Consider the following 278116-nt stretch of genomic DNA (forward strand, 5'->3'; position numbering starts at 1 on the left):
AAACTAAACAAACTTCAGAGACCAAACATGTCTTGACTGATTTAATTATGTAAACGTATAAAATGTGTAGAATGTTTTGACCAAACTGTTTTCTCTACTTCATGCTGTTTGACTTTCGTAGCTGGAGCATTGTGATCGGAGTGGTCAGAGTGTACTAGAACCATTGGCCAGTGCTCTGCAGACAGACTGAAGCACACAGTTGTAGAGGCTGTGTCAGCACCTGCCATGACCAGAGACAGCCGGCTCCTGTCAGCGGCAGATACACAGTGAGTGGCACATCTGCTCTGACTGGTTGCCTGTGAGTGACAGCAGTCAGTCATTCTGTATTACCAGCAGTTCGATGACAGCCTCAGCACAGACTCATGGCTTGTTTATAATGTGCTGGCGTGATGTTTATGGTCATTATTTTGAAGCATATTTCAGAACAAAACCCATTAGATTATTTGTTAATCTCAAAGCCCAAATTCTCTGAGACTCTTGCTAGAGGTTTTGTAGAAAGTTGACATATAGATCACTACCATGCTTATTTCTGTTGCACGTAGAATGTAGCATGCAACACATGCACATGTTAACATGTAGCTCCTTTAAAGAAACGGTTTGGTGAAAAGTCAATTTAACACAACAATTTTCTACTTAGATGCCGTTGATCACGTTTGGTGTCCAGACTTTGCTTCTTTCGTTTAAAAGCTACAGGGCTACAAGGCTAATGTTGCTAATCACTAGAAGTCAGTAGTCACCCAAATCTTTTCTGTAAACACATTCCCTCAACTTCTCTCAACTCACTTAAACCACATCCAGCTTTTCATGAAGGTCATGCAGGTGTTGTTAATGTGATTTAGGACACTGTACGACTTTCTGTGAACTATAAAAATAGTCAAAACTTCTCCGTATAGCTGGACACAGCGGGAAGCCATTTTTGATAACCAGTGCCAAATTCCAACTACTATTTATGTGCAGCACATCATGCACCATACTTATCTCTTGTTTCTGTTTAAAACATCTTCAGTCCAGAAATTCAGGATAAACGGTTATTTATAAAAAAAACTATAAAGTGTACGTACATATGTACGCACATAGTCAATGGTCCAGTCACGTTAACAACTTACCTTTGGACTACTGTGGCTTGGAGGTTTGGGTGTGAAATGATTGCCCTGCCACCATGAGGCCCAGTGATTCAATCAGGAGTGGAGGCAAGTTAGAGTAAGCTGACCAGATGTCTTTGTTTTCCAGGGACAGTCCCCATTTTTGGTGGCCTGTCCTCAGCTGGAGGACAGCACAGAAGAAGACATGACGTAAATGTAATGTAACACTCAAACTTCATGCGCCTCGTGGCCTTTTTTCAAAAAACATTTTACATTTTATCTGAAAATATGAAGATGAAGAAAATTTAAATCTTTCATTTCATCGAGAATGTATTTGGTTTCAGCATTGCTCCAAAAGTGTTTTGCTGCGTCTCATTATTGAGTGCATTTAAACACACTCACTGTATGACACACTGTTATCTATAAAAATGGACAAAATTATGTTAGCATAGCTAAAACAGGATTAGCCATCTTTAACCTGAATTTTGTCTGCACCTTTGTCTGTAGTATAGATAACAGTGTGTCCCACAGTGTCAGGAATGAAGATGAAGATTGTTGAGAAACATGTTGAGGCAGGTGTGATGATATCTCTTTTAGCTCCTTTCACACTGGCTCTTTATTCTTTCTTATTCTTGATTCCATTTATTCTACTTTTATTTTATTTGTGCCTTAGTTGAACATGTGTTAATAGTCTATGTCCCCATTTTTGGTGGCCTGTCCTCAGCTGGAGCTGTCCACAGAAATGTCCCTGTTTTTAACTGCAAATTAAGAACTGGCAACAGAGCAGATGGGCTGACGTCTCACATTGTGCTTGTTTTGGCCAGCAGAGTTGGCTACTAACCACTTCTACCACTTGCTCACCTAGTTTTAGAGATTACTGGGGCACGTTCAATCGCAAAACATTCCACCAGTTTGCTGCGGTATCCAGGTTGAATAACATGTTTTGGCTAAATGGTGCAGAACGGTGTGCGACGGCCTTTGAGGTCGTTTTCTCGTATGAAGGGGTGTGTCAGAGGCGTCACCCAATCAACAGCAATGTGTATAAAAACTCCACAATAGCAAAAACGCAGTGCACACAATGGATTCTAAAAAAGTCCTCGACAAATGCGGCCACTGCAGCACACAACCTTTGGTGCACGTAGCCACTGAAGATGGTAGAAGATGTATTAAAGTATTTATATAAGTATTATATGTATTTTAATTCATTCCATCAGGGTCCGAAAACTCTTCAAAAAGAACTCCAAGCATGCCCTGTCTGCTGCCATAGTTGCAATGCTTGCATATTACAATAGTGTTCAACACACCACCATTTCCGTTAAATAAACATTTGCTACATTTTGTTGGCGCTGAATGCAGTCCTGCTGTGTAAAACTTGACCAGAAGCTATCAAGTGTCATTATTTCATAGTTTACCATGGCTTCACTCACTATGGTAGGCTACAATCTTCTGACCCGTTTACAAAGATACTTACTTAGTACCCAATTTTATCAGTCGGCCTTCACTGTAGTACTATATTACAGTACAACAGTTACGAAAATTCATGACCCCTTTTATTTCATAGATAAAAGCACTAGATATTTTAATGATATACATAAATCTGGTCACCTTAGGTTAGAAAGACAGTCAGGAAATAAAGACCTGTACAAATAAAGGCCTCAACACACTCGAGTGCTGGTGCGTGCAGGTAGAACACTCAGTTTTAATGATAGGTCAAAAGTCCACAGCAAAGTCACTTTGCTACACTACACAAGATGTCTAGGTAATTTAGACACACTGCTGGAGAGTGTGGTTCAGGTGCCCAGCAGAGGGTGATATTGTGTTTGCTGGAGCCTGAGGATATACACATCCTTCCTGTACATCAGTGCTGTCCAGTGAAGAAGCAAGCAGAGCAGTGACCTCTAACCCCGTGGGACAGCTGATAGCAAAGTGACTACCATATGAGATCTCCACTAAGTTAGCCTCTAGTATTGTGGGTTCACGTTAACTCTTAAGAAGCAAACCTCAGATAACGAGTCTCTGCTGCGGTTTAGGATAGGATGAAAATTGTATAAATTTGACAAACTGTTGCTTTAAGCTGTCACTACATGCAGGGACGCTGTTTAATTCTTCTTACATCAGATGTCAGGAATCAACCTCTGAGAGAGAACAAATGAACATATATTGTTAGCCCATGTCAGGAGGAAGCTGATGCTGTCAAAAGCCTTGATAAACAAGGCAAGCTTTCTACGTGTATTGTACTTAAAATACATTTGATGTTTTCCAGGTGACAGCTGAGAAGACAAATACTTCAACTTCAGAGTGGTAGTCTGAGCACGTTTGTGTGTGAATGATTAGTACAGAAGAGTGATGGGTCTCCGGCTCAAGAGTCGCCCAACCTTTCAACCAACGTTTCAACCGTCGCCATCACTCCTGCCTTCCTAAACTTTATATAGACAGACGTTCTGTTTGATACTTATCTGTGAGTACGCATCATGTTCAGTGTAGTGCAGTTTAAATTTTCAATCATAATTTCTTAGTCATTCCCAAGTCAGGTCACTATATAGCAAACATTGTGTGAATGAACAACTTTATTAACATTTTCATATTCAGTTACGTTTACTGCATTTAGCAGGCGCTCTTATCCAGAGTGACTCATAAAAGTGCTTTGTATGTCTACTCACTTATGAACAGGTGCAAAATGTACTGTGAAACGTTTAGTGTCCAAAATACCTTTGAACTAAGATCATGCCAGGAACAGCGGTCTGACAGCAGTGCTGATACCTGGATACAAATATGCGCAATATAGAAATAAGACAGTATGTAAGCACCAATACAGCACATTTTAATAAGAGTTATATTAAAGGATTCGAAGACAGTGAGACAGATTTGTCTGTTAATTTACAGCTTTGTTATGAAGTAACTGAGATCATCACTACAGAGACTCATGAAAGGCCAAATTTTGTGGTTTTAAAACCACATATGGATAACAGTATCTTCATATTCGTATCACCTCAACACCAGCACCGCTATTTGGTGAACTAGATTGGAATGTTCATTGTAAATTTATTGTATGGTTAGTCCAGCACGTCAACCCAAGATTCTGCAACAAACGCCAAAATTCTAATGTTAAATATTAGCAATTATCTTTACACTGTTCCAGATGACAAGCCAAATGAACCAGTATGAATTAAGGAGAACATTCTAGAACCGTGTTAATGGGGCAGAACATTCTTTGTCTTTGTTCATTGTTGAGAATCTCAACAATCACACACTGGTATGACACACCAACCCAGCGTTCAAGTTTGTTAGCGTTTGTTTGTGAGTTTAGACCATGGCTTCAACATGTGGTGGTAGTATGAGGTAAGACTGATTGGGCGGAGGGGGACTCTGAGAATGCGGGCTGGAGTTCTGGGCAGCCACACCCCCTCATAGCTGTAGCAGGACTGATGTAGGACTGAGGAACAGGGAGGAGATGGGGTGACGGTGGGGACTGCAAACCTTCATCATGGGAATGGAAGGTGAGGATGTGAATTTATAGGGCGTTAGATTGGAAGAAGGAGGGGTTTCAGACATGTTCCTCCCCCTAAACGTCAGTTATAACATAACTGCATGTGTAGAACACCGGGTTGGTGTGATCTCAGTTTTACTGTTGTGTTTATAGCGGAGTGATGCGCTCCTCATTAAGCATTACCACACATTTACCTGTAGCTACTTTAACCACACAGTATAAAGAGTCTGTCCTTTCAGAACTCATTTGGCCAAACAATAACTGATACAGATCCATTCAAAAATGGCAATTTTTGTCAAAAGGTTTTCTGTCCATATTTACATTTGTGCCACTAAGCAGACACTCTTATCCAAAGTTACGAAAGTGCTTTGTTGTCCACTCTATCAATAGCTAGAGCAAATAAGTAGAGCACAAGTGCACAAACTTTTTGGCCAATTAGTACAATGTTTGTGCTGGGCTGAGGGCCAAAAAGACAAAACATCATACAAATGTGTGGTATGTTTTAAATCAAGTTTGTAGAAACATATTTTCTCAAATTTCAAAAGGAAAATAAAAATGTAATAAGTTATACATAACAGTGGTTCTCAAACTGGTCCTCAGGGACTTCAAGACAGTCCATATTATGCTCTATCTCTACATGTTTCAAGTTGGGTTGGTACAAAAATCTAGACTGTTGGGGTCTCTGAGTAGTTTGAGACCCTCTGATATATAGTATAAAAATATGTTCTTTTATTGGGTGTGAGGGTGAGTAGCGTTCTGGCATGCCAAATCAAACTGGGCTATAGCCTAAAGTTAACCTTGAGCTAAGATACTTCCGGAAACAAGGATTAGTGCTGATCCTTAGATCCAAACAATAGACAGTACAGAGATTTCATAAGTGCAATTAAAAGATGTAAGTGCAAGATTAGTGTCCATTTAAATGATTTGCAAAGAAGACTTGGTGGAGGACCTTCGTTCCTGCTTGCCAGGACAGAGAAGACACTTCTCTTCTCTTGAAGGATGGCGGGTCAATCTGATCTATACTTGAAGCTTGAAGGGTTCCAGGTATGGATCGGACTTTGACCATTGCCGTTAGGTTTGGAGGGGCTGGTCCAATTTTGGCATCAGGGTTTTAAATCTGATGTGGGCAGCTACAGGAAGCCCAGTGAAGGATATGCAGCAATGCAGTGATGTGGGTGAACTTAGGAAGACTGAGTACAGATATGCTGTTGCATTCCGGATCAGCTGCAAGAGCCCGATGTAGTAGGAAGATCAGCCAGGAGATAGTTGCAGTAGTCTCAAGTTTCAGGATGACTCACCTGGACACACTTGGAATGTTCCAGAGGCAAAACCTTTACAACTGGGTCAGGTTTGCAACATAAGTTGAGAACAGAGGCAGCAGCCTGTAGGTGCTGGGATGTAGAAGTTCGTCTTGCTGGGATTCAGCTTAAGGTGGTGGGGCTGTCATCTATGAAGAGATGTGGGTGAGACATGCAGATACAAACATAGAAACCTGTGTGTCACAAGGTGGGAGGAAAAGTATGAGCTGAGTGTTACCATGTGAAGATATTACATCACCAAGAGACCAAGTATAAAGTGAAAAGTGAAGAGTACCAAGCACGGAGCCTTGTGGGACACCGCTGGAGAATCCGCAAGGAGCAGATGTGAATTCTCTCCATGTTACCTGAGAATGTTTTCAAAATGTTTCCCATTCATGCTGAAATGCACTGGGAGAACAGCTGTTAAGCATGCAAATACTACCAAAGCCACAAAATTTATGCAGTTCCCACTGAGCATTTGGTTGTGGTTAGCATAGATGGCAAAGTGTTTTTGTATTAGTGTGGGCAAGGGCCAAGAGAGTGAAGTGAGTGGATTTATGCTCTGTGTCACTTGCCACAAACCAGAATCACTTTATTTCGCCAAGAAGGTGACACATACAACGAAATTGTCTCGGTGTGAGCACACATAAATGACATGACTAAACAGAGCAGACATGCAAACAGACTGTTAACAAGTATTTAGCTGAGGGAAAATTAAAATAAAAATACAATAAATAGAATAAAGAATAATGAATAACAAAGATCCATGGAGGAGCTAAAGTGCGAATATCTGTACATATACAGATAAGAATATCTATACCTATGAGGGTCTGATGACATACACTAGAAAAACTACTATATACAGAATATTACAGAATGATATGAATATTTACAGAAATCAGTACCACTTTAGAATGAGACTACCTTTATAAGGAGTTTATCAATTGTTTAAAAATAGTTTATTAATGGTTGGTAATCGGGTCATACACACCTTAAAAACATTAATAAGCAGTTACAACACATAAATAAAGGGGAAACAGTGACTTGTTGTTTAGTATAGTAAATAGTGAACACATTTGTCTATGCTGTGAAAGCTCGGTTGTTGCTGGGTACTGATCTTACGTTGTCTTTTTCATCAGACAGCATTAAACCTGCCAAGTTCATCACATATTCATGTTTATCAGATGTAACAGCTCACTTTTGCCCTTTTTATTAATGTGTTATAACTGTTTATTCATGCTTTTTAAGGTGTTTATGACCTAATTAATAACCGTTAATAAACTAAGTTCAAATAATTCATAAACTATTTATAAGGATAGTCTTATTCTAAAGTGGTACCCAGAAATGTAACATCTGTACAGTTGTGCAAATATCAGTATGTTATAAAGGAGTTAGTGTAAAACAGTAAGGAGGTTCGATGGTTTAGTTTAAGCTTAAAGTGTGAGGAGTCCACTGTGGTAAATGAGCCCTACAGCTCTGGGGAAAAAGCTGTTAGCATGTCTGGTTGTGCTGGCTTTGATGGGCCTGAACCTTCTTCCAGAGGGGAGTGGCTGGAAGTGGTGATGTCCAGGATTAGAGGGGTCAGCTGTAATATTGACGACACACTTTGTCACCCTGCTGTTGTAGATGTCCTGAAGCGCTGGCAGACTACATCCAATGGTCCATTTCACTGTCCTGATTATGCGTTGGAGTTTGGCTCACTCTTGTGAGGTGGAGGAGCCAAACCAGATGGTTATGGATAATGTGAGGATGGACTCAATGAGTGCATTTACAGGCACTCAATAATCCGATCATAATCAGATTTCTGCAGCTATCCGATTATTAAAATGGTTGTGTAAACACTATACTTCAATCTAGAAATCTGATTAAGAAATCTGATAAAGAGAGCTGGATTTTAGCTCAGTGATCAGATTTCTCAGTGCATCTAAATTCTTACTTGAATTTTTTCGGATTTCTCAGTCTGCACATGTGCGGAACAGACCGCTGTACTGGAAATAAGCAACCAGCGTTGCTGCGAGACACAGCAAAACAATTTGGGAACAAAACTAAAACCAAGTACATTCTCAACGAAATGAAGGTTTTAAATATTCTTTACTTTCTAGATGATGTATGTTCATATTTTCAGGTAAAGTGGCGCGATGTGTTTTAAAAAAAAAGCCGCAGCATGAAGTTTTCTTCTTCTGTGAGTTTATTGGCTGGTTGCAAAGCAGAAATCCAATTACTGCCTGACTCATGTAGACCTGGAGTTTTCACAGGATCTGATTACTCAAGTGCATTTAAACGCATTGATTGGATTACTGACAAAATCTGATTTTCTGCAGTTATCGGATTATTAAGTGCATGTAAACGCACTCAGTGATTGATGTGTAGAACTTGAGCATCCGGGCTCTGTGGCAGGTTGAATTTCTTCAGCTGTCTCAGGGAGAAGCACTTTTTTTAGAAAACTGGAAGCAGTGAAAGTGTGTGAGGGAAGGGGAAGAAAGAACAATGTGTCTCAGGAGAAAGTAAGTAAAAAGTAAAAGAAGTGACAGAAAAGGAACCAGCGTGTTTATTTAAGTTGTGTGAGAATCGCAGACACGTAAGAACAGAGTTTGAGCTGAAAGAAAAATGAAATGAACCTCTTTTGGGAGGTGCTTTTGGGCTTTCAATTTCCTGCTTTCTTTAATAGTTTCAGTCGAGAGCCATTATAAGTTGATATAAGTTGAGTTTTCTAAACACGCGGGTGGGAGCAGCTTTGCTGTACAGTGCTTTTAAGAACCTCCCCAGGCATTTGTTAAAATCACTCACCAGACATCATACACAAAACAGGAAGGAGGGAATGTACCAAACCGGGGCTTCGTCTCGCATACATTGATAACGTGTCTGGAATCTTTGGCTGTATTGCTGCTCCTCACTTTCTGACTTCTCCTAGCAGCAAAGACATGGAGAAAAGTTATGGATGTTGGAACAGACAGGTCATGTGCGCAGAAAGCAAATGAGCTGGGGTACAACTGAAGGGCAGTGCTGTGCTCAGACATCTTCCTGAATCTCCAAGATCTCAATGTTTTAGTCCTATTGTTATGAATTATTTATCTGCCCAACGTGTATTTCTACGGCATCGGTTAATTGAATCTTCATATGAAGAACGATTTGATAGGCTGGAGTAAATCTGTGAAATTGTTTTTGAATGTTGAGACAAAAAAGTGGTGATGTTCTCGTAAACAAATGAGGGAAAACAACTTCATCAAATGAAGTGGTCAAAGAAGGAGAAATTAATCATGGAGCAGGAAAGGCCATCAGCTTTGTTTCCGAGCCGAAAACTGATTTGAGCACTGGAGGGACGAGCAAGAGGCCATGAATCCTAAAATCCATACTCCATTGTCTCTTTCTACCTCAGTCGAAAAAACAGTGCTTTATCTTTTGGGCGCTGATATGAAATACATAAATATAACATTGCTGTGGTGGGGTGGTGAGGTGGTGGTGGTAGTGATCACTGTGCAAGTGAGGAAATAAAAAAAGCTGGCTGTAGCTTAATGCATTAGAGAATCAATAGACATGCAGAGCTAAAGCCTCCTGCAACTGCCGTCCATAGATCATTCGAGCATTTTGGCTATTGAGCTTTGTTGTTTTTGGATGCATTGAAGTCAGTGTTTGCAATAATGCCATAAATAAAACTGGGTGAATAATGCACTACATTGTGGGCTGTTATTGACACAAATGTCAATGCGGTATGAAATGAAGTAGTACATCATTTGAAACAAAGGTCTTGGAGGGGAATGTAGTTACTGGGGAATGTGCTACAAAGCGTAGACTATGGAGACACGACTTCCTTACAGAAAATATCAATTCCAGCACCACTGTACATCATCTAGCTGAGTCTTGACAAAAAAAGCCCAACTTCTTCAGACTTCAGAGCCCCTTCAGAGGTGCTTTAACCTCCTCAGTCCCGAGGCTGGACGCTAACAAACAATGTTCTGTTATAAAACATGTTCTCTGCTGCATATCTAATAACATAACACATCATTTTTTTATTTGCTGGGAGAGATATAATATTCAGTGTCTAGTATACTGGACAGTTGGACAAAGCACATACACTGATTTGCATTACCATGAATGGACAAGTGGTTTAGTTTTTAGTCTGATCCTGTCGGTGATAATAAATATGTTCTTTTTTCAAAATCTTGCAGATGTTATATGTCTAATTCCAAAGTCCAGTATACCGGACAGTCAAATAAACTGAAATAAAACAATTTTATCCCCATCATCTACTGTCACTCCTAAATACACAATAGCACACAATACACATTCTACTTTTAATAAAATAAATAAAAAATCTTGATTGTGTTTTGTAATGCAGGTGTCTATTATGCTAATCAAAGCATGGTTTCCTACAGTGAGTCCAAATGTCCAGATTTCCAGACATTAAAATGTCTTAACAAATTGTGCATTTAAAAAATAAAAAAAACATCCATTATTTCCTCTTTATCTTTCACAACAGAGACTTTTTGGAATGACATACATACAAAAACATTTGTGAAATAGCTATAAATGTATATACATGTAATATGTATACATGATAAATTAGAAACTGCGTTTCTGTTGCTCTTGTAGGCAGTCAGCGACCAATGTTTCAAAATTTCTGAATAATTCAGTCCTTGAGATCTAAACAGAGTCATTCGGAGTTAATTTTATGTGAAGTGATTCATTGTAGAGAAACTTACAGGCTCTGATTTCTTTGCAGTGGTGATGACAGAATAGCTTTTTTATTTACTCTCCAAAAGCACCAGTGAACCTACACGTGTCGTCTGAGTTTTATATGTAATGTTAATCATGGTAAAACAGGACTATTTTGCCTTACAATATTCTGCATGTACCCCTTTGCCATGAATTGATTAAAAAATAATTCCAAATACATTTTAAGCCAAAACCTGATCACAAAACTATCATAAAACATTGTGTCAGATCAGGTAACCATTTCTTGTAATACCTTTCTGTGTGGAAGCATTCAGAGGCATTAAACTCTTCAGACGTCTGGTTCCTATCACCACCACTGTAAACAATTTTGACTCGGCAAGTTTCTCTAGACCAGGGCATTTCGCACCAAACCACTCTGAGTGATTTTGTTTACATCTCAACCACTTAATCATGTAGGTTTTTCAGAAAAATCGGTGGAGTTCCCCTTTAATACCTTTGATTTGAGAAGAAAGGTTTAGGAGGTTGATTTTATAGACAAGTGTCTATAAAATTTTGGACATCCCGCGGAGAAGAAAGTGCATTGTGGTGTGGCTAAAAATAGAATAAAAGACTGTGAATCAGATTTTCTTTAATTGAATTTGGGGCGGTGGCGGTACATTAACGATAAAACTGCCAACTTGGCAACGGTTTCCCAGACGCTTATTTTGCAGCCGTTGCTTGGCAATATCGGCGTCCCTAGAGAGGGCGCGAGAATAGAAGCAGAGATGCTCGAGCTCTGATCCAACTAGTGATGGGAAGTTCGATTCAATTTTGCGAACCGAATCTTTCGAACAGCCCCAAACGTCCGATTCTGCGATTCATTGATTCATTGATCAAGCCAACTTTACTCTCATCCCCTCAGTGTTCAATTCAGCAAGTGAATCTCATGTCAACAATACATCGGCACGCTAGAACAACGCGGAGCCGTCCCTCTAAAGCACAGACACAGAGAAAGGACGCCAGCTTTAGTGTAAGGATAGCAAAAGTCAGCGAATCCAGTGTCCTGGGTATGTTACGAAGTGGTATTTTATGAGGTTAATTTTCATAACTTTGTTAACAGCTTTACGGATCTACGACACACAAACATCGCGTAGAAGCTTCACAAAAGTTCGGTTCAATTGGAACCGTGAATCGGTTATGGAAAGGAGCCCAGTTCTAAAGAACCGATTCGTGCGCGAGTCGGACATCGCTAGTTTCAACTTCACAAGTCACCGCTCGGAGGAGAAGAGGCGCCTCAGGATGTTCACACACACGACACGCCGTTAGACAGGCGGTAAAGTTAGACATGGGGGTCGTGAGCGTCGTCGACTCAGACTATTTTTGTTCAAGCAGTCCTGAGGTGTGTTTATTTTGAGCCATGTTCGAGTTTGGGACTCGTATTCGCCTCACTTGCTGAAGCGTATTTGGCGACTCGTTGAATTTACTCGAGGTAAAGTGGGACTCACAAGTAGCTACACGGACTTTCTCAGCCTTATGAAGACAATTGAGGTCAGTTTGTATTTCTTTTTTATATTTCTATATGTATAAAATGTATTTTTGTGAGGTTATTTTTGTGAGGATTTGTGTCCTTGACGGGACTTCTGCTCTGAGGAATCCGAGTGATTTAACTTAGCTCGGTCTTAAAACAAGACAAACGTTGAAGAGGCTAATAACTGATGAAGATAGTTAAACCAGAATGAATACTGATTTACATTAGTGCAATTATTTTAGGTGTCGCTAAACAGCAGTACAACCAATATTGCCTTACAAGCTCAGTAGCTAGCATACAACTTTTCTCATTGTGCTACAATTGTTGTAATAAGTGCAAGCAAACGCGCTATTAAGTGTTTATAACTAGGATCACAATTTGTTAGAATATCCTTAAGCAGGAGAGGCGTTCACTTGTCTGTAAACGCGTTAATTGTGTAGTTTTTGTCTGTAAATGTATGCTTTAGAGTGTACCATGTTTTAGTGTGGACAGTGATAAATAATATGATGAGATAATTTAAAGGTTTTTAATCTGGTCAGAAAAGAAAATAAGACAGTAATACTGCAGAATAGACCCCAGAACGGTGGCTTAACTGGTTATTATGGTTCAGTATACCTTTCAGTCAAGCAGTGCTTAATGATAAGCAGAAAGGCTGCTGCTCTTAGAGGAAGACTTGACTTATTCTCTTTTTCTTTCTTGCACCATGTTTAGACATAAAGTGTCTGAAGTTCTGTCCTGTGTTTAGATCTTTACAATATCACTCCTTCAGAGACGGGAGCGTTACGTAACATTAATTCACTGTCTTATGGGGAGAGACAAAAGGCACGTTTCCTCACTTCCTCCCTCCGCCTGTCAGTGATTTGAGAGATCTTCTCTCAGATTCCTTTGAATTATTTCTCACCAGGCTATAAATAGGGCTGCCGTACTCCCACCACTTTCTGCACTGGAAATGGATGCAGTCTAAGAACAAGGCTTAGTGGATCGGAGCTCTTTCCCAAGACGAAAGCAGTGGCTCAGGTTTTGATTGGTGCATGAACAGTTCAGTGGTTTTACGTATCGCTGATTGTGCCAAGGAAACTAGTGTGACGTGTGATTTTGCCCAGGAATGAGCACGTGCAAGTGTTTAGATGGTTCACATGGATGGTTTCTTGTAACTCTCATTCTGTCTGGCTGTTCGAGTTCATATTTTCCACATGTACCATCTATAGTGTCCCTTGTAGATGCAATTCATAAATGCGGCCAACAAAATTTCCTTTTATATCACAGACACAGGTCCCAAAGGCTTGAATTACCGCACAGAGATGCTGCCTCCAAGCTGCCATCTGTCTCTAAACGATCAACAAAGATGATCCTCCAAAAAGCTTTTGGCATGCCAGGCAAGCCTGATAACAGGGTAATAGATTTGTTATTAGGAATCACTCACAGCTTGTCATTTATAAAAACCACAGCGGTCTTCAGAGACCGATGTGTGGCATATCAGACGACAGAAATGGTATCTGTCTGTCTCTTTTAATGAGGAAAAGGGCACCTTTTAATTATTCATCTGGGATGTCAATGTATTCCTTAAAGGCGGTTATTCAGAGTGCAACCAGTGAATTATAAATGACTGAGAAGCAGTTTCCCCTCCCACGGAGGCTTAGTTTATTTGGTTGGTTAGCGCGCCGTTATCATTTGAGAGCTTTTATACCAGCTGGCATTTACCGTTTTGGCATTTGAGTTGAAGGTGATTTCTCTGTCTGCTGATGTTGTGTCTAATGGCCTCCTTTAATTCCAAGGAAACCACACTTGTGGGGTATCTCATACATTTTTTAGCGCCATGCTAATGGATGTTTGCTGTGCGTGGAGGGTGTGTAGAGCTGCTTAAGGACAGGAACCATAGTGGAAGTGGACTGAAACTGAGATTTGACTCGAGTCATTTTTCACTCAAGACTGAATAATTTGGCAGTGGTGTGGCAGGCTGTTTATGCTCACTTTGGTAATTCATGAATATTAAATCAGTTGTGACCATAGTGAAGTACCGTTCCTGCTGTTACACTGTCCCTGTCCTTCATAACGAAACTATAGTGCAAGGCAGAGTGCATTAATGTTGTTTCTCTAAGCACATGATAGAACATGTTATACTGGTAAATGAATATTATTATAAGTGATAAAGTAATAAACAAAACAGCACATTTTGTTGTTAACAAGTATAAGTTGGTAGAGTTATTGAAGTGGAATTCTACTGTATAAAAATATTCATGACAGTACCTCTTTTTTTTTTGACCCAGTTTTCTTCCCAGTTTAGTCAAGGCCGGTTCCCACTTTCTACCTCACACGATGCTACCATGCTGTGAGGGTGAATCCCAGCATGTGTTTGCATGTAAAGCCAGCTGCTGTATCTTTTTGAACTGTTGCTAACACGATGTCACTGGACATTGGACAGCTCAACACGCTTGGAGGAGAACACTACCTGACAGTTTGTTAATTCTGTTACATCAGCTAACAGACACCCATGTGGGCAGCATCGCAATGAGTGAAGGGGAGGAGGGAGGACCATTTTAGGAAACTTTCACAGCTACCTTGTTTGGTGTGGACTAACCTGTTCTGTCCACCCGTACAGGCGCTTGAGTGTGACTGCTGCACCAGGTGAAGGGGGAAATTCAAATAAGAAGCCCACTGTAGCTTTGTGGAGTTTCTTAAGTATTTGGCTTGTATGTGCCTCCCATATTTTCATGCCTCTGACCATCAGACAGTGTTGGAATTTGGAACAAATTACAGTCATTCATGCTATCAGTACCAGCTGGTCCACGGCTTGTTGTGTGGACACGGAGACCGTAGAGTGCTTGTATCCCTGCCAAATTTCTGACCAAACAAAGAACACAAAGAACACACATGTGTATTATTTGGTGCACTTCAACCATTGCAGTGTGCAACCATCCATAGCAGGTAATAAAGACAGAGTGGCACAAAAGCCCAAACTCTCGTGGGTACATTAGCAAAAACACTGGCTATGAAAACTCAGAGAGAGCGAGGCCGATAACATTTATTAAACCTCCAGCCACGGATGGCTGTGGCATCACCAGGGGTAGAATTGAAAATATTCAAATAATAGCCGCCCTTCTCCCCGCAAAAAGTATAACATTCTTAAGGGTACAACCCACACAGGACGCATGCCAGAGACAGTAACCACTCAGTATCTTTGTAATACTGTACTGCATTAAACCCAGACCACGAAATCCATAGTATGATGTGCAATAAAACACTGAAAAATGTGTCAATCTAAAGTCTTTTAGATCAACAGACAAACACTAATCATCTGTTTTCACCTCAGCTAATATTACTAGCCTGGTCACATCGTATTTTACGTCGAAAACATTGAGTTTGTGTAGAGTTAGTTAAACAGTATCAAATGTGATAAATACACAAAATAATATTGAAAATTTTATTCCATCAGGGATGGGATCTCGAGAACTGGTGCTAAATTGGTACCGATTCCTGACTGATCAGCACCGAAATATTGATAAGCTTCTGCACAAACAGTGCTGTTATCAATATTTATGTAACACTAATTCATTCTATGTAGCAGGCATTTTCAAATGGTTGGAGTGGATCAGTGGGAGGGGCAGTCCGCTCCATGTGATGAAGGCGTTCGTATGCCTCTGACTACCATAAACATTTCGAATGCCGTAATTTTGTGCTTTTTGGTCATGGCTAAATGGGGAAGATGTTCAAAAGTGTTGGCTCACTTTACTAAATTTAATGCTAATGCAGCTAAGTGCAATATATTTAAACCAGTAGTTGAGTGCAAAGGGGGGAACACCAGCAACCTCATGAAATGCTTACAATCTTAAAAGGTGCAGCAGTTTTTGTTCTAATGCCTGAGCCGCCAGCATATAACTGCTGCACCTTTTAAGATGGAATGGGAAAAACAAGAAACTGGCAGATAGGAAGCTGACTTCAGCTTCATAGTTTTAATTCTGGTAGCATTTTTGATAAGGTGATTGAAGCTATCAAAATGTCCTACCTGGAGTTTTATGTAGGGGACTACCTATAAATGTACACTACGGTAGGACATTTCTACAAGGAAGCATGATTCACCACAACACCAGGCACCAGCATTGAAGACATAGGTGCAGCAGCTGCTTTGCTAAAGCAAACACAGTGCACTGCTTGTAAGGATTTCACGAGGTTCCTGGTGTTACCCCCTTTAAGGTGGAACTTAAGGTGGAATGGGAAAATCTGAACAAGAAGCTGGCGGAAAGGAAACCAGTTTCAGCCTTGTGTTAAAACTACAGGTAGGACAGTTTGATGGTCTAAATGTCCTTATCAGAAAATGTTTCCAGCATTAAAAGAGTAATTTGTTTTTTTTGATATCTTAAATCAGCTTATCAGGGGGTTAGTAGTAATATTAAGCTGAGTCTGTTCTGAATTAAAATTCGGTAGCTAGTATAGCATAAATAGCTAATTGCTAGGTAGCCTAAGGTTGAGCTCAGTGTGAGCTGTCCTGACAACAAGGGGTAACTGATTTTGTATTGCTTATGGTTTTTGAATCTTTTCACATCCTTTTTTTAAACATTTTATGTCATATCTTTGTTTGTGCACCAAATTATGGAGAGTAGTATCAATAAGAGTATTGATATGTATTGGTGTCGATAAACAGTGTTGCTTTCGATATAGGTATTGATTAAATCCTAATGATACCCATCCCTCATAAAATCTATATGCGAGTGGAAAAGGATCTTCAGCTTGTTTATCAACACTTTTCTGTGAAGCATCCCATTTGCTATAACTGTGTTTTATACTATCTTCTACGCTGTGCCAGAGATCTTCTGGCACAAGTTGCACAGAGCTTCTTGTCTGGTGTGCCTTAGCTGGCTGCAGTAATCTGTCTATGCTTTCTTCTTTGGTGTTAACAGATAAGAAACTCTGACTGAAACATAACACACAGGCTCTATACTGCCCTCTGGTGGAGTGAAGCGTTCAGACATGTCATGGTTATTAAGTATGGGAATGTATAACATTAGAAAGAATCTAATTTACCTGTAATAATTAGTTTAATAAAAGTTACTATTTGATTATTAAAACATTTGTGAATATTCTAATATTCGAAAAGAGACGCATCATTCTGCCTCTAGTTTTGGATGCACTGTGATGGTGAGCAAGCGAGTGCACATGTTCAGAACTCAATTTAGATCCCTATGGAAATTATTATTATTAATTTGTTTTAAACGAGTAACATTGCGTATTTAAAATGGTAGTTTGTGACACAAACAGAGTACAAATCTGGTTTGGTTTGTCAGAGTATGTTCTATACTTATCAAAACAAAACAATGGGATTTAGAAATTAAAGGAGACGAGTATATTAAAAGGCAGTAATAGCTGCTTTTTGCCTCAGAATTAACGGGAAGAAAAGTTCCTGAAACCAGCTTTGCTTGATGGTGTATTATTTAGTCCTTTATAATAGAGGACTCAGAGCTTTAAAAGTAAACACATGTACATTGTCTTCTTTAAAATACCTCACACATACTCTCTCGCATCCACACAGTATTCCTCAGTGTGTTACTGACTGAGCCTGCCTGGCTTCCTCTGAGCATGAATGTCAAGGACAGAGTTAGACAGCCATGAGAGAAAGCAACAAGACAAGTTCTCACTCTGTATGATTAGTCAGGCCCTATGAGAATGAAGGCTTTGACATTCAATAAAGCGCTCAATGCTCCTCACTGCAGGATGCAGGGCTGGAGTAGAGAGCGGCGCTGAGGGGTGTGAAGGGTTAGGGTTATGGGGACAGAGGCAGCCCCTCTGGATCGCTTGTTTAAAGATCATCACAGGCCCAACAGCTGGCTCGGAAGGCGCTCGCTGCTTGCTTCTGCACAGGCCAGTATTAGTGTGTGATTGATTTCCCTCAGGAGCCAGCACACCTCTTGTGTAAGGGAGGTCAACATATGGTGCTAAGCCTGCTTCTAATACTCTGCATGTGTGTGAGTGTTGATTTTTAGCACTTTGTGAGGATCAGATGTCCTCATGAACATGTTAAAGAGGACTGATTATGCTGTATTTTTACTAAAACGTGCATTCAGTCAGTGTTTAAGTACTGACAATATCTACAATATGCTCAGAAATGTGTACTGACATAAAATATCACGATAACAGTGAATCCCTTAAATGGCCAGGGCCCAAAGTTTTATTACACACTTCTGTAACCTAAGAATTTTAGTGCAGTGCAACATTGTGCTCATAGTTTTTGATTGCATATTTTAAATGTGGCTACCAGCACATCGTGACAGTTAACAAAACGAAATATCATGATACATATTGCATATGGTGTCTTCAAGTATCATGATGTATTATCACCCACCCCATTATAGAAATGCGTTTGCTAGGGATGCATGTTTAGAATTGACCAAGATCAGAATCGGCAGATTTGCTCCAAACACATAATCGGCAATCAAACAATTTATTATTTTGATTTTGGCTGATTTGTGTTGTAATTTTTATGCTTATATAGTACACTGGGACTTATTATTATCACATATAAATGTTTAAATAAAGATAATACATATTTGACAAACTATTATATATATATATATATATATATATATATATATATAAAATATGGTACATAATTGTGTATGTAAGTGTGTGTGTGAGTATGAGTGAGAGAGAGAGAGTGAGTGAATGAATGAGCAAGAGAGTGCCTGTGTGGTGCCACAGTAGAGTGTTCGGGTGAGCGAAATTGCGACCGCATGTGTGCATACACGTGAACTCATCACACATATCAGCCAGCAGTGTGAGGGTCAGGTTACTGTGAGTGTATGTGTGTGTGAGAGTGTATGTGTGTGTGTGTGTGTGTGTGTGTATGTGTGTGTGTGTATGTGTGTGTGTGCCTCCGCTTCAGTGCTGTGACTGATGTAATTTTATCTGTCACAACATGAGTCTGTGCTCAGATGCACAGAGGACAGAGAACAGGGCAGAGTGATGACTCTTCTGTCAGCTCTAATCACACTCTTAGCCATATGTAGCGTACAGAGTACAGGACCTGTTTGAGAGCACCCCATGCAGTCTGACCACACAAACACGAGCAGTCTGGGCCGCCGCTGGGCCCTGGCCAGTTAGGGTGTTAAACTTAACATATGATTGCATTTACCTGGCTAATAATAGTTACTATAACAGCTGACAGGAAACAACACTGATACCACAGGCTAATTAACTAGAGGTTAAGGTTTACATTTTACCATTTTTACAGTATTTGCCATGGTTTTCTTTGGCAGATTGAGTTGTCACTAACTAGGTAAATAACCTATAGCAACTAGCACAGCTGAGTTTTTCAGTTGTGGGTTCATGCTGGTTTTCTGTTGTAAGGCATAGAAAAAACATTTGATAAGTAATAGTGAGTGAGTATGCATTGTAAATTAATAAATAAATTAATTTGTGTGTATATATATATATATATATATATATATATATATATATGTACTGCTTTTGTGCAGTAGTTTGTATTTTTACACTCATTTTCTTACAGATAATCCCAATAAAGATAATGAATCAGAGAAAACCAGAAATGAGAAAAATGAAACAAAAACAGTAATTTCTCTGTACAGTTAGCATCAGAAAATGGCTGTGATCTGTAGAGGAAATGGTTTTAGTAGGCTTTCTAAATCCCTAATCCACACAGTAAATATTGCAATCACAATCTCATAGACTCAATATATGGCTTCGTTCTTCAAACAAAAAGTGATTATTTCCCTTCTGCTCTTTGTGTATCTTGTGATAGTCAATGTAGTAGAGCCTCAAAATTCATGGCAGTGATAAGCATGGGTCATGTAAGGACCATTCACATAACTTCCATAGAGTGTCATATTAATTGTGAAGAAATCAAGAAGAAATGTAGTCAAATTCATGTTAAAACATTTACTGTCAGAACTTTACTCTGATATTAAGAATAATATAGATGGATTACAGAGCATTAGTGAACATTTCTGATATATAAGTTGATGCTCCTATTGTTCTCCATATGAGGTGATTTTTCTTCCAGAAGATTCTTCCTCTGTATTTCAGCAATACAGACGTGCAGGAGGTGACTGTGTGAACGAGGCAAATCCAGACGAGACTGGTGAAAGTTAATCTAATGTAATCTACATTTTAAATGTTTTATACAAGGCTTATGCCAACATCTCTTACAGTATTCTCTAGGAATGAGAAATACTGTTTGGTCTTGTTTTTCCAGACACAGATTAATGATATTCCTAGACTAAAATATAACCCAGAATCTTCATTGACAGTATAATTTAGTCCAGCACTGGTGTTTGTGTGGGAACAGTATCCCTGATGTAATCCATAATCCGGGGTCTGTGGTTTTTAAAGGTTTTTAAAGGCCTTTCAGATCTCACAACAATCCATTGTCAAATAAGTAGATCAGTTCTGTAATATTATATGCCAAGAAGATCAGTTCAACCTGTGAATAAAGGTTGAATTGCCTCAGATTTCTTTTCTTGTAAATGTACCGTAATTTTCCTGCTGATCTGAGGGAGCTTGAACTATGAAGTGAAGTAAGAAGAATCGCTAGCCTGCAGAGATCTGATTTCACTTAAAAAAAAGAGAGGTAATCAAATGGGAAAATGAGTGAGAAGCTAAGAATACTGCCTTTATTCAAAGGTAGATTAATTGGACTGTGCTTGCGAATCATGTCACAATACTGATAAAATCAACAGATTTGAAAGGGACTGATATAATAGTTTCACAAAATCAACCAGGCACTTATTTTCTCACAGTGACGTTAAAACATGCAGGGCAGTGATGAATGTGAGAGATTAAAGTTATAGGCAGAAAGAAAAAAAATCTGAGAGGGTTTGAGGGTGTATTGATTTTGCAGTGTGCCGCACTAATCAATGTTAATATGAGAATCAGTAGAATTCACTGGTTTAACAGAGAGAACAAATTGACTCTTAGATTGCGGCTCAGACTGCCTCTGAATGTGATCATGAGTGAACTCCCATTGTCGTCTTCTCATTTAAAAAATAAAGATCCTCTTAAACAAGTTACAGCAATCTGCACTCATTTATATTAAGAATCGCTTAGAAGTGTTTAATGTTAATTCATCTGCTTCTGATAACCCCATGTAAAATCATTGCCATTGAGACCACAACTCTATTTCACAATTAAAGTAAACCTGCTTAAGTAAATAAGGTAAATTGAATTTATTCATAGAGTAATTAAGCACATCTGCAGCATACAAACCTGTGATGTGGTTTCAGATTCCATCATTAAATTTCAACTCAGTGAGCAACATAATAAGTTATGACAGGGACAGACCGCAAGACACCGTCAGAGTTATATTCTCATTAACTTTATTATGGGCAGCTCCCTTCGATTACATTCCATTGTCTGTCAAGACATTACACAAAAGAGCAGCTCTTGTAAAGCACTTTTGCGGCAAGACATACAAATGAACTCATTCATGAACCATTCATTTATCATGCACACCACAAACCAACATGACTAGAAACTATAGTCTGTATGAAGTACTGACATGTGCCATGTCAGTAAACCATCCAGGACATCAGCGAATGCAGTACCAGTCATCCTGATTAAAGATCATACAAGTTCTACAATTGCTTTCATATTCTTATGCCTCTTATGAACATACAGATACACGTGTGTCAGCCTGAAGAAAGTGTAAGTTTGCTATACTTTGCTATACTATTCAAATGCCATGACGTAATTACATATTTACACCATGAATAACATTTGATTAACGTTCTGTATTGTTAGGACCTTGATGGTCTGGGGGTAGAAATAACAAGAGGCCATAGATAAAATAAATCCCACCCAAAGTGCTAAACAAAGACACCCATGTACACTAGCATAATTGATATTTCTTATCGCTGTTGTCGGAACAAAACCTTGTGTCTCCAAAATGGTAACTTTAAAGGAGAAGGAAAAAACCTACTTTACTTTCAATGTAAGTTGATGGAACCAGACTTTTTTCCAAGTCATTTTGGGTCATTTCTTTTAGTTCATTCATCATGAAATTTGCATACAATGTATTCTACACGTTTTCTTTAGTGATTTTATAACTTTGGTTTTGGTCTCATTGTAGAGAGTGGTGGGATCTCTGTGTCAGTAAAATATCTTCGAGATGGGACGTGTGCAACATAGCGCGAAAGCCCTGTTTCGCAACGGCTGAGAACTGGCCTGCAGACTGCAGGTCACTTAGCGACTTGCCTGGCTAGTAGCGAACGAAAATTCACAGATTTAAGACGAACATTTGGAGATGAATGGACTTATTCGCATTTATAAGCAGCGCAGTTGGTTTTCTGGTACGTTAAATCTGCAACGAGAGACTGTCAAACACTAAAAGTCGCAAAGATGAAGTCGCTTCTCTTTCGAATTTTTCCGGTCCACCTTAAACGGCGCGCCTCAGGCAGAATTTAAGGTGGAACGGGAAAATTCAAACAAGCAGCTGGAGAATGAGAAGCGACTTCAGCCTCATAAAACAGTCGAACGATGAGAGACATTTTACAAGAAACTGGTTTAATTTTAAGGAAACGTTTTCTGGTGGAAAGGGGAGGAAAGCGGCTATAAGTAGTTAAAGCTTAAAGCAGAGCAAAGTAAGTCAGCGTTTTCGTTTATATTGCTTAGTCTATACTAGGACATTAGGACATACTGAGACATACTGGACATTAAATGTTGTGGCTCCCAAGGTGGTTTGATTTTTGTTGAAAGGACAAAATGGCTCTTCTTATCATTTGGGTTGTGACTCCTGACCTGACCTGGCTTTTAATGCAGAGGGAGCCGGTCGGATTTCTCGCTCATCCAGTATTGTTTTTTTTTATGTGCTGCCACAGACTGTCCGGGCGCTGCACTTTCCCACCTCCAAGTTCCGCCCTTTGCGTTCCGTCAACATCACGTTAGAAATTAAATATTTAGGAAAAACGATTTTTGACATTTGTGAATCGATTCATAATCGTTCACGTCTGCATCACGATGCATCTAAGAATCGTTTTTTTCCCGCACCCCTTCTGTACATGTTGCATTGGCATTACAAGCTAAAAAAGCATGATTGTGTAAGTAAAAAAAAAAACGCACCACATACACAAGTTGTGTTAGAGTCTCTGTATGTGTGCAGCAGTGCCTAGTGAAGCATGTAGCCTAACAGTTAGCTTCACTACCTATTTGTATGAACATTAAGTGATTATTATCTATCTAGAATAGCTTACTCCCAGTTGTCAGGTTGAGCTAACACCCAAAACAAGCTAGAAACAAAACAAAATAATTTAAGAGAAAAAGGAAATACCTAATACCTTAGTAGAAAATGTACATATTTACTTGTATCAAAAACTGAAGAAAAGGTCTAAGCATGGATTTAGGTTTTCATTGTTTTTGCAATTTTTTTTTAGGCTTAAATGAGTTGTAGAGTGCAGAGTCTGTTTGGTCTGGTCAGTGGGCAGGCAAATGGCACAGGTGGCACAGTACTGAAACTGAAACTTAGGGTTTAAATCTTAATTTACAACTATATATTTTTTTACTTTGCACTGAATCTTTTCCCTGAAGAGATTTTATCAGTTGACCTACGGTAAAGGGATGTTTAAGTGTGAGCGGCACAGCTTTCTAAGCGCTGACCCTTTCAACAGTAGAATATGAGTTTCATCACTGGTGATGCCTCAGCTCTCCTTCACCTGGGGTCCAAAAAAGCATAATTGCCTTGCTCTCTCTGAGTGAGTGGGATGGTCCTTGCTCTCCTCCCATCACTCAGCACAGTGATAGTCAACGTGAGCGTCCATTAGCTGACCGAACAGAATTGGCAGTTGGTGACCTCTGAGCGTGTTGAGCTGTCAGATGACGTTGCGTTAGTGGTAGTTCAGAAGATGCAGTGGATGGCTTTACATGTTTCAGAGAAAGCATGTGCTTGCCTACGCCCTTCCAACTTGGTAACAGTCATCCTCTAGTCCTTCATTGGTGGTCACAGGACGCTGCCCAAAGGACGCTGTAGACTGGATATTTTTGGTTGGTGGACTATTCTCAGTCCAGCAGTGACACTGAGGTGTTTAAAAACTCCAGCAGCACTGCTGTGTCTGATCCACTCGAATCAGCGCAACACACAATAACACACCTCCACCACGTCAGTGTCACTGCAGTGCTGAGAATGATCCACCACCCAAATAGTACCTGCTCTGTGAGGGTCCATGGGGGTCCTGACCACTGAAGAACAGGGTAAAAGGGGGCTAACAAAGTATGCAGAGAAACAGATGGACTACAGTCTGTAATTGTAGAACTACAAAGTGCACTATATAGTAAGTGGAGCTGATAAAATTGACAATGAGTATAGAAACAAGGAGGTGGTCATAATGTTATGCTGGATCGGTGTATGTAAATGATGTTATGTCTGTTCCACAAGAGCAGACTGAATGTGGAGCAAGAACTTTTCATCAAATTCAGATCATGATAAAAAATCTCCTTTTTATACTTAGAAACACAAATGTGCACTTTCAACAGAATTTCTTCAGTTGTTTCACTGAGCTATGAGTGTGAAATAATTAATAGTGAATAGCACCATGGTTTTGTTATCACCAGGGAAAACTGTGACTTCTAAGGGTAAAACCCATCATACAGCGTGACTAGCAGCTGGTACTGAAGTCCAGTCCCTTGTGTATAGTGTGCACAGGGTCATGACATGCACGAGACCTCGGTCTACAGCTCCATTTCTACCATCCACAGCCTCATTAGACAGTGACCTGCCACTTCCCCTGAGAGCAACAGATTCTAGATTACATCCACCAGCTTTCTGTCTCCTGCTCAAGACACTTTTAAATCCCTCTATCTCACAGGTCAGGGATCAGTGATGCCGTCAGGCCCCGGGTAATGAGGGAAGTGGTTGAGTCCAGGGGAAAGCAATCAAGCCCAGATAAAGGGATGGAGGAGTAGATGCGGGAGGAGCAGGTGCACTGGGTATTTTTTACTCAGAGCTGTTGTTAAAGAAAGCTAACCTCATCGCCTCTGCAGTGATTGCCTGCAAAGATGCGACTGCACACATCAAGCGGGCAATTTTGTTTTTTTTCATTTGGCAAGATGATAGGACTGGTGTTGTCCATTTGATGAAGGCTATACCGGATGGCTGCAGGAAAAAAATGGCACAGTAGCATGTAAATTCAGATAAGATCATGTTTATGAGCTGAGAAAATAAAACACCAATTCAGCAGTGTCTTTGAAGCATTTGCATTTGTTGCATTACTGCTAGAAATGTCTTTGCAAGGCAAACGATACGTTGAAACAGTGCTAAAAATATAATCATCTGATGTCTGGAACAACACAAGCGTTTTGGTTTGATGAAAGAGGATCAAAGATGGAACAGAAGGTATAAACTTAGAAAACTCTTTGATTAGCTATAATTAGAGGATGAGATACTAGCACAGTAAGCAGCAACACCAACTAGCCGGGCTAATTTGTTGATTTCTTAGTGTTTTATCTTTATATAGCTGTTAGTTGTTAAAGGAATACACCAGCAATTTTGTTCAACCTAATTCAGTCTTGTTTTATAAGTCTGCACTTACAAAAGACCACCAAGCTATACACTACTGTGCAAAAATCAGAGACCACTCTTTCATTTTTTTAGTCTCTAGTCAAAATGGCTATTATACATTTTCAGCATCAGGAAAAAAAAGCAGAAAACAAACATACGTAACAGAAAATTACACAGAGGCTATAACGACTATATTTAAATTTTTTCAGTATTTAGTGAGTTCGTCCTTTGCATTTGTTAAAGCTTCCATTCTTTTTGGGAGACTTGCTTTCATTTTTTCAACGAAATCTGCAGGGATATTTTTCCATATTTCTAAACTTCAGTCTTAGAAGTTGGTTGCATTTTCTGCTTTTCACAATCCAAATAATCCCAATTGCTAATTTAGACTCAATAGACCACAAAAGCTTACTCCATATCTTAGATCTAGTTTTAGGTCTAGTTTTGCTGTTCTAGTACATTTTCTTCTTTTTATCCATTCATTTTCTCAGTAATATAGAAAGAAATTTGTGAGGCAGCTGAGGTGTGTTTGGGTAGTTGCTTGTGTGAATACAAATGTCTCTTTGAAGGGGAACGGGATGTCAGTGACTCCTTTGGAAACAGCTTTTGATGGGAGGACACGACTGTAACTGGTTGGTTTTAAAATTGGAAGGATTGAGGAGTTAAAGTGGCTTTAGGCACACAAACTTAAAGAGTGGACACATTGATTACTGTTAGATTTTTATATTCTAGTTAGTGTTTTATATTATAGTTAGTGTTGGTTGCTTTTGCATAATTTTCTGTTAAATATGTTTTTTCTTAACACTGAAAAATGGCAGTTTTCTGGGAAATTGAATAAACGAAAGGTTCTCTGACGTTTGAACTGTACTACACGAGTGTTTTGAGTCAATGAGTTTTCTGTTCTTTTACTAAGTACAGCAAAATGTGTCAACATTGTCTGCAGTAATCAGCCATACAGATGTGGCAGATATAAATTCTTCTATGTGTTAAACACAGAGTAAATATACAGCACATATAAGCATCTGTGGGGTTGTGTTTCAGTCCGTCTGAGCCATACAATCCTTGCACAATACCAAAGGTGTGTGGTTGTTTGAGGGGCTAGGGTTTGTGGAAATTATATGGTGTGAGGTATTTGTGGCATACTGCTGAAACCTGAGCATAATCACGGCGAGTGTAGATGTAGCACGGCGCTAGCAGGGTGATGTGTACTGTGTAAGCTCCATGTCCCAGCGGAACTGAGCACGATTCCCAGTGCAAGGCTTACCTGCTGACAACAGCAAACTGAGCATGCTCCATACAAACAGCTGTGCTCCCCTCTCTGTCTCTGTCTTTCTCTCTCTTTCTCTCCTGAGCCAAGAGAGTTTGCAGTCAGCAGGATATTCATTAGATAACCCTGAGAAAACAACACATTATTTCTACGTACACACTTGCACTCATTGTTATTACGTCTCCTAATACCTGTGGACATACAAATCTCTTCCTCTCCTATTGTCTCCAGTTTTTCTTCATATGCTTTGTGAAATCTAAAGGTATAATCTAAAGATTTTGGTGTAAAAATAGTTTAAGCTTAAAAGGAAGTTATAGGTAAGATTACAAAAAAAAAGAATGCAGATACAGTTTCCTTACACTGGAAAGCAGAATCGAACATCCTTGAAAACTTAACCTGTGAACGTTAGGCTTAGTTTTCACTTGTTAATCTTAAGACTTATTATTCAGTAACTGCTGAAGTTATTCAGTAACTACTAGAAAACTAATGTGTAATCCAGAAGTGACTATTAGAGCTCAGCCATTTTGTTACTGGCCATAAATGTCAGTGCCTCGAAAAACCCTACGTTAATGCAAATCTCTGCTGGTGCCTCTATGACACTGAAATTTGCCTATCACTCGTATTTGCAGTCAGTCATGTATCTGGAACTTCCAAAATGCCTAGAGTCACAATTTTCCGTGAAATTGCTCCCACCCACTGCAAATCAAACAGTGGCTGGTTGATTAAAAAAAAACACAAAATTATCTTTGTGGTTATTCTGATGCACAATGCAGCTTTGAGTCCAGCTCCAGAAGATCTAACCAATGGGAGAGCTAGCTTGGCTCTGTCTAGCAAGACAACCAGAAAAATAAAGACAATTTTCTGTTAGGCTTTTCAAAATCTTAATCTTTATGTTTCCAACAGAAATAGCACTATGAAAGAAGTGTATTATTGCAGCAGTGGCAGAGTTTGAACTCCAGCAGGAAAATCGTATTGAACTGAAAGTACAGACATGCATTTTTTTAGTTCCCAGAAATCATTAGGCCATCTCTAAAGGCCTAGAATGCTTTGAGGGTTTCTCACTGATGTAAGATATTTAGTTATAAGAGTAATATCTGACGTATGGACATACAGATCCTTAAAAGTTGAGAGGATGATAAATTACATCCAGATACACTTTTGAGCAGATCTTGGATATTGTCAGTATTTCTAAAACATGAAGAACTGCATGTTTTGTAAAAAAAAGATTTAGAAGAATTACAGACAGCATTTAAAAAACAATAAGCAGTGTATAGTAACTGTATGAACTGCATAGTAGCAAGCAGATGATCAGATATCAACCCATTATGTCACCTTCTTTTATTAATTTGTTTGATTTGTTGTCTGACTTCACTCCTGTTCTTTCTTAAGTGGTTTACTTTTGCAAATGTTTTAATTGAAAATCATTGTACTTGTAGCCTTTTTTAAATATGGCGCTACTGTTTAGCTGATGCATTTTGGCCATTCCAACTTGTATCATTGTGAAATGTCTTTCAGTATTTTGATGCTATACATTTACCATATCGCCCACTCTTAGGTTCCGGGCTTAGGGCCGAGGTCTGCAGGCCATGCTGTGGCAAGACTGTAAAGGTGTGGATTCCACCTGTGGGGGCAGAAGGCGTGTGCGCTCAGCCATCATCGCCATGAGGCTGCCCTGCTCCTTCTGGTTCCTGCTGCTATTCAGCACGGGAGGCCTCCTGCTCCTGCTACATCTACAGGATCTCACAGAGACCATTCAGCAAAGTCCAGGTCAGTCACACCTTCCATTGTATGCAGAGATGACACAGTACTGTATTTCATATTTGATACTGATACTGAAATAGCTAGTACTAATACTGATCTGATATTATTTTGTTACATTTGAACTTAAGAACTTGGCCATATAAAGGTACTGTGCCCAAACTACTCAAACACCCTAGTACCCTATTGGAAGAATACAAAACAAACAATATGACTTAATTAAGAACTTTTTTGGTCTAAGCACTTTTTTGTTGGTTTGTAGAACACAGTGGGTGTCAGTGTGAGCTTTTCAAATCAGAGATTATATCAAATCATTTCAGAGTTCATCCTCTGATGGTTTTGCCACTTGCTTCGTCTGACCTTGCTGTTTTGAATAGCACTAATCAACGGATATGAAATATGTCTTGAGTAAAGTTAGTTTAGAAGAACACTGTGCATCTTGGAACACTTCGCACTCTTAAACATAAAGCCAGAAGGGGTTCTTTGGAGTGATGCCTACTTTTGGTTTCTTAAAGAATCATTCAAAGGCTGGTTCTTTAAAGCAACCTCTTTAACAGAGTGGGCTGAACTGCATACACAACAGTTTTAGGAATCGGTAGGGGAGCTTGGGGCGATGTATGTGAATAGCCTTCAGTTGTGGAGGAATGTTTTGTTTCCAAATGGCAAAGTAATTGGATGGCTTAATAGCCTCATTTAGTAGCCTCTATCTGCACGACACACACAATGTATTTGGTGCATTAGCTCCCCAGTTGTGATGAATCCATGTTTTATGTACAGTGGGGTCCAAAAGTCTAAGCCCACTAGTGAAAATGCTTATGTTTTGCATATGTTTCTGATTAAATGCAATGTTTTTTGGTTACAAATATACATAACAATTTGAGTATAAATTTGAATATTTACATTAATAAATTATATATTTACATGAATTTCAGGTTTTTAACTAAGAGTCATCTGGACAAATGCTTCAGTGGAAGAGTCAAAAACAATCTGACCTTATAGTACAAAGCACTTAACATGGTCAATATCCCATATTTGCTTAAATACTTTCAAATTTCTAAACTTTTGTGTTGTTTGTTTCCAGGTTTAAATGAAAAAATCTCAGATTTTTAATGTGGTCTCAAACTTTTGGGCCCCTCTGTAGCAGCCATCATGAAGATTGAATGATGCTTTTGTCTTGTAGATGTTCTTTTCGTTTTTGTGTTTAAATGTTTTTTTCTGGGTTTGCAGCCTCAAACAAAAGTTTGTTAATGTTGTAATTTTCTTCATTTTTGATTTATTCATTAATGCTAGCCGACTGAAAGCAGTCAGCTCTAGCCACACGCATACGTGAGGCCATACATGATATGGGACCCATATCTTCCATGTTTCTTGTATTTTATTTTTCCCTTTATTGCATTTTTTACATACCGAAAAACAACAATTTTTCTTTTTGTACATGGCTATTTTCCAACTTCTCTTCATGCTATAAAACTACACAAGCGGTTTTTGTTACTGTGCCTTTATGACTGATCTATGTAAATAATTTCTGTTCTGATTGGCTGTCCTATATTGTGCCTCATTTAAAAAGCAGTTTGGGCTGAAACAGTCTTTAGAACTTTAGTGTGAGAGGGCGGGGTTAAACGGCCGTAGGCTGAATATATAGCTGAATAATTGGTGGATATATGTAAATCATGACGTTACGAGAACTCTGAATTCAAAATCGCCTGTTTTGGCAGCTCAGTTTCCATATATATGAACTGTATGTACTGGGGAGTGAACAATACTTTTGAAATTTTAAAAATGTCTATATTCTACTTGAAACTAATTTTAAAAAAGTGAGGAAAAGTCAGTTTTCCATGACATTGACCCTTTAAAATTAGTTTACAGACATTTTAATGGCAAGAATAAAACCTTACGCTAAAAAACTACTGTAATATCATTCATTACATTAATTATAATAATAAAATAGTGCATTTCAGCAGTTATGTTAATAAGTCCCTCTGCTCACTGCGGTAGAGTTGCGGCATGGTCTCAAAACCACCCAGCCTGGTGGTCGGGCACTTCTTGTTAAAGAACCATTTTTGATGTGCAAGTGTCAAAAACCCTTTTAAAGGTTGTCAAAGTCCTATATCTATTAAAGGGTCTTCTTAGAACCATATGTTCAAGCCAAGAAACATTTAGGGTCCTTCATTTTTTAAGGCGGTGGATCCTGTCACACAGAGCTCCTCTCACTTATGTTCAGTGCTGAACTAAGCACAATGTCACTTCCTTGCTTTTTTCTATAACTAATGAGTTTCACATTACTCTGCATTCTAGCTTATTGCACAGGCGATTAGTAATGTGACAACACCATATGCTGCCTTTTGCAAAAGGGCCTCCAGTAACTCACTAGAGAAAAAAAAACAAAAAACAATTCCATATCTCATATCACATAGTGCCGTAAGCAAAGGCTGATAGTACCATCTTCAGAAAATGTTCAGGTTGATAGAGGCACCGGCATGCAGCATGCTATAGCATGTCTAGTGGCCTATATTACACTATGACTTCCCTGCTGGGCTGTTAGAAGGAGCAGACATGAGGTGTGCTTCAGCAGTGCCACACAGAGAAGCCAATAAGAGAGCACAGAGCCTTATGAGAAAATCATATTATACCGATTTCAGGATACATATGGGAGACATCAAATGTGGTTTGTTTTGTAAGGAAGCCTTTTCTGTCTCTCTCTCTGCCTCGCTGTCTCCAAAATGTAGGTCAATGCTAAACTCTACAAAAAGGCTTAAAGAAAAATCTTCTATGCAGTTTTTACCCTTGTGCTTCCACACTGAAGTTTAGCACAACAAAGAAAGGTGCATGTTTTGAAAACGAGGTTAAGGTCATGTTTACTTTGATTATCAGCTAAGCCTAATAATATCCTCCAGCGGAAACGAACGGATAAAGAAATTATCATCGCAATATTGCAGGATTTCGTAGACACAAATTGAAATGAGGTTTTCTTTTTTTAATCTCGAAGGAATTTATTTCATTATATCTGCTGTTTGCTGTTTTAAGGGGCATATCACCATCATTAAAAACAAAAATTACTGCACACATAATATTTCCTTTAAGGAATACATTTCATACCAACAAACATGGATATTTGAGACGGCATGAAAGGTCTTATATAAAATTGTAGTAATTACAGAATGTCTTCTAAATGGCAACCTTTATTTCTATAAATTGTGAAAATAGCTCAAATAATTAAATAATGAAAGGCATTTTTTTGACTATTAAGGACAAACTTGACCAGTAATGAACGATTCAAGTCAATTAGTATTGACTGCAGACTTGTATGAGCACTCAGTGTTAGAGAAGTAAAGAAACTACTCAATAGCGTTTGTAAGAGGACCTCCGATCTGTCCGGCTTCATCTCATTATTGATCACTCTCTTAATCTCTGGAGAGTTCAGTGAGTGTTTTGTCTAATGAAGTTTGATCATATGTGTTTCCTCGCTGTTTGGAATCTGTGCATAATTAAAAACGATCATTTTGATTTACCTTCTTAATGAATTTGCATGATGATTATAATTCTCCCACTGGCCTCTCTTACAGTAAGAAACAGAGCCTGATGGACACACCCATTTACAGTCTTTAATTCAATTGAAGTAAGTTTAGTCTAAGAAAGCAAAAACCCTTAGCAAACAATATATTCTTTAACAGTTGTAACATTTGTCACAATTTGTCACAAGTATTGGCACCCCTGCATTTAGTACTTTGTGCATCCTCCCTTTGTCAGCATAACAGCACTACAGGAGTCTTCTCCTATAATGCTTAATGAGATTAGAGAATTCAGAGCAAGCAATCTGAGACCACTTTTCAACACTGAATCTCTCCAGATCCTCCAGGGTCATCTCTTCCTCTTCAGCTCACCTTTCAGGTTTTCAGTGGGATAGCCATGTCAAAGCTTGATTCAGTGGTCAGTGAACCATTTTTGTGTGGATTTGGGTGGACAGTAGTCTCTGGCAAACCCCAGCTGTGTATGTTTGTGATTAGATGAAAAGGCTTTCATCTGGCACATTCTGAATACCGTATTGGTATAGAGGCGACGTCTAATTGTAGGGAAATTTTCTTTCTTCCTCATCACTGTACATGAGGACAAAATAAACTTGTGTCATCTTCCAAGCAGGTTCACTACGTCTCTGGTTGTTTTAAACTTCTTTATTGTTGCCCTAACAGTGGATGTGGATATTTTTAGGCATGGTTTGGTCATTTTTATTGCCAGATTTATGAAGGCCAGCACTCATTTCATCTTCGTATTCTCCAGTGTTCTTCATGTCCTCTGTGTCGCCTCATATTTATACCTCAGTGAAACAAGGGGCCAAGGATGACTGCTTAAGGGTTCCTGAACACTCATGGACTTAAAAAAAGTGTACTATACAAATATAAATGAGAACATGCTTCAGCTACATGCTGTTCATAGGAATTTCTAGGGGTGCCAATAACTGTGACAAAGGAAAAGATTTTCAGTGTGAGATGGAGGTTATTACCCACAAAGACGATTTTCATTACCTTTTACCTATTTTTGTCAAAGGTGTTTTATATCTTTTATATCAAAAGTTTATATCTTTTATATTTCTATGTTTTATATATTTATATACGGCAATTCATACCTACAGGAATGAAAACTTGTTGCATTATCTCATGTTTTTGTTTAGGATCATTAATCCATTCTTAGGTGAAAAACGTGCAACGGTGACTTTAACGTACTCCTCAACATTCTGTCTCATAGTAACTAGTTATTGTACAATTGTACACATTGCACACTGGCAATTTACCTGCTCACCTGCACATTTTTTCCTATTTGTACCATCTGGAAATGATTGAAAAGCAAATCATCTGCTGCCATGCACAGCTGTTTTAATGCAGGCCAGCGCGGATTGAAAGTGATGAAACATGCCCAAGAGAAATACAGTTCCAGCTTTCATTTAGATAGACTGGCCTCAGATCAATTATTTCAGTGCTGTGGCTGCTGTGAGTGAGCAACCGTGGTGGTAAATAACTAATCATGAGCATAAACAACTTGTCTGATCCCTCACCTAAAAGATTCATATTGAGCTTTATTTATCCAGGTGCGCTTGCCTTTATAGTACCTGGTACAAATACATTAAGCCTACAAGCACAAGCAAATACAATCCTGAATACATGGAAAAACACTGAGCCTTTGACAGGATATTGATGATATTAACACAATCACCATTGAATCACATGGCAGTACAGTAAATTTACTTACGCTGTTTATTTTGGGCAAGCCTAGGCACACATTAAAAGGACGTTATCAAAGGAGAAGCTTTGTTGAGAGTGTAATTGAGTCCTTGACTTTAGTCCAGAGTTAGACTGGCAGACGGCCCTGTAAGAATTAACCCGTAGATGTCGGGAGTTATTACTTGAGTTTTTTTAATCTGTTGAAATGTAACTGTGTAATTACATTTTGAGTTATGTGCCAGATTACATTCAATTTAAATTTAAGATAAACTGTCACTGGGGTGGTACTCTCAAGGGTAAGACTTCAGAAGCTTTAGTTGAGGAACATAATTGTGTCGTAAAGGCCAGTTTATAGCCCAGGCAACAAGTATCGCTTTAAAAAAACTGCGGTTGACAGATGTCACAGCATTGTAGGCTTTCATAGTCCAAAACGTCAAAATAAACACAGCTGCACACCATGACCATGGCAACAGTCCAGAACATAGATCTTTGAGTTTCTATCCAATCAGAGTGCGCGACAACATCTGTGCCCTTTCAGATTTTTTGATGTACATGACAAGGTCCGCGACACTCTAGCAGACATAAATTTTGTTTCTATTATGTCATTTTTTGTCAAGCTCCACAAGCGGCACTGTAAATTGACTTTGCTTCATTGGAATTCTTTTTTTTAAGTTGTATTGACTCCACACACTGACTTTTCTCCAAGCTTTTTATTTTATGGTTCTGTTGAGATGGCACATATATATGCCTTTCCCCTGGGAAAAACTTATTTAAGGTACACAATTGGACCTTAAAACCACTGTTGTACCCTTGAGGGTACATTTACATTGTTTGTGCTTAGATGAAGACAAAAATCTGCCTGTTCGGTACCTTTTTTCTGACAGTGTATTGGCTACTTCATGTCACAATTTTTTTATGTCATTTATTGTTTCGATGTCAAGAGCTGAACTGTGTACACAGCAATAACCTTTCATCCAATGAAAATCAGAATGATGTCTCCTCTTCCCCTTACAAGCACAAATGTGGTATTGATTGAAAGTTTAGAATCCATACTTCTGACAGAATTTCTCCGCTAGAGTAATAAATAGTTAATATTGAATTACATCGTGCTTTTGCGACTTTGTAGTTAATTAGTCCCTTATGACGTGGGTAGAAGAGGGTTCTAAGTTAGGATTAGGTCCTTGGTTTTCATGTTATTTGGATATAAGACTGATTAACTTTCTCCAAATTGTTGGATTCCTTAAAAGACCATTTATTTTTATTTCAAAAATAGGATCCTGCACACGCAACTGAAGGTTTGTGATAATTATTCTTTCCCAAAGATCCACAGGGTAGCTCCTATAGTCATGGGACACATGCACCACTCCCCAAAACTCAATAATTAACTGAGAGTGAATGATTTATCAGCTCGCTGGGAGGAAGTATGGATCACACTCAGATCCAGTGCAGTCGCAATGAGACTATTGGAGTGTTGGAGGTCTTTTAGCCTCAAAGTGCTTGTGCATTTAGGAGTAGATTTTAAATTCTAAAATGATGAACCAGTCAATGTTGTTGCTTTGAATCTGCAAATTGTAGTGGGTGGGATTAGAAAGGCCTGCATTATCACACAGCCTTTTCTGACTGGAAGTGCCTCCTGATTTAATTGCTGTGGAACTTTACAGACCATATAAAAACCAGTGGAGCTGAAATAATTTTACAACACTGAAGGAAGACGTTGAGAGCAAATCCTTATAGTCACTTAATAGACCTTTTAGGTGAAAATGGTTCTATATAGCACCAAAAAGGGTTCTTCTGTTGTTAAGTTGTCAAGCCTATAACAATAGAAGAACCCTTGTTGGTGCTATGTAGAACTGTTTTCAAAAAGAAGTTCTATATAGAACCATATACATAAATTCTCCATTAATCTGAAGAACCATTTACTGTGCAAAGAACCATTTAAGCATGAGATGGTGCTATAGAACCATTCCCTTTACTAAAGAACCATCTTTTTAAGAGTGTATTGAGTTGATATAAATAAATTCCTAATTTGTTGTCACGAATATAAAATATTTGATTTTCTTGTCTATAACTTAAAATAATTTTGATCTCTTAAAAATCTACATTCTGCACTGCACAAACCACAGTGGTTTAAAAGCAGTATCGTCTTGGTCAATAAATTGATAAGTGGTTAAATTAGACACTCCCTAAGTGAGTGATTACCATCAGTGATCGATATGTGATCAGCTACCCACTGAAAGGCCAGTTTATATCTCCAGCCAGAATGACACAGATTAACAAGCAGCAGCTGCAGAAAATAGGTGTTATTTAGTGCACATTAACTGTCACTGAACTAAGCCAAGGCAAGCCTGTGAGACCCACTGTATCACATCAAAGCATTTTTGCCTTCCCTCGCTCTGATGTGTGAAGCTGTAGATTACATTTTCCTCCCCAAGGTTCCAAACTCAGAGGAGAGGTGTGAAGAGTGTGAAAAACCTGCTCAGTTTGAGCCGTCGACACTCCAACACGCTTCAGCATGAAGAAGTTTTAGTGTTGAACACAGGGGTTTGATTGAAGGTCAGGCAAGCTGGCCCATGGCACAGTGAGCGTGTTGGGAGGCGAATGATAAACTGAATACAAAAGCAGGATCTTCCACTGATGTTTGAGGCATCATTTGAGGACATCACGGTGTGAAACATTTTACAGTACATGCCTACAGGATGTCACTGTTGCAAATGGCATGAAACAAAATCATGAAAGTTATGAAAGTTGAAGTTTAACCTCAGGAAATCTAGAAGAAATGCTTTTGCCTGTAATAATTCCTACGAGTTCTTCATGAGATCAGGTTGACTTCTCGTTGTTACTTGAGATGGCTTTATATCGCTTTTTCTTTTCTGATACTGATATTGACACCTTGAGTATCAGCTGATACCGATACCAATCCGATATTTCTTCTTTAAAAAGTATTAACCTTTAAAATTAACAATTTTTGTTGAAGTTAAGTCACTTAAGATGAGCAGCTACAAGTAGACTATCATGCTCAAAGTACTTGAACGCTCTCCTACACCACAGAAAGAAATACTTAGCTAACAACATCCATTTTAAGGAAAGAGTAGTTACAGGATTGGATAGAATTAATTCCTTTTTTCCTCCAATATGTGATCCAGCATTTTCTGCTGATATCAGGCCGACACCGATACCTGGTATCAGATTGGTTCTATCCCTATTAAATTCTCTATTATATGCACTGAAAAAGCAATGAATTAAATTTGCTTCTTTACTGCTTAATTCCAAAAAACATGGCTATTTCGGCTGCTTAATCTGCTCTTCTCCGTTAATAACATGATTTCTCAACACTGGCTATGTTTACATGCAAAGATTTTTGCCAGTCTGATTGAATACATTCCAATTACAGATTAAGACTGAGGTGTTTAAATGCTCACTCTAATCAACAATCTGTTGGAAAATGTCCGTTTACATGCTCACTACAAGCAATCTGATCCACATTTACATGCATGCATAGAGCACTAGTTAATGTAGACGGCACCATGACATCAAGCATCGTGAGACGAGCAGCAGCGAGCAGTGCTTGTGTTTTTAATTACTTTAAAATGATGTCAGACTCAGGAAAACGTACTTCACGTGTAAAGAAGGCCGAGAGGAAGACGTCTCTGAGACACATAGGCTGGACGCCCGTCCCACCACCATCTTTTAAAGTTCAAAGCATAAACTTTGTCTCCTGTGCAGTTTCTGCTCCCGCCATGTTGAACGTTATAAACTTTCACTATGACGTGAACGAACATGCGCAGAACGTACTTAAACTTTCTGATTGGGAATGTAATCAGATTCAGCTGTTTACATGGTTATTATTCTTCTATATAACAGATTATTTACAGGATTACCCACCTCTTTCAATCGGATAGAACATGATTGAGCAGAGCAGAGCCGAGTTTTATTTGATTTGTTTCACAAACTGTCTAAGAAAACACATGAATAGGAATATAAGCCACATGTCAATGGTGTTATTATTCTTACTCTGACGAAACAAAGCAATAGTGAGCGCTTACCAATCTGAACTGCACTCAGAATGAACTTACACACTCATGGTGCATCTAACAATAAAGGAAGCCTCTTGCATCTTTTATACAGTAGTGCACTGACTCTGAACGCTGACACATTTCACTCTGGCCAACGTGCACATGCACATGCTGTGACTCCTTTGGTGGTAGATTTAGGCGAGTTTAAGGCACCATTGCCAAATTCTCTGTGTCACTGGCAGACACTCAGTTTTATGAGGTTAATTTATTTGTGTGCTTAATTTCCAAACACACACACACACGTGCATTTTCTAAGCCGCTTATCCTTCTGGGTCGTGGGGGGTGCTGGAGCCTATCCCAGCGTTCATCAGGCAGAAGGCAGGAAACACCCTAAACATGCCACCAGCCCATCACAGGGCAGATAGACAGACATATACACACACACTCACACCCAGGGCCAATTCAGTCACCGATTCAGTGCTTAATTTCCACATGAATAAAATCAAGACAATTTTTACTTTCAGTTTACTTATTTTTGGCAGTAGCTGTGTTGATGTATTTTATTCAAGTGGAAACTATTTACACATCAAGTAAATTTAATGTATCAGACGTTTCAGTGTGACCAACAATGACCTTGTGGGTTAATAATTAATTTGGTTAAGGCTGACTGGCCCTTATCGCCGTTTTGTTTTTCGGTTTGTTTTTTTTTGCTATTTGCAATGTTGAATTTTTGGGTAAAGCAATCATTTAAATCTTGAAAAGCTCTGAGTGACTTTGTTGTGCAGAGTTGTGTGGGCATTCATTGTGTGCTCATGTGTTTATAAATGTGTATATGTGTAAAGAGGATTTTGAAGGATCCTAAAAGGAAAGCGCAGTCCTGCGTAGAATTAAGCTCTCTGCAATGGAGGGATTTGTAAACCCACACAACAGTGGGTGGGGGTCTTTTAAACCGAACTAGTCCAAGGCCAAGGTAACAGCTGCCTGCTAATAAAGCACATGCCGTGATTTCTTCACACAAAAGCACTCTGAGTCACCCTCCTCCAATTTATCCAGCCATGCAGAGTAAAGTACACCGTAAATGTTTCAAAAAGTGCTTCTGAAATAAAGCTTTTTATTTGAGAGATCCTAACCATTCCATCCCTTCCTCTTTGAGTACTATTACAGAAATAGCAAATAAGGCTCTGTATTGAAAAGCATGTTATCTGTCATTTAAATTGAGAAGTTGTTCAAATTGTGCAGTTAAGCACTTTTTTCTACAGGTGTATATTTTCTATTCTACGTTCTGTAAAATCCAGACTCCTTGGAATAATGTGGTGAGAATGGCTTTTTATGTGTACTTTGCATTATATAAGGAATGCTGCCTTGCTATGATGTGTGTTAGCTTGGTTCCATAGGCTACAAAGAATTCCTGTTTAGTTCCCTGTACAAGATCTTCAGTCTGATGCCCTAGATATACTGTGGAGACACAAGAGTTGAATCCTTTGAATATGCAGCAGAAGCTGCTTCAGTTCAGTGAGCATGATATTGTAGAAAAGAAAACAGGGATAATTTACATGGATCCAATCTAAATGTTAGATTTAAATTGACTTGTTATTGCTTTTGTGCTTCAGTTTGTGCTCATGGTAGGGGCAGCAATACTCAGTTGTTGATCTGTTTTATTCTCCCGAAGTGAAGTGTAAACATACCACAAGTCAGTGAGCCATGCAAGGTTGGCCTTTTCCAAATGTGTTTTCAAGCGTGAGACAGTAGTGAGCCTACTTCTTGAAATCAAAGTCCATTATTATGGTGGATTGAACATTATTTGCACGTTGCCTACAGAATTAACATTAATCAGCAAATGAACAATTGTTTGACCAATCCTATCAAAAAAAGTTATTATTTTTTTCATTTTCAGTAAACAGTTCCTGTTTGAATAGGCAGTATTAGCATTCAAGTTGAGGAGCGTTTTTGAATTGTATGCATGATGCTGCAATAGGCAACTGGCTCTGCTAGACAGGTGTAGTAGTCATTTTGTCAGTCATATTAGTATTTAGTCATATAAATATGAACATATAGTTTCAGGCCCCTCAGTTTAAACAAAACCAGGTTCTTACGTAGAGTATATTTGCTACGGTTTTGGGTTTTTTGCTTCATATACACACTCATGCCTGGTTCCACCTATCAGTGTTATGTTCCTTGGTCCGCACAACACTTTTTCATATTTTGGGGCATTAATACAGAATTCAGTTGACAGGCTCATGAAAGTGCATATATGAGTATTTTACAATGGCTTAGAACCCATATCAGCCAGCAAACTTTTAGAAGCTTCTGTTTTGTAATTGATATTTTAATTGGTTTTAATTGGTTGGATTTAAATGATTCACTGACTAATGATGGTCACCTATCGGTCAGAAAAACTTAAAATAAAATTTGTGTCTCAAACGGTTGATCAATGTGCCTCCCCTCCCTCAACTGTGTTCCTTTGTAGCAGCTGTTGTGAAGTTGAACAAGCTTGACAAAAATTCTATTTAAACTAGGCTAATGAGAAACTGTAGCACTTTGTGTCCCTACATAACATTGAGCTTCCAGATTAAAATGCTACACTACTGAGTTGTAGAAAAATCAAAACAAGGTAAGTTTGAACGATGATGAATTTGCGCTATGCTAATATTTGTTCAGTTACACAACAAAAAACTACATCTGTTCTGTGATGTTTCACACGTATGCAATATAAACGTGAACTGAAAATATAGCCGCAAGTGGTAATCATCGGGGTCCCAGCTTTTTCGGCCCAACGAAACACTCATTTATAACCATCAACATTTATTAGTAATTATTACGTTTCAACATCTTCCAAAAGCTTCAGAATATAAGCTTCACAATATATTGTGCACCCACAGCCGAAATGGGAATTGAACCCAGCACCTTCTCCTCAGAAGGGCAACATTTTCATGGTGAACCACATATGGCTCACGACACCAGGTTTCTTTTTGAGACAGTTTATTGCTAGGGGTCAATAAGGAGCCGAGCAGCTACTAGTTAGAAACTTTAAGTTATTTTACTATTGGAAACTATTACTTCATAATTATTAACCCACAGACTCTTGTGAAGATTTTGATACCAATATTGTGCAGATATCTTGAAAACCCACAAACTAGTTCAAGGTTTTGGATGAAACTTTATTGGCAAGTATCTTAAGATTTTTGGGCAGAGCCAAAAACCTAGAGTGTATGACGTCATGAGAGTAATGCAAGGAATAAGATACAAAAAGAATTTTCAGTGTAACCCTTGTGCTTCTGGAGATATTGGCTGAAACATGTCTCTTTAGCGCCACCACCAGGCCAAATTGAGTAATTTAATTTGTCAGAGTAGTGGAGAGGTTTTTAGGCAGACCCTCCAAGTTTGGTCCCCAGATGGCTTACAGTGTCTTCTCCCCATACTGTATTAGTAGAGAAAAAGAATAATAAGAAAAATCCTAGCAATTACAGGAGGGTTCCAGCACCTACAGTACTTGTACCCATAATTAATAGCGCAAATAATGCAATAACAGCTAAATATAATTATATTGAGCTATGCATCTCTCATTAGGTTGAATAGTTTTTGTCAATGTTCTGCAAAGCTTTCCCACCTCTACAACAGTTGCTATGAGTGTGGGAGGAGCATAGATAGGTAAGTTACAATTCTTTATTTTCAGTGAAACCTGGTCTGGTCTAACCTAATATTTTTGTGAAGGTTAATATTTTAATGACACTGACCGCATCACTGCTGTGTTTGTACGAAAGCTGATGATGAGTGACCTGCTGTCTTCACATCATTTGGGCCAAACTGCAGGCATCAGGACGCAGTCAAGGTTAGCACAACACCCCCCAGAGAGGCTGTGGCATTGTGTCAGGCTTTCTTCAGTGCCCATGTGGTAATTGATTCCAAGCCCACCTACTACCCACCCAGAACAGAGGTCTGATAAACAGCAGAGACTCTGACACAATCAGGCCAGTGGTTACTCACCGTACACCACACGCTCCTTTTTAGAATGTGGAAGGACAGTGTGTACCTACTGCAGGTACACAGGCTTTGATTCCTAACAATTTAGATCATTTTGAGAACACTCAGAATTGCTGTTATCATCTGAGCTAATCTACTTAAATTACAGGCTGAGTAATTCGATGAGTACATCATTTACACATTCGATCCCATTTGGTACTATTATGTGGCACAATATGGAGAAATCTGGAAAGGTTTTAAAAGGACAACTCAATTTCTTAAATACAGCTTTGCACTCCAAGGCACAGTTAGCAAGTGCTGACCAAGGTGAACGCAACTCTGTTACCATAGCAAACCTCACAGCTTGCAGAGATTTTGCCTTTGTTGCTTTTAACTCATTACGCATCAGTAACCAAAATGTTCCATAAAGAGTTACATTTTCCTGAAGCTTTGGTGTCGACCGCAGTTATTGATGCTGAACGTCTCATTGTTGAATTCTTGGCACAGTATTATACAGAGTACAGAGTGTCCTCTTGCCTTTTTTTTAAACCATAAATAAATGATTGACAATGCTAAAGTGCTCCTTTGATAATCAGCCTAACACTGTTGGTGTCATAGTAGTTATAGAATAATTAACCGTAGTTATTCGAATAAGTAGGGATAGTTGATGATATCAGAATCATGATGGTATCAGCAAATCATTGCTTAAAAAAATTAGTAGCATCAGACAGATGCTTAGATTTGATGATATTTCAAACTGATATTTGATGATGTATTTATTGTACTCCACAAAAAGCAGAATGTTTAGGTGGTGCTTGGCTACAGTGCTGAAATATCTGCATTATTTTCATTGTGCAAGTGCATTTGTAACCCTACAGAAATAAACATTATATCTCACTGTAATGTTAATCTGGGCATATGAAATCTTAATTTCTATATTTTATAAATGTGTATGTATTGGCATCAGCAAATACCAGAAAAATTTGGTCTATAAGCATCAGCCCACAATTCCCATATCAGTGCTTCTTTAGTGAGCCTTAAGATTAATAACTAAAATAATAAGCCTCAGTTTCAAAGGGTGAACATAACAGCTTTGCACAATTTGAAGGCCAAAACTTGGTTAAATGCTGGTCATTTTTTCTACTGCCCTGATTTTTGACATTGCAGTGATGACCTGTAGAAGAGCTGAGAGAACATGCAGGTTAAATGCTAGTAATTTTTCCTCATGTCTAGTACAGCAGTGATGACCTAGAAAAGAGCTAAAACAACATGTGAGCTGTGACACTCTTATTCTAGAGTGGCTGTTGTTCTGAATAGAGAGAGGAGACCAGCCAGTTGTTGAAATATGAATAGAAAAGCTCGTAATACTCAACATAGTGTTTGTGGAGAAAATACTGTTTTTCAGGAAAAAGCCAGTACGCTTGCTGCTTACACCATGAGCAAGGAAAGCGCCCCCCTCATTGTGGAGAGGTGTAGCCAGAGAAACCAGAAAAAAACATGTTTTTGTATGTTACTGAGCCAAACACTACAAAGTATTCATGAGGTTTTTGTCAGATTTTATCTGTGACTGCAAACATATTTCTGTAACGGTAATTTGACCTTCAGTTTTAAGTATTTTGGTCTCTCCCAGAAAAGATAGGAGCCCGGTCTTGTATGGCTGGAAATAACTGCCCAGTGGTGTTGCAAAGATGGCTGCTGAGTGAACAGACTTTCCTATAAGGTCTAAGCATTAAGCACTAAGGAGAAATCTTTGAGGCCGCTCACTCAGTCTTTGAGTGGACTGTACTGGGCTGATCCATCTTCAGCACTCTTGACCATCAGCACACAACGCAGGCCATTCTTTAACACACAGTTCAGACAGTTCAGTCTTGGTTCAGGAACAGAGCGTTTATCTTCAAAAGCTCAGCCTCTCTGTAAACTTTAATAGTCCCCTCTGATGTAGTGAATCTGTCAGTTGCAGTAAAGCTTTGACCTGCTATCAAACAGGTTTTAAAACATGCTTTTTGAGCTCTGATGATTACCACCTCATTTTTATCTGAATGAATGTATCACGTAAATTACACTGGAAGTGGAGATGCAAAGGTTGTCCCTGCACACTTGGCAGTATGTTCCAGATATATGAAATCTTGATACATTGTTCCAATTAGATAATTAATTTGTCATGCGTCTCTCTGAAGCCTTACCAGTTTAAAATAAATGTCACTTAAATGTCATGCTTTAAATTACAGTGGGTGCATGAATTCAAAGGAAGAGTGCTGCTGCCTGCCTTTTCTTAATTGAAATAAAAGAGCTCTGTAGAAGACCGAAGACGCTATACTGTAGTGTCCTACACATCGGCCCTTTAGACATTCATGCTTCATTGTCATTCTGTTCACACCACCTCTCTACAACATGTAATCCATCTGCCTTTCGTGTAGCATGACTTGACACACTGTCTAAAATACATCACTGAGGCACATTTTTATATACACCAATATATCTTCTCAGGTATTCCCAGTCAAGGAGTTCCAGGTAGTCTGCCGTGGGAAAACTGAGTGCATAACTCAACAGTACAACCGCAATAATGAAAGGAGTATTAAACCTAGAAATAGAGCCTAAAACTAGCATTTAATATGTTATTTGTCATGCTGTGTGGTATTCTGTAAAGCAGCCTCATTGGTTTGACAGATTTTTTTTATCTTTTTTGTGTTTTCACTCATCAATGTTCAATCACTACACTACCCAGCATGCATGACGTTAATATATATTGAAATCTTGACTTCTAGCATAGCCACTGATGTAAAGGCTGATTAATACAAGCTTGATATTCAGCTTTTTTAGCAGTAAGTTAGATATTATTAATATAATTGGATAAATATAATAATTTGAAACAGCCTTTCCTCAAGTATCCAACCAAAAGTTGTAGTTTTTCCAAAAAATCCTCTCACCTTCAACATACATCATCAGAAGGGGTGGTTCCTAGTATTTAAACCACAAAAACTTCTGATCTAGAGACTACTGCAGCTCTGCTGTAGGAGACCAAGTAGGCATGTTTACAACAGATAAAGCAAGGATTTCATTTTTCATTTTGGCCAAAGAGTCTCTTTTACATCTACCGCCCTAAATCGTTAAGTATTCAGAGTTCTTCTCTTAGGCTGGATTTAGGTAGTGAAACTTGCATCCAACTTTAGTTGCTTGAAACTAACATGAAACTACATGTCAGTTGAGTTGCATAATGTAAAGCCTCCTGCAACTCACTTGAAACTCAGCTGCCACAGCCGCGAGTGTCTGAACTTCGTAAAACAAGTTTCATGGAATCACTTCAAACGACTGATTTCACTGGATCAATGAACAAGAAAATAAAACAGAAGATGGTTTATTGAATAGTTGAAAATTAGTTCCTCCTGACTATGAAACCTTGGTAGTTTTGTCAGTTTCCTGAGCCATGGCAACAAACAAACAACATTCTTGAAGCAAACGTTTCTGTAAACAGCTGACTTAAAGCTGGAGTAGGTGAATTTGTAGAAACCAGGAAGTGTTAGCTAGTTTTTGAAAAGATACAACCAAAAAAATTTCACCCCCTCCAAAACACATGAATGCGCCACATCCTGTGAACATATACACACACAAATAACATACAAGATAAGCTTAGCTAGCTAGTTTACACCTACAGCTTAGCTAACATTAGTGTTTGACTAACAAATAATGAGCTGCATAAGTAGCTAGATATGTTGGCTACATAATTCAGGAAAAAAACAAATTCAGTCATAAACGAAACAACCCAGATAATTACCTGTCCAACAGAAAAATAGCAGCCTTGGCTTTGTTTTCCAGACCTTTCACCTCCACCAGTTTTCGCCATTGTTGAAAAGCCACACTGATGGTTGCTCTAGCTTGACCTCTTGCTTTATCCAACCTCTTTATCCAACCTCTTTTTATTTGAAGCCTTTTGTACTTCTGTCTTTCTTTTCTTTCTTGTTGTAGGTAACTTTCTCTGCCATTCTTGTGAACCTAGCTCACTACCTTTCAGCTGTGTGTGTGTGTGTGTTATGTGTGTGTGTGTGTGTGTGTGTGTGTGTGTATGTATAGAGCCGTATGACGGACTCCACACATGCACAATAAGCACACATGCAGAGCGCGTGTAGCCAGGTTGTGATGTAGGTAAGTAGACAGACAGGCAGGTCCAAATGACATGATTGGACAGGTTTTTTAGCCTCCTGTGGCCTATAATGATTTTTTTTTCTTTTATTTTCAGAGCATGTGATTTGTTGATTGCTATCAGGATATAAAGAGTAAATTAAATCACCTACTCCGCCTTTAACTAGCTAACTAATGCTAATGGCTACGTAAACGGCTGCTTATGCCGCAGTTTATTCTTCTATGTTAGGCTGCAGTTATGGTGATCTACTTAGCTAGATTTTTTTCTCCTCTCTTGAGGCCCCCTGATTGTACACAAAGTAGAGATTTTTTGGGAATCAAAGGATGAAAATTATTGCAGAAGGGGACACAGAGATGTGGCCCTTGATGAACTTGTAGTGCGAGGCAGCAAGTACAGAGCATTTAAAACTAAAGAAGCAAACATCAGACGCCAGACTTGTCTTGACTGATAGACTTTTTCGGTAAGGGAGGAAAATTATGTAAGTTAGATTTTTTTTGTCGAACTGTCACTCAGAAGTCCTTCAGTCGTACAGGGTGTTAACATAATTTTAGAGCTCTATCACAGACTGTATGAGGACAGAACATAGCTTTAAATCACACGGCAGACAAAATCGATAAACCAGCTGAGCCGAGGCGGAGCTCAGTTTGAGCGAGACACTGATTAATCTCTTTTAGACAGAAATATGTCTTGATCTGCTCAAATCTAATACCATAGATTTAGTAATGTGTCATTGTAAATATTTAAGTTGTTGCGTACCGCTGAATGCTAAGGACGTACTGTGGGTGCATGTGCTTTTGTGCAGAGTTAAGTAGTCCCTGTGAGAAGTTTGTGAGCTGAAACTGTTTACAGATTCCTTGCAGACACTGGTGTGATATACAGCAATGAGCTGTCACTGGCTAAAATTGATAAATGGATATGGGTGGGTGACCATAATGGCAACGGTAAGAAATTGGAGACTTGGCATTTCTGGATTTAATTTACTGTAGGGCTTGCATTTAAGGAGCACTGCACCACAGCCCACTTTCTCATGACAAGCACCTAATTATTTTAACCCATCCAAGTGTAGACCTTTCAGAGACGAACAAGCACATACTGCCCTGCGCTGCTGCTGCTAGCTGGAGTAGATGGATTTCTCGCAGCAGAGGAGGAGAATGCAAAGAACTCTCAGCCTCGTCCCGAAACAGATGCTCTGCTACATTAAAGTTTATACCCAGTTTAGTTTGTAAATTGGAGAAACAGGTTTATTTATGTAGTTGTATTGCTAAGCTCATAGTGTCGAGTGCAGCTCAGGTTGTATGTCAGTTTCAATGGCTTGTATGTCAAAGTGTCACATGTTTCACTGAAGTAAACATGAAAAGCATGAAGCTGGAATATCCAATTCACTCTGTCTGCTCCCCAGGGCTCTGCATAGCAACAGAACACTTTCATCTGCCTTTAAACATCAATACATGTCCACAGCCACCATCTTTTCCTATAGAACTCTTCAGAACAGATGTTACAGTTCCAGTGCCTCACCCACTCTCTCTCTCTCTCTCTCTCTCTCAGAAGTTGGTTGCATTGTCTGCTTCTCACGATCCAAACACATTCAGTGATGTTGAAGTCTGGACTCTGGCTTGGTTAGTCCATCACAGAGTACCTTCAGCACCTTCTTTGCTTGATTTACAAATGTTCTTCTTCTATGTCTGTTTCCTTTTCTCAGTAACAGCATCTGGACAGCTACACGTCCTTTCAGACTCATATTGCTGAGTTGTCTTCTCACAGTGGAAGGATGGACAGAAACACCTGTGGATTTGTTCAGATCTGAAGCAAGAGTGGAGCTTGATTTTCTCCTCTCTCTCAAAGATGAAAGCTTTAAGTGCTGTTTATCTGAGGGGGGGCAATTTTGATAAATTCGCAGCTGTTGCTCTGTTGTGAGGAGTCACATCTTTTCATTATTTTGGTGATCACTGCAGTTTTGGAAGCTCCTGATTCCTACTTACTTGCCTTTACTTCTCCCTTTTGTATCAAATATTTTCCTTTTCTAATATCTAATCTCCTCAGAAGTATCCTGAAAAATGATTAACTTGTACATGCCTGTTTTGACTTGAAATATAACAAATGAAGATTAGTCCACCTTACCGTGCTTTAATAATAATAAATTTACAATGATTAAGAGGAGAAAAAAGCATTAATTACAGCTGCATCAGGCAACAAATGACCACAATCCAATAAATAAAGCAGAATTATCTCCTGTAAAAATACTTGCTCTGATTGACTGTTGTCACAGAAGAGAACAGACTGTATCAGTCCTAGCCTTTTACGTTCTGTCCATCAACAGTGACACATGCAGCAGTTGTAAGATTGGCAGTTTGGCAAAAATACGATGTAATCAATCACTATAATGATAACACACAATTATATTGCCCACCCCAGTGTTACTTGTGATAAATTAAATGCGATATGAAAATAAGAGATGAAATACTATTGTTGAAAAATGTGATTATTGCCCAGCTCTAGTGTCTCTCTCTCTCTCTCTCTCTTGCTTTCTCTTAGCCTCTTTGTACATAGCATTACTTGAATCCCATTTGATGAATTCTGCCTTTCTGAACAGGACTTCAAAGATCGAGACTACTTTCGAGCAGAAAAGGTCTTTAGTCATTAGCTACATTTCCCCTCATGGTATCCATATAGGACTGTCTCCAGTACAGAAAGAAATGGCGTTGGCCTGAAAGTTGTATTAGCAGGCTTTTGTCACAACTGCTCTCCATCAAGAAAGTCATTGAGCTGTGCGTTTTCTGCATGATTTAGCCTCCCTGTCCATGAAGAAAACAGAGCAAGTTGTTTTAAGTGACTGTGCTATGAAGTGATGTTTGATTTATGATGAGCACTTTGAAAAAAAAAACATTAGAGAGACCATTAGTCTTATGTTACAATCCAGACTCCACTTCCTCTCTCCGTTCAGCTGTTGTGATGCTGATGCATTTTTTTGTCTGTAGCATTTAACACGCATTCGGAAAAAAGGCAGCCCAAATGGCCTGCATTCACACATACGGTCATGGTTCTTCTGCCGATCAGCTGTCACATGCTTCTGTATACCAGTTTTGAGAAGTCGATTAATTATAGGACCTGTCTGTTGTGATTGTGGCTCTGTTTCCTCTTACCACAAATATAGCAATTACTGTGTCATGAACGTTTTACGAACTAGAATTAATGGTGTGGTGGATGATTAATTGAAATGAATGGCTTTGTAAAATGGTCTGAACTCTTGAATGTAGCTCTAGGTTAGATTTAGAAGCTCTGGTTTGGTTATATGATGGTCATCACACAGTGACATCATACTGACTGAGTCATCTCCTCTTTCCGTGCTCGTGACAGACAGAAGTCGATATAATCGGATTCAAAGTTACAAGGTGTTGATCAGTGGTGTCAAATTGCACACTCTGTGGGCCAAGACACTGCATGGATTAGCATATTCTCTGCTCCCATTCAACACTTCTCCAATAATGAAAAGCTTGATAATTAGGTGGTAAGTTGAATTACGAGTGCAAGAGTGGGAAAAACACTACGTCAAAACTGTTCACTTTTATGCTAGCCCTACATTTCTTAGGTTTTGGTAACCTATAACTTTAATAAAATTATACTGCTTCTGGAGATAGCCTCTTCTGGTAGTTTGCAATGGGACTGAGCAATGTGGCCCAAATACTTAGCATAATGTATTTTTCTATATCATTGCATGACAACAATTATCTGTAGTTATCGTTTGCATTTTCTAACCGTGCTTTAGTACCTGAGTCCGGTCTCAGACTTGAGCCCAACCCTGATTGTCTATTGTCTCAAACTTCTCTTGGATTTAGTAGTATTTGTACACCAGTCTCACCAAATCTAGTCTTCATCTACCACTTGAAACAAATTATATAACTTTGTGTTTTCTGTCTTTTAACTGCTACCAACATGAATAGACTCAAGCAATTCAAAACCAAATCATTGCCATCTTTGTGTGTTTGGCAATGACATTGGTTGGATTAATTCAGAGCTGGCACTGAAAGAAGCTCAGTATCTGGCAGAATTTAAAAATGGATTGTTGGAGCCATACAATCGGATTAAAAAGTGTGTGGACCCTTTATCAAATTGTATGTTTTCTTGTTTTTCTATGTGAAAGTAAATTGACGTTCCCTACAGAGAACACACTTTAGTGTTCTCTGTTTTGTGCGCTTAACACCCAATTACTGTTTTTTGCTTAATTGAATGTATTAGGGAAAAAATAAAAGGTGCAAAAGTTATGGCAAAAATGTTAAACTGAGCAAATAAATAAATATATTTTCACTTAGAAAATCAACAAAATGTAATTTGGCAAGGGGTGTTTACACTTTTGGAGAAAACTAATCTCTCAGTCAAGACTGCATTTGTGTTTGTAAGCAGGGAAAATGTTTTACATGTACAGATTCAGTATTTTCAAGATTTTAAGATTTTAATGTTATAAAAATGTATTGTTGTGTGTTTTGCTTTGCCATGTTTGTGTCAATTCATAAACATAACATAAAAATGACACTGTTGATACTAAAAATAAAATTAATGCAAATGTAACTCATTATATAACTGTGCAGTATTGGAGTTATCCAATTAAAGTTCAGTTAAACAGTGTAGCAAAATAATAATATTTCTAAGTTCTAAAAATAAGGATGTTCTAAGTTCTAACAGCTTGAAAAAAAAACATTGTTGCTGACTGTACTGCTGTTGGGAGTGAATGGCTAGACTTCTCTTCCCTCCCTCTTTAGCAAGTGAAAGATGCAGATCACCACATAATATAACCAAGTAGCAATTCAAGCTTGTGCTGTCAATACTGAGGTGAGGATCATGATGCCATAAACATTTTATAAAAAATATATTACAAACATTTATCATTATCAGAAATGTCTGAATTCAGTAATTATTATTATGATTTTGGTCTCCACCTAGTCTGCAGTAACTGATCTGACATATGTAAACCTAGGTGCAAATATTTGTTTTCAGTCCTACAAATAGTGATGCCCCATATTTAGCTCAGAATAATGATCAGATACTCAAACAATAGATTGCTTCATGTCATTGTATGTTCTTTAGTTGCTTTTTCACTCTTTCCACTTTTCTTTAGAAAGCTTTGAGAGCTTGAGTTGAAGGAAAATTCATTTCACACTAATACACAAGTGTGGCGCTGAATTTGATTCCTTCTCTTCATGTTCTTGGATCATATTGTTCTTAAAACTTTTTTACATCAAATCCTTCTTCTTTTTTGGGTCAGTCGAGTGCTATTCCAGCAGACTGGCCACAAATGAAATAACCAGAGACCCATGGAGAGTCCAGCTAGCAGAGCAACCTTGAGGCTCCAGTACAGAAGTACAATTCCTTGATGGCTATTTTGTTCATGTCTCTTTGTAAAATTGGATGAAGGTGAGGGTGAGCTCTAAAAGAAGTGGATGTAATTGTCCTCCAATGCTGCCATCTTTTCTCAAAGAACATGGAGGTGAACACGATGCTCCAGGAGGGGGGAAAGAAGTAAGCAGGGCTCTGGTGTTATTAAATTTTGTTTGCTTGACAAGAGATTCTTCATTGCATATTCTTGTTTGGAGCTTGTTTACAAGACCTAACCTTGGTTGAACTGCTTCCTGCACTCCATGATTCACCTTTTTTGGCTCAGAGCAGGTTGCCTAATGGTGCATCTTCAGCTCTTCAGCACAAGAAGTTCCCCTGTGCATACAAGTACATTCAGTTTGTTAGTGCTGTTAAAAATAAACATTTCTTATCACTGGGCTCCACCAGATTCACTAACTTAGTGATAATTTAGCTTTTTAATATTACCATTGTTTTATTGTGAATGAGTTTAGCCCAAGGACTCTGGTTGTATCGTTCTCTTATTGTTATAGGATCCATGTGTTTATCTGGATGGGAAATTAAACACCAGGACGTGGGGTCAGCTAAAATAAGAGTGCTGGATGATTGGTTGTAATTATTGACTGTAATTCCAAAATCGTACTAATATGAATTATTATATTTTCAGTGTCATCAGCAAATAATATACTGGATGCTGATATACAGCACTGTGCTAAAGTCAGAGACCACCCTTCATTTATTCATCTTACAGTCAAAATGACCATTAAGTACAAGTTACTAATTTTTCACAGAGATCTGTTTAACGACATTAGATATAAGGTAATCTGCTCGCATAAGTAGGTGAAAAGTCAAAAGAAAATACTTAGATATTTTCATATTTGAAAGATGGGAGAAACTCTCTGACAACACATACCTGAAAAAATCCACAGCCGTTTCTGTCAAAGGACAAAAAACAAACAAAAAATCTAACAAAGAAGGTGCTGGTGTTCTCAGAATATTGGACTATCCACCCAGACCTCAACATAATTGACTGTGTTTGGATTATTTGAATCATGAGAAACAAAAATTCAACCAACTTCTAAGACTGAACTTATCTCTGAAGATTTCTTGGAAAAGCTGAAAACAAGTGTACTGAAAAGAAAACAAGCTCTAGTAATGAAATGAAGTAGTAGTGAAAAAAATGATATTATATTTAGTTGAGGTGAGAGTTTTGTGTACATTTCTGTTAAATATGTTTTCTGCTTTTTTCCTGGTGCTGAAAAATGCATAACCTGAAGTAGGTAATGGCCATTTTGACTGGAAATTAAATAAAGAATTGGTGGTCTCTTGTTTTTTGGCACAGTACTGTCTTATGCACCCCCACCACAGCATTTCATTCAGAATGTGAAGTAGCATTGTGTAAGTAAAAGACATTTAATGTCAAGTCAGTTGTCATCTGCCTGAATACAGAATAACTTGGCAATGCAACAGGCCAGATTGCTCCATTACCTCGGGAAACCCCTCAAGGTCAATACAGGCATCAGCACATATTTCTGCACCACTCGTAAACACTCAGAATGCTCAAATCCTCTCTGTCTCTGACAACACAACACGCGCGCCAGCTTGTCTGTGAGCTGATGTGGAGAGAATAATCCATTTTCATTATAGGTTACGTGTAATCTGTGCAAGCAAAAGGTAGAACACTGTGGAGATGTAGGTCTTGGGCAGGAGGGCCACGTCAAGCATCTTGGAAACAGTAGAGGAGTGTAGACATGATATGTTCTTGATTACTAGGTCAAAGGAGCTCAGCATTGCTATTAGCCAGTGCATATCATGTGCATGGACAGATGCAGGTGACCTTTCATCTCAGTCAAGTGCAGAATAGTATGAGAAATTAATCCCTTATCATTAATGTCAAATTGTTAATGCATCTCTTGACATGCTGAATATTCACATGCAGGATGGTGGAGGTGTAATATGAAGCACTGGGAATAGCATCAGTGTTAGAGATATAGGGTATATTTTCTCACATTTCACAGCCACTGGCACACAGTCGCTCACTCTGTCTGAATCTCTTCATCTCAGCCAGCGCATGAGAAACAGGCCCGGCTCTCTGTGGTATTGTCCCACGAGGTAACCTGCTTCCAGCTGCTCGTGACTCAGCACTGAATCATACATACCCCACTGTACTGCATGTACGGCTGTCTGAAAGACAGGTGAGCGCATTAACCAACCCAGCAGCAGAGAATGACACTCTTAAAAATAACGGTTCCTAAAATATTCTTGGCTTGTGCGAATAGTTTTAAATGAGAATTAAATTTTTGTGCATAATTTTTAAGATGTATAATTAGTCTTTAAGATGTAAGCAAAGTCACTCAGGGTGGTTTGATGTGAAACGGTCGATTTTAGTCGATTTTATAAAATGCATTTTAGGATAATCCCAGTTACACCACCTTGCTAATCACCTTACTCACTTATTGTGTGTGTTTTGTTTTATTCTGAGAAGTTGATCATTATTACTGTCGTTTTGCTGTACTACTGGAATGTCTTTATGACCATACACCCTTGGCATGTTTAATTTCCAGTCAAATTGGCCTTTGAGTAAAGATTATTAATTTTTCAGCATGAGGAAAAAAGCAGAAAATATATAATTATATATATATTTAAAAGGCACAACCATCAAATATCACATCACATTTTTCAGTATGTGGTGTGTTCACCTTTTGTCTTTATTATTAAGGTGTCACTTAGAAGTTGGTTACATTTTCTGCTTCTCACAATCCAAGTAATCCTAAACACATTAACTGATGTTGAGGTGTGGCCAGTCCATTGTTCTGAGACCACCAACAGCTTCTTTGTTTGATTTGCAAATGTTCTTCTTGTTTGTCTATTTCCTTTTCGCAGTAAGAGCTTCTTGGCAGCTACACATCCTTTCAGATTCATAGTGTTGAGTTGTCTTCTCACAGTGGAAGGATGGACGGAAACACTTGTTTCAGATCTGAAGCAGCTTGATTTTCTCCTGTCTTAAAGATGAAAGCTCTAAGTCTTTTCATCTGATGGGGACAGTTTTGGTGGTCTACCAGGTCTTGCACGATTGTGAGGAATCATTTTCTCTGTATTTTAAATAATTTTCTAACTCCAGTTTTGGAACGTCCTGTTTTTCACTTATTTACCTTTCTCTTTCCCCTTCTTTAAACAAGTGGATTATTTTATATCTAATCTCCTCAGAAATATCTTCTAAAATGAAAAACTGCACTAAGTGGTCATTTTGACAGGAAATTAAATAAATGAAGGGTGGCCTGTGATTTTAGCACCGTACTGTAATTCATATGAAATTACACCATGTTTTTGGCATCACTGCCAGTAACTCTGACTTATAAGTGTTAATCTCTTTTTCGTTCGTCTCTGAATTTCAACTAATTAGGTTTGCTTTTCGAGCAGAAAAGTCCTGCATCTCCAACATAATCATATTTGCTTTTCTTCTACAAGATTAGCAGGCTGTGAGGTGAAGTGGCTACCATAGGAGCACTGACTCACAGCACTGTGGTGAATAGGTGAAGTTGCAGGGGAAGGCGTGAGGAGAGAGAGAGAGAGAGAGAGAGAGAGAGAGAGAGAGAGAGGGGGCGAAGGAGGTAGAGAAGGAGCTGCATGTTAATAAAGTTAATGAAGAGTTGGAGAGCGCATGGACTCCTGCAGAGAGACGAGGTGGGTGGAGGACGCAGCAGCAGCACACACTGATGAGGAAACACACGCACACACTCCGACTTTCAGCACAGCAGCTCGCGACAGACGGCCACGGCATCAGGGGGTCCGCGGCAAAACAACGGGAGTAAACAAGTGAATCGCCGCACAGTGAACGAGGAAACACTCCAAATAAAAGACCAGACTGCTTCACACTCGCAAAGTTAAACAACAAGGCTGAAATGAATGTCTTCACTGTTAGACAAAAAATTAAGAATGAATGTCATTTTGTGCTGTACATTTTGTGCTGTGTTTAGCTTTGTGTTGTGCTGGCCATAGTTTCATCAAAAATAACACTGAGGACGCTTTGATGTTTAGGAGGAAATGACTTCAGACAGTGAACCACCTTCATAACAACTATATTTATCCATACATCCATTATCAATCCTTATGTATGATTAATTTGTACTTATTTGCTAAGTTGTTGTTTTAGGACTCATATTCTGCATTTTTCTTGGATTTTGTTTTATTATTAGTAGGATTAGGTCCACTTATGCCATATCAAATGTAATTTTATGAATCATTGTAAATTTTTACATGGCCATTTTCCAGCCTCTCTTTATCCCTTAAAATAGCAGACTGTTTCTTACTGTGTCTTTAAGATTGATGTATGTCATTTAGCCCTGTTCTGATTGGCTGCCATGCACTGTGCCTCTTTCAAAAAGCTGTTCAGGCCAAAAACTTCTTCAGTGTGAAAGGGTTGGGTTGTGGGCTGAACAGACCAATGTATGTAAATGCATTGGTTTTTATAACATCACAGAAACAGTAAATGCAAAAACAGGCTTATGTTTTGCAACATAATTTCCATATATGGACCATTTTTACTGGCCAGTATGTTTACATACTACCAGGAAGATGGGAAGTTGAGGGTGCTGAAATATTTAGTAGCATATAGGTGACATACACCGTGACATTATGCATTTTTTTTTTTTTAAACTTTATCAAAAACCAACAGAATATGTAATTTGCCCAAACCTTTGCATACAACTGGATGTTGAAGCTCTTCTACACCACTTTTTGTTTTGTGCTGTCCACTGTTGGGTCTGAGGCCAAAAGAACACTGAGGCCACTCAGATGTTTAGGACGACATGTTCCCACACAGGATAGAACTACCTTCATAACAACCATATTCATCCATCCAACCATCCATCCATCCAACACTCATCCTCTCCTACACTCAATCCAGTCACAAAATCAATCTGTCTGTCAGTCAATCACTAAATCTTTCCATCTCTGCCATTTGTTCATTGCCTCTGCTTTCTGTCTCTCAGTTTATTCGTTCTTTTCCCTCTCTGCTCCACGGGTTGGGGCGTCTAGAGGTGTTTACTTTTCTTCTGTCTTCGAGGTATAAATATTGATGTGTAGAGAGGCTGTGTGGCTGTCAGAGTGTGTTCATATAAAGGCACAGAGAGTGAGAGAAAGAGAGAGAGAGAGAGAGGGAGAGAGAGAGGGAGAGACAGAACATCCTGTATGCCCTTTGGAGTTTTTAAACTGCCACAGAGAATAAGTGCAGTTCATCTTGCAGGCTTGCCTAAAAGAATCCCTTATCATAAATCCAGGGGTGCCAGAGGTTACAGAGTATTGACATAGCACCGTCCTTATCATTGTGTCTTTTTTCTCAGTTGACATTTAGAAAAATAAGCTATTTTCTTGCCTCTGTTAAACTCTCTAACCTGTAGTTCACAAACACAACTTTCGGTTGTGTTGCATAGGCATAGCTAAGGCAGTTCCAATAAAGGTAAAAAGGAAGAATGCTGAGCATCTATAAATTAGGGTTGCACAATAAATTTATTGTGCTATCAGCTGCAATGTCAGAATGGATCAAATTGCAGTATATGTGTGGAGAGTGAGAGTAACGTAATTAGATTGTAGTGTTTGGAGCTGTGTCTGATATTAGGACAGCACTCAGCCGCAGAGCCAAGCTCAAAAAATATACTCTGTCTTTAAATAATCAACCTATAAAAATGCTTTAAACTTGAGGATTATTCTCACTCCCAATGTTGTGAGTAAAATGTATGAAGCACTAATAGCTACTGTCACAACAAACATGCATCACCATAAGGAGCTTTTTAAGAAATGAAATATAAATGGAACAAAAATATAAATGCAGTGCTTTTGGTTTGGCTCCCATTTTGCAGCAGTTTTAATAAAAAAATAATTTTTTTCTAGAATGTGTTATGCTGCTACAGGCAAATGGTAGTCTCAAAAGATAGTAATGTGGGAATTCTGTTTTGTTTCTGTGAGGTTTCAGTGAAATCTTTGAGTCTTTCAAAACTCAGTAAAATGTTTTTATATTTTTGTTCAGTTTATATAAATTTGTTCTAGGATTACAGAAAAATGCACATTCTAAAATGCACTGCAAGTAACTATTAGTACTTCATTATCTTTATTTTGCTCTTTGCACAATAGTGAAATGTACTTTTGTATTTTTTGTTCTTAAAGGTGAAGATACTTAGGTTTCTCCTTATTTATACAGCACAAAAAGTCTGTACTTGCTGCTGTACCTGCTGCACACCCTATTAGAGGCACAATTTTAATTTAGCGCTCGTCATATCATCATCACACCTTTAATGAACATTGCATTTTATGTCCATATCTTATAGCCCTAATGTAAAGTCATGCAAAGAAGTATTGAGAATATTTGAACATACAGTTATCTTGTCTTCATTTCAACAGTGTTGATAATTAAAGGTGATATAATTAAAGTTACACTTATATGACACTTAGGATTAACATCCCTTTATGTGATTGATATATATCACTACTTCATACGTGTCAAATTGAAATCAGGTGCACCTGATAAGGTGCTAATGATTAGAACACTGTTAGAGAATATATTGGAGAAACGTGTCTTATTTAAACCTCTGATATCTGATCTGGTTTGCTCTTTGTATAGGAGTGTCTGGTATCATCATGCCTAGATCAAAAAGAGCTCTCTGAGGCCTTCAGAAAGAAAGCTGTAGATGTCCATGAGTCTGGGAAGGGGGTTAAGAAGATATCTGAAATATTGGAAATCAATCATTCTACTGTCTGGAAGAACAACTACAAGTGGAGCAGATTTAAAACCACTTGCAACTTGTCCAGGCCAGGCAGGCCAAGCAAATTTAACCCGTGGGCAGATGAGATGCTTAAAAGTAGCCTTTTAGAACCCCAGAATTTCATCAGAGTATCTACAGGTATATCTTGGCACTGTTGATGTAGAAGTGAATGCATCTACCGTTAGAAAGAGACTGCATGAATTTGACCAACATGGGAGGTGTGCTAGGAGGAAGCCTTTGCTGTCAAAAAAAAAAAACACCAGGGCAAGACTGAAGTTTGCTAATGAATATCTAGTCAAGGACCAGGACTTCTGGAACAACATGCTATGGACAGATAAGTTCAAGATACAGTTCTTTGGCCACAGTACTATAAGCCATGTTTGTTGAAAACCAAAGACAGCATTTTATCAGAAGAACCTCATACCAATTGTAAAGCATGGTGGTGGAAGTGTTATGTTTTGGTGCTGTTTTGCTGCCTCAGGGACTGGCTAACTCATACAAGCAAGTGCTTGAGAAGAATGTAAGACCATCTGTAAAAAAGTTAAAGCTAAAAAAAGTGGAACTTCCAACAGGATAAAGATCCCAAACATACAAGAAGATCTACCAAGCAAGCTCAAAAGGAAGAAATGGAGGGTTATGGAATGGCCTAGTCAAAGCCCAGATCTGAATCCCTTTGAAATGCTGTGGGGGGATTTGAAACAGGCTGTGCATGCAAGAAACCCCTCAATCATGGCACAGATGAAAGAATTCTGCATTAAGGAGTGGGCAAAAATTTCTCCCACTAGATGAAAACACTAAATAGTGAAAACGTATTCAGTTGCTGAGGCTTCTGTAAAATATTTCGGTTTATTCCTGATGCTGTAAATGAAGAACTTGTACTCATCGATTAGTACTCAATTACTAATACAATCGATGATCGTTCAAGTTTTCATCTTATATTTTTATAAGCCAATAACTGTTGTCCTCCTGCTTTTGTTACTGTGTTAAAGAGTGTGGATCCTACTGTCAAGACAGGCATACAAATCAGCTGCTTCAGAGTGACAGGTTTTCACACTGTTTTGGGGTCCCATGAATAGGACAGTGCTTTTGCTCCACTTTGGTTTACACACACCGTACCTGTCAGCTTGCGTGTTGACAGATGACAACAGCTAAAATTAGCCACGCTGTTGTTTTAGGAGCCTGTGGCTTGATGTGTGATACTTCTCTGTCCTCCAGTACTTCCCCAAGGTGAATAACAGTGTTAGATCAACAGTGAGTCAGACATTGCAACACTGTGTAAGAGGTTGGGAAGAAATATGCCATTTTAAGACCTCCTGCCTCAACTACTGGGATTATTTTAATAGATGTATTTAGTAGGAGTGTAATAGCTCACAGAATGTATAATTCAGTTTGTTATAGTATGGTGGTGTCTCGATTCAGCACATTTTTTGATGTACAAAAAGTGCTTGAAAATGTGCCTCGTGTTAAAATGATCAATGAGACCAATTATGCTCTCGTGGACTCTGAAGTCACCGAAGGCTGTGGCATCATCGGAGTTCAAACTTGGGTTTAAATTTTGCAGCGCATACAATATTAGCAGTATTAAGATGAGTTGTTCATTTGTTTCAGTCTGTTTAATGTATAGTTTGATACCCTGGGTATTAAATCAAAAGTTTCTTCTCAAATAATATAATACAGCCAGAGTCCATACAGAGCTCCCTTTATTGTTTTCATACACCCCTAGTACTCAAGATGAATGTTACAATTGAGGATTGTAGCTAAATTATGTTAACCTGATCAGTTTTCTCAGCAGATGGGTGCTATCTTTTAGATGCTCTATGTAAGTTTGGGGGATTTGGAGACCTCTCTGGTGGAAATGTGTAATTGCATGCAAGATGTGCCCTTCCTCAAGCGGATGAATCCCGCAATAGCGTCTGGCTGCAGGCCTGCAGCGAGAGGCCCGTCTCTTGCAGCTCCGGCAGAAGGACACTGTGACATAATCTGGGGTCTCTCACAAGAGTTGGGAGTTATGTTCTTTTTTAAAGCTCCATGGCATCTGCTGCCTTTCAAGGATTCATTGTTCATCAGTAAACAACAGAGTAAGTTCCAAATTATAGTATTACTTTATGGATAGTTGTGGAAAATTATATTTAACATAAGATTTTAAAAGAAGTTTTAGTTCACTAAGATAGATGCTATAACTGGTTAGCTAAGTCTAGATAGTTAACCTAACTAGCTGTTGTCTAGCTGTAGCATTATTGGACAAATTGACCTGACATTAAAACAATTTTATTGTGCTTTTAGTTCTTTATGTTGCTGAATTCGCTTATCTGCTCCTTTAATTGTAACATAATATGACTTGGAGCATTTTCAACGTAAAACGTATCTTTGTACTTGATGGAGTTATGGTCTTTTACTTCCTGTTGGTCCATTCTTGTCAATTTGCTGCTGGAAAAGTGATTCCTTAAAAAGCTCTTAAACTACATGTCACTCACTTGCTGGTTAACCTTTCATTCTGCTGCTTTGATTCCTTTAAAACTGAATTGTTTTCCTTCAGCAGTTGTTTATGGTAGATGAAACACTCACATATGTATGACTTTTTTCTATGGGTGGTCCATTTCTATTACAGACCCAAAATATGAGAAAAATGTCTTTTTATTTAAAATTCAGTCCAACTTGAACAAAACTTCTCTGTCTCTTTCAACTTCTCATCAAGTCAGAAACTGTTGTATTTATAATGCATCGATTTCATGTTTGAAACAAGTGCACAGTGACAAACAACAGACTCATTACATGTGGCAGGATCTTCCATTCACTCTCTCTCTGCATGTCTGCTGGGAGTTCAGCAAAGCCATTAAAGTGCAGAGCCACTGTATTTGGCTTTATGGGTTTTACATGGATCAGGTTTTAATGGTTAAGGGTTATTTTGGAAAGAAGAAACTGGTTCTGGATCTGTGTGAAAGAGCAGCAAAGTGAATAAAACCCTGACTTTGTCTTACATAATTTAACCCCTTTTCACAGAAATGATAAAATGCAATTTCCACCTGTTTTGGGGGTCCCTCAGTTTAACATATGTCTTTGTAGGGGAGCAATCAAGTCAACCTTTATAAAAGTATTTTTATTGTGCTTAAATTGCGTGAATTTTTGTACATGACAGTTGTACATGATTTTTTATTTGAAGAAAGCTGCAGTTGTGCTGTTCCTTTTATCTCAAAACGGTGTGTGTTGTCTTCATAGCAGGGGGTTCTCGCCCCTCCCCTTTCACCACTCATTGCTCACTAGCAGCTCAACACAGAGTCACAACATTTGACACCCAGAGAACAAGTGTCGTTGTTGATCTGATAACGGTATTAAGAGGAAAAATGTATTTAAAATAATAAATGAAAAATATCCAAGACATTTTCAGTTCCACCAGGAGGTTGGCCTGTAGGGGGCCTCCTGAAACAGGCTAAATCCACCTCAATCTCTTCTCATCCTTATGGAATACTTAACCCAAAGTGTACAGAGGCTGAGTGAAAGCTACGGTTTTATTAGTTAACATGTTGTCACGCTTCCTGGTTCTCATTACAAACTCCAACTCCTAGGATCCCTCAGTATGTCATGTGACTCATCAACCAATCACCAGTCAACTAACAGATCCACATCACCTGAATACTGATTGTCATCACCTGTACGACTGTGTATATAAGCCTGTCTGCGTCACTGTTACATTGTGAAGTATTGCCCCTGTTCTGCCAGTGCATACCAGACCGGTTTCCTGTTTGCCTCTTATTCTATATTTGACCCTGCTTTGTTTCTCTTTGTTGTTTTTTTGGATTCTCCCTGTTGGCTTTGTTTACCTGTTTGTTAGATCTTTTTGGTTCCAACCCTCGCTTGTTTATGACTACGGTTTTTAATAAACCTTCTGGTTTATTTTATATCTGCAAGTGTCTGATTCGTCATCCCAGCATTACATGTTTTATTTTGAAATACTAACTGGTTCTTACATCAGCATTCTTAGTATTAGCTTTTTTAAATATATATTAGAAAAATAATACATTTATATTACAGTGCAGTAGTTCATAGAGCTGTGAGCCAAGCTGTTCCCTAATCTGCACGCATTTTATACTAAAATTGAAATTAGTGACAGACGACACAAAAATGGTTCTTCTTACATCAGAAATATTTGTCAGTTTATAATGAATGTACCATTTTGGAATCATTGATTTTTGCCTTTGCATGTCAAGGTTCATTTTACCTCATTTTCTCATGTGCGGAAAGTGGATTATGTTCTGTCTCAAGCCTTATTACCCCATAAGTGAAGTCCTTCTGTTTTAGCCTCTGTGTGAGAGTGTGAATTCTGCCCACATTAAGTCAAGCATGAGTGACAGGCTTTTCACACTACTTTTACCCTCATGAATTGGACACTGCCTTTGCCCCACTTTGTCTCACACACACACACACCATACCTGTCAGCTTAAAGGTGCTCATCAATCCATGGTTCTCCTGCAGGAAATTCTTACTTATTCTCTAAGTGAGGAAAGAGTTCAGTCAGAGCAGTGTGCAGTGTTCTGTCTTTGCCAGCACCCACTGTGCTGAAGTGCTACCTCGTGTAGTTCAGTCTGCCTGTCTGTGACACCACTCTGATCTAACGCACCTGAGAAGAGTGCCAGAGCCTGCAGGGAGCAGAATCATGCTGAAGATTTTAGCAGCTTAACCCTTCAAATCCTAGGATCATTATTCGGTTACCAGTCCTAATACCTATTATTCAGTAATTTGAGTTATTCAGTGACTGCTGTGAAATGAATATACCCTGACTTACCAGTTTATGAGGTACAAATATCTTGTGCCTCCATTAACCGGCCATTTTATCAGAAACACCTACCATATAGGTGCGTAGAACTGTTTAGGTTTACTATTACAGACTGTAGCCCATTTGCTGCTGCACTATTTATGAGCCCCCTCATACGTCAATGGTAAGGGACCACCATAAGACCACCACTGACCAGATAATATTAGGATGGTGGACCATTCTCAGTACTCCAGAACTAAAAAAATTATCCAATGTTTTAACTTAAAAAAGTTATTAGGGCTTCCTTAAGTTCATTTTGATGAACTTAATATTGAAGTTAACAGCATGTGAAAGACCAGTTATTGTTCCATTTCCTACATTTTTCTTGTTCTTGTAATATTTTCCCCCAAGGTTGACCTATAATACTTGTGTGGGTTTATATACTCAAAACAGACATAATCTTTACATGACCATTTCTCAACCTCTCTTTACACACCGGACATGACATGACAATTTTTTGGAGAATTTTGCTAAATTGTTTATGCCGTGAAAGAAATATGAGCAGAACATTTATGAGAATGTCATTCGCTTCACATGAAACTGTGACACTGTGCAGGATGCTTTCCACTTTGGAAAAGCGAAAGGAGAACAGAGAGTTTCTCTACCTTTCACTACTCTTTCACTCACTGCTCGGAAATCAGTTTGAGCTGATTTTGGAGATGCAGCTCCACACAAAATGAAGCACAAAGTAAGGCAGAATTTCTTCAAGTGCAAATAAGATCTCATTTACTCCTCGCAGATCGAGCAAATGGTGACACTGGGCTATTGTCCTTTTCTGAAAAGTGAAAGCACCATGAAGGGCTTCACCACTTCATTCAGAAGTTGAAATGCTGAGTGCTTCTACAGAGGCATGTCTGTAGTCCAGTCTGAGACGCGTTGGAGCTGCTTTTGAGCTCCTGATCCTTTTAGCATCTGTGAAAAAGTTCTATTTGCTGGAACACAGCTGCTCTGTCATCTTTGGTTGGTCAGTCAGTTTTTGTCATCTGGGAGTTCAAACAGAGGACAAGTAAAATAATGTCGCATTTTCTCTGTCCGAAAAGGCACGTTTGGTCTGCAAGACACTGTCAGTTATAAACATGCTCGATTTAATTTATTGTTGTCCGAATAAATTGCACGAGTAGGTGGATATATGTAACTGTGTTGGTTTTCGTGACAATTGTAGTCTTAACTGCTGCACCTTTTAAGATAAAATGAGAAAATTCAAGAAGCTGGTGAAAAAGAAGCTGACTTCAGCTTCATTAAGAGTTGAAATGCATGGAAAGGGATGAGGACATTGCTCCTGCTGGACAAGTGGGCAACATTAACTCATTTTTGCTGTTTCACAGTATCAGTAGGTCAGTATTGTTTTGTCCTGTTTGCGAATTTGTGATAGCAACTGTAGCGACAGTTTGCTAACCCACATCCTAGCTAACATTAGTTACGTTATTTGCTGTGTCATTGTTCACTCTGTTATATCATGGTATTTGTCTGTACAGTCTTCTTTTATTAATTATTAATTATTATAAGAACATTACGAAAAGCAGTCATGTGACTAATATTATGCTGTTGTACACCGACTAAATTGTGCGTGTAAATGTCTCTAGACTCTTTTATTAGTTTATTTGTTATTATTCAGCTAAAATTAGTATCTTTTCTGTTAAATATTAAGGCAGCTTTGGAAAGGGTTGGTGGGTGGAGGGGGGTCTGAGTTTTGTAGGGGAAGGAAAAAATGTGTAGCATATTATACTTACATGTATGTATAATACCTGTTAATTTCAATAAAAAATAGAAAACAAATCTTTGTTACAGTGAGTGAAACTGACATAGTAGAGACATGGTAGTCTGAGATGCAGCAGCTTTGTTGTTTTTTTTTCCACATATCTGTGTCACTGCTGAGTTGAGAATAGTGGACAAACAAAAACATTCATGCAGTAGTGGCCCTTTGGTCAAGAAGTGACCACTGAGGAAGGGCTTGGGGATGACTAACACATATTGTGCAGAAAAAGATGAGCTATAGTCTCTAACCTTACTTCTAAAAGGTGAACCAGCCAGCACTGCCGTATATAATCGAATAGACAGCACACAAGCACAGCGTTCACTAATATATCACTACCATGTCTGTATCGCTGCTGTGTTGAGAATGATTCACCCCCCAAATAATACAGTGTGTGCTCATACGATGGTCTCTTTCCATTGATGGAGGGGGGCTGATAAATCGTGCAGCAACAGAGAGGCTACAGTCAGTAACTGTAAACCTGCAAAGTGCACTTATATGGTAGGTGTTTTTGATAAAATGGCCAATGAATGTACGTACAAGGTAGATGCACCTAAAAAGTGGCAACAAAAAAGTCCATAAGTTATGCAGTTATGAGAGAGAGAGGATCTAAAGTGTGGCCCACATAGAAGTCCTTGGGGTTTAAGGTGTTAACACACATTATCTTTACTCTTCTTTGCTTCTTCCATTTGCTGCCCTTTCTCCCACACGACGGACTGCCCATGCATGCCAATTTAGTGCTGAAGAACATTTATCAGTGCTGTTGTCAGGTCAGTGCACTCCTGTGTGAAACGTCTAGGGACTGTCACTCTTTTTTTCTCTCTGCAGCATTCTCCAGCTAAGCATCAATCTTTCAAACATAATCGCTTAACTATTAACGCTAATGGTCTGAGGCTTAAGCTCCAGTGGAAGAAACCTGTTGTTAGATAACAGACTGCACAGTTACTCTGTTATAAAAGCATCAACAGGAGAACAGACTCCCTGCTTTTCTGTTTGTGCTTACCACAGCCCAAAGCTGAGCTATAGGTGGGGCCCAGGGTTGGGCCTTTAGATTAAATGAGATAATGCGCTGTGACGGATATTATGCTGAAATCTGGGCACACCAGCAGGGTTGTGCATCTATGAATAAATGAGGGGAAAAATCATGAATATGTTGTAGATTCCCTTTGAAATTCAGAATCTCTTTATTTTATGAGTAACCATAGTCTATCTAGAATCCTCAACAAAGGAAAGTACTTTAGGAAACTGCATTTATATTTATGTGCAAATGTACCGTGCCAGTCAAAAGTTTGCACACACCTGACTGCATGCATGATAATCTTAAACATTTTTTCTTAACACTTAAGTGCCTAAATAATTGAAATACTTAGCTTCCTAAGACAAATGTAAACAGTAGAACTGAAGCCCAGGTTTGCTTTTTAAAGGCTCGTTCTAAAACATAGTTCTTAGCAGCCAGTAAAGCCTCAGCATATGTGAATCTTCCTCAAGACTGTTGAAAAAGCATCCCAGGTGGCTCCTCATGAAGCTGCTTGAGAGGATGCCAGGAGTGTGTAAAGCTGCATCAAGGCAAAGGGAGGCTACTTTAAACCATCTAAAATGGAAAATGGAAGAAGTTTTTTTGGTCAATGGATAATTACTTGCATTTTACTTCATAGTTCTGGTGTCTTCACTATTGATCTAAAATAGGGAAAACTCTTCATTGACAGGTATTGTATAATTCCTAGGGCTGCCATGATCGCTTGGATAAAATTGAACATACAATTTTAAAAAATCATATTAAAATTTATGTTCTCAATGAATCGGTTTAGTGATTAGTCCTCAATTTGAATGATAAACAGGGTATCTGCAGATCATTATAAAGCCAAGTTTAGCAGGCTGAAGATTCTCCACAAGGGGGAGAATTAGCACTCGAGTTGCTTTTGTGTGCATAACCGAAAAAGAGGAAACCCACACCAGCAGGTTCTCATAAATGCATTTATGTTTGTAGTCAAAAATTTCAAGTAAATTAAATTGAAATGCTGTTACTAGCTTTGGATACATGAAGTAAAAGGTTAAGTCCAGCTGAACAGTTTGGCTAACAGACAAACAAGCTCCAGTAATATCAAAAGTTAGGCTTTATCATATACCATAATAGAATTTGTGACAAATTGAAAAGCATTCACTCCAGTATAAAATCGTGAAATGCAGTGCACACAATACATTACTTTTCCATAGTGACATAAAAAATACTTTGCCAAATATTTTAAAATATAACATCTATTACACTGAAAAACACTGAAAAACAGTGCATGCGGATTTACATTTTAAAAAACAAAGTGCTGAATTTGTGTCAGAATTGAATGCAATCCACCTTGAAATGTAGTGAAGGCATGGCTCTATTGCTTAACACTGTACAGTACAGTAAAACACTTAAATCAATGTAATGGATCTTCACTTTTCATTGTGGCACATTTTCTGCATGTTACTGTTTACATGCAGTGCACATCTAATAGAGGGTTTGTTTTTCATTTTGGCACATATTCTGCATGTCACTATGGAAAAGTAATGTCATGTGTGCATTGCATTTGACGTTTGTCCACTGTAGTAATTGCTTTTCAATTTGGCACAAGTTCCTCTGCATATTACCAAAGGATTTACAATCTTGAAATGCTTCAGATATCCATGTTTAAGTAGAACTGATCTAGGTAGTATTGAACATGTGTGATAAGTGAATGTACGGCCCTAACAAAACACTGAAATTCCCATAGAAACGTAAATCAGATGTTAGTAGTGATACTCAGACTACTTATACAGTCGTATGCTAAAGTTTGGGTGATCCTGGTAAAATTCCATGTAATGTTGATGTTGTAAGTGAAAATAAGTTAATACAAAAAAAAATGTAGACTGTGCAAAACATGGCACATTTAATTTGTCTTATTTTTGTTCAATATGTTAAATTAAGCAAATAAACAAATTGTGCTGTAAAAGCAGCAGAAAATTGCCTATTTAAGTTTTTTCCATGTAGAGGATGTGTTTGCTTATTTTTGCTTAGAAAAACAACAGAACATGTAATTTGACAGAGGGTGTTCAAACCTTTGCCTATGACTGTAAAGTGAAGGTAGTGCCATAAAAGAACATATCTAAAATTAAAAAATAATCAAAATAATTGGTAGTTTATTTGTTTTCTAACAGAATAAATGGTGACAGGCCAAATAATACACACATACACATATACTAATGAACTTTCTATCATATTTCAGCATAACCATGCTAAACTGTGGTTTTTAGCACGACAACACGGGAGCCATTTTAAGAGGAGAACCTTCTTATTAAACTCATGTCCTACCTTATAAATTAGCAGCTCACCTCTGCCGGGCCTGTCCACTCTACAGTATGTCAGCTTCAGCTCTGTAATGAATCTATCACTGAGCAGTGTCCACAGCTTTGGCAGCTAATCGATAGCCCACTCTGGGCCTCTATAGGTCAGTGTCAGGGCACTGAGATGTTACTGCGGGGGCTCTGGTCCTGCTCTAATCTCGGCTCCTCCGGCGCAGTCCCCGAGAGGCAGTAAGGTTTGTCCACTATTGAAGAACAGCTGGGAGCGAGGCTCAACTGTCAGTGCTCAGCACACGCAGCACTGGAGAGTTATTACATTTTTAGACACACTTGCAAAACTGAAAAGCGAATGTCAGCAGATGAAGAAGAAGAAAATTCAAGACTAAATGTTTTTTTTTAAAAGTGCCCTAATCGCCTTTAAACAGAAGTTACATCATTCTTTTAGGGCTTGCTTTTGCTTTGTGTAGCTTTCCACACTGTGGACAGTGGTGAATGCAAATGAACTGAAGAAGTGATTTTTCATGTTTTCACATACACCTTTGTTTTGCATACAATAACCTTGGTGTTGAGGTGATGTTGCTGATGCTGCTGGCTCGCCATCTGGAAGCTGTAGTAAGCAGTGGCATATAAACATTAGTACGGGCTGTGGGAGGCAGGCTCCCTCTGCCTCGCCCTGCCTTGGTCCGTCTTCGTGCCCTTTCCCTTCACTGTATCTATGAGCTGATGGAGAACAAAGGAGTAGGATCAGCACTTTACATTATCTTATCATTGGTATTCTTTAAGCACAGCTTTAAAGAAATACTCCAGTGTTTTTCAGCATAGTCTCTATCTGCTGCATCTGTAACGTAAGCATCGAAGCAGCTGTCCTTTGGCTTCTACTTTAAGTATGAGTGGAGTTTCTGTTCTCTTCTAAGTACAGGGAAGCACTGAAATTATTGTCTGTGGTAATCTGCAATATATTGTTGCGGTCAAAAAAAAAGTTATTTTTCGGCATCATTTGAACACAGCAGCTGTCCTGTACATTGTATGAAAATGTTATAATAAACAGGTCAATAGAAATGATCCAAAATGACTTATATAATAACAATAAATGATAAATTTATATTAACTTTCACTGAAAATTAAGAATGCTTTTGCTTTCTCCTGTAAACTTACTATTTTTGGGGATAGATGTTTATTTTTTACAGTGACAACATGCTACAGATGTGGCAGATAGAGGTCAGTGTCTGCTCGCATAAAACATAAGTATTTAACTTATGTTAAATGTTTGGGAAAATCATTTTTAAAGCTGTAAATTTAAGGTTAAATTTTGCAACTGTCAGAAACTGAAGTGCTGAAACTTAAATTTGGGGTCTAACACTTAATTTACAGTTATTTACTTTTATACTATTTTTATTTTATAGTATGTTATACTTTCCACTTAAACATTTACCTGAAGAGACTTTATGCAGCTCACTTAACTTAAAGAGAAAACTCAAGATCAAAATTCACTTAGAAATGTTTTATGCAAGCAATCACAGGTTAAAAATTGCTGGAATATTCCTTTATGCTGGGGTGCTAGTTACTGTGAGGAGAAAATTATAACATTGCTCTTTTTTCTTGCATAGATGCAAAGCTCATATTCCCTCATGGGCAGTCGATGAATAAGGTAAGCTCCCATTCTCTGTTACATTAGAAGATCACAGGTGTTTATCTCATTATATCAGTGTAAGGCAGAGAGTTCTCCAGTTCGGTCCTGGAGGGCTGGTGTCCAGCACCTCCACTAAACCTGGCAATTAACAGATACGTTGAATGAGGTCTGTTTGAATTGGATCATCACTAAACTGTGCTAGCGGTCCAGGACTGGATTTGAAGAACCCTGGTGTAAAGTGTTCTGTTACTCTTAAATGCAGCAGTAGACCTGAAGGTTGCACAACAGCGCCACAGTGTGGTTGTCTTTGGAGAAGCATGACTTCAGCTACTGTGATTCTGTCTCAACATTTAATATGTAACTGGTTCGTTTCATAAGATCATTCAGTGCCACTGCACTCAAAGACTGTAATGCCTCTCCTCAGGATCCTCAGTCCAGTAAAAACATATCCCTTTCATTAAAAATTTAGCACATTGTATTTAGTATTCCTACATTTTGCTGCTGTCCTAAGAAAACCATTAATCTCCAACATGGCAACTTCACAGGCAAACACATTCTTCTACAACTTTTAATGTAAAATAAAGTAGAGAGATTTTATTCCAAGTATTTTTTCTATTTCATTTTGTTGTGTGATATTTTTACACAGTGTCAAGGGCAGCCACTGTGTTCAAATGATGTAGAAAATAAAAATAAAAAAAGGAGACTGAGGTTTTAATATGACTCTTAGTTGTTTATTTATTGTATGTATGTATTGTATGTATTTATATCAACTATTATTATTCTCTTTGCACAATACATGTCCCAAACAGTAACATAAGACTAATAAAGACTAATAAAAATAATTTCATCTATCATTACTACTATTACCTGACTAATCTTTACAATAGACATCAATTTATTAATTATACCTTATTATTTCTTGAATTTGCTCAGGAGCTGTGTCCTCACTGTCCAGATATAGACATACAGGGTTCTGTCCTCCCAGCGAAACTCCAACAGATCACCAAGAACCACCGCAAACTCCTTCTGAAGAGCTCTTCTTCATCAAATCAGCAGCTCATCATCACCCCTGTTGGCAAAGCCGAGAATAGCATCAAAAGGCTGACCAAGGTCCAGCGGTCCCGTCGGAGGCTGATGAGAGACGTATGTGCCAAATACAGAAGCAGCAGCAGTGCCAAGGCCGTGACCCGCCAACACGTGTCCCGCATCTATGTGGAGGACACGCACAAGCTCCTGTACTGTGAGGTTCCTAAGGCAGGCTGCTCCAACTGGAAGCGTGTGCTGATGGTCCTGCAGGGCCAGGCGGTCTCCACAGGGGACATTCAACACGAGCAGGTTCACTATGGGAATCACCTGAAGCGACTGGACTCCTTTGACCGCCAAGGCATTGCCCATCGCCTAAAGGCCTACACCAAAGTGCTCTTCTTGAGGGAACCCTTCGAGAGGCTTGTGTCAGCTTTTCGGGACAAGTTTGAGAGCCCAAACTCGTACTACCACCCGGTCTTTGGGAAGCCCATCATCTCGAAGTATCGCAGTAACGCGTCACAGTTGGCCTTACGCACAGGAGAGGGAGTGACCTTCAAGGAGTTCGTCCAGTACTTGCTGGACGTTCACCGCCCAGTGGGCATGGACATCCACTGGGAGCCAGTGGTGCAGCTGTGCAGTCCTTGCCTGATAGACTACGACTTCATAGGCAAGTTCGAGACAATAGAAGAAGAGGCCAATTTGCTCCTGAGGCGTATAGGAGCCCCCGCTAACCTAACCTTCCCCAGTTTTAAAGACAGGAACCCAAACGCAGCGAGGACTTCTGCACGAATCACACAGGAATATTTTTCTCAGCTGAACTTAACAGAGAGGCAGAGAACCTATGACTTTTACTTCATGGATTATCTAATGTTCAACTATTCCAAGCCATTTGCAGATTTGTACTGAGGAGTTTGTGAATGTAAATACTGTTGGCGTCTTGTTTCAGTCGAGGTTCTCATTACTCCTATGAAACGGTATATAAATAATTATTTTTTTAGATTTTGTTCAAAATTCTGTAAATTCTGATATACAATGGCTGTTTTTGCACACTCATTACAATATTGCCATAAAAGTATATTCTTCAAAGACTAGTCTTTACCAATTTTGGGTCAGTAACAAATCGATTACTTAACAAACATGTTATGCAGTACTGTGCATCAGGTCAGACACCCCACATCATTTATTTCATTTCCAGTCAAACAGCCATTAAATGGAAGTTATTCATTGTTCCAGTGTGAAGAAAGAAACTACTGGAAATTACACAAAGCCCTAAAAACCAAACACAATTTTTTTTTCACATTTTTCAGTATTAAGTGTGTCCGCTTACCTTTATTACAGCTTTCATTCTTTTTAGTAGACTTTCTTGCAGTTTTTCAGAGAAATCTGCAGGGATATTGTTTAACTCCTCCAGAGTTTAGTCCTAGAAGTTTGTTGCATTTTCTGCTTCTAACCATCCAAATAATCCCAAACACATTCAGTGATGCTGAGCTCTGCCAGCAGCTTCTTTTATGACTGCCAGTTGTTTTCTTTTTTATCTACTTCTTTTTCTCAGTGAGGGCTTTTTGACAGCCACACACCCTTTCAGACTCACAGTGCTGAGTTGTCTTCTCACAGCAGAAGCTTGGACAGAAAAGCCTGTGGTTTGGAGTTGGATTTTCTCCTCTTTCTCAAAGATGAAAGCTCGAAGTACTGTTTATCTGATGGGGACAGTTTTGGTCGTCTGCCAGGCCTTGCATGGTTGTTAGGAGTCCCAGTTTCTTTGTATCTTGTAATCATTTTTTGAACTCCTGTTTTTTCTTTGACTTTCTCTTTCCTTATGCAAGTGTATTATTTTATATGTAATTTCATCAGAAATATCTCCTGAAAAATGAATAACTAGGTCTTTAAAGTTCATAATGGCAGTTTTGACTGGAAATTAAATAAATCAAGGGTCTCTGACAGCACTGTATATGGTTCGCAGTCTGTATATTCCAATACAAAATTGTTGGACACCTGTCACTTTATACAGTTTGTGCTACAAGTGGCTTGAACACACATGGTTAATGGGCCGGTAATAAACAGTTATCCGGTATGTGTCATGTAAATGCATAGAAATAGAACAATTGTTAATCATTCTATGATGTGAATGTATAACTTGTGTTCTATCAAGCCTCCCAAACATGATGTAGCATGCCTTCAGCCTTACAGTGTACTGCCACCAGAGCGGTTTTACCCAGATTTTTACTTTGTTGGGAATTTTGAGTTGGATCAGGGAAAACACTTAATCATGTGCAGAATGGGTCTGTACCTCATGAAGTGATTGCGTTGTCTTAATGTTAATGTTAGTGTATTATCTCTGTGCCATTGCCTTTTTACTCTTAATGATTAAGATGAGATTATTTCAGTAATTTTGAGTACAGCAAACTTTCGACCAAATAAATACAGTTTTCGGGCGGTGTAGTTCAAGATTGCTTTAATGTCCCTTGATGTTTTTTCGTTGGATCTGTTTTAATTGTTTTTTTTATTATGCAGTGAAAGTTGATATTTTACATGCACTGGATGCATTTGAATGCTATGGTATCTAAATCATCAACTCTACCCTCCTTTAACAGTTTTTGATGCTCAGAACATTCTGAAATGGGTTTAGGCGATTGAACGATCTTTTTAACATACCATTTTTTACCATTAAGACAGTGATCAGTAACTGTGCCCAAATTTTCCAAGTGATTTTCCAGTGTACTTCTGGCAACCTCGAGCAGGTATGACATTTATTTTCCACAAATCTATAAAACTCCTTCATATGGTTGTATTCTTTTGTGTGGATCTTTAATAATCAGACTAGTTACTTACTACTTTTTTATAAAAGAGATAAGAGGGGTGTGAACTGTGGCTGCCAGAGGGTTTAAAGGGAAAGAAGCCGTACGAGTCTGACTCAGATGCAACCGATATCGGATTGAACAAACATTACAAAGGAAATGTGAAGAAAGTTTCCCTAAAACATGTTTTTCTGTTACTCAATTGTTGAAACATAAACCAAGTCATTCAGAGTTATTTGATGTGAGAAACTTACAGACTTACAAATTTTATTAAACCTGGTGGCAGTAAGAACCAGGGGTCCCGATGTCTACAGCACAAATTTGCTATCCAGTAAATCTACATGTGCTTTCTGAGTTTGTATATGTAATGTTGATGATGGTAAAATAGTGGAAAATCGGAACAAATAAAGTTTCTTTGGGGACTATTTTGCTAATAACTTTTAAACTTATAAATTTTAAAAATATGTTTTAGGCTAAAACCTAAAATCTCCGGATCAGGCGGTGGATTCATAACCATAACCAGTACATGAAGTTCCTCTCTGCAAGGGAGTTTTCAGAAGCATTAAACTGTTTGGACGTCTGGTTCCTATCACCACCACTATGAACAAGCCTAAATTCCATTCTGGAGAAACTTATCGATGCTTTATATGACTTTGTTTACATCCTGATGATTTAATTGGGCAAAAATTCAGCCAGAGTCGGTGGAATTCCCCTTTAAGCTCAACCCTTTTGACCTGGCAGGTGCTGCAGGAAACCATCAATGCCACCATGTGGCCAAATTACAAAAATGCAGATTTTTACAGAACTCAGAATTAACCCTGTAGTTTTTTATGAACATTTGTATGTTTCAGATTTGAACAATAACGTCTTCTACTGGGATCAAAAAACCCTGTCCATGATTTTGAAAACTGAATATTGTTCAACCTTAAATTTGGTAGACCCCCTTCTGAAAAGTTGTTGTGGAGAAAAGAAACAGGGTTTCTCTACATCATCAACGATATGCTATCCTCCCTCCCCCTCTCTCTCGCTGCAGCACATTTCTCCCCTCTCCCCTTGCCTGGGGCATATAGGGCACTTTTCAACCCCCCTCAACCCCCCATTACCCCTCCCTCCCTCTCTCTCTCTCTCTAAGGGAGAGCCTCAGGCTCTGACATCTCAGATTGTGGGACTCAAAGGGCACATCAAATCAGCTGCTATTTGTCATGAAGGTTATAGAACAAAGAAAAATGCAACTGTTCTATTTCTCAGAGTCCTAGAGAGAACACGCTCACGAAGAGACTCGCTGCCTGGTCTTTATAGTAAAACACCACAAAAAGGCCACAAAGTCCATGTCTGATGAATCACTGCTCATTTACCTCTGTTGTTGTTATGTAAATGAATTGATTTAGATCACAACAAAACACTGCATTATTTAAACCAGTTCAGTCTTCAGGGCCCCACAGACAGTCCACTTTTTGTCCTAGTCCTTTGTCCTAGACTCACAACCCACCTGAACCAGGTGATCAAGGTGTGTGGAATGACCACCTGCCACACACGTCTGCCAGGAGATCAGTGAGTTAAGAATCGAATGTACACTGTACTCAATATAATCTGCTCCTTAATTGCAAAAAAGATGGTTCTTTAGTGTTTCTTTAGTAAAGAAAACGGTTCTATGTAGAACCACGAACACTCAAAAGAACACTTTGCCTGATTTAAAGGTTCTTTGCATGGTGAAATGGTTCTTCAGATTGATGGAGGATGTGCTGTATATAGTCCTATATAGAACCTTTTTTAGAAGGGTTCTTTATAGCACCATAAAAAGTTCTTCTATTGTTACAATGTCAGGCTTATTACAAATAGCAGAATCCTTTTTGGAGTTATATTGAACCATTTTCAAAAAGATTCTTGTTGAACCATCTACAGCACATTCTCCATCAGTCTGAAGAATCCTTTTGCGATACAAAGAAACTTTTAATCATGCAAAGGGTTCTTTGAGTGTTTATTGTTCTATATAGAACCATTTTCTTTACTAAAGAACCCTTGAAGAACCATTTTTAAATGTGTAGATTGAATTGATTGTAGCATGGACATTACACGGGTTCTTTAGTACAGGCAATGACTATTTAGAACCATGAGTCCTGTATAGTACCATTTCATTCTTAAATGGTTCTTTGCATGGTGAAATTGTTCTTCAGATGGAGAGATGGAGATTCAGATTGTGTTATATTTGGCTTTTGAAAATTGATCTATACAGCATCAAAAAGTGTTCTACTATTATTACAATGTCAAGCTCTTAACAATAGAACCCTTTTTGGTGCTATCTAGAACCATATACAACATATTCTTGATCAATTTGGAGAACCATTTCACCCTGCAAAGAACCATTTAGGCATGACATAGTTCTATTTAGAACTCATGGTTCAAAATAGAACTACTGCCTTTGCTAAAGAACTCTTGAAGAACCATCATTTTAAAGTGTGTAGTTAAGCACATTTTGTGTGTTTGTTAGTTCTATGTTAAAAAACTCAACCCTGCTACTTTCAACCTTGTTACTGACTTAAGACCGTGTCACAAAAGAAGCCTCAGATAATGTTCCTGTGATGGTTTAACACATTTTTAGGTTCAGAATAAAGTTTAATTTTCAAGAGTTACAAGAGCTAAAAAGCTTCCCAATCATGGAATCACCCTCACGCTGTTGCTCTGTGAATTGGGAAAACAGGTCACGAATGAAAGTAAGTTAATGCGAAAAACATATAATCTTTATAGCCCAATAAAGGAATCACTGTAGCCTGTGGTCCAGTTTTTTAGTGCTGGACACAGTGAACCCACCTTGTGCATAATATCAGTATTTCCCAGTCACTCCTGTAATCCACCTGAACTGCACAATTTTGTGCTTTTCCTGCTCCTGAGTCATATGAAACAGATCTGCATGAGCTGAGTAAAGTGTGCTAGAGCAGAAGAACATAAAGCTGCAGGAGGGAAGACGGGAACCACCAGACTACAGGCCCATCTGCAGTACTGCTTACAGACAGCAGGTAGCACTGTACTTCACTGAGGCTTCAAGATCTCAGAAGAATATCGACAAACTTGATTATTCTGATCAGAATTCATATCAGACGTCAACAGAACAGGTTTCATATAAAACCCGAAAACAAAATCAATATAATCCAGCAGTAAGTTAATAAAACACAGACGTCTGCTACTTTACTCAGGCTGTGTATTAGGATTTGTCTGCATGAATATGATAAAAAAGTAATAAGCAAAAACAAATTTAAGGATCTATTTATAAAGTTTATTTTTAAAATGTTAACATCCTTCTGCTGTCAGGAAAAACTTTAAGAAAAAAAGCTCCACAGGATTGAACTTAAAGGCAAACTCCACTGATTTTTCATTCTACATAATTCTACATAATTAAATATTTAAGATGTAAACAGTGTCATTGAGAGTGGTTTGATGTGAAATGCTCTGCTCCAGAGGAACCTGGTGATAGGAACCAGACGTCTAAGGAGTTTAATGCCTCTAAAAGCTCCCTCACAGAAAGTTGTAACATGAAATGTTTATGAATACTGAGTGTGATGTCTGAGACAGTGCCTTACAGTAGTTTTGTGATAACATTTTGGTCTAAATTAAAAAGTAAATCAATTTTTTTGAATCCATTCATGGAGGAGGGGTCCATGCATTGTGCTGTGAGGCAAAATAGTCCCCAAAGAAAACTTTTTCAGATTTACCATCATCAATTTTACATATAAACACTCAGAAGACACGTGTAGGTTCACTGGCTTTGGATGGTAAATAAAATGGCTATATTTGTGTGGTAGACACTGTGACCCCTGGTTCCTATCACCAACACTGTAAAGAAATCAGAGTCTGTAAGTTTCTCTACAATGAATCACTTCGCATCAAACGACTCTGAATGATTCTGTTTACATCTCAATCACTAAATTATACAGGAATTTAGAAAAGTTGGTGGAATTCCCCTTTTAAGCTGCAACTTCTGTTTGAGCCGTGCAGATGCAGAGTGTGTTGTGGAGATGCACATCATTCGGAGAAGCCGTTTTCTCCCTCATCTCTTTCTCACATCCCCCTTAAATTAAGGAAATTAAGTGCGGGCGCCTCGGGCAACATGCTAAGCTATTTAAATCTTTACATTTACATCTTCCTCTTCGCGTCAAGTAATTGAACTCACTCCGGGCTTGCTGCTTTAATTGAACAAAAATATCTCGTCTTCCTGCTGCTTTGCTCTGACGAGGGAAAACTAATTTCAGCCAAAGGCGAGAAAGAAGAAGAAGAAATCAGTTGGCAATGTAGCTTAGTCCAAACAGTTTCGCACACAATCTTGAACGCAAACACGTTTGATTTCCTAAGTGAGAAAGCCTGTTGTTGCAGACTTTCAAACGCAGGCTGGTCTGACTGCTGTAACAGTGGCCTATAACAACCTACACGGCCGGTACTTCTGACTTCTGACTGGTTACGCAAACGTTTTAAGCCTTTTTCTCATTAACGTCGTATAAAAGAACTAATATAAGTGCTGCAACACGCGAGTGTGGTTCTGTGTTGTCTGTGTCAATACAGTATGATCACTGGTTGGCGCCAGACTTCAACTTTCAGCTAAATCCCTTCATCAAGAGGGTAAAAACCCAGTTAAGTTCGCAAGAGCGCTGAACGCTGTGAATCAACTTCGATTCATTTTATCCAACCGATTCTTTCGAACTGTCCTTTCAATGAGTCGATGATTCGACCGACCGATTGAACGATTCATTTCACTTGCTTTGTGGTCGGCATCGCAACTTGTAGTTTAGAATCTGTAGAATTAGGAATATATCATTTAATATATAACATAAATAATAAAAATGTATTTAACATTTAATAAAAAATAAAAGTTGCAAGCTATGTAAGGTGCTTTTATTATGCAGATTTTTTGGGGTTTTTTTAACAGTTGCACCAGAGAACTTACATAAAATGTTATACTTTTACTCATTTTTTTTTATTAAGCAGTTGTTTCTGCAATATTAAAGTCATAAGTTATAAAATGGTCACTAATGAAGTATTTAAAAATGTAACAAAATAGTAATTTTCCATTTTTCTTAAGTTTTTTACTTTATTATTACAATAAAAGTTAATAAAATGACAGATAATAACTTCATTCAAAAATGAAATAACTGTAAAAATGGTAATAGTAAAAAATAGCAATTGTCAGTTTTCATAAAGAGTTAAGTATCATAAAAAGGTGTTTAAAAGCACTAAATTTGATTTTTAATATTTTTACTGCAACCCTGTACTAAAATAATAAACAATATGCATTCTACATCATGAGAGATTATTATGGTCAGGACATCTTAAGACTGTGTCTACAGACATGCCTTAAAGACACGTCTTCACTTCTCAAGATGTCTTAACATGTCTTCATAATTGTGTCTTTAGATGTTTCTTAAAAGACACAGTGATAGCTGGGTATGAAAACAAGTTCCCATTTTTCAGTGATAATAACAGAAAAGTGCATTTAGCAAAATACCTAACAGTTACATACTCATGATACAAACAGGGCAACAAAAATAAGCACAGTGTTCAGATTACACACAATGTAAAATTAAAGTAATTACTTGTATAAATACATTAACATTACTAGTACACGGCACTCCTGGTGATATTCCTGACTGTAATCATATCTATGTCTTCACTTTGTAAATAGCCTTGTTAATGTGCTTGCCAATGCTATGGTAATGCTAATTTAGCACTAATTTAACAGTGGCATTTCACATGCAGGTTTTAATATGGCAGCTGTAGCTTAAATACAGACACTGGAATCTTGTATAACATTTAAGAAGTGTATTCTTTACTTTTGCACCTTAACTGAGAATGCTTCAGTAAATATTGCATCTTAAATCTTTTATTAAAGGAGTCTGTTTTTCCCTTTTCAGTAACGCACACAAAACGTACTAATGCTAATATCTTTCCCTTGTAGAGAGCTGTAGGCAGCTGTTTAGGTATATGTGACTTAAGATACTACCAGCTGTAGTATAATGACTCTCTTAATGTTCTCTGTAAAAACTCATCTTGTCTGTGTTAGAAATATTTCCATGTGTATATTGCTTCGTTTTTTGGCCAGTTTGCTAAATGTGAGAGCAAGGTCTGTTTTTGAGACACAATATCACTTGTCTCCACTTTCTTTGCAGATGTATGTCAGACAACCAAAAACAAAAAAGATAAGACATTGATTTTAGACTACATGTGATTTTATATATCAGATTAACTCAACCAGTGTCAGGCAGTAGTGTGGGCAACTATAAATCAGTTTCAGAAATTCAAAAGTAAAAGTAGGTAATCCGATTATACTTTAATAAAATAATCCCCTGGATTAGTTACAGATTACAGACCTGTTAAAATGAAGTTTTAAAATAGCCTAACCAACAGTTAGATAAACATCTGTGTTTTTTTGTCAAATCCTGAGAGACACAGCCTAAACAACACAGCAGGCAGAAAACAGGTTTGTTTGTCATTCATTCGATTCATTCGCGCTGCGAGTCGATTCGCTCGAATCACCGAAAAGAATCGTTCAAAAAGAACGATTCGATCGCCAATCGAATATCGCTGATAACGCCGCCACAGACGGTTTCCACCTTCCGCGTAGGCTTAAACCGCGATCCTTTCTCACCGCGGTGAACCTGCCTGTCTTTGCCCGGCTCAAAGATGCCATTAAGGGCTGGAGGGTCTCCGTCTGACCGTGCTGGAGATTGAAATGGCGCGTTGGGCTTCAGGCGGGCTGTGGGGGCGCTTTCTGCTCTGCCTGCGTTCACGTCCCTACACTCCATCCTGCTTTAATGCACATCACCGTGTGACAGATGCGGGGGGCATAGACAAGTTTGGCTCTTATTCCTCAAACGTGATGGGGTCGCATTCAAAACGTGCTTACTAGCCTGCTTTTATCAGCTCGCTCCTCAACTACTATGAGCTTCTGTCTGTTTTAGTTTAGTAGGAAAGCAAACGCAACACTGAGTTCTGTGTCTGGATCTCAGACATGGCAATCAGGTCACAGGTACTTCACTGAAACGCCTGTTTGTCGGTGGAAAAAATGGAAAACGGATCGGATTCGAGCTCAAATAGGTTCCCGACGTATGAATAAGAGAGATCAAGCGTTCATGTGCAGGCAGGGCTGAGCTAATTGGAGGCTAATCCTTTGCCCCCGGGGGGCGAGAGGAGAGCCCGGAGCAAGACTTCATCTCTCTCAGCCCCTGTCCTCTGTTATTCGGGGAGGAAACGCCTGGCTTCGGTGCGCTCTCACGCTTCGCCAACAACAAAAAAGAAAGAAATAAAAAAAAAAAGCACACGACTCGAGGACGGGATCGATCTCATGCTTTAAAGAGGGTGAAGATACAACAGCAGCGATGTCTTCCAAGGTAAGGAGCCCCCTGTGCAGGCAGTTAGCTTCAGTAGCAGGGCTGCCAGAACACCTCTTGTGTTAGAACCGAGTTTTTTTTAAAGCCACAGCGACCTATATCTCTCCACCGCTGCCGTGCTTTAAGCTTTGGCAGGCTTTCAGCTGCTTTTAGGAAGATTCGCGAGATTTTTTTTTACTTTTTTTCATTTTTCACACGTTCATATCTGGGATTTTACCGACGCGGTGGAGACAGACGAGCCGGTCTAAACATTTTCGCCCAAGTTGTTTCAGAAAGGACGAGAAACCTGCAGCCGTCAGAGGTAGATTTCGTGGCCAGATTGCTTCGGACGTCCTAAAATGTTTGAAACGGTACGGAGAGGGTTTTTTCTACTTCAAATCAGATTTTTGAAATCTGCCTTAAGTGTTAACTAGTTTAAGAGCTGAAGAAGCAGAGCTGTAGCTCCATGTGTGCTGTGAGGTTTCAGCCGTGAGTGCAGGGTTATGGACTCTGATAGCTTAGCAGATACTGGGTTCGCTTCATCCACATTTTCTCCACTTTGTGGCTCATTTATGTACCTTTTGGTATTAAAATGCGGTTAAAGTATGAGTTTGAGTGAAAAGAATAACGTTACAGCTTGGCTGTAACGTTCAACAACATAAGCTAACATTACTTGCTGATATTTGACAAGTTACTACAAAGCCGGTCAGCTTCTTATTCGAATTTTCCCGTTCCACCTTAAATGGTGCAGCAGTTCCATGGTGTGAGGCGGGCGCCAGAATGGAACTGCGGCGCCATTTAAGGTGGAACGGGAAAATTCGAATAAGAAGTTGGCGAATATGAAGGCAACTTCATAGGAATAGGAAGCCTCGTCAAGCTACCTCAGGTTTTCCTAGCGTGCTCTAACAAAAGACCAACGTCTGTCTTAAAAGACGTCTACTATTTTTTCCATTTAGACGGTTGGTGCAGTGTTTGTCGTTCTTTAAGCTCATAACCCAGAAGAGAATAATGAAGACAATTAGCCTTCAGCGTTGAGCCCCGAGCAAAGGAGGCTTCAACCGTGTGTGTTCAGCATTTCGCAGGTCATATTTAAGCTCTTTCATACTGAATAGCTGTGACATAATTTAGACTAAAACGGGCCTTTAAAATGTCTTGACAGGTGTTTCCAAAGCTCTCCACTGTCTCTGACTGAACTCTCAGGTCCTTACACTCAGATTTTAACAGTAATGTTTTGGTTTTTTTTTTACATAAACTACTAAATACTGACTGAAATACAATATCAGAGACTGGTGGAGTTGCCAATAAGAAACTGTGGCTTCTTTATAATTGGGCATTCTTTTAGTCAAATTCTGTGGTTCTTCTATAATTTACACATGTTTATCTTTTCTTTAACAGTTGCTTTTCCACTTCAGCTCGAGATGTTGATTTATTTCAGCTGCAAACTTTCAGAGATCCAAACCACCGGCTGTCATCAAACCTTTCATGTCTCACACTCACTCCCAGTACCTTTAATTAGGAGTTTACACTCTTTCTGTCTTCCCTGAAGGTAGACACCTACAGTACCATCCCTCTCTCTCTCTCTCTCTCTCATGCTCGTTAATAATCCTCATCCTTTCCTCCCCTCCGGTTCTATTAAAACTGGGATGCAAATTCTCTTAATTAGAGTTGTGCCACTAATTCTTAAGTGAAATACAGACTGGGGCAGATGTGTGAGTGATCTCACAGGCGTTGACAGGCCAGAAGCACACCTAAGCACTCTGAGCTCTGGGAGGGAGAGGACTGGCAGAGAACGGCAGTGCCGAGGGTGTGTTTTACGTGCTCCTGCTGAGGGTGTGTTCTTGTGTGCTGGTCCGCAGGAGGGAAGAAGCATGTCTCGTCTCTCTCTGACCCGCTCTCCGGTGTCTCCTCTGGCCGCTCAGGGGATCCCTCTTCCAGCTCAGCTGACTAAAGCCAACGCTCCGGTCCACATTGACGTAGGAGGACACATGTACACCAGCAGCCTGGCCACTCTCACCAAGTATCCAGACTCAAGGTAAGACAGTCTATCATGATGGTGGGAGTGGTAACCTGAGTCATATTAACCCCTTAAACTCTAGGCTTATTTCTCAGTGAGTATTAAAGTCCATATCCAACAACGACTATGTGTTACTCAATAACTGCTATGAAGGGAGTATTTAATGTAGTTGTGAGAGTGAAGAATGAAGTATGGAGCCTTTGGCAGGTTCCTAGAGTTTAAGGGGTTAAACATGTGACCTGTAAGTTATCGCTGTTCTAGATGTTGGTCTGTCCGGTGGAGGATGACTTCTGTACTTCCGGCCATCAGGTTGATCAGCAGATATGGACACTAAGCAGCATAGAGAGAGAGATTTCCTTTCAAGTCCTTACTAATATATTTTATTTCATATCGCTGTTGTCAGAACAAAATTTTGTGTCTCCAAAAAGCTTTACAGGAGAAGGAAAAAACATACTTTACTTGTAATGTAAAGTCAATTGAACCAGACATTTTTCCAAGTCATTTTAGGCCGTTCCTTTTGATCAATTTATCATGAAATTTACACACAATGTAAAGGACAACAGGCCAAAATGGAGATACAAAAATGAAGATACAAGGTTTTTTTTTGCGACAGCAGCGATATATTTCTCATTTTTACTTATGTTTTGTGATATTTTTGTGTTTGTTTATTTTTTTTGTGTTTGTTTTGTGTTGCTTTGAGGACTGCTCACTTGCCCAGTACTTCATTACCCCTTGAGGATAAAAATGTCCAATTCAATTCAATTCTCTTCAACTTTCTGTTATGAAATTCAATTTTCTCTTCCTTCCTCTGAGAGCGCAACTGTTTGACTCAGTTGAAGGCAAATATGCGAATGCATTGCTCTTGATCCTCCTGCTTGTCTTGAGTTCCACAGAGATTAAACTAATGCCTACTCAGATACAGTTTTACTCTTGTTCATGTTTTCATCTGTTATTATAAATATGCTTTTTGTTTGGTTGGTTAATAACTACAAAGCTAACATTAAGTACATTTCAGGCTTGTTACATGAGAAGCACAGTAAAAGGCTATCAGAATTAAACAGACCTCTTCTGAGAGGGGGTTTGTATGCAGTGTTGCAAGGTAATTTTAGGTTTTGAACAGCTTCGATTTCCAGGCAATATTACACCTCCCAACTCAAATTAGCCCTTCTGGGCAGATTTCGTTATTCCAATTCATTGTTGCATTGTAAACCAGTCAGTTTGTTCTACCAAATGAAATGCCACAGAGGCATAAACAGGTGGAATTTGCTTTTGTCAGTCAGAGACCTCAGGATCGGTTCCACAGTTTTACTGTAGAGCTGAGCAGAGCTGTTGCTCCCCGCCTCCTCCTTCACACCACCAAGATATTATTGCCACAGACCTTAACTGTGTTTAGTTGAGCAATTAGCAGAAACGTTAAACTCATTGAGGCAAAGACAACAATTCTGTGGGACACTTGTGTTTGATGTTTGTCTGAATTAGTTAGCGTTCCTCTGTAGACGTGTTCAAACATCAGGATTAAAATATCTAGATGCATTTCACTCTGGATGCACCACACTACTAAAGTGGCATTGGTCTTCCTCTCGCAGGGGAGCAGGCTCGTATTCAGTACAATGCGAGTAACATACCTAGACATGACCCCCCAAACCCTAAGCATGTGTACGTGGCCCATATTGTGGAAAGCTGACTTTTCCTTGCTTTTTTGATGTAGAGGAGTTTGATGTAGTATGTAAATATCGATATATTTTCCTAATATACCATTCACTGCCCAGTTCAAACCAACCTATATGAAAAATAAGCTGCATAAACAGCCTGTTTTTGTGATGTCATGAAAACTTAACACAATTTAGTGCCACCCATTCACACTGAAGTTATAAGGAGTGTTTTAGCCTGGACTGCTTTTTTTGAAAGAGGTCAGCCAGTCAGAACAGAGAGCATTTACGTGTATCAGTCTTGAAGGGGCAGTAAGAAAAATAGCCTGAGGTTGGGAAATGGTCATGCAAAAATGAATTATGACTACTTTCAGTACATAAAACCACACAGATCTTGTAAGAGGACCTTAAGGAAAAAGTAGATTACAAGAAAAAAGTAGGATAAAGTCCCTGAACTATATTCCTAGTAGTTATTAAAACATTAAAAATAGTTACTGAATAATACGTTTCAAGATCAATAGTTACATAATTATACTGCAGTTTAAGGGTCTGTATGTGGGCCTACACTTCAGTTTCTCACTCTCATAACTACACAATGTACATATTGGTGTGCAAATAATTCATAATAGTGGATAATAAGTATTAGGATTAATAATTGAATAGTAAGTCTAGGCTTCAAGGTGTTAAGGAATAAAATAAAAAAAAAACACCCAAACAGCACTTGTAGAGTTGTGAAATTCCTACCTGCTGCATCTCCAGCTCAATCCTCAGAGGTCTGCTGATAATTTACTCCCCAAGAGGGCAGGGTGTAGAGGGGTGCCACCTGTTAGAGAGGGGAGCATGAGCACGAGAGAATGAGGGAGTGCACCATCACATCTGCTCAGCTTAACACACAGCATGGCCTTCTCTGATTTAATAACGCAGATAGAGAGAGAGAGAGAGAGAGGGAGGAGGAGAGGAGAGCGGGGGGAGGGGGAGGGAGCAGGCAGCATTTTAATTGCTTTTCGGAGGAAAAAAAGAAAAAGAAACGGAGATGAAAAACTAAGATTGCCTGAAGCTATATGGTGAAATTCTAACTGGGGGAACTGCAAGACCATATGAGAAAAGAACCACCGCAGGCACTAAAGGGGGAATTGGTTTTCTTATTAAGTGTTTTGCATCAGTTTCCAGAATGAGAGAGAGAAAGAGAGAGAGAGAGAGAGAGTCAGAGAGAGAAAGAGAACATAAAATGAAATAGGAACATCTTTGCAGTGACAAGATGTAAGTTGATTTAACACAAAAGCAGGAATAGCATAGGACACGATTCCAAATGTTTGACCTCATTCTTCAAACCAGGTTAAACAATAAAACTTCATTATACTTGCATTTGATTTTGCTCAACCTGCTACGACAACAGAATGTAAAGGAAGCGAGTTATAAAGAATATGATGTTGTGTGTCTAGGATTCCTTATTGTTACAGTAAAGCCTTTGCATCGTGGTTAAATTCAAATGATCTGCTGAATGTAAGCTTGTTTGTCCCTCCTTCCTCCTCTATCCTTTCCAGAATCAGTCGTCTGTTCAACGGCACAGAGCCAATCGTGTTGGACAGTCTGAAGCAGCACTACTTCATTGACAGGGATGGGGAGATATTCCGCTATATTCTGAGCTACCTTCGGACCAGCAAGCTGCTTCTCCCTGAAGACTTCAAGGTACATTTCTGGATTTGTTTATTAGGAAAACACGGGATGTTTCTTCATTGCATCATGTTTAGAGCTTTGTTATGTTTAAGAATTGCAATTTTACACTGACTGCAGGACTCGCTGACAGTGATTAAGCTCAAGCCCACAACTATTAACCACAATGAATCGCATAGTTACAGTGATGTCCTCCAGCTGCTGCAGCAGCTCTGTTAGACAAATTCTGTATCACCCTGAACTGCAGCTGCAGTTAAACTTAATCAATCAGGATGGAGAGATTTTTTACCACCACTCTTAAAAATGATGGTGCCAAAAAGGGGAGATGCCATAGAACCGCTTTTGGTTTTTTTTAAGAGCATTTAAACAGAGGATTCTGTTATTCAAGGAAATTCCACATATTTTTCAAAATTCCTGCATAGTTCAGTCATTAATGTGTGAAATGGTTCATCGCAGAGAAAATGAACAACTCTGATGTTTTACAGTGGCGCAGAATGGCGATAGTGAGGGTTAACCATCATAAAAACAAAGTCTGAGGCATCAGGCAGTGTTTTCAGAACCGTTTTGTGTAATAGTTTTTTTGAGGGAGCTTTTAGAGGCATTAAACTCTTCAGATGTCTGGTTCCTATCATCACCACTGTGGACAATCCTGACTCTGTATGTTTCTTTACAATGAACCATTTCACACACTACTCTGAATGACTTTGTTTACATGTAATTATGCAGAAATTTTGAAAAATCAATGGCGTTCCCGTTGAAAGACCCATTTTTGTGAATGAGATGTGCAGACTTGTGCAAAAATTTGATTACCCCTGGTCAAATTATGTTTTGTTGATCTAACTGCAAAAAGGTAAATTTCTCTACAGGAAGCACATTTAAATATGACATATTTCTCCAATGTTTTGTGCAAATTTCTTTTTATTGTTTTTATTGAGTTTAACTTACTGGAAAAAAATAAAACAAAAATGTTTTATGTGCCAAAACACAAATTGTTGTGCATTAAATTTAGCAAATGTGTGTTGCCTCTAGATGATTATGATGATTATTTCCACTTAGAAAATCAACAAAAAATGTAATTTGACCAGGAATGCCCAAACTTTTCCGTAAGACTATGAGTGTGGAGAACCTTTTGCACATTTTAAGAACCTTCATGTAATGTAAATAATCTATAACAAGTAAAGGTTTTATTTCCTAGAACCGTGCACCCGAGCCAAGAACCATTTAGGAACCCTGATTTTTAAGACTCATATTTTCTAGCGTTCCTTGACACTGCGATTTTCATGAGGGTGTGGAAAAGCAAAAACGACGCAGTGGAAGACATCAGCTACAACGAGCAGAATCAAATCATTACATCTCATTACAGTCAAGCCTTCACAGTTCACTCATCACACTCTCTCTCCCCTAAACGCAAGCTGGGAAATATGCAAAAAGCAGTGAGTGACTGAATTGATCATCATATGCAGCCCCATCCAAACGCTGGAGGGCTTAACTCTGCCAGGCTCATGACTCTGACACAGTGGGTTCACAAGATCGATCTGTATGCCTGCATACTGCTTCTACATCTCATCCGCTTGCTGAAGGGAATCGTTCAACCCCTTGAAATAGTTTGAAAAGTTTACGACAGAAATAACTCCTCTAATTCACTCCCGATTTGAAAAACTAGTTACCTCTGATATATACTTCAGTCGGTCGTTGCTTGCGGTGATGCCGTAAAGTGTCAGACAGAGTTCTGACCATGCGGGCTAATGGGATTTCAGCAGTCTGCTAAATTCAAATTATGTTATTCACTCAGCTCTAACTCAAACCTGCTTCTCAAGACTAAGCGGCGCACCTTATTCAGTAGTGCAGCTTCTCTTTTTCTATCTCACATTCTAAAGAGGAGTCTCTCTCCATAGAGATATGTCTGCTGGATTTGGTTTCAGGGCATTGCCTTGCAGGGGGATCAACATACCTAACCCTCACTACAGGCCTGGGAAAGAATATCACCTTAAGACTTATGTTTCCCTTTGAATTAACCCAAGCCTGAAGGCCTTAGGTCTCAGCATGTTGTCAGGACCAGCATGGGCCAAAAAGAAGGAAAGAAAGAAAGAAAAAGAGAGAGGGAGAGAAAGAGAGGGCGAGCCAGACAGGGGTGGGGCGAGGGGCAAGCAAAAGCAGCTCCGTTTCGTGCGGCAATTATTAAAGCGTGTGGAGTCTGAGACGCTGCGTGCTATTGTTCGCTGTGGCATAGCCTACAGTGAAATGAGTGGTTCTTACAGGGTGGAGGAGAGGAGCTAGCTTTGTGGAGATCACTGTTACACACTGAGACAAATCACTGAGCTAAATGAGGAAGAGTTCTCTCACCTTTATCTTCAGCTTCGTGGTCCTAGACCATCAAGAGTGTAACAGTGAAATTGCATTTACAGTTTTCCTCTTACCCCAAATGTAGTCAGTCAGCTACGACATCAAAATAGACAAAACTATTGGCAAAATACAAGCTATAGGATGGCTGCTACTGTTATGTTTAGCTATGCTATGTAAGGGATGAACATTAGGGGAAAATATCTAATTACTATTTTTTTTTACTCATATTTTGACAACAATTTAATTTGCAGTTATTTTCTATAAATGGAGATAAAGGCCTGTTTTTTGGCCAAGTGGATGAGCATATCCATTTTTTCCTTCTTCAGACTCAAGCGCTGAACATAGTGCGCCAGTTTCCCAGTTAGTTATGTGGGTGTTTGGTTGCGTCTGATTGGTCTAACTCATCTACAGGCATTTCTCAGCTCTGTGTTTGGCTATAATGAAAATTATTCTCTTGCGATCTGTAAATTGCGCTCTTTCAAATTGCAATTTGAATATAAAAACGGTTAATCTTTCAGCCCTATGATGGGTCTGTTTTAAGCCACAGTGTTAGAAACCACATAACAAGTCTTAACAACTTGACACAGTTCAAAGAAAGTGTATGATGATTTTGGTATGCAGAGTGCACAGTGCTAATTGGTGGGATATAAGTTTCCATTACTTAGCCTCATTAGCCTGATAGCTCCAACAGAACCCAGATATAAAGCTATAGAAGCCAAATACGTCTGTCTGATTGACTAGATTTAGGATAAGCAGAAAACAGTTTACGTTTTTGCACTAGTGTTCCTATGAAGTATCTGTAAGCCTGTCTTTCTTATTTTAACTCTTTTATTTCTCATATTATTTCTCTGTGCTTTTCTGTACATTGTTAAACGAGTGATTCTTCATCGGTGTTGTTAATGCTAGCAGTGAGTGGCGGTGCCATCTGGTCTGGTGGAGAATGAAAGGGGCGAGAGGCTGGGGTGAAGGTGCTGCAGGGCAGTGAGAGCCTGAGGGGAATACAGGCAATCTGTACTGCCAGACCCCAGAGCCTGTGGGGGGGAGGGGAGAGAGGCCAGGGCAGTGCAGCCCTCTGCCCCAGTCTGGGCTAAATGGGTTTGAATGGATTAGCTAATGCTAAATGATTTTTGCTAACTCCAGTCAGGGTGATTTCAGTCATTAATGCTACAGTATGAGCACTTTTACAGACCTACATGCTAATGTGTGCTACTGGTGTGTGGAAAACTGTTCTGAATGATGCTCAGAAAACCTCCTGGTTCCATCTATTTATGATTTTCTGTATGCTATATTTTTATCATATACATAAGCTGCATTAATGAAGGTGTGCCATTTTAGCCATTTTATTTATTTTGCCTGATTATGATGTCCATTGTGACTTGGTTTTGGTCTGCCTACGATCAGAATCTCGCTCACATTAATCTCCTCCTGCTGAACCAGTTTGCAGGCTTAAAGGAGAATTCCACCCAAATTCAATACCTGAGATGTAAACAAAGTCATTCAGAGTGGTTTTTACATGGTTTAAAATTCTGTGTTGTAGAGAAACTTACTGTTGGCAGTGCAAATATAGCCATTGTTTACTGTCTATTATTATTTACTATCTAAAACGACCAGTGAACCAACATATGTCTTTTGTGTTTTTATATGTAATGATATAGTAAAATAGTGAAAAAAGCATGCACCTCTCCACCATCAATGGATTTTGGCCAATACCTTCTGAAAGCTGTTAACACAATATCTCACACATCAGGGAGTGTATTTGGAACCATTTCATGCAATAACTTTCTATAAGGTAACATACAGAGGCATTAAACTCTTTAGATGTCTGGTTCCTATCACCACCACTGTAAACAATTCTGATTGGGTAGGTTTCTCTAGAATAGTGTTTTTACGTCAAACCACTCTGAATGACTTTGTTTACATCTTAACCTTTTAAGTATGCAGAAATGTTTCGGTGGAATTCACCTTTAATTACAGGTAATATAGATATATGAGCCTCTAAGATGTGTCTATGGGTTTCACTGAGCACATGAAAAAACCTTTTAGCACAGATGAACAAACTGACATATCAGTTACTAGTTAAATAATCAGCTCATCCTGAGTTGAAGAGGGAGCTGAAGGGTTGAATCGTGCAGATCAGAGGTACTCCAGGAGCAGGACTGGGAACTCCTGGATTGCATCCACTCACCCACTGCCTCTGTGTTCTCTGTGTAGGAGTTCCAGCTGCTGTATGAGGAAGCCCGTTATTACCAGCTGAGCCCCATGGTGAAGGAGCTGGAGCGCTGGAAGCAGGAGCGGGAGCAGCGGCGGACGGCGCAGCCCTGTGAGTGTCTGGTGGTGCGCGTGACCCCTGACCTGGGTGAACGGATCGCTCTGAGCGGCGATAAGGCCCTCATCGAGGAGATTTTCCCTGAGACAGGAGACGTCATGTGTAACTCAGTCAATGCTGGCTGGAACCAGGACCCCACTCACGTCATCCGCTTTCCACTCAATGGATACTGCAGACTTAATTCTGTACAGGTAAATCCACCTCTATTAACAGACATAATGCTGTGATGCTGCAAATTTACACCAGTCCTGAAGGGCCAATGCATTGCAGTTTAGTGCTGTACTTGCTTGTTAACCCCCAAAGCTTAATATGTAAGGGCCTGTATGTGGGCCCACACTTCAGTTCTTCACTCTCATAACTACATCACTTACATATTAGTTTCTTAGTTTCTGAATAAAACATATGAGTTATGGAATAACAGGCCTTAAGATTAATAACTGAATTATATGCCTCACTTTTGAGGGGTTAAACAAACTTGACCAAAACATAATCTTTGCCGTTTCTGTATAACTTATAGTAGTTACTAAATAATAGGCCTTAAGGTTAATAACTGAACAATAAGCCAGCAGTTAAAACGAACTTGATTCAAACCATCAGTGGCTGACAGTTACCAGTCTTGCCAGATAGAGAGATGCTGTAGAAGAACCACTTTTGGATACACACTGACAGGAAAGAAAAATAAAAAAGACCTACTTAATGTGTCTGTAGTTTCTCCTAGACAACAAGATCAGATGGAAAGAAAAAGGAGACATTTGCTTAAGTCTCCTGCTGCTCAGATATTTCTCCTGAGCAAAGTCATTTCCAGAAATACGTAATCTCATGTCTGCTCTTGAGTTTTAATAGAGATCTCAGTGAATTCACACATTGTGCTCAAACTTGCCAAGATTAACACTTGTCTTTATCTGCTACTCGTCTAAAGACAGGAACTCAACCATCCTATCCAAAACTAAGACCCTTCTTAGTTTTGATGCTGTGAATAATTATAATTTTTCTCTCCTTAGGAATTTTAGGAGACTCGCCGTTAAGTCTACTGAGCAATCAAAGAACGAGTAAATAAGTGTTAAAGATGTGTTGGGAGCTGGGAAAACTCTAAAATATGCAGTGCAGGTTAAATACAGAAGCAGGTTTGGGAGAAATGCCAGTCTACAGTTACAAGAAGGTTCAGATGATCGCCTTATGTGTTTAAGCATGTATAGATGATGTGAGTGATGAGGTGGAAGGCGTCGTGTGCCCAAGAAGATTGAGATGCTGCAGATATTGTGTTGGAAGTGAGGAGTGGGGCATCATTGTTAGGTGGCTGCAAGTGGTGCGCTCTCTCACAGGAAACGCTGGAGTTGTGTGAGAGGGAAGGATGGAGGTGGCAGGTGTGGAGAAAGGTGTGCTTCCACAGCTGCAGAGGTGCAGTTCTGCCTCACAAGATGTTAACACATCCCTTGTATTTGCTTGTTTGGAAAGCGCGGCTACATTTGCACATGCGGGCACACTCAGGCGCGCACCTCTAATTCCAATGCCGGCATTAACGTAGGACTATAGAGTCCTGAAAGCGAGCGGAGAAGTCGAGGGGAAAAAGATATGCATAATTTATTTTTAACTCGTCCTCAAGACAAATCTCTTCTTTTGAAAAAAGTGCTCCAGCATATCTGTGCCTGGAGCGTTTTAAACACACATACTACATTTTTAATACCTACTTTGGTTTCTTTAAACAACCTAAACTGGTTTATGCGACTTTTTTTTACACATGCTTAATTGACTTACAGTATAACTAATCGGTGCATCTGCTAACAGTGTTTTTCCTGCCTTTGCACACTCGGCTAATTGTATCACGCTAGAGGTGCAGGGTTTTTTTTCTTTTTTTTTTGGCTATACGTCAGACACTCTTAAGCCCACCCAGTCGTGAGAAACATGAGAAAATTAAGCGAGGAATTAACAGAGAGAGAGAGAGAGAGAGAGAGAGAGAGAGAGAGAGAGAGAGAAAGAGAAAGAGAGAGAGAGAAAGAGAGAGAGGGGCGCGAAGGAGGAGAGAGGGGGTGGTATAGAGCTTGTTTGAGAGTTCAAAGTGATGCAATTATCAGAGCACTGAGTGTAATGAAAGTTTTGGAGCATTCAGTCTTTAATGTTCAATTCTGAATGCAGTCATGTGACCTGTGCACTTTCATTTATTCAATATACTGACTTAAATGAGGACTTACGGGGAGCTTATCATTAAACCACACTTCTTTTTTTAAAGAAAATGGAAAACTGTGTCGGCTAAAGCTCCACGCTGCTGCTGCTGTACCTGATCTGCTCTACCTGAGCAACACATAAGGAGAATTCATTTCCCCTGCAATACTACTCCCTGAAATTTTGCCAAAGGTTTTTTTTTAGCATCAAGTTCCAAAGTGAGGATAAGGGTGGACATTTTTCTCAGGGCCCTGCGATTCGACTGAATGTTTTTTTTTTTCCTTTGGTGGGACTTTTATCTGGCTCTGTTGCCTTGAGGCAGAACTTTCATTTTCATGTGAAGCACACTTGAAAGAAGTGGAGGAGTAAGTGAATACTCAAGGCTGCATCTGTTGAATTTCAAAAAAATCTACAACTACTCTGCCAGATAAAACATGTCATTGCTTTGCGGGCGCGTGAGTGACAGGGACAGGAGGTTTGCATGGAGTGTTCGCCGATGAAGCTCTGACAGTGGCAGGGATTGCGTTTGCTTTTGGAGTTTCGGATAGGGGGGGAAAAGAGTGGGGTGGTTGGGTTTTCGGGTCGTCAGAGGGGGAAGCCGTTCGCTTTTGACTCCTCATCAAACTCCAGTAAACAGCTGCAGGGGGAGTCTGTTCGCTCCCTCTCATCTTCACTGGTCTGTCTGAAGAGTGAAATCTTGGAGGGAAATGAAAGAATAAAGATAAAATATAGATAAAAAAGTATTTTTCAGATGCTACATTTTTCAACACCATTTCTGATTCATTTAACTCTTTGCCGAGCAAAAGTCGTTCGTTTGTGTCTCGTATCTTAACGTCTTAATTAATTGGCTGCTTGTTTCCCATAAATGCCTGATTTGCTTTTATCCCTTCAGAATTGCAAGAACTTAAGACGTTCTGCTAAACAGTTCTGACGTTAGCTTGACTACACCTGCATTGGTAACGCTCCGGTGCGCTGTTCTTCCTCAGGTGCTGGAGAGATTGTTCCAGAAGGGCTTCACCATGGTGGCATCGTGTGGAGGAGGAGTGGATTCGTCTCAGTTCAGCGAGTACATCCTGAGTCGCGAGGACAGACGTTGTCAGACCATCCACACTCCCATCCGGATAAAGCAGGAGCCGCTGGACTAGCGAGCCAAACAGCAACGAGAACCACCTCAAACAGACCCTCAATGAGAGACCAGCAGTGGACAAGGATAAAGACAGGAGTTTGGACCTCTCTGCTGGTTCAGTGGACTATTTAGGACTTTGTGAAGATGGAACTCTTTATCCAAATAATGAAAAATGTCAAGTCCCTAGACTGAATAAAGGGACGTCTTTAAAAGTCTTGGCTTGGAGGAAAAATTGCATTCTGTATATTTTGGTCTTCCACTCACTAGAGCACACTGTTACGGTATTCAGTCACGACCTCATTCGGCAACTGTGTTTAATGCAGAATTCATTTTTGCATACTAATCAGACCTCACCTTAGCAGCCCTTTCCAATCTGGAAATCTAATGGTCTCACGTTCGTTCCAGTCTCTTTCTGTAAATCAGATCCGTGTGGTTTCTCGCCGTCGTCTCGGTACGTGAAGGATGTGAGAACAGCGCTGAGAACAAAGGCATTTGATTGTGAGCGAGGAGCAGAGCAGGGCTGGCTGCCTGGACTGGCCGCAGGCGGCGTGGCCAGAGCGCTCGGGCTGCTAATGCATTCAGAGCCGCGGAGAGGGACTGGCTGTTAGAGCACGGCCGAGGGGAAACCTGCGCTTGTTTCGGGAGAGCTTTTCCGATGGCTTTTCCAATCCCCAAGAAAAGAACGAGCAAACGGACGGCGGTGGTTCAATTTGTTGGGGTGGCCAGTCTGCTTGGTCAGCAGCAGTACCCTTGTCAAGAACCACAATTAAATAGAAACATAAAAAGGACACAAAGTCACTGATTTGTAAACCTTGCTTGTCCAGGAAACCAAATCAAATGCCAGCGTTATTCATTTGGTTGTTGTGCCATTTTTTTTTTCCCTTTCCTTTTTTTTTTATCTATTTATTTTGTCAGAAACAATACAGATTAACCAGCAACACTGCCTGTCCAGCAAGACGACTATGAAAGTTAAATAAAGATCCGCCAGAGAAAACTAGCAGTGCCCTCTGCAGCCACACCGAATCTGTTTTGATGAAGGCAGCTTTAGGTAGGGGAAATGAGAGATTACTCAGATTAATGAATGCGAGACTGCCTTTACTGTACTGTCGGAGTCGCTGGCGGAGCTGGTCCTACCAGAGCAGAAGGGGGCTTAGTGTGCTCCTTGAGGCCCCATCAGGGCTGAGGCGGAAGGGCACGGGTCAGAGAGAAGCTAGCCTCCTCCCCACACTGCCCCAGGAGCTGAGGTCACTTTCCCACAATCCTTTTACTCAGCCGGACCCCCCAGCCAAACAGGCCCAGTCATAGGGAGGAGAACACACAGCCCATGAGCGGCCAGAGGAAACTCGAAAGGTTACTTAGGTGGCTGGAAAACAGCGAACGATGCTTAATGTGTTGTAAAAATGCACAGTTAATAGCCGGAGTATTCTTTAGGCTCTTCTCTGCATAACCTCATTACAGGGGCAAAGGTCCCAGAGATGCCACCATGCTCCACGAGATCACGCGGTGAGTGTTGTCTTAGTACGACAGTGCGAACATACTGAAACATTATTCTTCACGCTATCCACCAAATGCGATGCTATACCCTGTCTTGGCCCTTGCGCTGGGTGTTGTTCATGCTCAGTCAGGCCCTTTGGCATTTTTTTTTATTTCACCTATAAAGCAAGCCTTTACGCCAGCCAAGCAGTTGTGTTTTTGACCACAGCCTCAGAACTACACTGGGGGACCCCACTGAAACCACAAAGAAAGAAAACTTTTAATTTAAGTACTGTTCTAATGGATGTTGTCAAAATGTATAATTAAGTAAGGTGCAAATGTATATTATTTAAATAAAGTTCATTTCTTTTTTGTTAATGCATAACTATTGATAATCATTGTAGTATTGCAGGCATGTGTTCAATATCCTTTTGTAATTGGTGTTGATCAAATGGACTTTTAATAAATCATTGGCCTTTTTTTTTCCTAATTTCATTTCCAGAAAGCTGTATTTCTTGCAGTCGTTCTTCAGAAAGAAGCTGGTTCTATTTTAGCTCTAGAACGTGCGCCGGCTTACCATGCAAATGAGCCCTCGCCGAGTTCACTTCAGCTAGGTGAGACAACCAAGAACGGCAGCGCTGTGCGTGTGAGGGACGAAATGGAGGAAAACAACCTTCACAAACAGCCTCTGGAGCCGCCGGCTTACAATCAGAACCAGCTGCTGGTTGTAAGAGCACTGCAGGTGGCACTCATTTATTAAAAGTTGCTCTTCTAATCAAGACTCAGAAGTGTAGGAAGGAACTTTATTCTTTTACAAAATAGTACAAATTTCGAGGAGGTGAACACTTTTTTTTTAAACCAGCCAAACATTTAAAAATTGTTAAATTTACCAAAAAATATAGAGTTTATAATAGATAATGTGGTCTTTGTAGACAATACAACATAGAAATAATCAAAGACCTGACCATTGGATCAGAAACTCTTGGTTTGTCTGAGCGCTTTCATGTGCAGGTACATAGAAACCAACCTCGCAGCAGAGGACTAAGGTGGATTGTGGCTGTGACAATCTAGATCTGAGGAAATCTGCATACTGCTTATTGTTGTTTGCAGGCAAAGTGAAGTCCAGTCCAGACTCCCTTAAAGCTGTTGGGTCACTGGAGTCCTGTCCTGCTGGGCTGACTGAACTTTCAAATTTCCACATGATTCAAATTCAAAATCAGTCCACTTTGTTCTAAAAGGCCCTTTTACTGACATCTATTCCAATTTAAAATTCCAGTGCAAGACTCATTCAACCTTAAAGGGGAATTCCACCAAACCTTTCAAAATTTCATGATTGCATCATTCAGAGTGGTTTGATATGAAATGCGGCATTCTATAGAAGATTAGAACTGCTCACAGTGGTGGTGATAGGAACCAGACGTCCAAAGTGTTTAATATCTCAAGAAAAGTTATTACATGAAATGGTTATGAATGGGGTGCCGGATGCCTGAAACATTGCTTTACAATAGTTTTGAGAAAGTTTAATAGTTTTCAAAAACATGAGTAGAGATGTACATGTAGGGTGTTGTAAGGCAAAATAGTCCTTAGAAAACAGAATTTTCACTATTTTACCATCATAAACATTACATATAAACCTCAGAAGACTATTAGGTTCACCTGGGTTGGACAGTAAATAAAAAGGCTATATTAGTGATGTTTGTGACCCCTGGTTCCAATCACCACCACTGTAGTTTCTGTACAATTCATCAGTTCACATCAAACCTCTCTGAATGACTGTCTACATCTCAAAGACTGAATTATGTAGAGATGGGGGGAAAAAAAAAAAATAAAAAAAAAATCAGTGAATTTCCTTTGAAATCTTAGAAGTCTATGCTGTGATCATACTTGCCTACAGTTTATTGACGAGAAGCTGCTCTACATTTTCAGTGGAGCAGCCAGATGATTTCATGCGTCATCCTTTCGGATGAAATTATGGCAGCCTCATCGTTACAGATGGCATTGTGCCATTTTCCTCCACCGTAACTCTTCACAGCATGTAGCTAACACACACATACACACGCTCCACATCAGGAGTGTGAGAAAATACTGTCACTGAATTACAAAACTGCACCCCATACGATGAAGGACAGCAACATGGAGCTCCTTCATTTTGCATAATCTGAAACGAGATCAGTCCAAACCATCATTTGGAGGTATGAAAGTCATAAGTTATTAAAATATTTAATAATTTGTTAGACTGCTAAAAAAAAGGAAAAAAAAAAACAAACAAAAAAGCTATACATTCACACTTCCAGTGTCCATATTGCAAATGAGGCATTTAAGTTAAAACAGCTTCAAGTCCAATCTTACTTTATACCAACAAATCAGAGTCATCCTGGAACATTAAAAATCAAATCAGATTCAAAAAGAACACATAAAAACAGGTGAATGCTCTCCTCTATGCTGGCTCCTGTACCAGCATACTGCAGTAAAAGGTAACAACTGAACAGAAACGCTGCCCACAATCCTCTCCTCTCTCTCTTCATGGCTTTCTATCACTCACTTCCTGAATATGCGTGTTTGGAGCATTAATATCTAGTACATTCCTCTTTCAGCAAAGACAGGATCTCAGTGATTATGTCCTAGCTTTGCCTGAAGGCACAAAGAAAAACGCAGGAGGCGACGTGGGAAGCAGGCCGGGAGGAAACGGACCTGGCCGATCAAACGATAAAGAGGCGACTGAGAGTCTGGACAGGGCACTGGTCGGACCCTACAGAGAGGAAGAGGAGAGATGGGGGGGATGAAGCTGAGCCGCTGCGCTGGACCAGTCCTATTTGAGCAGAGCTTTGTAGAGCAGCAGCGAGCGGGCTGTGGAGCGCTCCTGCTCCAGGCAGAAGATCAAGTCCCTGAGGTTAACCCGCGTGATCCGCTGCCGGACCTGTCGTGTGGAGGAGGAAGAGGAGGAAGAGGCCGCTGAGCCCAAAGAGCCTCCAGACACCTGTAAGATAATGTGACACACATTAGAATCCAAAATGCATTCAAACTTCTTCACCCACCCTGATTTTTATGACCGTCTGTATAGTTGTAGGCAGTTCCAACTATATAAAAAAAGAATTTTGCTGCATCACAACACAGCTGTTATATTCTACTATAACATAATGAGACTACATATGGCTACAATGACAGAGATAACAGCTCCTACTGAGTGGGGAGCTGGAGAACCTCTCCCCTTAGTTTACTAAGAAACTGAAATGGTGCACATCTATGGAAATGACGCTGTCAACTTACATCAGCAATGAAGTAAAGACAGTAATGGCACATATGTAACCATTTAAATGTTCGGAATCAATCATTCATATTTTATATTTGTAACTATTTTATTCATTGATAACTTACAGTGTGGACTTAAATACTACAAGCTACAAGAGTATGTTAATTTTTTTTTATTTAATATTTTGAGTTTTTTAGTTCCAATCTGCATCTAACCTTCTGTCCTGTAGCCCCCCGCTCCATCTGATTGAGCCAATCAAAGAATTAGCTGGAGCAGGTGTGGCAGAGAATGGGTGGACCTGGACTCTACAGGAAGGTAGACTTCCTGGACCAGAGTTGGTGACCACTGGTTTACAGCTCTGTTCATAAATCTGGATGCTAAAGAGATAGCAATAAGCTAAATATATGCAAAATCATCATCAATATGATACGTTCTATATCCCAAACCCAAACCCCTAAAATTTCAACCCACTGTTAGATTAGATCCCACTGTTATGAAGTAAATTTGTCACAAAGTCTGAAAATCAGCGCGTTACATTAAGAATTGTCACTATCAAAACATATTTTCTGCAATTAAGTAAACTTTGTGTTTTAATGAAAAACATGCTTTTGTGTGTGGACAACTGTTCAAAACTGTTTGCTAGACATGTTCTGGCTAGTGTTTTTGTTCAAAATTAACAAAATTTGTCGCTACTGAAACATTTGGTACAGTTATGGTTTGTTATGATTACATTTGGTCACCACTAATACAGTGTTTAATAATTTGTTTTCATAAAATAACTGACTAAGACAGGCAAGGCATAAACAAAAGGATTTTAGTCTGAAATAAAAATCTGTGTTTTAAACTCTTTCTGTAGATTCAGTACAATATATATATATATATATATATATATATATATATATACACACACACACACACACACACATACATGAAACAAAGTTTTTATGTTTTATATGTTACAGTTTTTTAAAAAATGTAAACAGTAGTGTACATCACAGTAGCATCACCAGTCTAAAACAGTAGTTCCTGGAGGTCTCCGCACATTTGGAACGTTTAGAATATCAAAAAAAAATTGTCAATGCAATGCCTACATTAAAGCCAAGCTACTGCAATGCTGATGAGGGCTGCATTTTAACTCCACTCTATTAGTGACTGAACGTTGGATATGATGGGTGATGAGCCACTGCTCCTGATAGCAGATTCCTTTTTAGCCCACTGCAGCTAATGGTGAGCTTTCTGATCTAAAACCCTCCAGAGAGGGAAAAAAAATAAATAAAAAAATAAATTTTGCAGGCCTAGAGATAATGATTTTAGCCGAACGGCCCTCAAGCCTGTTGAAGCCTGTGTGGATATATTTGTGTGTGTGTGTGTGTGTGTGTGTGTGTATATACAGCCACACCTGGAAATGAAAGGATGTGTGTGTCCTCTGCCCCAGGCTACAGAGTCACACCTCTGCCCACAGCCGTAGCCTCATACCACTCCCTGAGAGTCTACAGCTGACTCCAGCAGTGCTCCCAACTACAGTCCTGTGGTACTTCTGCCCAAAACATTTTAGCATTTTTTCCTGCTCTAACACACAGACTTCAACCCGTGGAATATTGAAACGCAATGCCCATCACCAGTGCAGTTCCTCTGCTTTAGCATAGAGATTCCTGTAAGTTAAGACAAATTTGGGACTTTAAATTAGAAATGTGATGTTATATATGTTAAGCTGTACTTCACTACCAAGAATTACAAAAAAGTTGGCTTTATTTTGTCCATCTTCAGCTTCCTTACGCCACAATGAAACCAGTACAGTATTAGAAATAAGGTTAACTAAGTAGTACAGAGATGGATTTCTCTCTCCAAACTCATCAGGGGAAGGTTAAAACACCTACATAGGATCTGATACCTACCCACATTATAATTACATGAAAAGGGGCATTACTGTCTTGTTTATTGTTTTGTTAAGTGTCTGTATTTGTCTGTTCTGTATGTCCAGTTTGTCATTATTATTATTATCATTTATTATTATTATTTTCTCATCCTCTCTCTTTACTTCTTCTGTTCTCTCTCTCTGTTATTTCTGTTCATTGTTTCACTCAAATCAGGGAATGGGTGCGAGGGTGGCGGGGTGGTGTTTGGAGGGGTGTTGGGTGGTTGTGGTGCCACATCACCTTATATCTATATGATCATTAATAAATGATGAGTTGCGACATTAATAGCGAAGTGAAAGAAAAAAAAATATATATGTATATATGTCCCCTGGAAAAGGGGGGGTGGTGATGTGGCCAAGGAATGTTGGCCCGGGGATTTAGAGATGGAAACCCTCTGGGCTTTTGAGGCCTAGCTATTTCTGTATAAAAATGGGGAAAAAGTTAATTTTGTTAATTTCAATTTAATCATCATGCATTTTTCATTTAAACTGCTAGTATTGCAGTAATACTTTTGTTATTTTATATATTAAGTTTTGGTTGTAAACAAAAGGGCTACAATGATCCAATCAGGACCTTTTTTCTATATGGTATCTAGGTAGATACAGCCAAGTGAGCTCTCCCATTAGTTAGGCCTTCAGGAGCTGAACTGAAGGCCTTAAACCTTACAATTATGATTAAAAACCTGATTAAATTAACCAGTTTTGATTTCCAGTAAGTGGGACCAATTTTGTGAGGAAAAAAAAAGTCACGCTAGGTCTTCTGGAAATTCCAGATACATCACTGACTGAATACGATCAGTGGACTAACCAAGTTTCTGCCACTATTAGAAATGGAAAACAGCAGCTGCTCTCTATATTTACAGGAGTCCCTGTAAAACTGGTACAATATATATGTTAATGTAAAGCTTCAAATAAACATGGAACATCTTTCACAAGCTTCAGAAGTTTGTATTTAATCTAGAATGCTCAAAGCATGTTTATGTGAATTCCTGATAGCTATCAGAAACGAGCATTATCCTATTGTGTTTTTGTTCCTTGTTTCTGAAAGTTTTGACATTCATGGATTGAAGTAAAGGCCTCTAAGAGTCTCTAAGAGTCACGGTTTGCCACTGCAGAGATGGGATCTCAGTGATCTCTTCTAAGCACATACAGTGCAATTATTCTTTTGGGGACCATCCTTGGTAATGCTGCTCAGGTAAGGAGGGGCAAGAGACAACATTACTGTATGATGTTTGTACAGTGGTCTGAGGCATGTTATCAGACTATAACTATGAGGCTTGGGGCCACATCACCCTGGTCGGTAATGAGGGAGAGAGCAAGAGAGAGAGCACGAGAGAAAGAAAAGGAGAATGAAACAGAGGTGCCAGACAGCCTCCAGGCACACAACACACACCACACCCTACAGGAACACCCTGCAGCGAAGAGGGTTCCTAACACTCCCTAAACTCTCATGATCGCTATGCTGACACAACTCATATTCTCTGATGTGTTTATTCAGGCAAGTTAGTACGTGGTCTTGGGAGCGCGCCTGTGTTGGGAAAATTAAGGTATTATTTGAGAACCAAGAGTCATTTACATGGGAAGATTTAGAGATGATGTGTGGGAACAGTTTGATCAGATGTTCTGCTTTTTTTTCTTTTGCTCTTGCAAACACACATCTGGACATTTCTTATTTGACACGTGAGATCGCAAGATTTCATCCCACTCCCGCCCACTCCAGCACGATTTCATCCTGCTCCCGCCCACTCCAGCAAGATTTCATCCCGCACCCGCCCACTCCAGCACGATTTCATCCTGCTCCCGCCCACTCTAGCAAGATTTCATCCTGCTCCCGCCCACTCCAGCAAGATTTCATCCCGCACCCGCCCACTCCAGCACGATTTCATCCTGCTCCCGCCCACTCTAGCAAGATTTCATCCTGCTCCCGCCCACTCCAGCAAGATTTCATCCTGCTCCCGCCCACTCTAGCAAGATTTCATCCTGCTCCCGCCCACTCTAGCAAGATTTCATCCTGCTCCCGCCCACTCCAGCAAAATTTCATCCTGCTCCTCACCACACCTGCAAGATTTCACCCCACCCCAGCCCACTCCCACAAGACTCCATCCTGCCCCAGCCCGCAAGATCTCATCCCACAAGAAGTCATTCCATTCTCACTCACTCCTATAAGTTTTCATCCCCCTTACACTCACTCCCACAAGCTTCCGTCCTGCCCTTGCAAGATTTCATACAGCTCCTGCCCACTCCCACAAGATTTTATCCCACTCCCGCTTCAATCACTCTTCATTTAACACCGGGCCGCTCCCTGTCCTGCTCTCACAGAAAATCTGCACCATTTGTCCCAATCCCGCTCCCACCTGCAGTCCCGTATAGCTGATTTTTAATCAGCATTAGTCACCACTGAAAATGACTTGCATTTAGTCGGCTTTAGTGTTGTGTCACCTTTATTCACTCCACAGCTGTGTCTGTCTGACTCTTCAGTGTCAATCATCTCTGTAGGCTACAAGAATGCAAGAATGCAGTTCATGGGATTGTTTCATAACTATTTAGAACAAGTTTATTACTTTATTTTGCTGTTGTATATTACTGATATATGCAAATTATTAAGTGACTTATCGTTTTATTTAGGCTATCCATCAATTTGCGGTATGTGGTGTCCTGCTCCCGCCCACACTGGGCTTGTTAACTGCCGGCTCCTGCACATGACACTAAAATATAGCCCTGTACCGCACTGCAAAATGCAGACCTCTACTTTGCAAGTTAGCGGAACAAGGTATGGAAGTAATTTTGAAACATTTATATGATGGGAATTATGAAATTTTACCATACTGTAAACAGCAGCTGGCAATTTCAGATTATGTAAAATAACAAAAATGGAGATACAAGTGGATATAATATTAACAAAATCAGATTTTTGGAATGCATAACTGTAATCAAGTCATACTTTATTTCACTATTTGCCTCTATAGTGTAAAAAACACTTAAGCCAAAACGTGATTGATCTGGAGAAGAGCTGTCCATTAAGGGTGTGAAAAATTCAATACAGTGGAAAAAAAAAAAGAAAAAAAATATAAATATAAATATAATATAAATATATAATCAGGGCTCTGTAGAATCAGATATTTAGCACAAAATATTGAAAACAATCAAATCTTTTCCTCAAAATCTAACTGTGTACTATTACACTTGTAATGTACATTTGGAAAGTACAGATTCTAACAAATTCCTCTTTATCCAATCAATATTTCCTAATAAATGTTCCTTTCTTTACTGTATAATCTCCACTGAGATGCAGACGTTACTCATTTACTTCAATAAAACAAGAAAAGCCTTCTCTTATTTAATGAACATGTGTCAAAGCCCTTGGTACAATATGATTATCATTACAGGAATATGACATGCAAACTGAACTGAATGCTGCCACTTAGTTAGCACCAGAAACGCTTTCACTAGCACAAAAACACTGAAACATTGGAAGATGGTGTTTCACAGTTAACATGTGTGGGTGAACGTGCCGGAGGCGTTTTGCCACTATCCTAGTGCTGCGCTTGAGAACGGGCTTGTTAAGCCTGCATAAATGTGTAAAGATATGGATGAATACATTACCGTTGTGAGCATTTCTACGCCCCAGGCAGTAACTGAAAACTGAAGTGTTTTTTTCTTCCCTTCTCTTATTTTAACACATTAACTATGGAGCTCAACATGTTGAGTAGTACAGCTAACTATCTTTGGAGTGTCAACATATATTGAAGGAACTGAAGTGGGTGGACATTTACACAACGATAAAATTGATCTAGATTGAAGTTTAATTCCAAATGACGCTTCAATGGATAAAATAAACACCGAACAAGAATGCAAAAGCATGACCCTTTAAATGTTACATAGATGTTCTTAAAAAATTTTTCACAATTTATGTGGATCAGTCAGTGACAAGCTGCACGGAGCGCAGCCCAGTGCCAAAGTCATTCAGAGCGAGCTGAACGGCAGGGCTAAAGAAGCCCTGGTACCTTATTATTGCAAATGACTGGGAGACCTGCCCTGGAAAGGTTAGGGAGAGCCCGCGGGTGGTGTTTGTGTGTGCGTGTGTGTGAGAGAGTGTGTGCGTGGGCATTCTGTGGCGTTTGGGGAAATGACTCGCCTTTCGCCTGCACGAACACAGCCCCGTCTCTGCAGAAGTGCAGCCCTGGGCCATGCAGCCCTCCACAGCTCCACTTTAACCCTTCACCACTCCACACTGGCAGCTACACACTGTCCACAAACGCTGAGCTGAGACCAGTCTGACTCGCTCACCACCTGATCCTGATCACCAGCGCAGAACAGAGCTTTAATCGGCCCTGAGATTTTGAACTGAACCCGTATGCAGCCCGAGAACATTCTCTGCCTGTGTCCATCCCAACCTGCCCCTGGTTTCAAATTTGAATCTGATCGCAGCTGGCAAAATTTTGCTTGAACCCAACCGTAGCCCAACAAATTTTGACTGTAACCTGAGAAAATTCAGTCTGAACCTATTAGAACAGCCTAATAATCATCTAGGTAATTTCAATTTCATTTTAAAGAATTTATACATTGTTCAATGCCTTTTGGCTGCACTAAACTGACTCACACTCCTTACTGCCAACCACCCGAACGAATCCAGTAGGCAAGTTTAGAAACAGATACAGGAGAACTAAAATGAAGAGTACAACTAAAGCAGGAGTAAATGCAGGTCACAATCTGTTAATGACAGACTCTGAGCAACCTAGACATCTAATTTAAACAATTTTAATAATTTACATATTAGAGAAACGTCCAAACCCCAATGTGAAGTCATTGTCATGTCCGGACCAATATTTCCATCTCTATTACGGAAACAACAGCACTGATATCAGATCAAAGTTAAAAGGCAAATATGACCCACTTCCCCCTCCAAGAGAAAACAGCAGCGGAACCTGATGAAACTGGTGAGGGGTTAGAGGATACGGACGTGGTCACGCTCACCAGGCACAATCCTGGTTTGCGGTTTGGTTCGCAGCACTAACCATGGATTCCAATTTGTAAACTGGTTGACACAAGGACTAATTAAAATGTCTTGCTTGAGGCTGAGGGATTTTCTAATTAGCGCAGTATTGACAAAGCTGCAGTTCCGTGGCCTGCAGTGGGAGCCGAGAGGCTGCGGTGTAGAATCAGGGATAAAAGCCAGGCCTCCAGCTCAGTCCAAACACAGGAGATGGAGCCTAGATTCGTATGTATGGACGCTGGTTAGCAAACACGGAATTGAGCACAGGAAAGAAGAAAACAACCACAACAAAATTATTTCAGTAGCGAGATAGCTGGGGCTCAGTATATTACGCCATATATGTGCATGATATTACCATGTCATATGTTTGGGATAGCTTGTAAAGTTTCTGAGTACAATGTGTGCAGAAAAACTCAGAGGTCATTCTTGCTCGTGAAGGGGGTTTAACCAGTGTAGACACAGTTCTAAATACAGTTTGGAAAACCAAAAATGCTCTGAAGCACAAGAACTTCAGGCCTGATGCATTTGCTCATTTTCAATTCAGTATATTAAGACCTACACTGAAATATAAACAAGCAGTGTAAATCTCTAACTTCACAATTAGACTGCAATTCCTCAGGAAATGATTGAATATATCATGAAATCTCAAATTTCACCACAATTTGTATTGACTATTCAATAGAAATATACTGAAAACACAAAAGTAACTGGATGAACTGTTTACACTGTAGAAGAACATAAATGATATATATGACATATCAGGGTTTTTTTTTTAATTTTTGTTTGAAAACAGCCTGAGAATTTATATTTTAGCCAAAAATAATAGCATATACAGCAAAAAGATATATAAAATTTGTATTATAACTTTAAATAAAAGCCAAATTTAAAAGACTTGTTTTCAGAAGTTTCTTAAAATTGTATTCCGAACTTGACTGCATAGTTGTGAAAGGTACCGAGGTCCACAGTTTAGAAGTATAATAAAAGAAAGAGCCTCCACTTTTTTTTGTAACAACGGATTATAATCAATTAACATTCGGTTAATTGATTATAATCCATTATATGGTTAATTCACCTTCAGATCGACGCATGCACATTTACACCCAAAAAATGCACATATTAACAGGCTCTGTTTCAACCCTGTTCGAAACCTGGAGCAACTGTTTTGGGCAAGAGTGCTGCAAAGTATGTGAAATGCCAATGTGGACTACTATTTGGGTGATGAGCAAACTAAAACACAGCAACAGAGTCATGATGTCTTCATTTCTCATCGCTAATTACTTGTTTTTTTCTCATGTAAACACAGCAGTGCTAATTCTAATGCAGCACTGAACCCCAGGCCACTGCCCACTGCAGGACTGGTTACGGCCGACCATTCAACCAAAGCCAGAGTTTAGAGAAGGTAAAAGTGAGAGGATGCAGCACACAGGGTGATTCATCCAGCCTCGGCTGTGGGAGTCGAGAATCTCCTCCAGACTTTTAGCCTCAAAAACAAAACAAAAAAAAATGTATGATTAAGCATAAAGAAACTACGCCATCCAACACTTCTGAACACATACACCGTATTTAAGGCACAGCTATCACTGCCTCCACACTGACATGAAAGGAAAATCTTTGCTTGTTCTCTAAACCTATCTGATTGCAGCTATTCTGTTTGAGTTCGTAAATAGGCGAACCCTTTTAGAATAACCAACCTCTCTCTCTCTCTTTTTTCCTCCTCTTTCTCAGTACAAAAAGCTGGGCTGCTAGAGGCACAGCCTTGAGGGGAACACACACTCCGGCTCCATCTGCCTGCAACACAAACAGCTCTGCTGCACCGTCTTCACACACTGAAATAGACTGTGTGCGTGTGTGTGGCGTACACGGCTACAGGCTACGCACTCAGCTTCGGGGCCACATTGTACAAACAGAAGAAGAAATACAAAGATGGTGGAGCACAAAAAGCATCCACTCACAGAGATCTGCGTTTTAGTGTCGAAGAATTCTCCATCAGGATGGTTGGAGAACAAATTCTTCATCAGGATTAGAATAGTGAAACATGAAATTATCTAACGTTATATTCCACCGTTCTGAAACTCGCACGGTTTAGAAAGACTAAGAAAAAGCAAGATTCAAGATCATCTGTCAAAAAATACATTTACACAAACGACTACTATTCAAAATGTAGCCAATCAGCCAATATGCATTTGGTGTCTGAATTCTGCTTCTTTAGTTTTGCACTGGAACAATGAGGGTTATGTAGCCAACAAGTACTGGAGGCTTTTAGCCATCAGATTAGCATTGTGCAAACTGCAGTGTTCCCCCCCACCGTAAAATAGGACAGACGGCCCACCTGGCCAAACTCACATGCCGACATTAAGATGCAACTGGCAGGCTAATGTATGCTTCGTAGTGTTTGGTTTTTACGTCTTTATGCGCTCGTTTTTCACTGAAGGTAGCATCTAGTCACAGCTTTAATTACAGAATTTCTTGATCCTTAAAGAAAAAATAAAATCGTTTGGGGAGGTTTTATTGAAATAGTGTTGGTGTTGTAGCACTGAATAGCCAATTTTTACTCTATCCTTGTGTTGAGAGACTGGCTGAAGCAATCAAAACTATCCACCATACTCAATGTGCTAGGGGGTCAATCCCATGCCCACAGGTCTCTCTTTTTGCAGAGTGAATAGAGGATAATAACAGACATAAAAATCTAAACTAAGGCACAATCCCATTTTACCCCTCGCTCCTAACACTTAGCCCTTGAGCATACACGTCCAGGGGTAAAGTGTCCCAGTTTTTGTTGAGATAGAGGGGTAGGGTCAAGTGTTAGGGCTACATGGCCCTCAAAACGGAGGTTTTTCAGAGACACACTCCAAATGAAGTGTTATGGAAAAAAAGAAAAACCAGCAAGATGGCTGCACAAGCGACCAAAGAAACCCACAAACGTGAGAATTTTCTCAGTTAAAACATGTCAATTGTATTATCTTAATTTAATGTTGTCTCAATGTATTAGTATAAAAAAATACTAATAGTATGCTAATATGTAACTGCTGCTCCATTTAAGATGGAACGGGAAAATCTGAAGGAGAAGCTGGCGAATAGCTGACTTCAGCTTCATATCACCAAAGAATTATAGGTGGGCAATAATAAATAATTGTCGTATCCCCCCCTTTGAAGGCATATGATTTCCTAAATGTAACTAAAGCCCAGCAGTGAGGAGCTGAACTTTACTCTCCTCTGCTGTCACTGCAGACTGGCAGGGTCGCCTACAGAGCAGCACTAGTAGCCTGTTAATGAAGTAATGTTCTTCTTTATTTGAGGGTCCCATTTCATAGGGGAAGATTTCAGCCACTACCCCTTGTACCCCAAGGGGAAAGGTGACACTTGAAAAACAAGGGGGAGGGGTAAAAATAAGAAATGGGATTGGGTCTAAAAAGCGTGGTGATCTTTGCCATTTTATCAACAAAGTAAAACAGAGAGCTCTCATCTTCTGAATGAATTCAGTCTTCAAGCACTAATAAGAGCAGATGTAGTTGGAATTTGTTTTACACTTGACAGTCCTAAGATTATTTGATGCTGGTTTTAGAAGTGGTTTTAGGGGTGAGCTGGGGGGCCAACATCACAGCTACATAGGCAATGTTCCTTAAACATAACAGCTCAAATCTTGAGCAGCAATCAGTCCCACACCTCAATAAAGACGAAGCCTACACTATAAAACTTACACTATGGGTAGACACAGTAGTCAAACAGCTTTCAGATGTGAGATAAGCTGAAATATATCAAACTGCCCCAGGCTTAGTTGCACACACAAACACACTCTCACGCCTGAGGGTCATGGGGAAATATCAGATGGATTATTTACACAACTGCCCATAGATTTCAGATACTGGAGACACACTAGTCTCAGTAAAACACAAAAGACCAAAACCCACTCCCTGCTTATTCTTCATTTAACCATCAACAAATAGACAACAGAGCCTTCAGGCAGTGAGAGCCTAAACAATGGGATAAAGGATTCGGCTTCATTCAGTTGAGAAAAGGGTCCACACTTTAGATTCAGACTAATACTCTGAAAATGTATAAAATAAAGTTGACAAAAGGGTTATCTGGAGCACTTTGGAGCAAAGAACCACTTTTGGTTCCCTAAAGAACCCTTCTTTACAGAACCATTCATTGAAAGGTTCTTTATGGAAACAAAAGTGGTTATTTTTCTATGGTTGTTCATTGGTCTTCTTTACAGAGCCATCCATTGAAAGGGTCTTATAGAAACAAAAGTAGTTATGTTTCTATGGTTCTTCTGTGAAGAAATATAATGTGGTTCCTCTATGACAGTTCTTTAAAGAACCATCCACAGAAAGGCTCTTTAGGGCAGTGGATTTCAGGCTGGTCCTTAGGCTCCCAGTCAGTCCTCCTTTTTGCTCTATCCTTTTTTCCTGAGTTGGGTTGGACAGTCTGGGGACCCTTTAGCGGCAGTTTGAGAACCACTGATTAAGGGAACTAAAAGTAGTTCTTCTATGACTGTTCTTCTACGGTTCTTCTGTAAAGAATGATTAATTGAAAGTTTCCTTCTTTGTAGACGTGTGCCAATATTCAATAATAAGGTAAACAGGGATGTTATGATATTGTTAATGTGGACACTATGAAATACTGTTAATTGTCACTTGAGGGTATTCTGAAGCATGACCTTTGGTGACGATGACCCTAAGCATCACCATATGAAGTTCCCTTAATATATCATACTGAGGAATGAAGCATCTTACAATGATCTGAGAGAATACAGAGCCCTAGGAACACAGAACCCTGAGAGCATAGGTCCATGCCCTGTGCTAGATAGGGGGGTTTTAAATAAACAAAATCTACGAGAAACTAAACACAAGATCCTCATCAAGACTATAAAAATAAAATCTAGAAATTACAGATTCCAGAAATGAATGAAGACTGTCATGCCATTGTACAAGGTGCCATCAGGGAAGTTCTTTCTAAAGACAGAAATACCCAAAATGTTTAACCACCACATTACTCATATTAAAAACGATATTTGTACATATAATACATGCATATCATCTTAAACGTGTAGTGATAAAAGGTTAGGCAGCTGCCCTAATGTAACAGTTTTAGGGCAAATAGCTAATTCTATGATTGCTCTCTAGTTCCTCTGTTGAAAAGATCTTCAGGGAACCAAAGTTAGTTGTTCTATTACTTCATAATGCTTTAAAGAACCCTTTTGACAACTTTATTTTTTAGTGTGACATGGGACTACATTGTCCCATGTCATTGTCAGACCCTACAAACTGCTGCAAGTGAGAGTCGTTCACGTTGTTTGGCTGGATGAGTAAAATAAGCAGCAAGAATGAAACTGAAGGGTGGAAGAGCGAGGTAGTGAGAGACAGTGAGAGAGAGAGAGAGAGAGAGACAGGCAGACAGACAGAGTTTGAGAGCGTGAGATTGTGAGGAAGAGAGTGACGTGGTAGAGTGCGACTTGGATTTAATATTTTATAATTGCCCAGGGGACATTTCACAGATCAATGTGAGACTGTACCCGAGCCTGTGCCAGAGAAAGCAAAAGAGCCAGAAAGAGCAAAGCGCGGGGGGGTGGAGAGAGAGAGAGATAGAAAGTAATAAAGATATAATGACAGCAAGAGCAAAGAGTAAAAGCAAAAACAGCAAAAAAAAAGGAGAATGGAAGTGCAAAAGAGAGAGAGCAAATGAAAAAGATCTGTTCTGGAGTTCTCTCGATACCCTCGGTCTACTTAAGCCAAGTGTGTGTGCAGCGCTGGGTGAAATACACCCCGCTCTGGCTGCCGCGCCTGCGGGCCACGCTATAGGCACACATTACCTCTTTTAATGGGCTTCTATTTCAGCTGCAGAAGGGAAGCCAATAACCTCTCAACACTAATGGATTAGTCCACATGTACACAAGGTCTGTAGCTAATATTACTCTGACTATAGGCCTTCCCCACGGATCAAAGACTCGAGAAATAGGCCAAACAAACGTGATTAAAGCGGGAGCTGATGATTGGATGATTGTATTCAAGTCATAGTGCTGCGCAAAAAGTCAGAGACCACCCTTCATTTATTTAATTTCCAGTCAAAACAGCTGTTACATACAATTTATTCATTTTTGTGTCAGGAAAAAGCAGAAAACATATTTAACCGAAAATTAACAGAAGCCACAACATCTAAGTTTAATAAGAAATGTTTCTGTGTTCAGTGTGTTCCATCTTTACCTTTATAACAGCTTCCATTCTTTTTCGAAGATTTGCTTTCAGGTTTTCTAAGAAATCTGTCTTAGAAGTTCGTAGAATTTTCTACTTATAACAATCTAAATAATCCCAAACACATTCAGTGATGTTGAGGTCTGGACTCTGGGGTAACCAGTCCATTGTTCACTAGCAGCTTTCGTGTTTAATTTGCAAATTTTCTTCCTTCAATTTTCAAATGTTGCTACTCTCAGTAGGGCTTCTTGACAGCTATCCTTGCAGACCCATAATGTTGTCTTCTCACAGTGGAAGGATGGACAGAAACTGATCTGAATCAAGAGTGGAGCTCTCCTCTCTCAAAGATGAAAGCTTTAAGTCCTGTTTATCTGATGGGTACAGTATTGGTGGTCTACCAGGTCTTAGGGGTCTCCTTTTCCATATCTTTTAATCACTTTTTGAACCTTTGGAAACTCTTATTTCAGGTATTATCTGACTTTCTCCTCCCTTATTCAATATTCTCATCAAAAATATCGCCTGAAAAATGAATAACATGGTGGCTGTTTTGACTGGACTTTAAATAAATGAAAGATGGTCTCTGACTTTTGCACAGTACTGTATATTATTTACTTCTCACATTAAGTATTTTACCTGAATAGCAGCTTTAAATAAATCATTTTTCAGATTTTCAAAAAAGTGTTGAACAGTCTTATTTATGTGCTGCTGAGAAACCTGAGAGAAATTTCATTGCAGTTTTGCAGAAACAACCTTTTAAATCCAACTTGAAATCACGTCGCACATCATTGTCCTTCCATGGCCAAAACCAGATAAATGTACTTTTTTTGTTTAATTAGGTCAGATTAACGAAGGAGGTAATTAAATTCTCAGATGGGCATCTTCAAAGTGCCAAAGGCCCGACTTTGTTGCTGGAGCTGAATGCGTTCTCATTGATGTAAGCAAAACTTTGAGGGGCATCATTAAAGCAGGAGAGAACCTGTATATGTACATCCTCAAAATACATTTGACAACCGTAAAGACAAGTAGAAGACAAATCTTGGAGATGCACAGACCTGCAGCATATAGGTGAAAGACTGGGAAACAAACCATGAACATGATTACAGGCAAAAAGCAGGGATAGGCACTTAAACCATTAACCTATCTGCTCTTTGATCATACTCTTGTTCTCCTTCCAACCTAAAAATAGAGTTTAATGTTATTTGCTGTGCAATGCAGTATGCTGTAACTCTCAGCCTTATCAGCTTCACAGAATTCACAATTTTGTACTGTAATGTTGTTCTATAATGTCCCCTCACTCCAATACTCAGCATGCAAATACATAATACAATTTTTGGGAATCCCTGTGGTGTCAACCAATCCTGACTGCTAGCCTAGCCACTGATCTATAGGCTAAGTGGAAAAATTATCTATTATCTTTTCCAGAGTGTCTTTAAGTCCATGCAACAATGTACGTGAATTATCTACTAGTGTCATCACATCTTCATCAGTATGATGACAGGACTAGCATCAGTATGCTAGTCCTAAATTTGACCCTTCCTTTTAATTGTGCATGTGAATGCAAAACCATTACACAGGGAGATTCACTCGAAAGAGGCCCTGAAAATTCTGTAATAACTCTCGCTAGGACGAAGCAATCTGAACGAAACCATGTGCTCCTCAGTGTATGGAGCTTCGAACAAGCTGGGATGCCCCTGTGTCGGAGTGATGAGGTAGGTGCTGGACAGCCGCCACGACGTTTAACCTCCATTTGCAACTACCGGGTGCAAGCCCCCATACCCCTTCATGTGTCTGGCAGAAAACGGAGATCACTTCCAGCATCGCATGTAATGCAATCGATTACACACACGTCAAGGTATGTAGAGTATTTTTTTGGTTCAGATTGCTTCATCATAACAGGAGTTACAACAGAATATTCAGGGCCTCTTTCGAGTGAATCTCCTTGTGTATTTCATGCTTTACAGGTAGACTCTTGGCAGCGCACACACACCTTATTTTAGCATGTTTGTTTTCTCCTGACTCAGTCTTTCAATTTTAACAAAGAAATCTTACATCATACTACCATGCTATGCGTACTACATATTACCACAAATCTGTCGTCTTTTTGTCTAAAACATTTCCAAATATTTCTCCACTGAGATGTTGCCATTTCGCTTAACATGAGACGCAATGTGAGCTGCTTATGGCTTAACCTTCTTGGTGGTTCTACTTTTCATACTTAGTCTAAAGAAAACATTTCTTTTTTTATTTCTAAACTACTCATAATATATCTACTTAAACAAACATGAATAACCACATGCACCCCTAGCAACAAGTGTAGAAGGAGCTTCTTTAATACGTGGTTTTATAACAGAAGGCTTGGCTCACCTGTATTCATTCTTCAGTCACTGAAGTGTCTGAACATGAAATGACAACACAGCCAGTACAAGTGTTAGGCCTGATGATAAACATGCTGCGGTAAAATCCTGAACATATGATGATCAAACAATGCTGTCTGCATGTAGGCAGTGTGACATGTCTCGGTTTAAGTGGAAGTTGCTGCAGAGATGATGTTTAGGGAAAAACAACATTACATTCACAGAGAGTAAGGCTAGCCTCCTCCTCATAGCTCCACTAGCCTGAGGTCACACACAGGCAATCTCTGGCATTAAGTTATTCCACTCAGCCCATGCAAACTGATAACACACTCCTCATGATCCGTCTTATCATGTCAAAACACATGCAGATAACTCGCAGATTACACACATACATACACACACACACAGAACGCAGCGTTACACTCAAACAGGAAAATGTCAATCAGCTGGCAGGATCAGTCAAACATGAGGTTGACATTAATTACTTACCCTGCTGAACCTTCTCACTAACTACAAGCTAACTACACAAAGCCAAGCACTGGAGCTAACATCAGTCTAACTCTCAGGTTTGGGATTTATTTGGAATGAGTATTAGGAATACATATTCATACAGAAATTAAGTAACTGTATTCAGGCCAAGTTGCATTTTATAAAGTAGTATCCATAATACTGTTTTTTTTTTGGGAACACACTAAATGAAAAAACAGTCTTCAAAACCAAAACCATTAATGCTTGTTTATTAACTTTATTTATTTAACGTTAGTCGAAATCTAAAGAGGACCTCAGGTAACAGCTTTGATAAAAATACTGAATTTTCTACTAAAGCCTGAGTAGACTGATAAATCAATGTGATCAGTTATTAATCTCAGTGTTACTGAGCTCTGCTAAAGCCTGAGTAGACTGATAAATCAATGTGATCAGTTATTAATCTCAGTGTTACTGAGCTCTGCTAAAGCCTGAGTAGACTGATAAATCAATGTGATCAGTTATTAATCTCAGTGTTACTGAGCTCTGCTAAAGGCTGAGTAGACTGATAAATCAGTGTGATGGTCAATTCTGAAGTAGGCAATGCTACCTCTTCAAAGTATTTTGCCCAACACTGCTAATTCTTATACTTATGACAGAACTAGGGATGTGCACTCCGGCTAATTTTGATAGCCAAGTATCTGCAAAAGTTAAACAGATGCCTAGTTACTTCAGCCGAAATTAACAGGGCTCTAGTTGGAAGCTTACTCTTTTAGGTGATCGTACTGGTGTTAAGAGTCTAAAAAAGGTGGTACCAAAAAAGTTTAGGAACAAGCAGGGGAATACATTTGAAACATGTTCTATTATAAAAAACCACACAAACTTGAAAAGATGTTGTTCGGCCAAAAAGGCATAGTTTTGCTTTGAAACCTCATTTTTGTTTGAAGTATACTGCCAACTGGGTACCTTAGTATTAAAGGAATACACATTTCCCCTTGTAGTCGATCCAAGTAACCTTGGTGCCCAAAGTTTACTTCTTCAGTTTTGCACTGGAGCCATGATGCTAATGTAGCTAACAAGTAATAGAACTGTGTGCTGTTTGTGGTGGTAAATTCTAGGTCCATAATTAAGCATCAGACAACTATATTTTAAGTTACTACAGCTTTCGAGAAGGTGCTACAGTTTGCTGCACTAACGAGGGAAGTAACTGAGGAATCAGCCAATCAAAACCTTTTCAAACAGTAACAGCCTTGCTATAATTTTATTAGTAAATGGAATAAAGACATCTACAGGTTATATTAACTCACCCTTTAACGTAAAACACAAATGAGCACAGGAAACGTTCTTCAGATCACTAACGTGACGCACGAGTCACACCCAATGCAAAATATTAAGCATCACTGCTTGCGCAACCTGCCGCATAGTTACTTGTCTAAAATCAGCTTTACACCTCACCACTTAACATCGCACAAACTGCATGACTAAATAATCACACACTTGCCAAACAGACCTGCTTATGTGGACGAAATGATGTAATGTTCCAGTAGTAGCAGCAATTTTGAAGTCTGAATTTTTGTAGATAACAGTATGTCATACATTACCAGAAACCACATAAGCAAGTCTATCTGAGATCATGTAGTACGTTGACATGGTTTAAGAAAAATGTGATGATGAAGGGATGTTACCTGCAGCTCCAGTGCAATAGTAGTGAAGCAAAATTCAGGCACCAAAAATGTCTTGGTGAACTGACATCTGAGGTACGATGGGAACGGTGCAAATTTGATTTTTTGCTAAAGTATGACTTTAAATGCTATTATGCTAGCATTTTTGAAACTACTGATGTCAAATATTATAAAAAAACAAATACACAAACACAGATTCTGGGAATCTGTATGCAATGTGATGCAATATGCGATGTTTGGCCTTATTCATCCTCTCACTTAAAAAACATGCAGTATTTCAGTTGGTTGCTAGTTTAATGATCAACTAGCTGCCTGTCTGCATGGCAATAATCTGCACCTGCTAGCACTGGACACCTAAAGAACTGAACATTTCTAAGCATATGGGCTGAAAAGCTGTTTGCATGAAGCCGAGCATGTTCTACAGGTTTATAATTGAAGTGGTTTAAAGTGAGAAGCAGAGAAGAGCAAGATTTTAGACACAAGTAGTCTGGAATGACTGAGCAAACAGAAGTGAACAAAAGCAACAAGTAAGGAGGCTTGAAGTGTACTGTATGTGTAATGTGACAGTGTAGAGTCAAGCATGTCGAGCAAAAAAAAAAAAAACACATGCACTGGCTTCTAAAACCTCGACTGGTAACATTTTAAACTCCAGCCCAGTGCAAAAAGGCCGGCTTTGGTGCAGCTCATTACTGGCTTCACAATTCAGTCTGCCTTTGGTATTCCATGCCTGTCCCTTCCCCCCACTCCCGTCTCCCTCGCCCCAGGCTCATCTGGCAGAAGGGGAGGTTTTAATTGTGGCTATAGAACTCGGCGCGGTTTTTTGCCTGTGAGCGAGCCCTTGCTTCAGTGGGTGAGAGAGCTTGCTTTAGTGATATTGGGTGCAGTCCATCCCTCCAGGCTGCTTTTAATGGCTCCTCTCCCCCTCTCTTTCATAGCCGGCCTCAGATAGTTTTCCATGTGATGCCTTGTTAATTCTGCTGCAGGGAAGGGCAAGCGTATCTCTCTCCCTCACTCTCTCGCTCTGTACCTCATTTCTTCGTTCTCTCTCTCTCAATCTCTTTATTTTTTTCTCTCCCTCCTTTCTTTGTACCAGCCTTTCTTGATCATCTGCGCTGACTAAATCAAAGTTAATGGCAAAATGTAGTACTTACAAGATGCATGTACTTCAAAAAAAATATATACATATATACAAAACCCAGTCAATGTATACTAGTGTCTATTATCCTATAGTCATTAAAGATGAAAGGGTGAGAAAGGATGCGTGTATCAGACTACGCGTTCAGCGAATTCCTCCTCCCTTCTTTTTTCTGTCACTCCCTATTTTTTCCTCTACCCACAGTCTGCTTTCTGTACCCTCAATTCTTCCCTGCTGCGGTCCCTCTGGCCTCCAAAGTGGAAAGGACATGTTAATATGCAGCGGACAGCTCAACTCTGACCCCATGCACGGTCCTCCCTCGGGCTCAGTCTGGTATGCAGACCCGTGGGCGCACGGCAGCCTTTATTAAAGTCGGGCCTAGAACTTACCCCTGAGGAACGCCCTCATCACCTGCTCTGTGACTGACTAATCCAGCCTTGGGCTCTGCTGGAGGCCGTGCCTATGGCCCAAACGGTTCGTCAAGCCTGAGACAGCAGCTCCAGTCCTGACTGGCAATCAGATAGAAACTGCCTAGAGGGCTCAGGGCCTAAACAAAGGGCGCCAAAAGAAAAGGGGGGAAAAAAAAGCACCACCTTCCCTGAATGCACACCCAACAAGCAGTGTAAGAGAATTGTCTCAGTGTCCGAGCTGTTGTCCTCTATGCATCCTGAAATCCAACATTGCTATGACACTATAGGCAGCCCTAACAGAGCGCTAAAGGGGAGCTAGCATTGTGGGGCATTTTTTTTTTGCTGTCAGGAAGCAGGGTCAGAATTAAAAGTGGAGCCTTCGTAGCATAGCCGACTAGCTGGCAGACTGACTCTCGCTCCGGGCCACGTTGGCCCTCGGGCGCATTACTGCAGAGATGAAATATCTGACTGGCCCCTTCAGAGCAGGCCCAGCTACAGGCCCTGAGGCCAGCACTGACCCCTTTAGAAAAGTCACATTCACTTTACTCCACAGGGAGGGAGGGGGAAGACAGAGAGAAGGAGAGAGAGAGAGAGAGAGAGAGGGGAGGGGAGGGAAAACACAGGACCGCCAAGGGCACTATAGAGGCGGATGTGAAAGACTGAAATGTGGGGAGGCGAAAATGGGAAAGATCGGCTCCTTGCCTTCAGTTCAGATACGCGTGCAATAAAACCTTTTTTTCCTGTGACATTCTGAAAGACTGGGCGAAACAGTTAAAAAAAGATCAGTACTGTAGGTACAGTTTTCTACAAGTCTATTTCTCTCCCATCTGCACCCCCCCCCTTTTAAATACTGGAATCTTGTGAACAGATGAAGATAAAGCACAGTGAAAGAGGTCAGGAGTGCAATCAGAGAGCAGAAGTAATGCTTTTATTTGGTTATTTATGCTCTTTATACTGGGGACATTTAGAGCCACACACAGCAGCAGATCGAATCAAAGCAAGCAATGCAAAAATCTAACCCATGTGGCAGGTCATTCAACTGCAGCCACTTCTTTCTGTGGCGATATTATTTATGCATGGAACATTAGGAGGCACATTTCTAGCAGCAAACAGCAGCAGACGTCTCCTTAACCAGTTAGTGTAATGTTTAGCCAACAAGCGGTGAATCTGAGGGAATGAAAGCACGTTTTAATGTATATCTTCTTCAGTGGCGAAACAAGTTATTTTACTTCTACTCTCTGCAGCAGAAGCTGCAAAATAGTGCAGCTTCAAAAGTGCTTTGAAAAGGGACAGACAAATCAATTTCCAAGATGATGCAAATTACGGATGGAAAAGCAATTAACTATTAACCGACAAATAAACAAAGTTGGTTTTTTTCAACATTTTCAATAGACAACAGTTCCTAACTGAATGAATTGTACACTAGGGCACAATTGGCAACTGGTTCAGGACCACTTTTCGAGAGGACGATATCACAACTACAACAATTTACCATTAAAAGGAAACATCGCAATACAAGCCATAAGACAGACAACTAAATAGTTCAAGTTTTCCAAGAGAAAGTGTGATGACCAGCCATGTGAGGAAATCACATGCGTGTTTAAAGAAAGGGAGATACTAAGGCCTAAGGTCATGGCATTTGTGTGTAAACAGAACTTTAGAATATAGAACTTTCAGCAGCCCATCATTATATATTTAGTTTTTATATATTATGATGGTCCTCAGTTTAAACAAAGCCAGGTTCTCACATAGGGCACAGGCCATTTTCTGAATATACATGCTGACGACTGGCCTCACCTATTAATGCTACATTCTACTGTCAATAGAAGGAAAACTTATATATCAGGACATTAATTCAGGATTCAGTTGATGCGTGCACTCATAAGAGTGCGTGTATAAAGTATTTTAAAATGGCTTTAAATGTGGCTCAGCCAATCAGATTTCAGAACCAGGACTGTCTGTTTTATAACTGATATTTTAATGGGTCACGTCCTCAATTTTAGGCTTTCTGGTTATTGGTCAATTGTTGGGTAATCAGTGAAAAGAATGTGCCACAATTTGCAGCACAAATGCAAACATGGCTCATTGTTCCACTGGAAGAGACAAGATTTTAAACAGAATAAATGTGTTAGACTTATTTTGGATATAAAATTAGCAAACTGAGGTTCTAAGTAGCGATCACTGGAACCACAAAGTGCAAGTCACTTATATTAATCTACTGCAGAGCTTCAACTTCATCACTGACATGATACTGAGATTGTTTCACTAATTTTTTTCTTACCTTTTTGCTTTGTCTAAAATGTGGTAACATTGGTTGTACCTTTTTTTGCAATGTGATCGTTCGTGTGACAAAGTAAATTCTGTTTTTGCAGTCTCCACATATGGGCTGTGGGGGGAGGGGATGGTATGTTTTGCAACTTTACAAGTGATAACATACTACATCAATCTCTGATTGCTCTGATTTTCTATGATGTGGGCCCTTTAAACTGCACAGTAGAGCTTCTTTCTGCTGTTTGGTTGCCATTTTGCCAAAACAAATAAATAAATACTACAAAAAAGAATAAATAAGACAGTTAAAAAAAGAATGTGGATGTAAACAAGAGTCAGGTACTCTTACCTCTCCAGACGCAGAGGCCCCAGTGTCCAGTTTGCGTTTTTTGCGTGGCCCTATAGCGGCCAGGGCTGTGAGGTTGGCATCGCGCTGCCTCATCTGGGCCAACTCCTGCTGCTGCATCTGTGGAGCATTAGAGAAAAACAGTAACATCACAGTAATATCATAAGAACAGATATGCTTTTAATATAAACAGCAGTAAAACACTAAACATGTAGGAATAACCTGTGCTTTAAAAAGAAAAATTGGTCCTCAGATGTAAGGGCAGTGTGGAATTATCATTTTGAGCACCTCAAACATGGTGCAAGTGCTTCAGTGAAATGAATTTCTGCAACCCTTTCATAACCCCAGCTCCAACTTCAGCCTGTAAATGAAACGGCAGACGTTCGGCAGTGGCAGACAGGGTTTCAATTCGTTTGCAAAACCTAACTCAAAGCTTTCTCCATATCTGGGTACTTAATTCAATTTCTTTCCATAAGGGAAAGGAGTGAGGGAGAGTGAGCAAGCGGGCGAGTGAGAGAGAGAGAGGTTTCAAAAGCACAGCCTGCAGGTAAAGTCATCTCGCCCTAGCAGGCAATGACAGAGGCAGCCATGCCAGGAGGGGAGGGGAGGGGAGGGGAGGCTGTGTGTGCTCCGTTCTCCAACACTCACCTCTCCTAACCCTCAAACTCACACCACAGCCCCCACAAACACTAAAACATGCACAGCAAAAGCAGTGTGTGTATGTGTGTGTCTTATGCAGGCTTATTAAACACTGAGGCTTATTGCTGCTACGAAGTTAAAGGGGAATTCCACCATTTTTTCTTATTTCTGCATAATGAATTTCTTGAGATGCGAGCAAAGTTATTCAGAGTGGGTTGATGTGAAATGCTTCACTGTAGAAAAATTTACTGATTTCTTCACAGTGGTGATGATAGGAACCAGGGATCACAGGGTCTACAATGGAAATTCAGCCACTTTATTTACTATCCAAAATGAGCAGTGAACCTACACGTCTTCCGCGCTTTTATATGTAATATACTGATTATATATGTATATATGTGTAATACTGATGATGAACATCCCTATTAGCCACATTAGTATGGCTCGGTCAACCTATTTCTTTTAATGCCTGGTCCACGAAACCAGATTTATAAAATTCTAACTGATACTGAAAATTTGATAGACTTCACACAAAATTACAGAGTTTACTAATTTTTTGTCCTTAGCTGTCTTACAATCAACACAGGTACAACAAGGGGAGGCAACAATATATCACAATACAAGACATTTTCATGATACATGATAAAGTATATTTAGTTTTTCTGATGTTTGACATGTTGGAATAGACAAAAGCCCCAGTAGCACCACATAAAAGAAAAAAAAATAAAAAAAAATATCAAAAACTGAGCACAATGATTTTTCACGTTTCACATACTGCTCTGCACTAAATCCAATCAAAAAAGGCCTAATTATGCTCTCTTTGTAATGACACACGTAGTTTTTTAGTGTCTCCTGATGAGATTTACGACATGCTCAGAAAAGCTTACTGTGATGTAATTAATCAAATTAAAGATGAAATATTGTCATATTGCCCAGTCCTAGGCACCGCGCTATAAGATTTTCTCAAAATAAAACATTACACCCTGTCGGCTCATATTCACAAACCAGTCCCGTTCAACCTGGGATCCCACAGAACTTCTTGCGAACAAGCATGACTTTAGATTAACACAAACATGATGAATGACATCTAAACTGTGGTATCTATGTGTGTGTGAATCTACAACAATAAGAAAAAAAATACATTTTATTCTAACTTTATTTTATTCTAAGAAGCAGAAGGGCGGTTTTTATACCAAAAATTGCAACTTGAACGAATGCAATACTCAAACTGCAAGAATCTCAATTTTAATTATAGACTGCATTATCAACACAAGTTTTAAGTGGGTAAATTTCTAAAAAACGAACAAACAAAAAAAAAAACAACAAAAAAGAAAAACCCCAAAAAACAAAACAAAAAAAAAAAACAAATCTAAAAACCTAATGACAAACAGCTTGTAAATGGCGTGCAGAGAAGTCAGACCAGTCAGAAGCAACCAAACACTCATGTGCTGTATATAACGCAACAAATGGGCAATCCGGCAAACTACATGCAGCGTTCAAGCCTCAAGCCAGAAAAAAGGTTTCCCATAGAAATGTTATGAATAAACCATCATAGTGGTGGTACTTAAAGAACATTTTATCTTTCCATTCAGTTCAGGTCTAACTGGTTAAGTCTTTCAAACATGATGTCAAGACTGTGTTTCATACGAGCTGATCTGTGTACAACTCAGGATTAAGCTGCCACGATTGGACTACGAGTAGATTGGAAGGGTAAAGACTGGATTTTGCACACCCCACAACATAGGATAATCCAGGAGGGTAATTGTTTGAGATCCACGTAAAACTGGAAAAATGCCTTTTTGACTGACAGTAGGGGCGATTTGGCCTCGAAATCATGCAAAGTTTCCCATAGTGAGGGGCAGACATAAGCTGTAAATATGAAGTGATTCTAGTCATAATCCAAAAAAGATTGATTTCTGAACAGATTAATCTACTAGCAAGAACCTAATAGCGTGAAATATAATGGTACACAATTACGTAGGCAGATTATTTTGCATTATGAAGTCACTTTTTGGCCACTATTAAGCTCTAGTGTGTCTAAATATTTGCGCCCTCCCTCTTTGTACAAACAGACTTGCTGTGGTGAAGAGAGGAAATTGACAAAAAGCTAATTCAAGGCAACGTTTACATGCTAATTAAGTCAGGGTTATGCTAATCCAAAGGGAAGTCATGCACATTGCATGCACACGCATGGTTACCCTGGAGAAACCAGGCAACACATGCACGCACACACACACACGCGCCTGCGCATGTGCGAGTGTGTGTGTGTGTGTGTGTGTGTGGTTTCTCCAAGCACATACACACACACGATAGCGGCCTGGTGGCTGAACTTTGAGCTGACTCTGACAGCTCCGGTGAAGATGACCGCAGGGCACAGAGGACAGTGAGCGAGCACCGAGAAAGAATTGTCGGCACACGAGCGCTACAGCGACTCTATTAGGGCTAAACAGAAGGTTCTAGAAGCAGAGAGACTGCTTGGTGTCGGCGCAGATCTCCTCAGCGCCCGCAGCCACAGCGGTGCCTCGCTTTCATATTCATTTATTTGATGAGGAGTGAAAGAGGAACCTAGTTACGCCATCTGTAATCCAGCGCTCTGCACTAACTCCCCAACCCACCCTAATGACTGAGCTCCATCACACAGCTCAAACTCCGCTCTGCACTCGCTCTGTTTAAACGGCAGCTTCTCCTGTTTTATCATTTGAAAAGTGAGTATTGATGGAATGTAACAGCAGTAACTGATAGAGCTTCTTATTCAGGTTTATAACTTGAAGACACAAAGAGAAGGAAAAGGAGATGAGATGTGGACAGACAGAGAACGACACAAGAGGGGGAAAGAGAGGGACAAACAGAGGAATAGAAGGATAGACAGAGGGATAGACAAAGGTATGAAGAGAGAGATAGACAGAGGGACAGACAAAGGGATAAAAAGAGATAGAGGGATAATGAAAAAGACAGACAGAGGAATAGACAGAGGGATAAAGAGATGGATGGACAGGGGATAGACAGATAAACAGAGGGATAGACAGAAGGATACACAGAGATAAAGAGATAGATAGACTGAGGGACAGAGAGAGGGATAAAGTAAGACAAACACAGACAGAGGGACAGACAGATAAACGAAAGGATATACAGAGGGATAAAGAGATATATAGACAGAAGGATAGACAAAGGAATAAAGAGAGGCAGACAGAGGGATAATGAAACAGACAGACAGAGGGATAGACAGAAGGATATAAAGAGGGATGGACAGACAGACAGACAGAGGGATAGACAAGGGGATAAAGTAATACAGATAGATAGACAGAGGGGCAGACAGATAAACACTGGGATAGATAGAAGGATATACGGAGGAATAAAGAGATAGACAGAAAGAGAGACAAAGAGAGAGACAAAGAGAGAGACAGACAAAGGGATAGACACAATTAAAGACCAAGAAAGAGACAAATAAATAGAGGGATAGAGAAAGACAGGTATACAGAGACAGAGAGAGAGACAGAGAGACAGAGAGACAGAGAGAGAGAGAGAGAGAGAGAGAGAGAGAGAGAGAGAGAGAGAGAGAGACAGACAGACAGACAGACAGACAGAAGGAGAGCGAGAGAGAGAGAGATTGAGAGAGAAATGCTTGTAATCTCTAATCATTTCCAAAAGGTCAGTGGAGGGAGAGAGCGATGCCGGCAGCGCTGCTCTCTCTATCCCTATTGATCCTTATCTGCTGTCCAGCTCCACAATGACTGGCCCCAGAGCAAAAGCTTAATAAACGTGCAGGAGAGTGCGGAACGCAGCACTTCAATTAGGGGAGCTTATTGAAGTCAAGGACACGAAACTAAGAGCTACATTACCGACGGCAACGCCAGCGCCCGCTCGAGATTGCTGGATATGCGGCAGCGATATTAACATGTGGAGTGATTGCTTCAGGGCGCTGTTCCCTCTGACTGCCTGCAGGGGGTGCAGGAGGCCATTACTGTCTGAAGAGCAAGGTGACTCCTTAATGAGCTCACGCTACACAAAAGCAGATAACACAAACACACTGACTAAACCACACAACTACAGACGGACCAGAAGACAGACGGTCTCGTCACTGGTTGCTTCTAGAACAACAAACAGGACTGACAATATATTGGCTTAAAACCGGTTCATTTCATTCACAGCCAAGTTCTCTCATGAGGTCTGTCAAAACTTGAGTGTGTCTGTAGGAACTTCAGATGGAGTGATATAACAATTGTCACCGATACTGATTTGAAGGAAAGAAATTTTAAATAGAACCCAATATTTTTATTTAAATTGTGCTTTACTGACAAATATGATAGTCAATTGTCATATCAAATTGTCGAATTTTCTAAAGTCTAACAGCGGAAATGCTACTAAAATATAACAATAAAACAATCTTAAAACAGGTAAGAAACTCAACTGTCACAGTAGAGCAAATTTAAAGTACATTTCTGTAGTAAACAAAAGCATTTCATAAACAAATGTGGTTTTATTTAACAAAATTAGGTCATTATTAGTGCTGTTTTGTCCGCTGATGCCAATAAATTCAGAGAAACTCGACAGCATCTGACTATTGATCAGCCAGATGATATACCAGTCAGGCCCAGTACAAACTGTCCTCTCTCGCCACCATGACTGACTAAAGGATTAAAGAGTGAAGAAGGACGTATGTGTATGCCCATGGGTATGGGGTTTAAAGGGTCTAAATCCTATATTTTTCTTGTATTTTATTTTTTCCCTTGAGAGCAACCTACAACATTTGCATGCTTTTATGTAGCCAAAATGATCTTAATTCATCTTTACACATCTGTGTTCTAACTACTCTTTATCCACTGGAATTAAATGAGCTGTTTTTGTTACTGTACCCTTAAGACTGATATAAGATAAACAAGCTCATTGTTTCAGAGCTGAAACACTGCTTAGAACTTCAATATGAATGGGCGGGGCTAAACTGTTGCAGGCCGAATAGGGGGATATATGTAAATGAGCTGATGTAAAACTAGGCTGTTTTAGTTGCTTAGTTTCCATATATGAACAGTATGGACTGGGAGAGAATGGTATGTTTTGAAATGTTAACAATGTTTACATATCACCTCAAAATCTTAAATAAAAAAGCAAGGGATATTTGGTCTTCCGTGATGCAGGCCATTTTAAGTGTGCCCTGGACAACATGAGGGACTGGCACACTGCTGAAATTCAAAACAAATAGGTCCTTCAGTGTTCACCTTATGCTCTCATTACTGTAGTTAGCCACATTCTGACCTGAAAATAAATAAATAAATAATCTGAACATGTAACAGCAGCTTCATGAAGTGATCTTTCTCCATCTCAATATGGCCTCAGAGTGCTGAAAGTAGCACTACGCAGGTAGAATTAAACAAACATCTCTGCGGCACAGATTTACAGGATTAGTCTTCAGACATGGTGGGTCATATAATACAAATGCGGTTCACAAAAAGACGATCGACTTACTGGACCAAATTACTAAATTAATTTCAGTCAGCAGGGATATGTCTAAGGAAGCCGCTGTCTATGCAGGCAGCAGACTGAACAATTAGTGCTGAGATAATCCACCTCCCAGTACACGCCTCATTAAAGTTCTACTTAAGTTCACATACAGCATACCATGAAAAGTTAAGAAGTTAAATTAATTGTTCAGCAAGAAAAGTGTAAATGTACACAATTTTCCTGTTACCCCAAATGTATTCGGTCTGTTGACGTGTTCGATGTCTGTGGTTTGCTTCTTAAGTTTTGCAGTGGAGCTATGAGGCTAATGTAGCTAACAAGTAATGGAAGCTTAAAGGCACCAATTATCATTATATAAACTGCATACCTAAGTCTATTTGGGATTACTTAAAGACAACCTGAAATCAAAATGGACTCCTTTACCTTGTTAGTTCATGCCCCTGGTCATATGCACCACATCATACCATACTGTTTAATAGACAAAATTAGTTTTCTCGCGATCTTCCACCAAAATCTCATGACTTTTGCTTGCCACTAACATTTCGGAGTTTTGGTTGTCATATTGCATCAGTGGGCAGAAAATCTTAACCAGCTATATCATGTTTCACTTCCCCCTCCCATTAACCCAACCTATAATCGAGAGAAAATATTCAGCAAACTCAGAGACCCTCGCTGATACCGCACTTCACTCAGAAATGCATTGCAGTATAGAAGAAAATGCATTTCAACGCTAACTGACAGGATACAAGATTTTATTACTTGTTAGTAGCATTAGCCTCATAGGTCCAGTGCAAATCTAAACAAGCAAACTTCAGACACCAAACATGTCTTAGTTGATTGGATGCATTTGGAGTAAAGTCAAAAAGTGTAGTAGTATGTATTGTATGTACTGAGGACCTACAGTCAAATGCGAAAGTCTGAACACCCTCAGTTAAGTTTTTTCTAAAGAGGAAGAGAGTTCTCTACAGAGAACACACTTAAATACAAACTTTTTCCACAAATATTAATGCACACTTTCTATTTAACAACAAAATTTAAATTAAAAACTAGAATATAAAGTGTGCCATAACTTCTGTATAGGCCACATTTTAGGCTTTTTTTTTTTTTACCCTAACATATTACATTCAGCTAATAACAGTAACTAAAATGCACTCAGGTGTATTAAAATGTGCAGAAGTGTGTTTCTGTTGAGGATGTAACTTATTTTTCACCTAGAAAAATCAACACAACATAATTTGACTTGGCGCGTCCAAACTTTTGCATGCGACTGCACACATGCCATGTTCTGTTGTTCCACTAGGCTCACCTCTTTAGCTTTCTGCTTTAGCCGAGCCTGCTCAGGGTCTTCTTGCCTGGAACGACTCTGCACAGGGTGGGGGGAAAAAACAGCAGAATTAGAGGCACAGTTACAATTTGCATTCAAACATTTAAGTAATCAAATTTAAAATGTCAAGAACAAGAATAACTAATCCAAAAATTTTGACACAGGTGAAAAGGCTAACCGAACTCCAGTAGCCAGATCTTTCTATAGTTTTGCTTGCTGCGCATATAAATAGGTCAGCTTAACTCACAAACAGTGCTGGTGGTGAATCAGGGAAGAGCAACACAAGAGCAATTATCTCCTGGCTGACAGCTTAATTACTCGACTGCTTAATTAGAATAGGGACGCAGCACTGGGAATCTAACGAGGAGGCTTAGGAACGGGACGTCACCATCACCATCATCATCTTCATCATCGTTGCCGCTGCTGTTTAAGTCAACTAATTACCTCTGCTTTCATGTTGCTTGCTTTCTCCTGTGGGGGATCCCAATACACCCCCACCTTAGTTTATGGAACAAAACTTCAATGGAGGAAATGCATGCTGGGAAGGTACTGCTGGCTGTTTGTTGATGTTGGAGACTGCCTGGGTCTCTCTGGCTTTGCCATTACAGATGCAACTGAATAACAGTTGATCTGACCTTTATATATATATATATATATATATATATATATATATATATATATATATATATATATATATATATATATACACATACACACACACCTTTCAGGAGCAAGAAACATACTTTACTTTTAAAGTAAGTCAATGGAACCAGATTTTTTTTCCAAGTCATTTTGGGTCGTTTCTTTTGGTCCATTGTTCATTAAATTTACACACAATGTAAAGAGCGACAGGTGTTTTCAAATTATGTCAAAAACTGAAAAACAACAAAATGGAGATACAAGGTTTTCTTTTGACAGCGGCGATATTCTTATCATCACAAGAAAGAGCCAAAGTGACATTGACAGCGTCACATAATTAAACCGGCGGGAATGTAGCATTAGAACCAAAAACGTCTTCCTTGTGCTAGGTTTGAACCCTGCTCTTCCGCATGGAGAATGAATAACTTCCTGAACTACCACCTCAAAAAGGCTCAAAACATGATGACTCTCACTCTCACACTCTCACTCTGTGTGTAAAATAAACCACATGTTTAAAAAAACAATGTATGAAGCAGTAATGGCTACTGTCCCAACAAATCTGCATCATCATAAAGAGCTTTTTAAGGAATTAAATATATATTTGTTCATTTTTGTAGGCCTACATCGAAACCTGCAATGACGCAAACATGAATAACCTGCAGACATGAATAAAAAAGCTGTTCATGGAATCCTGACTGTTTTCAGAGTGAAGCATCAAACGGAACTCACTCATGTTTCAGAGGCTACAAATATTTGCTTAAAGGAGAGGTTAGTGATATTTCCATATTGACACTGTGATTTCCAGCAGCTTTATCAAACATGTATTTTATATCCATATCATGCAGCCCTTGTGGCTAACAAGTAATGAAAGCTTAAAACCCACCAAATAGCACTGTACAAACTGCATGGCTAAGTCATCCCACACTTGCCTCAAGCCTTTTGAAACTCATTTAGAGCACATGTTGCAGTCTGAAGTTTATCCAGCAAGGGGCACTATTAGCACATAGGTCCACAAGCCCACCATGTGTGCGCAGTAACAACTTTCAGACTTACATTAAATGATTTTATGAAACTCTTTGTTAAAAACCATAAACACTGGATAGAAAGTAGGTTTAAACTGCAGCTGGCCACATGTGTATAAGAGGTGATACTATCAATCTTTATTTTTGCATAACGCCCAGGCCTGGCGTGGTGGGTTACAATGCTGCCCTCTATAAAGCACACTGGGGTTCAATTCCCCGCCCAGACAGGAACACCATGTTATACTGAAAAAAGTCTTCAGGCAAGACTCCAAACAAGACAATGCCTACCTCTGTAATATCATTAAACAGTAAGTCACTCTGGATAAGATGCCAAATTCCATAAATGTTTTTGTCCATTTAAAGGACTGAGATTACTTAAAAACTTGCCATGTTTCAGAGGAGTGTGTGTTGCTAATCAGGTGGCTTCCATTAGTTTTAGCCACATTAGCTTCATAGCTTTAGTGCAGAAGTAAAGAAGCAAACTCCAGACACTAAACAAGTTTTAACTGATCTACTATATTTGGTGTAAGGGTCAAATCAGGTAAATTTGATTTATTTATCAAACTATTAGATTTTTTGGCTGAACCATTGTTTTAATGGTCAGCTCCCAGACTCACTTTGGCTACTTTAAGCAGGATCTCCCTCTCCTCGTCGTCTTTGCGCTGTTTCTCCAGCCTTTCCAACTGCTCGAAGAACTTCAGCTGCGTCCTCACATCTGACGCTTGCTCATAGCGCTCTTCATCCTGGAAGAGGAAAACACGGGCTGAGCTCATCACTCAACACACACATTTTCACATTACATTCACTTTCAACAAATGCCTCAACTTCTGCTCCACCAAAACTTTATTTTTTTTGCCCCCCCTCCATTGCATGACTGAAGTGAGGAGAAGTTAGTAGGTCACCCAGAGTTAATGGGATAATTGTTTGTTTCGCTGCTTCTCGGAGGCAGCCCCCGACGAGCTCGCTCGCAAAGCTCTGTTCTCACTTCCCAGGTGAAGCAGTGCGGCAGATGAGGACCAAAGCCAGGCAGCCCACGGAGGAACACGCACACACTTCTGAGGCTGTAGCCTGTTAGCGGCAGTAACAGCACTCCTCTCTGCCTCTCATCTGTCGCTCTCAGTCTCTCTTTTGAGGCAAGCCTGTGTGCTGCACTGGCAGGGCAAGTTTTCCTGTCACCGGTGAAGTTTGCCCTGCTTTCGGCTGATGACAACAGCCTGGATCCGCAGAAACGCAGTGAATGCGTTTCAAAATCACAGGAAAATAAATGACTACCTCCTCTCTGCACACGTTCCTTTAACTACGCACCTACAAACTAACTACAAAAACATGCTGAACCTGTCACACTCACAGAGACCTTCCCTTGGGGGAAGACATTCCTACAATTATGTGTACCAGTGAAATCCCAATTTAAATCATTTGCCCTATTTTTCCTACAGCGAGCAGTATAGGCCCCAAATGTAGCTTCAGGTGAGTTTATGAACAGAGATACTAAACTAAGTTATCAGTGAAATGCAGTAATGACAGCAGGCATTAGTCAGAGCCTGCTAAGCATAAAACAGACATCAGAAGACGTAATCACCGCTTTGATGTAGAGAAGAAGAAACTCTGCTTATATTTACTACAATTTTGCTATTCGCAATTTGCATGTCGCACTGTGGTTGAGTTTAGGTGTGGGAGTTTGACTGGGCTCAAGCTCAGGTAACAGGATAACGTTAGCCAGAAAGCCTGTTTAGCATCTGGCTTTGATGTGCAGGCTGGTGGGCTCGTACCTTGCAGGAGTCCGTGCGGTGTTGTGCGAGAGCGGAGACGTTCTCCAACATGGTGCGGAGCCTCATCTCAGCAGCGTGGGACACCAGGCTCACCACGTCCCCCCCGACCTCATTCACCCCAAACTTTCGCGCTGAAACGAGAGAGAAACACATTCAACTCAGTGAAAGCAGACAAGGCGCCAGCAAACTACAGATGCATAGATAAAGAACTTCTGGACGGCAATAAGCGTTAACACACCTCATCATGGCCAGTAACGATATCAATATTTTATCATTTTATGTTTCTGCACTTTTAGTTCAAACTAAAAGCAACATTAAGTGCAGTGGGTAGAAGACAGGGTAAAACTCTGAAGATGGACTGTTAATTTTACATAGCTGACACATCTAAAACAGGCTTAACAATTACTCAACAACCTGAATAGCAGGTGAATGATGGCGTAGTAATGGCATGTGTGGGGAAACAGTGTTATCCAGAATGGAATTCATCCAGCCTGCATCAATGGCTGTGAATAGAAAATTGTACAATTTTTTTTTGGTGCTTATTTGATTATAAAGAAATCCGGTAGACTGTGTTGATTGCATTTATATTTGTATTTGAAATTATCAGACTTGTTAAATCTTCTTGTGGGCTGTAAAGGCTTTTGTGATCGATTGTGTGGGTCACAAATTGCAAAAGGTTGGGAACCACCGCACTTTGCTATCCATTTCAGCGAGTTTAAGAAAAACAGAAATGTCCACCACTACCAACTATACATGAAGATTGAACACATACAAGAGGACAAGCACGCACAAATGCCATTAGTAAGTCAGCCCATTAACGCTATAAAAGGACATGAACACAGTTTCCTAGTTTGACCCTTCAAACCATCCATAGTAGCGCAGGCTGAAACCCAGCTGCTCACATGCTGTATTTTGCCATGGTAGAACACGTGATTATAGCCCTCATACTCAAACACAGTTTAAAACGGCTTTTAAAACAATACCTTCAGCAACTTCATCAGACTATGCTGGACAGAGCTCACAGGAAACCTACAGATAAATCAACAGTCCACAAACAGTATGAATGAGACTGAGAAGCTACAGTTGTGGAGGAGTTGGAACCACTGAGTGTATGAGATATATGGTACTGTGCAAAAGCTAGATATTATCCTTACACTTTTTTAATTTCTAGGCAAAGCAGCCATTCAGAACAAGCTCAGTTTTAGCATCATAAAAATATATATATATATTTGGCCAAAAATATGATGCAGAAGCCTTAACAACTAAACATAATATCAATTTGTTTGGTATTTAGTGTGTCTTCAATACAGCTTCCATTTCTTTTTGCTTTCATTTTTTCAAAGAAATCTTCATGGATATTTTTACATACTTCCAGTTCAGTTTTCAAGCTCAGTTTTAGAAGTTGGTTGCATTTTCTGCTTCTCACCATCCAAATAATCCAATTATTTATTCTTTTTTTTTGGAAATCAAATGATTAAACCCTGCGCTAATATGATAAAAATAAATGCAATGAAATAGTGAATTACTAAAAGTATTTAACACATTCTAATGAAGCTCCGATAACTAGAACAAATGCAAATTTTAGTGTCAAATTTTAGCAAATAAGACAAATGTGATTAATGCAATTCATAATATTAATCGTTTGAAAAGCCTACTTATAAATAAACTCTCCAATTTATCCCATGTAAAATATTTTGGCCACTGATTTACTATGCACTCCTACAACAAACTGTTCTTGGTTGAGGTGCACTTATAACCTACATCAGTTTTCCAGTGTCAGTACTGTAGTCCATCTGTCGGGCACTGTTTGGTGTTCTTGTGTTAGCTAACGATCAGGTCTACTACAAGCTGAATCAAGTCAAAAATCAAGCCAAAGCTCAAATGTAATATATTAGAGCAGGAAAAAACATGAAACCGCTGGATGGACCACACAACTGGAGGTCCTGATCTAGATATTAGACATCAAGTCTTCAGGATGCATCACTGTTTTTTTTCCCCCCATGATGACATCAGCAGACCATCAAAACATCTTACCACGGTCATAGTCAAACACACAAACAAACACATCCAGCAGGTGGTGCTATACAGTGTTGTTTCCCCTCCTCTTCTCTATCCATTTACACTGAAGCCATCATACATACACACATCTCCCCCAGAGGAAGATTTACATTTTTAACACACTCCAGCCGCTGGCGACAGTGTAACAACCGCAGCCAGGCTGCATGTAATAGCACATAACCCCCGGCACTCATTGGTATGCACTGTATACTAAATCAAACGTAGGGAAAGAGAATTTGCTTAAATACAATAAAGGAAGGAGTGTTGAGATGAGAGGGGTCCTCAGAACCCCTTTCACTTCTGCCTGATCCTCTACCTTTCTCTCCCTCCACCTAATCTTATCTGGAAATGAGCAAACGCCTGGCTTCATAAATGTGTTGAATGTAATATACATGAGAGCAGTAATTGAAATCTACCATGGTCAAAATGTAATACTTTGTAGTTTTTTGTTTTTTTTTTGCAGCTTGTGCAGCAATCAGCATGATTTTATAATGTTTCGCTTGAATTTCTGTTAAGGGTGAAAACACAAGCATCCATTTCTACGAAGCTCCAGTTTAGAAAAATTAGAACTCTTCATACTATTCTACAGACCTTACTAATAATTCCAACCTGTAGGTTAGGTTGTGATATTTTAAGCTTAATTTTTAAGCAACTAAACTGCAAAACACTCAATATGCATCATGGATCAGACAGAAAAAGAACCAGCAGACTCACATTTAAAAACACTATCAGAACTATGGATACAATGATTTTTATTATGGACATAATACAATGTATCATATGGTACTGAGTTGTATTACAGCATCTCATCAGAGCCAGTTTAAGGGGAGCCTGGGCACTTGCTATTTCTACCCATTTTATATACACTAAATGGCTAAAAACATAATTAAACATGTTTCTAGCCATTACTTTATTTTTAGGAAAATAGAGGGATGCGTTTCATTTTTAAGAAAACTTACTAAGATCTTTGTGATTTTCTACAGCAAACACGTTATTACTACTGAATTAGCTGCTGTCAGCTTGATAAACCAGTCAGATTAAACAGGACTGTGCAGCACTTGTATCTGTGATTAAAACACTGTGTGCAAAGGTTAATATTAATGTACTCACCATTTTATTTAGTCTTATTAAAGTTTTCTGAAAGATCTAATGTTAAAGACGACAACACCTCCTCAGCTTAGCTAACTTTAGCAATGAGTGCTGTGTCGGCGCTGCACTGTCTGTTTACTGTGTCTAATGTCTGTTTTATTTATCATATTTATTGTACTGTTTCTACTGTATTTGTTTGCACACTTATGTCTGCACGTTTGCACTTTGTACTCTTGTTCCATATCGCACCGTGTTGTTCCTGGAGGAACGTAATTTCACTCCACTGTGTACTTGTACATAGATGGAATGACAACAAAAGCCTCTTGACTTGACTTGATTAGCTCGTTTGAAGAGGGAGCTTCTGTGACCAAAACCTCTTCATTAGACATGAACACCTACTGTTGCAACCCCAAGTTACTAAATGATTTCCCTGCTCTGATTAATGTAAAAATGGTTTCCAGAATCCTTTTTGTTTGCTTTAAATTGGTCTACATGCTTATTTTGTTAGTTCTTAAGTATGTATGCCAGGACTAAACATCTTGTAAAGCCAGTTTACTACTGTACTAGGTGGCTGAAACTTCGAAGGACATAGCGACAATAACTGGACTTTCTTTGAATTTTGCAAATGCACTGATGTAGTGAAGTCCTGAAATCTTTATTCTTGAATGCTGCTATGAGACCACAATTTGTGTAAACTGTTTTGTTGTCCTGTCTAGCTACCATCATGTGTATTTGTCATGCATATTTATTGTTCTGTGCATTCATTGTCTTGTATATTTATTATTCTGTATATTTATTGTATCATTCTGCATTTTATGATGCCCTGTGTAATATGCTGCTGTTGTTTGTTACACAATGGGGCCTGAAGAATGACTTTGTGTTCCAAATGTTCCAAAGTTACACTGAGGAATGACAAAGACCTCTCAACGTCCATTACATGTTTAGAAAAGTAATTTACCAGGAAAACGATAAATACTGCTATATTTCCCACTCCTACTATGTGGGTTAACATTTGACATATCTGATAAAATATTGATGAAATATTGAATATTCCATTCCATATACACCATATATGCTATTCTAACTAATCTAAATTATTTGACAAACATGTTTGGTTTCCATCAGTATTTATGTTGTTTTGAAATAAAATAAGATTTTCATCATTTCACTTGGACCTTTAACTGCTTTCATTTTTATTTGGATAATTCTATATTAGAATCTCTTATTTTTTAGGCATTTTTGCCAACACATTTGCATCACACTAAGTCTAGTTCTGACCAGCTTGCTGGCTTCTGCTGTCACACACACATCTTTAATCTACTACATCAACAAAACAAACAGGTACCGAATGCATGAATATGTATTCTGCCTACATATGTCATATTTGTTTGCATGTGTGCATTAATCCATTCCTTCTCCTCTTTTGCATGTGTCTTGCGTGGCTCAGCGCGAGCGTGTGTATTGTGTGTATGGCCGTGACCTTGTCGAGAAGAGAGCCTGGGGCTTCCTCTTGGTCCAGCACACATGACAAACTGACAGAGAGGCATCAGAAGGAGGCCCATAAAGTATTCATATGCAGCCTGAGGATGGCTGAGCCTCGCTACGCCAAGCACTCATTAGACTGAGAGAGAGTGAGTGAGAGGCCAGTGGAAGTGCACTAGAAGTTTAGTGGACTTTACGGAAGGCTAACAGGAGTGAATGGGACAGACTTCTTATTACTGTAGGCACTGTGTGCTTCTGGCATCATAACGCTGCAGTTAGTCCATAAAGATGTGGGTAGAATCGCGGTGAAGGGCAACTCATGGTGTTTCTAAACCAGACATGGACGCTGTGACTCTGAATATGCCTTGTGTGCGAAGTTGAGTGTACTAGGCCCGGATGATATGATCAAATATCAGCAATGACTGAAGACTAAGCCAATAACAATGAAAAGATGAACTGACAGAACTAGAGAGGAATTATTTTAAACAGTTTTCTAATTAATGTTAAATAATATGTACACATGATGCTCCATTCGCTTTACCGCTAAAACAACAGATTATTAAGGAGCATTAATAAACAATTATGCTGCAGTGGAGTGAATTTTCCACGGTCTCTGCTGGGGGTTTCTCTTCTCAGCATCTAATGGTTCAGATGAGTTGTGAAATTATGAAAATACAAATTACAAAAGCGTCTCAGCTTAAGCAACAGAAAATTGTTTTTTGTTTGTTTGTTTTGCTAAAGCACACAGACATGGCTTTGGAACGGCACTTTGGAACAGAAGTTTCTCCACATGGAGGAGCTATAAGCAAATATTATCTAAAGAGAAGAAACCTAAAAGCCCATTCACACTTGCATTTGCCAGTAAACTGTCATGAGTGAAAATCCATTCATTTCAGTGGAATTCACTGGAGAGAGTGATTTCACATCAGACTTCCGGGATGAATAAATTTCACATGCAAAATTTAAGCAAATTCGCGCCCTCTACAAATAACACCAGCTGTGATGAGCTCTGAAGGGGCTGCTGCTCAAAGCACTGAACTTCCATTATCGAGGAAACACTAATTTAACCAGTCTAAGCAGAAATATTGAACATTTCTTCCCTGCTGGCTATAAATAAACGAAACACATTAAAGAAAAACAGCATAATACACAGCCAGTCAGGATGCTATAGTATTATATTTACTTTTGTGGTTTTACTGTTTGTTTAGATGAGACCCAGCTTTCTAACTGTGATGTTAGCTTCATGGCCAACTACAGCTGCACACTAGTCATCACTAGCCTTGCCAGTTATCTACTCTTTTCTTGCTGCAGATCAGTGTGTAGCACTATGCTGTGGTGAATATATAATTATCTGATATATTTATGTTTACGTTTGTGTTTTTACTGTTTATGGAAGGCGAGTTTGCCAGCTTGCTAACTGCCATGCTAGCTTACTAGTCATCTCACTGCCACCAACCATGCCAGTTACCTACATTTTTGTAATCGACAATCCTAATTTGTTTAACAAGAAATGATTGTTCTGATTACTTTTATGCATCTCCCAGGTCTACAGCGCATTTGTATCCTCATGTGCACTCTGTCAAAAGGATTAAAATTCTTCCAGACATGCTGAAGTGCACACAATTTTCCCCTTACCCTAAAAGCAGTTGATCAGCTAGGACACTCGGTGCTGGTGTTATGCAGCCAACAAGTAACGGAAGCCCATAATCATCAACTAACACTGCGCAAACTGCATGACTAAACTGTCACACACTCACCTCAAACTGTTCGAGTTGTCAAGTAGTCTCAAAAAGACTTTTTCTTCTATAAAATGTGCCACAGAAATAACCTCAGGCTATATTCATCCAGTGTGAACTGACATGTTGGTAAAATCATCCAGTAGAAAAGCCGTTTATTAAGTAAGGAGGCATTTACTCTTGTTCTCTGTGGCTAAAGTCGAGCTGCTAAGCACTGTCTTCCTCAAGTGTTTGATTACAGAGAAAACGTTTGATTTTTTTGTGGTGATGGCTGTTGGCTGTGATTTCCCAAGCCAATGAAAAAATGCTAGTGACACAGCACATTCACAGCAAGGCAGATAGTTGTGGGCAAACAGAATAACTCCCATCTCTGTCATTTATACCGAGATTTCATATCCCATGTGAATTGGTCATAAACATTACAGACATCTGGTGGTAAAATTACATCACTGCACTCTCTCATGTATAACTAATCCTGTCTGAATAGTACTTATGACATAGTGTCATCTACAAAAATGGACAAAAGTGCGGACAAAATTCAGGCTTTAAGATGGCTGATATTGTTTTAGCTATACAACTCACTTTTGTTCATTATAACTTGTTGGCTACATTAACTCCACACACCATGTCTTGGGTTTTCCACCATGTTTGGGCTAAGGGGAAAACCGATCAGCTCCAGAACTAAAAAGCAGAGTGCTGTGTGTAAGTAGGTTCATATTTATGTATAAACCTCTACAAGACAGTGGTTTTAGGTGTTTTTTCATACCGATCTCAAGGATGCGCTTGTGCAGCAAGCCAGCCTGCAGAAAGGCCTCATCTTTGCAGGAGCGGATTTGTGTGCCCACCAGCTCGGAGCCCGTGGCTAAAATTCGAGCATTCTCCTCATTCAGGTTAACACCTGCCATCGATGCCACATCATTGATGTCATCATCATCCCTGCAATACATATACAAGCAAAATCTGTAACATGCCGCAGGGTGAAGTGGATTACAAATTATACAATTATTTGTTTTTCAAGTTTTTCAAGGATAAGCTCAATATTAAATAGAATTCAAGGGATTAATTATTAACACACACACACACACACACACACACACACACACATATATATATATAAAACATCTCCAATAATGATTATTAATCTAAAGTAGGTGTCTGAGGAACTCTCTTTCCCTTACAGGAACTCTCTCTAAGAGAAATGCTGCACTCTAGTGGTTCACAGGATCATGACAGCAGCTTGGTTATTCATTTAATGTTTCACCTGTCATGTAATTAATGCGTGCAGACACTTTATGGCTTGAACTGGGGATTTCAATGTGATATTTACCGAAATTAATCATCTTCACAATGACAGCCAATGAAAATGAGATGGAGTAAATTGGCTTTCTAAATGTAGGAGATGTATGCCTTTTCTACAAATGTCTCTAGAAATAGACAAATGTATGCCTTTTTTGACAATCAATAGTGACCTGATAATTTATTGAGAAGACCTAAAGATCTAAATCAACTCCTTCAATTTCTTTGTTGTATTGTACACACATTTCTCCTTACTTTACAGAAACATTAAGGCTGAATGATTTGGGAAAATCTATCTAATATATTGCTGTCTGAACAAAACCTCATATCTTGAAAATGGCAACTTTACAGGACAAAAATGGAAAAAAAAACTAACTATTAATGCAAGTTAATGTAACAAGTTTTTTTTCCAAGTAATTATGGATCATTTGAGCTCCAGTCCTTTTTCCTCTGGCAAGAACACCAGCACATTTTTTCTCTGGACTTGAATGTAGCAGTGTGCCAGACTACTGGTTCATGAGCTCTGTTATTAGATTCAATTTCCCCAATTGCATTCTTTCAAGCTGCAATTTCAATATGAAAGTGATTAATTGTTCAACACCAATTCTGCTTCAGCAATTAAGAGGAATATTTAGGTTTAAATGTTTCAACACTTAAAAACAAGGGAGTTAGTTAACAAAATGTCACCATCTTTTAAAACCTGTTTCATTTCAGCCTTCCTTTTGTTCAATTACAATTCGAGCTTGAGTCTTACTTGAAAGTTCCACCTCCTGGGTCATTCAGTTTCTGTTTCAGATTGGCTGAGGCCTGGATGGTGACGCCAACAGGACCTCTCACATGTACTGTTTGTCCTCTGACCACAGGAACTGCAACACAATAAACCACAGATACAGCTGACTGTTTTTACTGCCACCAAGCAAAACAAGATACACCCTAAAGAAGAAACATCGTCTCTGTCTGTGTACTGAAGTCCTAAATTACGCTGCCCACCAAAACACCTTGCTTTTCACAATGTTTTAATAACAATGTTTTCTTTGTCTCTTAGAAACTGCTTACCATATCAAACACTAAGCTGTATAGATCTTACCATTTTCTTTTTCAAAAACTGCAAAACTGAAGGACCAACTGTCTACAGTACTACCTATATGCATTTTATCACTGTGTTATGATGTCAGCAATCAAACCGTCCAGCTGTTTCAGATGTGCTTTGGGGCAAAGGATGTACAAACTGTGCTTTTAACAACAGTTCAAGATGAAAACATTATTCAGGCAAAACCTGCTCTGAATACCAAGGAAGACACTTTGATAAAGATGATGCTGAGTGTTGCTAAATATACTCACAGTATTTGAAAAATACCTGCTTTTCAGTAACAGAATCTTTGCAGGCATTTTTCCTTATTTGAAAAAAAAAAAGTGAGAACCAAGCTTTTCTTTTACATTTTAAAAGCAGGTAAGATGTCCCCAAACTTGTGACAGGCAGTGCACATTTAATTAATGTTGGAGAAACCTGCCCAGCTGTCCAACATCTCCTAGAACTTTTTCAATCAGAGCGGTAAGATGATGGACCCAGTCAGGGTGACACACCTTGAGGTCGGATTGTCTGGGCGATCACGACAGGCATCCTAGGTGGAGCGACTTGTGCCCCTACCCGCTTAATGGCCTTCAGGAGACAGAAAGAGTGGACAGGACAGTGAAGGTGCTGCACTTGGGCACATGAACAATCTTTCCACATAGAAAATATGAAAGGACAGTATACATACAGTCTGGTCCTGGACGACAGCGGGTCGGACAGGGGGTACTGTGGTGGCGAGGGAGCGGGGAGGAGGTGGGGCTTTAATGGCGCCCACAGCGAGAGGGGTGGAGGGCGTGGGCTGGGAAAGCTGCGTCAGAGACTGCTGCGAGTTCAGGAGGGTCATCCTCAGAGCGGGCAGACTTTTCTGCACAGATTCAACACAGACACATACACAGCCAAACGTGAGACTGACTGATTATTGATAGTCGTTGCTTTTTAATGATCATATTAAAAGAGCCAATGTACTACATTGTCTTGTATATTACATTTATCGCTAAACTGTATGATGTATGATATTTGGGTGGTTTTATGTACTGAAAATAATTTATAATTCATTTTTATATAACCACTTTCCAAACTCTGTCTACCACTTAGACTTATACAGGCTGTTACTGTTATTGTCCTCTTAAAAGCGATAATTTGGTGCTAAAACAAGACAAAAATATTTTACAAGTATTATATGAAAGTATATCGCATATAAGTATGCTACTGCAAAGACATCCATCAGTATTACTACGGCTGACATTATAAATATTGATTGAAATAATTTGGTCGCATCAAGAAAGTATCGATATCTACAACTTGTCACTTTCAACTTCAGAAGAAATAACTGATGATAGTCTGGACTGGTTCTCTGACTGTGTTACACCAATAAGACGACTGTTGGACTCCTTAAATCCCACAAGTTCAATTCGAAATGCAGCACTTCTGTGAAGGCAGAAGAGAAGGAGACGCTACCTTCAAGAAGGGGATGAGGTAGGGCTGAGGAGACGACTTCAGCTCCGTCTGCAGACGACTTGTAAATTCCTCAGGCTCGATTTTGGCATCCTGTCCAGAATTAAACAGAGCAATTAATTGGAAGTGCATTGCAATAAGACTATTATACTACAACTTATTTTCTGAGAAAGAGGCTACATTCTAAAAGAAATTGATTGCTGACATCTACAGTTCAGGATAAGAACTGCATTTTTAAAAAGTTTCTCATCTACTAAGAAGCCAGTCCAGAAAACCCCAAAGAATGATGAGTGCATTTAAACTACTCTGATCCTATTCAAATGCTGAGGAAAACAAAAGAATGCAATCAAAATATGATGAAAAGTTATGGAATATCGGATATATATACACACGTAATTGTCAAAACTAAACTGTGGTGTCTATATAAGGCTAAGCGACAGTCCAAATATTAATGAATCATAACATCAAACAGCACTATGATGCTTCAGTTTATGCCCCACCAAAGGCCAATGACTCTCACCAGCAAGTCTTGCACCAGCGCCTTCACATTCCGGGATGTTTCCGGAGAGGGGGAATTATGAGATGCCAGTTTGATCAGCGTAGCTAGGAAGTTCTTGCATTTCTTCACATTCTCTTGCATTTCCTTAAGTCAGACAAATAAGTTACAGAAGCGTAAAGACTAAAGGAAAATTAATGACTACATGAGAACCACTTATTAAACAGTGAGCCATATTGAATGCTATGAATATATGGAGCAAACAATAGTCTTGCAGAGAGGACAGAGCAGTAGGGTACCGGAGAGAGGGCAGTGGCTCCTGCGGCTGGGACAGTGGATGCTGGGACAGGAGGGGAGGGTTTCAGGAGATTCTGAGGAGGGGTCTGGACACGAGCTCCAGCCGTGATGACTGTGGGGCCAGCAGGTTTTTGAGCAGAACTGACCGTCACCACCGGACTCTTCTGACAGAAGAAGAAAGGATCAGTTATGGCCACATACTCCTGAGCACAAATACTCAATATTCTACTACTGCAGTGCAGGTCATCTCAGACAAAACTAATATATTGCACTAATGCTATTAAACACCTGTACTTAAAAATATACAAGTTCTACTGATTAGACATGCAGATATTCAATAACAAGGTATTACGTCCTAATTGCTATTATCACAATTAATAAAATTACATTCAGAACACCAAACATATGCACATGTATTCTCTTATATATGTAGTGCTCTTTTATTTGATATTGTGATACTATTGTAAATCATATATAAGCAGGCATATAAATATATATATAAACAGATAAGCACATTTCACACATACAAATACAGCACGGAGGTTTACAGTGTATGTAAATCAAACAGAAAAACAGTAATAAAATTGGTGTAAATAAAACAGCAAGGCAAAAAAAAGAAAAAAAAATTAAATAAAATATATTTAAAATATGATTTTGCAGAATGAAGAGATTCAGTCTCACTGAGTCATGTACCTGAAGAGCAGGGCTGGCAGGGCTTGCTGTCTGTACCACCTTCATCTGGGCCGGGGGAATGGGGCGGATGGTGGGGGAAGTTACTGCTGGCTGCACAGTGAGAGAATGCCACAGAATTACATCTGGAAGCAAAGACCTTTCCATGCATTAAAAAAACTTAGTCCTGGACTAAAGCACTCTAGCATATCTTAAGAGCAGATTTTTGTCTTGAAAATCAGTCACATTACTCCCACATTACTATACACATTACTTAGCTATGCAAGACTTCATAACATGCTACCATCATGTACCTGAGCCACTGGAGTGGTGACTCTAAAGGTGGCTGCTGTGGTTGGCGTTGCCGGCCTGGGGGACAGAGCAGGTTTATTCTGATTCTGAGCCTTGGCCTGGGCCAAAACCTGCTGTGGAACCAACACCAGCTGACCAGCTTCTGTCCGAACCAGCACCATTCCTAGAGGAAACACAACCAGCTTCATCAGAGCTTTGATAATGAAAGTGAAAGCAAGAAGAGACGACCTGGTAACTTTTCAAAAGAGACTGGCCTGTTAAGTAAGGCTCAATCAATTGAAAAAAAACAGAAACGTGTTGTAGGATTGTGAGGTACACAGATTTAGAAGTGAAAAACAGTATGATGTTGCCCATGATATGTTGTCTACCATTTTGTCGATATAATTACGTTGCCTCAGTAGCGTGGCTAAAGGTGGAAACACCAGCAGCCAATTTGAATGTATTGTTACTATTATGGTTATTATTATTATTATTATTATTATTATTATTATCATCATCATTATCATTACCACTACCACTACCACTGTCACTGTTACTACCACCATTTACAGCAGTAACAAGAATAATAAGAATAAAACAATAATAAAGGGTATTTTTGTACATCATAAGTTCAGATTGTGTCAGAGAATTGAAAATGTCACATAATTTTTTGTTTAGCTCACCCACACATGAATTTACACATTATGTGTGTATATTCATATATATTCTTATGATTTCAAGACAGTAAAGCTTTCAAAGACACACAGATGCTCATCACTTCAAGGACTGAGGGTTAAAAAAAAAAAAACGAGATACAGAAAAACCAAACACCCGCACATGTATTTGTGAACAGCATGAGATATTGTGCCGTTCTTTATTATATTTCAAGGCAGTCCAAAAGCTATTTTGAATAGGTTACCAAGTCTTCAGATGAGGCTCCTTTAACCTCTTTTAATTGTAAAGGTATCAGACTTGGTACACTTACCCTGTGGTATGGTGAATCCTGGAGGTAACTGAATAGTGGTCTGCTGTTGGGGTCTGACAGTGATCTGGGGCACCACGGCCCTTGGGGCTACAGGTACTCCAGGTCGCTGAGGCACCGCCGTGGTAGCCACCACAGGTGCCGCAGTGCCAGGCCTCAACAAGCCCGTGGGCTGCCCAACAAGGCCACCTTCCGGCTTCACTAGGACTGAGGGAGTGCTTGCCACTGGAAGCGAGGCGTTTGCCTGCATGCTGCTAGCAGGTACAGTGACCGGAGCGGGCGGAGACGGATGCAGGCCCACAGGGCTTCCAGCAAGCTGATTGGGGACAATGGTTTTAATCTGGGCTTGTGGGCTGGCCTTCACTAAACTAGGATTCGCATTTGAAAACGCCACGGTCGAGGCCGGGACAGCAGCAGCACTGACACCCTGTGCGGGCAACGCTGCAACTTTAGGGTCACTTCCATTGGGCAAAACGTTTGGAGGTCTGTGCAGTGCAACAGCAGGGGCTGCCTGACTACCTGACGGATCAGCAGGTTGGGACAACATATGATCAGGCTGAGCAGACACCAGAGGACCATTTGTGCCATTAGAAGAGGCCATGTTGCCGTTCTCGTTACCCAAACCAGAGCCAGTGGCGCCAACAGCACCAGTGGCACCAGCACTCACACTGGTTTGAACTCCAGCTCCAGCAGTGGGAGCAGAGGCAACAGCAGGAGAGTTAACAGTCACTGTCCCGCTGCTTCCACTCTCACTAGGCAGGACTCTGGAGGAAACGGTCCGTATGGCAGACGATATGTGATTTGTGTGAGGGAGAGAATCTGTAGGAGGTGATGGTGACGATGATGATGGTGCTACAACTGCTGCGTCACTTGAACAGTTCGCTGAAGTTAGAAGTCCCACTGCAGGCTTTGCTTTCCCGAGAGGCTGCAAGCGACTCGCCGCAGCAGCAGCGCCCACCAGCACGGAGCTCGGCGCCGCGTTCACGGAGGCCGGGATCCCCTCGGAGCCGTTTTCCCGAGCGCCGCCGACCTCCAGCTTTGGCTCGGCTCTCTGGAGTCCCGAGCGCCGCCGGTCCGCCGCCTGAGCGGGCTGCGACTGTCCCAAGTTGGGATTGTGTGCTTGCGGCGGCCCGGAGCGCCTCCCGTCGCCCTGCGGAGCTGCGGACTCGTCCGGCCCACCGAGCTGCGATTCTAAAGAGCCTACGAGGTCGCTGACGGCTTTCTCGTCCACGTCTGAGTAAAGCATGTCTTCCAGCGGATCGGGGACGCCCGCCATCTTCGGATCTTCGGACGCATTGTGGGAAAGCGAGGTGACGTCATGTTTCATGTTCGCGCGCGTCGACTGTTTTTTTTTAAGATTTTTTTTTATCTCATTTTGACAGTGAAAGCATTTCCATTTTTTTTTAACACTTTTTTACATTTATTTTAGACGTCTAATTAAAATTTACATTGGCCTCAATCGCGAGGGCACGACGCAAATTCGTACTATTTTAGCCTCGATGAACACATCCGGTAGGGCTTCTGCCGACACGGGAGACTTATGCGAGTTCGATACATTTATGTTTATAATATAAACATCATTTCACATAATTGTATCCACTTCATTATGAAATCTGTATTCATAAATGAAAGTTTACCTGCGCATGTCTGCGCAGCATCACCATAAAGAAATTGCGCGTACGAACACACCCGTGTCCCTCGCTACGCGCAGGTCACGTGGTACATAACGGACCAATGGGGTTGAGATTCGTGTTGTTACTGCTCGTTGGAATGGAAACGAACGCGAACCGTTATTTCATCGGCTTTTACTGTCTGTAGAAAAGAGTGAGTAACGTTAATTAAAGTTTTAACCACGTTGAATTACAGCTGCGCTGGGTTTGATGTGTTTTTAAAGCAACTTTTTGGTCTTTGTTGCGGATTTTTGCGTTCTGTGAGCAAACGGTTAGCTAGTTAGCTTGGTTAGCATAGCGGGTTAGTTCACGGGCAGCAGGACGACAGTGCGCTGCTGCTTTCTGTTTTCCGGAGGGCTGTTTAAGGTAGAAATTAACGTCATTCAGGCAAGTGATTTTTAATTTTGAGACTGTTGCGAGGATTGTAAGGTATGTATATGTGGGTAGTCAGTCAGCCAGCCAGCCAGCCAGCCAGCCATGTGAACACAAGTGTTTGGTTCAGCTAAATTGTGCAGAGCGTCTCTTTTTTATCCTAAAACGACGTTTGTCTTTTAAAGGGGAATTCCACCGACTTTTCAACATGTCTGTAATTCGCTGATTGAGCAAGGTCATTCAGAGTGGTTTGATGTGAAATGGTTCATTAGTAGAGAAGGAAACTTGCCGACTCAGATTTATTTACAGTGGTGGTGATAGGAACCAGGGGTCCTGATGTCTACAACACAAATATAGCCATTTTATTTACTATCCAAAACCACCAGTAAACCTACACGTGTCTTCTGAGTTTTCTGTATGTAATATTAATGATGGCAACGTAGTGGTGAATCTGAAAAAAAAGTTTTCTTTGGGGTACTATTTTGCCTTAAAATATCCTTTTATTTATCCCTTCACCATGAATAGATGAATTGCTTAAAATACGCCATAACTTTGTTTTTTTTTTTAGATGATTTTTTTTTAATCTCATTTTGACAGTGAAAGCATTTCTGTGTTTTTACACTTTTCACACTTACTTTAGACGTCAAAAAAAGATTTTGTGTACATCTCAACCATTTAATTATGCAGAAATTAAAAAATAAACTGTCTGGAGTTTATAAAGGGGGCGTGCAAGGTATTTTGAGCGCTGATATAGCTTTATAAGAAAAGTAACAGTGGCCCCAAATGTATTCCAACCATCTTTGTCAAAAACTATGTTAAGTTTCTTGTGTTTGGAAACAAAATGTCAAACCAATTATTTTAAACACATAATTCTAAAACTGTATTATTTCAACCATTTTGCCCACTGCTGCATGTATACAGTTACAAAGTGTAGTTTATCTGATTTCATGCACTAATTGTCAAGCCATTCTCTACTGCATTAATCATTTCTCAGTGTAAATATGTTAAAGAGTTTAATTAGATATTCAGTTTTTTAGATTTACAATGTTAGATGTGATTTGAATTCCTAGCAGGCCTCTTCATTCTGTATACTGTAAGCCCTGTATGTGTGCTCACTTGTGTATCTGTGCCTCTCTCTTATCAAACAGGCACTAACGACAGCATGGCCACAGCGCAGTCAACGTTAATGTTCGCTGTATGTGTCCTGATGATAACAGAACTGATACTGGCCAAAAAGGACTATTATGATATTTTGGGGGTACCTAAAGATGCCACGGAACGTCAGATTAAGAAAGCTTTTCACAAGCTTGCCATGAAATATCATCCAGACAAGAACAAGAGCCCTGATGCAGAAGCAAAGTTCCGGGAAGCAGCAGAAGGTAAATAGTTAACCACGTTTTGTGTTAAACACAGTTTGTAAATTTACTTATAATCAGTTGAAGTGACATAAAGTTGCTGTGAGCGCATTTTAATTGCAGCAGACATGTAAGAGTGTGCACTGCAGATTTTCTAATCAGTCTTGTGTTTAGTGATAGTACAATATAGCAGTGTAAATCTCTGACCTCACATTGATTCAATTCAGTCTCAGTTCTTCAGAACAGGAGTCAATACATCATGAAATCTCAACGATTTTCGATTCAGGTTCATTCTATATTAGGCCTGTGCCTGGTGACAGTTAATTGAGTTGCCACAGTAACAGTCCCAAATGATGGTAAAATCTCATTTATTGATTTATTCATGTTGTGCAAACCATAGCAAGACATCGGTATTCCAGCACTCAGTGCTGCAGGCACATATCAAGTCTTTACAAAAAGCCACCTCTGCGATACAGTGTACGTTTTAGGAGATCCTTACACCACACCGTTAGGTTTTAGACTGAAAAACGATTTCAGTCTCGGGAAAAACACGTCTCAGCTCTGATTCATCAGGCGAAATGGCTTCAGACAAGAAGGCTAAGGGCTAAGCTAAGCAGTGACAAACTTTCAGACGGAAACGTGTGATTCGCATTTCTGTTCTGTCTTACTAGATTAACAACGGGGCCAAATTAAAGATGACTATAGTACTACAACAACTTTAACTGAACTGTTGGAAAAATATAGAATGAAGCGGTAAACTAAAAGAACCCCCCCAACCCAGTTTAACGGTTTACCATCATTATTTTCTAAATTATTAGGTCTATTCTGAATCATACAGACACGATAACAGCAACAACAATAATAATAATATAAAAAACACCAAATACACAAATGTGACTGGAGAAACTATGAATGCATGATAACATCAGATAATATCTGAGTCATATCGGAATCAGACAGATGTTTAGATTTGACCGGTATTCATTGTGCCGAATGTTTAGGCTGTGCTGGGCTACTGCGCTGAAGTCTGCATTGTATTCATTTTACTGCAGTTGTATCCCTATTTAAATAAGTGTTATATTTCTCTGTAATGCTAATCAAGGTAGGTCTAGTCCCAATTATCTTTTGATGTTGATATATGAACATATATAAGTATCAGATATTAGCATCAAGACACAATTCCCATATTGGTCCATCCCTATGCGAAACAAATGAGAAAAGTAGTGCTTACTATGAACTCAATTTTAGGTAAAATCTGATTTTTATAGTCCACTGTGGATGATTTGTAAATGCTCAGTCTGTCTTTAACTAAATATCTGTTAAATGCAACTGGGCAGGAAGTTAAGTGCGATAGGTTCTATAACCTTAACCTTAATTTCAACACAAAACCTGCACCCACTCCCTAACTATAATGTTGTTAATAATCAACGAAGTTTGTGAAGAATTTGTGTAGCTGTAGATCATCTACAAGGTACCATCAAAAGAAAGTGTGACCGAATTTTATTATAATTTATAACGTTTGTAAAATATATGCAGTTGAATCTCAACATTGAGGTCAATACATCGTAAAACATGTTTACAACACAGTCTAAAATCTCTTCTCCATCTGCCTTTTTCAGCATATGAAACCCTTTCGGATGAGAAAAGGAGGCGAGAGTACGATCAGTTAGGACACGGTGCTTTCTCCAGCGAAGGCATGCGAGGTGGAGGCCAGTACTTTCACCAGACTTTCGATTTTAACTTCGACGACATGTTCAGAGACTTCGACATCTACAGCCAGAACAGACATGCCCGGCCAAAACGGCACTTCGAGGACCATTTCAGGGCTCACCAGCAGGCCCACAGCCGCCACAAGAGGCACTTCCAGGGCGGGTTTGGTGCTGGGATCTTCGAGGAGCTTTCCGATGACATGGAGAGAATGTTTACATTTGATAGACACGCCAAGCGGACTGAGAGCAGGTTTCATGGTACAGCAAAACAGCACTGTAGGACTGTGACTCAGAGAAGGGGGAATATGGTGACCACCTACACGGACTGTACCTCTTCCTGAGCTCCAGAGTGAAATGTAGTCACCACTGTCCACCAGCCATTCTTTAGCTGTGCTGTGTTCAGCTATAGTTAAGCTATTTTTTGTTGGACTTTGTTTTTTTACTAATTTATTAACACGTTGCTGTGGTGAGTGAAGCTAGACCTTGTTTATGAGTGAATAGGTTATGACAAGGAGCACTATTAGTTTATGGATTATTTGGTGACAACTGACATTACATGGTGCAGAATGTGCTGCTCTCTGCATTAGAAAACAAAGCTGAACTTTGGATTTCCTCATGAGAAACCATTGCTTCCTCCACCGAAAAGAGAGAGCTTATATATATATATATATATAAATTTTTTATATATATATATATATAAAATACATTTATTTTTTTCGCACATACATCTTGGTCAGGAGGCTGTCCCTGATTGGCCAGAAACTCGGCCCAACTGGTCCCACAGTTGCCAGAATCTTAAACTTAATCTACATATACAGCAAGTAATGCTCTGTGGTTTACCATCGTGAGACAGAAAATCCAGGATTAGATCAAACTAAGCTTAAAGTTAGCTAGATAAGGAACAAATCCTTTTTGTGTGACCCCATATTGGCATCCCTGGTTAAGTAGAATTTTTAATTGCGATTGTAATGGTGCTAACTTCTGACAAAAAGAAACCTCAACATGAATTACAACTTTCCAGATGGACATCTAGTGGCACTTCTGTGGAGATAAATGTGTACAGCCTCCACATAAACACAAATAACTAAGCTATCATTGTCACTGTGGAAGATTTTTACACACATATATATGTGTGTGTGTGTGTGTATGTGTGTATATAATTGTATATACACATAAACTAATACCTATTTAGAAACACCAGGTACACTTTGGTTTGCTTTGGACAATAGCTTTTAGTTTTGCTGTGAACACTTTCCAGTCTCATCATTTCATGGTTATTAGCGGTGCCTTTTTCAAATGTTCTGAAGTGGATTCAGATGCTTTGTAAATTGATCTGTATGTACTTGTTCATCTTGTTCCAGAGTTGAGAGGAATAATGAGCCTAGTTTCATAATTCACATCTTAAGTTGCCTGTTTGTGAGGGTCTTAATAAACAACGTGTGATCAACTTAACACTCTGTTAAAACAGTTAAAGTCAGATTCATATTAGTTTATGTTAGTCACATATGTAAAGGTTTTTACAGTGTAGTTGATGCTTGTTGAAAGCAATATTAACCCAAATGTAGATGGAAATGTGAAGGCAAATGCTTAAGACTTACAGGTACAGTAAGGATGATTTAGATATAAATTCCATGGAAATTGGCAGTTGTTCCTGTTTCCACTTTAGTTCTGCCAGCGCTTCTGCTCCACCTTAATTCAGTCTGTAAGAAATGTGAACGCTGTAAACTGCTGCATAGCTTTAATCATTTGCCTGATGCTGTCTTTCATTTTTGCAAACTAGTCTCCAAATCACCAAATATGCATGGAACACTTCAATACCATATACTAATGTGAATGTGTCTAGACCCAGCTATGTTCCTTAGGACAGATCACCTATTACCTCATTTTTAATGTTGAATAATTTTGTTTGTGTGCAATATTTTAAGCCAGCTCTCCTGTTAATACCACTGATACTCGCTGGCCTTGTTGTTTTTCAGTTTGACTTCAGCTGACCCATTAAGCACTTTCATTATTTAAATCCTATGGATGAAACTTAATTGACTGTATTCAAACCCAGATGTATGATGTAATGTACTTGGGTGGAATAAATGGTGCAAAAATGCAACATTTGCTGTGACTCCTTAACTCTCCGAAGATAATTTAGTTATTTATTTTGAACTCTTTTCACCACGGTAAGGGCAGAGACGGGCAGAGTAGTCTTAAAAGCATCCTCAGGTGAAATTTTGTTACTTCAGTGAAATAATGATTCATGTAAAGTGATCATCAAGAATCACCAATCCAAAAACTCCTTAAGTACCAAGTTCCTTACAGAACTGCAGTGGAACTTCAGTGCATCCAGCATCTTTCAGCTGAGAAATTTAGGATCCTTTTGGTCCAAAATAAAATGCAAAAGCTTGAGAAGTGCGAGCAACAGCAACGCAGCACAGGTGAGACTACCTCTACAACATGAAATTAAATCCAAAAAGAGTTACTTTCTGAATGTGAATACAAACGGAGGTAAAAGCAAATCCCTTTCACAAAAAAGTACCGTTGAAAAATACTTTTAAAAAGTTCATAAAAATTGTCCCCACGTGTAACTAAGAAGGTGTAACAACGTGCTGCCCATTTTATTTATTATCTCCTTTTCTTTCGTCATACATAGAAAAAAAAACAAAACATGCTCAAAATATTTGTTTCAGTCCGATTGCCTCGAAGTGAGAGCGTGAGAGCAAACCCCGGAAATGTAGTTCACTTCTAGACCTTTGTTCAGCAGTTGTCTGTTTACAAAAACTACAAATCCCACAATTGCGCGCGGAAGAATCTGTGCGCAGTTGTTGCCCGGACCGGGCTGGTAAATGGTGGCTCCGTGAGGGACATTGGATGACTTTGTACCGTTTTTGGCAGGCTGGTTGACTAGCGAGTCCATTCATTTAGACAGTCGGCGTTTGCCAAAGCGATGGAGGCCCTTATTCCGGTCATTAACAAGCTTCAAGACGTGTTTAATACAGTGGGCGCGGATATTATCCAGCTGCCGCAGATCGCGGTGGTAGGAACGCAGGTAAGTTAGCGACAAAGATTTCACTTTCGTTAGCGCTAACAAGCTAACAGCGGTGAACGGCTATGACTGTTTATAGCATTCTGCTTAGTGATTGCACTGATGTGATTACAAGACACAATTGTAATCTTCAGGATGAATTAAAAATCATTAATATATCCTGAGAGCGCTTTCGGTGTTACCTAAATCAAATGTAGTTAGCTAATGTTAGCTAACAAGCTAGCTAACTAGTTCATTTCATTTAGACTGCTTGTGTTGACTGTCAGTTTCTGCTTCTCTGTCTTGGGTCGTTAGCTATAATTTACGTTGTTTGAACTGAACGTCCACATCGTTGTTCACCCATCCTGCTGTTAAGCGTTTATAACTTCACCTTGTCTGGATGGAAAAAGCGCATCATCAGTTCAAGTTTACTGAATGCGGTGGCTAATATGAGCTGACTGGACAGAGCTGGGAATAATGTGCTGCAGCTAAACTTAGAGACGGGCTGCTTTTTGACAGATCGAAATGGACTAAACAGCTGCTAAGATCTCTTTGTGTGCTTAAAACCAAAAGCTGAGAGAGGAAAATGACAATGAAATTCAAGTCTTTCTCTGCGAATTTGCTGTTGTTTTTGCAAGCAGTTCAGGACAGGAAGCCTCTCAGCCCAGAGTTTTTAGAGAGGTGCTCTCAGCAGGCTGTGCAAATGCAAGTGCAAGTTTATTTATGCTTTATAGAGACAGAAAAATATTGCAAAAGTAAGTGCACATTATATTCAGTAAGCATAATGGAAATATCAAAACGATTGCTCGGTCATGCAATTGGTTGAAACGTTTATATTACTTGTCTTCTAGTTAAAGTAAGTAGTTTCCTACATCTGGTCTCCTAAACATTATTTTCAAGGGTCTTGAGAGGCCAAATATTTTGCAAAACTACCACTGCAAGAAGAAGATGGCCCTGTCCTTTAGACTACTACAGTTTGTTTCTAATAGGTTTAAAGAGACATCTTATTTTGGCCAGCTAGACTTTCGCTGGTCAGTTAATAGGATATGTCCATCTTACTAGGCATCCAAGCACAGGAGTCACAGTAACACAAGGACAGTAAAGTGTTAGTAAGCTGTCTGGGCAGCTTAACAGCTGAATCTCTGCCAGTGAACTCTTTGTGGCTGCTCAAATCACATATTGGGCTTTTTCAGTTGTGAAATGTGAATTGCTAGAAGACACATAGTGCCAATGCTTGAAGTGTAAGCACATGACTACAATGAAGAACAAAAGCAGAGTTATGATTTTTGAGGCAGTACAAATTTTTCTGTTTTGCAACAGATCTACAGTTTTTTTTTAATAACTGGTACTGTTGAAGAAATACCTGATACTGTTGTTCATGATAGTCTTATTCATGATACAGATCAATATATGTAGAGTACAGTCACTTCTAGTGATGTACTGTTACACCTGTTCATGAAGGTAATAGTTCCTTACTCACGGCTGGAGTGTTTCTCATGTTATAATGATTTTCTTGTTTACAGAGCAGTGGGAAAAGCTCCGTTTTGGAGAGTCTGGTAGGCAGAGATCTTTTACCCCGTGGGACGGGCATCGTCACACGCCGGCCTCTTATTCTGCAGCTGGTGCACGTGGATCCAGAGGACCGCAGGAAGACAAATGATGAGAACGGTACACACACAACCTCTGTGCTCTCGTCCCTTGTCTGTCATTCATGTGTGGGTGTGTTGCGTGCTTACGAATGGGCCGAATGCATCACCTCCCTTTGTCTAAGTCTGGTTAGCACGGTTGGGGATAGGCCAGGACTTGTGAGCAGCAACCTGTCACAACAAAAGGACTGCCCTGCTGTGTGCTTTTTTCACTGCTGTCCTTTAGCTTCCCACACAGCATTAGAACAATTCCTGAAACATTCTTCTGCTTTATCACAACAATGTCGTGAGTGACTTCTATGTGACATGAGTAAAATTATGTAGCTCTACCTGTGAGCCGGTTGTGTTGCTGCTAACCTCTCATTTATACCAGGAGAATCAAACAGGATGTTATGAACGTTGTCCACATCAGCATTCGGGTCATTGGCTTGTGCTGTGGCCTCTAGAGACTGCATTGCTCTATGGAGATACAGGCAGGCTAACCCTGTTTCCTCTGTCGTCTCTCTTTAACCGCAGACCCCAATGCCTGGAAAAATGGACGCCTTTACAAAGGTCTCCTTTTCCTTGTTCCTTGCCCTTCTGTTTGTGTTGAGCAGCTTCCGTCTGACCATTTTATTTTGCCCTTATATTGATTCTGTTGACATTTTTTTATTTTTTTTTTAGTACTAGCTTTGAGAAACCATCTTTTTTAATACTAGCTTTGATCAAATCACCAGTAAATGTAGTGCAGACTCAGTCAACGTATGTACAGAGATACAAGATCTCTGAATCATACTGAATTTGAAGCGATAGTTCAGCCAAAAACTACCTTGTACAGTTTCTGCTGAGGGGTTTGATGTCTAAAGTTTGCATTTTGCATCAGGCAGTGTATTCATAGCCATTTTATCTAATAACGTTCTGTGATGTAGCTGTTGGAAGCATTGAACACTTCAGATGTCTGGTTCCTATCACCACCACTGCACTGTGAACAATTCAATATGTTGCTCTAAAATGGAGCATTTTAAACCACTCTGAATGACTTTGGTTATATCTTAACCATTTAATACAGAAATGTTGAGCAATCTGTGCAATTCTTTTTTTAATAAAATGGACAGAAGGACATTGCTAAGAGGTAAATAGTGCAAATTTTTGGTTAAACTATCGCTTTAAAACACAAAGCAGTTCTTTTAGGTGGTAAGTATGAGGCCTGTAGGGTAAATCAAAATGATGATTCCAGTAGGGGTCCCAGAAAGTTTAACCTCCTTGTAGAATCACCTAATAAATGTGCTAATAGCCCACTAACTGTTATTTCCCTTTAGAAGTAACCTACTTCAGCAGAACATGAATGTGCGTGTGCTTAAAGAGGGAAAGCGAGGCTTATGCTAGAATGCTTGGTCTACCAATATGCACTGTGCTTGGGTTTGTTTCTGTTTGGCATCATTTGCTGAACTTTGCTTTATTTATTTACTTATTTAATTTTTTTTTGGATGCTTTGAGGTTTTTTTTTTTCCAAAGATGGACATGTAGTGTCGGGTCCCTGGCCGCCAGAACATGCTTTACAGCTGTATAAATAAACAGACTGTCCCCAGAGCCATGCTTCCCAACCCCAGTCCATTTTTCACATGTTCCCTTTCTTTAACACACCTGATGCAACCTGTTAAGAGCTTGTTAATTAGAGGATGAGGTGAACTGGGTGTGCAAAAAGTCCTCAGGGCTGGGATAGGAACCACTGCTCTGGAGACACAGTTTAGGTTTTTACATAAATCTGAAATGAAAAACACTAGAAGTAACCTCTCCTGTTTGTTATGAACTTCCAGGTGTGGACGGTGAAGAATGGGGCAAATTTTTGCACACCAAAAACAAGGTATGTGCCTGTGTGGCAGTTTGACCAGATTCTGGTTTACTACAGCTTTGAATTATTCCGAGACAATATATTATTTGATGGAAAGGTTTGCTCTTGAATATTGAAAAATCAAACTAGCTTGTGCATCACAGTAATCTTTGACTCTTGTATGCATAAATGTCTCATGAAGGACAGCATGTGAGTCCTAATCAGGACAACAGTTCTCAGCTGTGAATGTGTGAGTGTGACTGTGCCCCTGTGTGCAAAGCGAGGGTCATAAAGACGTGGTTTGAGGAGTTTGATGTGGAGGAACTCCAGTGGCCTGCACAGAGCCCTGACCTCCATGCTATTGAATACCTTTGGGACAAATTGGAATGTTAATTGCAAGCCAGAACGTCTCATCTAACATCAGTGTCTGACCTCACAAGTGCTCTTTTGACTGAATTGACACAAATTCTCATAGACAAACTCTAAAAGCCTTCCCAGAAGAGTGGAGGCTGTTATAGCTGCAAATGGGGGGCCAGTGCCATATTAATGCCCATAGTTTTAGAATGGAATGTCCAGTAAGCTCACATACATGTGATGGTCAGGTGTCTACATACTTTTGGCCATATAGTGTATATATTAGGTGTCTTTGTGTCACTTTATTGAGTCTTTATCTGAAGGCAGATCATAAGCACGCCCTGTTTGTAAGAGCAAAAAAAGGGGATGTAGGCCTGTCGCTCTCTCAGGGGAATACTATGGAACAGGGGCGTTTGTAGTGTTGCAGTTACTTACCAAAGATTTTTATATCTTGTCTGCTACCCTGATGACCTGAATGGTGTTTTATTATTATTTTTTTTTATAATTCTTTGATTTACATAGTATCATTGGTGATGGCTAAAGATTCACACACTTAATTTATTGGATGACTTGCATATAAGTTCTGTTTTATGTATATAACAATGTTTTGCTGAAAGTGTGAATGAAATTGTTCTTGTTTTAAGATCTACACAGATTTCGATGAAATAAGACAAGAAATTGAAGCTGAAACTGAAAGAGTTTCTGGCAACAATAAGGTATCGATGTTCTTTCAAGAACTAGTAAAAGCATACATAAACATATAAATTTGGAAGATATTATAGCTTGTTTGCTGATCTTTAATATCTCTCCCAGGGCATTAGCGATGAACCTATCCACCTGAAGATCTTCTCCCCTCATGTGGTTAACCTCACATTAGTGGATCTGCCTGGTATCACAAAGGTAATTCCTCCGTTAAACATTAAAACATTGTAGTCATCTTCTTTAAGCTTTCTGAAATTACCTTTGTTAGAAATGCCAGTTGTGCATTTGTGTGTTTATACGCAGGTCCCTGTTGGTGACCAGCCCAAAGACATTGAGATCCAGATCCGTGAGTTGATCCTAAAGTACATCAGCAACCCTAACTGCATCATCCTGGCAGTCACAGCTGCCAACACAGACATGGCCACCTCTGAAGCCCTCAAAGTGGCCCGTGAAGTCGACCCTGATGGTTTGTATTCTCTTTTTATGTCTTTCTGTATGTGTTCAACACACTTTTTCCTTAATCATCTTTATCTTCCTGTCTTAGCTGAAGGATCTTTCCGTCAGTTAATCTGGAGTACCTTGCAGAGTGATACTGGAGTCATACACTATATTTCCAAAAGTATTCACTCACCCATCCAAGTCATTGAATTCAGGTGTTCCAATCACTTCCATGGCCACAGGTGTATAAAACCAAGCACCTAGGCATGCAGACTGCTTCTACAAACATTTGTGAAGGAATGGGTCGCTCTCAGGAGCTCAGTGAATTCCAGCGTGGTACCGTGATAGGATGGCACCTGTGCAACAAGTCCAGTCGTGAAATTTCCTCACTACTAAATATTCCACAGTCAACTGTCAGTGGTATTATAACAAAGTGGAAGCGATTGGGAACGACAGCAACTCAGCCACGAAAATGGTGTAAAATGACAGAGCGGGGTCAGCGGATGCTGAGGCACATAGTGCGCAGAGGTCGCCAACTTTCTGCAGAGTCAATCGCTACAGACCTCCAAACTTCATGTGGCCTTCAGATTAGCTCAAGAACAGCGTAGAGAGCTTCATGGAATGGGTTTCCATGGCTGAGCAGCTGCATCCAAGCCTTACATCACCAAACGCAATGCAAAGCGCCGAATGCAGTGGTGTAAAGCGCCGCCACTGGACTCTAGAGCAGTGGAGACGTGTTCTCTGGAGTGACGAATGACGCTTCTCTGTCTGGCAATCTGATGGACGAGTCTGGGTTTGGCGGTTGCCAGGAGATGGTACTTGTCTGACTGCATTGTGCCAAGTGTAAAGTTTGGTGGAGGGGGGATTATGGTGTGGGGTTGTTGTTCAGGAGTTGGGCTCGGCCCCTTAGTTCCAGTCAAAGGAACTCTTAATGCTCCAGCAGACCAAGAGATTTTGGACAATTTCATGCTCCCAACTTTGTGGGAACAGTTTGGGGATGGCCCCTTCCTGTTCCAACATGACTGCGCACCAGTGCACAAAGCAAGGTCCATAAAGACATGGATGAGGGAGTTTGGTGTGGAAGAATTTGACTGGCCTGCACAGAGTCCTGACCTCAACCCGATAGAACACATTTGGGATGAATTGGAGCGGAGACTGTGAGCCAGGCCTTCTCGTCCAACATCAGTGTCTGACCTCACAAATGCACTTCTGGAAGAATGGTCAAAAATTCCCATAAACACACTCCTAAACCTTGTGGAAAGCCTTCTCAGAAGAGTTGAAGCTGTTATAGCTGCAAAGGGTGGGCCGACATCATATTAAACCCTATGGATTAAGAATGGGATGTCACTCAAGTTCATATGCGTGTGAAGGCAGACGTGCGAATACTTTTGGCAGTATATCTGTGTTGGCAGACAGTTGCTTTAAAAAATACCTGGATTGGACAGATGTTTAAGTTTGACTGACATTTAAAACTATCACCTGCTCTCTTTACACTGGGTCACTATGCAAAAATGTCCACATTTGTCCATTTTACTGTATCTGTAGTGCTAATCTAATTTTATCTAGTCTCAATTTTTAAAAAAAAAATGTTTATGTATCTGCATCGGCACATCAGTCTATGAAAAACATGGGCTAAAATTTTAAGGCTCTTAGAAGTGCAGCATCTTGTCGTATTTGAGCTGTATTGTGCTCTTTAGGCCGGCGGACGTTGGCTGTGGTGACGAAGCTGGACCTGATGGATGCTGGCACTGATGCGATGGACGTTCTCATGGGCCGAGTCATTCCTGTCAAACTGGGACTCATAGGAGTCGTCAACAGGTGAACAATAAAATAACGAAGCCTTCTGTCATTTATCGTTGCATTCAGCACTTCACAAGCTACTGTTGTTTATGGCTTTGTAAATTATACACTTTTTTTCCTATGCTTGATAATTCCCATTTAAAAAGGATGCATCCCCTCTTCCTGTTTATCCAGGAGTCAATTAGATATCAACAACAAGAAATCTGTAGCTGATTCTATCCGTGATGAGCATGCCTTCCTCCAGAAGAAGTATCCTTCCTTAGCCAACAGAAACGGAACCAAATACCTGGCCAAAACACTGAATAGGTAACTGATCTTTTTTTCCCCCCAGGAATAATGTTGTCATGGCTGTTCAGCTTTCTCCACTCCTCTATTTGTGCTCACATGATTTGTCATTCTGCTATGTCTGTCTTCTCTGTCTCAGGTTGTTAATGCACCACATTCGGGACTGCCTTCCAGAGCTGAAGACCCGTATTAATGTTCTGGCTGCTCAGTACCAGTCTCTGCTCAGCAGCTACGGAGAACCAGTGGAGGACAAGAGCGCCACCCTGCTGCAGCTCATCACCAAGTTTGCTGCAGAGTACTGCAACACTATCGAAGGAACAGCCAAATATATAGAGACAGCTGAGCTGTGAGTATTTGTTCCAAGCAAGCAACTCTCCTGAGCCACTGATATATTTGTAGCTGAAAACACCTGGTTTCGAAGAAATACTATTTTTGGGTGAGGATAGGATTTATTTAAAATGCAACTTCAGGTGTTTTCTCCAACTGAGAAGACTGAGTGCAGAAGACATACCTCTGAAATAACACACATCAGGTTATCCCTCATCTGTTTTCTGGAGACATATAGTGGATGAATATAAGAATGGCTGTAAATTAGTATATTATAAAACATAATCTGCTTACTCATTTCATGATCTGTTGTCTGCCTATTAACTGACACTATGTACTACGAGTGCCTGCTCTGATCCAGCAGCCGTCTATTCAAGGGCCCATATCATGGAAAACCATGTCCCGTGGTTTTCTGGAATGAAAGAGTTTGATGTAGTATGTAAACATTGTTTCAAAATGTACCGTTTACTCCCTGGTCCTTACAGCTTTTATATGGAAACTGTGCCACAACAAAGAACGTTTTGAATGATTTTCCAGTCTGGACTGTTTTTGAATGAGACAATATAGAGCAGCCAGTCAGAACATAGCTTGTTTACATGTATCAATATTAAAAGCACAGCCTTTAAAAAACAGCCTGACAGAGGTTGGAAAGTGGTTATGTAAAATGAATTATGGCTGCTTTTAGTGTATAAAACCACACAAACATTATAAGTGGACTTCAGGGGAACAAATAAAATGCAGACACAGTGTTGGACCCTTTAATGCCGTTTATTTTCATGTTTCAGGTGTGGTGGTGCTAGGATTTGTTACATTTTCCATGAGACGTTCGGTAGGACACTGGAATCAGTCGACCCTCTTGGTGGGCTTACAACCATAGATGTGCTCACAGCCATCAGAAATGCTACGGTGAGTTGACCTTTTTAAACTGCCTTTGTGTTGAGCATATAACATAAAATAGAACTGGACAGAAGGGTAGGGGTTCCCAGTGTTGGGATTAAACTCATTAACTAGTTAAAAAGCTCCTCGTGGTCTGGATCAGATGTGTACAGTAGGAAAAACATAAAAATGTGCAGAGCAATCAGTGGCCAGTACTGGGATTGGGAACCCCTACTCTAGGATGAAATACCTTACTGCAGAGGCTGTTGGGAAATGTAGTCTGCATTAGAGAGACTGCAGGATGTGGTTTGTAACGCATGGACAGCTGGGTAACGTAGTGTGTATGTGTGCAGGGTCCACGTCCTGCTTTGTTTGTGCCTGAGGTGTCGTTTGAGCTGCTGGTAAAGAGGCAAGTGAAGCGTCTTGAGGAGCCTAGTCTGCGCTGTGTGGAGCTGGTGCACGAGGAAATGCAGAGGATCATCCAGCACTGCAGTAACTACAGCACCCAGGTGTGTAATGCGTGTCACACGTGTGTATCGTACATACTAACACACTGAGGGCCACTGAGAAACCTTAAGTTGAAAAATGTTATTTAAATGTCTAGTCTTTAAAATCTTAATCAAAAAAATCTTTTCAGTGTTTTCTGAATGATTTTGGATAACTTGAATATTTAGTTTTTGTTTAATATATTTTACTTTTCTTGTTATCAGAATCACTTGCAGTGAGCAAACACAAGTGCAAATCCTTCTGTTGTCCTTTAGTAGATGCCTGCTTGGTTTTTGTAAACTCTTGTGAGGATGATGTGTTTACTTCTAAACATTTTCATGTAAATGTTATTCAGATAATTTACTCACCTTTTAATATTTGTTATTTCCAGGAGTTGCTGAGGTTTCCTAAGCTCCATGATGCTATCGTTGAAGTGGTCACATCTCTCCTCAGAAAAAGGCTTCCTGTCACTAATGAGATGGTGAGCTTTTGTTCATTAGTTTACTTTGTCAGTACACAGGTCGAATTTCTATGGTTGATTCCAGTTTATTTAGAGCCAGATTAAGAAAACAAATATGGATAATTTTTCCCACTTTTTTTTTTACCCAAAGCTCTCACTGTGTCGACTAGATGAACACCATGAAACACTTGGGCATTTCCAGTACATTACAGCATTAGCCATAATATAAATAACATTAATGGCTCCCTAAAGAGCCAAGCAGGGATTTTAAATTTGTAAATGCAAAATCTGTTGCCTATTTAAATAACATTTAAATAAAGTAATATGTGGAAAGTACATCCCAAAAAAATGGGATGTATTAACTTATTTTCACTTAGAAAATCAACAAAACATACTTTTACTTGGGATTGTCGCAATTTTGCATACAACAATATGTTAATTACTTTTATTCATGGAAGTCGTTCTGTTACAGGTTCACAACTTGGTGGCTATTGAGTTGGCGTACATCAATACGAAGCACCCAGATTTTGCTGATGCTTGTGGACTCATGAACAACAATATTGAGGTAGTGTTACTCTTCTGGTTGATAGTATGTGATAGCATTTTATTTCAAAGAGTGATGATGTATCAGAAGTATTATTTGAATAGTGGATTGTTTGATTGATTGTTTGTTTGTACAGGAGCAGAGGCGGAACAGAATGAGAGAGCTGCCCTCAGCTGTACCACGTGATAAGGTAGTGTAATGAGTCATAAATCCTGACCTTAAGCAGTCTGGAGCTGATGCTTCCGGTGAAAATTCACTAACCTCTCTTGTTCTCCTGCTTAATTTCTGTGGTCACATCCCTCCTCCTGGTGGTCTGCCTTCCTGCAGGTTTCACCTCAAGCCCAAAACTCATCCGATGCAGTTAACAAAGTTTTTCTGAATACAGTAACTAGTTGGATTAGAGGTGATTTGTAAGGGCTGAAGCTAAACCCTGCAGGAAGGTAGATTTCCAGTTGCAGGGCTGCTGTACCGCTGCTATACTTGGTCTATGTTCTCTGCAAGAAGCAATTTTTGGCTGTTTATCTCCTCTTTTTTATTCCAGATGAAAAGCTTCTAATGTCAAATTTAGATTTAAACCCAAGAGCCCAAAATAAGTGATTAGTTACTGATCAGCGCTCTAACAAATGGCTCAGTCTTCCTCTGCCTCTTTCTCTGTAGTCTCTGAAGGGTCCCGGTGGTCATTCTCTGTCCCCCAGTGATCAGCCCCAGGCTGAGGGTGATGCCCTCAAGGTGTGTGGCACACACAAGTTGTGTGGGCATGGCATGGCATTGACCCCCAATCCCCCACCCTTTCATTCAACTGCATGGCCACTGAATACTAAGCCAAATGCAGCCTGTGAGCTTTCTGTTCTGTTCTACATGTTTCCTGTAAAGATACCACCCAGAGAATCTTGGTTTTATTTTGTAAGGGGGTGCTTGTGGTTTTTCAACCCTTTTGCATGCTGAACATGAGCTGATGTCTTTGTCATGGAAAAATGACAGCAGTGAGTCACATTTGGAAGGTAGATTGTTTTATGTGTTCATTTCTTAGTTTTTCTACTGTGAAAGGCCACTTTAATGTATAGTTTACATATTGTTTGCACAGCACTAGCCAATATGTCTGTTTCAGACCACTTATGTGTGTTAATTTCAACACCTCTGTCCACTAGTTTGCCTCATTCTGCTTCCAGCAACTGCAGTTGTCCCATGTGTTGTAAAGAAGAGTTGGTACTTTCCCCTTTTCTGCATTTTTTGGTAATACACATGTTGACCTGACCCAGAGCCCACAGCAATTGTCTCATGCACCAGACTTAAGGAAAATGCATGCCTCTGGTTTTTGAATTGTGTGATTCGTGAGTGGATAAAGTTGCACCGAATACTGAAAAAATTGGGCAGTAGGTAAAATGCAAATCAAGACAAAGTATTGATTTAAATGAAAACAGCACAAAGAACAGAATTTAGTATTTCACCTTATCATTTTTTTGTAAATATATGCCTATTCCAATTTTGATGCCTGAAACACATTCCAAAAAGTAGGAACAGGGCCAGTGTAAGACTGGGAAGTTTGTGAAATAATCAAAAACACCTGTTGTGGGTCTTTCCACAGGTGAATAGGTAACAGGTGATTCTATCGTGATTGAGTATAAAAGGAGTATCACCGCTGTCTCATTCTCAGTCACAACTTGTGTGAGCAAATAGTCCCAACAGTGTAAGAACAAAGTTTCTTAACACTAGATTGCAATGAATTATGGAATCTGTCGTCTATACCATGAGAACATTTAAAGATTCAGAGAATCTAGAGAAATCTCTGTGAATAAGGGGCCAGGCCAAAAACCAATAGTAAGTGCCCACGACCTTCAATTCCCCCTGTGCAGCACTGCATCAAATATGGACTGTACAGACTACAGACTAAATGCTTCTGTATTGAAAATAAACACATGGGCTTGGGAATAACACAGTAAACAGTTTGTTGCTGCATCCAGAAATGCAAGTTAAGGCTCTGCTACACAAAGTGGAAGCCACATATCAACAACATCCAGAAATGCCGCCGACTTCTTTGGGCTACAGTTAAAATGGACCCACGCAAAGTAGAAACGTCTGCTGTGGTTTGACAAGTCCAACCTTTTTATTTGTTTTGTATACTGTAGTTTCTGTTTCCATTTTATGTAAATTAAACTGGCAATAGAGTGTGTGTTGTATTCTATTGCACATCTGTGAAGGCATCATTAATGATGAGGAGCAACATATGCTGCCATTTAGACAACGTCTTTTTCAGGGACATCCGTGGTCAGTTCAGCAAGACAATGCCAAGCCACATTCTGTATGTGTTACAGCAGCGTTTCTTCATAGTAAGAAAGTGCAGGTGCTGGACTGCCTACCCTGCCTCCCAGTGAAATATGGCACATTATGAAGCACAATATGTGCCGACGGACTGTTGAGAAACTGAATTGTTACATCAAGCAAAATTGGGAAAAATCCTCCTATTTAGAACTACAACAATTCATGTCCTCATTTCCCAAACGCTGACTGAACGTTGTTAAAAAGAAAAGTGATGCCCCTGTCACAACCTTTTTGGAAGATGTTGCAGGCAACAAATTTAAAATAAGGGAATATATAAATTAATTTGTTGAAACATTAAATATCCTGTCTGTGGAGTGTTTTCAAATTAATCTGTTTCAAAAAGATATGCAGATTAATGCTGTCTGTCACTGCTGTCCACAATTTTTAGGCCCTCGCTTATGAAACACTAGTTGCTCATGTTATGCTTTAAATCTTAGAAATTCTGATTGTTTGAGATGGATCAGACTTACTTTGTGTGTTCTCTTTTTGTGTTTCTCTGTTCGTGTCCGTTTCTCTATGTGCACTTGTGTACGTCTGTGGGTTCTCAGGCGGCGGGCAGTCAGGGTGACCAGGAAGCTGGGACAGGGAACTGGAGGGGCATGCTGAAGAAAGGAGAGGAAGCCCAGGCAGATGATAAATCTAAACAGCAGGGACCTCTACCAGCCAGCCCACAGAAAGGCCATGCAGTCAACCTGCTGGATGTGGTGAGTCCACATAACACACTGGGTTTTCATCAAATTCAGATTCTACAAACTACAGTAAACAAACCCCACTATTTAATCTCCATCAGTAAAGAATTTTGAGTCCTCTGCTCATTCTGGAGAATTTAATAGAGTCTTTACCTGGACTGGGCTTAGTCTTAAGCTAATTGGGTACACATACAAACGTGTGTGTGTGTGTGTGTGTGTGTGCACATGTGTTTTCTCAGCTGCTTTAAGGGCTGCTTGCCAGCAGGAATTAGTAGTGATTTGTTGGTCCCTCCTTTGCTAGCCTGTCCCGGTTGCCAGAAAGCTCTCAGCTCGTGAACAGAGGGACTGCGAGGTCATCGAGAGGCTGATAAAGTCCTACTTCCTGATTGTACGCAAGAACATCCAGGACAGGTGGCTACTCTCTCGCTGCACTATTATACCATGCAGTGCATAATGTACACAAGTGGTTCTGTTTTGGAATTTCCATCGAAATGTTTACAGATCTTTATCTATTTCTCAGTGTCCCAAAGGCTGTGATGCACTTCTTGGTGAACCATGTAAAGGACAGTCTGCAGAGTGAGCTGGTGGGGCAGCTATATAAACCGGCACTACTAGATGACCTGTTGACTGAGTCGGAGGACATGGCCCAGCGCCGGAACGAAGCTGCAGACATGCTCAAGGCAAGTCTACATCAAATTGATCCATGACGATCTAAAGACCCAACTTATTTATATGCTTATTTTTACAGTCCAGTGCAAGTCACCTTTTCGTTTATCAAATTTCCAGTCAAAACTGTTGTTAAGTACAAGTTATTCATTTTAAAGAGTCAAGAAAAAGATTTTTTGTTTTGTTTTGTTTTGTTTTTCTTTTACTTTGAAACTTGCTTTAAAACTTACACAAATGCCTCCAACACTAATATCAGATCTTTCAGTATTTAATTTGTCCATTCTTTACTTTCATTTTAACTTATCAATCCTTTCAGTCTTTAAACCAGCCAGTTACAGTTGTGTCCTTTGAACAAAAGCTATTCCCCAAGGAGTCACTGACATTGTTCTCCTTCAAAGAGATGCTGACTTTGACACAAGCAACTACCCGAACACACCTCAGCTGCCTTGCAAATTTCGGACTCCTGTGCATCTACAGTGGCTAAAGATGTTTGATGTGATTAGATGTAAAATTATCCACTTGCATAAGGAAGGAGAAAGTCAAGGAAATATAAGTTGGGAAAACACAGATGTTTCTAAAATTGGAATTTATGTGAATTTATTATTCAGAGCTATTGAGAAAATGAGACTCCTGACAAATGTAAGAGTGGTAGACCACCAAAGCTGTTACGATTGGATAAACATTACTTACAGCTTTCATCTTTGAGAGAGAGGAAAAAATCAAGCTCCACTCCTACTTCAGATCTGAAAAAATCCACAGTTGTTTCTATGAGAACACAGCTCAAAGCAATGGATCTGAAAGGATGTGTAGCTGTCAAGAAGTCACTACTGAGAAAAGGAAATAGACCCCAAAAAAAAATTAAAACTTGCATTTGCACACTAAAACTGGACATCTACGATATGGAGTTTTATAGACTGAAGAGTCTAAGTTTTACGTTTTTAGGATTTTTTTGCTTGTGTTTGTGCTTAATGGTATTTTTGACTGGAAAATAAATGAAAGGGTGGTCTCTGACTTTTGCACAGAAGTGTAAATTGAACCAAGATGTGCAAAATTCATTTCATGTTGCCCAGTCATGCTAACTCTACACTACATTGCACTACATGCTATTAGGCTAATAATTTAATATAATAATACATTTTTTTTTTTAACTTAAATAAATTACATTAAGCACAAGATGTTGATATAGATTGCAACAGTGGTCTGCAAATAAATGCATATAGATGTATTGGCACTTGTCATGTATGTTTGCTGTTCCTGAGGAATCTGATCAAATATTTATTTGATTTATTTATTTATTTTTTTTTTTTAAATTACATCACTTTTTTTAATGAATGAAGATTAATTTTGTACTGAAAACAGTAATAGGACTCAAAACGTAAGCGTCTCAAAACCTGAAGCTTTTGTGTAACTAACTTAGTGGTAGTATATTTATTTAAGACTTACTGCTTATGTTAGCATATAGCCCTGTAGGCTACTGACAAACACTAGATTGCAGTTATACCAGAGAATGAGATTAACAAGATGTGGTTAAAAGTGTTCATGCATGCCAACACCCATCTCCCTGTATCTCTGCAGGCCTTGCAAAAAGCCAGTCAGGTTATCGCCGAAATCCGGGAAACACACTTGTGGTGAGGGTCCCTAACTGCTGCACAGCTCCCCCATCGCCCTCCCTACTGTCTGCACTCAGTCCAGCCTGGCGGATCTCTCAGACAGCCAACTTGAAAATGCACTGGTGTCAGTTTGTGTGTGGATTATATAGTTTTATGACGTCACATGCCATGGACTCTCATTGAAGTACACTGAGGGCAGCACATATCATCTTGTCACAACCGCACACCGTCCTCTCCGGTAGAGTCTTTCAGAATCGTAAATATATAAACAACCATGTAAGCCTCATTTCAGTGTGCGGCCTCCCAAGCAATGTGTGTCCCAGATGTAGCTTTGATTAAAGATAGTAATGTAAAAAGAGAAGCTGAATGCTGTGTTTTCTGAGCGTCTGTGGTTTGATGAAAAGAATGTCTTGTGGGTTTGATGTCATTTCCATAAATAAAACATATTTTACTGTTAGATGTTCTTGAGAGAAGATAAACATTTGGCTGCATCTTATTGATGTTTCATTTGTTTTAATATGCAGTATATTAGGTATCTTGTACCTCTTCTATTGGCCGTTTTATTAGAAACAGCTACCACTTTGTAAGCTCCCTGGACAGGGGTCTCCTTACCTTAATGACGGTCAATCCTGTCTCATAAGGATTAGAGCAGTCTCTTGAGATTGAGCTCCTGTCCATATTAGACCTCTGTTTGACTAACTCTGAGCTTCATGTCTGAAGAGAACACAGCATTGTTATTCCCACATTCTGTGTCTGTATGTGATTCATTCAACAGACATGTTGGAACATGGGGACACTTTGACTGACCAGCAGAATCACCAGAAGTCAATCACAGTTCTCGATTTGGAACAGAAGGTTAAATGCTGAAAGGCACGCACATCTTTCGGAAGTCTGCACCCCATCTGTGGAAGAGTGGGCTAGAATGGACAGGACTGTAAAGAGACTGGTGTAATCCGTATCTGAGGACTAATGCTGTTATTAAAGGGGTGATTCACTGCTGTTCTGAGCAACAGAATCCAAATTTTTAGGATCTCTGAAAACGAAGGGTGCAAAAATAATTCAAATTACACCAACACCGTCTGAAAAATGTACATATCTACAGTTATTCCCGCTGAGATCTCTATAAGCTTTAGACTACAACTTCCTCGATGCAATGTGACAGCATAGCGACTTCCAGAGGTGTGTCTGAGGTGAGTCCTGCTATCTGTTAACTGGCTCGCTAACATGATACGCAGAAAGATGTTTTTCTTTGTTTACATAGGTATATGAGCACCTCCGTCTGTGTTATGTGCGTTACCAAAATATTTCTTGCATTTAATAGATGAATAATTTTTTTCTGTAAGTAGAGGATACCTGTTTAACCCTTGCACTCGCTGTCTTTGATGAAGGTTTGTAGCTCCACCATGTTCAGTGAGATTTCTGTAAGCACCCAGGAAGCTGTAATGTTCCAGATATTGTTCTTCAGGAATTCTGTATAGGACAGCACTTAAAGCCATCTGTGAGCGTCCCTTAAAAATTACTGCTCTGCCTCACCTGCGATAGACTGTTGACCTGTCCAGGGTGTATCCTGCCTTCTGCCCAGTGACCGCTGGGATAAGCTCCAGCTTCCCCCCGACCCAGAAGGATAAGCGGCTTGGAAAATGTGTGTGTGTGTGTGTGTGTGTGTGTGTGTGTGTGTGCGCGCTCTGCCTCTTGTCGTTTGAAGCTAAACCTTCTTCATTCAGGTCACCAAGTCTATTTCTTATTAAAGCCCTTTTCCGCCACTGGAAAAAATTATGACTTGTTATTTCATAATTATAATATTCAATCTCTTATTTCTGACTTAATATCTCATAATAATGACTTTCTCCTAATTATGAGAATTTGCTCATTATTATGAGACACTAAGTCATTATGAGACAGTCATAATTATGAAATAATTATAAGACTCATAATAATGAAATAGTATCTCATAGTAATGAGATTGTAGTCATAATTATTTCATTATGAGATACTAAGCCATTATTATGAAAGACCTTCTCATTATTACAACTTACTAAATGGCTATATATGTATATATTTTGGCAAATACAGGCTTCCATAACTTCATGACCCACAGGGTGGATTTAAATTGGGTCAGAAATGTTTTGATGACCGAGGCCATGTATTTTGTTATGTAAAATCAGTGAATAGTCCCTTTAAGGCAAGAAATGTGTAACCAATTAGTACAAAAGGAATTTTTGGTGAGTTTTGGTAAGCTTAGTTTTACAGTTACTGACTGTAGCCCATCTATTGGTTATCAGCACCTTTTGATCCTTTCTATCAATGGTAAATGACCACAATAGGACCACTGCTGACCAGACCTTTATTTGGCTCGTAAATCCTCAGCACAGGAGTGATAGTAGTAGCAGTGTAGTGGGTTACACTGGTATGAAAATACAGATACAGCAGTGTTGCTGTGGGTTTTATACATGTTAGTGTCACCACTGGCTTTAGAGCAGACTGCAACCCAAAAATAAAGGCCCTTTTTGCTGATGGATGGGGTAAAGGGGGGCTGATAAACAGATAGTGAGTAACTAAACATACATTTTTAGGACCTTATTTAAAAACTTACTGCATCATATTTTTTGTGTCTTCTGCCTGAGGTAAACATTTTTTTGTAAAAAAGGGAATTGGATTTTTTCTTTAGCATTCATAAAGATTATAATCATTCATGACAAGCCTACGACAAAAAGACTAAGCTATTCTTTATTCATAAGGTCAAATGACAGAAAAACGTCAAGCAGAAATGTACAGCGAATTCTCACACATTCAGTTGCATAATTTTTAATGACAGGGACAAAACACAAAAGGCTGTGTGCACAAAGCCAGAACTTTTCCATCTCTGAGTTTTTGCCCATTGTAGCGGTCAGCACTTCTACCTCAGCCTGCCGCCCACTTTGCCCTTGCCACGTCCCTTTGCACTGCAAAAAAAAGAGCCAGAGAGGGCAGTCAGAAAGTACACAAATACTGCCTGCAAACAGGGGAACTCCACCAATTTTTCAAAAATTCTACATAAATAAACGGTTGAGATGTGACCATTCAGAGTGGTTTGATGTGAAACGCTCCGGTCTAGAGAAACTTGCTGATCCAGAATTGTTCAAAGTGGTTATGATAGGAACCAAACGTCTGAACTGTTTGATGCCTCTGACAGCTCCCTCACAGAAAGTTAATACATTACTACATATGCTGCCTGATGTCTGACACACAGCTTCTTATTTTTTATTTTATTTTTGTTGTTTCTAAGCACTTAAAATACCAAAACAATATAATGTTCAAATAAAATGTAAAAATTAAAAGTCTATGAACCTTGATAGCATGCACTTGTCACTGTTTGCAATACAGATGTAAATGGTTAGATAGATGTTTCCTGATGTCTGACACATTGTTTTATGATAGTTCTGTAGTAGGGTGTTGTAAGGCAAAGAAAACGTATGTGGTGGTTTTTGGATAGTAAATAAAATGGCTATATTTGTGTTTATAGAGTCTGTAAGTTTGTCTACAATGAACAATGTCACATCAACCCACTCTGAATTACTTTGCTTACATCTCATGAAATTCAGAAATTTCGCACAATTGGTAGAATTCCCCTTCAAAGGTACAGTAACAAAAACAACCCGTTTAGTTGTAAGGGATAAAGAGAGGATGCAAAATAGTCATGGAAAAATGATGGTACAAAACCTACATAAACATTATAAGTGGATCTCAAGAAAAAAAGATAAAACACAAGAAAAACAAGAATGTAAGTTAAGGCAAATTAAATTGTGCAAACGTTTTGGTTCCTCCAGAGAAAGAAACACTGGCATGTCTTTTTTGTACTACACTCTTACCTTTGGTGGTCCTGAACCCGAACAAGGAGCTGGGTGATCTGTGAGAGAAAGACAACCAGAAGCTAAGCACTAGCAGAGACGTGCTACAATAGACAGGCTATACATGGCCTATAGATCTTTGAGGCCTTCTGATTAGGCCTGCTTTTGACTGTTCCTCCATCTTGGTCAAAGCTAAAAGGTGACAGTGTTTGCAGTTACTGCCCCAAGACACTGAAATAGCCTGGCTACTAACATAAAGTGAGTATCTTCAAAGCTCAAATCCTAATTTTACTCTTTTGCATATAACCTGAATATGTGAATGATCACTGGTCAATTTACTCTGCTGTATTATTTTCGTCATTTAAAGGCTGCAAGTCAAAAGAATCACTCACTTGTAACCTGAGGATCCTATCCTGAGCTCAAGGCCCTCCTAAGAGGCATATTGCCTTCATTTGTGCAGTTTGGCCAGACTGGCTTTAGCAAATGCTCTGGGCTACATTACATCTGCTGCTATCCTATGAAGTTCACTCACGCATGATGAAAACAGGCTTTATACACCAAACTCAGATTTCTGAAGACATAAACAGCGTGTTTTGTGTGTCTGTGTGCGTGTATGTGTGTGTGTGTGTGTGTGTGTTTCAATGCCATGTTCTCTCTTACATCATACTTCTGTCGTTTCAGTTTATCAGACAGATCAAACTTCTCCGCCTCCAGCTCCATCATCCACTGCCACAGCTCATTAGCCTTCTCCCTGCACACACAGAGGGACTGAGGTTCAGGGAGGTTTCTCTCTACTGTTAACCTGAGCAGGGCTGAGTGCTCCCCAGTCTTTTCCACAAAGGCAACAAATGAGTACAAACTTTTGCTCCATTTAGAAGCACAGCTGATTCAGCTTCTTGCTGGGTCATTTAAATAAACAGTCCAAAACATAATTTCTGCATATTTCACTGTGGGTGTGGAATGATTGCTTCTAAAGCAGGGCTGTCCAAAGTGGGATTTGGCCCACCAGAAAGTTGCCAAGCACCTGCTGCTTCAGCCAATGAGAGCGCACAGATCTTTTAGACTACTTATGATGTTTTTAGCTTCTTATTTTTCTTTAATGTTATTTATTTTTAAGTATCTAAAGTAACAAAACAGGGTGTTTGTTCCTCTTTGCTGTAGTAACAGCTTCCACTCTTCTGGGAAGGTTTTACACTAGATGTTGGAGCACAAGAGCATTAGTGAGGTTGGGGTTCTGGATCACTTCATCTCATCCCAAAGGTATTCGGTGGAGCTCCCCTCTAGCCAAAGCTTGTCATTGGGCTCTGTAACCTCAGGCTTATGTGCAGCTGCTCCAGAGCATCCCATTCTATACTCTGGTCAGGGCTTTTCTATAGAGAGTATACAAGCTGTGTGTGCAATTAAACTGTGCCAGCTGAATTCACTAATAGAATATTAAACTCTGGATACTTTTGGAAATATAGTGTATGTACCAAGCAAAAAGAGCATAACATGTGGTGGTACACCCAGATTAAGAGACCACCAGAGTGAACAATATCAGTGTGCCTCATATGGAGAGAAATCACTTGAGGAAGGTGGAGCAAAAAATGATCTCTATAGCTTCACAAATGGCCTCCACAGGGCTGCACCCAGTTTCAGATTAAAACAGTTTCCAAAAATTGTATTAGTTATTTACCAATTACCTATTAGCTTGACAGCCTGTATTCTGACCATACTAGCTTCAAGCCCCCATTAGCCTGAGAGGAAAGAAACTGGAAAGCAATAATAATGGAAGCTCACCCACACTAACCATGGTACCCACAATATCCAAATGCGCTCAGGGCAATAAGAATCCCATTTCAGCTGAATGAATGACATGCATTCTGTTCTTTATCGAGTCTTACTGTAAGATTGAAATAATAGATGCTGGAAAATATTACATCATTGCCTTAGTTGTGTGTTAAAGCTTTCATTTTATGGGAAAAACACACTTAAACTAAAAACTTTTGAGGGAAAATGTTGGATGACTCCTTTAAGTCAGACTTGTTACTCTTTGTTAAAAAAAGGTCCCACAAATCTCCTTTGTAGGTAAGATTAGAAACAGTAAATTCAGGTTGAAATTGCTCCCAGTCTTGAAGTTGAACTTTGTGAGGTAAAAGCTAATGAGTTGTAATGTTTGATATTAAAGTGTATGAGTTCACACTGCCATCCTTCAGCTGTGAGTCACGGTAGTGAGCTTTGCTGAATAAAACATATTTGGAGACTAGACTCTGCATACTTGAGCTTCTCCTCGCTGAGATGGTCAATATTTAGAGGCTTCCTTCTCTCCGCCAGAATCTTCTTCTTCTTCTCCCTCTCTGTCTGTTTCTTGCCTCCTCTGCGGCCGTCAGCCTGAAAGCCCATTCAACAAAACATGGTGCACATTATGTATTGCTGTTGTAGGTCATATTTCTGAAGCAGAAACTTTACAGGCGAAGGACAAAACATTCTTAAATTTAATATACAGACATATACAAAAGTTTATACACCCCAGTTACATTTCAAGCTTTAGATGAATGGTGTGTGAATGCAGTGAGATTTTTTTTTGGACCATTTCTGATGATCCAATAATCAAGAAATGCTCATACAATATAAAGGGCAGCTGGTGTTTAAAATAAAAGCCAAAACAATGTTTTGGCAGAGTTGAGATTTTCATATGACTTGTTTAAACTACCAATTATTGGTCTTCAGTCAGGTACATGGACTATCTACACTGACCATCCAGTTCATTAAAACCACCTACTTGATTCTACACTTGTTGACCATTTTATCAGCTCCTCTTAAAATATAGGTGCACTTTGTAGTTCTACAATTATAGACTGTAGTCCATCTGTTTCTCTGCATACTTTGTTAGCCCCCTTTTACCCTGTTCTTCAATGGTCAAGACCCCTACAGGACCACAACAGAGCAGGTATTATTTGGATGGGGTGTTCAGACTTTTTTTTTTTGCATACAACTGTTTATTGTGGGTATCATCAATACTTTTACAACACTGCACAACTTCATGGGTCAAAAAAAATTAACAAAATTGAATTTTACAACGTTTTAAATTGTTTATTTTTGGAAACATTACATTTAGAAACTCATATTTTTTCACAGGCTTTTATAAATTTAGCACTGCTGTTTTGCTGTATTTTGTCTGTTCTAACTTATCCATTAACCTCAGAAAAACTAATTATTATCATGGATATCATGTACCATGAAAACGTACATGAAAATGTTCTGTGATGTTATATGTTTGCCATGTTACGCTTGGCCCACAGACAGATCTTTAGGGTTTAACAATAATATAAATTAATAATATAATATTTTGAACTTTAGTTAAAAGTGCTTTACAAAGAAAATAAGCAAAACAAGTCCTTAGCCTTTTTTAATATTCATAAACAATACACAGACGTTACTCACTCTCTGTTGAAGGCCTCCGTATTGGTGGGTCATGTTGGTGAGAGCTTTCTTCTTCTTGGCATCTTCATCCTGCTTCTTCCTCTGCTCCTCCTGCTCCTTCCTCTCTTTCTCCTCCTGCAGATCAGTTCAGTTTCATGCATTAGCTGAGCTGATTTTATGCACTGGATTGTAACAGCTGTATGACAGTAAAGGCAGAGAGGTTTGTGTTATTGCTGGTCATGTGACTGAGCTCGACTGCTGTAACTCACCGCTAGTCTGGCCTGTCGCTCCTTTTCTCTCTCGGCTCTGATCCTCTGCTGCTCGGCCCTCTCCGTGCGACGTTTCTCCTGAACACACACACACACACACACACACACACACAACCTTTCAAATTCTTTAATTCTTTAACTGTCAAATTCTTCTTATAACTATGTTATAAGACATACTCGTTACTATTAGTTTCAAAGTAAGCTAAAAAAAGTGATGCATTGTATGTACTTGATTTACATGTGTACATAATTTCCACATGAATAATGCAATTATTGCCAAAAGTGAATAAACTGAAAGCGTGTTAATTTAGGGGAGAGTGGGACATAAACTAACACAGGATAAAAGGTAACATGGACATGATTTTGGTCATCTTCTCATGTTGCCATAGCAACATCACCTGTGAAGTTTGTCGGTAATCAGACAGAATTTTGACAGAAATCAGAATGTCATGATTTATTATGAAGACTGTTTTAACTTTTTTCATCATACATATATATATATATATATATATATATATATATATGCATTTTTTTTTGCACATATACTATATATATACTATATGAGTAACAATGTGGTTGAGAAAAATCTTACTATCCTTTTACTTTACGTGAGAATGCAGTCAATCACATCCTGGAAGCCCCTTGGCCACGGAAGGCACATCACACAGCTAAAAATCAAACCTGAATCTCAGCTATAGGCTGTAGGGGGCAGTATTGTAAACCTGAAACACTCACGATCCTGTTGACCAGAGCGATGAGCTCCTCTTCCTCTTTCTTCCTCTGGATGAAGTGAGCCTCGATCAGAGCCTCCAGCTCAGCCAGGTCCTTCTCCTGACGCTTACGATGGATGTCCTACACACACAGACACACACACACACACACACACACACACACACACACATTGCCAGTTCAACTTTTAATTGTCCCCTTATAACGTTTCAGAGAATATACACACAGAACATAAATATAACAGCTATTGAAACTCAAATTATTCAGTATTTAGTTTGGTTGATATCAGTGTCCTTAATTGATGAAAACATTCAATTCTAACCTTATTTTAGATAATAATAATTATACACTTAGGATACGTCCCACAATATATGTGCAGACCTTATACTGAAACTTTTTACTCTGAGTGAATTTACTTCTTACTTCTCTTTTGGCTTTTTATTCCCTGTTTATCACGTGAGGTATTGGTTTTCCTCTTCCTTTACTGAGTTAAACAGGTTTAAGCAACTGGGTAGAACACACATTGTAGAACATTTCTTAAGTGTATAATTACAATGACTTAATTACAGAATAATAATGATGATAATAATAATAAGAAGAAAACAAACAAAAAATAATATTTTTGCCTTTAAAGATATATATATGAAATATGTATATTAAATATAAAATTAAATAATAATAATATTGAATCAGATACATCTAATCATTTACATACATAAAAAACTTTACAAGAGGAGGACGTAATGGAGGGTGTTCCAGAAACTTACATCAAAGTCTACTTTTTCTCCCTCTGGAATTTTTGGTGCCTGAATGTTTGACATAAATCTACAAAATAAAAGGTGAAATGAATAAAGGAGTTCAGCTGATTAGAACAGTGATCAATACAAGACATCATGACTAAAGAAGAGGAGAGGAACTTACTTAGGTTTGGATTTTGAATCATCTACTAAAATTTGGAAAAAAAAACAAACATATTTATCAATGCATTATCTGAGAAAAAGTAATAACCAGAGATGCATTTAGTTTACATCCACTTCTGTGTGCAACAGGATAAATGAGCCATTTGGAAGGTTCAGTCACACATGCAGCATGTTTGAAGAGGGAGCAATGTCTCGCACACAGATTACTGAATGTTTAATGACAGGAACACAAATCAGCACACTAACCCCCCAAAACAGGAAGTGCACACCTACCTTCTTCCCTGTTTCAACACAAACAGTGAACAGAAACAACGTGCCTGTTATTAATCACACAATAATACTTAATACTGATCAGTAATATGGTGCTATTTAACATTATTATATTTTATTTCTGTTATCTGTGTTTATGCAAACAAAGTCATTCTCAAACATCAGCTACTCACTGAACCTCCTCGTCCATAAACTCTTCATTATCTGCCATCTTTATCAGCAATTATTCCCTTAAACACAGGCCAGCATACAAACACTTAAGACACAGTATAACCACTCACATAGTGTTAAAATGTCAGCATAGCTAATTTCAGCGCATTCAATTACAACCCTGTTTCCATAAAAGTTGAGACGCTGTGTAAAATATAAATAAAAATAGAATGCAATGATGTGCAAATCATTTAAACCCTGTAATTTATTGGAAATAGTACAAGGACAACTTATCAAATATTGAAACTAAGAAATTTGATTGTTATTGAAAAAAATACGCCTATTTTGAAATTGATTCCAGCACAATTAAAAAAAGTTAGATGTTTAAAACTGTGTTGCATCACCTCTTCTTTTAACAACACTCTGTAAGTGTTTGGGAACTGAAGAGACCAACTGCTGTAGTTTTGAAAGTGAATGAAATGAAATGAACCTTTTAGCCAACTGTGTCTGAACACATCGGAATTAGACCTGCATTTAACCATCCGTGCAGTGAAACACCACATACACACTAGTGAACACACACACACTAGGGGGCAGTGAACACACTTGCCTGGAGCGGTGGGCAGCCCTATACACGGCGCCCGGGGAGCAGTTGGGGGTTAGGTGCCTTGCTCCAGGGCACTTTAGTCACGTACTGTCAGCTGAAATGTTTTCCTGTTCTTGCTTTGTATAGGATTTCAGCTGCTCAACAGTTCTGGGGATCATTTTTTGTATTTTTCATTTCATAATGAGCAAAATGTTTTCAGTGGTGACAGGTCTGCAGGCAGGCCAGTTCAGCACCCTAAATCTTTTACTATGGAGCCTTGCTGTTGTAATATGTTCAGAATGTGGTTTGGCATTGTCTTGCTGAAATAAGCAAGGCCTTCTCTGAAAAAGATGTCATCTGTATATATCATTCAGCATTAATGGTGCCTTCACCGATGTGTAAGTCATGCCATGTGCACTAATGCACCCCCAGACCATCACGGATACTGGCTTTTGAACTGTGTGCTGATAATAAGTCGGGTGGCCTTTAGCCCAGAGGACGCGGCATCCATGATTTCCAAAAAGAATTTTAAATTTTGATTTGTCAGACCACAGGACTCTTTTCCACTTCACCTCAGCCCATCTTAAAAGAGCTTGGGCCCAGAGAAGGCAACAGTGTTTCTAAATTCTGTATATAGTTTCTTCTTATGGAAGTGTTTCTGAGCCCACGCAGTGATTTCCACTACAGAATCATGGGAGTGCTTATTGCAGTGCCACCTGAGGGCCTGAAGATTATGGCCAGTCAAAATTGGTTCTCGACCTTGCCCCTTGTATCCAGACATTTCTTCAGATTCTCTGAATCTTTTAATGATATTATGTACTGTATATGATGAAATCTATACAGTACATAATCTATAGCTATTTTATGTTGAGAAACATTATTTTTAAATTTTTGCACTATTTGCCTGTGCAGTCTTTCACAGAGTGAACTCCTCCCCATCTTTACTTCTGATAGACTCAGCCTCTCTGAGATGCTCTTTTATACCCAATCATGTTATTGACCTGTTGCCAATCAACCACAAGGAGTTTTTTCAGATTACTCAACTTTACCAACCCCCATCCCAACTGTTTTGAAACATGTTGCTGGCATCAAATTCAAAGCTGGCATATATTTTTCAAAAAACAAAACAGTTTCTCAGTTTGATATGTTGTCTTCATATTATTTTAAATTAAATATTTTGTTTAAATGATTTTCACAGCATTACACTCTGTTTATATTGACATTTTGCACAGCATCCCAACTAAGGTTACCTCGAGCCTAAAGCTCTCTTTACATTGTAGTATTTTGCAGTATGAGTGCATCGTGCACATAGAATAAAGGAATCTAGAGGTCAAGTCAAAAGCTAACAGGATCTCCAGAGAAAGTCCAATCAAACAATGTATATCTAAATGCTCTGGTTCTGCATCAATGTACAACAAACAAGTAATGCATTTCATTCAAGACTTGATTCAAATGTGCACATCATTATGCATGAACAAAATATATTTATTCAATGCAATGTTTTCATTCAGTTTAAATAAACTGTGTCAGTGTAATAATGTATTACATCAACACCATTATGGTTGCACACATTTGAATCACAAAAATTGAATGTAGGGGTGGGAAAAAACGACATCACAATTCTTTGAGATATTTTCACATAACACAATATGCATCGCCATATTTAGTTTTTCTGAGGTTTGTTTGATAAGTTGGAACAAACAATGCATTTAAAATGTGAAAGACAAACGTATTAAAATACATTTAAAATATATTTAAAAATTACATTTAAAATGATTGTGAAGCATTCACATATTGCACGACAATAAATCTGGTTAAACAGGACTCTCTCTGTAATGAAACCTTAGTTGGTCAGTGTTCAGTGTTGGTCAGTGAACCCCAAAAAGGGTTCTTCTATGGTTACAATGACAAGCTTGTAATAATAAAAGCACCCTTTTTGGTGCTTTATAGAACTATTTTCAATGCATGCATTACTTTTTGCAGTTGATAAAGGCAAAATATAAAGACATCATGTGCTAAATATCAGTGCTATTGATGTGGAGTGGAATTCCTCTTACCAGCTCCCAGAGGAGGAGTACTTCTTCTTTGGCGTGCCGAGTCCAGACAGGTGGGTTCCAGTCACCAAGGTTAACATATACAGCCACCACGTGACCACACAGCATTTTTATTGGCCTGTGTTAAAGGCCTTAGTCTATTTTTGGACTGTGCAAGACTTTCCAAACACCATTCAGTGAAATTCTAAAACCTCACATTCTGTTTGTCCACAGCTGAACTCGCCTGACCCCCAACCCTTTTGAAATCCTATATGTTAGAATGGTTGGGATTCATACAGCTTGCACTGAAGTTTGATAAATGCCCGAAAGCTAAAGTGTGAAAAGGTCAAGCAAAAAAGACACAAGACGACTTTTATTGAGAGTTTTTGTCTCCACTTTAATTGTTACAGATTGGAGGATAATAAAGATGCTACAATCAAGACTTTCACAAACACTGATTTTTCTTTTGTTTTTGAGAATCTCGGTTACTAAGTCCGTAATTATACTGTAATACCACCCAAACACCACTAGTGGACATTCTGAGGTTGTGCAAAAGTGTACTTGCATTTTTGCAATTGAGTCTGTGTGAGTCTGCCAACTCTGAGTGCTTTATTTGTATGTGTTTGGAAAAGCATGAGGATTACTAGAGCAGCTGATAATAAAGAAGAGGAAAACGAACAAAAATGAGAATCATTCACTTATTAAAGTGGATCATGTTGCTGCCATGTTTTTAATATGCTGAACACAAAGCTGGGTGTAAAAGCGCATAGTTAAGCTGTGCTCTAATGTGCTGTGCTAGCAGAGATCATGACTTCAGAAAGCAAAACAATAAGGTCACTCCAATTTGTAATGAAGGTGTACCATACTGAAGCGAAGTATCTTTACAGACTGGTGGTTACCACTGAAACATCAAGTCCAGATGTGCCAAAATTACACAAAATACAACAAGCTACATCCCTACATTTCTTTTGTTATACAAAGAAATTTGTCCAGGGGAATTAACTCTACTTCATAAACCAGGACTGAACGTAGCCTGGGTGTCAGCTCGATTATTGACTAGTACAAGAAAGAAATACACAGGAATTATAATGCTATTGTTATTTTGTCCAATCCAATAAAAAAAAACACATTAAGTAGTTTCATCTTTCCAACCACATTGATTCCTTTTGGTATGCAAATGTGACATTTACGTATAAAACATACACACTGTATGCAGCAATCTTGTTCTGTCTTCATGAGGGGCCATTTATCGGTGCTTATTTCCTTGTTCCTGCAGAGAAACAGAGGAAATGTTAGAACATATTTTTACTTATGGTCCATACATGACAATTCACAGTCCATATACACTACAGTAAGGAAATCAATTGCCTGTTCATTGGAATCTCTCAAAGCATGTTAGTATGTTTTCTTTGACCCTGACACGCACACAGGCTGTGCGATGCTGTTAGAGGTCTCACAGTGTGACACCATTGTGATGGACAGATGCCTTTCACATTAGCAAAGGCTTAGAGCATCATTCTTTGGAGCGATTTCAGCTCTAAGGCTGTGCTAAGGCAGTGAAGGCCTCATGTGGAGGGAGTGAACCAACAGCACATTAGTTCCTAACTCAATCCCTTGTATGTGCTATTAATTCTAATGGGCCGTGTATCTCATCCTCTCCTTTAAAGCAGTAATAAAACATACACACACACATTTTATCTTTACTACAAATGTGCAGATGTATGCAGAAATTTAAACACCCCAATCTAACACTATCTAGCTTTTCTTTTTTTGTACTATGTTAAATTTAGCAAATAAACAGTAGCTGTGCACTACATTGTGCAGAAGTGTGTTGTCTGTCCTCTGTAGAGGATGTGTTAAGTAATTTTCACTTCACATCAACACAAATCAACAAAACATGTCAGTTGGCTGGGGCGCCCAGACTTTTGCATGCGACCGTACTCAGAAATAACAATAACAAATCATTAAACAGTAACATATTGTACTGTCCACCTTAACATGGGCCTACATATTAGTTTCTTATTGTCACAACTAGATAATTTATATATTTTCAACTTTTATATAGTGTTTGCTGTATAGCTCATAGTAGTTATGCTGAATTATAAGTCATAAGAAAAACTGAAAGATAAGCCTAGAGTTTTAGCCTTTTCTCAAGTTCAAGATCCTCAGGTTTCAAGCAACATATTTCAGATTCAGATTCACACCCTGTATGGTCATAAGTTCAGAATAACAGTCACAATAAACAATGAAATGTTTAAGACATTTCACCACCTGATTGTTTGTGTGTAACATCTATAACAACAATAAAAGACCATTTAGAAAAGAATAAGATAATAAACACCACTAAAAATCTCCGTCACTCAGTGTGTCTGAAGTGATGTTTACTTATTTACACTGATGTATCACCAGTAGATTAGCATCATGCAAACTGCATGCCTAAATCATCACACACACTTGAATGAAACCACAATGAGTTATTAAGTAATCTCAAATTAACTTGCTAATGTCGTTTCTGACACTGTACGATATATTGTTATACATAAAAATAGTTGTAAAAACAGCTAAAAGCAGTAGATTTGAGTAGATTTTTGTTCTCAGTTTTAATGTTTACTTAACTGATGTCTTTGTAGCAGTGTAATGTTCATTTTTGTTAGGCTACTAGTGGTTAGCTTTAACACGAGCATTACTCTAGCTGCTCCATGGTTGGTTGCTGTTATATAGACATACAAACATTTAAAAATGTGGGGGCATTATGGGCAATGTAGTTTATATATTGTTTATATGTAGTTTTATATATGTTATAATTTATATATATATATATAAGCTCGAATTTTGTTGTCAGTTTTATCCGTTTTTGAGTGAAAAGCTTTCATAGTGCAAAAATAACTGACCACACCTTGGGTAAGAGGAAAACTGTGCAAAATTTTGGCTGAACCACTGCTTTAAGCACACCCTTAAAAACAAAGATGCCAGAAAGAACCACTTTTGGTTTCCTAAAGTGCCTTTCAATTGGTGGTTTTTAAAGAACCATTTTTGTACATGAGACGTAAATGTGAAGAAACTTTTTAAAGCTTAACACCTCCACATCTAGAAGAATCCTTAAATTATATATTACTATACCTATACCTTTAAAACATTCTTTACACTCACAAATCTCTTTTTCAAACATGGTTCTTTAGGGAACCCAAAGTGGTTCTTCTATGGCATCGCTCAAAGAACCTTTATGACACTTTTTTTTTCTTCGCTGTCAGTGTGACGCCCTGCCCTGCTGTAATGCGACTTTAGGACAGCTGCAGTGGGCAATGTGAGGCGTCATGGGCTACAGTGCAGGTGGCGCAGGCTGAAGAATGGAAATACACGACCTGCCATACATGACGTGCAAGAAGGTCGTGCCTGTAAATATAGAGCTGTGTGGCATTCAGACTGTAAGATTAATGGAGCTCCTGGCAGACCACTGGAGATGACGCGTATGCTGTCACTCTGCTGTCTGTCAAACACCTTCTAGCACGTCAGAGCACATCTCCCTCTAGCGAGCACTGCGCTGCCTGACTGCATCTGCTCATTTTCATCTCTACGTACAGTCAGGAACGTTCACTAGATCACAGCAACACTCAGCTCGTTTGATCTGCACTGAAAAAAGGTGAATTGAATTTGCTTGATTCAAACGGAGGAGCTGCGGGCTGTACCAAATTAAGAAGGGCACAGCCCAATCTGTTTGCTTGACAGTCATAGGTGCAAAACAGTCTGCATAAAAAACATAAATCTTTTTTCAACCAAGCACAATTAAAAACTCCCCTTTGTGTCAAAGTGTGGATAAGTGTCTTAACCACTTTGGACACGAGCCTTTGTCTCCCATGTCTCCTCAATGTTCTACTTATGCTTTCAGTTTAAATATTTCACACACATGCAAGGGAAATAATTCAAGACAGAAAACTACATGACAGTTTCTGATTTTTTTGGTTTTTGCATCATCAGCTCAGGTTAGTTAGAAGTTATTAACTGCACAATGTCCACTTCATTTGAAAATGAAATACAATGTTATTAGTGTATTACATTCAATGAGACTACACATACGCTGCTTACTTAACTACATTTTTGGTATAGCATTACCCTAGCTGCTCCATGGTTGCTTCTAAATATGAAATACAAATATTTAAAAATGCTGGGATGATCAGGCATAACATTATGACCACCTCCTTGTTTCTACGCTCATTGTCCATTTTATCAGCTCCACTTACTATATAGATGCACTTTGTAGTTCTACAATTACAGACTGTAGTCCATCTGTTACTTTGTAGCCCCTTTTACTCTGTTCTTCAGTGGTCAGGACCCCCATGGACCCTCACAGAGCAGGTACTATTTGGGTGGTGTGGTAGATCATTCTCAGCACCGCAGTAACACTGATGTGGTAGTGGTGTGTTAGTGTGTGTTGCGCTGGTACGAGTGGATCAGACACAGCAGTGCTGCTGGAGTTTTCAAACACCTCAGTGTCACTGCTGGACTGAGAATAGTCCACCAACCAAAAATATCCAGCCAACAGCGTCCTGTCGGCAGCGTCCTGTGACCACTGATGAAGGACTAGAGCATGACCAACACAAACTGTGCAGCAGCAGATGAGCTATCGTCTCTGACTTCACATCTACAAGGCGGAGCAACGAGGTAGGAGTGTCTAATAGAGTGGACAGTGAGTGGACAGAGTGTTTGAAAACTCCAGCAGCACTGCTGTGTCTGATCCACTCGTACCAGCACAACACACACTAACACACCACCACTATGTCAATGTTACTGCACTGCTGAGAATGATCCACCACCCAAATAGTACCTGCTCTGTGAGGGTCCATGGGGGTCCTGATCACTGAAGAACAGGGTAAAAGGGGGCTAACAAAGTATGCAGAGAAACAGATGGACTACAGTTTGTAATTGTAGAACTACAAAGTGCACCTATATAGTAAGTGGAGCTGATAAAATGGACAATGAGCATAGAAACAAGGAGGTGGTCAAAATGTTATCCCTGATCGGTGTGGCATGGCAAATAATCTCCTTCAAATAATTTACACATGAATAAAATATATATTAGCAACTTACGTTTACTTTTGGCAGTAATTGTGTTGATGTAATATATTCTGGGATGTGCACATCTGAATCAAGTAAAGGTAACACTTTATTTGGATGGTCCACTGTAGATGCTTTGTAGATGCTCAGTATATCTTGAAGTTACATTCAAATAAATATCTATTAAATGTAACTGAACTTGAATTTGCTAGTGAAAGATTATATTAAATCTTTCCCTAACCCTAAACCTAACTCTAACCTTAACATCAAGGCAAAACCTACCCCTACTCCTAAACCTAAGCCCAACCTTAACGTTGTTGATTATCACCTATCACCAGAAAGTTTATTAATAATTTAAATATCTGTAGATCATTTATAGGGGACCATCAAAATAAAGTGTGACCCAAGTAACTTCAGTGCATTACTTATTTAGTGTGAGAACGTCTGAATTTGTGAAGAAGAAGTCTCATAGATGGGACTTAATGTGGAACCTTTTAAGTCTCACGCTTACTGAAAATACACACATACTCTCTATAGGGTACCTTGGGTCATTAGCAACCCAACGCTCACATCTAACACAAACTGATCTGCAACTGTTCTCGGTCTTAGTTCTGTGTGAACGCTGCTGTGTACATTTCAGTGTTTTCTCTGCTCTCAACATACCTGATTCAAAATGTTTTATCGACAGTAATAAAAATATAAATATATTATATTCTGATATTTATTTTGTCACTTATCTAAAAAAATATAGGGGGAACTTACCATTTGTGACTGATTTACTCTTGACTGCAAACACCTTAAACAAACAAATACAATACAAAAGAGTATTTTAATGTACAGTAAGTCAGGTGTAACATATTAGAGGCAGGTTTACTAAAAGGGGCACTAATTACTGACAGTTTACCCACGTTTTGTGCCACTGGGGGCCAACTTAGCGGCTCATCTACTGAGAACTTCCATGCAAATGAACACAGGTGCAACTTTGGAATTAACATATGACCATTGCAACATAACCATGTTCCTTCTTTGTTTCTGGTTCAAATTGTGATTCACTAGACCGAGAATGAAAAAAATTGTTATTACTTGTTGAGAAAGGACATGATTATTTTGACATAAGTAATTAGACTTTTAAACAATATAGCAGAAATTTGACAAATTAAACAATGGCAGACATGTTTGCCCCAAACAAAAGACTTTATACGGACCTTATATAAGGCACGGTCAGTATTTATTATTAATCTAAATAAAGGGAAGTAGGTGCTGTATTATAACACATATATCCCCTACCAGGGCTCCTCCTATAAATGCATATGCAAAAAGGCAAAAGCACAAAAAGCAACGCCCGCCCCTTTGATCCAAAAGGGCCTTCACGCATATTTAGTAAATTGTGACAATCACTTTTTAACATCAACATAGGGTTTATGGTGAAACCATTAGTAAACCTGCCCCTTAATGTTCAGCCTCATCATGTACCTGGAGGTGCACTTCTGGGTTGCATCATTCAGTACACAAGTTTCTAACAGCACAGTCTGATGAACACTGTATCTTTACCAATGCACAACAATACCAGGCATTAACACAGTGCTCAAACCACACATTACATACTGACATAGTGTGAAAGGTGTGTGTAAGTGTGTGGTTGCATGTATTCATGTTTATTTGTAATGGACAAAATGCAATGACAAAGGAAGCAGCAAACCAATGCAGCAAGCCAAAAGAGTTTCAGTATAGCACAGCTTTTTAGACTATGGCAGCAAACTGACCAAATGATACATTACATATTATTGTAATATTTTTATCATTATAATATAGATAATGATATTTTTGGCCTGTTTTGTTGCTTAAAGCTACACTATGTAAGTTTTGTTTGGGGATTTGGAGACCCCTCTGGTGGAAATGTGTAACTGCACCCAATGTGCAGAAGAACATTTTGTAACGCTGGTTGTGCTTCAGACTCCTTCTTACGATTACGAGTGTGTTGACAGAGCATTCAAAGAGAACTTGGTGAAGGAGGTGTCTTCTGAGGATGTAAGTGAATTATCTATTATTGTCATCATATCTTCATCAGTATAATGTTGACTTTGCATTTGAGACCTAAACACCTTCTTCTTGAGCCTGTGTGTGATGTTAGGGCATACAGCTGTATGACATGGTGAAATTGGATGAAATCCACCCAGATGCCTCTGACTTTTAAATTAATATTTCAGGCTTTATATAATTTATCATATTTTACTGACCCTGTAATGCTATTTCTTTCAACTTTAACAAAAAATCTTACATAGTGTAGCTTTGAACTGTTTAAATGCTATTTCATTTTATTCTGAAAGTTTCTGTTGCATCACTCCTGTTTGACTTTATTATATGCAGTGTTGATATGCACAGCTGTAAGCCACTACAATGGGGAGTGCAGGCCACAGCCTAATGTGGGGTAAAATCCATCCATCCATCCATCATCTAAACCGCTTATCCTTCTGGGTCGCGGTGGGGTGCTGGAGCCTATCCCAGCTGTCATCGGGCGGAAGGCAGGATACACCCTGGACAGGTCGCCAGTCCATCGCAGGGCAGACAAACAGACATATACATCCACACACACTCACACCTAGGGGCAATTTAGCACGTCCAATTGACCTGACTGCATGTTTTTGGACTGTGGGAGGAAACCGGAGTACCCGGAGGAAACCCACGCAGACACGGGGAGAACATGCAAACTCCACACAGAAACGACCCTGGTCACCCAGCCGGGAATCGAACCCAGGCCATTCTTGCTGTGAGGCGACAGCGCTACCCACTGCGCCACCGTGCCGTGGGGTAAAATATTACACGTATTTTAAAAATATTTGTTCTATTTAGAAATGTATTAGTGGAGTGTGGTGTTTTGGTTGTGCCCTGCACTCCCATATACTTTGCATTGATGTCACTTCACATAGCCATACAGTGTTTTTGCATACTCTCATTCTAATGCACAATAGTGAAACAATAAATAAACTCTATAATAGAGTGCAATAGCACAGTCTTATCAGCACTCCTGCAGTACTCACTGTGTTTACCTTTCATCCAGATACTGGGCTTTGTGTCAGTGCTTTTGCTAAGTGCATCAAATGGAATTGACATTAAAGAAAGTAAAAAATAAATAAAAAGAAAAATAAATAAATAAAGGAATGAACCAAAAATGATTACTTGTGTTTGCATAAGTAAGAGCTACAGTCTGTTTACCTTTGCAGGGGAGGAAGAGCCCTTGGTTTCCCACATGCCACGTGCTTTTGAAACATCAGTCGGCTTCGGTTCCTACCAAAATCACACAGTACAGTCATCACATACCCGCTAATGAGAACCTCTGACTGTTCAGTTATTTTTTTAGCTGACAGCAGTTTTACCTCATCAACCAAGGGAGGTGAGAGGAACAGCGGACAGAGAAAGCAAAAGACCAGAGTAGAGGAGAGCCGAGGAGAGCTGCCTGGAGGAAGAGTCATTCTACTACCAGATAACCAGAAACAGAAGATTTGAGATCAAGATGAAGAAAACAGGGTTTATAGACACAGATAAAAAAAGATAAAAGGAAAAGCATGTACAGTACTGTGCAAAAGTCAAGGATCACCTTTTATTTATTTAATTAGGTTATTCATTTTTTAGTATTAGGAAAAAAACAGAAAACACATGTAAGAGAAAATTACACAGAAGCTTCAACAACTAAATATAACATCAGTATTTAGTGTGAACACACTGACTTTTTATAGCCTCCTTTCTTTTCAAAAGCCTTGCTTTCAGTTTTTATCTGCAGTGGGATTTTTCCTCACCAAGTTGGTTGCATTTTCTGCTTCTCACATTCCAAGTAATCTCAATTACAAATGTAATATATTTAAGTTATAACTGAAGTTAGGGGGGGAGGGACTTCTTCCAATCTAATGCCCATCCTCACCTTCCGTCCCCCGTGACGAAGTGTTCACAGTCCCCTCTGCCACCCCATCTCCTCCCTGTTCCTCAGTCCTACATCAGTCTTGCTACAGCTTTGAGGGGGGTCTGGCCTTCTAGCTACTGACAGAAGCTGCCCAGAGCTCCAGCCCAAGTTCTCAGAGTTCCCCCACCTCCCTCAATCAGTCTTCTCTCATACTACCACCAACATGTTGAAGGTATGGTCTAAACTCACAAAGACTCATTAGTCCATAAAACTTTACTCCACATCTGAGATGTTTTTGTGCAAATTTTCCTCTTTTTTTATAAATTTTCTTTTCTCAGTAAGGGCTTCTCAACAGCTATGCATCCTTTCTGACTCATAGTGTTGTCTTCTCACAGTGGAGGAAAGGACAGAAACATCTGTGGATTTTTTCAGATCTGAAGGAAGAGTAGAGCTTGATTTTCTCCTCTCTCTCAAAGATGAAAGCTTTAAGCATTGTTTATTTGATTGCGACACTTTTGTGGTCTACAAAGTCTTTTATGGTTGTCAGGACTCCCATTTGCTTTTCCACTGAAAATAAAGAAATGTGTTTGAAAAACTCTTTTCTTTAAGAAAAAACAATTGCAGACATGTTGGCCCCAAACATGTTTGGAAGTAAAGAAAAAAAAATTCTCCTGTTTTCCATTGACTTTCTCTTTCCTTATGCAAGTGAATTATCTACTATCTCATCTCCTCAGAAATATCTCCTTTAGAGATTTTAGATGCACATGAGAAAGAAATTTGAAAGCAGCTACACTGTGTTCGGGTAGTTGCTTGTGAATGTTAACGCCTCTTTGAAGGGGAACATGATGTCAGTGACTTTGGGAACAGGTTCTGTTGGGAGGACACAACTGTAACTGGTTGGTTTTAAGACTGGAAGCATTAAAAGAGTTAAAGTGGTAATTGGCACACAAACATAAAAAGTGGACAAATTAAATATGGGTAAATTTGATATTATACTTAGTGTTAGGGGCTTTTTTGTATTTTTCTGTTAAATATGTGTGTCCTGCTTAATTTTTACTCTGGAAAGCGACAAACTTGTAAGGTGGTCTCTTACTTTTGAACAGTAATATATAAAGATATGGAAAAACATATACAAGTTACTTTGAAACGCCTCCTCAGTAAAAAGTACATTAAAAACACATTTTCAGAGGTAAAGGTGCAGTACACCCATTAACCACTAGAGGGCCATCCTGCATCATTCAGACTGCCAAGGTTCAAAAGGTGAACACCATTTCACTTCTGAGGTATATTGTTCAAATATCAGATTAGCCTGAACTAGTTCTGAGCGAGTTCCAGATGACCTTTTATTTTTATAGAAAATTCAGATAAATGAAAACCTATGATTTATAAAGCTATTTTTTTCTGGTGTATCCCCACATGAGAATATAAAGGCAATCTAAGGACACAGTGAGCCTCACAGCCTTCTCTAGTTCTTCTCTCAAAAAATATACTCAAAAGAAATTCCTCCTTAGAGAAAATCAGTATTATATTTCAGCATATGTTTCATGGAAGGAACTTAGTCCTCATGTATCAGTTAAGCTGAATGTCCACAGAGACTGTCCAACTGCGGTCACATAAAATATCTAGCCCAAGTGTCACTATGATCAATGCTTTCTTGGTACAAGCTACAGTTACTCAACTGTAAAAGAACCCCACTCACTTCTCAATGTATGTACACACTACATTACGAATGATCTTTAAACTGTTAAGAGTAGCTTAAAATAAATATGGGCCAAGTGTGAAATATAGTCTGGGAGAGGAGAGGAGAGGAGAAGTCTGGGAGAAATGTTGGATCCCAGCCACATGACCATGGAGCGCATAAACTCTCCAAGTGCCTGACCTTATGCTGACTTCCATATATATATTCATCTATCCTCATTGAGTCTTTTGTGGCCAGTCTGGGACCACACTGTTCCCATATTGTCTAATGAGAACACATGAGTGTAATATTTCAGGTGTTAGAAATCAGTTCTCCATTATTGCTGATCAATCTGTCAGGATAAATGTCCACCAGGTGGTGATATATAATCATTTTCACTAGCTGAAGAGATTTTCTTCCTAATTACAGGCCTCTCCATTTATGAGAATTAGCCGTGGAACAAGTGGAAAGATGATGTCTTTCCTTGTTGTGAACTTTCTCTATAATTCTCTGAGCAACAGAGAAAGTGCTACTCATTTTTTTACCTGGAAATGTATGTATCTCACTACTCTATAGGATGTAGAGGTAAATAAGTTTAGCATGTTTTGATAATAAGTATTAGTTGACCCCAGTAGGGATGGATGTTATACTGTATAAGTCTAATAATGAGCTTGGCCTAATAGATCTATGGAGTCGAGGACTCACAGGTTTGCCTCCTGCAAGTTTCCCTGGCGCTGGGGTCTTTGTCTCTGGGGGTTTAGTCTCAGCAGGCTTAGTCTCAGCGGGCTTTGTTTCGGGGGTCTTTGTCTCTGGAGTTTTGGTCTTCCAGCTGTTGATGCGTCCTGCCACGCCAATGCTCAGCCCAGCTGTTTCCTGTGTAGACAGGATGCACTGTTATTATTTACAGATCCACAGCAGACTATTCAGTTTAGTGGTGACTGAATCTTAAGACAACTTGGCCAGTAATCACTATAGATAGATAACTACAAAGTGTTATTTATCATTAACTTCTTCTTGTTCCCAAAAAAGTGGAACATAAAGCACTGTGCAATGCAGACACCCTTAATTTATGCAAATGCATGTACTGTAACAACAGTAACAAATATGGCAAATCATTCCAAATAGTTGAATGGTAGTGTAAAGCAATCAAGCTCAGTTCCTCTGATGAGACAATCTGCTGTACCTTGGTGACGGCAGGGGAAGCAACAGGACCTGGAGCAGGAGAATTCTGCACATTGCCCTTCTCCCACATGCTCTTAATGTTGCGCACCCCCTCCACCACAGGCAGGTCCTTAACAGGAGACTTGGGGGACTTCACATCCTTAGTCTGGAAGATAAAGAAATCATTTAATTACAGAGTACAGATTTTTTTGTCTTTTGTATTTAAATCATTTTGGTTTTTTATAGCATAATTTAGACCAGGTTGGGCAAAATACTTTGAAACAGTAGTGATGGCTGAATGCTGAATACACTGTCCTAAATATACATGTAATGTATTTCATTACAATAAATAAAAAAGTAATGCATTCAGAATACATTTAGAATACCTTTAGAATACATATTGATAGAAAAAATCTACTGTAATTTTTACTTAATCCACAGTGTTCCTCACTGTTACTGGTTGGTTTTATTCATGTAATTCTTTTGTTAATATGTTTCATGGAAAATGCGCTTATCATTTAAATTAAGTTCTGAAATTCTTAACTTTTTTCTCTCACCGCCTGCTTCAGTCCACTGCTGCTCCCACAATCCCCCGAGCAGAGGTCCATTACAGCACCAATGCTAAACTTATCACTCACAAACATGTCCACTACTGAGGAGATTATTAGTTTGCTCATCCCTAAAAGGAGCTTATTCACATTGAGATTAATGACTGACTCATTGGTTTATCAGTCCACTCAGGCTTTAGCAGGAACTTCAGTGTTTGTGAAGAAGCCCTTAATTGAAGTCCTCTTTAGAGTTTGCCTAATAAGCATGTTTGTTAAATTCCATGTGCTCATTTAACAATAGTTAATCAACAAGCACTGATGGTGTTTATTTTGAAGATTTATTTGTATTGTATTCTGTTACATCCCAACCCTGGTTTTAGACATGCTTTACAGTCAAGAGAGCCTGAACTGATGGTGCTTACCTGAACTGCAGATGTGTATTGCTCCAGCCTGTTACCTATCTTGCACACAATTGGGGTGTGTGGTGCCTTAACTGCCCTAAAAAACAGTGGAACAGTCTTTAGAGACGACAGAGTCTACTGAGCTAAGGCAAACAATAAAGACATATCATATTAGGACTTACGTTTTTTGGGCCGATTTGCTCAAAAATTCAGCTTTTGCGCCAATCTGTACAAAACATTGAGAAATACATGTACATGTGCAGAATTTTTCACACAGAACATGCAGGTCTATCACAATCCATTAAATTAACTTAATAAATTAATTAATTTAAACTATACTATTCACCAGCCTGCCTCACTTTTTAGCTTGCATAAATCTAGGATCTTTGCAATTTATTGAAGGAAATTCTTTCATTTTTCATTCACTAATAATTAGCTGTGGGAATAGTCACAGCATTCATTGTTTGTTTCAATACGATACAGCAGTGTTTCAACTGAATAAAATTTTCAAAACTATAAAAATAAGGAGCACCTGAAAAGGTGCTGTACATATTTCCATTTACAATTCATTATAGACAATATCTGAGGCTTTAGAATGGCACAGTGGAGTTCGGCCTTAACTTTTCCAACTTGTTTCTTGGCAGTGTAAGAAATACTAAACAAAAGCTGTGCTTCATACTGCCCACATCTAACATGCTAGCTATGATGCAACAATACAATAACATATCACTGTTGTCGGAAGAAAACCTTGTATCTCCAAAATGATAACTTTACAGGAGAAGGAAAAAACCTACTTTACTTTTAATGTAAGTCAATGGAACCAGACTTTTTTCCCCGAAGTCATTCTGGGTCATTCTTTCAGTCTATTCATCATGAAATTTCCATACAATGTAAAGGGCAACAGGCATTTTCAAATTATGTCGAAAACTGAAAAACGTCAAAAATTGAAGATACGAGGTTTTCTTCCGACAACAGCAATGTGTTAAAATACAACATGATAAGTTGTATTATTACACTCTAACCAATAGTACTGATGAAACTATTTGCCCATGTGTTGTAAATGAGAAATGCTGTAAGAAATCTTTCCCCTCTGCCCAGAATGGAATCTGAACATATGTTAGCATATCACAGTAAACTCAAACTTTAACTGCTGTTTCAGGTCAGAAAGCAACTGACCTTTGCAGAGGCTCCTTTAGGAGAGACACATTTGAATGGCATCTTGCTCTCTTCGGTGGATTCCTCTTTCTGCCGTTTCTTCTCAGCTGCTTCGGCTCGCCTGCGTTCAATCTCCTCTTTCATCCTCTGCCTCTCTTGCTGCAAAAAGAAAGTGGCAGAAAACTCAGAAAGCTGTAGTGTTCAGTACACAGGTGAATGAGGTATTTTGAATTTTGATGACTTTGTTACCATCTGACTATGGTTGAAAGATTTGGGGGAAAATCCATTTGCAATTGCAATTTTTCTGACCACTGTTGCCATTTCTTGGGCTTGAGGTTTGAATGCTGAACATAGTGTGGCAGACTGCCAGTTCACAAGCTCTGAAGCTCTAAATTTTTCCACTTAAAATTTATTTGAATGCAGCATGTAATAAAATTACAGCTCTTGCAATTTTAAAAATTGCATTCTTTCTAATCACATTCTTTCACATTTAATCTTTCAGCCCAACATACCAGCATTTTTTATGCCAGTATTTTTTATACCATCAAGATTGTTCAGTTAAGTTTGGTTCAGGTCCTCAGCCTGGCTCTGGAGTGTATATACCTCCTCTTTGGCCTTCTTCTCTGCCAGTTCCTGTTTTTTCTGCTTCTCCTCCTCCTCCAGGATCTTCTTCCTCTCCTCTCTCTTCTTTTTCAGTTCCTCGAGTTCAGCCTCAGCAGTCTGCTGTTTCTGCTTCATCTTCTCAAACTCCTCACTCTCTGTCTCGTTCCTCCGGCGCTTCAGCTCCACCAGCTTGCGCTCGGCTTCCTGCTTCGCCTTGGGGTCCTGCTTTTCTTCCTCAGGAGAGCACAGCCCAACACGACTACACACGCACATGCATAGATACACATTTACAACTGGAGCTGTCATGATTGATTAATTACTTGATAAAAAAAATCAACAAAAATTTATTTTGAACGTGATTCGGCTTAGATTACTTCGCAATTTGAATGATACACGGTATCTGCAATATATAATTTCTACTATTACAATATATCATATTATGCAATATATTATCTAACATTATATATTATGAGATGTATATATATATATATATATATATATATATATATACATATATATATATTATAAAGTTCAGCAGACTGAAGTTTCTCTGCTAGAGAAAACTCCCAGCTCACTTCTGTGAGCAGCACTGAAACAAAAGAAACCCCCACAAGCAAGATCTCAAGATGCTTACATTTTGTCCTAGTAATATATATAGTAATACATAAAGTATATGAAGTAAAATGTTCTGTTTAATTAGGTTTAGGACAGATGACAGGTTAACAGATTTCTCCACTGACTGGCATTGATTTCTCCAAATTTCTTAAAGTGGCATCAAAACTGACTTTAAAAGCATTCAAATTTATTTGCTGATATCTGCAAACAGTCTGATAATGAATATTAATTCTACTACCGTTTCCTCTTACAGTAAGAAAAAGAGTCTGGTTGCCTATTTGTATTGAGCCCATTTGCCTATCAGCACTGAGCCCATTTTCACAGATCAGCCTTAAAAATCACAGATTACTCAATGAATTACCAAGATAAATTGGTAGACTACAGTGGTGTTGCTGGGGCTTTTACACACATTAGTTTCACTGCTAAGTTGAGAGTGGCCCAAAAATATCCAGCTCCAAGCCTCTCTGTGGTCAGAAACTGGCACTTGATGAAGGACAAAAGGATTACTAACACAAACTCTGCATCAACAGATGGGCTACTGTACACCAGCAAGGTGGAACTACAAGCTAAGTGTTTCTAATAAAGTGGACAATTAGTCTAAATAGCACTTGAGTGCCAGCAGATGTTGAGTCAGTTATTCATGTTACAGTTACTGATGCGGACAACTTCACAAGCTTCTCAAAAGCAGCTAAATTGAGAAAGCCTTGGTTGTTTACTGTATAACAGATGCATCACTCATACCCGAATGGCTTCTCAGGTTTCTTGAATTTAGCAGAGGTGTCATCTCCATTCTGTTGCTTTGCTGGTTCTTTCTGCTCACATGGAGATAAAAGTGGAGAGACAGTTGACAAAACTGCACATGGATTATTTGGGAACATTTAAATGACTGCTTAAGAATATTAAGAATACACAAACAGAACTGAAAACGGCAATTCTTATGATAATTTATTAAGGGTCTCTTCATAGGGTGAAATTGACATTATGTTTCAAACCAGAGAGCTTACCCTATCACGTAAAAAGGATGGTTTGGGCTTTTCTTCCACGACCTACGACATAACAATAGACCACAGATTAGACTGTGATAAAAGAAAACCTGTGTAATTATTTAAATCTCCAGGCAGGAATTACCAAAACAAAGCTATGGCCTAAAAGTCCTATGGCTAGTCATCTAGTGTTTAAATGTTGCTGCTTAGCCTGCAAAGTTACAGTAATTCCTGTCAGGGGCTTTAAAATATTTAGAATTCAAACACATAAAAGAATGAGCCTCTATGGAAAAAGCATGCTTTAAATAACCAGCACTGCTTGACTGCACTGCATAATTCCAACACACTATGTATTTCCTTTTGACAACCAAGACTCTGTGGCACGTGTCAACAAGCAAAGCCACAGCAAAGACAGCAGTGCCACAGAATCAAAGCACCAAGCCATTCTTAAAGGCAACAGAGTGTGAACATGGCAAACATCAAGCGATCGTGGTGACTGTAAGTCTGTGATGCCTTTGTTTAAAGAGGAATTTCACTTATTTTTCGATCTTCTGCATAATTAAACGCATAAAATGTAAACAAAGTCATTCAAAGGTGTTTTGATATTAAATGCTCCATTCTAGAGAAACAGAACTGTTCACAATGTTGTCATAAGAATCAGACATCTGAAGAGTTAGGGCCTCTAAAAGCTACTTGACAGAAAATTATTATAACACAAAATATGCTGCCTGATGCTTCAGACATTGGTTTATGATAACTTTGAAATAAGATTTAGGTCTAAACACTTTTAGAGCTAAATGCAGAGTGTTGTAATACAAAAAAGTTCCAAAGAAAATGTTTTTATTGCTATAGAACCTTTATTAACATCACATATAAAAACTCAAAAGGTTCACTGTCATTTTGGATAGTAAATAAGTTGGCTATATTTGTGTTGTAGACGTTGGGACTCCTGATTCCTATGATCATCACTGTAAAGAAGTCAGTTTCTCTACAATGCACCATTTCACTTCATACAACTCTGAAAAAATCAGTGAAATTCCTCTTTAATTTCACATAATAAAGACAATAAATGCTTCATGACCACAAAGTGTTTTGAAAACCATTAATAAGTGCAGGAAAGACAAAGTGATTGCATTTGTGAACCCGAACCCAAACTGGAAGGTGAATACCTCCTTGGGCTTAGCTTTTTCCTCTATTTTCGCTTTGGCCTTTTCTTCAGCCTCCTTCTTCCATTTTGGTTTCTCCTCAGTCTCCTTCTTTGAAACTTGTGGCTTCTCTTCGATTTGCTTCGGTGCCGCTGGTTTCTCTGCAACTTCAGCTTTCGCCGGAGGTTTTCCCACAACATCTTTCTTTGGAAGTTCAACCTTTACCTCCACTTCTCTTTTTGACCTGTCTGTTTTTACTTCTATTTTCTTCTCTGGTATATGCAGTTTCTCTTCCTCTTTCTTCGGTTTCTCCACCTCCTTCTTCTCCAGTGGAGGTTCAGCTTGAACTGGTGTCTTGGGAGCAGCGGGTGTTTCTTCAGGTTTCTTTGCTGGCACCTCCACCTCTTTCTCCACGGGCTTCTCTTCCTTCTTAGTCTTGGTTATAACAGGTTCCTCCTTGACTGCCTCTACTTTTTCTTCCTCTTTTACAGGCTCCTTAGGTAACAAATCTTCATTTATAACCTCTTTCTTTTCTAAATCTGCACTCTCTAGACCTGTATCTGCTTTCTCCTCAGCCACTTTGTTTATACTGACAGCTTGATCTTCACTCTCTTCCTATAAAATATAATGTGTAATCGTTTATGCAACCACTTCAAACTCCACACTTACAACTTTCCATTCATAAACCCAAAAATGAATATTAATACTGCCGTACCTCAATCTTTGAGACTGTTTCTTTGTTTTCCTCTTCTGTGGATTCCTGTAAGAGATAAATCTACATGAACGTTATGTTTGAAATACATTTAAAAAATCCAAGTCACATTAATTCATACTATCAACTCTTTAAAGTGTTTGTAGAACAGTTTTAATTCTGTGGAAAATTACCTGTTCTCTAATGTCTGATCTCTGGAGCTTCTCTTTCAGGTCCTCCTCTTTCTGCTCCTCTTTCTGCTCCTCTTTCTTCTCCTCTTTCTGCTCCTCTTCCTGCTCTGCTTGTGTGTCTTTCGGTTCCTCTGAAGCTGGTGGCGACATGGATTCCTCCTTTTCTACAACTGCCTCCTGCACCTCCACCTTGGTCTCCTCTGCTTTCTCCTCCTCTTTCTTTTCCTCCTTCTCCGTAAAGGAGTTGACTTCGTTGTTAGTGGACTCCTCTTCTTCATCCCTCAGACGGCTCCTGCGGCTTGGTCTGTCTTCGCTGGTCGTAGTAATATTGGCATCTCCAGCAGTGGGGTCAAGCTCCTTCTGTCTCTCCATGGCCTCTCTCATCCTCCTCTGCCTGCGTTCCTCGCGTTTGGCGAGCCGTTCCAGGAGAGCCTGGTCATCATCATTAGACGCTGGGGTTGTAATCAGTGTTGTAAAACCTGCGTCTTTCTCACTGAAGAAGATATATGTAATCATTATAGGCATAACTCTGCCAAATAAAATATAATCAAACATAGTCAGATGAAGCAGGTCTTGTCAACACGGTAATAAATCTACAATCATATGAGAACCTGTTTATATTTGTTCCAAACAAACATGCTTACTGGAAACAGTCTAAAACCTGTTTGTTGAGTGTGGTTTTGCTGGAATAAATGAAGGGAATGAAGTTGATGATTTGTTAGTATCAGACACGTTAGCGCTATTGAGTTTTATGAGATGTGGTAGTTGGTACAGTTGAGCTCTGTGCAGCATTACCTGTTAGTGCTCTTGTCTTCAATGAGCCAGTGCTTGGTACTGCTGTTGGGGTCTATGAGACTGCACTTGTTAGCACAGTTTATTTCTGTTTTGTAGCTGTTAGCATTTCTGTGGGCCCAGATAGCGAGCGTATATCGGCTTGATAAGGTCGGCACCCTGCTGACTGTTTACCACTGCAGGTCCACCCTCGGGCCACCCAGATTACTGTCCTGCATACAAGCTCTACCTAGTTTAATCTTCTCAAACAGAGGTTAATTGCACAGACTTTTAATTTGGAAAATAAGATAAATATTACAAACAACTGAGAGAAAAAAATAATATAAAATGTCCTTATATAAAATGATTTTATAGAAAATGTTGTTGCTGAAACTATGCTAGATTAAAATTTTTAACTAAACTAATTTACAAAGTATAACTAAAGATAGGAAGGAAAAATAAAAAAAATAGACCGTGAGCTGACAATAAGCAGTAATAAGCGGAATTTTGTCAAATACTCCACTTTACCACCGGTGGGCTACCCAGAAAACGCTGAGCAAAACACCAGTGGACCGCCAGCTTTGCCATCAGTGGGCCAACAGTGGTCCACTATCCTCTTGCTATCAGGGGGGTATTATGTGTTAACACTGTTGATATCTGTCAGACTGTACTTGTTAACACTGTTGATTTCTGTGGGGTATTACATGTTAGCACTATTTTTTTCTGTGAGAGTTTAGGTAGCACGGTTGATTTCTGTGAGACTGCACTTGTTAGCACTGTTTATTTCTGTTTTGTAGTTGTTAGCACTCTGGATTTCTGTGGGGTATTATGTGTTAGCACTGTTGATATCTGTCAGACTGTACTTGTTAACACTGTTGATTTCTGTTACACTGTACCTGTTAACACTGTTCACTCTTCCAGTTACTGAAACTGAGGTTTGAGAGACTGTAGGACTGTTGAACTTGATGATACCATGCCTATTAATGCTGTTGACTCCTGTGAGGGCAAACCTAATGTTAGCCCTGTTGAATTTGGTGAGCAACTCAACCTGTCAGCTGTACCTGCTGAGTTAGTTGAGAATGTACATTACGAGCTAATGAAGTCTACAAGACTGTACAGGTTACTGCATGAACTGCTAAACAGTTCATGTTTATTTAGTTATATCTGTATATTTGTAAAAACTACAGACAATTGAAAAAGTATAATAACAAATGCAAATAAATAAATTTAAAAACAAATGTAACAAATACATTTTTGGCCATTTTCATACATTGCCACATGATAAATATATTTGGAATATATTTTTTCCAAATTGGTTTATTAGCACTGTTGATCTCTGTGAGACTTTGCCTGTTACCCCTGTTGATCTCTGTGAGACTTTATTAGCACTGTTGATTTCTGTGAGACTTTATTAGCGCTATTGATTTCTGTGAGACTTTATTAGCGCTGTTGATTTCTGTGAGACTTTATTAGCGCTGTTGATCTCTGTGAGACTTTATAAGCGTTGTTGATCTCTGTGAGACTTTATTAGCGCTGTTGATCTCTGTGAGACTTTATTAGCGCTGTTGATCTCTGTGAGACTTTATTAGCGCTGTTGATCTCTGTGAGACTTTATTAGCGTTGTTGATTTCTGTGAGACTTTATTAGCACTGTTGATTTCTGTGAGACTTTATTAGCACTGTTGATTTCTGTATTTCTGCTTTGCTTGTTACCACCACTGGTTTCTCTTAGCCTTTGCTTGTTAGCATTTTTGGCTTCTGAATTTAATAATTAAGATTGTACCTGTTGGTGCTGTTGAGTTTTGTGAGACTTTACCTGCAATTGCTGTTGAGTTCTGTGGCAGTGCTGCTAATCTCCTCATTCTCCATGTTGCGTAGCCTTTCTTGCCGGGCTCGCCTCCTTCGCTCTCGGGCAGCCTCTTCATCATCATCATCAAAAGTTGGGTAACTCATCCTGAACAATGAGCGAAGCACATGTACCCATGAGTGGCTTTCCAGGTTTTCTATATGAACTAGTGTATTAGATAATTGGGATGGGCCGAGGAAGAACTTGGCTGGATTGTAAGCATCACAAACTTTACATCACTCCAAGGAGGTCATAACTATTTAATGACAGACCAAAAACAGGTCTGAAAAAACAGCACCCATTATGTGTGTGTATGTCAATGTCATAACTCATATAAGGAGGAGGTGAAACGTAAACAACATGAACATAAAACATGTCAGCAGCTTAGACAGACAGACATAGCATGAGCTCCTTGTGTTTTATACTTATGCACTCATGTTTGACCAGTATGTCATTAATCCTAAGACATTACTTATATCAAGGCTATAATTCTCATTAGGAGAGCTGTATATCGCAATACATGCAATGGATATGTGTTGCACATAATGTTGGATACCTGTCTTATGGATCAGAAAGGTAAGTCTATGGATTGATTTGCACTGAAACTGAATAAGCAACCGCTATGGCTATATAAGACTCTTCGGTTTGAAAATCCCTCAAAAGAGCCAATAGTAACACTGAGATAAATGACTAGGCCATCACACTGATTTATCAGTCTACTCAGGCTTTAGCTGCAATGAGCTGTTTATGTTCCTCTTTAGAGTGTGTTGAGCATGGTTGATACTTTTTAATTTAGTGGGCAAGTATTACAAAAAATTTTGGAACACTGCCTTTTCAAAATGTAATGTGGACTGAATACAGATTCTGAATATTTGACTTCCATTACATCCCAACCCTGTCCTTTTTTTCTCTAGCAGGTAAATCTGACTAAATGGAAACAGACAGAGAGCAGTTTGGATAGTTAGTCAGAGGAGAAACGCCATTAGCATCATCGTGCAGTGGTAAATTAGCTTATTTTTTCAGCCAAACAAGGAGCCAAATCATGCTGAAACAGTGTGATTCTCACAGCTGTTTCTCTTTCTTTTTTAGACACTCCCAATAAGTGTAGTGGACCGAACCATTCATTCCCAGTTAAACTGCGGGTGTGGGTCTGGCCTGGCTTCAGTTTGCCACGGCATGCCAGTGTTTATCAGGCAGAGAAAGTGCATTTGAAATGGCCCATTGATAGAGAATGGGTACGATTTCCCTCTCCCCCTCTCGACATCCCCCTGCCGATGATTTACAGATGTTGCGGATGGTGGAAAGATTCAAAACAGGGACAACAAGTCCACTTATTCGTTCTGGTAAAAAAAAGAACGGAAATCCTACACAATCCCATCCTTTTTGGGATTTCCAAACCGGATCGGTCATCTGAAGAGAGAGGCACGCAATTTTCTTGGAGGAAATGTCTTCAAGGAAGGAATTTGCAAGATACTCATACTGTACATCCATGCACTGTATCTGTCAAACACCCAAAGTAACAGAGACCAAATGGGTGGAGAAAGGAAGCGATTTAGTGAACAGCCTGACTCTCCTGTCAAAGTCTAGAACATCATGGCTGGCTATTTAGCCCTGGAAGAAAAACAGCAGTCAAAACATTCCAGCGTCTGTGGAGTTTCCTTGACCTGGTGGTGTGGAGTGAAGCAGCTGTGTCTCAGAGAAAGCTGGACCAAGAGAACTGTGGGAAAAATGTAGCACAGGCCTTCTTCATAATCTTAAGGGAGCTGGGGTTGGCCACTTGAATCGATTGATTTAAGGAACTATGAGGAGGACGATGTCTTATTTCAGGTGTCCAGTAAACTGTTTATGGGCATCTGCCAGGTGAGATGAATGCCAGAATTTTTCCCATTATGACCTTGATGTTCATCCTTGACTGCTCAATCTGCCTTGAAGAACCATGTAGACCCCAGGGTGGAGGAAAGAACTGTATTTGTTGTGGTTCTGACCACAGTGTGGCCACAGAATTCAAACTCAGCCAGGAGACAATTTCAAAATCACAACTTACTGTAAAAATGTCAATGCATCTTATTACACAATATCCTACTCATTAAAAAACAATACGACCTTAAGTGAGCGTGTATGAGATTGCTTCTCCCAGAAACAAGAGCCCCTTCAAAAGTTGTTAAGGGCTTGGATACACTGAGCTGGGTGGATGTGGAAATCACTGCTTTTTCATCAATAATTTCCCACTGAATATTTCCTCTTTCCAATAAATTTCGTTTTTTCCACTATAAAGGCATGGATGTGGTGCAAATGCCTTGAGGTTTCATTCTAGCATGAAAAGAGTGGTTAAGATTTGAGGCTCATCCATCTCAATAAAGTTTCTCTTTTGAATATCCAAACACATAACCACTCCACAACTGGTGTCCAATACAGAATTACTGTAGAGTTGTATTGTATATTATGTAGTTTATTGTTTTCATCACGTACGAGCAACAAAGAAATGCTCCGTGACTGCAATGTTACAGAAATGAGAAAGTAATGAAGAATGTGTTACTCATCCCCCCACCATCAACCCGCCCCCTCCACCCGACCCGGCGTATCTGTTTGGAGGAAGTGCTTTGCCCAGTCAGAATCCATCATATCTCATATCTCAGAAAAGCTGTTAGTGAGAAAAGTGTGGTGGAATTGGCAGCAGCTTTAACAGAGCGTTTGACTGATTCTGTGGCCTGATTTCCCGCTTAGCTCAAATGGCTCTGCTTTTCGGATCTGCAGCAGGACTTCATCACACCGCATTAGAATGATCATTAGTGTCTTTTTCAACTGTGCGTGTGCTGTGTTATATTTCAGCAGAGACATTACTCAAATATGTTCCATGCAACTTCATTCACTGCTTTAGAATGAATATTTTGCATTTTAATGAAAAGTTAAATCTGTAATTAGGATCGGTAACACTTTATTTGGATGGTCCACCGTATTTGTTTTGTAGACGCTCAGTCTGTGTTTAGCTAGTTGTGTGTGAAAGATTCTATTTAATCTGTCCTTAACCCTAAACCTAACCTCAGTGCAAAACCTACACCTACTCCTAAACCAGATCCTAACCATTATGTTGTCGATAATCAACTATTACCAGAAAGTTTGTTAATAATTTGAGTATCTGCAGATCATCTATAGGGGACCATCCAAATAAAGTGTGACTGTAGGATCTGATGATACTGTACAGACACTGATTTTAACATGCCAAGAATTCCAATAAAGACTTCAAAAGTTGTATTTAAAAACTGCTTTAATGACCAATATGCTCAGAAAATTGGTCCTGTCAACCGCATTTTCAGATTTTTTAACAAACAGAATTATATTTATTTCAATGTGCTCAGTCTGTTTGCATTCACTTGTGTCTTGTGTGTGTATTTTCCAAACGTTAGCAACTTAAATCATATTTTAGCTCCACCTTGACACAACCATGTATTGCCATGTAACGTCATACATCACTGAAAAGCTTGTTTCCTATATAATCTAAGTAGAATAATGTCTATTTCCTTAGTACTAATGACAGCATTCACACAAATTGTGCTTATTTTAATGCAGTTCTGAGATCTGATTAAAAATATTTTTCTTCTCTACATTCATGCATTCCTGTTCATTTCTAAGCATATTCAAAAGGACATTTCAGATGGATTCATAACATATTTCTCACAGCAGGATTTATGTTAGACTTTGTGCACAATGACCTCGGAAACATTTCACAATAAAAGTGGAGAGTGTTTTTCGATTAAACAATTAAACAATGAGATTTCGACAGACTTCATTTGAACGTGAGTCAGATTATCTCACTATATTGGCAGATACTTTTTGCATTTCTTAAGAAACGTGTTTGAAACCAGCAAAATTTTTAGCCAATATAGTGAGATACTTTTACAAAATGACATAAAAATCAAGAAAAAATGCTTTGAAAGAAGTGAAATAATCCTAAAATAAGTTTGCAACAATCTCAATATAAACTAGGTTTAAGATCATTTCACCTGCCAAGGTACAATTTTTTTGCTGTGCGTATTCTTTACTCAAATACTCAAAGTAGATCTCTGCCAATACTGACAAATCTGTGGAATCTTAATATTGGCTTATTTAATTCAAAAGATCAGTTGTGTCCTAGCGTCTACCCACATACTGCTTGGTTCATTTGCTTTTCTCCAGCCTGGATCTCCCTTCATGTGCAATACAAAATTATCCTCCCATTCCGATTAGTTGCATTACAGGCGGAATGGTGGACTAGATGGCATCCAGTCTCTGATAAATATCTATTACAACAAGAATGATTTCAATAGACCGTTGGGATAGGCTCCAGCACCTCCCTGCGACCCAGAAGGATAAACGGCTTAGAAAATGTGTGTGAGGAAAGAGCTGCAGAATATGTGGCAACTGACGTGTCAGCAGAGTAAAACTTAGCACGGAATGTAAGGCCACTAAATCTGAGTGTCATATAAGAAATTCTCATGTCTGATTTTGTAACTGAACTCATTTTAGTGAGAATGTCTTTCACCGTGTAGGAGCAGTGCTGCACTCTGGGCAGTAAGAGGGCCCGAGGGTTGGTGAAGGCCGGACGGTATGTGTGTGTAGGAGTTAGTGTTACTCTATATCTGGAGAGGAAGGGAATGAGAGAGAAGCACCATGGGCCTTATTAAAGCATCAGCACCTGAGATTCTGCCAAGGACGGAGTAGTGTGCATTACCCACCCACACAAACTATACACTCATGCAGAGACAGAAAGAAGTGCACACAAACCTCAACACGTATCTGAACATTCCAGGTTTAGTTTTTGGCTAATTACTACCTTATTTGTAATCACCATGGGAAAAAAATAAATTTTCACTTTTCCTTTTCAACTAAAGATTTGTCATCCCTGGCACACTGGGTAGTAAATCAGGGTTTTCCCTTATGTTATTTGCCACGTAAAACACTAAGACATTCAGTCGGACCCAGTAAGAAACACCTACACAGAATTCCATTTAGAAGTTGCACCCTTTGGTAGCTACAGCAGTGTCTGATACGCATTCCCACTTTCACACACAGCACTAGTGTATCTGTCATCCTGAATTGTACACAACCGCTTGCCAGACCATATAAGGCCTGCTGGATTGTGGGACTTGTAGGAGGATGGAGAAAGCCCAGGACGGGTGAGAGAGTCACATCATCCTGCCGTTTACAAAGAACAATTCATCTCACGCTATAAACACTCCACTCAAACCCAGCACGAGCAACAATGAAACAAAGAGTGGGTGCATTTTTATAATTCAGGAACAAGTCATTTCATAAGGCCTAACTGCATGGGGCTGTTCAGTGTATGTGACTTATTAGATTATGAGAAACATGTAAATATTGACTGTAGAAAAGCATTTCCAAAGCTTGCTGAGATAAATGGAAAGCTGATTTGCCAACTGCCAATTTCCATTGAAAAACAAATGAGCATGGACGAGTCTGAATAAGCTCGGAGTAAATACGCAGCCACTGACTGACAGTAATGCACGACAGCCCATAAACGCTGTGCCTAACACTGATGCCATGTTTCCACATCATTCTACAAATTTCCAAAATGTACAATAAAGTCTAAATATCTATTGCCAAAAAATTTGGAATATCATGCAAATTGTTAGCACTGTGTCCTCTAATGTGCTAAAAAAGTGAAGCACTAAATTTATTCAAATGTGTACAAACTTTCAACATGAATAAAATATACTACATAACATCTTTACCATTATTTCAGAAAGTAATTAAACTGAAAGACAGAAAGTATAGATGTCAGCTATTTAGAGATGCAAAATGATATCATAATTGTATTTGTACTGGTACATAATCATTTCAAAATATTGTCATTGGACCGATGATTAGATTTGACTGATAAAACCGTTCAAAACTGTTCAAACCTTTATTTGTATTTGGTGTTTATCATTTTCAGGAAGAGCAGTTTAGATGATGCTTTGATGTGTTAAATTGTCTGCATTTTATATATTGATGTAAAAACTTGCAATCCTCTAGATATGTATATCTTCTTTAAAGCTAATCCAGGAGGATTTAGTCCGAGTGTTTTGAGGTTGACAGATATGTGCATGAAAATATCCCCATATTCATCATCACCAAACATATTTTATTCATGTAGAAACAATGTTCACTTTTGAATTAAGTGAATTCAGTGTATCAGCTTTTCCAGTGTGTTATCACTCTATACAGTAGCTGTCATTTATTTTGCTTGCTGTTTAACACTGCAACACTTTTCTGCAGAAGCAGCACACTGCAAACACTGCAATCGCTCCAGTAAAACACTGAGGGCAAGATATACAGATGCTACAACCTTTATAAGGAAAAGAGTCAAGCAGAGAGAGAGTGCTGTTTGGATGGGAGAAATGCAGGCCTGTCCAGTTTGGCCTGAAAGCGAGAGAGAGAGAGAGAGAGAGAGAGAGAGAGAGAGAGAGAGAGAGATCTACAACAATACAACAGTAGAGCCCTACTTTACTAAAATACTGACTGAACTGAAGCCTTTTAAAATAATGGGACTGCAGGCATTGACATTTTAACAGTTTGACTCCTAGATATCAGAGCAAATGAGAGTCAGTGTGTAAACTATCAGTTTGTTTGTGTGTGCTTTGTGTTTATGTGTGTTTATTCTGTATCTTATTTAGGACAAAATGTCCTGACAATGCAGGCAAACCAGAAAAAAGCAGGGCTAATCTGCAGGACTGATGAAAGGGTCCTGACTTTGTAAAGTATGTTACTCTGTTGTGCAAAACCATTTCTTCCTGGTTACTGAGGTTACAGCCAGGTTTGGGATTAGGATATGCTTAGAAAAATCTTAAACTGTATATGTATATACACATCTTCTGCAAGCTTTCATCCTGTTTCAGCCCTCTTTCACCCTGTTCTTCAGTGGTCAGGACCCCCAAGACCACTGCAGAGCAGGTATTATTTGGGTGGTATTCTCAGCACTGCAGTGACACTGATGTGGTGGTGGCAAGTTAGTGTGTGTTACGCTGGTACGAGTGGATCAGACACAGCAGTGCTGCTGGAGTTTTTAAACACCTCAGTGTCACTGCTGGACTGAGAATAGTCCACCAACCAAAAATATCCAGCCAACAGTGTCCTGTGGGCAGCGTCCTGTGACCACTGATGAAGGACTAGAGCATGACCAACACAAACTGTGCAGCAGCAGATGAGCTGTCGTCTCTGGCTTTACATCTACAAGGTGGACTGACAAGGTAGGAGTGTCTAATAGAGTGGACAGTGAGTGGACACAGTGTTTGAAAACTCCAGCAGCACTGCTGTGTCTGATCCACTCGTACCAGCGCAACACACACTAACACACCACCACCGCGTCAGTGTTACTGCAGTGCTGAGAATGATCCACCACCCAAATAGTACCTGCTCTGTGAGGGTCCATGGGGGTCCTGACCACTGAAGAACAGGGTAAAAGGGGGCTAACAAAGTATGCAGAGAAACAGATGGACTACAGTCTGTAATTGTAAAACTACAAAGTGCACCTATATAGTAAGTGGAGCTGATAAAATGGACAATGAGTGTAGAAACAAGGAGGTGGTCATAATGTTATGCCTGATCGGTTTATATATAGTGGTGAACAGCACATTGGGCCTTCAGTTCAGCTCTCAAATTATATTCTCTGAAGGTCTAGAAGGCTCTAATGATTTCCTGGTGATATAATACATGATTCTTATTATTAGTACATATAGGTACTTACATATCACTGCTGTCGGAGCAAAACCTTGTATCTCCATTTTTGTCATTCTTCAGTTTTTGCAATAATTTAAAAAATACCTATTGCCCTTTACATTGTATGTACATTTCATGATGAAGGGGCCAAAAGAAATAGCCCAAAATCTCATGAGAAGAAGTCTGGTTCCACTGACTTATATTAACAATAAAGTATGTCTATTCCCACATGAGATTTTGCTCCGACAGTAGCGATATATAGAACACATATAGGGCATATGTACATTGTGTGTGTGTGTGTGTGTGTGTGTGTGTGTGTGTGTGTGTGTGTGAGATTTACTTTTCTGCTTCTTTCTGCATCTCCTCTCGTTTCTGTCTGCGGAGCTCTCTGCGGCGTTCAAAGTCCTCATCCATGGTGTCTCACACAGAAACTCCTCGTGTTCTCACTGAGAGACAGAGTAGAGCATAGAGCACAGGTTAGTACAGTGCAGTACAGTCAGTGTGAGCTATGATCACGCACCAGTCTCTCCCACTGTCTGCTTTATATCCCCACAGGACTCCCTACACACTCCTCTGCCTTTGACAACTACCAGAAAAGGCAAACCCTACTCACTACTTCAGCTTAGACCAACATCATCCCTCACTCTCTTTATCAATCTCTCTTGCTCATGCTCTATATTGTCTGTTTTAGGCTTATCAGGATATCAGTGTCATCTTCATTATCATCATCATCGTTATCATCATCTCTCCCGTCTCACTGTCTGTTGTAAAAACCTTTAAAGTACAGGCTTTTTACTCCGTTTTTATTCAGTAATCATGAAGGAATAGTTTAGTAAAAAAAACAAATCCACATTATTTTCTAATTTTCCCAAAAGTATTCAACCAGCCAAGACATGTTTGCACTGGAGCTGTCCTTGTATATTACTGTACACTTGCCTCAAGCTATGTGTGTTAAGTAATATCAAACAGACTTGCATATGTGGTTTCTGACAAAGACAAATGGACAAAATTCAACTCTCAAATTGCTGCTACAACAGTTTTCGGCGATGCAACACACTTTTGTCCATTTTTATAGATGTGTGTCACACAGCATCAGAAAGTGCATAAGTCTATTTGAGTGGGCCTGTCACAATCATGATATCTAACTGCCATATAAATAAAAGTGATTTAATTGCCTTTTTTGTTCATTCAACTATTAAAGTACAAGCCGAAAGTGGCCAAATTAGCTGTTCTAGCTGCCTAGGTGTTGATACTAGAGATGGGCATGGCTCTTCATTCAACAGCATTGTTTGTTTTTCTTTTTTTTAAATTAGCCAAGTTAACAATATTATCTATCATTTGTTTTTCAAAAAAACATGTCTACATTTTAATTAACAAAAATTGCATTACGTTTGTCACAAAACAAAGAACGTTAGATACGAGTAAGTAGTCTGACTGGATGAATTTCGGGAGGCAGGACTTATAAGACAAGCAGACGAGAAAAATGCAGGCAAAACAATCATCCTGTCATCAACAAACAATGCAGGTCAGAGTCAAAAATCAGAATAACTAGCGAGGCACACTTGGAAACAGCCAAGAACTAACACAACACAGGTGTTGGGAATAATGAGGAGGCAGAACCATTTGTTTTGTCTTAATTTAAAAAAGGGGGCTCCGAGTGTTCCCTGGGGCTCGTCAACATGAGATGGCTCTCAGTGTTCACCTAAAAGAGCCGACTCGTTTGTGAATGACACATCATTAATGGATATTTAGGAGATTTAACCTGACAACAGACGAAGCTCGAGCTCAAACAAACAAACATTACTGACTGCTGCCCTCTAAGGCTGTTATTAATACACGTCAAATAAATAAGCATTACTCACTGCTGCCCCCTTAAAGGTGTTATTAACAAACATCAAATAAATAAACATTACTCACTGCTGCCCTCTAAAGGGCATAGAAACAAAAGAATTCTTGCTATTTTGGTAAGACCCATGACATGTTTCTTTTATTTACATACATTTGCCTAAATCCAATGAAAACGCACCCAGTTCACTTTCTCTTGTGATGCAAATATAACTGTAAAAAGATAATTGCAAAAACAACTGTGGTCAGCTTAAAAAATGTGTTTGGACAGGCCTATACTTGATATGGCTGGAGGTGAGTGTGTGATGATTTAGCGATGCAGTTTGCACAATGCTAATTGGTATTATTAGTATAAACTTCGGTTACTTGTTATCTATATTAGCCTTGTAGCACCAGTGCAAATCTAAAGAAGCAACCTTCAGAGATCAAACACATATCGGCTGATCAACTATTGTCTATTTTTTGCAGAACCTCTGCTTCATTATCCATTAACTGCTTTGATGCTAAATTGTAATATAATGGGTTCACTGAGGTTTAAAGGGGTTAAACAGGATCATCATACACAGTTCTTAACCTTCACTCTATACCACTGCACATGTTCCCTGTTCAGCCTGTTCTCTGTTTAACACATCTGATTCAACTCATCAGCTAAATATGGAGCCATGCATGAGCTCCATGTGTCGGGGCAGTGAAAACAGCACACTGAAGTTTGTTCCTCCATGCTGGGGTCTGCAGAGTCTTTAAAGCTGCTGTGAGGATACTGAAGGCTATGGGGACAGTGCAGCCTAGCAGAGATGGCCACGGTGGGAGAACACAAAGCATATGTTTTGCGCGGTCTGGAAATGCAATATTTGACTTCTCTCCAGGTCATTGGAGGAAGGAATAAGAGATCCAAACAAAAACACTCCACTTCCAGACGTTCTGGCTAAGAAAACCTAATAAAAATAAATCACCAGCGCATGTGTGCATTTGTATTTACAGCTTTAGTTTCCCGTGCATTTCTGAATGTTGCAGAACATATTATATCAACTCAAGAGCTTTGGGAAGTGTATATGCTAACTGCACGGATCCTTTAGTTAAACAATAAGCTAATTTGCTTACATTCCCTGAAAAAAATGAGTGTTGATGCAACCAAAGTGAGGCAAACACAAAACAGATTGTTTTTTAATGGGGGAGTATTGTGCTCAACGCTCTGTACACACTAATAGCCTGTTTAGCTGAAAGGCCTCTTGCACTGATGTGAGCGTTCACAGTCCCTGTCATACTGTCCCACCATATAGAGCAAGGAACACATAACTAATAACACTGTCAGACATAAAGCAAAACATATCTCTAAACATGCATGTTGTTCTGTTCACCATCATGCTTGTATTCAAAGTGAAGACAAGCCTGCACCAGCGATTCTGTGAAGAACAGTCCAATAACAGTCATGGCTGAAAAATAACAAAGGTAAAGATGCAGTCAAGCTTTCATATCCATCTATGATCAAATCAGACAAATCTAGTGAATGCTGATTCCTTGACATTACTGCCACTTTCCCAACAGAGCAGAAATCAGGGGTCAGATGCAAAGGCCATCAGATGCCCCAAATCTAATTCAGCTCCTTCAGTTTGTCTCTCATTACAGGCGTTACTGACCACACTGGGTCAATCTTATCTTTGGCAGACACAATGTCTGAATCTTTGACACAAAAACAATATGTTTTATACACGTTTTACCCTACAGTGAGCGCTATCATTACTACTGTTGAGATCCAGTGGCAAAAACTGATTATAATATGAGGAATGTAGTGTCTGTGATTTTATTTTTAAGGCTCTTTCTTCCAAAATCCATGTTTGCGTTCCACTTCGCTGACAATTCAGTTAAATAGAATTAAACTATCAATGAAGGAAGATCACAGCCCTAACTACACCTAAACCACAGGGCACACGCTCTTAATTTCAGTTAAAAACCCAGGGTACTTAAATCTGTGTTTTCTTTCTAAGAAGGTTAATCTTGTGCTTGCAGGCACACAGTAAACATGTACTAAGTTTACAGTTTCAATAATGTTCCAATGACCAATAAATGATCTTTATATTTCACCATATTTCTCTCCTCTCGATGTAAACTGAGCAGTCCTAATCTAGGGTAACACTTCCATAAGCATTCCCCTGACCAGTCACAAGGCTGAGGTCTCTTGCTTCGTCCACAAAACAGTTTCAGAGGCAATTAGTAAGCTAAAGCTAACCCAGCATAACCAAAAGCAAGTAAGCAAGACCACCTGTCTGTATCTGTCTGTCCACACATCACAACCTTTTGTGTCCAGTTACCGTCACATAAAAGCTGGATAATGATTTTAGTTCTTTATGAGAGGCGAAGCAGGCAGGGATCATTGGACAGAGAGCTGTCCACACAGTTCTCAGATAGGTCTGATCAGCGGTTTTTAAGCCATGTTTTATCATATTTATATCCTATTTTTCATTCAAGCTTTGCTGGATGTTTAACATAACACTCAAGTTTAGTATCATACAAACATTTCTGATATTTCTGATAATGAGAAACTTCTTGAGAACTGTATGTAGTTCTTACCTTTTCTAACTCAGAAGCAGCTGAATGAGGTAGTTTAGCTAGCTAGCTAACAGCATGTTGTCTAAATCCGTACTTAATGTCAGCATGACACATGTATTTCTAAATGTGTTAGTCCACCATCAAGTTCTTTACTTTACTAATTTTTTGAAAGTTTAGTTGTTTTTCCTTCAGTCCATGTTCACTAAACTAGTGTAACAGCTAAAGCTGTTAAGTATGTTAATTAAAAACATACCTTGTGCTGTTTGTGATAGTCTGTAACCAGCAGGCTACAGAAAAATTACTTAGCTAGCTAATCCCATTTCACTTCTTGCCCCTACTACTTAGCCCTTATTCTTCTGTTGTGCTCGTTCACGCCTAGGGGTAGGGTGTCCCAATTTTTGTTGAGATAGAGGGGTAGGGTGGAGTGTTAGTGCTACTTGGCTACATGGTTTTTCAGAGGCTCACTCCAAACAGAGTGGTAGGAGAAAAAAGAAAAGATGGCTGCCCAAGCAACAAAAGAAACCCAGAACTGCTGCTCCATTTAAGGTGGAACAAGAAAATTCGAACAAGACACTGGCAAATAGCTGACTTCAGATTCATATCACTGAAGAATTTGGTGTGGGCGATAATAAATAATCATTGCATTCCCCTCTTTGAAGGAACATGATTCCTTAAATTTAACCAAAGCCGACCAGCGAGATTGCTGAACTTTACCCTCCTCTGCTATCACTGCGGACTGGCAGGGTCACCTACAGAGCCCCGCTAGTAGCCTGTTAATGAAGTAATGCTCTTCTATATTTGATGGTTGTCCCATTTCATAGGGCAAGATCCTCCTTTAGAAAATAACTAGGACTTTTATAGAGAATACTTGAGATTTTCAAGCTGTTTTATGTATAAAGAATTTTACAAACACGCTTATGAAAAATTCTTATCTGACTTGATCCAAGCTATGACGTCCATCACAACACTGACAGAGTGGGCAGTAGTGGTTGATCGAGGAACCCAGTCAAGCCTCCTTAACAACACACAGACCTCCATCCTACACCAGCATACAGCTGCATCTACATGGGAACAATTAAGCTCGGCATGACACAATGCTTCGTCTGTGCTCCTGTGTCTGCTCCACATGTGTAGAGTGCTGGAGCTGGAGTGGAGCAGGCAGCTGCCCGGTGAGTGGACGCGACGGACAAGTCCACTGGAGCTCCGGGCCTGTTTGCCTTGGCTCTTCTCCAGGTGCAAGAGTATGGGCTCAAATCTGTGGCTCTCCTCCAAAGCGCCTCCATATGTGCAGGAGTTGAGCCTTTTGTACCTCGGTGACCCGGAGAGCGGGCCAGAGCGGCGTTTAGGTGACATACGGCCCCTCCCAAAAGATGTCATTTCTGTCAGCGGAGAGTTGATCTGTTTCAGCTGAGAGGGATTTTCTTATCAACTCGTACAGAACACTAACTTAACCTGAGAGAGGGTCAGCCTCTTAAACTGCAGACCAGTCATTCAGTTACTGATGTTTTTATTCATTAACTACTACGACTTATTCAATAACTACTATGAAACTAATGTATATGCAGTGCTGTGCAAAAGTTCCCAAAGGGGAACTCTATAGCTTTTTCAAAACTTCTGCATAGTTCAATCAGTAAGATTCAAAGTTCAGTGCGGTTTGATCTGAAATGTTCCATTGTAGAGTAACTCATAGAGTCAGAGATGTTCGAAGAGGTGGTGATAAGAAACAGATTCTGAAGCTTCAAGTGCCTCTAAAAGCTCCCTCACAGAAAGCTATCACACGAAATGGTTATGAATATGTTGCTCTGGTTATGTTTTCTGCCTGTATTACAAAAGTTTTGAGATAAGTTTTGAGAAGTTCTGGACTAAAACACGTTTATTAAATGCATTCAGGTTATTGTATGGCAAAATAGTCCCCAAAGAAAATTTATTTTTTCAGATTTACCACTATTTTACTATTATCACATTATATCATTACATATAAAAGCTCATGTAGAATCACTGGCCATTTTGGAGAGTATATAAAATGGCTTTATTTGCATTATAGACTTCATAACCTCTGGTTCCTGTCCCCATCACTGTAAAGAAATCTGAGCTAGTAAGATTCTGTAAAGTTTCACAAAGTTATTCATTTTTCAGTATCAGAAAAAAGCAGTTTAACAGAAAAATACACAAAAGTCTCAAACACCAAGTATAATATTAAATCTCTCAATGTTTAATGTGTCCACTCTATATGTTTGTGTGCCTACTGCCACTCTTCTACACTTTCAATCTTAAAACCAACCAGTTACAGCTGTGTCCTCCCAACAAAAGTTGTTCCCAAAGAGACACTAGTGAGTTTTCCATCCACCAGTTGTTTTGCGAATTTTGAAAATGTGCACCTGAATGGAAAAAGCACAAAATTCGAAAAAACAAATATCACAAAAGGTGGAAAAGTTAGAATATTGCTAAAGCCTAAATGTGAAAAAGGGTGATGGAAAACCATTTTTCGAATTAACGATGACATATCCAGCTGTAAGTGAGAAATGATTGGTCCTACAGATGGTCCAATCATGGCGCATAGCTTTTCAAAGGTTGCTTTTGACATTCTGAGAGGCCTAATCCAAAGCTTGTTTGCTCCCAGAATTGTCTGGTGTATTTGAGTTTCCAGATGAAGGTGGACGTCGTCGGGGTGACAAAGAGATTTCAGCCCTCATTAGGAGGGCCATTGCTCACCCTGCCTGAGCTGCAATATGCCCATAAAAAGATGGCAACTGTAAAGATAATTCTACTTAAAGCAATAACCGAGTTAAATCTCTCCACCTTGCTCATTTAGATACAGACCCTAATCATGGTAGCCTAAGCCATCTAAAGTTCCTTTGCAAAACTGTAGTGTATGGAAACATGACTGCCAAAATTTCACAAATGCGCATATCATTTGCAAAATGTTTGAATGGAAACCTGGCCACTGACATCATGTTCAACTTCAAAGAGACACCAACATTTACACAAGCAACTACTCAAACACACCTCCGCTGCCCTGCAAATGTCTTTCTCATGTGCATCTAAATTTCTTTCTCATGTGCATCTAAAATGCTGAAGGAGATATTTTTGAGGAGATTTGGTATACAATAATCTACTTATAAAATATATAGATATAAAATAAGAAAACTGTCCATATAAAACAACAGTACTTAATTTTGTTATCTTTAAGAGATAATCAATATTCACTCTTGATTCAAATCTGAAAAATCCACAGTTTTTTCTGTCCATCCTTCCACTGTAAGAAGACAACTCAACACTATGGGTCTGAAAAAATGTGTAGCCATCAAGAAGCCTTTACTGAGAAAAGAATATAGACAAAAAGGAGAAGAGCAGCAAAACTGGACATCTGGAGTGTGGTTTTATGGATTTATGAGTCTAAATTTGTTATGGGGATTACTCGGACTTGTGAGACGCAGAAAATGCAACCAACGTCTAAGACTGAACTTTGGAGGTGTGAAAAAATATCCCTGCAGATTTCTTAGAAAAACTGAAAGCAAGTCTTCTAAAAAGAATGGAAGCTGCAGTAAAAGCAAAGCATGGACACACTACATAGCGAAAATTTGATAATATATCTATATATACTATTATATTCTATGTGATTTTATGTGTTTATGTGATTTTATGTGTTTTTTGCTTTTTTCTTTATGTTGAATAACTTGTTTCCTAATGTTAATAACTTGTTAATAACTTGTAGATAACTTGTAACTTCTTAATGGCTGTTTTGAGTGGAAATTACATAAATGAAAAAAATTCTGACTTCTGCACATATCTGTATATATGATAGAGGAATGGCCATCAGGTCCTGATTCTTAAACATAAAAATGTTGAAAGAGGCTCTTCGGAGCGATGCCACAGAAGAACTTTTCAATGGATGGTTCTTTAAAGAAGAATGATTTTTGTAAAGGGTGAGTGCTGTCAAAAATGTTTTTAAAGAACTTCCACAGAATGTAAAGGTCCCAATTAAACATTTTTGTAGAACCATATTTCAACAACCAACAACCACTTAGGATTCTGTCTTATTAAAAGTGCAGAGTTTAAGGACTTAAGCAGCACCTCTAAAAGAAACACTTGATTTCAAAGTCTGCAGAACGTCTTGGAACAGTAAACCCATCACTGATGAATGACCTCTCACAGAGTAAGCCTTGTACCTCTGTAATGGGTTAATTCAACACTTACTGTGTATGAAGGAATTTGTTCCTCCTTAGTCTTATATCCTTCTTCGCTCTTCCTAAAGCTCGAAGGAAAAAGAACAGAGCGCTGACTCGGTAGTGCTGGGCACGTTATAGATTTCCCAGGCTCTCCGCCTTTCTGTCCAGCTTTCTTACCACAAGGTAGGATCAAGCCCACAAATCATTTCCACATGACACAGGCTGAGGACACATTCTAATTTACACATCTGCGATTGATTACAGTTCCTGGGCACGTTGCCCTCACCATAGTTCTCCCTCTTGTGGTCTTGAAATTCCAAAAATGCTGGAGTCAGAATTCCGCTCCTTCAGTGACCTACTCCCAGCTAAATGAAGCTTCTTGCTCATGAACAAAGAACTAAGAGAGGGTGCCTCTTTGGAACACATAATAGACAATAATGGGAGAAAAGGACAAATTTGAAGACATCCATGGCCTCAAGCTTACGTAGCATCAGAGAGGCATGCACTATGAGGTCTCTCAATACAGAGACAGGCAGGTAAGGTAAGGTAATGAACCACCTTGTGGTTTGGCTGTAAAGCGTCATCATGTGAAGACAAGACAAGCACACAGATCCAGAATGCACTCCATGGTGGGATGCAGGCCCACCCTTAAATCTACACAAGCTTATCCCAGATGCTGAAACCATCTGCCGCTGGTCAAGCTGCTGACAGACTACCTGCTCCCCTGATTTATACAGTGACAAACCAGTAGTTGCTCGAGAGAAGATTCTTCATGTTAACAAAACATTATTCACATAGTTACAGCGCCTGCCTCTAACCATGAAAGGGAAATGGGGGGAAACAAGAGACTGCACAAGCTGACCGCTGCAATGCTGGGCTGGGTCAAGGACACTGAGCAGGTTTCTGGGTAAATGCTTCTCTTCAATTCGCTCAAACGTGCCCCATTCATTATGGTGGATCTGCACACATTAACACCACATTAAGATGAAACTGCAAAGCGCTGCATTCCCAGACGATGGTGCACAAAAACTGGACTTGTATAGGCCTGATTTATCACTGAAACTGGGAATGAATTGCTGTAAGTATTCTTTTCAAACTCAAATGTGTTCTGATGATACTGTGGGTCGGCCATAAGTGGACAGATTTTATACAGATTCAAGCTGAATGCTCTTCTGAAAATATGGCTCATGTGGGCAGTAGAAGAAAACAATTTATTTCTTAAAAAGTGAAGTAATTGAATTAAATACAGACAAAAAAACTTCTCATTGCTGTCTAAAAGAAAAACAAGTATGTCCAAACTGCCAGCTTCACATGAAAAGGGAAAATGTTCTTTACTTTTAGGGTAAGTTGATGTATAGAGATTTTATTACAAGTAATTTTAGAGCATTTTTCTTGAATATAGCTTGAACATTTTGCATGTATGTAAACATATTTAGGAAGTTTTAGAATCCACCGCCAGTACATGATGTCCTCCGTACAATCACGTGCATTCATCCAGCCTCTATGTCCCTGTTTATACGACAATCAGATTTACGTGGGCAAGATGAAAGAATTAAACTTTTCACAGCATGTTTGCCGGTTTATTCATCAGTGCCATCAAAGTCAAGGGCAGTGAGATGTTATGTTCTTTTAAAAACCCCACTCTTTTCAATCTATAATTAGCATTAGTGCCAGCAATTACAGCCTAGGCCACAGTTCACGTAAGGAGCACCAGCTGTAAGAAGCTGGAACAGCTGGAAGCTGGCAGTTTATTAGCTCCCTCACTGCACTGAAAAAAGTGATGCACTGAAATGACTTGATTCAAATGTGTACATCATTTCCACAGGAATAAAATATACAGCACTGTGCAAAAGTTAGAGAATGTGTAGCTAGAAATGAATGAAAAACAAGAAAATGCAACCAACTTCTAAGACTGAACTTTAGAAAAATATGCCTTCAGATTTCTGTGAAAAATCGAAAGCAAGTCTCCTGAAAAAACGGAAGCTGTGATAAGAGTAGACACACTAAATACAGAAAAGTTAAGGAACGAGTGCCACTGTGCCCGTGCACAGATGTCCACAGTCATGGGATGCCCCAACACAGCCATATGGAAACAATAGCCACAGGCCTAAAAGATGAGAAAGCGTTCGTGTTCCATGACACAGAGTACTGTGGAGTGGGGTGGAGGGGCTGGTGTGGCCCAGCATAACCAAACATGGTAAAAGACACTGATGTGGCAAAGCTCACAGATATTAAAGTGCATCTTCACTCTATATAAGTACTGTATTCTTCAGAAGCAGCATGCAATCACTGGCATCTATACTCCACTGAAGCCTTTGAGATGCGATAAATGACTTTGAACTCAATCAAGAAACATCATAGTCTAAGTAGAGTAAGTTACCTCAATCAGACCTTTTGCAAACTACTGAAGGCTTGAGATGCATGTAGACAATGCAAGTGCGCTCCATCCTTTGATGAACCGACTTCCTCCTCCACCTTATATGGCCACAGCAAATGGAAGCTGCAATGGTTTGTGTTGCTGTGAGTTTGCCACAGTTTGGTTTACACTAGCTGATATTTTTAGCTGTCCAGTAGGTGATACAGACACAAGCAGATTCCACTTAGTGTGTTACACATTGAGTCAGTTTTCCGTTGGTCCTTAACAGTCGCTGTAAATATGCGCTTGTTGCTAACGTCATTATGCTAAGTTTCAGTAAACACTGGAAATCAGATCCAGAAATGTTATAAGTGAACCTCAGGGAAAAAATACGGTTCATATTACAAGCATTATTGTTTCTCAGTTTGGAATTTTTGTCCGATCTAACTGTGCGGATTACATTTGCGTGAGTAAGTAACTCGTATCTGTCATTAATGTGAACAAATCTGCACCATGACAAAGCCTGCATGTGCACATCCAGCTCAATAACATCACATGAAATAACCATGTGCATCATGAACAACAACAAACTAACTAACGAAGATAATTTGCTCTGAAGAATTCTCAGCTATATATTATTCTAGCATAATAAATCGAAATAAGGTCAGCATGTACTGCTACTCACTTCAAGTTATGCTGTGTTGCCATGTTAATGCTGAATGATGGTGCATGAGCAGTAAAAAAACACATGTATTCCAATCTGAGTGTTCTCTTTAAGGGCACATGGCCACAAATCGGATATGTAACAAATCTAGGTCCACATATGAAAGTGGCTTAGATTTTAGAGCTTAGTGTGTCTACAAAGCTTTTAAAAAGTCACATTAAGGCAAAAAATCAGATTTGTACCACTTCAGCCTGGTAATGTGAGCATAGCCTTAAACACAAGAAAGCACTTTTTAACCATAGTAAAATCACTGTAACGCATGGCCTCAAGTTGCATTAAAGGAATGAAGAATTTCCCTCGCCTTTTTGAAATAAAGTAGTTTGAATTAATGCGCAAACATTCTTAAAGTTTCAAAACATATTATTTACTCCCTAATCCATACATATGCTGCAAAAACAGCTCATTTTGAATTCATTGTTTCTGTGATGTCATAAGAACCAATTTATTTGCATATCTCTGCCTACTCAGCCTACAGCAGTTTAGCCCTGCCCATTCATAAATTATTAGTGTTTCAGCTGGGACTGCTTTCTAAATGAGGCACAATACAGGGCAGCCAGTCAGAACAGATCTCATTCACATATATTAGTCTTCAAGGTACAGTAATAAAAACAGCCTGTTTTATTCAAAGGGATAAAAAGAGGTTGGAAAATGGTCAGGTAAAAATGAAGTATGACCACTTTTAGTACATAAAAGCACACAAACGTTATAAGTGAACCTTAAGGGAAAAAATACAGCATAGGTAAAATGTAAGATACGGGCCCTTTAATACACTGCGTTCCTCTTGGTAATGAATAAATACAGAGGCAGCTGGATAGCATTATACACAGTGCACTGCTTCTGATTTTTTTCGAAGGTCAGACACAAATTGTTTGCAGAACAGTTCTGTCCCTGATAAACCTTACATGCTACAGTATGAAATTCTCTCGTTCCAAACAGAAGCTGCACTGGAAATAGGATTAGGCCTATTTAATGTGCCCTCAAGGCTAATGATGAAAGTGGACCGCGTACTAAATGACTGAGTCCATAATAACCATGCACAAACACCGTCCCATGCATACTCGGGGAAACCCATTTCCTTTCACATTAGGGCAGCTGCACCTGTGTCACTGAAGAACAGAAATCCTCCTGTTCACTAACAAGCCAACATCCCTCTGCTCTAAAGCCTATGGCACTGAGCACTGGACAAAGTCCAAGCACAGAATAGAAATAGCATGACACAGTTCATCTGAAAAGGCATGTGCTGAAAGGAAGGGATGGATAATTTCAGGCCTGCCTTAATTTATCAGCCACTTTTTCATTGCTTTCACAGGCTTGTTGAAAGGTAGTATTGAAAAATAACATAATCACTTGTGCAGTTCTTGAAAGTTAGAGTTTAGACCATGTTAAAGGAGTCTTATACACTTGCATAAAGCTTACACTCTTCAGAAAAAGCACTCTACTTTTCTTATTTTTACAAAAAAATTAGAGGTGAAGTAGGTGATTTATTTTAGAAACATTTTTTGTTATAGTTCATGATATTTATTTACATCCAATCAACAAATCAAATGCTCTGACAATAAAAAGAAAAAAAAAATTGTTATAGGCCACAGGACTGAAAAAACCCTGTCCAATCATCTCATTCGGACCATATGAAATGATTAGATGGCCTACCCGCCTATCTAGCCATCTCATGACCTGCCATCCATCATACAGCTCCATACAAACACACACACACACACAGCTGAAAGGTAGTAAGCTGGGTTCACAAGAATGGCAGAGAAAGTTACACAGGTATTTACAACACCTACAACAAAGAAAGAAAGTAAAGAAAGACAGAAGTAGAAAAAGCAAGAGGTCAAACCAGAGTGACCCTCAGCGTGGCTTTTCAATGGTGGCGAAAACTGGGGGAGTTGAAAGGCCTGGAAAGCAACACCAAGGTTGCTATTTTCTGTTGGACAGGTAATTATCTAGTTTGTTTTGTTTATGTGGGAATTTGTTATTTTCCTAAATTATGTAGTCAGTGTAGCTAATTATGTAGCTACCTTTTGTATTAGGCCTGGGGCCCATCGATCGTGATCAACCTGTCGATTGCATAGTGCATGTTGGTAGATCATGCCTCATTCAAGCAGGCCATCAAATTTCAACTATTTCTTACTGCTTCTGGCAGTGGGCAGGTCAATGTGATTGACTGACATGAAATGTGGCCACTGTCTATTTAATTTACCACTTGCTACCATAGCTACGCCACAGCCCACCTAAAGCACTCTGTGAGTTTGCCTCTCTAGTGATCTAGAAAGTTTTCATTTATCAGTAGTCAGTTCATGTAGTGCCATTTTTTGCATTTTCCTTTTGTAACCTACACTGACTATTCCAGAAAATGAGTGGGAGATCTAGCACAAAGAAACTGAAAACCGAAACCATCGCACTTCCAAAGAAGGGGAACGTCGAGAGACATTTACACACTATACACAGAAACCACAACGACGAATTCCCAGCTAAAAGTGAACTCAGGAAGCAAAACGTTATCCAGACTACACAAACCTGCTGACACCATTCAGTGCAAATCATCAGAATAAAGTTGTGATTTTTAAGTAGTCGTTTGCCCTGTAATGCTGAATATCAATATATGCCACTGAAGTGCATTAAAAAAGTTTCAAAGCTTTTAAAAAGGATGAGGCCAGCCTTTTCTTTTATTTTTTTAAAGGTAGATCACGATGACCTGTCCACTGGAAAAAGTAGATCTCAGGCCACAAAAGTATGGTCACCCCTGTATTAGGCTAGTCCAGCGCCAATGTTAGCTAAACTGTAGGTGTAAGCTAGCTAGCTATGTTTATCTTAATTTTAATCTGGTTGTATATATGTTCTTAGGCCATGGTGCGTTCATGTGTTTTGGAGGAGTGGCTTTGGAAGGAGGGCTGAAAGTAGGGGATGGGATTTTTTTTTCAAAAACTAGCTTACGCTGCCTGGTTTCTACAAAATCACCTACCCCAGCTTTAAATGGCCTCAGAAAATATTTTAATAAAGGCCCATATCATGGAAAAACAAATTCTCCTCACTTTTTAAAAAATGATTTAGTATGTAAACAGTGTTAAACTCGAAAACAGTGGAAACTAAGCTGCAAAAACAACCTTTTTTGAATTAATTTACATATATCCACATACTCAGCTGACAGGACGTTAGCTCCACCCAATTACTGTGAAGTTATAAGGATTGTTTCAGCCTGTAATGCCTGCCGAATGAGGCAATAGAGGGCAGCCAATCAGAACATATCTCAATAACATATATCACTATATGTATTACGACTGGTAAAAAAACAGACAAATGTCATAAGTGGACCTCAGATAGAAAACTTCAAAAAAACAAGAAAAATGTAGGATATGGCAACCATTTCAAAGGTTAAGAAGAGCTAAATGCCAACATGTTGCCTGACGTGCTAACATCAGCCTTCAACATGGACGGCATGTGTCCAGTAGATCTATCACACCAGCATCTGTTCCTTATAACATCTCATTTGTGTCCTCTCAACGGGCTCTTTAAAAGTCAGGATGCCAGTGTGGGCATGTTTGAATTACTACATGGCTGTTCTCTCCTTTCGAAATATTCTTTGAAGCTCATACTTTCTCCCTGCAAAGTAACAAGAACTTTTGTGGAGGCGTACCTACGTCTCCATCAGTGCATTCCTCAAGACCCCCTGAGTCATACGGTTATGCTTTTGATTACAATCGAGTCAACGCTGTCTAATATGACCATAAACAACTTCTTTTGCCGTGCCATAGCAAGAAACTGGCCTTGGCGCTATGCCTCTTCAATAGATCAAGGCATTCAGTAAGGCAGTACATCAAACGGCTGGTATTTCCACATTTTTTCCATCAGACTGAGTCTCACTAACATAATTTTAGCTGCTTGGCTAGCTTCATCATGCATTTCTTTCATTTTCAAAGGAAATCATGTTCTCTAATTAGAAACACCCAAGAAGGTCATGAAGAAGCTGCCACTGCTCGGGACGTCAGCAATTTCTCCAATTTTGGACCATTTGCTCAGAAAGTTTACAGATTTCTCTCAAAAGCAGCAAATCACAGGACGCCAAGATGCTCTTGCAGGAAGAAGCCTTAATTGCAGTGAAACACATTCTCAGTCTCCTGGGAGACAAGACATCGATCACAGCCAGACACACGCTCATGGGTTCTGATGGAGAAGGTCTCCAGCCTCATGGCTAATACCATCTAAGGAAAAGGACCTGACTTGGCATGACCGTGCTCCAGCTCCAAAGCTTTTCCACTGCAAGAAGCCTGGTTAATGTATGATAAACAGTACGCTAGAATGGAACACATTCAGGGACTAAACCTCAGAAAGGAATTTGGGATTTTTCTCTATTTTTTATTTTATTTATTTCATTATTTTTCTACTGCTTGGAAAACATCTGCAGGCGTCTCAGCACATACTTGATGGACTGACTCAAAGAAACGCTGGTTTCAGCTTTCTCTGACCTCACGATTGAGGAACGCGAAATGTGCCAGTTCTTCATCATCTCTGGTTAGGCTTTGCTCTGCAGGACACTTGTGCTATTCCCAACTCCACCAAAATGGCTCTGGAACATCGTTCATTGGATTGCTTTGGGTGTGCGCCTCAAATAGTGGCAAGCACTCCTATAGTTCCTTTATATTCAGCTGTACATAGCTGGAGAAGTTGTTAGTGAAAGCTAAAATATATCACCACTGTACTTAGAGTATACACATCCATTCTGATACAGTATGAAGAGCGTACATTTCTTTTTTTTCTGATTTCTTTAATCAAATATAATAATGGGCAAAAATCAGAGATCACCATCATTCAGGAGATGTTTCTGAGGAGATTAGATATAAAATAATTCACTTGCATAAGGAAGGGTCTGTCACCATCAGACAAACAGCACATAAAAGCTTTTATCTTTGAGAAAGAGGAACATCAAGCTCAGATCTGAAGGTGTTTCTGTCCATCCTTCCACTGTGAGAAGACAACTCAACATTATGAGTGTGGAAGAATGTAAAGAAGAAAGGTTTTATGAACTGATGAGTCTAAATTTGTAACTGGGATTACTTAAATCATGAAAAGCAGAGAATTCAACCAACTTCTAGGACTGAACTTTCAAGGTGTGGAAAAATATCCCTGCAGATTTCTTAGAAAAAACTGAAAGGAAAAGAATGGAAGTTGTTGAGATTTGCTTTCTGTTTTGCAAAGAAATCTGCAGGGAGATTTTTTCACACCTCCAAAGTTCAGTCTTAGAAGTTGGTTGGATATTCTGCTTCTCACAATCCAAATAATCCTAATGCATACTGAAAAGCATGGAAGCTGTAATAAAGACGAATGGTGAACACACTAAATACTGAAAACGCTGATGTTATGTTATTTTTAGTTATTAAAATTTCTGCGTAATTTCTTGCAAATATGTTTTCTGCTTTTCTTCCTGACCCTGAAAAATGAATAACTTTTATTTGTTGGACATTCAGACTGGTAATGGAATAAATGAAGGGTGGTCTCTGACTTTTGCACAGTACTGAATATCTTTATCTTTGATCTATAGCATGAAATACAGGTGTTAGCTTTAGAAGCAATGAGAGACCAAACGTTTCGTGAACAGTTCAGCTAGTTTGATCCTATAACCCTAAAACCAAGCATCCTGCACCTCACCCAGCCAAACTGTCTTGCACATACGTCACAAATAGAAATCATTCTAACTTCTTTTCCTCAAGAATATGCACATTTACCATCTGCTATTTCAGTCAACTTAGAGGTAATCCTGGTGCTGTTTGCTGTTCTGGACTTTGAGGGTCAGTTTCCTGGAGGAATGCTGATTGACCAGTGAAATTCATTTTTAGTCTAGAGTTTGGCTTAAAATAAGCTTTGTGCCTGTCAGGCTGCTCTAGTGTCTGTCCGCTTACTGCTGAGAGTAATCACTGCAGGCAGCGTTTCCCACCCTGGGTCCTGTCTCACTGTGGAAGCACAGGGCAGTGCCTCCACCCTGCGTCCAGCACCGGCCGAAACCCAGCACTCACTGCAGTGAATTACCTCCAGATTCTCCCTCAGCTGCACCGAAAATCTTCCACAAAAACCTCTCATCTGTCATCAGCCTCAGAGAACTCACAGCACTTCTCCTGTTGTTCCCCACTTTCCAACCACCAGTGTCATTCTGCACCAAATGAGTGAAACTATATTTACATAAAATGCATCTCTGCTCAGAAACAGAGCACAAGAGCACAAGAGCACAAGAAAAACAACAGAAAAGTATTAAAAGGCTCTCATGTGCAGCAACATCCTATGCCAAACTGTAAACTTTAGGACCCAGCACTCTGGTCAAGCTGGGCTGCACCTGCAAAGATCCAGCCACACCTTTACAGATGCTGCTCCTTTGCAAGCATTTTACATTTATAAATGACCTTACAGATGTAACAGCAGCCTAGGTTACCTAGGTTACCTCAACTAGTAGCCTGTTTACATGTTCTATTAACAGATATGACACCCGAATCGTTTGTGTCTGTAGTTTATTGTAGTTAATACACACTGTAGACATCTTTATACTCAGTCTGTCAGTGTTAGTGTAGAAACATCCAGCAAACAAGACATTAGGTAGAAATGATGTAGCCACACAAGTGGGTAGCAACAGTTGGGGGAGATCCAGTTCAGGGCTAAAAGTCATGCTGGTCAGTGCAGAGGGATGTGAATGACACTTACCTGAGAAACAGGTGGCCTGCGATGCCACGGTGGTCTGGAGAGTGAAAGTTTGGTGCCGCTTTCGGACCTCTCGCTAAATAAATCCGGCGGTTAGGCCCCGCCCCCTCATACATAATGCAGCAGTGCTTGGCTGCGTCTCCTCAAGGCGCTATTTTCCCCACCCGTCGTGACAAACCCCTCCCACTCATTCTTGTAATTCATTCTGCAGCCAGTCATAGCGCAGAAGGCGGGGCTTTGCCAGAATACGGGTGGGGAAAAAAGAGCTGCCTCGCTACGGTGTTGCCTGGCAACGGGAGACGCTGAGCGGGACCAGTCATTACTTTCAGTTCCTCAGTTCTTCATCAGTGCAGGGCAGCTCTGCGTCAACTAGTTTAAAGGGGAATTCCACCGAATTTTCAACATTTCTGCATAACTCAACAAAGTCATTCAGAGTGGTTTCATGTAAAACGCCCTATTCTAAAGAGCTTTTAGAACTGATTTAGAATTGTCCACAGTTGTGGTGATGGGAACCAGACACTTGAAGAGTTTAATGGCTCTAAAAGCTGAAAGTTATTATATGAAATGGTTATGAATGCACTGCCTGATGCTTGGGACATTGTTTTACGATAGTTTTGCAATAAGCTTTTGGCTTAAAACATATTACTGCTGTCGGAACAAAACCTTGTTTCCCCCTTTTTTTTGACGTTTTTCAGTTTTTCACATAATTTAAACATGCCTCTAGTCCTTTACATTGTTTGTACATTTCAAGATGAATGGACCAAAAGAAACAGCCCAAAATGTTTTGGAAAAAAGTCTGGTTCCATTGATTTACATTAAAAGTGAAATATGTTTTTTCCTTCTTCTCTAAAGTTGTCATTTTGGAGATACAAGGTTTTGTTCCGACAGCAGCGATATATTTTAATACGCACACTTGGTGGAGGGGTACTTGCCGGTCGTTCTAAGGCAAAATAGTCCCCAAAGAAACCTTTTTTTTTCCCCAGATTTATCACTGTTTTACAATTTTCAACATTACATATAACAACTTCAAAGACATGTGTAGGTTCACTGGTCATTTTGGATAATAAATATATTTGCTATATTTGTGTTATAGACAGGTGACCCCTGGTTCCCAAGACCACTGTAAAGACATCAGAGTCAAGTTTCTCTACTCTGAATGACTTCGTTTACATCTCACCCACTGAATTATGCAGAAATTTAAAAAATAATGGTGGAATTCCCCTTTAAGTTTTCCAGAAATATTAGCATATTATGAGAATAAACTACATTATTAGAGAATAATGAGAAAAGAGAGAGAGAACTACTCATGGACCCTCACAGAGCAGGTACTATTTGGGTGGTGGATCATTCTCAGCACTGCAGTAACACTGATGTGGTGGTGGTGTGTTAGTGTGTGTTGTGCTGGTACAAGTGGATCAGACACAGCAGTGCTGCTGGTGACAATGAGCGTAGAAACAAGGAGGTGGTCATAAGGTTAAGCCTGATCGGTGTATATTTAACCTGTGTATAATATGTGAGCATGTTGTTTGTGTGAAAACAACATCTGAAAGAAAAATAAGAAATAATAAACAGAAATGAACTAAACTGCCAGGAATTCTGGGTGACTCTGCCCCCGTATTCTCTCATTGCATGTCTTGTTGAGTCTGTTCTTCTCACTAAAATGAGAACACTTGAATTTTCAATCAGCCAGTATACACAACCTGCATGTTTAATTGCAATTAATAGCAAGAAAAGAAGTAAATTTAACTTGATAATTTAAGTACAAACATCAGGGCTTCCAGTGTAGAACTGCAGGGAAACTAGCACAGGAACCAAAGTCCGTTTTGGGATCCTTTAGGTCTAAAAGTTAATGACTGCAATTGAAATGATGGAACAACAGTATATTCTTCACAAATGTAAAGTACGTCAGGATAAGTGACGGTACTCTCTCTTAGAAATGCTCAAAAATCCATTAAAATTTCACTTAATTACATGGGGCTGTGTAAAACTAGGAACTACCCGTCTGGTGGCAGATGAGCATGTTTTTTGGTAGTGTGGGAAAAACATTCTGTGAGCTCCTCTGCTCCTTTCTACACATATCTTCTAAAATTACTGGATATGTATGAGCTCTTCTGCTTTTATCTTGTTTTGCACAAGGATTTGGAAGTTTCTGTCCCTGCAGCAGTGAATTTACGCCATCAGCTGGGTTGCGGCCTCGTTTGAACAGGCCACGTAATATCACCTTTGGGACATATTTGGTAAGGGAAAGAGAGCCCAGGCTGCTGAGATCTGCACTACATGTTTAAGGAAAGAAATGTCCATGTAAACACCAGCGCTGTGGTAAATGGTTTGGGCCATCAGCCAGCTTCTCTTTATTCAGGCTTGGGGTGGAAACACTCACAGCATCAGTCAAGCAGTAAAGAAATGCAGTGTGTAGCTATATATTTTGCAGGAATCCAGAACATACATGGGTAAAGGTTCAGGAGCCAAGTTTCCGCATGGAGTTGTTAAGTAATTTAAAATAGTCCTGCTGATCTGGTTTCTGACACTGTATGACGTACTATTATCTATAAAAACGGACAAACGTAGGAATGAAATTCAGGCTTCGAGAAATTCTCTACTATTGGTTTTAGCTATGTGACCTTTCGCACTGCAAATAATGATCTTTGCAAGTAAAATCATCTTCAGTCCAGTCAGTACAAACCAATATTTTTCATTTTGAGATTGGGGTAAGAATAACACAAGATATTTAACTAATTTCTAAATATTTATTTGCTTAAATAATTTTATTAGAGAAACTGTCAATTAGAGAAACTGACTAATAGAGAAATTGTGTTATTCAACTGGCTGATATTTTTAAGCATTAGTTTTTGAAAAAAACAAAATTCTCTTCATTGTGTCTTGAATGTAGCAAAATGATCTGCCAAGTAAAAACAGAAATAAGTTGAATAATATTATAATATTCTTACAGTCTCATAATGAGAAATATTAAGCATATTGACTAGAATTAAAATGTTTACACTCACCGAGATATTTGTTTTTACAGTATGTTAATTTTCTTATTTCAGTATGTCATACAGTTTCAGAAACCTCATAAACGGAAGTACCTAAGCTTCCATTACTTAGCTACATTAGCCTCATAGCTCCAGTGCAAAACTAAAGAAGTAAACTAAAAGAACCGAACATCAACCATGTCTTGGCTGATCAACTTGAGCAAGAAGGAAATTATGTATATTGGATTTTTGGCCAAACTATCACTTTAAAGGGCCCCTATCCTACAGTTTTTGTACTTTACATTTTTCCCCCTGAGGTCCACTTATGATGCATGTGTGAGTTTGTATACCAAAAACAATCATAATTCAGTTTTACATGATCATTTTCCAACCTCACTTTATCCCCTAGAATTAAACAGGCTGCTTTTAAGACTGATATATGTAAATGAACTCTGTTCTGACTGGCTGAAGCACTTTATAATTTCAGCGTAAATGGTTGGGGCAAAATGCATGTTGGGAGACGTATGAGATTATGTGTTTTTTATGACAAAAACAATTCAGTCTAAACGAGCTGTTTTTTTTGGAGCCAGTTCATATATTGACTGAATGGACTGGAGAGTGAACAGTACATTTTGTGTTGTTTAGATAACACATCAAACTCTTTTAACTGAACAAAGTGAGGAAAACCTGGTTTTGTGTGATATAGGCTCTTTAATTATGACATTTCAGAGCTCAGTACCGGCCTGTCATAAACAGTAAAGCGCAAGCATTCACATGATAATAAGATGCCTTTCTTTTTCCAGATTTTCAGGGCTCTTTGGGGCACTTTCTGAGCCAAAAGCACCAGATCTTCAAATGGATTCATGCAAGATCTTTTTCCTTTACTTTCTCTGTATGTTTTTACACTGATCAATGACCACACCCTTACAAAACAGCTGGCATATCAATGTCTTACAACACCATCCATAACAAATGTTTTTCATTTCAGGTTTGTCATGAGATAAGGGTCTTCATCTCTCTCTCTCTCTCTCTGTCTTACCCTCCCCAAGTGATTTTAGTGCATTTGTATTGGTGCATTCATCAGGAAATTTTGGAGATTAATTTAGCCTGACATGACAAATCTAAGTCAAGGTGTCATATGGTGCATTAACATACTGCTAATTACCTCTTCCTTGTGACATAAAGTCTTCTGTGAAAACATCAAATTCTCTTTCCAGTACATTTCTGTCTAGAAGACACTGCAGCTGACCTGAATGTTAGCGCAGAGCAGCACCTCCTTCTGGTAAATGTTTCTGAGGTTCTCAGAATAATGATTTTCATGCAGTCACGTCCCCAAAAAACACTTTGTACAACTAGAGCCAGTAGTTTTATTGCACTTTATATCTGCGTTTTACAGTCCAGAAATGAAAAAGAGCAGATTGAAGGGAATCCTCTCCTTTTTAAACAAGCCGAGACCCTTGTTTAGACCCTGCGGAAGCACATGAGCTTACAACCATAACTCATTATAGCATTAAATTAAACTGCATCACCAAACAAATGTTTACGCTGCAGCAATAAAGATGACCTTTGCACATTACCATTAAATAAGTCATAAATAACAGCAGCGGTTCTATAACATAACATAACATAACATAACATATAATGAAGTACAAATACAAGCATGGACACAGACTAAAATTCACAATAAATACAGTACAGTATCAAACGCACAGTGGCAAAATACAAACACAGGACACAGTGAACACAGAAGCCTTTCAGACTTAAAAACCCTGATCCATCCAGTAAAAATCATGCATGAAAACCAGGCCATTACGTACAAGTTATTCATTTTTCAGCATCAGGAAAAAAAAGCAGAAAACATCAAGTCCAAAGAACTGAGACCACATTGAAAATCTGGTATTTTTTCATTTAAATCTGCAAATAAACAACAGAAGTTTCCGAAGACTGAAAAATGTAAAACTAAGATAAGGTGTAACAATTAAAATGAGGAAGTAATATTCAGGATTCTGCACTACTTATAGATCACTATTCAAACTGAAGCAATCATGTGAAATTGACCATGTTAAGACCTTTGTAAAAAGGATAGACATTCCTTTTAACTTTATTCCATTGAAGCTCGTGTTCAGACGATTCTCAGGTGCATTTGATCCACTCATCAAAGACTTCTGCACAAACTTGAGGAGTCCCTGCCAGCTCAAGCACAGGCTGTCATTAAAGCAAAAGTAGGACATACCAAATACTAAAAAACTCATTCATTGCATGAGATTCATGTAAACCAGGGGTGTCCAATCTTGTCTGCAAAGAGCCAGTGTGGCTGCAGGTTTTCACTCTAAACAAGCTGAAGCACACCTGACTCCACTTGTTTAATCAGTTGGTCTCAGTCTTCAAACATTTCATCAGGTGACCTCCTGCTTTGTTGGAGTGAAAACCTGCAGCCACGGTGGGTCTCTGCGGATAAGGCTGGACACCCCTGATGTAAACACTCAAAAATTCTACTTAACACTCATATTGTTAAGATGATAGTGTAATTTATAAGCTTTTTCACCAGTGGTCTCAGACTTTTGGACCCCACATCAGCTGTTGAGGCTGCTTTGTAACTTGTACTTAATGGCTGTTTTGACTGGAAATTCAATAAACAGGTGGTCTCTTGCACAGCACTGTGTGTACTGTTTGCTTACAGGCTGAATCACATATGAGCGCTGGGCTTCTGACCCACCAACTTCATGCCATTGGACTTTTAAAGTACATCATTCATCAGAGTTTCTAACACACCACAAAAGTCCATTTAGCAGAAATGAGACTTATCACAAGAATTTTGTATTGAAAAAATAAATAAATAAGTTACTAGGTGTGTAACGATGTGTAATTTTTCAAATGCTAGCTAATATTTAAGGTGCAAAAACAAACCTAATACTTAGGATGAAGTGACGTTCACAGCACAGAGCTTACCTAACTAAAAAAAAAAAACAAGCAAATCTGAACGCTTCTTTGTCTTACTCGATCAAAATATGGCAGCAGAGTATGTTTCCATCCAAAATAACTCTAGGCCTATGAGTACAGGTCGATATATGAGAATAGGCTCACTGGTGAAGTCATGTTAGGAATAGACTGTCCCCGCTGGTAGTCATGTTGAGGTACATTTTGTTTTTAAGTGCATAAACTGTTAAAATCCTGCAAATATATTGAAGCAGCTGGTAATGCCTTCTACTAAAACATCATTTTGTTAAAACTAATAGATGCTCCCTTTTAAGACAAAGGTACCACTGGTCTTCTATATTCAAAGACAAATTTAGCAAATAATAATAAAGCTGCAAGCATACTTCACTACAGAGCAATTATTACAGCTATATATCAGCCTAAAGTAATTCTCATACGCCGAGGCCTTTTACCAATACAAAAATATATGCCTATCCTTTCAGTAATCAGTGGCTGTCACCCTGTCCAAGCAGGACAAGTCTGTGTAAGCCTATTTTTAATTTCTGCCAGATTCTGAACTCATTTTTATACCAGTAACTATGCCAGTTTGACCACAAAATGTGCACAGTGTAACTACATACTGTTTTCAGTGCATCATGAACAAGATACCTCCTACAAGTGCCACCTCTGTCAACCTTATAATCAATAAACAGACTCGTCAAGAGCAAATCACTCCTAATAAAACCAGTATTTAGTTCACTGAATTAGCTTTTCCTTGATCTTCCACCTTTTTGATAGCTGCCTGAATTTTGGCTTGGTCACCCAGGAGCTCTCGAGGTTTGACAGGCCGAAGATCTTCATCCAACTCCAGCAGAACTGGTATCCCGGTGGGAAGAGTGACACTGACTATTTCGGTATCAGATATTCCTGTTAAGAAAGAATGAATGGCTTATTACAAAGGCATAAAAATACTAGACACTGCCATTTATTATTTTTTTATTTGCCTATCACTCAGTTAGCCAGCTTTACCCTTTTCAGTTGACAGAATTGTGGAATGTAGAGCAAATGGGTTGAAAGTCAAGCTAATAAACCTATAGGCAATTTAGATATTCCAGGTTTTGACATAACCAGTTAGATAACAGCAGAGGAGATTGATGACCGGTGTTTATTATATGCTTATGAAAGGTCAACAGAGCAATGACCCAGAGCCCTAGGCAACTTGATATCTGTGGCCTTTAGATCTATTCCTTGGTTTCAATACTGTTCTTAACATGTCCTTGTTGACTTCACTGCAGAACTTCGAAGTGGCCACTTGTTGCAGGGCAAATGAAAAGGGGATAACAAGAGTGCACTTTTCACTTCACTTCGAGGGCAAAGAATACTTACCCTTAATTGTATTTTTTGAAAAGTGAATACAACTTTGAAAGAGGTCTTTAAAAGGAATTGCAGGTCTGTATTCTTCTTTGTCTTCCCATAATAAAACATGATGACTACTCAAAAAGTGATTTCAGCATTCAAATACTGGCACCTCAGAAGGTTCACAGAGTATGTATTATGTACACAATCTTTGTAAATAAGTGCTTTGTCTGGCTTAAGCTTGAGGGGTACAAGCATAGTGCATTACCATAATTTGCTAGCTATGTAGACCTTATTTTGCAAACTAGCAAGCTAGCAAAGTAACAAAGCTGCATCAGCCTTCATGTATAACACATGGAGTAGTTTGTTACATAAACCCCAGTTTGAACATAGCAACTCAAATTTGAATAGACAATTGCAAGTTTGCTATTATTTGTGGGCAGATTTTGTCACATTTGTGTTTATTCAATCCTCCACCCTTCCAGTGAGCTAATATAGCAACGCAACAGCCCTTAAGATGGTGTCAAACATTCCCCCAAGGGGGGCTGGCAAGGCCGAGGGCATCAAATGATTCTGAGGTTTCTTCCTATATTAGATGTTAATTATCAAAATAAATGGGCAAAGCTGTCCTGTTAATAGAACACTAGTCTCTGTGTATGTAAATCCAAATTCATCAGACTGTCAGATTGAAAATGTTTGCTGTAAATTTTAAGTGAGAAATAAAAATGTGCTCATTGTTTACCTTCTAGATGTTTCAGCAAAGCTCTGCAGCTGTTTCCATGAGCTGAAATAAGGACTGTTTGGCCACTCTTGATTTCAGGAACAATTACGTCATTCCAATAAGGCAAGAGTCTTTCTAGCACTTCCTTCAGGCTCTCAGTTTTGGGCAGCTTCTCTTTGGGCACATCACATGTGTTATACCTGCGGTCATTGTAGATTTCTGCAAAATAAGGATGTGATTCATCAATGGGGGGCGGAGTGATGTCATAACTCCGCCTCCACAGCTTAACCTTCTCCTCGCCGTGCTTCTGGGCCATCTCGGCCCGGTTCAGGCCAATCAGAGCCCCATAATGACGCTCGTTCAGCCTCCATGACTTGGTGACAGGGACCCACTCCTGGCCCATGGCCTCCAGCACAAGCCAGGCCGTCTGAACGGAGCGGCTGAGAATCGAAGTGAAAACATGATCAAACTTGTAGCCGTGCTCCTTCAGCAACCGGCCACACTCCTGAGCCTCCACAACACCATTCTCACTCAGCTTCTGGTCTACCCAGCTGCAGAAGCGGTTCTCTTTGTTCCATGCCCCCTCACCGTGCCGCAGCAAGAAGAGCTTGTGCTTCGACATTAAGGAGCAGTGTGAAGGCCTGAAAGATAAAGAGGCACTAAGATGAAAATGTAAAACATGTTCCTAAATAGGAAACAACACTGCCATGTCCTATTTAGGTTTGTTAAAATCTGAAGGTAGTGATTCAACTGCATGGATTTTGGAATGTTTAAGATCAACAACAATCTATTATAATGACATTCAATAAAATATGCACTCATATTTTAGCGTGACTCTGTCCTGCCCAGTGCACTGTATCAACTAGAACCTCATCCATCAACAGCCTGGGGCCCACTGGTTGCAGTGTAGCTTTCATGGTTGCTAGCACATCAAATCCCAGAATGCAAGCATCACCCACCTCCACTACATAGAACCAGTGGTGTAAAATTCTCCCCTCAACCTTGAGTGTCTCCTGTTGCTTGCCATCCATCCATAGTCCATCCCCATTACAGTCTCCATTCTCACCTTTGTTGGCTGCCATGACTGCTTGCATGGAAGAACCTCTGGTTTGATTATGCTGATTGTGGAGCTGGTATCATCTAGGGCCATCCACTTGGCATGACATCTTAAGCTGTCTGATACGCCCGTTGCCTAAACTACTGCCATTTTCCCAGGGTCTGGGTGCCCCAGTGACTTACAAACATGGCATGCTCCCCCTGAAAGTGCCCTGACTGCCTCTTTTCCCTCACGCTACTCATCACTGTTGTCCGCCCCAGCTGCTGTACAAACCTGGCTGTAGCCTGTATGTTCTCTCAAAACCGCCTCCATCTCTTCCGCCCACTGTAAAGCCTCTCCTGGGTGAGTGGGCTTTTAAGCCGCAACTGTTGCTGAAGTCTTACTGGCCTTCCCACCTGTAGGAACGCATTCAGAGCCAAGCTATCACAAGCCACTGCTGCAAACTTACCACAGGCAAGCCAAACCATATTCTCTATGTCGGCAGCAAGTGGCACCACCTTCTCTTCATGCTGGTGTTCTCTCTGATGGAGATTCTCTCTAATGTGCATGGGCCACACTTGCTCATCAAAGCTCCTCCCCAGACTGGCTGTGAGGTTGTACCAAGTTCCTGTAACGTCAGCAGGGAGATCTAACAGTACCTGCAGGGCTGGCCCTTCTAGCACCGAGGCTAACTGCACCACTTTCACTTGCCACCCCCCACCTCGCTGGTGCGGCAACCATCTTAAAGTGGCAACTCCCCACACCATCATAAAACTTTATCTTAGGTGAATTCATTGGAGTTGTGGGGGTGGCTACAACTTTGTTTGCAGGGTAATGTCAGGGTCTGGCAGCAGCAACAGGCAAAAATGTTGTGGAGAACATAAGTTCAACACCTAACCGCCCTATCGACCACTGCAGGTTGGCTATTTCCTCAGCTAATCTGTGTGTGGGAGCGGGATGCCGCACTTCTCCATCCAGCATGCCACAAATCTTCTACTATGGCCCATCCCCTAGTCCCCCATGCTTCGTGCCATCTTGATACTTTTGCCGTCTTCAGGAGAGTGTACTCTTTCCCGAGAGTTCTTTGCAGTGTCTTCTCATTCTCCGCCAACTTCACCTCCCTCTGCTGCTTCAGAGCCCTCCTGGCACTCCTTACCTGGCGCCCCCACAGATCCTTGGGCCTCCAGTGTGTTTGCTGCAGCTTCTGATGCCAAATGTCACACCACTGTAGCATGCGGGATACACAAAAAGCGAGTTCATGCCCATAATACAGCTTTTTTTTAAGTAGAAGAGAAGAAAATTGATTTTACTGCCAAGAGAAAAATATGTTTTTTAAACCTCTACCACAGCCGTGCCCAGCCACAGAATCCTGCCTGGGGTTATGAATCGGTAAACAAACCTGGGTGATGGTAACTCACACTCCCAACACCCAGTACATACCCAACATGCTCAACAGTATGCATAACCTAATAAACATGCATACTGAATATGCAAATGAAAACTTTTAATTACTGTATCACAGCACATATCAACGTTTTAAGCATTTAAGAGCAACTATTAGCTAGATTTCATAATGGGTTCTGAAAAGTAGGGGAACACTTCCACCCATAATGTTGGTGAAAGTGGTTGTCATAAAAGAACTTAGTGACTCACTGCAAGGCATTGCAACATCTCTGTTTCAGTGTACACTTACACTTCCCCAACACTCTGCGGTAAGACCCTGGACAAATTTACATTGCAGTATGTTCTCGTGGCTCCCTTGGGGACCCCCTGTCCTGCCCACCTTTAGTTCTCAGGCCTATTCGTTGTGAGCATACTTATATTTTCAAATGAGAAATGCATTAAATGCAAAAGGGAACGAATGCACAATAAACATGTATAATAATTTATATCGATGGCTGTAACAGGAGCTTAAGAGCAGATCGTAGGCAAAAAGGTTAGAGGTCAAGAATTAAATGTCAGGGGGCTAGCTAGCCTGTAGCAGCAGACTGACCAACACTGTAAGCTCTGCAACAAATACACATGAAAATACACCAATGAAGCCTGAGAACCGAACGGAATGACAACGAAAGTAATGCAGTAAAGACACATCTTCATTTATCTCACCACAAGCTCAGAAACGCTGCGTTCAGAAAAGCATTCACTGCTTCCTTGCTAGCTAACAACGCCCAAGCAACGTTGGTCAGACGTATATAAGCCAAAAACACGCGAACATTCTTTTGTATAGTTTATGAACGCTAAAAGAGTCGAATAACTCGTTAAAGACTCACCTCAGCAACAAAACTGACAATTACCTAGCCCGTTCTCCACCATATACGGCTGAGAGAGGAACCACTATCAACACAACCTCTCCTACGAATGACGTATTCTTCCAGCCAATAGGAAGCCGAAATGACCACACGGAGGCGGGACCATCAGCCCCCGTCGCCCAATAATAGACATTAGGAAAGCTCTGACGTAATAGCAGTGTACGGGCGTTGAGCCGTGTATTCTTCCTAAGCTGCAGTGCGTTTCGAAGCATCTTCAAGAAAATAGTTTTCTCTTTATTAGGCTGTTAAGACAAACATGTATCACATACAGGCGATATAGTACCATTTTTTATACACAATTATACAATTTAAAGTATAATAATTATGTCTAAATATGTTCCATTTTATGGCCCAAAAATATATTCTGTACATTTTCCACCGATATCTGACCATTTTAGCCTAACAGAATTATTACATTGGTGAGACAAGCAGGTTGAAATTTCCCCTATTGTTAGGATGCTGTGCCCCCAAACATCTTCTTCCTGCCTTCCATGCCAGACATGGCATCCACATTCTTCCTCCAATCAGTCACCTCCTCCCTCTGTGGAAAGGTAAAGGGTTTTAATATGCATTTAGCCCAATAGACTGCAGGCTTATTACACAGTTATTATTCTTAAGGCGTTACTGTTAATTCTTCAGTAACTACTGTGAAACTAATGTGTAATGAGAGTGAGGAACTGGAACATGGGCTTACAAGCAGGCCCTTAAGGTTTAAGGCAGGCTGTTAGGCTGGTGTTTAGCTCAGTGTGGTACTTTTCCTGCTCTAAAACAACTAAGCAGAGAAAAAACGACTGAGCGTGGACATTACTGTGCTGTGCTGGACACTGGCCTTCCAAGACTGTAGCCCAACACCCTTGGTTTAAGGGGTTAGCTTGGCTCAAGCACTTACAAGCTTAAGCACTTTAGCTTCAGACCCACCATCAGTACTCTGGAAGAGTGTAATATTTTAACCCCTTGAACTTTGGTTTTGATATTCAGTTATTAAACATCTCTTAAACTTATTATACTAATATGTAAGCTATGTAGTTACGAGAGTGATTTAACTGCTCCATAAGCTCATTCTAATTTGCACTACTGTTTATATTTGCACTATTTATACCCACAGACCTTAATCTGTATGTGCCTTATGTCACTTTAGTGTTAATTTTAGGACCTTCTTATATTTATATCATTTATATATTTTTTTCTTTTTATTATTCTATTTTTCTACAATTAGTGTTTATTTTGTTTATGATTAGTGTTTAGTGTTCACAACATGGGGTCTGAGAGTAACGCAATTTCAATATTCTGTCTGTACATATTGTAGTATTGACAATAAAAGCTGACTTGACTTGACTTGACTAAAGTTCAGATGGAGATTTTGGCCTGTTGTACAGCCAACTATGTTAGTGTACACAAGAACATCATGTCATTTCCATAATTTTTTAAGAGCTGGATGCCCCTGACATTGAATTAAACTCTTGTAAATAAGAAGAACACTTACTCTCCACCCAAAATACACCAATCAGCCATAACATTAAAAATCCTTGTATCTACACTCATTGTCCATGTTATCCGCTCGACTTACAATATATGTGCACTTTGTAGTTCGACAATTACAGACTGTAGTCCAATTGTTGCTCTGAATACTTTGTTAGCCTCCTTTCACCCTGTTCTTTAATGGTCAGGACCCCCACAGAACAGGCATTATTTGGGTGGTGGATCATTCTCAGCACTGCAGTAACACTGACGTGGTGGTGGTGTGTTAGTGTGTGTTGCACTGGTACGAGTGGATCAGACACAGCAGTGCTGCTGGAGTTTTTAAACACTGTTAAAACCCCTGCTCTGTGGTGGTCCTATGGGGGTCCTGACCACTGAAGAATAGGGTTCTTCAGTGGGCTGACAAAGTATGCTGAGCAACAGATGGACTACAGTCTGCAATTGTAGAACTACAGAGCACACCTCTATGGTGAGTGGAGCTGATATAATGGACAATGAGTAGATACAAGGAGGTGGTTTTAATGTTACAGCTTTCAAAGCTATTAAGCAATTAAGTTACAGTGAAGACTTTTAAGATTTTTTTATGAACCTCTTTGTAATGAACTTTACCTTCTCTTCCTCTTTCTTGACTATCTTAAGGTTGGCCTTAAAGTCAATGGATTCCTTGTGTTTAGACCCAAGCAGAGCCCCAAGCATGGCATCCGCAGACACCCGGACCCTCTTCAAAACAGGTCACTTCATTTTACCCTTCAGTTCATAGATTTTGTGGTTCAAATCTGCAATCTGAAACAAATCAATGAATAAGGTCTCCAATTTACTGTCTGAGTCTGATCATTAGCAACTCTGCTAAAGGCATTCAAGCAACCATTAGAAGGTGGTTATTTAACTGTATAATGTAAACCACCAAGTCATTTTGCAAGGTGTATTGTGTAGACAGCATGCTGTGGTATGTGTATTAGGAGCTCACCTCTTTTTCATTTTTACCAACTTTAGCTGCAATGTCGTAGCGCTCTTCATCAACAACATCGATTTTCTGATGCAGTTCTCTGCACAGGTTCTGTGAAAACATGCGACCAAAAGTGTGCTGTTAATTATATAAAGGTACCTGTAAGTCTTGCACAGATAACCCAGCTAGCTTGAGAAGGGGCACTCGTTCATTGAGGGTGTTCTCTCTCTCAGCCTTTTTCTGTGTCTTCTCTTCTTCTAGCAAAATGTCAGCCTTCTTCATTATTTTAGTCTGTAAAATTATTATAAAAAAATATTGGCAATGATGCATTAAATGTTCCAAACAATTGAGGAATTGAGGTTTATTGTAACCACCATCACCACACTGTAATGCACCAAATGTATAAACGTACTAAAGTCAGATTAATAAGACGCTTCTAATCACAGGTGGAATTAACAGTTGACTTGAGAAATGATGACAATAATAGCATAATAATAATGACATCAATGGCATAATACTAACCTTTAGGAACAACCGTCGAGATGCTGAAATCTTCGGCTTTGTTTTTTTCTGTGAAGAGCAACAGGTTCAGAAAGGACATTCTTAAAATAATCACTTGATGATGTACATTTGTGATGTATTTACTTATCTGTAGTTCAGGATGAAGCTGCTGTATATCAGTGTCTAGTGGAGCTGTGTCTCAATACCTAGTGAGCTTTTTTACATAAGCACTAGCACAAACCAACAAATGTGCACCTCGGACATAAAGGCGGTCTCAGTTATTGTGTACCTTAAATATGTTGCCTCCTAAGCTGTCTTGTTTTGGCAGTATTTTAAAGCACCATCATATGTACCCTTGATTACAGACTATATGACAAAGGCAGTTTATCTGTGAAAGGATATTTCTAATCAATAAAACAGACACAATGAGAAAGCTATCTTCAAATAAAAGTTTTATTAACCAAGATACTTGTTTATACATCATCAAGTGTATGAACACCCTGCTAGCAAAACTCGCATGATTACCAGCAAAACCAGAAAAGAAAAACAGAGTATCTCCAAAATTGTAACTTTACAGGAGAAGGCAATAAGGTAAAGTTACTTTTAAAGTAAGTTAATGTAAAGTTTTTATTCCAAGCAATTTTGGATCATTTTTGTTGGGCTGTTCATCATGAAATATAGCTGATGTGCTCAGATTAAGTAGAAAAATAAAATAAAAAAATGGAGATACTTGGTTATTTTTTTAGACATGCGGGTATGCTGGTCAACCAGCATGACCACGCTGGGTGGCCAGCTAAACCAGCACCAGACTAGCACCAGACCAGCTTAGCTCAGCACAGATTGCTGCCTGCGCTGTTATTTTAAGCAGGGCATCATGTGACTTCATTTTATTGCTTCAGGCTAAACGATCTCAACATGATTAGCTAGCTGATCATCATGCCAGCATGGACAGTTAGATGTAACTATGAGAATTCTTTGGGCTTATCCTTAGCTAGCTAGCTATTTAGCCTTTACACAAACATAGGCTTCACATAAAACTTTGTCAAACTCTTTGGTGTTAGATCTTGACAACAGAGGTGAACCACAGCCAGTGCAGTGGGTGGGAGCCACTGGTAATCAACTGCTCTCTAACAGGTTTCTCAGTATGCTATATGTGAAGTTTGGTTGAAATACTAGGCAGGTGGGAAAGCAAGGGGGCTCACTAGATATGGAGACATATCCAAAGTGTCAAGTATAAGTAGGCTTAAATAATATTAAGTAAACTTACTTTGTTTTTTACTTTGTTATTTTGAGTTTAGGATTATTATCACTCACCTTTCTACAGCCATTTGAAGTAAAAGGGCATAAATACAACATGTAAATAGAAGATGAACATCTCAAATTAAAGCTATGTAGCACAAAAAGGCAATATAAAATACTCTAACACCTTGTTTGGAAATACTTACTCAGACTCAGACATGATTAATTATTTTTCTGGTTGCTAGAAACAGAGAAAAATTTCTAATGTAATATTTTTAATAATATTTTATTGCCATTATGTATTAATCACTTCCATTAGATGAGTCACTTTGTTTACATTCTGTAACTGTGATTCAATTTGTGAAACATTCTACAAAATATCTATGGGACCAAATTCACAAAATATAACTTTAGCTTACTGTTAGTTTACTAAATAATGCAAACGTTTGTGCAAAACTTATTTTCAGTTAGAAAAGCAACAAAATATGTAAATTGACCAGAGGTACTCAAACTTTTGCATATGACTCTGTATCTATGACAATATCACTATTTTAAGGTATTGTTCCTTAGATATTAAATCTTACCTTTCAGAGGAGGACAATATGACTTCAGAGTGGTCAGCAAAGAAACTCTACATATTTATAGATGTGGATGCTCATGTGAGTGGCTCACTAAAATAGCCCCCTGTCCTCACCTTTCTTGCTCAGAAGGTGTTTTATACTTTGTCTCTGAATGTTCCTGCTGTGTGACAGATTGAAGGTTCACTGGAGGAAGGGTTAGCAAGCCATTATCTGAACACAGCTAAGTGAGCTCAGCCTCACAGTTCCAGTATGTCAGAAAACATTTTTAAAAATCTGAAAAATAAATCAATGCAGGAAATGAATAGCCATGAAATAATAAATAATGTCTTATTAAGCTATAAAATATAGTTATAGTTAATAGTAAGCAACTGCTTCAGCCTGTCATGTTGTTGTAGGCCACCACCATCAGCTGAGAGAGGAACTGAGAGAATGTCCTGAGAGACGTCTAGATCCATGAAGACTTTTAGTGTAGGATGCTATGGCTTTCAGTGACACACACAGCAAACAAAAACTGCATGTAGGGGAAAGAGGGACACAATGTAATTTGGTGTAATATGTAACATGGATATTTAATGTACTCAAACAGGTTCTAGTAAAACATGTTTTTTGGTCACGCTCTCTTATTCACATAGCAACGTCACCTGCTAATCTTCATAGTAATCAGACAGATATTTCACATGATTCAACCTAAAGACTCTTTTTGAATGATGAAAGTAGCTGCTTTTGATTTCTGAGTTGTCTGGTTAAGTCACAGAATTCGCACCTGTACTGTTTTAGTTATTCTCTTGTAACTGTTGTAACTGCAACTTAGCTAAAGTACAGCCTCCACACGGCGGAGGTAGTTTCAACATGCTGTAACAGCAAAGCTCCCCAATAAACAAAAGGCCTCTTTCACCAACTGTTCTTAAGAAAAAAAAATCTTAAAACCCACTAACACAGTTTTATGAAGATTCTGACATTCACTGATGTAGACTTTTTCTTAGGACCTTTCTCAAGAACCATGTAGCCCCATATAAATGCAAAACAGATCAATCAAAAACATACTACAGGTATCATTTAAATACAATATATTTCAACATTATCATATTTGCTCTTCTACTTACCAGTCAAAAATTTGCCACGTAAGACAAAAAGCTTTTGTCCACTAATGATGTTTATTTACTTTTGTTTATTTAGGTTGAAAGGCTTTGGGGTAAGTTTACATTCACTCTGCTTTCAGCATAAACATTAGGCACTGGAAACAAAGTGATAAATCTTTCTCAAATACTTGTAATTAATTAATTATTTATTAATTATTTAGCAAAAACAAAATATATTAGGTCCTATGTGTCAAACACAAGGCCCAGACACAATCCAATATGGCCCGCAAAAGTATTTTAATTTTCTGTTAATATCAGCCCATTTCACAATGCACTGCACTACAATCCCGAGCATGCACTGCAACAGCAGTCTATGGGACAGCAGTTACACCTCAATTTTACCCAGTTCTACACAATCCACATCAGTCCTATCACTAAACACACTAGCTGCATTTCAGCTGCAGTCCAACCAATATACTATATTATATACATTACATACAATATACACTTAACATTTGCTCAGCAGCTTAGAAATTGCATTACTGAAAGGATGCCAGGTATCTAATTCAGTGTGAAGTTTGAATATTTCAAGTATTCATGTAATATTTCAAGGTCTACTACAGGTGTCCATATTTTACTGCTAAAGTTATTGCATATTTTGATTAAACAATGGTCAGCTCAGGTTATAGCAATAAAAACATTGCTGTTCTCTGACCCACAGATTTGTTGAGATTTTTTAATAAGGCCCTTTTAGTGGTTTGACAACCCTGTATTAGGCTGCGTCTCATTCTCCTCTACTACTATAATCTGTTATATCACTAAGCCTGATTTCAAGGCAGAATTGAACAACATCAGTCTCTTGTAGTGCTCAGTGTGGAAAATGTCAAAACAATGCCTTAGGAAGTAGAAAAAAGAATACAACAATAGAAGATATCATTCAGTTCCCTTCAAGTGTCCATTTTTCATGAAGATGTTTTCAACGTTCTTCTTCCATCTCTCTTGTTCTCTGCAGCAGCCAGTGGTCAGATACAGGCTCATACAGAGTTCATCAGTGACCTGAAAGGAGTATAGATTAAAAGACATTGTCTACAGTTTACAGTGAACGAACGCCAAACTTTAAGGACCTGTATATGGACCTCAGTTATTAGTTTCATAGATGACAAAATAACAAGGCTTAAGACTGATGACTGAATAAAGCCTGGCTCTAGAAAAATACACCACATCACTGCTGATCCTTCAGTTCTTAAAGGTGCAATGTATAAGATTTGGGGGGATCTATTAGCAGAATGGGATACAGTATACAAAACGATGTTTTCATTAATGTATGATCACCTGTAACTACAAATCATTGTGTTCTCGTTAGCTTAGAATGAGCTTTTCATATCTACATAGGTAGCGGGTCCTCTTCCAATAGATACTGGAATGTTGCATCGCTATGTTTCTATAGTAGCCCAGAACGGACACCAAACACTGGCTCTGCAGACTACCTTTTACATTTTTATGGTAAAGCAGCAGCTCGAATTTGGTGATGCCATAGCACTGGTTGAAATATGTAGAAAGTAGAAGAATCAATGGTTTCTTCCACAAATTTTGACAAATGTAGGATCATGCTTATTATTTAGCACAAGAAAAAGCAAGGGAGGGTGAGTCCTCATCATTAAAGAAGCGGAAACATGATGGACACTATAGGTTCTACTATACGCTTGGAAAGGGAGGGGTGAGGGAGGGGTTTTCAGTTGGTTGCAATGTGCAACCTCACCGCAAGATGCCACTAAATCTTACACACTGCCCATTTAATCTCTTAAAATCCCAGACTTATTACATACTAAGGCTCATTATTCAGTAACTACAGGGACTTCAATGCAAACTGGCCAAACTATCCCAAGGTTATAGAAGTGTGTAATAAAACTTTGCCAGTGGGCCCTGGCCATGTAAAGCCTTAAGCTTTATGCGTTATTTATTTATCTTAATTCATGTTTATTACCATTTATTGTCCACCAGCATCGAACAGCTTTTTCCTGCCCTCCATGCCAGACATGGCCTCCACGTTCTTACGCCAGTCAGTCACCTCTTCTTTCTGTGGAGGTCAGAGTGATACAGGTCATCTCAGACAGGAGACTCAGACTGTTTCTGACTATTGCTGTTTTGCGGTTGTTGTGTGGTTGCGTCCTGGGGATTTGGAATCCTCTCTGGTGGATTTGGTGGATTGAATTGCATGCAATGTGGGGAAGAGCAGTTTTGTAATGTGGGTTGTGCTTCGGACCCCCTCCCCGAGTGGATGAATCTGATGATTGCTAGTGTGTTGTGCTGAATAATGTTTAATTTTGCATTTGAGACCCAAACTTTTAAAAATTTTTAAATAATCATTTCAATATTTACCAGGTGACTCAGCAGTGCACACACACACACACACACACCTTATTTTAGGGCATTTTTTTCTCCTGACAGCTTTAACCAACAACAACCCTATGGCTTACCTTCTCTTCCTCTTTCTTCACTGTCTTCAGATTGGCCTTGAAGTCAAAGGACTCCTTGTGCCTGGAGCCCAGAAGGACACTGAGCATAGCCTCAGCTGAAATCCTCACTCTCTTTAGCGCAGGCCTTTTCAGCTTGCTCTTCACCTCAAAGATCTTCTGGCTCATGTCCTCTATCTGTCCCAGCAAACAGCCCACATTCTGCCTGTGAACTTTTATAATAACCGATGCTCTTTTCTAGTGTTGTGTTTTACACAGGAGTAATTACAGTAATTATACGTAGTTTAATTACTGTGTTTACAGTGTTTAACACAAACTTTATGTCAGGTAATGGTAATACTGCCACACACTCATTAAACACATGCTTACAACTCCACTGCGATTATGTGGATTCATCATATGCCATTAAATTAGACATAATACTCTACAGTTCACCACTTACACTAAACAGATGTGTACTTTGGGTGCGGGGTCCTGCTAGAAAAGATGCCTTAAATAAACCAGTGTAAAAAGTAGCTATAGAGGTGCAGTCGTTCATTCATCATACCTCCTTGTCATTTTTTGCCACCTTTACTCCGATGTCATACCGCTCCTCATCAACAACATCAATCTTGTGATGGAGATCCCTGCAAAGGTCCTACACAAAGAGAGCAAAGCATGGCTGCTGAACAAAAGTAAACATTAGATTTAGATATAGTTTAGTATTTAGTAAATAGATATACTCATAGAGTACGCAATATACAGTATATACTGGAAGAATATGTAGTATACAGTATATACTTATAGAGTATGCAATATACAGTACATACTGGAAGAATATGCAGTACACAGTATATACTGGATCAGTATGTAGTAAACAGCATATATTGGTACTGTATGCAGTATACGGTATATACCAGTAGAGTATACAGTGTATACTATGCAGGTATTGTACACCATATACAGTACTGGTTCAGTGTGCAGTACACAGTATGCCATTTCATTGTTTCTGAGCATGTTGGGTTGAAGCATTGTGGAGCTTGTTGGCTGTTTGGAGAAAAGATCACCAATGGCGCCTCCTAGAGCACCTGGTTAGAATGACACAAAGGCTAAAGGAACTCTTGGACATCATGCCATTAAGGGGAAGGTCAGAATTGTTCAAATGTTCTCCAAGTGTGTTAACCTCCCTCTCCTCTGTCACTGCATCCAGGGAGTCCAGACTGGCTTTCCTGATCAGATTATTGAGGTGCTTGGTGGCAAGACAAGTGAAGTCAAGTCAAAGTTTATTTACATAGTGCTGTTTCACAACAGCCATTGTCACGACAGTAGCAAGGAAAAACTGCGTCCACTGCAAGTGACAACCTGATGTGAAGTTAATGGCTTGCAGCAAGTTTACCTGTAGCTCCTGGACTGACAGGCCTGAGAGCTTTAATGGTGGAACCCTTTCGCTCAGGATGGAGTCTCTCTCTTTCTTCTTCTCCTCCTTCTCCACTATCAGCATCTCTTGGGCCGTGTTTAACATCTTAATCTATGAGAAAACATACTTAATTTAACTCAGTCAAAACCACATTACAAATAGTGGTTCGTAATAGTTCTTGGGTCGGATGGGATGTATGAAAAACTTTTCACTGGCATATACAGGAGGTTCCTCAAACTTTAAAAAGATTCTGAACACTCGCACATACCTTTTTAAAATGCTTCTTGAAAGAACCACAGTATACTCACCTTCAGGCCTAGCCGACGACCTGAGGAAATCTTGGATTTTCTCTGTGGAATTCACAAATATTTACAAATACAACACTGATTTGACTGAACAACACTTATTTTAATTGTTGATTTTTTTTGTTTTGGACATGCATTAGGTACATGAGTGATATCCCATAAGTTGTATCCATTTAGTACTTGAACCTATGAGATGTAAACAAAGTCCAGGGGTTGAAACCAGGGGTTTTGATGTATGCAGTGCAAATATAGCTATTTTATTTTATTTCAAACCACCAGTGAACGTATATGTGTCTTCTGAGTTTTTATATGTAATGTTATTTATAGTAAAATAGTGATAAATCTAAACAAATTAATTTTCTTTGAGGATTTCTTGCCATACAACAGGCACTGTATTCCACTTGTATAAGTCTGTGTGAAGTAGCTTTTAGTGGCATTGATCAGTTTGGACGTCTGGTTTTTATTGTTAATTCAGTTTATTCAGAATGATCCATTTCAGATCAAACCACTCAAACTTTGTTTACTCAAAGAATGAATTATATTGAAAAACCTTTAGAATCCCCCCCTTAAATTTCAAAGATCTCTGTAATGTAAAAGCTCGAGTGGAATGTCTTGAAACTCACCGGTCTGTACAAGCAGAAGATGGAAAAGAAAGACAGCAGGAGGTTAGTTAAAGATAACACAGCAAAAATATCACAGTTAAGAGAAGCTTCTTTAATAGAAAAACTTACGCATCAGCCATTGTTCCTTATAGGACCTGCTTATGAAACAACAACAAAGAAAACAGGGAAACAATATTATTTTTAGTGAACATCATATCAACCCTAAAATGGATTTAATCAAATTTGAAGCAGAAAAGTATACAAGTTGTATCCAAGGCCGTTTGACCAATATTATATCAAATATAACTTTTGCATTCGGTCACTACAGCCAGACAAATTGATATAAGCAATAGCCAAGACTCTCTGATAATCTCTGTAAAGTATAATTGAAATATTTTCTCATTGCATGTCTTTAAATATTCCATCCAGATAAAAAAGATAACAATATGCCTGACGATGAAGGAAAACTGACTCGCGGCACTATCTTGACTGCTTTGTACAGCATTTGCATGTTAGAAAATAAATGACGTGACGACAAAATCTTCGTTCTTCCTATAAATACATGATTTACTCATTCATCAACACTATGCAGTCTGATAGATCAATCAGCTGTTTACTGCACCACTGATTTCTCATCCTCCAACTCAGGCCTAAAATAAATGCATTTTTGAAGGCGAATGCAATTTAGTCCAAGACAAGACTTAATCTATCTCCCTACATATTATTGATGGCTGTAACCGGATACTTTAATCCATTTGACCTTTATCTTTTGTCCTCAGCTCAGTGAAATCACTCCTGCACATAGCGCTGCAGAGTTTCAGCATAGGTGAAAATCTTCATGGATCGTCACCGATTTCAAAGGCATCTGAATAAATGAAATGTGGCTTGTGGCCCCTCATTTATCCAGACGTGTAACACTGATCAGTAACAAGGTGCAAACAATCTCCGAGCAGCATTTCTTAACCTATCATTTATTTGATGCATGCAAGAAGTCAGTAAACAACCGGATCAGTGGCGACACTAATTCTTGCAATATGAATCATTTAGCCTCTCATAATCACTGAAATGACACATACCTGTTTAGAGGAGGAAAGGCAGAGGACAGTATGAACTGGCTGAGGGAGGAAAGAGGAAAATCATTCAGATTTATAGTTTCTAACGCCCATGCAAATGCCTCACTAAAATAGACCTCTGACTGGGCCACTCTGACCATTCCACATAGCTTCCAAACAGGATTCACACAGCAAAGTCGCCTAATAAAACAACTTTTATTTGTCTTGGACGTGAAGGATGGGGTATGGTGGGGTTTGGATGCCACCTGTTGGTGAAGATCAAGGCTTTAGTAGACAGAACCTACAAGGCCCATTTTAGTGCTCTAGTGATGGAAGACATTGTCAGAAACAGATACTACATGGTAACTGTTAATACTACCCTTCCTCAAGGAGAGATTTGAAAATTGTTAAGCTTACAATTTTTTACCGGTATTTATTATAAAATTTGTGTGTTTTTTAGAGTAAAAAATGTTTACTGGGCAGACAAAATGGTGTAGACATTTAAACATATATAATTTTTACAGACTGCTTAAGGTTTCCCCTGCACAATTGTGTGCAAAAGTTTGAACACCCTTGGTCAAATTACTTATTGTTGTGTAAGTGAATAAAAAGTTGAAGTAAATGACACTTTGGGTCATTTCTCTGGTCCATGCATCATGAAATTTACACACAATGTAAAGGGTGACAGGCATTTTCAAATGATGTCAACAACTGAAAAATGATAAAAAAAAATGGAGATACAAGGTTTTGTTTTTGACATAATTTGAAAATGACTGTCACATTTTATATTGTGTGTAAATTTCATGATGAATGGACCAAAAGAAATGGCCCAAAAAAAAGTCTGGCTATACTGACTTATATACAAATGCAGTTCAATATAGAAATAAAATGCTTAACCTTAAAATCTGATATGTAAGCAACAAAAAAACAGTACAGATGCTCCCCGACATAACATAATGACATTAAACACGAGAAAGGAATTAGTAATTCTATGTTAATGGTGAAAATGTAACTAGATAAAAGTAGATAATTGTTCTCACAAATATTCTAGAGCAGAAGTTAACAGTGTCATGACCTTAAAATACTCAGAAAAGTAAAAAAAAAACACCAACATTGTTCTTACATGTATGTAACTACTACTGTCCTCTGGATATGTATATAAATGTGAAGACTTTGCAAAGCGTTAAGGAAAGTGAGGGAATGAGAAAATGTATTTTGGAAAGGTAGACAGGGCCAGTGCATGTGCCAGTAGTGGGCTTTGGCAAAGCTTTAGGTCAACAAGGTCAGTCATTAAGAATCACATGAATGTGATAATTTCCAGGCGCATTAGATGAGCAGCACTTGGCTGGTATCACCGCAGGAGTCATTTGTCTATGGGTTTATACAGACGGGTGTTAGCAGGTGGAGTCATTGTCTTATTGCAATGTGAGCTGCTCTGATTAGAACTCATTCTCTGAGTGAAGTGAGTGCATGACGCTCCAACAGAGGAGTCAAGAATTATCGCTGACCCTTTGCCACTCGATTATTTTTAGGTCTAATGTCTGCAGATAACATTAGGACAAATGCAACAAGTCCTTTACTTAAAATGGCTTTGTGCTGTGATCACAATAAACTATCAGCTCGGCCACTGACGCCAGCAGAGGTTTTATAAGGACAAATGTCAAACCTGCTGAGGTCAAAATAATCAACATCCATAGCATGGCCCTGACCTGGTGACCCCAATGACCCCAGTGTTTGGAAAGGGGTACCTCAAATATCTGTGCATTGTTTCTGACACCCTGTTTAGCATGAAGGCCCGTACTAATGACATTTTAGGCACAGCAAAAATAGCTGACATACAGTTGTTTGAACACCCTCAACTGACATGTCATGAAAATATACTTAATTACGGCAAAATATGGCATTTTTATCCTAATTGTAGTGCACAATTTCTATTTATTTGCTGAGTTTTACAAGCTGGAAAAAAGAAAACCTGTAAAATGTGCCACATCTTTTGCACAGGCCACATTTTATGTTAATTGTTTTCCCCATTAAATTCAGCAAATAAACATTTGCATTGAAATGTGTTTCTCTGTAGAGGATGTGTTAACTTACTGGCACTTAGAAATTAACAAAGCATGTCATGTGAACAAATTGTATACACATGCTTAATCAAAGACATAAACAAGAAAGACTGGTCTTTTTATAGCTGTGCATTTATTTTTGAGAAAACCAACCAATAAGACATCACAGAACAGTTATAAATACAGACTCTGACACTGAGAAGTAATAACAGTATGAGCTTCTGTATGTCCTCTTATAACTTATCTATACAATGACTTTGTGTTGTAACTCGTTCTCTTTAAAGTGCACACAAACACATTAAGATCGATGTATGCTGGACTCAAGAATGGCTAAATCTCAATCTTCATATCAAAGGTTCTTTACCAGATTTTCATGTCAGTAAGAAACTGGTGGAGAATATTCTCTCTCACCAGTGCACATCCTTGATACAGCCCCCAAAACGATGATCACCTGAGAGAACATAAATAGACATGAACATCAGCAGTTATAATAGTATCACTGATAAGATGTGAACAGGCAAAACTTAGACATTTGATTCAAGACATTTTCCAGGCCTCATTAGATATTTTTAGTTTGGACTCAATGGATATGAAATGTTCAAGTTTTGACAAACTGATAAACTTAAGTATATAAACTGTATAGAAACACTTTTTATTTAACCCTTTAAAATCCCAGGCTTGTTACAAACTAAGGCTTATTATTCAGTAATTACAGACACTTCAATTCAAACTAGTTGAGCTATTCTTTGGTCATAAAAGTGTATAATAAAACTGTCGGCTGTGGCCATTTACGGGGTTAGTAAGACAAATCAGTTCATCTACCGTTTACTGTCCACCAGCATCAAACAGCTTCTTCCTGCCCTCCATGCCAGACATGGCCTCCACGTTCTTACGCCAGTCAGTCACCTCCTCTTTCTGTGTGAAAAAACACCAGATTCATTATTAGCAACTGAAGCAAAAATGAGTGAATAGTACTGAACCACATGGCTGAAAGGATACAATTCAAGTCAATCTGAAATCAAAATGTACCTCATCCACCTTATTAGATCATGTCCTTGGTCATAGTAAGTGAGATTCATCATACCATTTAGGGATAAAATTATTGTTTTTCTTTAATCTTTGTTAAGTGTGGCGACTTTTGTCAACTTTAAAAATGTTGTTTAAGTTTTGATTACATCACCGTGCACTAGCAGGCAGGAGAAATAACTAAGTTAACCAGTAATAGACCTCTAAAGTCGTGCATCATTCTGTTGTCGATGCCGTGCCCATATTAGGAATTCTAGGTCTAAGCAGGAACTCCAGCTGTCGCACCCTGTGGTAACAAAAATTTTTCAAATCTGATACATTTTTCCTCTGAATATCACTGGATCCTCTGGATTACATGCCCTCATATGACGTCTCAAACTGTTCTCTTAACTACGACATTTTATGAAGCTTACTAGTTTGTATGGAGTGTTTAGTTGAGGTTATCATGTCAATTCAGTGTGCAGCACTGTTACAGTCTGTGTTCAGTAATTTAGTAAAAATAATACACACTGATTCTTTATGCTTTTAGAAATTTCAGAATGCAGCCAGTTTAAGGGGAGCCTGGCCACTTCCTATTTCTCATATTATATCAAATACATGATTGCAGAACACAAGAGGGCGACTGCCAGTGAGTTGTCAATGAATGGGTCGTCAGTGAATGGAGGTGAGCTACACGACTAAAAACAAAAACTTAAACTTGTTTTAGCCATTTGAAAGGGACTTTTCTTTAATTTTGGAAAGCAGATGGGTGTATTCCATTAAAAAAATGGCAAGCAGGTTTTGTGCATTAAGACGCTAGCATTACTGTTACTGAGTGCTGATTGTCCAGCTGATCAGCTCATTGGCTGAGTGAAATGGTTTGCATTCTCTGACATCATGAAACATCAAAAATGTTCAAAAATTTAACAGCAGAGTTGAACTATTTTATGCTGTTCTATGTTCAGAATATTAGTGCATTTTTCTCTATAAAAAATGTTTAAGCATTTAAAAAATAAGATTTTGCACAAAAGCTCCACAGCAGCCCATTCATCACTCAGGAGCGCCCTCTAGTGTTTGGCAATTCTCCTCACTATACATTCTCTGTCTATGTCATATTTTTCTGTCTCCTCAACCCATCCCCCACCTATCATCAAGAGAACGCTCAGTTAGTACAAAGACCCTTCCTAATACCATGTTTCATTCAAAAATATGTTACCATACTGAAGGAAAACACGTTATGATTTTGGATTACGGTGCACAGTAAAGTCATTTGGAGTGGTAAGCTTCACTTCAGGCCTCACTTTATCTTTGTACATATTTCAGTTTTCTTTGGCACTTACACAAACTTCAGCTCAGGAAGTCCTTGTTAATTAGCTGATTAGCAGAGCTGAGCAGCAATTTCTTTCATTCACTCAGTCACTTGAGCAAAATGTTGATGGATTTGTGCTATGTATTTTCAAATCATAACAATAAAGTGGCAAAAAGGATTCTTTGCATAGAATAACCACTTTTGGTACCTTTGGAAACCTTTGAATGGATGGTTCTTTAGAGAACTGTTTTGGTACATGAGAAGTGTGAGTGTAAAGAGCCTTCCTAAGTTTAAAGACCTTCCACATGATGTATGGGTTTTAGGAGGAACCCTTAGGGGTATAGAACTTTTCCATTATGTGAAGGTTCTTTAGATCTTTGGAAGGTTCTTCAGACCCACAAATCTCATTTACAAACATAAGGAACCAAAAGTGGTTCTCCTGTTACATCAAGTAGCCCTTATGTAGAAGCTTTATTTGGAAAGGTACTTTTAACTTTGGTTAGTTACCTGAAGTAACACCACTTTTATTTGAGTTAGGGTTTAGGCTACTTTACCTACATCTACTGTTTTGTTAGATCAGGTGTGTTGGAGCAAGAAAACACACAAAACACAAAAGTTAGGCCATTTATAAGCTCTACGATAGGCTGTACCTTTTCTTCCTCCTTCTTGACTGTTTTGAGGTTGGCTTTGAAGTCCACAGACTCCTTGACCTTGGAGCCCAGAAGAGCACCCAGCATGGCATCAGCAGAAATCTTCACCCTCCTCAGTGCAGGTCTCTTCATTTTGCCCTTCAGCTCAAAGATTTTATGGGACAGATCTTCGATCTGAAGTCAACACAAGTTTGTTTAGTTGCTAGTGAGAAAACCTATGAATAGAGTTAGGAGTGCAGAGCACTTTGAAAAAGTCAGAGACCACCCTTCATTTAAGCTCCAGCCAGAACAGCCAGTAAGTGCAAGTTATTCACTTTTCAGCGTCAGAAAAAAACAGAAAACATTAATTTAACATAAAATTACACAGCAGATTCAACAACTAAATATGATGTTATATTTCCCCACCCTTTACAGCTTCCACTCTTATTGGGAGTTTTGCTTTCAGTTTTTCCCAGAAATCTGCAGGGATATTTGTCCACAACTCATAAGTTCAGTCTTAGAAGTTGATTGTGTTTTATGCTTCTTACAATCCAAGTAATCCCAAACACATTCAGAGATATTGAGGTGTCTGGACTCTGGGGTGGTCAGTCCATTGTTCTGAGAACACCAACAGCTTCTTTGTTTGATTTGCAAATTTTCTTTTTTTGTGTTTCCCTTTCTCAGTAATGGCTTCTTGACAGCTACACATTTTTTCAGATCTGAATCAAGAGTGGAGCTTGATTTTCTCCTCTCCCTCAAAGATGAAAGCAGTACTTAGGAGTCTCATTTTCTCTGTAACATCTGATCATTTTCCTGTGGCTTTTCTCTTCATTATGCAAGTGGATTATTTGACTTCTAATCCTAAAAATACCTCCTGGAAAATGAATAACCTGTACTTAATGGCTGTTTTGAGTGGAAATTAAATAAATGAAGGGTGGTATCTGACTTTTGCAAAGTACTGTATGTTCTTGAAGAACTTGTGTAGCTGGCAAGTGTACCTCTTTTTCATTTTTGGTCACTTTGGCTGCAATGTCATATCTCTCTTCATCTACTACATCAATCTTTTGGTGTAGTTCTCTACACAGAGCCTGAGGATCATTTACAAACATATGGACATAAAATTTTAAAGGTTAGACATTGAACCCTTGATTTATGCTAAATGTATTTCGCTTCATTAAAAATAAGTGGCTTCAGTGACATTACAATATATATAGGATACAAATAAGTAATTACTTCCCAACATCAGTCACTGTTTTAATATTATGGCTCGATTAGATTTAAAGCATGTCATGTTGACAACCCAACAAACCTGCAGCTCCTGCACAGACAGGCCAGACAGCTTCAGAGGAGGCACTCTCTCGTTCAGAACTCTTTCCCTCTCCCTCTGTTTCTCTTCCTTCTCATTTGCGATCAGTGTGCTTGCTTTCTTTAATATTTTAGTCTGAGAAAAAGAATCAGGTTCAAACTCGAGTGTCATTTTAACTGAAGTGTACTTGTAGTGTCACTTAACCTGTCCAAAAGTGTCCAAACACTATTCTAATTATTAAACTGAGAAACCAATTGCTGACATATGCATTCACTTCTGCACATAGTTTGTGTAATCTCCAAAGAAAAGCATTGGTAATAGAATAGGATTCTCTAGTACAGCCACACAGAAGCCTAAGGTCATCATGCCCAATGCCAGTAAGAATCAGTGAGAGGGTATAAAGCACCCCAGAATTGTGCTGTGGAGCAGTGGAACTGTGTTCTCTGGAGTGATGCAGCCCCATCAAACACCTTTGTTATGAGTTGAAGTAATCCAGATCTGTCCATTCAACATCAGTACCTGACCTCACTAATACTCTTGTGGCTGAATGCAATCAAATCCTCACAGCAATATTCCAACATCCAGTGTAAAATCTTCCCAGAAGAGTAAAAGCTGCTACTGCAGTGAAGTGGGGACAAATTCCCTATTAATAACCTTTAATTCAGAGGATTTTTTGATCGACAGGTGTCTACAAACTTTTGGAAATTCAGCATATTCACAAGTATCATTGAATGTAATGTCTTTACTTTCCTGGAATGCAAGCAATACAAACACTAACCTTCAGGAACAGCCTTCGCGATGCTGAAATCTTAGGTTTCGGTTTCTAAAAACATGAAAGCATAACTTCATTGAGCTTGTATTTTCCTTTGCATTGTACATTAACTTTTAATTAGCATTGCTCAACAATGTTGTCTCAGGTTAACAAATTCATTTTCCTTATGTTACAATCACATGATACATATTTAATGACCTTGAGAGGGATAAGAATGACAGGAGGGGTGTGGCTAAACCAGTTAAATGTTTGGTCTTGGTGATAACATCTCTTAGTGGGCATTTTTAAACTTCTTTCTAGCATGATGCAGCTTATGATGACACGTGACTGAACAAGTCCCTTAACAAAAACACATTTTCATCATTTTTCATCCACCCAAAAATGTAAATCACAGCTGTTGGTGAGAGGTTTATTTTTTAACATTTAGTGTGCATAAATGATTTTTTTTTAATGTTATAAAAAAAGCTTAAATATCTACGTTTCCTAGAAGCAACATTTTGCAAGAGTGGAATAGATATAGCCAAAAGCAAGTGTCACATGTTTTCTAATGTAGTATGTTTTACTGTAAATAAAATCAGCTAGTATTTGTGGTATTTAAAGATAAATACATTGTGTAGTTACTTATTTTTACTCCAAACATTAACATAAAAAATGCTGTGTCACAAAGCACTGACTGCTGAAAACTGGTGCTGAGAACAAACAGGCATAAACTAAAGATAAGCATAACATTCTCAATTCTGCAGAGTGTTTTGACAACCAATGATGAAAAAGTCACAACTTTGTTGACTTACCGGTCTAGAGTTGTAGATGACAGATGAGAGAAATAGTAAGAAAAATTGGAAAGGAAAGTCAATAAAAATACATGTTGCATAAAGCCGCTGGCAATAAGTTTACTGAAAAGGTACTTACGCCTCAGACATTGTGATTTTAAGTGCTTCCTATGAAAACCAATGAAAATGAATCAGGCTTTTGTATCCAACTCTCACATATCCTATTGACTTTTGCAAAACTAACCAACCATTGGTTGTACAACCTTTTACCAAAACACAAATATGGAGACAAAGCTTACATTCATAGATAAAATCCTCTTTAGAAACGCGCATTTAAAATAGCAACATGAGCATCATCAAGAGCATAAAAAGGTTGATAGTATAATAAGATCTGGAAAAGAAACCTAAAGAAATGGTTTTAATGTTTAAAAATGAGTACCAGGCTTTACAGATGTGTACTTTTATCCCAAAGTGCATGTATACCAGACAAAAATCAGACTCTTCTAGACGATCTGACTGTATTGCTTAAAGAAATAACCACCAAGCTGCCTTCATATACCAGTCTTTTTTACAGCTCAGTGAAAATGTTCAATAAAAGTTGAGAGCACATACCTGAACTGTGCAGGAAAACCCCAAGAGAGTGAGCAGAGTGTAACAGTGCCAGCTCCTGAGGAAGCACAATCAAGTTTTATGGCTTCAATGGCCTTCTGTGAGTGGCTCACTAAAATAGACTAGACTGCTTGAAGCTCACTTTACTTAGAAGCTGCAAAACACAATTGCGTGCTTTGCCTAGACCTGGGCCCCTTCCTTTTGTCATTGTTTGACCCTACAAGGGTGCAGAGCTTTGGGTGAAGCATGCCAGTGTGAATGTGAGGCCTAAGGGTGCAACAACACTTTTAAATTTGTTTATCGAGTCAATAGTGATCAAGAGGAATGTGGCTAAGAATTGAAGTGAACTCAGTAATTGGTTGGATTCCATATTTTTGGGATTATATTCAAGAATCGATATGAAACACTTCACAGAGTCTGAATGGGTAGCAGAGCATCTGTGTAAACATGGACAGTATGTAGTAATCCAAGACTGTCAGCATGCTGAAGCATTTACACAGCAGCACATTTGTCACAGTGGACGTGAAGCTTGTTATTGAGAGACACCAGTGGGTTGACAGTGGAAGCCCTTAAAAACACCACACATTTCATCTGAGCATTGCATCATATTTAATTGTGGAATGCCATTACACTGTGATTGTATTTTCATTTGACTGTAAAGAATTGCAATATCTGGCATCATTATGCTACACAACAATACAGAAGGTCAAAAAGTCACAAAATCGACCACTTATCAGTTTATCTGTACAAACAATAACAAATCATTGCTCATTTTTTACTTACACCTGCTACTATACTGTATTGCAATGCACAAAAATATCACGTGTATTTTTGTGCAACAGGAATAAAGTAAATGTAGACAGGCTAAATATATGCTAACAATCACTAGCTTCTGTTCTGTTCACAAAACTTTGCAACATTTACCCATGATCATAAAAACATACAAATCCACATTACAAATATTTTACACAGATAGCTCAACACAGTGATTATCACATTGAATCTGCACATTTTTGATAATCTTGCTTGAGGTTTCAATTTCGGCAAATGTCACAGGTGTCTTCTGATCTTGGCATAGCTCGTTCTTGTGGAAGCCACCTGTTTGTTACATGAGGTTGAATTAGGAATGGAAAGACATTATATTTTGGCTCATTCGTTCATGCAAATCAAATTTAGCCTTACCCCAAATGTAACTGATCAGCCAAGACATGCTTGGGGTCCGATGTTTTCTTCTTTAGTTTTGCACTAGAGCGACAAGGCTAATGTAGCTAACAAGTAATAGAGCTAGCAAGTTAATGCAAGGTTACTCAACAGCTGAATGTAGTTTGACGCAGGTGTGTGATCATTTAGTCTTGCAATTTGCACTCTGCTAACTGGCTATAAGCTTCCATTACTTCTAAGCTACGTTATCCGTGTAGCTCTAGTGCAAAACTATAGAAGAAACTTTCAGATATCAAATACATTTTGGCTGATCACCATTTGAGGGAATGAAAAATCTGTATCAGTTTGATTTTTCACCAAACTGTTGCTTTAAGGCTGACAGTGAAGTGGCACTGTTCATGTTACTGCTTTCATGTACCTTTTACTGCCCAGCATTAAACAGCTTCTTCCTGCCCTCCATGCCAGACATGGCCTCCACATTCTTACGCCAGTCAGTCACCTCCTCTTTCTGTGTGAACAGAAATCAATGGGAGGAGTTCTCATTTTAGACACCCAAAGAAATGATGAAAGCAGTGTAGGTGATTCATGAATCGTGACTTTTTAATAACTCGTAGTGGAAGAGTGGGAGGTAAAGTAAAATGCCCTACCTTCTCCTCTTCTTTCTTGACGGTCTTCAAGTTGGCTTTAAAGTCAGCCTTTGATGATAGTTTGGATTCAGTCAGGGCGCCCAGCATAGCATCTGCAGATTTTTTCACCCTCTTCAGTTTGGTTCTGTTCATGGTGCCCTTCATTTCTCCAATCTTTTGTGTCAGAATCTGGATCTGCAGTGAACACAGCACAACAGTACTTTACTGGAACCAGAATGAAGGACTGTGTTTTTTTTACCTCAACCAAAATGCTAAGTATTCAGTACTGGCTTTTATTCCATCAGTAGCATCATTCGCAGTTTTGCCTGAGTGGTTTAGACTGCTTTATTATGCTGTAGGGCTGTCGCAATGAATCAGTAAAAAAAAATACATATTTTAAAAATATTAATTGTTTAAAATGTTTAAAATGTATGTTCTCAATGAATCGGCTTAGTGATGAGTTTCGAGTATGGATGATAAACAGAGTATGTATAGGTCATTATAAAGCCATGTTTAGCAGATTCTCCACAAGGGGGCACTATCATCGCTCAAGCTGCATTTGTTTGCGTCACACAAGAGGAAACCCACACAAGCAGGATCTCACAAATGCATGTGTTATTAGTTACAAAGTTCATGTATATGAAGTAAAAGAGTATATTAAGAAGGGGTGTTGCTATGTGCATAGAAGAAGTTGAAAAAGCTTTCCTTATCACAATTTTTCAGTGAACCAAAGTATTTTTCAGTATCACCAAAGAGGCATTTACATTGCCACATGCCTCCGTCAATTGTGCAAAACAACATGAAACAACGCTTTTTCATGTTAAGACACTATTTCTGAACATGTAGACACAGCATTAGCTTGCTCTGCTATTTCTCCTGAAAGTAAGAACTTCTGACCTGAGCTGCCAGTGAGTAGCTCGGAAAGAAACACCCTGTTGATGAATGGAGAGCTAACTCGGTACACTCTGTACAAATGTGGGGAGCAGAAAAGCGTCTCAGAACGCACAACATGTCGAATCTTGAGGCGGATGGGCTACAACGGCAGAAGACCACGTCGACTTCCTATTCAGTCAGCTAAGAACAAAATAGCTGAGCAGTGGGCACAGGCTAATCAAAATTGGACAGCTAAAGACTGGAAAAACATAGCCTGGTCTAATGAATCTCAATTGCTGCTGAGGAACAGAGATGGCAGGGTCAGAATTTGCCAACAGCCTGAATCCATGGACCCAACCTGCCTTGTGTGAACAGTCAAGGCTGGTGGAGGTGGTGTAATGGAGTGGGGAATGTTTTCTTGGCACACTTTCGGCCTGTTAATACCAATCAATCATTGCTTAAATGCCACAGCCCATTTGAGTATTTGAGTATTGATGCTGACCATCCCTTCATGACCACAATTTACCCAACTTATAATGGTAACTTCCAGCGTGATAATGCATCATGCCACAAAGCAAAAGTCATCTCAAACTGGTTTGATGAACATGACAATGAATCCAGTAGAAAACCTTTGGGATGTGGTAGAACAAAGATTCACAGCATGAAAATGCACCTGAAAAATCTACAGGAATTGTATGATGCAGTCGTGTAAACATGGATCAGAATCTTAAAGGACTGTTTTCCAACATTTTGTGGAATCCATGCCACAAAGAATCAGTTCTGTTTTGAGAGCAAAGGGAGGTTCTACCCAGTATTAGTATAGTGTTCCTAATAAAACGCTTAATGAGTGTATGAGCATGAATTTTATCTTTTTTCAGTATTTTGAAATCTTTGAAAGTATGTTAGCGTTACATTACGTTACTGTTTTTTATTGTTTGGCCCTAAAATCACATGCAGATTCATTAATCATCAAAATAATTGGTAGTTTACCTGACTACATTGTGATTGATAGCGACAGCCCTACTGTCTTACTGTATGATGTGACAGGATGAGGCGATACCTCTTTTTCATTTTTGGCCACTTTAACTTCAAGGTCGTATCGTGCTTCGTCAACAATGTCAATCTTGCGGTGGAGATCTTTGCAGAGCTCCTGGGAAGGAATTTTCAGATATTTCAGATGCTGTTAACTACACGACTCAGTCACATGGTTGTCTTTCATATTGCTACTAGTAATTTGGTAACAGCAACTACCTGCAGCTCCTGTACAGACAGACCGGACAGTTTGAGTGGAGGAACTCTCTCGTTCAAGGCACTGTCCCTCTCGCGCTTGTTCTGTTCTTTCTCTGCGACGAGCATAGACGCAGCTTTCTTCAGAAGCTTGCTCTGTTGGGTAACAGGTTAGACAGTGAAGACGTTGGACAGTGGCTGTAAAGTAATTGCTATCTATGATACTTAGGCCACCTAATTTAGGCTGGTGAAATCACTTGATATATAACCACAGCACTCACTTTTAAGAACAGCCGGCGTGTGGCCGAGTACTTGCTCTTTTTCTGAAAGTGAAAAAAGAAATTATTGAGTAAATGTGTTTCACTGTGGTCTTTTTTAAAACTTGCAGTATATAGCACTGTGAAAAAGTGAGAGACCACCCTTATATTTAATTTCTAGTCAAATGGCCATTATGTGCAAGTTATTCATTTTTCAGCTTCAGGAAAAAAACAAACATATTTAACAGAAAATTACACAGAAGCCTCAACAAGTAATAAATATAACATCACTTTTTTCACTATTTAGTGTGTCCACTCTGCCCCGTTATTACAGCTTGCGTTGTTTTCAGTAGACTTGCTTTCAATTTTTCTAAGAAATCTGCAGGGATGTTTTTCCACACCTCCAAAGTTCAGTCTTAGAAGATGGTTGCATTTTCTCCTTCCAACAGTCCAAGTAATCACAAACACATTCAGTGATGCTGAGGTCTGGACTCTGGGGTGGTCAGTGCATTGTTCTGAGAACACCAGCAGCTTCTTTGTTTGACTTGTACATTTTCTTCTTTTTTCTCAGCTTCACAGCTACAAATCCTTTCAGACTCATAGTGCTGAACTGTATTTTCACAGTGGAGGGATGGACAGAAACAGCTGTGGAATTTTTCAGATCTGAAGCAGCTTGTTTTTCTCCTCTCAAAGGAGAAACCAGGTCTTGTATGGTTGTTAGGAGCCCCATTTTCTCTGTATCTCAATCAGGAACTGCTGTTTTTCACTTGTTTTCCTTTGACTTTCCTCTTCCTAATACAAGTGGATTATTTTATATCTAATCTCCTCAGAAATATCTCAAGAAAAACGAATTACTTGGACTTAATGGCTGTTTAGACTGGAAATGAAAAAAATAAAAAGTGGTCTCTGACTTTTGCACAGTACTGTAATATGAAAGGGGGGAATTTGAAAACAACTCCAAAATAGTGGCTTACCGGTCTGTTTTGGTGTAAAATAAAGAAAAGAAAAAGAAGAGAGTAAACATCGATCAATCAAATAAGCATGATTTGATTTACAATTGGTCATTACTATCATGTAACAGGGAAAGGGTTGACATCTTACCCCTCAGACATGACTTCTGTTCTTTATGTGCCCTCCAAAAAAAGAAAAAGAAAAGTCATTTAAGATGAATAGATGACACAAGTACACAAATATTGGTCTTAAAGTCTTAAATTAATCTTGATTTGAGTCAAGAAAACATACAAACATTTTTCTACTAATGAGATCAAAGACAGCAGGATGATTGCATGTGTCTGTCCAGCTTGATAGTCATTAGGAAACATTGTTACATTGACTACTTGGCAAGATCAAACAAATCTGCCAACAGAACACCGTGACAGCACTAAGAATAAACTGCATCTTGCGTCTTTGTTTCCTAGAAACTGAATATAGACCCTACGAGCGCAACACCCTGTTCAGTTCTGCATGGGTTGTACAATGTCTGCTTAATTGTAATGTAGGCCAAGAGGTGCTAGATTGTTCCTGAGGGGCTATATTTGAACATTGCTACCATGCCTTCCTATCACACTCGCAGCTGCAGCCTTGACATGCTGGATGACGACTGTGACCACCACAGAGATCTTGGCTACCAGAACTGAAATCTTTATGGAGCTGATCACAAGACAGAAACCTGAAATCTGTCCTTGCTGTCCAAGAAGAAGTCATGAGTTAATGTCATCATTGGCTTTGTGCTCAGACGACAGAAGATTTGTGTTTTAGACAAAGTTTAGTAACCATAGGCTCTTATAAAAGCAATAAAGGTCCCTAAAGCGTTCTTTTTGAACAATGTTGTAGAAGAACCACCCCTTTAAATAATTCAAAATGAGTATGAGGAACCAGTTTATAGGTTAAAGAACCTCCATATTCACATTATAGGTTTTTCCTAGAACGTCCAAGCCATGAACAACAGAGGAACCTTTATTTTTAAGAGTTTGGTACAGATTCTTTTTAATACACTCTTAAAAAAGTGGTTCTTCAAAGGTTCTTTAGTAAAGACAATTATATATGGAACCATGATAGCTCAAAGAACCATCTGAATGGTTAAATGATGGAAAAAAAACTTGAAAAATGGTTCAGCACCAAAATAGTTCCACTATTGTTATAGGACCTCTTTTGTGCTATATAGAGCTCTTTTTACTAGGGGTGGACTCCAATTGTTGACCTGAAGTTTTGTGGGTTCATAGCAAACATTAGTCTTGAAAGATTTAGTCTTAATTTGTAGATCTTAGTATTTCAACACACTTAATTTCTCTAAGGAATCTGCATCCTTGGCCTCAACAGGCCCCTCAGGGACCAGGATGGTATTTTTACAGAGCAGGCCAGATGACAAAAGCCAAAAGTCAGGGTGGGCATTCCTACTGTATCCTCACTTTTGGCCTAGATTATCCAGCTAAACTGATGAATCCTGCTTTGTGGAGTAACTCCAAGGTCACCTAGATCTGCGCTACAAGTCATGAGGTGATAAAACCAGAGCTAATAAAGAAGGTGGGAAAAGCAAAGCTGCTGGGGGTGACACCTCAAGGCTTCTCTCATTCCTCACACAGCAACATTCTGACTTGGGTCAAGTGTCCAGGCCAAACAATATGTTAAAGTGTCCAGTTACACTTCCCCATTCAGCGGCTCCAGCTTGGTCAGAGCTGCCGGCTAGTGCTGTGTTAACGGTCCCTGTAGCCCCAGCAAAACCAGCTACAGCATTTCATAACATGCATTCTCCAAGGTTAGCACGAGCAGACTGCTGCTGAAGCACTCTTTTGCAATCCTTGATAATCCCTCCCTGCTATTATGAGATGCATAACTGCAATTCCACATGGAAACCTGGAGAGATTATCTACCAAAGTACAAAAGCCTGCTGTAAAGACCAAATAGGCCCTATTAACCTGCTACTAATATAAGACAGCATTCAATAACTGTCCAAATGTATTTGACAGCCAAAACTATGACCAGGTCCAATGGATACTGAGGCAATCCTGCTCTAACTTACCTTGAAGTAGAAGAGGACCAGGAAGAGTGAGGTGTGCAGTCAGAGCAGAAAAGGCATTTTATGGTTTTTGATGACAGATTTATGGTTTGAATCCCTTTCGTGAATGGCTCGCTAAAATAGACCCCCTGCTACGCCTCACGCCCTCTCACATGTGCAAGAACACCTGCCCTTCACCTGCCTTTCAGTGTGGCGTTTGATAGATGCCTTATTCACACACACACACCGAGACAATGGTCATTCAAAAACTCTGGTGACCTTTATCTCTAGGAACCATCTTTCACAATTAAAAGGCAAAAAAACACGATAAACATGAGCATAATCACGCGTATACCTCTTCCATTAAAGGTAATGTACTCTCTAACTAAAAATAAATGAGCATGACACACATTTAATTCATGTAACACATATAAATCTAATCCACGTTCAAGGTGCCCTCTGAGCTACTACAAATCTAAATCTTATAAAACAGATGATGGTGGAGCCACAATCAGTAATCAGTGTGCAGAAGAGCACCCTTATTTATTTATTTATTTATTTATTTTAATTTTCAGTCAAAACAGCCATTAAGCACAAGTTATTCATTTTTCCAGAGATATTTCTGAGGAGATTAGATGTAAAAAAATCCACTTGTATAAGGAAGAGGAAAGTCAAAGAAAGAATAAGTGAAAAAACAAGGGTTTCCAAAACAAAATATGATTAAAAGCTACAGAGAAAATGGGACTCCTAACAACAGTGTAAGAACTGGTAGACCACCAAAGCTGTCCCCATCAGAGCTTTTGTCGTCTCTTGCAGCCCCTCATCTTGCAGATCTGAAAAAATCCACAGGTGTTTCTGTCCATTCTTATTCTGTGAGAACTCTGTAGGCCAGGAATGTTGTGTAGCTGTCAAGAAGCCCTGAGAAAAGGAAACAGACCAAACAAAAAAAAAAAGAAAATTTGAACTAGAACACCAAAACTGGACATCTGAGGTTTTATGGATTAATGATTACCTGGTTCGTGCAACTAACTTCTAAGACTGAACTTTAGAAGTGTGTACAGATTTCTTAAAAAACTGAAAGCCCCCTGAAAAGAATGAAAGCTGTAATAAAAGCAAAGAGTGGACACACTAAATACTGAAATATCTGATATTATATACAGTTGCTGAGGCTTCTGTGTAATTTTCTGTCAGTGATATGTTTTCTGCCTTTTTCCTGAAGCTGAAAAATAAATATTTGACTGGAAATTAAATAAATAAAGGGTGGTCACTGACTTTTTTGCACAGTTCTATATGAAGCTTTTGGAAAATTATATGTTATTTATATATCTTACATTCATAAACACACATATAACCTTACACATCAGTTTAACTCTGTATCAACTGGTAAGTTATGCTGACTGCCAGAGGTATTGTTTATGGGATTATTTTTAATGTATTAAACCTATTTTGAACATTTATTGATTTTACCACATTGTATTTTATAGCTGTTGAAGCTTTGTGTTGTGCCTAGTTGTAGTCAAATTGTGTACTGCATGGCCTCACATTACTTATCTGTTTAAGAACTGATGATGGGGTCAGTTAAGGCCAGTCATGGCTGTGTTTAAAGGCCATAAAAGCAGAATCTGTTCTGTAGCTGTGTGCCTGACATTGCTCTGTAAATGGGCTGAGGGCGAACTATAACTCAAGTGAGCATAACTGCTCATAAAGTAACTGCTGCATGGTCCGACTACTGATATGATTACATAATGGATTGGACAATCCACTAAATTAGTGCACTCAAAAATATGATCAAAATATTAAGCCAGGATAAACTAGAGGCTATCATCTATTGCATTAAATGTCATTGTTATGCACAGTTGTCTTTTATCTGTAAGAGTGCTGACATGGTCATCTATGAAAGGGGGACTGTAAGTGTTTATGTGTGCCATTTTGAGGGAAGGGGGCTTCTTTGAGTTTCTGATGACCGCTGGCATGCTACTGGAAATATAAACATGTCAACAGAACCCTTTATAAGTCAATTTTCATTTTAAAATTATGAATATGTACTTTACTTATATTACTAATACTTATGTATATTATGTAGTGTGATGTGATCATTTATAAGTACTATAATGCTATGGACTTCATTTACAACATCTAAGATCTTACTGCCCTCTAGTGGATATTTATACTAGCATTCAAGATGAATGACATAGTCTATCATTCAACAGCCTGGAATCACTGTTTATTATATTACAAAACTAATTTTGTATGCAGATATATGCACAAAACAATGCTAATATGATGGCACTGAGTAACCTCACAAGTTTTGAGGTGTCCAGAATGATGAACAGAGCTGCAGATGCTTCTATAATGACTGAGAAAGCTGTATAACATTGAGAATGAAGCTATACTGGAATCAACATCCAGAACGCCTTGTATTTTTAAGAAAGTAGTGATTAAATCTTGAGTCAGAGAACTCGACAAAAAGGTAATCACAGTATATCATATGTATGAAGTTTATACAGTTTATGAAAACTTGATATACTAAATAAAACATCTGAAAATATATTGTGGTGTGTAGTTTATAATATCTACAGAACTGTGCAAAAGGCAGAGACCACCTTTTATTTATTTAATTATCTGTCAAAATGGCCATTGAGCACAAATGATTTTTGTCAGGATATTTCTGAGGAGATTAGATGTATTATTATGGGCGTGCATGAAGAAGAGGAAAGTCAGGGGAAAATAAGTGAAAAAACAGAAGTTTCCAACAAATTTTTAGAAGATACAGAGAAAATGGGACTCCTAACAGCTGTGCAAGACCTGGTAGACCACCAAAACTGTCACCACCAAATGGAAAAAAAATAGTCCAAATGTATTTATCAAATCTATTTTGGCAATGTATGAAAATTTGTTAATTGTTTATTATATTTGTTTTTATATGTTTTCAGTTGTATGCAGTTTTATAGCTAAATATACCTGAACTGAATGAATGGTACTGACTTCTGTGTTTTGCTTTGTACTTTGCATTAATCATGTACACATGCAGTAAGTATTTCAAATAAACAAGATTTCAAATCATAACTGCATTTTCACGGTGCATCAATACCACCAACACTTGCTTTTGCATGTTAAAGGTTCATTTGCTAATAATCAAAATTAAGATACTGGAATACAAATTCATTCCAACAGGTGTTTCAAATAGCATGCTTTTTGGCTATTTTCCTACATTTTCAAATGTATTTTATAAATACATTTACATACATTATTTTTTGTTTGGTACATTTCTAGGTGTAATATTAAATACATTTTAAATAAAATAAATGCATTTTAAAATACATTTGGTTAATACAGCAATATATTGTGAAATACATTTTAGTGTTTGGAATGTATTTCAGCCTGTACTACAATGTATAGTCCATATATTTTTTTTCCATATGGGCCCTGAGAAGCGGACTTAAAGTTGGTATTTTTAAGAAACTGCTGGTGTTCTCAGAACAATGCACTGATCACTCCAGAGTCCAGACCTCAGCATCACTGAATGTGTCTGAGATTAGTTGGATTGTGAAAAGTAGAAAATGCAACCAACTCCTGACTGAACTTTGGAGGTGTGGAAAAATATCCCTGCAGATTTCTTTGAAAAACTGGAGGTAAGATTCCTGAAAAGAATGGAAGGTAAAATAAAGGTAAAAAGTGAACACACTAGTAGTGCTCTTGTTGTAAAGGTAAATGAGTTCACCTAGCCAACATGTGTTTACTTCCAAAATGTTGAGATTAAGTACAATATATACCCATATCTTCTCCCTTGTACATCAAATGGCAACCCTTAGCACTTCTCTATCCGGTCTCTCAGTCAAATACTAATCCAGTGCTACGGGTACAGGTGAAAGTGAAACTCATTAGTTTCACGGACATCTTCTGAAATGGAAAATCTCCGGCAGATTTATCTGATCTGGTTATTTCCTGTCTACCATCAGAAAAAGCTTCTTCAGTTTTTCAGCCACTGCTTCAAGCACACCTCGATCTACACATGCTAGATTAAAAGCAGTTTCGGAAGATTACCGGGCAAAAGGATGATTTTTGTCTTTTTGTTGCTTTCAGTTGTGACAGAACAGGTTTCTCCTCTTGGTCTGATAAAGGATCCTCCAGTGCAGTGCTCCCAGGAGGTGAGGGGTTTCTCTTTTTCTCAATTACTGTCCATCATCGAATTTGTAGATAAGTTCACATAAACTCAACTGCCTTAATGAATAATCATTATGTTTCTCTTTGTCAGGGATTATCATGCGGTTTTAATATAAGTGAGTATGAAATGACCTCAGTTTGGTCGTGGATATTATGCATGGACACAAAAGGTCACATCTGTTTCTGTTGAATTCAGGTAAGTCACAGTGTTCAGATGAAGGCTGGGTGAGGCCGAGGCAGGACTGTCCCATGTTGCCTGAACTGAAGGTCGAGGTGTCATTTAGGGCAGATGAGAGTGAAGACATAGTTCCTGTTCTATTTCTCACACTCACTGAACCTGCTGATGGTAAGACATGCTTATCTAAGCCCCAATACACTCTTAAAGGGGAATTCCAATTTCCAGTTCCACTGATTCTTCATAATTTCTGAATAATTAAGATGTAAACAAAATTGTTCCTGAGCAGCATGACCTTTCAAGCTTTGCCTCTAAAGTCAGGTTTTTTCTTATTTACAGCAATCCCACATGGGCATTTCAATGTGAACTCAGGCTCACTCACTTGCACCTGTATACCCAAAAGACAAGGCCCTGACTGGCAGTTAGTGTTCTCTTTCAAGCATGTTGAGTGGTACAACTATCTAGCATTAGCTGCAGTTCAAAAAGTTGCATTGGCTGGGTTCATGTGTCTTAGAGGAAGCATATGCCAGCCCTCACCTTCCCCCCAGCTCCCCAGGCTTGGTAGCAAACAGCTAGAACTCAACATGACTAAATTTGGGAGAAAACTACGTAAAATAAAACTTATATATAAAGTCATTCAGTGTGGTTTGATGAGAAATGCAGCATTATAGAGTGAAATCAGAGCAAAGCTACCTCTCTAAAATTTACAATAAATGGTTACAAATATGTTGCTGATATTTGAGACATTGTTTTATGATTGTGTGATATGATTTTGGCCATGATCATAGGTTTCATATTACAATGCCAAGGGGTATTTATGTAGGGTGTTGTAAAACAAAATAGTTGCCAAAGAAAACATATTTGTTCTGATTTACATCTATTTTCCAAATCAACATGTCGTTGATGTCCAAAGGAGAACAAGCATCTCCAAAATAGTAACTTTACAGGAGAAGGCAAAAACACTTTTATCTTTCAATGTAAGTCAATGTAAAGAGATTTTATTCCAAGTGATTTTAGAGCATTTCTATTTTCACACAATGTAAAGGACAGGTGTGTTGAAATGATGTACAAAAATAAAAATCAACAAAAATGGAGATACATGGTTTTCTCTGGACAGCGATGATATAAAATTATGTGTAGGTTCACTGGTCACTGGTTTTTGGATAGTAAATAAAATGGCTATATTTGTGTTGGGGATGTCGTGACCTTGGTTTCTTTTACCACCACTGTAAAGAAATCCAAGTCAGCAAGTTTCTCTAAAATTAAACTTTTGTTTCTCAACCACTTAATTTAAAAGAATTGGCAGAATTCCCCTTAAAATATGTAAGGGCCAAAAGGATTCTTTGGAGTGATGCCATAGAAGAACCATAGAAGTTTCCTAAAGAATGTTTCAATGTATGGCTCTTCAAAGAACCTTGTAAATAAGATTTAAAATAGTTTAAATGACCTCCATATAATGTAAAGATTGCATATCAGTTAAAGGTTTTCTCTTAGCAGCATACAAACAAGCCAGGAACTCTGAAGGGATCTTTTAAGGGGATATAAAGGGATTTATAAAGGGAACAATGGGCCTCATTCACTAACTGTTCTTAAGAAGAGATTTCTTCTTAAAACAAACTTATGCAGCTTTCACAAAGATTCTGACATTCGTCAGTGTTTTCTTATTTGGGAGAATCTACACACACTCAAGAGCACAAAGGTGTGAACAGTTCTGCGACTTAAGAACACGTTATCAATTTGATGTAAACTTTTTCTTAAGACCTTTCTCATGAACAAATTCAGGAAAAAAACTTGGTGAATGAGGTCCTTAGTTTTAAAGAGTGTAGTTGGCTAGACATGCCCTTTTCCTGCATATGTTTGCAAAGGCAAAGGCAAAATGCAGTATTTGCAGTGGTGGTGAAAACTTTGATCAGCTTTATCTTTTGACAAAAGTTCCTGATTGAACTACTCCCAGTTTAAAAGAAAACTAAAAACTGCAGTAAAAGATCCACTATTGAAGTTACTGCTCTTTGCCTATGAACACTCTTGTGGTTCCTCAAGGTGTCATTAATAGTTATATATAGAACCATCACAAAAACCTGAATTCTCAAATTGTTCTTTACATGGTTATATGGCTCTTCTCCATGATGGAGACGCAGTTGTATAATGTCCTTTAAGAACCTTTTAAAAATGGTTCTTGATAGCATCAAAAAGGGTTGTGTTGTTGTTGAAGGCCATAGAAACTTTTTTGTTACTATGTAGAACCTCTTCGTCAGTACAAAGCAGTATAGATTTCATTATTATAAATAAAATAGTCTCTTGATTGCTTCTTGTAATGAGTGTTACTTAGCAATCATCACTCCTGGGAGCACTAAAAATGGATTCATTCCAAATCTGAGCCACAACTGTAACTCTAACTGCTTTCTCTCCTCTTTGCTCTGTACTGTACTGTAGGAAGCATTTTCACTCTGCAGGGGACGGAGGTGCACGTGCTTGAGGTCACCACTAACAGCCATCTATGTATTCGTTACATGTTCCCTAACAAAATAACATTGATTTTAAATCAGGATGAGAAGCCAGTAAGTCCTTGTTGTTCTGTTATGCTCGATCAATTACTGAATGACTCCAAAGTTTTTATTTGTGAGTTCCACAAAGTTAAAACTTATTATTCATTGTCATTTAGTGGTCTTTTACTTTGGACCGAGTTGTGGTCGATCCAGGGTTGACCTATCAAGTTTCTGTATCTAATTTACCGAAGCCAGATGTGGGGAGACGTGCAGAAGTGCAGAATATTACCGTTCCAGGTGAGCTACGTAATCTGTACTGACCATGACTACTGTTAATTTCAACAACTAAAGCTTAAGGGACATTCCGGCCAAAATAAAAAAATAAAAAAAGCACCAGTTGTAAACATGCCAGCTCTTATATTACTGCTCCTGTAGTTTCCAGAGTTTTGGTTTAAAGACTAGGCAGACCTCCTTCTAATGATGTATGTTGAAGGTTGAACCAATCTTTTGAAAAACTACAGCTTTGGTGGATTTTTGAGGGTTGTTTTTTTTCTTTGCTAGCTAATGAATGCAGAAGAAAGGCTAATGCCACTGCTAGGGGACGAATATCTTACTGTAGCTGCAGTCGCTGTGTTCAAATCATCATTACAGTGAATGAACAGAAAGGATTAATGAAATGATGCATGAAATGAGCAGTACAACAAGCTAAAAGCTAAAGTTAGCACATTAGCTACCTGCTATCTAGATATCCTACATCAGTTTGGCTTCTTTCTCTTTCTTGAAAGGATTAAAAACTTCTCTCTGGCAGCCATTTTGTGTTGAATAAAGATTGACGTTTTCCTTACAATTCTGTTCTGGGGTACTAATGCCACTAATGCCAGCTCAGTTGTGTTTATTAGCCTATAGACCAGTGGCTAGGCTACAATTCAAGATTAGTTCACACCACAGGGACTCTCATACTTGCTGGGTATTGTAGTGAGAGAACACTGATAAACAAAAACATTCATCAATGTACAATCAAACTGATGAGGCCTCCATGATATTATAAAGCTTATTGCCTCAAGTGACTTATTGCTTTTATAAAATGGCAGCAAACATAAATAATGATAAAATACACAAATTTTCAGAAAATAATTCATTATTAATAATAATCGACACAAACAAGTATTCCACCAAGAAATATAATTCCTTTAGAGTATGGTATTGTTGCCAAGCAACCATGGACCGCTGAATGAGGAGAACGTTTGGTCGCCCGTTGCTGTATATCGCGGTCATTTCATGATTTTTTAAACCTTTTGTCATATAACAATGAACATGTGATAAGACAGCACTGTTTAATGCAAAAAAAACTCTAGCTTTATAAGTACTTTTTGGTCACCAAATTACCACCAATCCAGCAGCGCCCCACTTTTTGTGCTGGGTCTGAATCTCAAATCGCTCCCTGCTCCCTACATAGTGCACTACATAGGAATTTAAATACTGGATCCTGCACCCCAACGGTGCAAAATATAGCAAAGAAATAGTCATTTGAGACACATCCATACTCGACAAATGATGCACTATTTGGCTGTAGAGGCTAGAATTTCTAAACTTTCATAGCTAGCACACTATGGAATACGGAGCCATTTGGGATTCAGCCTGGGTTTGATGCTATTAAGTATGTAAGACATTCAAGTGACATTTTTTAGACGTTTATACTGTTGTTGTACAGTTAATCATACTTTAAGTGCTTTAATTCAAGCCTGTGATATTAATTATGGAGTTGTTTAGCATGTTTGCTATCTTTTAGCCTGTTAGCTCGCTGACCAGCCTAGTTCTAGTTAAGAACATAAGTTGTCAGCCCCTCAGTTTAAACAAAAAACGGTCTTACTTCAACAGTATACTCGGGTCCATGCGAGCAGCATGAGAGTTGAAGATTATTCGAGTAACAGCACAAGGGTTTTTTTGTGCCGTGGTGGAGTAATACACAGTTCAGTTGTTGTGAGGCGGGCATAGGTGTGGATCCTGTAGATTTTACAACGACTTTGAATGTGACTTAACCAATCAGATTTTAGGACCTATCTGAACTATCTGTTTCATAAAACTAGTTTTGTGCCCCTTTAAATGCTGTGTTCAAACTGTAGCTCTAAATGTGAAATCTTTTTGACTGTTTTGTCTTTATTTTAGTATTTCTATTCACTTATCATTGATTTATCATTGCTTTGTTGCTGTCAAGGGTGTACAGATCCTAGCATCCAAAAGCTCACAGTGTGCCTGGAAAATGGTGAGCTGTATTCATTTAACTCTAGAAAGTCAATAGTATTTGTTTTTTCAAGTCAATCTTGTTAATTCCATGTAAATATAAATGCTTTGTACTATCAGGCAGCCTCTGGAATCCCAACCCCACCTGGTCATTTTCAGATACTGAGAACAGTGGAGGAGTGATCACAATGACCTTTAATACTGGACAGTTCTCTGAGCTGTACAGAGTGGGCCTTCACCGTCCTGATTTTCACACCAACTCGTCATTCACAGTCTCAAAGGTGCTTTCTTTATTAACTTATTTATTGTACTGTTTTGTAAAGTGTCCTTGCATAAGTCATAATCCTGCTATTTTTATGCTAAGAATACATACAGAACATATGATGTGAAATACTTTTTTTACTTCACAGGACAATCGTACATCAATAAGTGTCAATTTCTCTCTGAATGCTTTGCAGTTAAAACGCTGTGTTTCTGTCTTTGTGGTGAGTTGTAACATTGTTCACTCACACCTTTTGAGCCCTCCCTTGCCCTGTTTATCTTTTAACAGAAAGTCATGACTTTTTGCATGCTTTTTATAGATTAAACCATTCTTTGTGAGGTGCATGAATAGCTGTTCAGAATACAAAAAAAAGTTCAGAATACCGGAAAAAGTTCAAATCTGCTCAAGTAAGTACTTCTTTTACTTCTCGTTATTAGTTTCCTAGATTTTGCCCTTTTTAAGCCAAAACCAACAATGATGAGATGTAAGTAATGTACATCTGTAATGTACCATAACGTTTTTATCCACAGTCAACATGTTAAAATGCTGTTTCTTTCAGGCCCTGAAATAAAGATCACCAACAGACAGCACATTTCTTGGGCTGTTTTTGGCCTAGTGGGGCTCATAATTTTTGCTTTCTACGCTGCTCTGCTGCACAGCAACTCAAAGGAGGGTCAGTATAACTTTTTTAAAAAGCAACAAATGCAGGCCTTCTGTATGTAGTATGGTGACATTGAGTTAAATGCTTTTTTCCACTGTTCACTCTTATGGAATGTTTATATTTAGGTTATTTGATTATTTTAATTTTTTAATGGTAACACTATATGCCCAAAAGTACCCAGACACCTGCTAGACCATAATTTTTTAAAAATCAACTGTATTAATTTTACTGCAATTTCAGAGTCTTCTTTTCTGAAAAGGCTTTACACTAGATGTTGGAACATTGGGCCTCATTCACCAATATCTTCCTATTTTTTTCATAAATTTGTCCTTGAGAAAGGTCCTAAGAAAGTGTACATCAGATTCATTCATGGATGGGAGCAATTACATGAAAAAAAAACACTCTAGGTCTTCTGGAAGTCTCAGCTATGATACCAGGTTTCATTTAGTTGTTAGAAATGTAAAACGACAGAGTTCTTTCCTGAAAGAATCACTATAAAACTATTGGATATGGGAAAATATGTGTTAATGTCTTTTACAAGCTTCTTATAAGGAATGTTTCTACAAGTTTTAAAGGTCAGTGTTTCATGTAGGATGGCCAAAAAATATTAATGTGTGCCACTGCTAACTTAGTGATAACATACTATTGGAAATCTCATAGGAGCGTCAGCAGAAGTCAATTGTAATGGTGGACATTTTCCTTGTTTTTGACCAAGTTTTGACATTTTTGGCCTGAACTAGAAAGGTAGCTCTAATAATCATGGTTCACCACTCTCCAATACATGTCCAACTCAGCCCACACCAGCACGTTCAATGTCATATGACACACCAGCTCCAGCTGCAATGGCATAGACACAGTCAGTGTTCTTCTTCATTCAAATTGTGTTAAAAATATGAGAGTATTGCATTGTGAACCCCGTTAGTCAATCAAATTGAATTGTGAGCTGAGTGCATCATTACACCTCTACTTTTCAGTCCAATCTGAGTTTGGGAAACTGGTCAAACATAGTGCACAATAGCTGTCTTCGTATATTATGTATGACAATCAATGTCCTACACCTTTTACAGATTCATATTCTTCTTCTCATAACACCTCTGACAAGGAGGAAGTGGAAAGTGTTCCAGTGCAAAGGCCCAGTAAAGTCTTCATCATCTACTCTCTGGATCATCCCTTATACAAAGAGATTGTCCTTAAGCTGTGTGCCTTCCTAAGAGCAAAGTGTGGCACTGAAGTCACCCTGGACCTGCTGGACTTCACCTGGCTGAGTACTGTAGGCAGCATCCAGTGGCTGGACATGCAAAGGGAGAAACTGTCCATGTCTTCAGATAAAGTGCTGATCTTATGTTCTCCAGGGGTGTATGCCAAGTGGAGGGGCATGTGCGGAGGGAGGAGGGTGATGACCAGGGAGGACGTCCGGTCACCTATGGGAGACATGCTCACCCCGGCCCTTGCCCTCATCGTACCAGATTTTGTGCATGCTTCTTCTTTCCAAAAGTACATTGTGGCTTACTTCGATGATGTGTGCAATGAGAAGGACGTGCCTGCTCTGTTTAACGTGGCAGTGAAGTACCAACTGATGAAGCACTTTGAGGAACTCTTCTTCAGGCTCATGGACAAGGAGAAGCACGAACCTGGAAGGATTAAACAGGTTGACGGTATCAGTGGAGATGACTATTTCAACTCTTCGCCTGGAAGAGCCTTGAAAGATGCCATTGAGGCTTTTCAGGCTTACCAACTGGCAAACCCCAACTGGTTTGAAATGGAGCTTGTAGATGCAGATGGAGAAGTTGAGGAAAGTAGCCTAGAGCGGGACTGTACCTGTGTTCTTCAGAACCAGCTATGGGCCACAGAGATCACAACTCCTGCACTTGTCAACAACATTGGAGGTCAAATGCATGAAGCAGAGCCTGTAACATCAAATGCTGAATCTACAGTCTCAGACTTCTCCTTAAATGGCATTTATACCACAGTCCCCTTCATACCCACACTGAGCAGCCAGATCAGTCACTCAGGAAACCCAAACAAACCTGCAGAGGCAGTCATTGACTCTTTGTGACCAAAATGGAAAAATGATGAGGCAGATGTTGACCCTGTTCTGATTTTGACGAAATCACACATTTGCACTTGCTTTTTAAAAACAGGAGATTATTTTTTATGTAAACTCTTTTCTGTTATTTATGTTTATGTGTAACAAATAAATAAACTGAAAGAACTGAATGAATCAGTAACTACTAAATAAACAGATAAATGAATGATTGATTTATTAATAGGCTGAACTAAACAATCAATGAATCTGATTGGAGGAACTGTTGAAGACAGATACCATTTTTCCTGGAATAAGATTTTTTTGCCCAAGTAAATAGTTTTAGACTATTTGTATCGGTCCATTCATTAAAAAATGTAACACATTGTAAAGGCCAAAAGGCATTTTCAAATCATAAATGCTATTGTTGTATTGTTAACTTATTTACAAAAACTTTTTTTTTAATTTATTTATTTACTACTCATTACTATTCATTTATTTACAAGTGATTTAAACAATTACAATGATACTTCTTACTGTAATAAATATACTGAGTTTATTACTAAAATATACAACCACATAATTCTGAAGCACACCAGTTTAGATCAAAAACAAGAGGCCTGTAAAAGAAGGCTGTGGTAGTGGTTAGCATGGTTGCCTTACAGTGCTGGGACTATGAGTCTGAACCCTGTCTTGGTGACTTTCCATGATTTCTCTGCATTCCTCCAAACTTTTCCTCCAAGTGCTCCGAATTCATGGATAATGTGAAGATTGGTCAATCAGAGTTAAATGAGGAAAATTTCAGCAAATCGTCCAATTACAGCAGGTAAAATCAGTGAAGAGATTTCACTGGCTAATAAGAATGCAGGATTCCACTAGCCAGTCAAAATGCAGGATTCCAGAAGCCAATCACAGCCCAGGATTCCATTATCCAATTAAAATACAGAATTGAGAAGCAATTCAAAGCACAAAATTCCACTATCCAATCAAAATGCAGGACTGAAGCAGCAAATAAGATTGAAGGAAACAGTCATCTCAGAGGAGGCCCATGTCTTCACGAGCCTGCTAGCTGGGTATCTGTGGTGCCCTAGCAGTAGATTGCAATTTGAGATGAGCGATATGAGCTGAGTTCTGTTAATTATGCCTTCTAATTCAATTGCATTGTTTGAACACCAGAATCAATTTAACACCAGAGGGGAACCATCAAGGCTCTTAATGTTTTTTAGGAACACAAAAAAAAAAAACATCT

At 39.2% G+C, this 278116-nt stretch overlaps 12 protein-coding genes and 1 pseudogene across 25 annotated transcripts; 5 read left to right on the top strand and 8 right to left on the bottom strand.

Moving 5' to 3' along the window:
- Nucleotides 1–11788: 11788 nt before the first annotated feature.
- On the top strand, nt 11789–72042 carry si:ch211-269c21.2 (carbohydrate sulfotransferase 8). The gene is made up of 4 exons (XM_036568309.1): nt 11789–12068; nt 28363–28574; nt 69479–69519; nt 70435–72042. Exons 2-4 carry the CDS (start codon nt 28394–28396, stop codon nt 71431–71433), a joined length of 1221 nt encoding a protein of 406 aa, XP_036424202.1. The 5' UTR covers nt 11789–12068; nt 28363–28393; the 3' UTR covers nt 71434–72042.
- A 7874-nt stretch (nt 72043–79916) lies between these two features.
- kctd15a (potassium channel tetramerization domain containing 15a) lies at nt 79917–94178 on the top strand. 3 transcript variants are annotated; one of them, XM_036568312.1, is made up of 5 exons: nt 79917–80695; nt 82531–82706; nt 85882–86026; nt 90566–90871; nt 93827–94178. In XM_036568312.1, the coding sequence occupies exons 1-5, from the start codon at nt 80684–80686 to the stop codon at nt 93983–93985; spliced, it is 798 nt and encodes a 265-aa protein (XP_036424205.1). In that variant the 5' UTR covers nt 79917–80683; the 3' UTR covers nt 93986–94178. The 3 variants fall into 3 exon arrangements, with proteins under 3 accessions (XP_036424205.1, XP_036424207.1, XP_036424206.1); XM_036568314.1 differs by lacking the exon at nt 79917–80695 and adding an exon at nt 80751–80996; XM_036568313.1 differs by lacking the exon at nt 79917–80695 and adding an exon at nt 80888–81045.
- Nucleotides 94179–96228: 2050 nt separating this feature from the next.
- Nucleotides 96229–145501, bottom strand: si:dkey-219c3.2 (transcription initiation factor TFIID subunit 4). Of its 2 annotated transcripts, none has more exons than XM_036568311.1 (15): nt 144222–145501; nt 143260–143420; nt 142970–143059; nt 142279–142437; nt 142004–142126; nt 141487–141576; nt 140717–140893; nt 140541–140616; nt 139711–139822; nt 138427–138596; nt 131296–131426; nt 130144–130269; nt 127848–127904; nt 120452–120568; nt 96229–98416 (listed from the first exon to the last, which is right to left on the bottom strand). In XM_036568311.1, exons 1-15 carry the CDS (start codon nt 145492–145494, stop codon nt 98249–98251), a joined length of 3030 nt encoding a protein of 1009 aa, XP_036424204.1. In that variant the 5' UTR covers nt 145495–145501; the 3' UTR covers nt 96229–98248. The 2 variants fall into 2 exon arrangements, with proteins under 2 accessions (XP_036424204.1, XP_036424203.1); XM_036568310.1 differs by having other exon boundaries at nt 142279–142440.
- A 455-nt stretch (nt 145502–145956) lies between these two features.
- Nucleotides 145957–149988, top strand: dnajb9a (DnaJ heat shock protein family (Hsp40) member B9a). Of its 2 annotated transcripts, none has more exons than XM_036568316.1 (3): nt 145957–146042; nt 147409–147639; nt 149235–149988. In XM_036568316.1, exons 2-3 carry the CDS (start codon nt 147423–147425, stop codon nt 149663–149665), a joined length of 648 nt encoding a protein of 215 aa, XP_036424209.1. In that variant the 5' UTR covers nt 145957–146042; nt 147409–147422; the 3' UTR covers nt 149666–149988. The 2 variants fall into 2 exon arrangements, with proteins under 2 accessions (XP_036424209.1, XP_036424210.1); XM_036568317.1 differs by lacking the exon at nt 145957–146042 and adding an exon at nt 146072–146275.
- Nucleotides 149989–152126: 2138 nt separating this feature from the next.
- Nucleotides 152127–167845, top strand: dnm1l (dynamin 1-like). 4 transcript variants are annotated; one of them, XM_036568318.1, is made up of 20 exons: nt 152127–152361; nt 153861–154005; nt 154500–154535; nt 155780–155826; nt 156792–156863; nt 156961–157047; nt 157153–157315; nt 158985–159105; nt 159262–159393; nt 159512–159718; nt 160485–160605; nt 160929–161084; nt 161453–161542; nt 161994–162086; nt 162202–162255; nt 162723–162794; nt 164933–165088; nt 165375–165484; nt 165594–165753; nt 167315–167845. In XM_036568318.1, exons 1-20 carry the CDS (start codon nt 152260–152262, stop codon nt 167369–167371), a joined length of 2181 nt encoding a protein of 726 aa, XP_036424211.1. In that variant the 5' UTR covers nt 152127–152259; the 3' UTR covers nt 167372–167845. The 4 variants fall into 4 exon arrangements, with proteins under 4 accessions (XP_036424211.1, XP_036424213.1, XP_036424212.1 ...); XM_036568320.1 differs by lacking the exon at nt 162723–162794; XM_036568319.1 differs by lacking the exon at nt 154500–154535.
- Nucleotides 167846–170062: 2217 nt separating this feature from the next.
- tnnt2d (troponin T2d, cardiac) lies at nt 170063–179634 on the bottom strand. The gene is made up of 12 exons (XM_036568322.1): nt 179560–179634; nt 176940–176996; nt 176770–176777; nt 176498–176522; nt 176344–176401; nt 175583–175699; nt 174848–174925; nt 174600–174713; nt 173434–173546; nt 171837–171927; nt 171198–171235; nt 170063–170291 (listed from the first exon to the last, which is right to left on the bottom strand). Exons 2-12 carry the CDS (start codon nt 176975–176977, stop codon nt 170246–170248), a joined length of 726 nt encoding a protein of 241 aa, XP_036424215.1. The 5' UTR covers nt 176978–176996; nt 179560–179634; the 3' UTR covers nt 170063–170245.
- A 597-nt stretch (nt 179635–180231) lies between these two features.
- On the bottom strand, nt 180232–226420 carry cald1b (caldesmon 1b). 7 transcript variants are annotated; one of them, XR_005007148.1, is made up of 18 exons: nt 226293–226420; nt 208305–208410; nt 200240–200377; nt 197657–198146; nt 197487–197546; nt 196796–197386; nt 195648–195689; nt 195385–195455; nt 194029–194287; nt 193447–193584; nt 192453–192496; nt 192292–192367; nt 191344–191487; nt 190866–191033; nt 187801–187872; nt 187635–187672; nt 185350–185383; nt 180233–180805 (listed from the first exon to the last, which is right to left on the bottom strand). XR_005007148.1 is itself a non-coding variant. In XM_036568325.1 (17 exons), the coding sequence occupies exons 2-17, from the start codon at nt 208376–208378 to the stop codon at nt 180792–180794; spliced, it is 2412 nt and encodes an 803-aa protein (XP_036424218.1). In that variant the 5' UTR covers nt 208379–208410; nt 226293–226420; the 3' UTR covers nt 180233–180791. The 7 variants fall into 7 exon arrangements, 5 of the variants coding, with proteins under 5 accessions (XP_036424221.1, XP_036424220.1, XP_036424218.1 ...); XR_005007149.1 differs by having other exon boundaries at nt 187626–187672; XM_036568325.1 differs by lacking the exon at nt 187635–187672 and having other exon boundaries at nt 196799–197386.
- A 4188-nt stretch (nt 226421–230608) lies between these two features.
- bpgm (2,3-bisphosphoglycerate mutase) lies at nt 230609–237664 on the bottom strand. Its single transcript, XM_036568329.1, has 3 exons — nt 237561–237664; nt 234276–234895; nt 230609–233104 (listed from the first exon to the last, which is right to left on the bottom strand). Exons 2-3 carry the CDS (start codon nt 234874–234876, stop codon nt 232929–232931), a joined length of 777 nt encoding a protein of 258 aa, XP_036424222.1. The 5' UTR covers nt 234877–234895; nt 237561–237664; the 3' UTR covers nt 230609–232928.
- Nucleotides 237665–237987: 323 nt separating this feature from the next.
- Nucleotides 237988–240604, bottom strand: LOC118806776 (annotated as a pseudogene).
- A 2725-nt stretch (nt 240605–243329) lies between these two features.
- LOC118806775 (troponin I, slow skeletal muscle-like) lies at nt 243330–248362 on the bottom strand. The gene is made up of 8 exons (XM_036568330.1): nt 248331–248362; nt 248223–248226; nt 247603–247644; nt 247274–247405; nt 246446–246535; nt 245902–246075; nt 245409–245501; nt 243330–244480 (listed from the first exon to the last, which is right to left on the bottom strand). Exons 1-7 carry the CDS (start codon nt 248339–248341, stop codon nt 245412–245414), a joined length of 543 nt encoding a protein of 180 aa, XP_036424223.1. The 5' UTR covers nt 248342–248362; the 3' UTR covers nt 243330–244480; nt 245409–245411.
- A 3288-nt stretch (nt 248363–251650) lies between these two features.
- On the bottom strand, nt 251651–257831 carry LOC118806777 (troponin I, slow skeletal muscle-like). The gene is made up of 9 exons (XM_036568332.1): nt 257720–257831; nt 257247–257275; nt 257129–257132; nt 256344–256388; nt 255569–255700; nt 255258–255347; nt 254281–254454; nt 252139–252231; nt 251651–251767 (listed from the first exon to the last, which is right to left on the bottom strand). Exons 2-8 carry the CDS (start codon nt 257255–257257, stop codon nt 252142–252144), a joined length of 546 nt encoding a protein of 181 aa, XP_036424225.1. The 5' UTR covers nt 257258–257275; nt 257720–257831; the 3' UTR covers nt 251651–251767; nt 252139–252141.
- A 477-nt stretch (nt 257832–258308) lies between these two features.
- On the bottom strand, nt 258309–264937 carry LOC118806778 (troponin I, slow skeletal muscle-like). Its single transcript, XM_036568333.1, has 9 exons — nt 264880–264937; nt 262962–262993; nt 262835–262838; nt 261885–261926; nt 261628–261759; nt 261437–261526; nt 259525–259698; nt 259296–259385; nt 258309–258814 (listed from the first exon to the last, which is right to left on the bottom strand). Exons 2-8 carry the CDS (start codon nt 262970–262972, stop codon nt 259299–259301), a joined length of 540 nt encoding a protein of 179 aa, XP_036424226.1. The 5' UTR covers nt 262973–262993; nt 264880–264937; the 3' UTR covers nt 258309–258814; nt 259296–259298.
- Nucleotides 264938–268775: 3838 nt separating this feature from the next.
- Nucleotides 268776–276900, top strand: LOC118806523 (interleukin-17 receptor A). Its single transcript, XM_036567951.1, has 11 exons — nt 268776–269003; nt 269111–269135; nt 269216–269365; nt 271628–271752; nt 271857–271977; nt 273896–273943; nt 274042–274202; nt 274332–274406; nt 274503–274590; nt 274743–274856; nt 275912–276900. Exons 1-11 carry the CDS (start codon nt 268911–268913, stop codon nt 276898–276900), a joined length of 1989 nt encoding a protein of 662 aa, XP_036423844.1. The 5' UTR covers nt 268776–268910.
- Nucleotides 276901–278116: the final 1216 nt, after the last annotated feature.

Source organism: Colossoma macropomum, unplaced genomic scaffold, assembly GCF_904425465.1.
Source record: "Colossoma macropomum unplaced genomic scaffold, Colossoma_macropomum, whole genome shotgun sequence".
NCBI classification, from domain to species: Eukaryota; Metazoa; Chordata; class Actinopteri; order Characiformes; family Serrasalmidae; genus Colossoma; species Colossoma macropomum.

Bases quoted from the DNA above. Each gene is read 5' to 3' on its own strand.
- si:ch211-269c21.2 (XM_036568309.1), top strand. From the start codon at position 28,394: ATGCTGTGGCAAGACTGTAAAGGTGTGGATTCCACCTGTGGGGGCAGA. The intron at 28,575-69,478 runs GTCAGTCACACC...TTTCTTGCATAG, and splicing joins GACCATTCAGCAAAGTCCAG to ATGCAAAGCTCATATTCCCT. The intron at 69,520-70,434 runs GTAAGCTCCCAT...GAATTTGCTCAG, and splicing joins ATGGGCAGTCGATGAATAAG to GAGCTGTGTCCTCACTGTCC.
- kctd15a (XM_036568312.1), top strand. The intron at 82,707-85,881 runs GTAAGACAGTCT...TATCCTTTCCAG, and splicing joins ACCAAGTATCCAGACTCAAG to AATCAGTCGTCTGTTCAACG. The intron at 90,872-93,826 runs GTAAATCCACCT...GTTCTTCCTCAG, and splicing joins GCAGACTTAATTCTGTACAG to GTGCTGGAGAGATTGTTCCA.
- si:dkey-219c3.2 (XM_036568310.1), bottom strand. From the start codon at position 145,494: ATGGCGGGCGTCCCCGATCCGCTGGAAGACATGCTTTACTCAGACGTG. The intron at 127,905-130,143 runs GTGAGTCTGGGA...CACCCTGTGCAG, and splicing joins TCCTGCTTAAAGTAGCCAAA to AGTCGTTCCAGGCAAGAAGA. The intron at 120,569-127,847 runs GTGAGCCTAGTG...AATGCTCCACAG, and splicing joins TAAAGCAGAAAGCTAAAGAG to ATGCAGCAGCAGGAGTTGGC.
- dnajb9a (XM_036568316.1), top strand. From the start codon at position 147,423: ATGGCCACAGCGCAGTCAACGTTAATGTTCGCTGTATGTGTCCTGATG. The intron at 147,640-149,234 runs GTAAATAGTTAA...TGCCTTTTTCAG, and splicing joins GTTCCGGGAAGCAGCAGAAG to CATATGAAACCCTTTCGGAT.
- dnm1l (XM_036568318.1), top strand. From the start codon at position 152,260: ATGGAGGCCCTTATTCCGGTCATTAACAAGCTTCAAGACGTGTTTAAT. The intron at 154,006-154,499 runs GTACACACACAA...CTTTAACCGCAG, and splicing joins GAAGACAAATGATGAGAACG to ACCCCAATGCCTGGAAAAAT. The intron at 155,827-156,791 runs GTATGTGCCTGT...TCTTGTTTTAAG, and splicing joins TTTTGCACACCAAAAACAAG to ATCTACACAGATTTCGATGA.
- tnnt2d (XM_036568322.1), bottom strand. From the start codon at position 176,977: ATGGCAGATAATGAAGAGTTTATGGACGAGGAGGTTCA. The intron at 171,236-171,836 runs GTAAGAGAGAAC...TTTCTCTCACAG, and splicing joins TGAAACGACAGAAGTATGAT to ATCACCCAGCTCCTTGTTCG. The intron at 170,292-171,197 runs GTAAGAGTGTAG...TTTTTTTTGCAG, and splicing joins CGGGTTCAGGACCACCAAAG to TGCAAAGGGACGTGGCAAGG.
- cald1b (XM_036568323.1), bottom strand. From the start codon at position 208,378: ATGGATGAGGACTTTGAACGCCGCAGAGAGCTCCGCAGACAGAAACGA. The intron at 193,585-194,028 runs GTATATACACTC...TTCTTTTTGCAG, and splicing joins AGAAGAAGGCCAAAGAGGAG to CAAGAGAGGCAGAGGATGAA. The intron at 187,873-190,865 runs GTGAGTCCTCGA...TGATTTTGGTAG, and splicing joins AACTTGCAGGAGGCAAACCT to GAACCGAAGCCGACTGATGT.
- bpgm (XM_036568329.1), bottom strand. From the start codon at position 234,876: ATGTCGAAGCACAAGCTCTTCTTGCTGCGGCACGGTGAGGGGGCATGG. The intron at 233,105-234,275 runs GTAAACAATGAG...CTTTCTTAACAG, and splicing joins TTTGCTGAAACATCTAGAAG to GAATATCTGATACCGAAATA.
- LOC118806775 (XM_036568330.1), bottom strand. The intron at 246,536-247,273 runs GTAAACTTGCTG...CTCTTTGTGTAG, and splicing joins TGTCAGTCCAGGAGCTACAG to GACCTTTGCAGGGATCTCCA. The intron at 246,076-246,445 runs GTATGATGAATG...TTGCTGGGACAG, and splicing joins TGGCAAAAAATGACAAGGAG to ATAGAGGACATGAGCCAGAA.
- LOC118806777 (XM_036568332.1), bottom strand. The intron at 255,701-256,343 runs GTTAGTGTTTGT...TCTTTTTCTCAG, and splicing joins CGCGAAGGCTGTTCCTGAAG to ACTAAAATATTAAAGAAAGC. The intron at 254,455-255,257 runs GTACACTTGCCA...TGTTGACTTCAG, and splicing joins TGACCAAAAATGAAAAAGAG to ATCGAAGATCTGTCCCATAA.
- LOC118806778 (XM_036568333.1), bottom strand. The intron at 261,760-261,884 runs GTGAGTGCTGTG...GTTACCCAACAG, and splicing joins CACGCCGGCTGTTCTTAAAA to AGCAAGCTTCTGAAGAAAGC. The intron at 259,386-259,524 runs GTAGGGCATTTT...CTGTTCACACAG, and splicing joins TCAAGAAAGAAGAGGAGAAG to AAAGAGGAGGTGACTGACTG.
- LOC118806523 (XM_036567951.1), top strand. From the start codon at position 268,911: ATGATTTTTGTCTTTTTGTTGCTTTCAGTTGTGACAGAACAGGTTTCT. The intron at 269,004-269,110 runs GTGAGGGGTTTC...TCTCTTTGTCAG, and splicing joins CAGTGCAGTGCTCCCAGGAG to GGATTATCATGCGGTTTTAA. The intron at 274,857-275,911 runs GTCAGTATAACT...CACCTTTTACAG, and splicing joins GCACAGCAACTCAAAGGAGG to ATTCATATTCTTCTTCTCAT.